Raw genomic sequence first — 255,767 nt, 5'->3', positions numbered from 1 at the left:
AGTCTAGGAATAAGACGTACCGTTGCCCCGAGTGGTTGGGTAGGTAACAGACCGTCTTATTCACACCGGGATCCCTAGATTAGAAAAGAGTCGAGTCAAGATGTGAATTGTAGAATACAGATTTGTATTCTACTACATGTTTAGATGTATATTCATGTTACTTGATTTATGTTATGCATTGTACATGATTATGACATTGCATGCATCCATGTTTTATACTGGGATATGTTCTCACCGGAGTTATCCGGCTGTTGTCGTGTCTGTATGTGTGCATGGCAACAGGTGGGGCAGGATCGGGGTCACGAGCTAGATGAGAGATGATGATAGCGTGGAGATCTCGGGCATTGCAGATTCCTAGTGTTTCCTACTTGACTTGTAGCACTTATGTTTGTAGTTGTTATTGAACACTAGTGTATGTTTGTACGCACAGACTTGTATGTACATTACGTTGTTTAATTTCTATTGAGACATGTGATGCTTTCGTTAATACATTTAAATTAATGTTAAAAGCAAAATTTTGACCCACATTTTCGAACAAAGATCCAATTAAATCCCAAAAGAATAGAGTTAGAGCCCGGGTCCCCACAACAGGTGGTATCAGAGCCGTAGGTTCTGTAGACTGAGATAGAATAGAATGAGCGGGGTAGATCGAGTCATCTTCCTTGCTTTTGAGATGCTAGTATGATCTATTGCTTTCCCTATTATATGTTGTGTTGTATTATCTGAATTGATTTACAGCATTTCAAGCCTGAATCAGAACCGATTCTTGATCAGAGTCTATGATCAGAGGAAGGCTGAGACAGATGATATTGATTATGTACTAATCAGTTTGATAATCAGATTTATGCCGCCTAGACGAGTGCCACAGCCAGAGCAGGGTAGCACATCAGGTGTACAGATGGATGTTACCGCTACACCGATGGAGACTTTATTGAAGAGATTCCAGTCTTTCCATCCGCCTACCCTGAAGGGCACAGAGAGTGCAGTAGAGTGCGAGAGCTGGCTTGATGATATCGAGATGTTATTTGAGTCTTTGGCATATACTGATGAGCGACGTGTGAAACTGATAGGGCATCAGATGCAAGAGGTTGCCAAGAGCTGGTGGTTGACTACGAAGAGAGCCTTGGAGCACCGAGGCATTGACATCACGTGGAAAGTCTTCAAAGATGAGTTCTATCAGCGCTTCTTCCCCGTCTCCTACCGGAAAGATAAGGGAGCTGAATTTGCGAATCTGAAGCAGGGACAGTGGAACATCGAGGAGTATGTTGCTAAATTTTCTGCATTGCTACGATTTGCACCGCATGTGGCCGGGAACGACGAGGCAGTGGCCGATCAGTTCATCAACGGATTGAATCCCGATGTCTTTACTTTGGTGAACACGGGCCGGCCTAGTACTTTTTCAGAGGCACTGAACCGAGCGAAGGGAGCCGAGGCTGGCTTGATCAGGCAGCGAGGAGCTTCCTACGGTGTTCAGGGGCCGAGACCGCCACAGTCCATGACCGTACAGTTTCCATCACCTCCTCCTCGTTTTGACAGCGGAGCTAGTGGTAGTGGTAAGAAGGAATTTCTAAAGGCTAAAGGCAAACAGTTTAAGAAACCTGGGAGTAGTTCATCGAGTTCGAGTGGATCTCGACAGAGAGGTCAGGGGTCAGAGTATAGTGGTGCATACTGTGGTTCATGCGGAGGGCGACATGCGACGGAGCAGTGTCAAGGAGTTCTTGGACGCTGTAACATCTGTAGGCAACAGGGACATTTCGCCAGAGTTTGTCCCCAGAGAGGTGCACAACGATTCCAGAGCACAGGATCATCAGCACCAGCGCCACAGATGGAGAGACAGGCATCCTCTGTACACTCCTTTCAGCCACCCTCCACACAGACACAACAGAGGCCAGGAGGTAGTCAGACGGTGAGTCAGCCTCCTCGACAGCAGGCACGTGTCTTTGCCTTGACAGAGGAGCAGGCGCAGGAGGCGCCAGATGACGTCATTGCAGGTAATTGTTTCCTTTGCGGTTATCCTGCATATGTGTTGATAGACACAGGGGCATCGCATACATTTATCTCTGAACATTTTGCATTGAGACATTCATTGCCTGTTGAGTCGTTGTCGACAGTAGTGTCTATAGCTTCTCCGTTGGGAAGTGGTTTGATATCTGTGACTACTGTTAGACATTGTATGCTTCAGTTTGAGGGGCATGAGATTGATCTTGATTGTGTAGTACTTGGTTTAGCTGATTTTGACTGTATAGTTGGCATAGACATGTTGACCAAGTACAGGGCCACTGTAGATTGTTTCCACAAGATTGTCAGATTCAGACCCGAAATGACAGACGTGTGGAAATTTTACGGCAAGGGTTCCAGATCTCGGATTCCCTTAGTATCTGCTCTGACTATGAGTAGATTGCTTCAGAGAGGAGCAGAGGGCTTTCTCGTATATTCAGTAGATCTACTGAAGTCGAGCCCAGCATTGGCAGATCTGCCAGTGGTTTGCGAGTTTGCAGATATTTTTCCTGATGAGATCCCAGGGTTGCCTCCGATTCGAGAGGTTGATTTCAGCATAGATCTTATGCCCGGTTCTGTTCCTATTTCGAGAGCTCCATATAGGATGGCACCGATAGAGCTGAAAGAGTTGAAAGCACAGTTGGAGGATCTTCTGTCCAAGGGATATATCAGACCCAGTGTATCACCTTGGGGTGCTCCGGTGCTTTTTGTTAGAAAGAAAGATGGTTCGATGCGACTGTGCATTGATTATAGGCAGTTGAACAAGGCGACCGTGAAGAACAAGTATCCGTTGCCTCGCATCGACGATTTGTTTGATCAGTTACAGGGATCTTCGGTATATTCGAAGATTGATTTGAGATCAGGGTATCATCAACTTAGAGTTAGAGATGTTGATATTCCGAAGACTGCATTCCGAACCAGGTATGGACACTACGAGTTTGTTGTTATGCCTTTCGGTTTGACGAATGCACCTGCGGTGTTTATGAGTCTGATGAACCGCATTTTTCAGAGATATTTAGATGATTTTGTGATTGTGTTTATTGACGACATTTTGGTGTATTCGAAGAGTTTGACTGAGCATGCAGATCATCTGAGAATTGTGCTGAAGACTTTGCGACAGGAGCAGTTGTATGCTAAACTGTCCAAGTGTGAATTCTGGTTGCGACAGGTTGTCTTCTTAGGGCACATTATATCTGGAGATGGTATTGCGGTAGATCCGAGTAAAGTTGAGGCTGTGATCAGTTGGCCGAGACCGACTTCTGTGCCAGAGATACGCAGTTTCATGGGTCTAGCCGGGTATTATCGACGTTTTATTCGAGACTTCTCCAGTATAGCGAAGCCGATTACCCAGTTGACACAGAAGAACATGCCATTTGTGTGGTCAGAAGAGTGTGAGAGCAGTTTTGTTGAGCTGAAGAAGAGGCTGACTAGTGCGCCTGTCTTGACAATTCCATCAGGTACAGGTGAGTTCGTTGTATATTGTGATGCATCTCACAGAGGGCTTGGATGTGTTCTTATGCAGCGAGGGCACGTGATAGCATACGCCTCTAGACAGCTGAAGCCGCACGAGACTCGTTATCCGATTCATGATCTTGAATTGGCGGCGATTGTGTTTGCACTTAAGATCTGGCGTCATTACCTATATGGCGAGAAATTTGAGATCTATTCCGATCATAAGAGCTTGAAGTATCTCTTTTCTCAGTCAGAGTTGAACATGAGGCAGCGACGATGGCTTGATCTGCTGAAAGATTTTGATTGCGAGATCAAGTACCATCCAGGAAAGTCGAATGCAGCGGCAGACGCCTTGAGTCGAAAGGTATGTTCTTTGTCCTTGTCGACTATAGGTGTATCGAGTTTAGTAGAAGATTGTTGCTTGTCTGGATTGACATTTAATACAGAGAGTAGACCGTTGCGACTTGCTGCGATTCAGATTGAGCCAGACTTGATTTCGAGGATCAAAGAAGCACAGAGAACTGATCCGAGTGTTCAGAGATCAATTGATATGGTCAGAGCTGGACATATCTCAGAGTATCAGGTCAGAGATTCTGTTCTGTATGTGAATAACCGCTTAGTAGTGCCAGAGATTTCAGATTTGAGACGACAGATCATGTCGGAGGCACACTGTAGTCGGTTCAGCATTCATCCTGGTGGCAGGAAGATGTATAACGACTTGAAGACACAATTCTGGTGGAAACAGATGAAGACAGACATTGCAGAATTTGTGTCTAGATGTCTGAATTGCCAACAGGTGAAGGCAGAGAGGAAGAAGCCCGGAGGTTTACTTCAGAGTTTGTCTATTCCTGAATGGAAATGGGATCACATTTCCATGGATTTCGTGACGAAGTTACCTCGATCATCCCGGGGCTGTGATTCGATTTGGGTCATCATTGACAGATTGACCAAATCTGCCAGTTTCATTCCGTACAGGATGACCTATCGACACGATCAGATGGCCGAGTTGTATGTCAGAGAGGTCGTCAGATTGCACGGTGTGCCGAAGTCGATCGTATCAGATCGTGATCCACGATTCACTTCTCACTTTTGGCACAGTTTGCAGCAGGCTTTGGGTACGACTTTACACCTGAGCACTGCTTATCATCCCCAGACAGACGGACAGTCAGAGCGGACTATCCAGACTCTAGAGGACATGCTGAGAGCTGTAGTACTAGACTTTGGTACTAGTTGGCAGGATTCATTGCCGTTGTGTGAGTTTTCATACAACAACAGCTATCAGACGAGCATAGAGATGGCACCGTTCGAAGCTTTGTATGGTAAGAAGTGCAGATCTCCGTTGTACTGGGATGATATTTCTGAGGTACCAGAGTTGGGGCCTGATATGATTCGTGCGATGACTGAGAAAGTGAAGATCATTCAGAAGAGAATGAAGATGGCACAGGATAGGCAAGCGAAGTACGCCAATATCAGACGCAGACCGTTAGTATTCGAACAGGGAGACAGAGTATTTTTGAAAATTTCACCTTTCAGAGGCGTTGTCAGATTTGGCAAGCGTGGGAAGTTGTCCCCTAGATACGTCGGTCCGTATGAGATCCTTGAGAAGATTGGCGATCGAGCTTACAGACTTGCTCTTCCTCCTTCACTGTCCGGTATACATGACGTTTTTTATGTATCGATGTTGCGCAGATATATGCCGGATGATTCTCATGTCATTCACCCTGACGAAGCCGAGTTAGATCAGACTTTGAGCTATGTTGAGCGACCGATACACATTCTTGATCGGAAAGAAAAACAGCTTAGAACCAAGACTATTCCGCTTGTGAAGGTTCAGTGGAGTCGTCATGGCATCGAGGAAGCAACTTGGGAAACAGAGTCTGAAATGAGACAGAGGCATCCCGAGTTATTTTTATGATGTGAGTCTTTCTTCCCGATTTGACTTTACAATTTTGTATATAACTGCATGAATAATTGCTTGTGAGTTCGAGGACGAACTCTTGTCTAAGAGGGGGAGAAATGTAAGGCTCGAGAATTGTCAATTGGCATTGATGTGAGACTTGAAACCATGAGAATGCATGACATATAGAGTGGAATTTTTGAAGCATGGCCGAAGCCACACCGCACCCGCGGTGTTAGAGATACAGCAACCGCGGTGCATTAAGAGGAAATTAGTGAAATTGTGCGAACAGACACCGCACCCGCGGTGCTAGCACGACCGCACCCGCGGTCTAGGTGCTGCAATGTTAGATTAATTTGCCGTGAGCACAGCGCACCCGCGCTCTTGAGTTGCCGCACCCGCGATTTGCATGCGAAAATGCCACCTTTGAATTTCGTGTTGACACATGGCTTGGGGTATATAAGCTTGCATGACACCTCATTTTCTTCATCTGATCAGCAAGTAGGAACCGAGAGAGCTTGGAGGGAGGAGCTTTCATTCTTTTGATCTTTAACTTGAGAGTTTGAGTGATTTAGCCATCCGATTTATATTCCGAGTTAAGATTTGTGATCCTTGCATCGTTGGCTACGAAAGGATGTAAGTATTGTTCATTTCCAGCATGTTTCGATATTTATGTGTTGGGGAAATTCAGATTTGACATAGATTATGTGTTCTTGATATTCTAAGCGTCGTAGAAACGTAAATAGATCGAATTTCAGACGCCGTATGCTATTGGTTCGATTTTCAGCATGTCTTATTGCAGAGTATGTCGATTTTCAGAGTTGGAAGGGATCATGTCATTGATATTGTGATATTGATGAGATTATGATATTGTATTATGTTGAGACTGAGTTGACCGGTACCGAGAATTACGCTGTTATACCGTCAATTTGTATCGAGATTTATTATTGATTGGAATATGTGTTGCTTTGAGTTAGAGATTGATATTGTGTGTCTATATATTGCCATTTCAGATTGAAGTGACAGGTGTGACATTTGATTCGAGATCTTGACAGACAGTGCGACAAGAAAGGTATAATTCATGTGGTCACGGGATTGCACAACTCGATTCAGATTTGATACGAGTTTTCCTAAATCACATACTAGATTGTTATTACATTGATTATGTAATGCCTTGTTTATTGATTTATATTCGAGTCCTGAGATAGGAGAGATTGGCAGACTTGCCAAAACTAGACGTTTCGGTGTATCGTCGCATAGTAGTAGATTTGCTCTATGTGTAGACCCTCGATACAGAGTTGACCGAAGTCTAGGAATAAGACGTACCGTTGCCCCGAGTGGTTGGGTAGGTAACAGACCGTCTTATTCACACCGGGATCCCTAGATTAGAAAAGAGTCGAGTCAAGATGTGAATTGTAGAATACAGATTTGTATTCTACTACATGTTTAGATGTATATTCATGTTACTTGATTTATGTTATGCATTGTACATGATTATGACATTGCATGCATCCATGTTTTATACTGGGATATGTTCTCACCGGAGTTATCCGGCTGTTGTCGTGTCTGTATGTGTGCATGGCAACAGGTGGGGCAGGATCGGGGTCACGAGCTAGATGAGAGATGATGATAGCGTGGAGATCTCGGGCATTGCAGATTCCTAGTGTTTCCTACTTGACTTGTAGCACTTATGTTTGTAGTTGTTATTGAACACTAGTGTATGTTTGTACGCACAGACTTGTATGTACATTACGTTGTTTAATTTCTATTGAGACATGTGATGCTTTCGTTAATACATTTAAATTAATGTTAAAAGCAAAATTTTGACCCACATTTTCGAACAAAGATCCAATTAAATCCCAAAAGAATAGAGTTAGAGCCCGGGTCCCCACACCCCGGCTACTCCTTTATATTTTTTAAAAAATATATAATATTTTTAATTATTTTAAATCATTAAAAAATATATGAAACTTTAATTCTTAAAAATATTGTTGTTAATTTATAATAAATGTTCAAAATTTTATTTTGTTGGTAGTTTGGTAATATGTTTAATTATTTATATTATTTATCTTTAAAAGTCTTGAGTCCATTTTTCGAATGTATATTTTGTTTTCTATTTTATAAATTAATAGCTAAAAATCACACGATAATAAATTTATTATCTTAAGTTGCGCTTAGATTGAGGGAGTTTGAATCAATTTGAGTGCTTATATAAATTTATCTTTAATGTGTTTCAGATTCATTCATTCTTTAACGAGTAGGTTTCATATGAGATCGTTTCATGGGTCTTAATCTGTGATATAGGTCAATCTTATCCATATTCACAATAAAAAGTAAAACTCTTAGCATAAAAAGTAATACATTTTCATGGATGACTCAAATAAGAGATCTGTCTCACAAATACGACCCGTGAGACCGTCTTACATAAATTTTTGTTTTCTTTAAGATATGTAAATGTAATTATGATAGATACGTGTCATTTCAAACTCACAATTCAAATTCCTTCTCAGGATGAATCTTCTCATCAAAACTCGACTTTAAATAATTTTAAAAACAAAAATAGTATAACTTGTTTTCGAGTAACTAGGTTAGTGTTCAATTAGCATTATTGGAACAATCTTGTTTTTTTTCTTTTTTTAGCAAAATGATTAAACATTCTTGATTTGAGTCAATCTCAAAACAAATTTTAACAAGTTCGTTGAGCGAAAATAATAAATAATTTTTTCTCAATAAAGAAATAACTATTTAGAATATGAATATGGGTTTGGTCAATCTCAAGATCTCTTTTGTTAGGAAAATTTTTCGATCTCAATCGAAATCATATACCATGGGCTCGGTTTCTGTAATGCCCGAAATTTAATCATTATAATCAGACGTTGATTATTGACATGATTGAGGTTATAAGAACTCAAATGACGAGGCCGGGCGTCGTGGCATGGTTAGCCAAGAATTTGGACAGAACCTTCGGCGCTCGAGCGGTAGAAAAGGACCGCCCGAGCGCCAATGCATCGCAAATTGATCTTTGGACAGAACGTGTGGCGCCCGAGCGGTAGAAATTGACCGCTCGAGCGCCAGGGAATTGTAAGATAAGTAACCGGACAGAAGGTTCGGCGCCCGAGCGGTAATTCTTGACCGCCCGAGCGCCACCTGGAAATCATGAAGTGCGCCACTTGCTTTCATGTATGTCATGGATGTATATATATATATATATATATATATATATATATATATATATATATATATATATATATATATATATATATATACACACACACACACACACATGCAAATCCTTCATAATATTCAGAAGGAAATCGAGAAGTTGGGGAAAGGCTTCGTTCTTGAGTTTTGGAAATTAAGTACGAGAAATCCGTTCGTCAGATTTTGAATCTGACTTCGCTACCGTGTTTCTAGCAACGACAGCTACAACTGGACGTAAGTTTTGTTACGTTTAGATAAGATTTGAAATTATGATATCGTCAGAATTGAATAGGAATCAGATATGATGTTTCTGCTACCGTAGATATTGTTTAATGGAAGTCAGATTAAAGAACAGACCGTTTCTGTAATTGTTATGATTTTTGAAAGATATTGACTGAGAGTCTGTATCAGAATTGTGTTAATATTCAGAGTATGAATTATGTTGACACAGATTATGAGTTCCAGTATTATATTTGTGATGTTCAGATTGACGGGGTTATTCAGATTGTATTAGTATGCCGTCGAAACATCAGTTGATTTAGATTAATCAGATTCCGATATGATTCAGATTGTATTGTGATAGCGATGACATGAATTGAATTGTATCTTGTTCAGATATTGATCAGATTATGTACTGAGTTGAGTATTGATCAGAACAGATTGTGTATTGAGTTATTTACTGATACGTTGTATTCGATATTGTCATTTCAGATTTGATATGGACAGAGTTGAATACAGGTCATCGTCTTCGTCAGACATGGACGACAAAGGTATAATTCATGTGATATCTGGGAAGATATAACTCAAATCAGATCTCATTTGAGTTTCTCAATAAAATCACATACTTGATTAGTGTTTATCTTCTGATATGATTATGATTTGTTTATAGACTTTATATTCAAATCTTTTGAAATGAGCATGCTTTGTTTACAGATTGTTATACATTGCATTTGAGATAGGAAAGTTTGACAGATAGTCAGACTTCTAGACGTTCGGTGTATCGTTACGTAGGAGCAGACACCCTCCTATTGTAGATTACTCGATACAGCTCAGACCGAAGTCTAGGAATAAGACGTACAGTCACCCCGATTGGGAGGGTAGGTGACAGCCATTGACGTCTTATTCACACCGGGATCCCTAGAGTTATAGTTGAGTCGAGTCTAGACATGATTTGACTAGAACTGCATGTGTTTATAGATATGGTTTCATAGACTATGAAACCCCTGTTTATTGCTTTCAGTTATGACAGCATGTTTATATGATTTGATTTAAATTGCATGTTTATCTTAATGGAGTTGCATGCTTATTTTGATTTGATTTCATAGATTATGAAATCTATTACTTTTGAGTATGATCATGATAGCATGTTTTAAGATTTAGATTGTTTCTATACATGTTTACCATGTTTTATACTGGGATTTATTCTCACCGGAGTTATCCGGATGTTGTCTTGTTTTGTATGTGTGCATGACAACAAGTGGGGCATGATCGGGGTCGAGAAGATGACGAGAGAAGACGAGTTTAGCGTGGTGATTCCGGACTTACTGTAGATTTGGTTTATTACTTGAACTTAGTAACCGAACCTTAGACTTAGATTGTACAGTATTGTACTTTTATACTGAAATGTAGTTTTTATACAGAGATGTATATTATTTAGATTTCATTACCTTCCGCAGATGCATTTTAAAAAGAAAAATTTTTAGACCATGTTTATCAGAACTGATAATTAAATCCCAACGATGATTAAGAAAATGATTAGCGTCCGGGTCCCCACAGTTTCGATTTTCGAAAATATCGTGAATAGAGATGCAAACCCAGCCTAGGATCAAACACGTCTTATTCGATTTTAATCGGATTCGTCTATGTATAACTAATAATATATTTATATTTTATATTATATTAAATACAAAGGTCCTTTAACCTTTTGTTCACAATATTTTCATCCATTGTTTTAAATTTTTAATGTTATGATTTAGATTTAATTGTGATAAATTTATTAATTTTTAGATTTTCATTGTGTATATATTTAATATAATCAAAAGTGTACGTGTTAATGTGGAACAGGTTTGCGAGTTCAATACGAGCAAAAACTTGTGTGAGGCGGTCTCACTGGTCGTATTTTGTAAGACGAATCTCTTATCAGTGTCATCCATGAAAAAATATTAATTTTTATACTAAGAGTATACTTTTTATGGTGAATATCGATAGGGTTGACCCATCTCACAGATAAAGATTCGTGAGACCGTCTCACAAGAGACATACTCTCAATACGGACCGGACCTATCGGGTTTTGATGAGGGGCATGTCCAGATCCGGATCTAATTTTTTCTTGACAAACAAGTCTTAATATTGATTAAAACCACTGGTTCTCACGAGTCACAAACCCAACCACCCAAAACTTTCATCACCTTTGCTTTATTGCTCGAAAAACGGACCACCAAACCGGTTCACATGTAGTACATTCACACTTGAATTCTCTTGTTTTCTAAAAAATTCCAATAATGGAATGATACCAAAGCACACTACAGCTATTATTTATTTGGGTTTACCATACTCTCTAGAATATGCAAGTTCAATATTCTCCATCGTCATAATTTTTTTGTTCACGACGTTTTCCATCTTAACCTCGAACAACTCGATTCACACGTGAGTTTCACGTTGAAATATCGAAATCGAGCACTCCATTGATCTCGAATAATCTCAAAACAATAGAGTTAAACATTGCTGGAGCAAGCTCAAGCTCAAGCTCAAACTCAACTCGAAACCAACTTATGAATAAAAATACTGATCATTAATATGTACGTAAGTATGCATGTGGGTGTGTAAGAAAGCAGTACAAAGAGTGAATTATACAGAGGACCCCTGAACAAATTAATGCCTCAGTGGTCCACTTTGTGTTGTGTAGTATTAACTGCAGATATACATAGGCCGGCCATATTTCTATCATAGCTTTTGAAATTATGAGAGACAATCCAGACTTATACGTATATATTAAAATATATAAAATCTATATAATATTTTATTTCTATTTTATTGGAGGATAATAACTATTGAAATTAATGATTATACCTATAGCAGCTTATATTGAATAATCTAATTTGTTCAATGACACGCAAGATAGGAAAATATATAGAATTGTATAAATTAAATATACGATTTCATATATTACCATTATTAAGATCATAATAAATATTAAACGTGATATTTTCATAATTAATGGGGAGTAATATTTGTAAGATATTTTGTAAATTGTATAAGTTTATGGTGATTGTATTTTTAAAATATTTTGATAATTGACATTAATATTTTATCTAGACATTAATTATCCGATAATTCTCTTGTTATTACCGTGGAAAAGTAGTAAAAGAAAAAAAAGGTTGGTGAAGACGTGTGAAATAATTAAAGAAAATGAAAATCAACCAAAGGTAAAATCGGAAAACCAATAATTTCCATACTCCTCCAACGACTATCCATCATTTTTCATGATTTACCCCCGTTTTATCTACATGGTGATGACGACTATTACTATTATTATGTTTTGCGACGTGACTACGTGTTATGTGGTTTTTTTTTTAAAAAAACAAAAAACAAAAACTATATTCAAGTATACAAAATTTATGAGTTAGTTAAGATACATATAATAAAATCAAGAAACTTAAATAACGGGAAAAAAATTATATTTTTGTCACAAATTAAACGAAAATCTTGTTAATGTTAGAACAATTTTTCATAATTTATTTAGTTTGTTGATAACGAACAAAGTTTATCCGCTGCGAAAATTACGATGATCGAATCAAAAAGTGAATTGTTACAAAAAGTTATTCAGAAATCACACAATCTTTCGCAAGGCGTAACTGCGTAAGACAACTCTTTAGAAACAACACCTTGTTTCGTGATTCGTTTTCATGAAAAAGTGAATTGTTTTATGAAAAGTCACGTATGTTCTGAATCAAAATTTCGTTTCTATATATGTGACATCGTTAGTTCAAGAAAGATATTCAGATTATGATTTGATTTAGTCACCCATAAATACAAAATATCTTCATTGTATTCTGAGAGAAATTGTTTTTATATCTCTGTGGCTAAAGTGATGGAGAAAACATTTCTTAAATGAAAGCGTTGTAAACGTGTCTCGGAGTTCATTTATTTAGATTCGAAATATTCTCTCATCAGTTAATTGTGCCTGATTAATATGTCAAAATCTAATGTATATTTTTAGTACAATAATTAATCTATCAACTGGGGGAAAACTTATATTATAAACTTATATTTATAAAACTTCTACTTAAGTATAAATAAAGAAAATAAAACTTATTCTACGTAAATTTTAATTAAGCCAAAATTAATTGACCTCATCAGTTTAAATTAGTTTGAATAAATCAAAAAGCGTCCCAACAAGAAGATCATGTGAAGAATCATGAGAAGAGTTGGAAAACCGTCCAGTGTTCCGACAAAAAAATAAAGGAGATAATGTCTACAAATTTAAGTCTTCAATCATATTAGTTTTCGGTTTGTTTCAACCTGCCTGCCTGCACGGGCAATGAACGGCCCAGATCACTCCACATGAGTGATCCGGGTCCACCTTCATGTAAAAAAAAAAATTGATTCGGAAAAATTCGAGCAGTTGGATCGACCCTGCGGACAGTGCCCACAGAGATAGGTCGAGTGAACCTTAGTTTTCAGTCATTCAATTCAAGTACATTTTCTAGTATTCTAAACCTTCTCATAGTAGATTTCAGCCATCTTATTTGTTATATTTTCATGTTTTATAAATTCCAGCGATTTATTATAAAGATGAATTATGTGAGGAGTTTATGTTTCAATTTTCCATATTTTTTTTTAGTTTTGGTTGTTCATAACGCTGTATTTGTTCAAGAGATTATAAGTAATTGATCAAATTTAGTATTCATTGTCGTTTGAATTCTTAAAATTAGATTTTTATCATTTTCACACAAATTATAACACCTTATTCACCTATATTCTCAAAACAATTGTTCAAACATTTATATACACACACATATACATATATATATATATATATATATATATATATATATATATGATTTATCATCTTACTGTCAAAATATTATTTTCTGTCAAAATATTAATTGTATGTATGATTATTTAGCATTTTACTGTCAAAATATTATTTTCTGGTAATAATATAGTCTTCTTTTATAGTGAGGCCAGAACTATTACCCCTGTCGTTTTCTGGCGTTAGTCTTTCTATTTCTTCCCGGTCTCATTTTCGATCTTTTTAAGCTTTATTTGGGGCTTCTAGCCTCTTGTTTTTCTGAGCTACCTGCTCCTCAAGGCCTCTACTACATTTCTGAGGTAGAAAAATTATCTGAAAAGCCCACAAAGATAATGAAGGTTTGATTGCATTATTCTCCACTTTCTGTTCGGATTCTTCGTGGGATTTCTTCGTTTTATTTTGGGTTTTCTCTTCTTTTATTTTTCTTTTTTTGTGCACGCCAGAGTTTAAAAGAATGGTTTTTTTCCCATTAAAGATTGTTACCTTTTGGTTTGATGTCATGCAGTGTACATTATCGTCGATTCCCTTGACAAATTTTTCGCGTGCTAGAAATTCTGTGAATCTATATATAGTTTCTAGTTTTTACCGGTCGTATAAAGCTATGTATTGTTATTTCTTGAGTTCTTTTTTTTTTTTTTTTGTATATGTTCTGTTATTGTGGAGTTTTGTTGTTCATTTAAAAATGAAACTTTTTTGGTATCTGGTTTATATTTTGTTGCAGAAATTCGTGTTGAGGTTGGATTTGGCAGACGCGGAAGACAAGAGAAGGGCTTTGAAGACTGTGTCCACTCTTGCAGGTATTTTAAAAGTCTTCTAGATCTTTATTTTCTCTTTTACAAATCTGTGTTTTGACTATTGACATTCACATCTCTAAGCATGTCTTTTTATTTACTTCGTGTGATCACTCATTATTTCAACAAAGGGTAGTTATCTTTATGGAAAGAGGTCGTTCTTGTCGAGTTTTTCTTTATTAAGATTTTCGTTTAGTTAGCTTGTATGCATTGGAGTGATATATAATAGGTCTGTCTGTATGAACAACCTCAAATTGACAGCCATAACTAGAATTTGTACGTGATGATGCAAGATTATGTAAAATCATTGATCTCAACTTATGCTGACGGTAAATTTGAAAAATGTGTGCATCCATTGTTCACGTGTTTTATACACCACACTTTTAAGTTAGGTGTGGTGCTGGTTGCATTTACTACTGTTGGATCTCGTCAGTTTGGTATCTGTCTCCCGTGATCTTCCGATGTTGTACCTTGAAGACACAAATAAGTTGTTGGGTCGTAGTCGTAATAATTTTTCTCACCGTACCGATTTGATTGTCTACGTGGGATAGATTTGAATACTTGTACGTAGTTTGGCGTAACGTATGGTTTTAAAATTCAAAGTATAATCACACTGCCGATAATTGTACTTTTCTGTGTCAACGACCATCGCTCGATCTTGCATATGTGATGATACTCAGTCATCACTAGAAACTTTTGGAGCATCTTTTTTGTAGGCATTGATGAAATCAGTATCGACATAAAAGGGAAGAAACTAATAATAATCGGGACAGTCGACCCCGTGACCGTGGTTAGCAAACTGCGCAAAAAGAATTGGCCGGCTGACATAATCTCTGTTGGTCCAGCCAAAGAACCGGAGAAAAAGCCGGAGGAGCCAAAGAAAGAAGAAGCTAAGAAAGAGGAGAAAAAGGACGAGGCCAAGAAAGAGGAGCCAAAGGATGAAGCAAAGAAAGACGAGCCCAAGAAGGAAGGCGAAAAGAAGGCTGAACCCGAACCCGTCCTCGGCACAATAATGCCATACAGACCGTATTATCCCCCGATCAACACATACTACTATATGCAGCAGCACCGCAGTATGGAAGAGAATCCAAATGCTTGTGCTATCTCGTAAGCGATTTTGCGTTTGGTATCGGGCTGATGCAACTACAGCTCAACCACTTAGTAATTTAAATTTCATCCTGCTTTGTACTAGAGAATTTCAATTTGGAGTGTGTATATTATAAATACTGTGCTAATCATTCTTGGTTTTTAGTATCGTAGACTCATGCTTCGCTGGAAAGTCGAAGTTGCGTACGATTCTTGGTTTCTTTTGTTTATTATTGGCGTTTTGCAAATGGATGGAATACTTTCCATTTGTTTCCTTTAAGTAGACATATAATTTTAATTTATAAGAATAAAATACTAATCGATACTCTGTGGATGAGATCCTGGTCCATCCCTAGCTCAAATGGAGGACATGCACATCAAATGCTTATCTACTATAAATATCAGGTTTGAGTGTTTAATTCATTCATTCATATTATTATTTTCAGCAGCACTCTTAGCTGCTCTCATCTTATATCCTCAGTCTCTGACTTGAGCGTCAGAGGGGCGTGAGTATCACTAATATAAAAATAATTTAGAATGATGATGTATCTTTACAACGGGATATTTTGTTTCAAACTCCATGATTACACAAGTGGTGATTTTCACGTAATAAACACTTGGACAGATTTCAAGCCTCCCATGTATCCTTTTCGTGAAACTTTGGCCTAACTCCACAAAGGGTTATGTACAAAATAGTCGGTCTTGTAGGGCATACACGGAAAAAATGGAAACTTGGTTGAGGATTTGAGGTCCCCAAAAGATTTAAGGTTATAAAAAAATTATTATCAATCTTTTTTTTTTGTCCGCATTTTGTGAAAGATAATGACCTAAGATTCCATTTCAATAATATAATAATATAATTGAAGGAGACAAGGCCATCTAAATTTCAGAGTGACACATCATATCTAGTCATTGACAAGATATACCACCAATTTGTGAAGTCAATGGAAATAGTGTGAAATTATATATATTATTTGAATTGAGGCGGAGATTTATTATGAATTGAGTCCTCAAATTTATGACCTTAATGTCAAACCATTTGTAATATGAAATATAATTTAAGATTTATTAATAAAACAATAAGAAAGTTTGTTCGGCTTATTTACTCGTACTAATTCAGGTCTAAACTTAAATCATACACCATAAACAATTTGGAACAGATTTCTTGTGAGATGATATCACGAATCTTTATCTGTGAGACGAGTCAACCCTACCGATATTCACAATAAAAAGTAATATTTTTTTCATGGATGACCCAAATAAGAGAGTCGTCTAACAAAATACGACCCGCGAGACCGTCTCACACAAATTTTTGCCTAAAATTTAACTTACCTTTCACCCTAGCTGCAAATGTAAATTACTAATCTTTGATGAAAAAGTTTTTTTTTTATTTTAAAAATAGAAAACGTGATTCGATGAATTATTTGCCCTTTTGGAATGAACATGGAGTTCAAACAATTCATTATATTTTCTAAGTTTTGGTCTGTTTTTCCATCGCCCACTGAATTTAGTCAATGCGGTAGACAATTGAGAACTTTCCTCCTTTATTACTTTTTGTTTATATAAAAAGAAAATCTCTGTTCATTTATTTATTAGCAAACCACCTTTAATTTACGTACCATTTTAATCTTTAGATACGATGGCGATGCTCTACCAATTATCTTTGTTGTTACCTATTTGGGTTAAAAATAAAATCTGAAGCCAATATGAAATTTTGACTAATGTGGATGATTCACTTTGTGGGTTAAAAGTAGTCTGGACCCAAATGAAATGAGCTTGTTTGTGATTAGTACAAGAAATTATTGGGCTGGAAATGAGCAAGAAGAGAACCCAATGGAAGCAGCCCATAGTAAAATTCAATTAGCCATTCAGTCTCAGCCCATTACCAATTGGAAATCTCCGTTTCGTCTCCAATTCACCTCGTATTATTTCAAGCACCGATCTGATCACACCGTCTAGTGCGTGTCAGTGTGTGAACCACCCGTTCGGAGTTTGTCCATTTCAAAGCTTCCACACTGTAGAAATCTCAAATTTTATCGGAACGGAAGAGTACAAAACAAATAAATGTCATCACAATTTCTTCATCAAAGGCCGAATCAGAACACTTCTACGGATCGCCACCAATTATCCCATCGATCCCTGCAAAATTACCATAAACCCATATCCTCTGCACTTCTCAGCCGTACCGCCTTGCTCCTCCTCCTCGCTCTTCTGGTTGTTATCGGTGTACTATTCCCTCATATTCAGGCGCCATTTAGCTTTTTATCCTTGAATTCGAGCTCAAACTTGAAGTGGCATGACTACACCTTGGCCGATGCGGCGGCTCGAGTGGAAAAGGATAACACTTTGATCGTTTGTGCTGTGAGTGAGGCTTATTTGCCGTTCTTGCGCAATTGGTTGATTAGCATTGCGCGGCAGAGGCAGCAGGACAAGGTTTTAGTGATTGCGGAGGATTACGCTACTCTTTACAAGGTTAATGAGCGGTGGCCGGGGCATGCGGTTTTAGTGCCTCCTGCGTTGGATGCGGCGGCTGCACATAAGTTTGGGTCGGAGGTAGTTTATATGTGTATATATATTTTTGAGTGATTTGGAGATTGATACACTTTGCTTTTGGTGGAATAGCTTGTGCATTATTTGTAGGATTAACATTGACAAGTGTCTGGTACACTATCAGCTATAGGCGCTTTTAGTTTTTGTATCCCTGATCTTAAAATTGATACAGAATGCCGGTTACAATAAATATATTTTAAGGATTCTATCGTTGTCTTCAATTGGATAGTAATATACTGATAGGTGTGATTTCTTATTGTTCAGCAGTTGCTATTTGTAGTGGCCTAGTGCAACTTGCTAAGCTTAGGCTGCTAATTACTGATCATCTTTTGAATCATATGTGAATTATTTGAATTTTCTTTATAGAATTTCGATGCTTTGAGACAGATGATATCTGATATGATGTTTCTTTTTGCACAATTTTTCTATTTTTAGCGCAAACAGTTGCTGATGTAATTCTGATATGGTTGGTTGGGAAATTAATTGTTCATTTTATATGTGTATGGTTTGGTGCTTGTCTTCAACCATTGAAGTGTTAGTCACGAGTTGGTTTCAAATAAGTTTTTGTAAGGTTTGATTTAAGCAGCCAGTATTTTTGGACAAAGTTGTTCAAACATAGTAGCTGCAATCCTTTGTAAGATGCCTTTCTGATTTTTGGAGAAAGTGAGTGCTACAGAATAATTTTAACCTGTTGTATGGCGGACTGGATGGTGTAAATAAAGCCATTTTCCACCAATGTTTGTCTGCTTCTTCTAATGAGCAACTACCAGATGTGACAGTGCTTTCTTGTCGATAATCCCGGTTGATTTCATATTTCAGGGCTTCTTTAATTTTACCGCCAGAAGGCCCCGACATCTTCTGCAAATTCTGGAGCTCGGCTATAATGTCATGTACAATGATGTTGACATGGTCTGGCTGGCAGATCCGTTTCCTTATCTGAAAGGCGAGCATGATGTGTATTTCACAGACGACATGGCTTATGTAAGTAAGCTAGAATTGGTTATAAATTAAAATCATTTAATTTATTGCCAATCGATCTGTAACTCAAAGTCTGGTTCAATTGAAATCTAAAATATGATACTAGTTGAATTTGTTCTTTTCATGAATTTGTGCTCCTGATTGAACGATAAAAGATCCACTTTTTTCCGCTCTTTGAAATGTCAGGTGAAGCCTCTGAATCACTCTCATGACTTGCCACCTCCAGGGAAAAAGGGCCGGACTTACATTTGCAGCTGCATGATCTATCTGCGCCCCACAAGTGGAGCAAAACTTGTCATGGATAAGTGGATCAAAGAACTTCAGGCTCAACCTTGGTCTAAAGCCAAGAAAGCTAACGACCAACCTGCCTTTAATTGGGCCCTGAATAAAACTGCTGAGCAGGTAGGCATATAATGGGATTTTCTGTCACAGCGCAAATATGGGTCATGTCCGCTGCTCTGGGTTCCTTATTTCACTTGTGCATTATATCTGTGATATCGCTTTAGGTGGACTTATACCTGCTTCCTCAACATGCTTTCCCTACTGGAGGTTTATATTTCAAGAACAAGACGTGGGTAGAAGAAACCAAGGGGATGCATGTTATCATACATAACAACTATATAGTTGGTTTTGAAAAGAAGACTAAACGATTCCAAGATTATGGCCTTTGGTTGGTGGATGATCATGCTTCTGAGTCTCCACTTGGCAGACTATAATGAGTTGGAGGGCTTTCCTTTCAACCTGAATCGATTATGTGAATAGTTTCACGGAACAAAACACCCTTTCTGAATTTTGGAAATGGCGACTCCAAGTCAGAGGACTCATCCAACTCTGTGGTTCGTCAGTCAATCCGGCATGAGATTTATCTGATTTTGGTATTCATTCTTTTGTGGGTTGATGAGATTATACATTTTTTATCATTGCCCTGTCGCTATTGGAGCCCATAAATTTGGAATATATGGTGGTGGTTGTCTGTGAACATGCACAATTTTTGTGGTTTATGTTAAATGTAACCGAAATGTAAGTAAGTTTGGACAAAAACTGTGCGTGCTGAATCCCCGCTGCTTGTCATATACATGTCCATCTATTTGTGTGAAACACAACTTGAAACCAATATTTTTAAGATAAAAGTATATGAAGCACAAGACTCTTTTCTGCAACATCGATTCATTTCTGCAGTTGGTCTGAATGGCATATTCATAAAAGAGTGGTTTCATGTGAGATTGTCTCACGGATCTTAATCTGTGAGACCGTCAACTCTACCCATTTTCACAATAAAAAGTAATACTCTTAGCATAAAAAGTAATATTTTTTCATTGATGACCCAAATAAGAGATCCGTCTCACAAATACGATCCGTGAGACCGTCTCGCACAAGTATTTGCCTTGATAAAAACATTTATATAGAGGGAAAAAATTATGAAATATATCAGTAAACAATAATCTAAGACAAAAACTTGTGTGAGACGGTCTCACAGGTCGAATTTGTGAGACATATATCTTATTTGGGTCATCCATAAAAATATTATTTTTTATGCTAAGAATATTACTTTTTATTGTGAATATGAGTAGGGTTGATACGTCTCACATATTAGTATCCGTGAGACGTTCTTATATGAGACCACTCATAATCTAAACGGGTTTTATAATTAATTAAATAATACAAAAATATATAAATTACCAAAATATCAAATAATTTTTTTAAAATAGTCTGTAATAAACTGGTCCCCGGCTTTTAATTGTTCAATTTATTATAAAATCTTTATTATTATGAATTATCCAAAAAAGCAAACTTATCCGCTACAAATTCTCCTCCTACCCCATTTCCAAGAATGATTCGCCCCCCTTTTCTCTCTCTTGCAGTCGGTATTTGCATCGCAGAATTACCGATTTTTAAAGCTTGAAGAGAAGAAAATGCCCATCTTTTGAAAATTATCGCACAAATTTGGATTGGATATATTTCCTTTACCTGATATCTAAAGAATGGCGCTTCTAATCCCCTATCCGGAAATATTTTCATCAGTTGGTATCAGACGAGAAAATCAGTCATCGATTGCTCAGAGTATCAAGAGTAGGAATTCTAGGATTAGGGTCTTTTCTAGTGTTAGGGATTTGGAAAAGGGTTCTGCTCAGACTTTGGATTTGAGGGGTAAATACGTGGATAGTGTCGGGTGGTTGCACGGAATTTTCTCCTCTCAGATAAAGCAGAGTGAAACCGCGCCTTTTCCTTCGAGGAAGAGTGAGGATGAGGAAGAGGAGAGGCGGAACTATTATGTCAATATGGGTTATGCTATTCGGACCCTCCGAGAGGAATTTCCGGAGCTTTTCCACAAAGAGCTCAGCTTTGATATCTACAGGTTTGACGTTAAAGAAACTTTTTCATGCCTTTTGTTTGAAAAAAATATGCATAATCGAACAGTTTGTTACTTATGATGGCCATCTGTTTGCTTGTTCTGTAGTTTACTTTACCTTTGTTTATATTTTCGCTTCATTTATTGTTGATCCATACATTTGATTGAGTTGAAAGCTGTATGTGTTTTGTATAGATCAGTATTTTATGGCCAATTTGACTGATGCGAAATTTTATTGATTAATGCATGATATCGATGTAAAATTAAGGGAATGATTGGCTTTTAATTCCTTTGATTTAGGCTACTCAATGGTTTGAAACTGATATGCAATAATTTTATATCCGTGTATCACTCCAGTCATGCAGCTTTGGGTGTTCGAGTACACTGGTATGGATAAAGATTAATAATAGAGAGATGATTGGCTATTTAAACGTCTGTCAGTCTTGATTAGTTGGTTTCCTATTGAAAGTTTTTGATTGACCTCTTATAGTATAGTTTCCCCCACAAATTAAACACCAGTATATATGGAGAAGACGTGTCATAAGTTTATTCTACTCGGAGTATATTAAAGGGCTTAGGATTGGAAATATGGATGTGTTTTTCTCAGTTATGATTTAATTCTGCTATATAATTTCATGAGGCTTGTTACTCTCACTTTGAAAGAGAAATAACAAGATTAAACTTCTCTAATTCTTCTTTCTTCTCCTTCATTGCATAGGGATGATATTGTGTTCAAAGATCCATACAACACTTTTGGTGGTATAGAAAACTACAAGTCAATCTTCTGGTCGTTGAGATTTTATGGAGGTATCCTTTTCAAAACCTTGTGGGTTGACATTGTAAGTGTCTGGCAGCCATCGGAGAACATGATAATGGTTCGTTGGATTGTTCATGGCATCCCACGAATTCCATGGGAGAGCCGTAGCCGGTTTGATGGGACCTCAGAGTACAAGCTAGACAAAAATGGGAAGATTTATGAGCACAGAGTTCATAATATTGCTCTAAATGGACCCCATAAATTTCAAGTGTTAGGAGTGGAGCAGATGATTCAGACAATAGGCTGCCCCTCGACCCCAAAGCCCACTTATTTTGAATTTTCATCCGCCTCGATGAAAAAATGTGCTATTACTGAAATTTCCAGTGAATGAATGTTGCTCTGAAAGATAATGAGACACATAGAGCTTGTTTGCCTTATAGGAGTTTTTGTCAGCATTCCAGTAGAAGAAACTGAAGTTTCCAACTTTCATCTTCTTGAGTGCTTATTCAAGCTGGGATTATACGGGACATCTTGTGCCTCTGTGGTAGATGTTGATCCGTGTGTTAATGGTGTCCTCCAGCTTATCTTGAGATGCCTTTCCAAAGCATCGTGCTCTGGGATTTCAATTTGTATCAAATTTTGTATGATGCTGACACAGTTCGAGTTTAAAAACTCGGGCATCTGTCAATAAATACTACGTAATGTAAATTTCCTGAATGGCGTATGAGCTGAGTAAACACTAAAGTCTTTCTGCCTTGGCTTATATCTTCTCAATAATGCATGTCTTGAGTAAAATAAATTATGAATTTCATGCTTTTAGGACATACATTTAACTTTCTAAAACCCTTTCTTTTATAACGTTACATCAAAAGAAAATCCTGCGAATTTTGGATGCCACTGTTTTGAGTGTGTTTTTTGTGGCTCTGTAAAGGTGTGCACTCAAGCTCTGAAACTTGACGAATGGACGCTTAGCCCATGGAAAGTTCATTAGGGAGCACAAACTTTCTTGGTGCACCTGTGCCTTAATCAAAAACCTTTCTAAGAATACTTCAAACGTGGAGATTAAATTTCAAATGAAATGCATGCTTGATATTAATAATTCACTTTCGATAATAAACTAATGAATATTTGTTTAATAAATATAAATAAACTAATGAATATTTGTTTAGTAAATATAAATAGTTTACAAGGTACATATTTGAGTCATTTGACTAATGATTTTTCCCCGTATAGTGTATTATACAATTATCCCTTAAGATATCCTATATCACCATGGTCTGTGTCGGAGCACCACCTCTAAGCTCCACGATACCAAGCGCATCGGACTTCTAATAACCACGACCACGAACCCGGATAACTCGGTATAGTACGAGCATCTGATATATGTTTAGTAACAAGAACACTTGTAGGCTTGTATTTTCAAGAGCTCCTAATTTCATTTTCAAAAAAGTAAAATCAGGTTTGTATTGGATGGGCTAGTTCCAGTCAACCATGCTCATCTAAATACCTCGCCTTCAAAATTTTTAGCCGGCCTTTATTTTAAAAAAATAAATTATTTGAGAATGATCTTGCGGTTAGATTGGCAAAATATTGAAGTCTGATAGCTGCTTTGGGTATATGTTGAATGACTCGTTATTATTTTAATCACAATCACTCGAATGAATTTAGATGTAAGAAAACAAACAGCAGCTAGAAGACACACACACACTTTTATAACACACAAAAGTTCAGCTTCTTTCTGAACTCCGTGTGCTTTAAAAATACGTGACCTTTCAGCCACGCACACTACCTGAAAGGCACAAAATTATGTGACAAAATATCAGCTAATCATACATTAGCATATTCTAAATCTCTTGCACTATAAGAAGCATGCACTGCTACAATAGTTCTGCACCAGAGAAACTCAATTAATCTACTGAGTTTGAATCTAAAGATCGATACCTTTTTATGGCTTCCAAGAAATCTAATATTGCAACTTTTCTTGCACTACTGATGCCAATGCTGGTGGCAGGTTCGGAAGCCGGACGAATCGCGATATACTGGGGTCAAAATGGGAATGAAGGTACACTCGCTGATACCTGTGCCACTGGAAACTATGAATATGTGATCTTAGCTTTTCTTGCATCATTCGGAAACGGGCAGAAACCAATGATCAATCTTGCCGGTCATTGTGATCCGTACAGCAACGAATGCACGGCTTTAAGTTCGGATATTAAATTATGTCAAGCAAAAGGAATCAAAGTTCTGCTGTCTATGGGAGGAGGAGCCGGTGGATACTCCCTTGTTTCCTCTGAGGACGCGAGGCAGCTTGCTACATACATTTGGAACAACTTTTTAGGTGGAAAATCAACGTTCCGGCCTCTTGGTGGGGCTGTTTTGGATGGAGTTGACTTCGATATCGAATCTGGAACAGGCCAACATTGGGATGAACTTGCTAGATATCTTTCAAGCTATAGCAAGAGAGGCAAGAAAGTGCACTTAACCGCAGCTCCACAGTGCCCGTTTCCTGATCAATGGGTTGGAGGAGCTTTGAAGACTGGCTTATTCGACTACGTTTGGGTTCAGTTTTACAATAATCCTCCTTGCCAATTCAATCCTCTAAATGCTACAAGTTTTCAAGAATCTTGGAAAATATGGACTTCTTCTATTCCTGCAACCAAGATCTTCTTGGGCTTACCCGCAGCACCTGATGCAGCTGGAACCGGATTCGTTCCTGTTTCTGATCTGATCTCGAAAGTGCTGCCCAAGATTAAAGGGTCTAAAAAGTATGGAGGAGTGATGCTTTGGTCCAAATACTATGATGATGAGAGTGGTTACAGCTCTTCTATCAAAAGCCATGTCTAGAATATATATAAATATGTAGATGCATATGCATGTGTGCATCGCTGTGATCTTTTTTCATATATTGAACTGATGTAAAGAGCTTATGTAATATAATTTAAAGTTTTCAGTGCATTTGTCTGTGCTTGTTGCTTGCATATCATCCATAGTTAGTTGTCTACTCCAATTATCAAAAAAATTTGAGTGATTTCGATACAAAATATTAAAATCCAATCCATCTCATCTTAGGAAATCTGTCTATGAATCTTGGGAATGGAACGTTGGCCGTTATCGACAAATAAGAAAAAAGCGATTGTTGAACGTTAATGGGCTGGAAACTTGAATAGAGCCCAATACTTAAATTTAAGCCTGACCGGGGATTACGTCTTCAGGCCCGTTTAGTTTTTTCTTTTTTCCTTTATTTATTTATTTATTTTTCACGTAGGCGTTAGGCAACCTATTCGTTTCACATGTTAATTAATAGATCTACCGTAAGATTAAACCCCCAAATCTAATTCATTTCATTTTCTAAGTTTTTTTCTCTCGATCCATCTTCACAATTCTCTTTGAGTTCGAATCCGAAACAATATCACCCAAAATATTCAGATATATATATGCAAGAGTAATATAGAAGGGCAATTTTGCCGTTGTACAATTTGATGCTATGTGGAGTTCTGTAGCCACTTTAAAGGAAAGTTTGAGTAAAATTGCGCTAGATGTTCACGAGGAGGACGATGATGAGCTCTCCTTGTATACTCCTCCCCGGGATCGATTGGAAAATAGCAATGGAGTTTCTGGGCGGCGAATTTCTCGCAATTTTAATCGTTCGGGTTCGCCGATGCATTCGCCAATCACCAATGGCTTTGACTCCCCTTATGATCATGAGGTAATCACGAGTTATTTTGGGTGGTATTTGTTTTGATTTAGCGAGGTTGTGTTTTTTCTCTGACTATTTTTAGTTGGGATCGTTTACTGTACTTTTTATTTTTCTTCTCCATCTAACAATTAATGTGATTTGAAATTTTTATTTTTCTATGGGCCCAATATTCAGAGGTTGAGCGGGATTCTTAGACTTCTTTATTGAAGGATGTTTCACAAAGCTAAACATTTTTTTGTGTCCGACTTGATATTGGGTGAGGTTTGCTTGTTTATGGCAATGTCTATCTATGCTAAAACCTACCATGATCTGGACATGAAGATAATGTCATCAAAATTTCCTGAATATGATTTTCATTCGTGGTCTTTGAAAATTACTTTTCATTGCTTAGTCCCTGGAAGAACTATGATACAAGTTGTAGTTGTGCACTCGAACATATGCATGCATATATCATGAGACTCTGATAACCTTCGCTTTATAGTGGCACAGGTATTTTTTTTAATCTGACTGGGTTTTCTTAGGACTTCTTATGCATTTACTAATTCAGCTGTGAACAAATACTTTTATAGAATCACAGGACTGTGGATTGGAATTCAGAAAGTCAGAACATATTTTAGTGTCAGTGATTGTAAAACTGGAGTCTGGCTTTAGTCTAATTTATTCAGGTCGAAGTTATCAGCTCTTGCTTGTTGAAAGGGGCCAGTTCCTGGTTTATTTTGTCCGCTAACTTCCGCATTCAAAACTGGTTTGATTAACTGGACATCTTCATGAGGATTATTGTAATTTGTAACCACAAATTTCAGTAAATCTGCCTGGTAATTGATGTGTTTAACTTGGCAATATTGCCATTTTCATGTCAGATGGCTATGAAACCAGTTGTTAATACCTTGATTAGTTTTTTTGAAACAGATGGCTTTTTGTATTTTTTACTATGGGTGGGTTGTGCGTATGCATCTAGTGAGTAATTAATCCGATCTGATATCAAACGAATAGGAAACATCAGTCTTAGTGCTGTTAGTAGTCTAACCTGCATGAAATGACTTCATTTTTTTTCTAACAGATTATACTTTTACACAATATTTTCAGCCGGATTGTGATTAAATTTCGAGAGAGGTGGGGTGGAGATAGTTTTATTACATTTGCCTTGAATTCTTTCGTTCATAAGGCTGGCTATATCGAGCAATTTTAGTTTCATCCAGCTTATGGTGTGACCAGCTGTGCTCCTTGATACATATTTTTCATCTCTTGCAGATTGAACGATACAAATCAGATATTAAAAGACTTAAGGAATCTGAGGCAGAAATCAAAGCTTTATCAGTTAATTATGCGGCTTTATTGAAGGAGAAAGAGGTTGTTTGTTTTCCCCTTACATTTATCCTCTCTTTCATTCAATTCTTTTGCTGAATAGGTTGAACTAAAGGATTTTTATAAGAAATAAAAATCAAAGGATAGCTTGCTTTCTATGGTCCTTTCTGACTTTTAACTAACTCTGGCCAAAACATTATTTTGTTGGATAAGTGCTGGTGAGAAAAAGTCTTAAATGATTTTAGTTCGACAAATTGCAGTTAGCCGGTTCCACAATGTTTTTGAATTTTTTGGCATAAATTATCTCTGTTTTATCAGCAAATTTATAAACAGGATTTGTGGCGGTCTCTTATGCTGTGATCTTAAATTACAGGATCAGATTTCAAAGCTGACTGAAGAAAATGGCTCATTGAAACATCTCCTTACTACAAACTCTGCTCTAAATGCAGCCAAAACTGTGCCTAAGGTACGCATAAAGGATTTAAGATGTGGGTTGAGACAGAAATATGTTAGTGGATTTGGATTTTGGTTTTAGATGAATGTAAAATAAGTTTTAGATTTAAATGTGTAATCTATATTGTTAATTATGAAATCTGTATTCACTGTACAGTGTACACCTTTTAATGATCATAAATTCTGTGAAGCAGTACATACTTCAGTCCTAGCACACATGTTTAGGTTCAATTGTGACTTCAATTTGGTCATGGAAAGCAGTTTCATGGAGTTTGAAACATAAGATTGATCACTTGGCAGAGGCGAGTGGAAGAGAGGCTGGCTTATGCTGATTTGGAAGTGGGGTATGGAATGTAGATGGTGAAACTGATGCAAGTCTGACTTGTGTTTTAGTGATAAATATAATGCTTTGGACATTGGCTTTGTTAGAATAAGTTGATGTTGTTAAGGCCTTCTAGTCGATAAACGGAATCGTATACATTATGTAGCAAATTTCTTGGTCTAAGCATATTTGGAAAAGGAAGATTTACCTTCTATAAGCTGATGTTTATGTAATTTTTCAGGGGAATGGCGATCTTTCTTCAAATCGCCATAATAAAGCTGCAGCAAAGATCCATTCTGCTGGAAGCTCACAAACCAATGGTGTTGTCAAAAAACAGGATGGACAAAGCAATGGAACCACTTCGACAGATGCAAAAGTAAGAGAAAAATGTTCTTTTCCAGATAGACAAGTCTCAGTCTTTCCTGGGATTGAGTGGCATCTGTTCTTCTATTCATGTAGAAGTCATTTTATTTCAGAGAAATGGCCGAAATCTTCACTTCACCCATGTTCTGCTTTTTGTCTTCATTAAATGCATATGATTTTTTCTCGTTGATGTTTTCCATGCATGTGGACTTTAAACTGGAAGATTTTGTTCCTCTTAAAAAAATTTGTCCCTTTATACAATCTATAATTTCCACAGTCCATCTTCCAACTGTGTGTGGACTTGATAATAGCTGTATTAATGCCTTCTAGGAACTCACAGATATGATGGAAGAAAATAGGGCAGTGATGAAAGCAACTCATGAAACACAAATGAAACAACTGGTGACACAACTTGAGAAAGAACGTGATGAATTGGCAAGTTTGCAGTTAATGTTACAAGGTATTTTTAAACTCTTTCAAGATCCAGCTCCGCTTCCATCTCAGCTTTCAATATTTTGGTTGATTTATTTCATCAATTCTCAGATGAGAAGAAGTTGAACGGATCTTTTCAGCAAGATCTGATCTCATTAAAAAGGCAAAATGATGAAGTGAGTTCCTTAGTTGTTTTCTTCTTAGTGGATGGCGATTGTGGTCACATGGCTCTTTCGAGTTAATTTATGTGTTATTTTAAGTCTGGTAATGTATCAACTGTTTGATACGTGTTGACATATTATATAGTAATGCTATGTTAATGTTGCTTATAACAGGATGATATCTCATCATATATCCTTTTACTAGGTTTGTGTCTGCACATCAGAAAAAAGGAAAAAGTATTTTAGTCTGTTTTTCCTATATATAGAATCTGTGTTCAACAGAATTTGTTGAAGTTATCCATGTTGGTAAATTTGGGGATTATTTTGCCGGTGATACTGATATACACTTATTTTTATGCAATCTACGTATCTGCATTAGGTCAGGCAGTTAAAACCATCAGAATTCTCCTTTTGCTCTTTTTATGCCTCATACTTTGTAGTTGGACTTGGTTAAATTGTCCTCATCTACAGATGTCAAAAGAGTTGAACGACACACATGAAGAGCTGAACAGGAAGATATCAGACATAGGACGATTGAAAACGGAGTTGCATAGAAGTGACAGAGAAGAAACCAATGACACAGTAGAGAAATTGAAAACTGTCATTTCCTCTTTAGAGAATGAAAAGATTATTATAAAGGTCGATATCTTATCATTTCTATATTTTTTTTGTGCATGTGTGTTCGATATACGTATAAGTGCCTATTTATGCTTCATGCATGTATGAATTTATATATATTCATATGCACCTTGGATTTAATAAATATTTTTCATGATAGAAAGAAAAAGATGAGTTAAAGGCTGCTTTAAAGGCAAATCATTCTTCTCTGTTCAACCAAAACATACCTGTTGATATAGACTCTTCAAACAAGCATCCCAGTAGCTCGAATGAGGTGGGTCATATTTTCCTTTTTCTGATGTTGATTATGATCTATTTTCTATTTTTCTTTTTAAGATTTGGCTTATAGCCCATAATTCATTTCATTTAGCTATCATTCTAGGGATTAGTATTTGAGCATTTACTTTCACTGCATTTCTCGTGACGTGCATTCATACTCTTTAATAATTTTGCACTTTAGTCTAAGAGGTAATACACGGCAGGCATTTTCCCACAAGGAAGAAATAGTGCGATCTATGCAGAAGCTGGAGAAAGATTTAAATGAAACACGCCGAGAAAGGGATAAAGCGGTAAAAGAATTGAGACGCCTTAAGCAGCACTTGCTGGAAAAGGTCTGACGCTGTTCCGCTTCTCTTTTTGGTGTCACGTTGTCTTAGTATCAAAATATCTATGATATAAGTGCTTATTTAAATTTGAGTGATAAAAAATATCCACAGGAATCCGAGGAGTCAGAGAAGATGGATGAGGACAATAAAATCATTGTGGAACTGCGAGAAGCCAATGAATATCAGAGAGTTCAAATATTACAATTGGAGAAAGCTCTGAAGCAGGCAGTTGGAAGTCAGGAAGAAATTAAAATGTCCAATATTAATGAACTTAAGAAGTCTAAGGAAATTATAGACGAGCTTAATAGAAAATTGACTAGCTGTAGGAGCACTATAGATGCAAAGAATGTTGAAGTTCTGAACCTGCAAACTGCCCTTGGCCAGTATTATGCTGAAATTGAAGCTAAGGTCAAACTTTGTTTTCATGGTTGAAATTAGATGAGAAAGGCAAAGAATATTATATGAATTGTGCATACTTTCTGTTTAGGAACGTCTTCGGCAGGAGTTGTCCATGGTTAAAGAAGAATCAGCTCGACTTTCTGAGATGTTGAAGGTATAATTTCTCAACTTCGTCACAGTTTTCGCCATCAGTGCACGTGTATCGAAGCTTTCAAATAATTTTTTTAGTCGTGATGTGTTTGAGTAACTTACAGTTCTATTTCATGTTTTTTGCATCTTGTAAATGAGATACACGACTGCTGAGCTTTGATATTTTAATCACGTTCTTTTGAAGTTCTCCAGCTTTCTCATACATGGCCATGAACATGATCTGGCTGCTTGGCAAGATGCATGTCCTTTTACATTGTTTCCAATTCAATTTAAGCCCTCATTTTCCCCTGTATCTGCTGTTAGGAAGCGTACCAACAAACAGAAGCATCAAAAAGGGGGAAGGAAGAGATATTAGGGAAGCTTTTGCAAGCTGAAAGAGTGGTTGAGGACCGAAATAACAGAGTTAAGAAGCTCGAGGAGGATAATGACAAACTGCGTCGAGCTCTCGAGCAAAGCATGACAAGGCTAAACCGAATGTCCGTGGACTCTGATTTTCTTGTTGACAGGTGAGCAACCTGATCTTTTCATTTATTTTTGTTCTAGATACCAAATGTGATCATTCTTTGTGATGCAGTATCTCTAGTCACGACTGTCTTTTATAGTGTCGCTCTAAAAGCTATCCATGTTAGTGTCACTGGAAGGACCATTAACCCAATTTGACTTCACTACCTGGTGGTCATCTGTATCACATTATACCTTCACGTGTAAGAAATCCAATCCCCAAGGCCTACAAAATTTCGTTAATCTTCAGTTTTCCATAGTTCTTAGGCTACGTTCACGTTCATCCTCTGCAGACATTGTCAACTGCTCACCCCCAACAAAAAAAATTCCCCAAACACATTTTTTTTCCAAAAAAGCCAGTCTCAAAAGTTGTTGGAAGCTTCTGAATACGCCTTTTTGATAAATTGTTAAACAAGGTACCCTTGGGGGGGGGGGGGGGTATCAACTAGCAAGCTGGTGGTGTCATCTTTGTGCATCCTGGCAATAACATTTCCAATCTCATCCAGAATAAATTTTAACATGTTCTCTGAACTGTACCCAAACGGTTTAGCATGTAAGCTGCCTCTGGGTTCTAGTATCATCAATGTTTAGAGGCAGGGCCAATACCATATGAACTTGTGCTCTCCATCTAGATCTACAATGCACCAAAGTGAACTTCCTTGCACTATATTGTTTTCGTTAAAGAAAATAGGAGATCGGTGGAAATATTGGAGCTCACTTTTTCTGCTTGTCTTGCCAACTGCCCTTCCCCTCCCTGATCGTTCAAATTTGAGAGCATGTTTTGACTATTCTGTGCCTCTAAAATGATCTTCAGTGTTATATATATTTATTTTTAAGACAGTCATGGATTGCCAATTTCATTATCATATGATATTTGAACTTGAATTAACACCGGTGATATAAATTCTAAAAAGTTTTGTATGAACTTTCCTTTGATTGGAAATAAGGAATATAACAAATGATCTTATTGCAGGCGCATTGTAATTAAATTACTGGTGACATATTTCCAGAGAAATCACAGCAAAGAGGTACAGTAACTGATCTGGAGGATGTAGAAAGCTCAACTAGAAACTAAAGCTACTTAAAAATCATCATCAATATTTCGAGTGATCCTGTTCTAGATCTGTTAAGAATCATTAATACCTAATCAAACATTCATCTGAAAGCTCATACCCGTCTCATTCCATATGTGGAATATCTTATTGACAGTTTATATAATGCATGAGCAAGAAGTACCGGTCTGCCATCCGCGGTAATCTGTACGTACCCATTGTTTCAGGTTCTCGATCTAATGGTTCGCATGCTGGGATTTTCTGATGAAGACAAGCAAAGGATAGGCATTGCGCAGCAAGGAGCTGGCAAAGGTGTAGTCCGGGGTGTGCTGGGTCTTCCTAGTCGACTAGTTGGGGGCATCTTGGGTGGCAGCTCTGCTGAAGCTTCTACTGCAATGTCAGACGACCAGGTCTTTCTCACCACTCCTTTCTCTAAATTCTCTTGTTTTTTGATACAGGTTTGTATGCCTTGTATAGCTTACCTTCTCAACTTCCAAATTTGGTCGATAGGGATAACGAAAACAAATTACATTCCCTACTCCATTCCATCCAAAAAACTAGACTTCATAGCTCTCTAGTGAACATGGATTACTTCATTTAACGAATGCTGGATTCTCCATTATTCTTCCACCAAATTTCTAAAATAATTTCTGGACACTTTTATTCAGTCATTTGCAGATCTATGGGTGGATTTTCTCCTTAAAGAAAATGAAGAAAAAGAAAAAAGGGAGACTAACAATGGATCAGAGCGAGATCAACACGAAGGAAGTCCCCAAGCCGCAAACAGAAATTTACATTTACCCAATTATAATAGTGGGAATTCCTCCACTATGTCAAGTACCGCAAGACCAAGCTCTTACATCAACCAAAACCAAGTGCACCCTTCGTTTCACGGGAATTTCTTGCATCGTGAACCTTCTGATTCGGAGTTTTCTACTGTTCCTCTCACCTCATCAGAAACAATTTTCAGAACTTAAAATAACGAGGTATTGATAATGAATGGAATTGTGACTGTAAATACTCAAAAAGTATAGATTTTTGATAATACCCCTTGGGTAGCCATATTTTGTTCTTTCGATTCTTTTGTCCGATCTGTTGGATTAAAGAGATTCATTCCTGTGTAAGTTAGTCACTTAGGCACTGTATATTCTGATTAGTGATTGCTGGCAACTGCTGGATAAGACATTTGAAGTGGACTCTTGTCGCTTTGAACCGTTGTAAGGAACAAAATTTTAATATGTTTAAGAATTTAACGTTGTCATACTTTGTACAAATTGGTATTTGATTTTCTCGTGCTTGAAGTAATTTCATTCATAGTATCGCCGATGCTTTTATTAACTATTCAAAATTTCATGATATCTAGTCAAAGTACAATCAAAGGCAGGTTTATAGTTTACCAGCTCAAAATTTCTTGCTGATTCGGAAGCTTGAATTTGTCATAGATTATTTAAATAAAAAATATGCATGGGGCAAGGAGAGACAGCTCTTGTTCATACACGCCGTCATCAACAAAACATCATGACCAAAACTTAAAACTTCATATATGGCAACAAGAAAAGGCCTTGCAAATATTATCGAGTTCGAAAGGGAGAAGCAGCAGCATTAATGGAGAAAGAACCAAAATATAGAATAAATTTATCATATTTAACGAAACAACTACGTACGTAGCCTTGAAAGTGGGGCTCTCGTCAGGCCTTGGAATTAACTACTTCTGCGTGCATTCTTTCTTCTGCCTAAAAATCCTATAGTCAGCTTACAAAAATTCTTCAACTCTTGATTTTCACAACCATCTATATGGAATACACTGGAAAAATATGAAGTCACGCATCGGTAATCGATTTCAAGAAGTAAATCGAACCACGGTAGTGAAAGGCAAAATGCATCAGCTGATTATCATCTTGTTAAGGTATTCGGCATGCTCCGGAAAATAATTTAGTAGTTCATCCTTTGTCACCCAAACAAAATCTTCGCATTTTCCTATATTTAACTTGTTTGTAGCAATCACTTGAGATTTAAAAAAGAATCGCTGCCAAGATTGTAGGAAATATTAAACAAGATAACCTACATAATGCTAAATGAGTCTATGTCTAGAGAAGTCTTCGTTTAAACAGGACATTACCTTAAGAGAAGGATCGTCCTGATTATTCTCTGGAGGTTGTATGATCATATGCCCCATTGGAGCATTTCCAACAAAATATGTATGGGAAAGATCTCCTAGCACAGATTTTAAGGCAGATTCTGCACACTGCAAACGTTTGGATTATGTTAACCTTTTCCACTTGGCACAAATGAGAAAACTTGACAACCAAAATAATCTCTTAGCTACTATTTTTGAATATTTTTTCACCCTATTCCTCAACTAATAAAATGATTTGTAATTTGTTCCTCAAATCAAATCATCTAACCCAAACTCAGCCAGCATATTGTTCATAGTTGAAAGCCAAATTACCCTGCGTAGTGTCTGTTCAGACTCATAAACCTTTTCAGGAAAATGCCAGACAGGATTCCCCGTAGAACCATTGGCAGTACCAAAAAGGAGAAGATAGAGTCTCTGATCAAGTGCTCTTTGCAGTGACCTACATGAAAATAGTTCATTTTCATTAATACAATGGTATCTGGGCATAAAAAGTGGATAACACAAATGAAACTTCTCAGTATGCTTTTATACCAAGAGCTATGCATTTCTTTAAAACAAAAACATGCAGACGTAATTAAAGAAAAAGAAGATAAAGGATTTGATCATCATGGTATTAAGTTGCCTTGTAACTTGATCCGAGAATCTGAATGAAAATTATTTAACGAAAACGGAATAAAATGAAAGGTTTAGTTCATGTTCCCAGAAAAATAAAAAAGAACTGATTGTCAAATAATAAACGACAAATATACCTTTTATCATTATTTTCGTCAGCCTCAGTGATCCGTGAAGCTGGTGTATAGTCAATTTGATAATCTCCTTTTCCCCTGTATATAAGCATTATTTTCACAAATAAAAAACCTCACAGAGAATACTAGAGTGAATAAATGAATTAACCACATCCGAATTTGATAAAGAAATAATGCTTCAGGCAAAACTGTGATTATTTCATTGCATTTTTTCAGCCAGATATACATGAAAATTATAGAGTAACCTAAAAAACAGTAGAAGAAAAGACTAGGGATATGAAGATGCTTATAGGATGGCATATACGAGAGGCACGAGGTAAATGACCAAAAAGGAATGAAACAACGAACTAGGCAGAGGAAGGCCAATCAAATAGTTTTTGGTGCATGATAATGGGTTACATGAGTCAAACATATGATAGGCAGAAAATATGAATCACATTACAGCATAGGTTGTCTTTCCACTTTCCATAATTCTCTGGAGAAATATAAAAACATTATCATAGATCCCCGATTTAAGAATAGCTATTGACTATGATTAATCACAATCAATAGATGTTCCACTTCACTATGAATAGAGATATGGAATTTATGCATACGACTGTGTCCCTAAATGCTCAGAATGGCAGGAAACATCTCGTATCGGATGGTTAAACTTTTAGGCAGAGGGAATGCAACAGCCGACAAGAGATACAGTGGGTTACTTCCCGTCTGTTAATACTAGTCATCAAGGCACATAGGAAGAGATGTCACAAATGTACAATGTATTTGTTAATAGACACGGACACGAACCAATCAAAAAGGAAAAAAGAAAAGTAAAAAAGGGTTACCTGGCATCAGATTTTTTCAAGAAAGCTTCAGGGTATTCCCGAAGATATTGCTGTCTCCATCGGAACCTGGACATGTATCCAACGCATCACAAACTAATGAAGAAAACAACCATTTTTAAAAAAAAATCATACATAAGCCAATAATAAATATGCTTATGTTGCTGATTAGAAAAATATTCAATATCATATTTGCTCATTTCTCCCAAAAACAAAAGAAGCAATGCATTCATTTATCTTCCCCGACTCCCCTCCAAATAAAATGAAAAGGGACAAAGTTCCAAATAAGGCATCTCCCCAAATAGTTCAACACATTTCCTACAATCACATCCTTTGCCTCAAAGTTTAAAACAGATCGCTAGGCATAAAAAAAAATGCTCACGAGAATTCTTGAAATGCATAGACAACGGGGTTGATTTTGGGAATGACAACCGGAAGCCTCTCAAACAGCACAGACGCTACGATCTTCTCATCGCCACTTTTGGAACAAAACCCTCGATTTCTTGTCAGCAGCTTCCCATACAACGTCGTTCTCTGCATCTTCCACACCGCGAGCAGAAGAAGTCGGAGCTAAATTTTAGTCTCTATCGTTGTAGAAGATGGGGCATAATCTCAAGTAACGGGCTTCTATAGCGGTGATTAGGAAAAATGACGAGGCCCATATATTCTTATTTAATGGGTCTCTTCTTGCTGTGATTGTAGGCGGAAAAGAGAAGGCCCCACAATCTCGAGTAACAGGCCTCTATTTTCATTGATTATAGGCCTCAAATGAAGGCCCGTGATCGCAAGAAATGGGTCTTGCTTTGAAGTCCAAATGATAAAAAGCCCATAATCTTTAGTAATGTACCTCTGTTTATTGATTATAAGCCCAAAGTAGAAGACACATAATCTCGAGTAATGGGTCTCTGCTAGCATTGTTATAGGCCCAATTGGTAAGGAGCATTTTATCGTTTACTGAATTGAATGTCTACTTGTATTGATTGTGGGCTCAAATAAGATCGTCCATACTATCCAATAGTTGGTCTCTACTTATAGGACCAAATTAGAAGGCCAATAATCTCGAGTAATGGGCCTCTGTCAAATAATGGGTCTCTGCTTGTATGCACAAATGATTGGCCCAAATGAGCAGGCTCATAATCAAAATAATGGGGTCCTTGCTTTTATGCCCAAATGATTAGGCCCTTAATTTTGAGAAATGTGCCTCTCTTGCATTGATCATAGGCCCACATTGGAAAGGTCATAATCTCTAGTAATGGGACTGCTTGCATTGATTGAAGGCCCAAATGATAAGGGCCCATAATCTTGATTAATGGACCTCTAGAGGCTTGCAGTAATTTATGAAAGGTTATTATCCCAGAGCCCGCCATGAGACATTCCGCGGCCGCGTTCGACGAATCTCTCTGCGGATCCCCGCCAATCGCCTCCGCCACCGGTGCCAGATGCCTCCTTTCCCATCTCGCAACTACTCCCTCTCCTTCAGACTACTGATCTCCATGACTGGTTCTCCAACCCTAACCTCCCCACTATTCTATCCTCTCTATCTCCCGTCTCACTCCTCAATCTCACCAAGCCAGTTTCCCGATTACCAAAAGCAATCAACTTCGTCAACCACCTCTCAACGATGTCTTTTCAACCAGGATCCCTTTCCTTCTCGTTCCAAGCGGTCCTGGAGTATGCAATGCGTGAGAATCCGAAGTTCCCCTCCAAGCTTAACAAGCTTTTCCAGAGAACCGAATGTTCCTCTTTCCATCAACGCGGTCTCCCTCCTCATCAAGTTCTTTGGAAAGGCTAGAATGCTTGAGTAATTGGTCATGGAATTCGATTCCATGGATCCCGGATAAAAAAACACTAACTTGTTCAATATAGTTATTGATGGGTATGTGAAATGCGGTCGGGTGGATGAAGCTTTAAAGCTGCTCAAAGAAATGCTGGAACGATATTCGAGTATTCCACCAAGTGCCAATACATTGAATATCGTTTTATCCTCCATTTTGAAGAGTGTTGTTGCAGATGAGGAAATTTATCGGCTTATTTTTCAGTTTTGGTGAGCATGGCATTTTTCCCGATAGTTTCTGCCTTAAGCAAATTATGTCATGTAAGAGTGGGAAGTATGCTAAGGCTTGGGTGGTGCTGCACAAGGTAATAAACATGGGGTGCGATGTTGGGACCGTTTCTTGCAATGTCCTTGTGACGGGGTTGGGGAAAGAGCAGGATTATGCAAAAATGAATTTGTTTATGAAGGAGATGCAAAAGAAGGGGATCAGACCCAATGTTGTGAGGATTGCTATCATTTCATCATATATATAGATTTTGGAGACTGGATGGTGCATTCGAATTGTTTGAGAAGATTAGAGGTGGAGAACTCAGCATTGAACACGATTTAGTTACCTTTAACACATTAATTGGTGTATTATGTAAATTGGGGAGGCAAGAGGAGAGTTTAAGTTGATGGGGAGGATGATGTTGGAGGGCAAGTGCCCACCGAATACCATTACCCATAATTCATTGATTGATGGATTGTATAAAGCGGGTAAACTTGAAAGGGGTCGTGAACTGTTTGAGCAAATGAATGAGGCCGGTGTTGGAGCCAAATGTCAGTACACTCAACACTTTACTGGATTTGATGTGTAAAATGGTAGCGTTAGAGGTGCAATGGAATTTTAGAGACATGGAAGAGAAGGGCCTGAAAGCGAATCCAATTACTTACACTATCTTGATATGTGGCCTTTTGCAGTGCTAATAATATTGACAAGGCAATGAAGCTCTTCGATGAAATGAAAGGAAATAGCTGATCTCCAGATGCCATTGCCTACTAAAGCTTGATATTTGGTCTTAGGCAGGCTCGAAAGAATAGTGTTTTAGTGAGGGGAAGTGTTTTGTTACATTTGAATCTCGGACCCGAGATCTTGTCTGCATCTAGCATGACTATAATCCATTGACGTAAAGAATTGTGTATTTTGGGTGATATTTAATGTAACAATGTGTATTTTCATATCTGCTTGAACTCAATTGAATATTTATTGCAATCGAGAGGTTTGTAAATTATATATTATGTATTTTGTTTGATAATTTTTTTATATATCTTAATTTTCCACATCTTCACTCCAATAAGATGCATACATTTGATAAACTATTGCTGTGAAATCTTTTATCATCGCCAGTTTTCCACATATTTTATTGCTAAGCCTAAAACTGGATGTTGGTCGTTCACAACGCAGGACACCCGTATTAGAATGGCTGCTGTAAGTGCATTGCGTTTCTTCCCTGTGGTATGCCCGGTTACTGTAGCAGGTGTGTTAACTTTCTAAAGCTGCAATTTTATAACTTCGTTGTTGAAACTTGAGATACTCAATTGATCATAGCCAAGAGAATCACTTTCGAAGACGTTTAGGCGGTTTAGCTCATCTGATTCTCTTTCTTGTTTTACTCTTATGGTTTTATTAGAGCCTGGGCATGCCAGAGCTATGAAGCTGACCATCGGGCAGATGTATTCCACCAAAATTAAAAGCTTTCCACTGTTTTACCCAATTCCTTGGATATTTAAACTTTAAAAGCTTTCCACTGTTTTTACCCAATTTCTTGAATATTTAAACTTTATCCGTTCAAATTTGAAGAATAATAATGTGCTACTTATATTGCTGTATTATAGCTTAAATCATACATTTGTACCATGGATTCCTCTAGAAACTAGGAACATTTTGATTTAGCTTGAATACTTAGTTTAGATCACATTGGATACCACCGAGAAAATTAGCAGGCTCCCAAAAGAAAATGAAAAGCTAGAGCTAAGCAGTTGATTAAAATGATGCCGGATCTTTAATATTTCATTGTATATCATTATCGTACAGCAAGAGACAGGAGAATCGACTCTTTTTTCCTCTACAAGGCTCTTCGTGATTGAGATTCTATGCCTCACTCATCAAGATAATATATTATGTTGATTCAAGATTCTTTACAAGGAATAGCTACAAATTACAATAGTTGTTTTGTGCCTACAAATAAAGAAAAGTGAGTGACAAGAAAAGCATCTATGCACTTTTTGTCAGGTCAACCACCACCGGCGGCGGTAGTAGTTGGATGGGTGGCGAGCCAAGGAAACTGAAAGCTCGCCGGGAAGTGATCCTGAGAAGCAATTGTCAGTCACGTCAGTCACGGGTCCAACGATAAAATCCTCCAAACCCACAAAGAAATCATCTTCCAATGCCATGTTTGAGACATTAAACTCACTGTCATCGTCAACACGTTCAGCCAAGTCCTCTCTATCGTCTCTTCTGCTCTCCAGATTGTCCGGCGCCGGCGAGTTGGGATTCACTGGAGACATAACTGGAGATGATGTGTTCTTGCTGGGGTCTTCAGAACTTGGGGTGGTCGGCTTCTGACGCGCGCTGCCGGCGAGTGAGTTCCGTTGAGTTGGCAGGGGATGGTTGTGCTCCGCCGTGTAGGTGACTATGAACATTCCAGGGTCGGATCTGTTTCTCTCCACTTGTTTCCGGGCCATACAATCCTTTAAGGTACTGCATTTGTAATAACCCCTGTTCCGCACAACAAATTCTATAAGAAATTTACATTCATTTGCTATCATAAAAGTGTGAACAGATTGTTATTTATCATTTTGCTCTTGTTTGACAGAAGGAACGAATCTTGGAAAAAGGTGAAGTGCCACACCTTGGATAAGGGGAGCCTTTGATGGGTTTTTGCCCATATTTTCTCCAAGACCACGTATCAGAAGATAAACTCTCAGCGGTTACATGGCAGACCCTCTTCAAATTATTCTTCCTGTTACATATCAAAAAAAAATTAGCAATTGAAACTTCTCACTCCGACAATTTGAGAAACATTTTAACTGATAAATTAATTACCTTCTTTTTGACCTTGGGGTGGGATTATTTGGTTTGAAGACATTGGGAAAGGAAAAAGACTGCTTCTTTTGCCTAACAACTTGCAAACTCTGCTGTTGCTCTGCTGATTGATCTTGCAATCCTCCAAGAGCAGGGAGAGGTGAAATTGGTGAACTATGTTGAACAAACACTGCTTGTGGAGGCTGCGGTTTAGGGAAGAAAGGCTTGTAAAGATCTTGTAACTCATGTACCAAGTTTTCTTTCCTGGGTTCAAACATATCTTGGAAGCCTGTGGAGGAAAAGTTGTGATTTTGATGAAAGGTGCTGAAAACTTGAGCACAAGAAACTTTGGCTTTGGCGGATGGGGCGGCGGCGGATGAACAGCCCCTGACAACCGCCTGTAGATCCCAATCGTCCTCCATTTCTTTGTTTTACTTACAAAGTTGTATAAAAGAAACAAAAGAAGGCGCTGACTTTTGGATATGAGAGAGAGAAGGGAAAAGATTGAAGTGCTTGGATATGAGTGGAAAATGGAAAGTATGATGGTTTTATTTTTATAGAGAGAGAGGGGAAGTGATAACGCTGGGCCGGTTTTACGACAGAGAGGGAAATTTACACGGTCCAGATTTGCTTAGCTAGAAGAAGGTGAGCCCTACCATCTTTTCGTGTTCAGACACTTGAGCGAAAACCGGTTTTGCTTAGCGGTTCGTGGTTGACTTCTCAAAATGTCAAAAAAGTAAAAAGTCCACGCAATATTTTTTCAACTTTCATATAGTATTAAATTATTTGAATTTGATGTCGTTGGTTGTTTTGGGAATATCATTTTAATGTAATGAAAAATGAAATTTTAAAATGATAATGATATTTGATAGAATTTGATTGTATTTCATTTATGGCAAAAACTTGTGTGAGACGGTTTCACGGGTCGTATTTTGTGAGACGGATCTTTATTTGAATAATCAATGAAAAAATATTACTTTTTATGCTAAGAGTATTACTTTTTATTGTAAATATGGGTATGGTTGACCCGTCTCACAGATTGTGATCTGTAAGACGATCTCACATTAGACCTACTCTTCATTTATTTAGTTTTTTTCCCATTTAATTAATTAAAATTTCACATAATTGTATTATATTTCGTGTTGTCAAAAACGTGTGTGTGGCGGTCTCATGGGTCGTATTTGTGAGACAAATCTCTTATTTAAGTTATCCATGCAAAAATATTATTTTTTATACTAAGAGTATTACTTTTTATTATGAATATTAGTAGAGTTGACTCGTCTCACAGATAAAAATTTGTGAAATCATCTTACAAGAGACCTACTCATTTGTGTCATAGATAGACATAAAATTTGTATAACTTGTTGGTTAATTTTTATTATTCTTCTTAAATTTAATAAAATATCAATATCCAATAATCTGTTATATCAATCAATGCACTTATTTTTTGAGAGAATTATTTCAAAATAAATTTAAAATATTTTACATTAAAAATATTATGTAATAATTTATTTCTATTAAAAAAAAGGTTATGCTAAAAACTATATCAAACTTTGGTAAAAAAAAATTTAATTTCAGCTAGCTAGATTAATTTTTTTTCCATTTCGTTAATAATCTATTTAATAAAAATATTTTTCATATGTTAAAAAAAATTGATAAATGACATGAATATTATTGATACATAAATTATTTTTAAAAATATGAAATACATAATTTTTTAATTAAATATAAAAATAAATTGTTAATCAAATTCCAAATAAAATTTTAAATTTTTGTCCAACACTAAAATAGAATTCCAAGATTTAAATTCAATTCCAATTCAAAATCTACTTTTTTATTGAACCAAAACATAATATAAAGCTTATTGTTTTTGACAATACGCATTGTGGTTTTCATGTTCGTTATATAAATGAATAATTTATATTATTATGTAAGATTGTGTAAAAAAAAACTTTAAAAAAATATCGATACCTAACCAGGTGAAAAGCAGCACCCAGGCTAGGCCGTGGGGGGCCTAGCCTGCCTACAGAGAGATGGCAGGTCACGCGGCTGTCACTCGAATAGGCTCGGGTGTCAACGAGTTTGACGAGATCAAAGGAGATGGACGGACGGCTGTGATTAGAGGAAAGCGATTGATGGAATTAGCGTGTGAGATAAGGTTGGCACGACAACTTGCTGATACTGTGGGCCCCACATGAGATATAAAAAAAAAAGAGTGTACGCGCGTGCTCGCCCGTGTCCTTTACCGCTAAAGCGACCACCTTTTTCTGATTATTTGGTTCGGTAAATCAATAAAATTTTGGTTTATTAACTTTATTGTTTTAGGTTACAAACAAATAATATTTTCTCTTTTGGTTGGATCTGAGAGCTCGAATTCATTGTTACATATTTGATTGCCCTTATGAGTTAGTCAGTTAATTTTTTTCTAATTTCACGTTACAGTTGTTCAATTTTAGATGTCAGAAGTTGTGTTAGTTGTTTTATATCGAGTTGATTAAGTTTTTTGAAGTTATATGTATAGATTTAGTTTATCATTTTCTTGGGCTAACTTTTGAAATGAAATTAGTTTCGATTTCATGATCTTAACAAATAACAATGGACAAAACAATGTAGTACTCATACAAAGAGACCAATAAAATTGACATGAGACATATGTATATTCTTACTAATGAATTAACAAGAGTGACTGCATGTTTATTTAAAATGCACCACTCAAAATTATTATTTAATTTAATTTTGAGTTATAATCGATTAATATTATTCTAACTTTTTTAACTCTTAAAATAGTTTAATCATTAATCACAATATTTATTCTCTAAATCAAAATTAGAATAGAAATAAAATTTATTGTGCATGACAATATAGTACCTAAAGTGGTGTTTATGTAATCTAATGACATGATATATGAATGACAATTAAAGCATATAATAGAGACTCGGCTTGTAGTCCAATGGTTTCACCTCCTGTCGGATTAGCCGGTTCCTCGAGTTCGATCCCCTCTCCCTGCGTGTGTTGTAATTAAAAAAAATAAAGCTTAATGCAACAATTAATTAAGCAAGAACAAATTAATGGCTAATCCTAGACACTCAAATAAATTGGCGTTCCCAATTGTGGCTCAAGCGGCCCAATTATTCAAATCTTCAGTGTAAATGTCCAGCCCATTCGTAACAATCCGGATCCAAGCTGTTGAACCAAAACATCAACCCAGGAACAAGAACATGGTTGGTCCGGCCCATTAGCGTTAACCCAGATTGAAGATCGGCAATCCCAGAACCCGCGACCCGCCCTGTCTATGCCCGTTAGCAGTCGCGAAAATAGACTCCACGTCGCCAGTCATCGGGAAGCCTCCGTGAAAGCTGCCACCCCGTAATCGAAGCAACACAGTCCCGTTTTTCCCGATCTGGCTCAACTCTGCCTGCGCCTTCGGTGAGTTTTCAGCGCATTAAAAGGACCGTAGGACACCGTCGTAGACCTGCCGACACCTTGTGATGGCGTGTGTGAGCTCTGCGATCCAGACCTTCGTTTTCATGGTGGTTTCAGAAATTTCCACGATAGGTCCCTGGATTTTCTGAGAAGATGCAGAATGGTCATTTGAGTCTTTGAACAAAATGTCAAATCGGTCCTCCGATTGTTTGAAACAGTCACAGAAAACTCCAGTTTGGAAAATTTGCAATACTAATTGCAAGGAAATAAGGAGAAACATGGAGTCGTAAATTCATTCATTCAAACTTTGTAAAAAAAAAAAACACTCATAATCATTTTTTATAAAATATTTATAAACACTACGCGAATATTTTGTCAAGTAATTAAAAATTTTCAATTGCGGATCTAATCAAATTTGACTAATTATTTATCTAAAATCCAAAAAGTAGCTGTAATTTACATTTAAAAAAAAAAAACTTTTCTTTATTCATGCTCGCACACTAGTGATTTTCAATTATTTTTAAAGAATTCAAGGGTTTTTTGGGGGAAAAAAGGGGCTTTTAATGTGATTCAATGTCATTTCCTGTCTGGTTTGACTTCGTGTGGTGGAGATGTTTGGATACTGTGAAATCAAAAACTTATCAAATATAATTTAGTTTAGTTTCTCAAAATATTCTACTTTGAAAGGTAACACAAATCTTTATATGTGATACAGGTCAATCCTAATGATATTGACATTAAAAAGTAATAAATAAGAGATTTGTCTCACCGATACGATCCGTGAGACCATCTCACACAAGTTTTTGTCAAATTTTGAATTTCATGTGATGATCCAAAATATATATATGATAAAATCTCATATATAATTATATCTATAATGTTTGTTTATAAATTCAAAAAAACTTTTTAAGAGTTATCATGAAACATATTTATGTGAAACCAAACTGGAGATAGTCACACTCACTGGTAGAGGACATATAATGTCGAAATTGTACTATGATAATAGATCATGGAATCAAGCGCCCGAATCTTGTCGTCCACCCGACTTTCATCACAATCCTTGCTGCTGTTACTGTGTTTTCCAATCCAGGTCACCATTTTTTTGGTGTCCTACCAAGTAATCATACTGATGAAATATATATTTACTTAAATAATAATATTTTTGAGACGACGTCGTGAATTTATATTTAGAGTAAAAAATAATGATTTTGATGTAAAAATTAATAATTTTCCAGGAAATCGGGTACTACATCACATAGTGATATGACAAAAAGTGCTAAAAATATCATGCATTGAAAGAGTTTGCATCGTTGGCATGTATTATTATTATTATTATTTTTTAAGAGTAGGTCTCTTGTGAGACGGGTCAACCTATGGATATTCACGATAAAAAGCAATATTCTTAGCATAAAAAGTAATATTTTTTCATAGATGACCCAAATAAGATATCTGTCTCACAAAATACGACCCGTGAGATCGTCTTACACAAGTTTTTGTCTTTTTGTAAATATTGTTGGGATGAAATTTGAATGGTGCTTTTTTGGAGTGGATATTGTGAATCTGAAAAAGACCCCGGAAATCTAAAAGGAAACCACCAGATTGGAAAATACAGTAACAGCAGCAAGGATTGTGATGAAGTTGGGGGTGGACGACAAGATTCGGGTAATCGATTCCATGATCTATTATCATAGTACAATTTTGGCATAGCCCATAGGGGGCTACAAGATCCACTCTTGTTTTCGAAGTGTGCAATCCACGTACAAAATTATTATCTTTTAAAAAATTGCGAATGTCATGCTTGTGATTTTATTAGTCACTATTGTAAAGAATTTCCCATTTCATAAAATGTGTGCAATAAAATGAAAATAAAGTATTTTCTTGATAAAAGGAAAAAAAATAAAGTATTTTCTTGATAAAAGGAAACAAATGTTTTTTTTCCTCTCATTATCTATGTTTACATATTTATAATTTTAATTATCTATATTGTCAAATTTTAGTTTTAGTTATCTAACATTGTTTTGTTGACAATGTCCTTGACTATGATGCTGAAACGTCGTTGATGTATCGCTGACATTTATAGTATCACATCAACACTTCAAATGAAAAATGATTAAAATTCAAAATTCCAAATATACAAAGCAAAGACTGAAATATTAAACATAGATGATCAACATAGCAAAGAAACAAATATAAATAACAAAAAAAATACAATTTACAAAAAAACAAAGTGAAAATATTATTTTGTACAATAGTAGGTTTCTTGCGAGACAGTCTCACGAATCTTTATACGTGAGAATGCTCAATCATACCGATATTCACAATAAAAAGTAATACTTTTTCATGGATGACCCGAATAAGATATCCATCTTACAAAATACGATACGTGAAATTGTCTCACGCATGTTTTTTCCATTGTAAAATATTAGTTTTTTGTCACAGGAAATTTAATTAATTTTCACTAACTTTATTTACTAAAAAATATAAAAATTAAATGTATGGTATCAACAAATAAATAAATTTTAAAACGTGTAGCTTTTATTTATAGGGGAATTTGGTGAAAAATCCCCAATGAAAACATTTCTTTGGCTTCACTCCCTATCCACAAAATTGTGGTACTATGTCATACAAAATGTGGTACACTTCATGTGGAAATGTGGTACACTTCATGTGGAAATGTGGTACTAAAAAAGTACCTAGGGACTGAACACAAAAAAAATGACGGCTGAGGACTGAACCCAAATTTCCCGTTATTTATACACACACTATCGAATCACAGAATAAACAATGTGATCCTGCTTAAAAGAATTTTTTATTCAACCATACATAATATTAAAATTTAGTTAGAAGAGTGAATTTATTGTAAGTTTTAGTTAAATATAAATAAATAAATAAAAATCCGACATGGAAGTGACTCATACGAGCATACTTTGTATTTGTATTAATTATCGTCTTATTTGACTATCACTATTACTACGGCGCCGTCAAAGTCATATGTTGCATTGGTGACAAGTTGATGCTGATTAACTCTCTCAACCAATTAAAAATGACATGTTAATTTTCTTTTAATTGAAGTGATTTTATAGGACTTTACACTAACAATAGTGATATAATGACAATTAAGTATTTAAATGACAACGTATGAAGCATAATTTTCCGGTCCTTGTGACCTGATTAAAGCAACCCGAGTCAAGGGGGGAAAGTCGAATGAGACAGAGAAGTGGTTTTATTTTTATATACAATGATGGTAGGAGTAATTATTTAAAATGATGAGTTATAACCATCTCGTTGGCGAGTTGGTCAGCTCACACCCGCCTTTCGCCCAAAAATTAAAGTATTAAGGCGCTAGGCCAATTCGCGAGCTAATATTTTCGGCTCGAATTTGATGTGAAATATTTTCAAATGCTCATAAGATCAATTCAATTGAATACAAGTTGTGCAGTATCTGAACTAATATACAAAACACTAACCAACTTGATTCGGTAACTACATATCAACCGTTTAGTAATAAGATGAGTTTTTTTTTTTTTTTTTTGTATTTTTAAAGATTTTTTTTAAAATTTGACGAGAGATTATATATTCGATCCATTAATTTCAACTTTTTAATTTTAAATGTCTTATTAACTTGCATAATTTTTATAAAAAATTAGTAATTTATAATGAGAGTGCGATCACACCAATAAAAATATTATTTTATTTTAATATTTTCGATGACAAATCAATATTTAACCATCCTTTCTACTACTTGATATTAATAGTTAATTAGGTAGATTCAGCTACATTATATTATAATTATAATATAAAATAGGGAAAAAAAAAATTCTAAAACGCCATTAAAATCCCACCAATGCCTTGAAAAGCACCACCTCAACTATCACGCATTCACTTTTGTCCGTGTCAACAAAATACAAGAGCCCTACTGCGCCACCACCCTTGGCTTTCATTCCCCTCCGCCCGTCGTCCTGGCCACATCAATAGAACGTAGAAGGGATAAATTATCCAGGAGAAATCGATATTTTTGTCGCTATAAATATAATGTTGGTTGAATCATAATATATAATACATGTGTAGGGATGCGTTTTTATCTAAATCCAAACACCCATTTTTATGCTCTTCGTTTGTTTTATGGGGATAGTTGGAATGATTGCTTCACGCCCATTTCCTAATTTTTGAGTTTCTTGAAAGGGTGGAGTTTTTTTTTTTTTTTTTTCTTTTGTCTTGGCCGTTTTAGTGGTGAATCTTGAGAGATTTGAACATTCTGGGAAGGCACATTTGTTTCGGGAAAGCGTTTTGTATCACAGGTATGATATTAATTTACATTAAAAAAACGGCCTTTTGTTTCCTTGGGAATATGATATCATGGTTGTTTACAGGATCTGCCAGTGTTGGAGCCTCCTACAATTTCTTGCTTTCATTTTGGTTGTGTAATTGGTGCTTTCTTATTTTTGCATTATGTGATTGTTGGTTTTTCGATGTTTCACTGATGGTGCTGCTTGGTGCATATATATATATATATATATATATAACTGATGGTGCTGCTTGGTGCATATATATATATATATATATATATATATTCATTTTTCACCAAACTTTGCTTGATGTTTTACCCTCTCAATAAAAATGATTTAAGATTTGGTGTCCAGAATAGTGAGAGTGGTTTGCTCTTTCTTGAAAGCGTATTAGTTAGCATGATAATAAATATTGCAGAGTGAATTTTATTGTTCCATTTGAGTTAGTCATCTCTGGACTTTTCATCCTTTTGTGAAAAGAAACTGGTGGTTGTATTTTCCTCCTCTGTTTACTGGTAATAAAATCCGATCGTTACTTCTAGGAAAACTTTTAAATTCACCAAAAGACAATGTTTACCTATGTTGTAAGCCTATACCTTATTGTTATGAATGTCATGTTATCTCTTATTCTCAAAGATATGGGATGCAGAGGTGTGAAAATGCCCAACGCCGCATCTGGTTCATCTGCTAGTTTTTTGCACCTTTTAGTAGAGTATTTTTGTTCTTGGTTTTAAATGGAGGTTTAAGTTTAATCTTGGATTTTTTGGAGATTTCTTAGGTTTTTCTCTTTCTGAAAATTTTTGTTGATCATTGTTTTCGTCCTTTATAGTTGATTCATGTAAAATGTGAGCTGCCTGATTCATCAACAGAATAAATTTGACTTTATGCCATGGATGGAAGAATGTTTCTCGGTTCTCTATTTTTAAATCAATTTAAGTTGTCTAATTTTGTGGTGAGTCACTTGGCTTGCGGTTGAGGAACGGGCGCTCCGTGGCGGGAACAACAACGGCGGCTGTGACAAAGTTCCAGGCTGAAACAAATGTGTAACTATCACACTGTTTTTAATGGCTCGGCTATTGCACGGCTGTTGCGGAAGGGAACGACAATTTCACAGCCATCACCGCCGTTGTGGAACGTTTTTCCATTAGTTTTTTCCAAATTATGAAATTATTACTATTTTAATTTTTTAAAAAAACTCATGTCAATAACCGTTACCGTTCCACGAAATGCCAATGGAATTGGAACAACAAACCATCAGCATTAGCAGAATTTAATTTCCTTATATATATATATATATATATATATATATATATATATATATATATATATATGTTGTTCGACTCTCTGGATAGGTGTCTACACATACATATGCGATAGACTTATAAATGAACTCGGTGAAATGTTCTTTCATCTGTCTGCTTACTAAATATCATTGATTTCCGAATTTTTATGCTGCCCTGCTCAGGCGGTTTAGTTTCTTCATCAGGCATTGTGGTTTCTTGATTCTTTACACAATCTTTTGATGGGATTTTTGTGCAAGAACACTGGCACTGATAAGTGATTTAACCTTAAATTTGTTGGACTATTGTTCCAGGTTTCACGGCTTTTTTTTAAATCATGGAAGAGGAAAATTCATGGGTGAGCCATAGCATTTCTAGCCCCTCCTTGGAGATCGATTCATTCTCAGAGCTTCATGAACAAACTGATAAAGAAGTTGCTGCGGTTTATATGGATTTCATTTTACCAGATGATCTGTTGGAACGAATATTGGCCTATCTCCCCATTGCTAGCATTTTCAGGGCAGGCTCGGTATGTAAAAAATGGCGTGAAATTGTCACGTCGAAGAGGTTCGTCCAGAATTATTCTCTTGCAGTGTCACCAAAACCTTGGTACTTTATGTTCACAAGCTCAGACGAACCAGTTGGTTATGCATATGATCTGGTCCTTAGAAAATGGCACAGCATCGATCTCCCCTGCATTGGTACGTCCAACTGGTCCATTGCTTCATCTTGTGGGTTGGTTTGCTTCATGGATGATGATAGGAGGAGAGAGTTGTATGTCTGTAACCCGATAACCTTTTGCTGGAGGGCAGTAGTTGAGCCTCCTGGCCCAAGATTTTCCGATTATCGTGCATTAGCCATTTCAGTGAACAGAGCATCTCATAGTTACAAGATATTAGTTGTTAAATCTAGGCAGGTACCTGGAAATTTATTCCAGTGTAATCTCTCCATTTATATGTATAAGTCCGAATCAATGACCTGGGGGACTATTTTGACTGAGAGCCTAACAGGGTGGCGAGCTGGTGATGAGAGCGTGATATGCGATGGGGTATTGTACTTCCTGATTTACTCAACTGGATGTGGTGATCCTGACAATCGCCATGGCCTGATCATGTATAACATTGGAAGCCGACCCTCCAATGCTTTGCTCATGAGGAGTTTTATTGCTGCACCTTGTTCCATTACTTGTGGTCGCTTGATGAACCTGAAAGAAAAACTAGTACTGGTTGGGGGAATCGGGAAACCAGATCGTCCTGGTGTTATCAAGGGGATCGGTATTTGGGCTCTGAAGGGTAGAGAATGGCAGGAGATAACCCGGATGCCCCACAAGTACTTTTATGGTTTTGGCGAGTTTGATGATGTATTTGCCAGCAGCGGAACTGATGATCTTGTGTACATCCAGAGCTATGGAGCGCCCGCTCTTCTTATTTTTAACTTGAGCTTAAAGCAGTGGAAGTGGTCGCAGAAATCTCCGGTAACCAAGAAGTTTCCACTTCAGCTCTTTACTGGTTTTTGCTTCGAACCCAGGCTAGAAATTTCTCCTTAATCCTGTTATTTGTATCGGTGCGCCACCAGTGAGGCTATTTATTAAGCATATATATCGAGAACATCCTTATTCTTTACATTCAAGAAATTAATTCAAGGATAGAATATGAGAAGTTACATCATCTTCCCAGTCGGTCTTTGGCTGTTCCATCTATGAAAGTATTTGTTCTTTCGAAACATACAATTTCTGCTTTATGAAATCTACATGTTCTGCTTGAGTGAATATCATTCTGAGCTAAAATCACATGTAACCAAATTTCTACGATTCTGCTGTTTCTGTGAATGGAGCAAGTATTGTGTCCAATTTTAATGACACATATATTGAAGTTAATTAATTAATTTATTTTTTTGGATAAATAAATATCCATGACCGCCAGTTTATTTCTTTTGAATTATGGATATTTTCACAACTCAAAAATAAAAAATAAAAAATTATGGAAAGTCTAGAATGATTTTTTTTTTTATATATAAAAAGTCTAGAACTAGAAAGCTTTGATTCAATATCTTTTTAAAAATAGTATTTAGTATTGTGGGATAACAGTACTAGATTAATAAATTTTACATGCAATTATTAGAGAGTAGTAAAACATGTTTCATAATATAATAATTGAAATTATTAAATATAAAGTACCATAAAACATGCTATAATTTTTATGACATGATAAATGTTAGCTTTTAGATATCAACATATAAGTCAACTCACATGAAGATCTAACGGCACTCGGGACTAGCCTTATTTTATTCTTGTTTGCTCTACTTGGGTAAATCACTCTCCAATATCGATAGATTGTTGAATTTTTTAGAGTTTCATTATCTCAGAAATGACAGTTTTGTTTGCCATGTATACCTTTTCGTTTATCAAATGCTCCTTGCTGTGAACAAGCCATTCGAGATATAAAAAAAAATTACACCAGGGCTTTCTGAATATCTGTTGCTAGATTTCAATCATGGATTTAGGGAAGGAAAAGAAAGCTGAGAAAAAACAATGTACATTGAATGTGGAATTCGACCCGTTGTCTTCAGTAACAATTAATGAAGTTGCTTAGGTGTTGGGTTCAGCTGAGTTCAAGTTCCTGGCTTGAACAGACTGGTTGATCCGTCATCCGTCAATTTTTTTTTTTTTTTTTTTAATTTTTCAATTCAGACTTCAGATGCAACATATGCTAGTAATTTCCCATTTAAATGATATATATATATATATATATATATATATATATATATATATATTGGTGTTTTATAACCACATAAATATTTCAAGTTCACAAGAATTTGGTTGATTCGATCAAAATGAAGAATTCAGACTCAATATTGCTTAGCTTATTAGATTTGTGTGTTCCCCAATAACCCATCTGCTTTCAATTGGTTTCAGTGACCATGTCGAGCAGAAGGGTTACTCGTCTCTGCTATCGTTTACAGAGACTGACCTCAACAGTACAGTGTCAAAACTCACGGACTTGGGTGCACTGCAGAACGTTCCTCTTTTCATCAACAACGCCTCCCTCCTCATCAAGATCTTTTGAATCTTGAGGAATTGGTCTTGGTATTCGATTCCATGGATCCAAGATCAAAAAAAAAAACACCCTTCAAAGGCCTGATTATGTTACCATGGAAATTCTTACCGAGTGGCTTTCTGCAGTCTGCGAGACAAAAAAAGAATACAATCTTTTATGAAGGGCTGCAAGGTTTCTACTTAAATTGCATGGAGAGCCCGTTAAAGGTGCTAGTTAAATTCCAACTTCTGATCCTCTGCTAGCATGTCCTGCTGATATAGAATATCAGTGAAGCCTTTGATGACATAATGAGGAAATGCTATCGCATTAATGACATCACTGTGAAGAAGCTTGTATCCTTGGTTCTCTCAGAGGAATTAGCGACAACGGTGGCAGAGGGCTGGCTATGATATAAGTTGATAAAATGCTTATTTATTCGTACAATGGGAATGCCTTTTATCTACCACTTGCCAGTCTTTGAAATTTGATGGCAGAAGTTGCGAAACTGTGGGATTTAATAATTTACAACAGTCGATGTATGTACTATTGGTCCAAGGAAAGATCATTGTAATTAAGGAACAATACCCCATTCCTATGCAAACTTTTAAATTGCATAAAGATAATTGTATTCTTCCTTTGTGGTTGATTAATGTGAAACTTATTAATTACCCCTGCTGATCCGTTTAGTTTGGTTAATTAAATGTTTGTATATATATTTTAAGAAAAATGTATTTAGAATTTACTAAAGCAAGAAATTTATAAACCCAATTCTTGGAATAATAAAGAATCGAGTAGGTCTCTTGTGAGATATATCAACCTACCGATATTTATAATAAAAAGTAATGCTCTTAGCATAATAAAAAGTAATACATTTTCATGGATAACTCAAATAAGATATATGTCTCATAAAATATGACATATGAATCCGTTTCACACAAGTTTTTGTCTAAAAAAATTTAAGGGCACATGATTCAAAACATTATAATTTAATTTATATTATTAAATATGTATATGGTATCATAGAACGTCCTTTCGTCGTTATTTTTAATTTTTAAAAGGAGGGTAATACATAAAACAAATTATGCTAATAAAATAAAATAAAATAATATATTCAGAATTGAGATCCTGTGGAGGTATACAGAGAGAGATGGCGGCGGCAAGATTCAGGTACATAATGCAGCTACACAAGGACGTCCCAAAAGCAGCCAGATTCTATTCAGAGGGCCTTGGATTCACCATTGATGTCTGCACTCTACGCTGGGCTGAGCTCCACTCCGGCCCTCTCAAACTCTCCCTCTTGCGTTCCCCAAGGTTTTTCATTTGATTCGCAATTGCATATCTGCAACCACGTGATTACCGAATAAAGAGAACATGAGATGCTTGTTAGTTGTGGTGGTGTTGACAGTAAATAGGAAACCCGTTTTATTAGCTGAAAATTTTGTTGTTTATCATTTGCCAAATGGCTTGATTGATTGCTTGATATGGGTAATTAGATAATCTGAAAAAGTCTCAGACTTGGAACTTGGGTAATTCCTGATGGGGTTTTGATCTTGGATAATTTGTTCGGGCTTTAGGGGGGAAATACTGTCTTTTTATTCAGTATATGAATTCATTAGTAGCTGCATTTTATTCTTGTTTGTTCCGCTTGGGTAACTCATGCTCCAATTTCAATAGATTATTGAATTTTTTAGAGTTTCAAACAATATACATTGGAGCATGGAATTCAACCCGTTCCCTTAAGAAAGAATGAGTGAAGTTGCTTATGTGTTTGATTATGCTGAATCCAAGTTCCCAGCTTGAACAGGCTGGTTGATTCATCAACTTGTTTTTTTTATCAATTCGGACTTCAGTTGCAACATATACCAGTAATTTCCAATTTAAATGTTTTATATCAATAAAGATTTAAACTTTACAGTGATTTTCATTTATTCTATCAAAATGAAGATTGTAGACTCAATATCACTTAGCTTAATTAGATCATCTGAAATTATTTGGTGTGGCTAACAACTCATTTACATCCTTTTGCCAGTTTGTGAACATTTGGATACATGATCTATGGCTACCACTAATTTTGTGTGTTCCCCATTAACTCATTTGCTCTTAATTAGTTTCAGTGACCATGTCAAGCTGAAGGGTTACTCATCTCTGCTATCATTTACAGTGACTGACCTCAACAGTACAGTGTCAAAACTCATGGACTTAGGTGCTGAACTGGATGGTCCTATCAAATATGAAATCCATGGAAAGGTGATAATGCTAATGGTTCATCTCTCGATTTAATTGATTCTTCGTGTTTTCTTTGGCGGTATATGATTTATCATTTATCTACAACTATTGACATATTTGTCACTGACCAATCGACTTCCTTAATGGTAGAGAATCAGGTTTTCCCGTGTTACGTGAAAGGACCAATTCAAGCCACATATTACCCCCTTCCCTTTCCTTTGACAAAATAATCACCGGCAGAGAGAGAATCTCCAACTTTCATGACGCACCAAGCTATAACCATATAATACGTGTTTATCCTATTATCGAAAGAATTGGTTTAGTTTCCAAAGTAAAGTTGACTTGATTTACGGTGATAATGTTAGCAGGTAGCAGCAATGAGGTGTATCGATGGCCATGTCTTGGGTCTTTATGAGCCATCTTAAAAGTTCCCAGAAGAGTTGGTATGGATCAAATATTGATCAATGCATGGGTTGCTGAAGGATGATTATTTGATCTTGACTAATCAAGAGAGCATTGAAATACTATGTTGGTATTTCAAGCTAGATTCTCCAAATGGTCGAAGAAAAGGGTTTCCATGTAAATGGGACCTACCAAAATTTCTCAGACACAACAGATCACAGTCTCTTAAACGAAGCAAGTGGCTTAATATACTTCTTAATTATTTTCTGAAGCTATTTTAATCTTTGAGATGCATTAATGGATTTGTCTTTTGCGGCTAAATGCCATAGGAAAATATATTCATACCTAGGGGTAGGTCTAGGTAATGCAGCAACCATCATCATTTTTCCTGATAGAAAATGTGTAAAATTTTAAAAGTAGCACAAGATATTCTTGGTTGAAACTTTTGTTGCTCTCCATAAGAGCCTGTTTATGCTATGGCGGGAGAAGTTTCACCTGTAGCATATACCATCAGACGTATGATTTCAACACATATTATGTGTAGTACATAAGTTTTCGTGCATCCAACAAAATGTGATACGCCACAGAGGTTTTTCCAGAGAGGACTGACCAATCCTCGGTATATTGAGTTTTTTTGGTTATTTCGCTTCCCTGACGGAAACATATTCGACTTTATGCATTTTTTGTTTTGTCCTTCCGAACTACTGCAAGTAGTTTTATTTATTTATTTTTTAAGAAATAGAAAGGTATGAGCCATCACACTGCCATTTTCATGCCCTCGAAAGTGATGTTTAATTTTTGTTATTCTACGTGGGGACTTGATATTTATATTTCATTTTTTGTTAATTGCATTTCATTTGTGAATGAATTTGACACATATTTTACATATAAAATGGAACGTAGATAGCTCAAAAAATACTTCGGAAATATCAACTTCCTTCAATTTGGGTGCCATATTTGAATGCTCTTTTATAGTCCATCAAGTGGATTGCATATAATATGAACTCCATCAGTGTCATCACAACACAATATCATGTGTACAAATCTTCTTCCATTATCACAATACCATCTCTTTCCACCATATTATGCTTTGAATAATTTACAATTCCAAAAGCAATATTTGATCCTTTGTAATTTCTATATCAATGCTAGAACTCCAATCACATTAGTTTAAACTGATACAAAACTATGTATCTCTCTGTTCTTTTTGTGGGGGGAGAGACCATCTTATTCAACTAGCAGGTGGGGGCAGGCAGTTCACCAAATCCTTTTCCCGGATTGTGCTGTATTCTTCAATTTATTCGAACTATGTTCTTTCCCGAATTTTCCTTTTTTTAAACAAAATTTTTATATTTAATACGGTAATTGATCCACTCATTAAAAAATTATTATGGAGCAAGAAGCTAGTTCGCAAATGAACTTTTCACGATGGGAAGGGGATATTGACCAATTCATATTTCATGGTCTACTTTTGTCTACACCTCAATTATTTTAATTTGAAATAATAAGTGAAAATACAATACACACCATCTTGCTTCTTTATTATATTAGGAAATAATGGACTTTTTTTGGATTTTTTACTTGACATAAATATAAAAATAATTTTACCGCTAAAAAGAGAAATTCATGTATTTATCTACTTATGAATTCATAATTTGTGACTTTCTATGAAAAGATCAGTCTTCAGACGCAGTTCCGAGTCTGGGATTCGGTCCCTTTTTCTTGTGTTCCGTTTCTCTTCAGCCTTTCAATTGATAGCATAGGAAAGGCTTCTATATTTTGGTGATGAGTAATTTGGGTATGGATCTGTTCTATCCGAGGAGTGCTGTGATGGATTCGGACCTTATTTCGTCCCCGACACGAGGACCTGACCCGGACTTTGGGTTTGCCTTCAACGACAGCAACTTCTCCGACCGCTTGCTACGGATCGAGATTGTTTCGGATTCCCGAGCTGAATCTGAGGTTTGTCAAACCTTAGTCGATTGGGCGGCGACTAGGAAAAGCAAGCGCCATCGTGGAGATATTGTCAAAAAGGACACGGGTGAGTTATCTGCAGCTGGTTTTGTAGTCAACCTGAGCATGGGTAGACTTCTGTGTTTATTTAATTATGAGGTTTCATATTTTTTTTTATCCAATCTGTTTTTGGACGTGATTGTTTCCGCCTTATTTGGGTTAATGAATCTCGGGCGAAGCTTGAGCTTGATTTTTACACTTGTTTAGATACGGGATTTTGAAAACCGTCGTTGATATCTGGCTAATATGCTTTACAGTGTCAGCTTGTTTGCGTATTGAAGTTGGGTGTTGTTAAGTTTTAACTGGGTTCAATGGTTATCAAAATTAAATTACACTTTCCTGTATGGATTTGGGTTTCATGGAGAAAATATGTTACTTCGGCAATTTTCATATTAATTCAATATTTTTTTCCGAAGATATGTTAATTCCTATTTTGAAGCCTTCATTTTCATTTGGCCAAATCATGTTTAGTTCATTTTATGAGCAAATATATCTCTTTTCTCCAATCAAAAAGTTGTAACAGAACGTTAAGGTTTTTCTTTCCCACATTTCCCCCAGTTTTTGCTGTTGGACATACAAATTTTTGCTTGTTCTTGTATTGTTTGTGTGGGAGATGTGAAAGACTGCTATCAACTGTCGTTCTTTCTGATATGCTTTCTTTTACCAAATTTTGTGCAAACATCAACTTCTCATTCTTATACTGGTATGGGTTTGCTGATGTTAATCAGACATATACCACTCGTTTGCAGCTTTGGATATCAACAATTCCCCGGAAGAGCAGATTTTAGATTGTCTGCAACCAGATGATGAAGAAGGTGTGGGGGATGAGAATCACGATGAAGAAGAAATTCGGACGATGGAAGATCCTCATTCAGGTACTGGGAAAAAAATAAAATCTGACGTCTCTTCCTTCTTCATCATTTTAATTTACTTATACTACCAAGCTCAACTGATCTACTTTCTGCCTTTTAATTTCTCGATTTGGGGAAGCAGACAATTTTTTATTAGATATTGTTATTGATTTTAATGTTTGGAAACATGGATTTCAAGATATTGAATCCATTATGATCTGCAGCATAATATGCAATGCAGTTGCTTCAAAGGCCTGTTAGAATTCAATCCTGATATAAAACCTTCGATAATAAAATGAAAGTGAGATGATGTAGAGGCTCCTATGAAGGTATCAAGAGCTACCGAAAATGGGTTATCCACAGTTAGGCTTACTCATGGGGAAACGGGAAACCTGTAGAAAATTTGAAATACCTTTTAAGTTTCTATGGCATCTTTGTGGTTGAATGTTTGTACAGGATAAGAAAATGCATGTATTTGGTTACTTCACTTTTGATCAGAATTTGTTCATTGACCTCTGTTTGTTTCATAGTTTGAGTTTTCCTCTGGAGCTGAAGTTTTATGTCTTATGTCACTTATGCAGGGGATGAAGCTGCAAATAGTGATGATTCAAATTTGTTTGATGATCGTTCCGATGTTCTGAGGGTTGAGATGTTACATATTAGCTCTCCCATCTTAGCAGCTAAGAGTCCATTTTTCTATAAGGTATTGATAAAGTTATATTGATAGTTGTTAATACGTTTCTCTTTCTAAGTCTTGGCTCCTAATGTTTTGTCTTTCTTATGCAGTTATTCTCAAATGGCATGATGGAATCAGAGCAGAGACACATAACTCTAAGAATTAGTGCCTCTGGTATGTAAAGTTGCCAAAAGTTACATGAAAGACTACTAATTTGTTTTAAGATTATGGCACGTTTACTTCAGAAAATTTCTTTGCAATTGGATATAGTGCTCTGGACTGTGTGCCTTTTATTAGGCACTCACTTCTGTTTTTTTCCTGGAACTGCATAACTCGTAACTTCACTGCATTCCTAATGGAACAGAGGAAGCTGCCATTATGGAACTTCTGAATTTCATGTATTCCAATACATTAACCGTAACTACGGCTCCTGCCATACTGGACGTTCTTATGGCTGCTGATAAATTCGAGGTTGCTTCATGTATGAGACATTGCAGTCGTTTATTAAGAAACTTGCCCATGACTCCAGAGTCTGCCTTACTGTATCTGGATCTTCCTTCCAGTGTCCTAATTGCCGATGCTGTTCAGCCATTGACTGATGCTGCAAAACAGTTTTTAGCTTCTCGCTATAAAGATATATCAAAGTGAGTTTTTCCTATACTATTTGCTCTGTTTCTTCAAAAAGGAGTCGCACCGGTGTTTCCTGGTTTATATGTTATATAGGGTGTTTGAATGGATAAAGTTGTAGAAGAAAAGTGATTTATTTTCAACTTGCTTTGCCATGACAGGTGGTGTTTTATTTTTTGTTTGATAAAAAGTACGAAGTTATAAAATGTGGTTTTTAGGGCTTCTTCAGGAGTTTCAGTAAAAAAATTCAAGAAAATGTTATTTTGTGCTATTATAGTCAAACATTGAACCGCCACCCCTTGTTAAGGAAATTAGGGGGAAAAAGAAGCTAAGCTTCAAAAATCACTTTTTTTTCTTTTTTGTCACACTAATCTACTCATCGAATCAGGCATAAATCATAATTGGTTTATACTTGGGCAGGTATCAGGATGAGGTAATTAATTTACCTCTTGCTGGAATCGAGGCAATCTTGTCCAGTGACGATCTTCAGGTGGCGTCGGAAGATGCAGTATATGACTTTGTGCTGAAGTGGACTAGAACTCGTTATCAAACTCAGGAGGAGCGCCGGGATATCCTATGCAGTCGCTTGGGTCGTTATATACGCTTTCCGTACATGACTTGCAGGAAGCTGAGGAAAGTTTTAACCTGCACTGACTTTGATCATGATTTTGCGACTAAAGCTGTGCTCGATGCCCTTTTTTTCAAGGCTGAAGCCTCTCATCGTCAGCGAACATGTGCCATAGAGGACTCAATGTACACGAGTCACAGCTTCATAGAACGTGCATACAAGTACCGCCCCGTGAAGGTGATTGAGTTTGAGGTCCCGCGTCAGCAGTGTGTGGTCTACTTAGACCTTAAACGGGAGGAATGCTCCCATTTATTCCCATCAGGTCGGGTATACTCTCAAGCTTTCCACTTAGGTGGACAAGGATTTTTCCTTTCTGCACACTGCAACATGGATCAGCAGAGCTCGTTTCACTGCTTTGGTCTTTTCTTGGGGATGCAAGAGAAGGGTTCCATATCATTCGCTGTAGACTATGAATTTGCTGCCAGATCAAAGCCAACCGAAGAGTACGTAAGCAAATATAAAGGTAACTACACGTTTACTGGTGGAAAGGCAGTCGGATATCGCAATCTTTTTAGCATTCCTTGGACTTCTTTCATGGCTGAGGATAGTCTTTATTTCATCAATGGCATACTCCATCTCAAAGCTGAGCTCACCATCAAACGCTGATGCACTTGCGTTTTGAGAACCTGAACTAACCTAACACTAATTTTATTTCTTTCTGCTTGTGAAAAGCAAAAGGCAGACCAATTCTCAAGGTACTAGCTAGCATTCATGATTGGGGCCAATATTGTAAGTCTGTTCTCTCGCTTGGACGAGGAACTGTTTGTCTGTCTCTCATGGGAACAAGTTACACTTGGATCGTATGCGAAAGCCATTCTATAAATACAACTCATGAGAATTCTGTAAATAGAGTCATTGTATTGGTTTAGGTGATGGTTTTTTGGAACCTCAAATGTGAGATTCATTCTGCTTTGGCAATCAAATCCTGGAAATGTATCATCGTTCCTATTATGTTTTCCGCTTGTTTTACTTTTATTCATACCTCTTCATTCATTTTTCCTTGCTGAGAGAATTGAAATCGTGATCTTGTTTGTGATACGATTGTATGATCGAACTCTTGTCGTTTTATAAAAAAACTATAACTGATGATAATGATAAAATTCAAATATTTTAAATTGCATATGATATTATGCGACATTCGATTGCTTTACCTATTAAAGATAATGATTATCACCAACATTTACACTAGTGTACATTGATAGTGAGTAAAAGACAAAATTGTAACAATTTAAACCAATAAGCCATTACAATAAACTAAAAACACAACCAATATCAAAGTTTTAGGCCTAAAATTTAAACATGGAGTGCCATTTGTTGAAATTCCCAACTCCAAGTATATACTCGCTAGGTCTTGTTAATATACAAAGAATGGATCCGAGCAAGAAGCAGTAAACTTTCAATTCCCAACTTTTAATTTTTTTTAGTAAAAAGAATCAAATTTAATTGTTTTGTGGAAAAATGCATTTAGTTACCTAAAAACTTAAAAAAAAAAAAAATCAAATTTCATTGTTTTGTGGAAAAAATGCATGTAGCTACCTAAAAACAATTAAGGCCTATAATGTAGTATGTACCATTGCATTGACAAACATTCATTTCTCTGTATATTTTGCACAAGGCTGACCATAGATGAAATGATTTAAAACACAATATCATAAAAATTTATGATCTTACGATTAAAAACCACAAAATTTAAATAATGATTAATTTTTATTTTATTTTTTAAAATTAAATAATACAAAATGACAATCACTTAGCTACGCCTACCCTTGGTATTAAAATGGTAATTACAAAATTGTGGGGTTGTTATCTATATTGCAACTAGGGGTGGCGTCGGGTCAGGTTTTTCGGGTACCAAAAAATCAATATCATTTTTATTACCCGAATTCGACCCAATAAAATTCACTACTATATTTCGGGCGGGGTCGGGTACTTGAAATTTTACACATAAAATATCCACCATTGCATGAAAACAAAAAGAAAAAAACTTGTGATTAATCGGATACAATGTTTTTTTAAAAATTAAATTAAAGACTTAGCATTTAATTTAATTATTAATAAGTGGGGAATTTTTTTTTAAAAAAAAGGGTTCCGGAAAGAACCCGACGCTCACCTGAAATTAAAAACCCGAACCCGATCTTTTAAAAAAACTGGTTCCAACTAATCCAGCCGATTAAACAAACATAGCCAACACCAAAGAACAACTCAAAAGGCCTCTTCTTTTTCAAGGTGCCAGGCTAAGGTGGCGGACATATACAATATACTATAACGATATGCAATTCAACTACCTCCCATAACCAAATATATATATACACATAATATGTTGGTTCCATTGTTGCATTTGTAGCCATATTAAATCTCTCTCTTTCGGCACAAATCCCTCCAAATTCTTGGGCAAATGCCAAGGAGAGATTACCAAACGTATGATCACCTCATCAGGATGCTTGATTGATTTGTGATCCTATCTGCAATCTTCTGTGATCTTGAATCCTTTTAGTCTTTTTATGTTGGCCGAAAATCTTGAAAAAGATCGTGTTTTTTTAGAGAAATCGTTCCTTGTATTGAATTTTTCGAGACGTTTGATCATCAGGTCTATATTTATGCTATGGTGTAAACGTGAAAAGTGAAGGCATGATGAGAGAATCTTGGAAATTTTGATGGGTTCTAAACGACATTGGATCCTTATTTGGGTGTTTTTTTATGAGATTTTATTGCCAAACATTCAAGGATCGGAACTCTACAGCAAGGATGCATTGAATTCTTTCCTTCATGATTATGCAGTCACGAATTCCCCAAAACATCATGCAGGTATATTGTATAATGTCTCTTTACCTGCAAATTATTCGGGCATCGAAGTTTCCATTGCTCGAATTCGAGCTCGGACTCTATGGGTGAATGGTGCTCATTTCAGTTTCTTCAAAATCCCACCAAGAGTATTGCCATGGCCTTTCGTAAGGAGGGTTGATTTAGTCTTCCAAAATCTTGGAATTTGGTCGGACAGTTACTATAATGTGCCTAACTACACTTTTATTGCTCCGGTGATTGGACTTCTAGCCTATGATTCGAACGAAAGTTCAAGAAGCTATGGAGAAATCGGGCTCAGCATCATGGGAGAAAATCCCTTCATTGTTCGGTTACCAAATGTCACATTTGAAGAAAACAGAAATGTGACAGCCAAATGTGTTAGATTCGACAGGAATGGCACCTTGGAATTCAGCAATGTGATCGCAAAAAATACTTGTCTTTCAAGAGTGCAGGGCCATTTTTCTATTGTCATTCCATCTCAAATAATAATAACGAATAAGAAAAAAGATGAGGGACTAAAGTGGTGGACGATAGGATTAGCAGGTGGAATTGTGGGATTAGTCTTGCTTCTTGTGCTCGGGGTTTTGGCCTACAAGTATTTACAAAAACAGAGGATAAGAAAAATGGAGATACAATCTGAAAGAAGTGAAGTATTGGACACAATATGGATTGGAAGAAGTAGAATGCCTTCTGCTTCAAGAATCAGAACCCAACCAGTTCTTGAAAAAAGTTATATTCCTTGAGTTAATGTCTTATAGTGGTTTTTTAAATTTTTTCGTGTTTTCTCTGTGGTAACATACTTTTATTTAGTTGGTTTTAGTTAATATCTTCTTCTCATTCATTCTTGATTCGGGATAATGTTTGAAGTCCTGGACCGATAATTCATGTGTGCTGTGTTGATGTGCCGGTCACGAATGATTTGAAGTCGGAGCTAACTTGCTGTTGGATCCACCTTAAATATATAATGTTGTTGAGTGGAAGACAACATAAAATGCAGCCCTTCAAATTCATTATTATAATCTGGTTGACTAATAACACTCGATCAGTGATGACTTGTTTGTATCATAAACAACAAGTAATCAAGATGGAACAAAAAATACTCTAATTTGTTGGTGAGGACATTGCTATCTTGAAAAAATTAGTATGAATAATTCTACCCTGGCAGATAAGTCACTTCACAGAAGTAAACAGCCACAGGATTTCTTGTGCATTGATAAAAACATTTTTCTTTTGTTGGTGAAAATGATGTATTGATTTCGTATAATTCTGAGATATTCTGATTGAGACAGAATCCAATGCCTAAGGCACTGTTCTGTGACACGTTTATTACACTTTTTAGAAGGGAAGGTGAAAAGTGATCATCCTATTGGCTGAATATCGCAGAATTTCTTCAGTGAAAATGGAGGATCAAAGTGAGAGCCGTCGAGGATGGCAGCAGCCACAATCTTGTTTGCTGCTTCTGTGGCATGGATTCCATCCCAGCTTACATAATTGTATGGGTCACTGCATGATGTGGCAGTGATGTTCTTCCCGTTGATCAATTTTGTGTTTCCACAAAAAACTTGCTGGTTGAAATTGTAGTCACCACCCCCATATCCACAGCATGCTTTGGTCCCATATTTCATATCTAGATGAACAACAGAGAATTAGATTCTTATATTACACTGTTTCATGCCTAAACAAGAATATGTTCAAGTCATGATAGCAGGGACATAAAAATCTTGAATTTAAGATTGAATACCATGAGAAGTAGGATGCCGGAATAGTTCTAGCATGACAGAATGAATGTCTGTATAAACAACATTGGCATCTGCTAAACTTTCTCTTGTTTGTCTTAATGCTTCTTTAAGCATGATGTTGTATTCTACCACAGCATTATTGTAAGATATCATGCATCCAAATGAGTCAACATCAGAAGCATTGTGAGGCAGCTCGACCAAGAAGGCAGGGTAGCAGCCTATAGGAGCGAGATTCAGCACCAGGAACGTTCGGCCCCCTAACTCATAGATCTCCTACAAATTTTAATTAAGGAATTATACTTGCAGCGAAACATTATGAAATGGCTTCTTTTTGGTAATATTTTACCTTGATGGTGCTGGAAATTTGGGAAACCACTTGAGGAAGATAATGTTTTACGCCGCTTATTCCAATATATGGCAAATTTCCTGTAAAATCATTTTGGCCGATGTAGAATGTGTAGAGTGATTTTCTAAAAACATCTGGTGCGGGTAGATTGATTTGTCCTGCATAAGACAACGATTATTTTTGTACTGATTTTTTCCTTGTATATAAAACTGAATATATGTTTTCGAATGTCATAAAACTTTTAAATATACCAGAAGTTTGAAGCTCATCAATTTTGACTTTAAACTGCTTCATTTGATTGAGCTGGATGGCTAGAGAGAAAGGGCTAACACCGGTAACAAATAATGAAGTTTTCGGTAAAAGAACAGTGGATGCCAATGTTGCAAAGTTTGCACCATGTCTGTAATCAGAGCCTATTGACTGCAGATATGGGCTCAAAAATGGCAGACCTAAAGCTTGAGCTGCATTTCAAGAAAATGAATAATACATTGTGCTAAAGATCATACATTAAGGTTCCTGTTTCGTGATTCTGAGGTTCGGGGAACATTAAGTTTATACCACTCTTCTTTTTGGGATTTTGTAGTTTGTCCCTCCTATGAATGAACTATAATATACATAATTTTGTCGAAATCACGATAAGACATAAAATGAAAAACAAATTGTAACCTGCAAAGTAGTAATAAAAAGTCGCATTTTTTGTCTATTCAGTGCTTCATCAATAGTACTTGTCACAGACTCACATTCATTCTTTAGCCCTCTCAATAATTACCTAGGAATCGAACATTTGAACTTAGGTCACAAATATTTTAAGTGATTATTTTTAGTATGATATTTGATCTTTAAGTGAGTGATATTTTAAAAATGTAAAATTTGCCTTAGGACAATCTAGGCGACCTCTAATTAAAAACTTTTAGGAGCCATAAAATTCACCTTCAAAGATCCTTGAAAAATCCTTTGCAAGGGATGTCTTTAGAAGCCATAAAATTCACCTTCAAAGATTCTTGAAAAATCCTTTGCAAGGGATGCCTCAAAAATCAAAATGCAAGAACGAGGCCTTAAATTGTGCTAGATGATTGCAGGGAATGGATATAGGACTTGCTTTATGATGAAAGCCACAAAATTCCATTATAGCCAGCTATATGTTTTTGTCTTTTTAACTGTCATTTTCTGTTAGTTTCCAAAAAACCATGAAATGGACCCAAATCAGGAACCAGACAAGAGGAGTAAAACAAGCAAAATATGGACCAAATTTACTCATTAACAGTAGTCTGTTTAACGAATCCAAATAATCACTTATCAAGGAAGAATTCAATTAGTGTGGCTTAACATTAAAAAGTGAGGTTTTCCAATATTTGATTCCTAATCAATTAATCTTCACTTCAACCAACTGTCTTCACATATCCTCGGTTTGACTGCCAAAAAAGTTAAAAAAAAGAACCCAACCACTTGGCCTTTCTGTATGTGTGCATTTGAAAAAAAAATTAGTCATAAAAGACATAATTGAAATAAATGAGATCACTTGTAGCAATATGAGATCCATAAATTTTAGTTCTGCATGAAAAATGTAAAATCTTGGAGGCAGATTATCTACAAGAACCACAAATATGGTATAATGATAATTCGAAAGGGATCATCATACGGTATGATACACACACACACACACACACACACACACAAATATTGAAGAAATCAGAAGTTACCCAAAAAATCAATGATGACTCTGCCATCGGTTGCTCGCCCGACTGGTTTTTTAAAGTAAGTCATGCCATTGGGAGGCTTTTGTGCAGGAAAAGCAGCCCAGAATCCACCTGTATCTGAGTTTGAGTCTCCAAAGTTAAATATGGCCTCAAAATCACATTTAGCATCAGTGTTTTGTATTAAAGATCCCATCAACGCTGTAAAAAGAACCAAGATTTGCAATAATAATTCAATATCTTTCATTGTTTTGACGCTCATTCTTTATTCTTGCTTCTTCTTCTTTTTTTCTCTGTATATAAAATTTACGAAGAGATATTATAATTTTCTTGAATTTGTGATAAGAGATGCTGTAGACTTATATAGCAATGAGTGGTAGACATAAACAGACTTGTGGTGCTGCAAATTTTTTCACATAGTTTAAGGGGATAAGTTGATGTCAGAAAATTATTGAGTTTCTTATCGGCTTGTGACGAATCCAGACAATTTAGTCATTCTAGGATGCTTGTTTTGGAATGTTGATGCGAGATTTGATAAGATTTATGAAAATGTGACCAGTTAATATTGTTTCTGCTGGGAATGATCTTTCTAATGCAGATTACATATATGAAAGTGGATTTAAGTGTAAGCCATCCTCTCATTATTTTTATTGGATTGTGAAAGAAATGTCCAAAAAACAACAAACTTTGATCTCATGCATGAAAAAGTCAATCGGTGACGTACAGTTCAGTACAAGTAACAATCAAAGTTAAATAGTCTTGAAATTTATTTATTTAAATAAAGGTGACTGCAGTAACAGTGCAAAATCAGTTTGTTTTCACTTCTCAGCACAAATTTCTGTCACCGCTGAGTGGCAAAAAAAGTTTTGCGCCTTAACCAATAGGCTGTATATCACAGTAATGATTAAGGGGGAAAGGAGGATCAAAATAAGTGCCACTGAGTATAGCATATGCCAACTGCTTGTTAGCAGCTTCTGTGACATGGATTCCATCCCAGCTTGCGTAATTCTCGGGATCGCCACACGCTGTGGCTGTAACACTCTTGCCATCAATCACCTTAGAATTTCCACAGAAAACTTGCTGGTTGAAATTGTAAGAACCACCTCCCCATCCACAGCAAGCAGTGGTTCCATGCTGTAATCCTGCACAGAAAACTTCAAGAAATCAGAACACGGGATTATTTTTTGTATTTTAGCGTATGAAGCATGAGAATCTAGGCTTAAAGTGCTAGCCGTGTGATGTTGGGTGCTGGAATAGCTCGAGGAGAACGGAGTGACTGTCCACATATATCACATTTGCATCATGGAGATCTTGTCTTGTTTGTTGAAGTCCATCTTTTAGCAGTGAGTTATATTCGTTTACTGCACTGTTGTAAGACATCATGCATCCATACGAGTCAATGTCAGAACTTTCATGGTTGAGTTGCACCAAGAATCCGGGGTAACAGCCTATTGGAGCGAGATTAAGCACCATAAACGAGCGGCCTCCTAGTGCATAGAGCTCCTGTGTGTTAAAAACGAGCAATGCCTATCAGATTTGACGTATACTTTGGGGGTGGAGAGTGCGAATTCTGATGATATGACAACGTTTTTTAACACCTTAATGGTGCTGGTAGTTTGTGAAACCACTTGAGGCATATACTGCTTCACTCCACCGGCACCTGCTGAGGCTGCATTACCGGTGAAATCGTTCTGGCCGATGTAAATTGTGTAAAGAGATTTTCCAAAAATGTCCGGTGGAGGAAGATTTGTTTGCCCTGTCAAGAAAAATTTAAATTTTTAATGTAAAATAAATAACAGGCCTTTATTTTTTAAACTTCTCTACCAGCTAAGGAAACTTGTTACCTGAGGACTGTTCATCGACTTTAGCCTTAAACTGCTTCATCTGATTCAGCTGGACAGCTAAATAAAAAGGGCTAACTCCATTGACAAATAAAGACGTAGTTGGCTGCAGAACGGTGGAAGCTGATGTAGCGAAGTTGACACCATGCCTGAAATCTGAACCGATCGACTGAAGATAGGGGCTAAGAAATGGCAATCCCAAACCTTGAGCTGCATTATGATTCGAAAACCCCAATCAATTTGGCAATCAACAAAGTTATATATATCAAACTCGAATTTGCCAAGAAAGGTTGAAACCTTACCTAGAAAATCAATGTAAAGCCTCCCATCTGTTGGTCTACCGGTTGGTTTCTTGAAGTAAGTCATGCCATTTGGTGAAGGCTGCGAAGGAAAAGCAGCGTAAAATCCTCCCGTATCAGAATTCGAGTCCCCAAAATTGAAGATGGCTTCAAAGGAACACTTTGCTATAGTATTTGGAACCAACATAACCATTAAAAACATCCAAGAAACCAAGATTTTTCTCACAACCGAGGGCCTTTTTGATGAAAGGTAACACATTTTTGCACCACTTCAGTATTAACAAATGCAGAGTAGTGATCAACAAAGCTTGGTGTTAGCATGTTATATAGGGGTAAAAGCAGAGCACAATGCAGCTGCATGCTAGACACTTGTGGACTAGTTCCATAGCTGATCATCATTAGTTCTTGACATGAAACCTTTGCATGAAAAAGTTAAGTGAATCAGCCAACACGTCGATGTGTGACAAACCTATAGCTATTTCGAATTTGATTCGGTGAACAAGCAATTTTTTTCTCTTTGACACGATACAAAAGAATCCAAATTGCAGTTGGTGTTTTCACCAAATGGAATTAATGAACCTTTTGATCTGGTAGAAGGTAGCCAAAGATTCCTTTGTGCAGTTGTAACCTGCAAGAGGATATTCATGAATTGTGTTCCACGAAAGTCAACAAAGAAAATCTCAAGATCACACTTTCCCAAAAAAATTCAATATTTGTATGGAATTTTCGTCAGCACCTTGGGAATTTCTCTAATCAATTCCTATGGGATCAAGAAAATAACTTTTTGAATGCATACTAGGCTGGACTAGCTTTGGAGTGTAATAGCAAAAACAGTAGCATACCGGTCGGTGAAAATTGTTAGTAGTTCGGTTTCCTTTAAAATTAGATCCCGGGTTTAGTTTTTACAAGTAGAAATAGATGTTTGGTGGTTAATTCCCCAGTAAAACTCAATCGATTCGGTTTCAAATTTAGTCTGGGCGCGATAAAATCTTGATGGCCGAAAACTAGATGAAAAAATAGTAAAATTTGTGCAAAACTATATTTTTGTGTCAACTGATTCAAGAAGATGCTTCATCTTGTGCCATCTTTGAGGATCTTATTTGCAGACTGTTTCGAAATTTGTGGGCTGTTATTTTGATTCTGCTGATTTTTGGTTCTCACCTTGGCTAATTATATATGGTGGCTAAAACTTGACCGCAGAATATATACTCCTAGTATTGTACATATTTTCATGAAGGTTAAATATGATTAATCAGGTAAGGTCATATGATTTATAAGTAAATAATTATGTGTTGTAAAGAGCTAAATTTTGGTCTATGAACTTTAATGTATTGAGGGGTTGTGAGCCATGTGTAGAAGAGAAAATATAATCTGTATTGTTTGTACGATGACTGAAACAAAAATATCAGTTGATAATTAACAATTTTATCTGTATAAGAGTTATGGTTACCAACGTATGCGTTGTTATATTTTCTATTTGTAACATCATTATTAGAAATATATAAGAAGACCAACATGTGCGTTATCACATTTTCTATCTTTTAACATCATTATCAGAAATATATAAGAAGAGAAATGAAACATTATTTAAAAGTAAGAATGCGTATGTTGGTCCCACGTGCAGAATTTGATATAGTAAAAACCCGAAAATAAAGAATAAACTGGACACCGAGATTTACATGGAAAACCCCTAAAAATTATTAGGGTAAAAACCACGGGCAAGATGAAAAGAATTTCCACTATAATATTTTACTGGTGTACAACTCACTCACTGTGTTTCCAAAGAGAACACACACTCTCTTAATACAGGAGAACAAACACCTCACAAATATTATAGAACTAAGCACTCAAATGCTTATAAGATGAGAGAAAACTCGAAGAAGGGATAATTTCAAAATGAAGGGGGGAGCTCTATTTATAGAGCCCCCTGACCGTGTGAAGACGCGTATAAAACGCGTCTTCCATCTTCTCACGCAACTTCCTAAGTCAGATAATGCCAACCACGTTTTCCTTATTTTTGTTGACTGGTCCCCCCTCCCATTATTTGCCGACATTTCTCCCACTTGGATATTTGATTGAGAATCAAACACATCTCCACACATCCTTTCAATCTTGCCATTTCCTGCTGCTTACGTTTCCTCTAGGCCACTTGAGGATCTACACCACTCAAACTTATCAGTGTTCACTGGCTTGGTCAGAAAATCAGCTATGTTATCCTTCGTATGAATCTTCTGCATATCCACGCTTCCTTCTTCTACTACTTCTCGCACAAAATGAAATTGTACTCCAATGTGTTTCGTCCTGGAATGAAAGGCTGGATTCCTTGCGATGTGCAAGGCACTCTGACTGTCACAAAACAAAGGAACATTCTTTTGTTTGTGCCCGATCTCCTCCAATAACCTTTTAATCCATATTGCCTCCTTGCAAGCTTGAGTAGCTGCCATATATTCTGTCTCTGTTGTAGATAACGCCACAACTGTCTGCAATTTTGAAACCCAGCTTACTGCTCCCCTCGCAAGTGTAAACACATAACCAGTAGTAGATTTTCTCTTATCAGGATCACCTGCATAATCTGAATCGACATAGCCCCTGAGTGTAAAATCTGATCCTCCATAACATAATGCAGCATTCGAGGTATCCTTAATGTATCGAAGGATCCTCTTAACAGTGCTCCAATGCTCTCGTCCAGGATTCGCCATATACCGACTAACTGCTCCCACTGCTTGAGCAATGTCCGGTCTTGTACAGATCATAGCGAACATCAAACTTCCCACTGCTGATGCATACGGTACTCGAGACATCTCCATCCTCTCTGCTTCACTGCTAGGACACATCTCGGAGGATAACTTGAAGTTAACAGGAAGAGGGGTCGAGATTGGCTTACTATCTTGCATGTTGAAGCGTTGCAAGATTTTCTTCAAATAATTTTTCTGGGAAAGCCAAATCTTTCTGTTACTTCTATCTCGGTGAACTTGCATCCCTATAATCTTGTTTGCTGGTCCCAAGTCCTTCATATCAAATTCCCTAGCCAACTGTGCCTTCAATCCTTGGACCTGATCTTTGTTGGGGCCTGCTACCAACATGTCGTCCACATACAACAGCAAAATAATATAATCATCACCAGACCTCTTGAAATACGTACAAGGGTCTGCACTCAGTCTGTTGTATCCAAGGCTCGTGATATAGGAATCAAATCTCTTGTACCAACACCTCGGCGCCTGTTTGAGACCGTACAGAGATTTCTTCAACCTGCAAACCAAGTTCTCTTTGCCTTTTTCCGCAAAACCTTCTGGCTGGAGCATATAGATTTCTTCTTCAAGATCTCCATGAAGAAACGTCGTTTTTACATCTAGCTGTTCTAGATGTTGGTCAAACACCGCACACAATGCCAACACTACTCTGATTGTTGTAAGCCGAACCACAGGAGAAAATATCTCATTGAAGTCAATGCCTTCTTTCTGAGCATACCCTTTTACTACCAATCTAGCACGATACCGTTCCACTTGATTATTGTCATCTCGCTTGATCTTATAGACCCATCTGTTACCGATGGCTTTCCTCCCTCGTGGTAATGTAACAAGATCCCAAGTTTTATTCCTGTCTAATGCCTCCAACTCTTCTTGCATTGCTATCATCCAAAGGGATATATCCGAGCTTTGAGTAGCCTCGTGGAAACTCGATGGCTCACCATCCTCTGATAATAGACAATATGCAATGTTGCTTTCACTGACATAATCTGAAAGCCAACCTGGTGGTCTTCTGTCTCGGGTTGACTGCCTCACATTGGAAACCTCAGACTCAACATGTTCTTGTTCTTCGTGCTCTGGTACTGCTTCACAAGAAACTTGACCTTCGTCTGTCTTATTCTCCACCTGAAATGTAGTAGTTTCTGAATTCTGTGTGCCTTTGTCTCCCTTTACTTTATCTTCCTCGAAGATAACATCCCTGCTGATGACAAGCTTGTGAACAGTAGGATCCCACAAGCGAAACCCCTTTACTCCATCAGTATAACCCAAGAAGATACATTTTCTGGATTTTGAATCCAACTTTGATCTTTCTTGCTCATTGTACAGAACGTACACCGGACTTCCAAATGTATGCAAATGAGAATAATATGTCGGCTTCTCGGTCCACATCTCCATCGGAGTCTTCAGATCAATCGCCACTGAAGGAGAACGATTGTTAATATAACAAGCGGTTTTGACTGCTTCTGCCCAAAATGACTTTTCTAGACCTGCAGTCCTCAACATAGCTCTTGTTCTGTCCAACAAGGTCCTGTTCATCCGCTCCGCCACTCCATTCTGTTGAGGTGTGTAAGCCGTCGTGAACTGTCTTTTGATGCCCTTATGTAGACAAAATGCATCAAACTCGTCACTGGTATATTCTCCTCCATTGTCAGTCCTCAGACACTTGATTTTCTTTTCAGAATCAAGTTCAACCCGCGCTTTAAAATCTTTGAAGATCTGGAAAACATCTGATTTTTTCTTGATTGGATACACCCAACATCTCCTAGAGAAATCATCAATGAACGAGACAAAGTATCTCGCTTCTCCTAGGGATACAACCGGTGCTTGCCAAACATCCGAATGAATCAGCTCCAATATGCTTTTGCTCCTGGCAGTAGAAGTGCCAAACTTTAATCTGTGTTGTTTACTGGTAACACAGTGCTCACAAAAGAGTAGTGACACTTTTGTAAGTCCCGGCAGCAGCTTCCGTTCTGAGAGAATTTTCAACCCTCGTTCTGACATATGCCCGAGCTTTCTATGCCATAACACTGTTAATTCTTCTCCTAAACCAATTGATGCAACAGCTAGTTCTGCCTCTTTGTGTGTTTCTCCCAAAAGTACATACAGATTTGCAGCAACCTTTTCCGCCTTCATAACCACAAGCGCGCCTTTCACAATTTTCATGATCCCATTCTCGATACGAGTTTTGCACCCGATGTCATCCAATTGCCCCAAGGACAAAAGATTTTTCGTCAGTCCTTTCACATGTCGTACCTCCTGTATGGTGCGAATGGTGCCATCAAACATTTTAATTTTGATAGTACCGACCCCAGCGATTTCCAAGGCATGATCATTTCCCATGAATACAGATCCTCCTGAGATTGGTTCATAATGATCAAACCATTCTCTCCGAGACGTCATGTGCCACGTCGCTCCTGAATCCATAATCCATGTGTCACAAAATTTGTGTCTGCCTTCTGCAACAGTTGCTGCTTCGCTGAATAATATTTCACCACTGCCTGAAGTACTGGCCACATTTCCTTGAGAACTTTTATCGATACTCGTACACTCTCTCTTGAAGTGCCCTTTACCGCCACATTTAAAGCAGTAAATATTTTTCTTCTTACTTCTCGACTTTGATCTACCTCGTCTTTGGCTCCCACTGGAGTCACGGTCCATGAATCTTCCTCTTATCATCGGCAAAGCCTCTGGCTGCTTCGAAGTTATCAACCTGTCTTCCTTATTCTTGCGCCGGCTTTCTTCTCCGAGAACCGCAGTTAAGACATCGTCGAATCTTAGAAAGCCCATAAGAATATTGTTGGTAATGTTGATGATAAGTTGATCGTATGAATCTGGTAGACTTTGAAGTAGAAGCTCCGCACGTTCATTTTCCCCTATTTTATGCCCCATGGAAGTGAGTTGGGCAAATAGAGTATTTAGTGTGTTGATATGGTCGGTCATCGATGAAGATTCCGCCATCCGAAGAGTATAAAGCCTTTTCTTTAGGAAAATCATATTGTGTAGGGACTTGACCTCGTACATCTTTGTCAGAGTATCCCAGATAACTTTGGCTGTTTTTATCTCAGAGATACTTGACAAAACTTCGTCAGCTATAGCCAAGTGTAAATTGGCAACAGCATTATCATTCATCTCGTTCCACTTTCCATCATCTGTAATCTCCACCGGTCTATCTCCAATAGCCGCCAAGCAATTCTCCTTTCTTAAAACTGCTTGTATCTTTATTTTCCACAGCATAAAATTGCTTCCGTTGAACTTTGCTATCTCGTACCTTCCCGCCATTATGTCTACGACAATTTTAGTAGACCGGACAAAATAATCCCGCCTTAAATAAAAAATCTCGAAAAATCTTTTCTGATGTGGAAGATCAGTCTAGGCTGCAACCACAGAGCATACTCAGAATTTTAAGAAATTTTAAACCAAGACTCTGATACCACTTGTTGGTCCCACGTGTAGAATTTGAGATAGTAAAAACCCGAAAATAAAGAATAAACTGGACACCGAGATTTACGTGGAAAACCCCTAAAAATTATTAGGGTAAAAACCACGGGCAAGATGAAAAGAATTTCCACTATAATATTTTACTGGTGTACAACTCACTCACTGTGTTTCCAAAGAGAACACACACTCTCTTAATACAGGAGAACAAACACCTCACAAATATTATAGAACTAAGCACTCAAATGCTTATAAGATGAGAGAAAACTCGAAGAAGGGATCATTTCAAAATGAAGGGGGGAGCTCTATTTATAGAGCCCCCTGACCGTGTGAAGACGCGTATAAAACGCGTCTTCCATCTTCTCACGCAACTTCTTAAGTCAGATAATGCCAACCACGTTTTCCTTATTTTTGTTGACTGGTCCCCCCTCCCATTATTTGCCGACAGCGTAGATATGATATATCAAAAACTCGTTCAAAAAATTTTAGATTATGACTTCAAGTACACTGTCATCAAAGATTATAGCTTTTATCTCTCAAAACATAGCATAATGAATTATGAGTTTTATTTATGGACTTTTCTTAACAAAATATTGTATTGTCATATTTAAAATTTTTTATAACAGTTTATTCAAAAAAAATTATGTCAATTAAAAGAAAATGTTTTGGAACATAGTGTCAATAGGGATGACAATATTCTTCATGTGATCGGTCTCGCGGAGAAAATCCGAAACGGGACGAAGATCTCCCAGGTTTTGAATTTTTTTAAAATTCTCAAAATAATTTGCGACGAGCATGTAAAAAACTCGAAGCTGAGAAGAAGGTATTGACGAGTAGGAGAATGAAGTGGAGGATGACAAACTCCCCAAATGTTAATCTTGAGAATCAATAAATATTTTATTTATTAAAAATTATGTTCTTGATTCCCTTTTGCTGCCATGCTGGTGGGACTGACAGCATGGAGCAGATTTGTAAATCTTTAACCTTAAATCAGTGGGCATTTTTAGAACATTTCTACTCGACCGTTTGTACGACTACGTGTACGTACCACCATACGCATTCTTCTTCTTTTCTAAAAGCTACTTTTGTTTCTGAACATGAATGTTTCATTGTTTGGATTTTATTTAGGCTATCCCATGTTCTTAATCCCCTTCTTCTTAGAAGTTTGCTCTGGTTATTGTTTCTTTTATCCCTTAACTGCGGTAATTAATGCTTAATTAACTCCAGGATTGTATCGCACTTCAGTTTTATGTTGTGTATTGCGTAAAAGTTCGCATTTTTATGATATCTTTTTTTTTGCATTTATTGATTATTTGCTGTTTTCTCGAAATGGGTTCTCTGGAATCGAAATGCTTAGTGAAAAAGTTCCAAACTTTATGGCATTGTTACTTCAGCGTTTGTTGTATTCTCTTGGGGTTTAAATGAAACCATAATGACCGTGGAGAATTTTATTGACTGTTGAAAGTTTTCTTGCTAATTTCTTTTGTAATTTTGTCATTCAGGTTTAATTTAGATTGGGGTTTTATTATTTTCTGTAGTTTTCAACAGTTTCTCAAGTTCTTGTACAACTATTCAGAGTAGTGCATTTTATTTGTTAATATGAGCATGAAGCCTTCGTGGGCTTGCCATAGAATTTGGGTAGAAGGTCTATAATGAGTTTTCCTTTGGACTTCAGTTCGATGTTAAGGTTTCTGGGATTTGTTCTAATGCTCTGTATTATTAGAATCCTTGGGTAGCTTTAGTGATGGGATCTATCTTATTTCATATTCAAGAGACTTTGAGTATAGGATTTTTCAAATTTATGCTAGTGTGAGGGCAGCAATGGAATTCTCGAAATGCTAGTTTTAAATTTGCCTCATAAGCATGCACGAGAAAAGCGTTGGCGTTAGTTCGCATAATTAGCTGTCATAGTGACACTTGTCCCTCATTCTTGGGCGGAAGCACTACTAGTACCGAGGAATTTATTTCTGCTTTTTCATCGACTTGGAGACTCGAGATACATAGACATTTTTGTTCATTCGTTTGCTTCAAAGAATGGGGCACTCTGCAGGGCTTTGTGACAACAGAGCACCATTTCATTTGACAAAGGACGTGAATGGATTTGAGCAGGTCGTGCTTTGGAACCCTCGAGGGGCATCGGCACGTGTAAGATTCCATTGTAGATCCAGTTTCTAAGTAGCGTTTTGTGATTATGGAAATTGATGATTTGATATAATCTTTGGTTGTGTTAATTATTTATGAGGATAATTTTTGTAGATGTTGTGTGCTGTTTGATTGGAGCTCTTGTAATTGTATATTTTTTAATCATCCAGGTAAATTTAAATGGAGGACAAGTTATCTCATGGAGGAATCATAGAGGTGAAGAACTTCTATTCAACAGTAGCAAGGTGGGGTTTATGTCCTGATAATCATTTACACATCCGAGAACATTTATCCATTCGTTATTGAGGTTTTACGTGTAGAATCTTCCATTAGTGGCCAGATATTTGCACCAAAGTAAATCTTGGCTAATGGGGTAAAATTTCCTGAATGATGTTCATTTTGTGGATTATGAATTGAATGTTCAATGAAAACAAGGTAAGCTAGTTCAATATTAATACCTAAATATATGTCATATATTCGAGAACTTAGTTGCGAGTTCAACTACATTAATGGACTTAATGAGACAAGACTTATCATCATAATAATTGGAACATTTAAGGATTGTGTGCATTGCTTGTTTTGGTGGGTGGCTCCTTCTCTAGCTATTTGAAACCAATTGTTAAGAAGAAATAATTGCCTCTACTCTTGTGTATTGCTGGCATTTTGGGCTGCTATATGGTTTGAAACATTTTGGCTGTATGCTCTTACCGATGGTTATAACTTTTGGTACAATGACAACATACAGTTCTTCTATTAACATCATAGACAAAACACTATTCTAGTCTCGTGTATTACAATCTGGTGCAAGTAACGTTAGGATACTATCTCGGAGCAAAAATTGCCAATATTATTCTATGAGGCTGTCTACGTTGATCGAAATGTGGCAATTAGGTTTGTGTATAGTTATAATGAGTTAAGAAATCTTTGTTTTTGCTTTTGTGTGAATGATAGTTTCTCCATCTTCTTAAAGATTTGGCTGGTAATAACAAATAAAATTTGTACTCTGTAGCCTTTCATGCTCTTTTTTAAACATAATTTGTTATGACATCATCATTCCTTTTAAATTGGCTCTGTAGGCCAACTTTAAGGTTCCAAAAACGGTGCGAGGAGGAATCTCTGCTTGTTTTCCCCAGGTGCACCATTGGTTAATTTTGCGTGTTTATATAATCCAAGATTTACGTGCACCCTATTAATGCATCTATCCTGCCACGCTGCAGTTTGGGAAATGTGATGCACTTGATCAACATGGATTTGCCCGGAAAAGAATGTGGAAAATTGATGAGAACCCTCCACCTATGCGCTTAAATGATTCTCGTGGTAAATCCTACGTTGACTTGATGCTCAAACCAGCTGAAGAAGATTTGAAGTATTGGCCTCATAGGTAAAATTTTTGGTTTTGCTTTAATCATAAATAACTATGGCATTTTGAATCGTTCAATGCTTTATCAGCTTCGAATTCCGTCTTCAAGTTTCTCTGGCGTTGGATGGGAACCTGTCGCTGGTATCTCGAATCAGGAACATAAATGGGAAACCTTTCAACTTCTCGTTTGCCTATCATACATATTTATCTGTTTCTGACATAAGGTATACATTTTCATTGTTTAATCATTTGACAAATATTTAAATAATTCTTTCACATCTTTTACTATTGATCAGACTTCCATTATCTTCATTTTGATTTAAAAAATTCTAAACATGAAATAATTAGCAATCGCTACTTTGTAATGAATCAAGATCGATCTTTATTTTAATCTGTAAGATTTTATGCTTCGTGTGCTTATATCTTGAATTGTCATTCACAGTGAAGTGAGGATTGAAGGTTTAGAAACACTGGACTACCTTGATAATCTTTGCAAGAGAGAACGCTTTACAGAGCAAGGAGACGCCATAACCTTTGAATCTGAGGTAATCTTGTGCACATAGAATCTAAGGTAATTGGTCTAGTTCTCATTAATTATAAGTTGGTATGATATTGATAGTAGGATAGTTGGGCAATAGCGATTGCCGAGCAAGCCTTGGATGGCTGTCTATGTGGCACACTAATTGAGAAGTTGTGCTTGGAGCTTTGGACTGTTGTACGGTTCAAAATAATGGAATTTGATTTAAATACAAACAATAGACTCAGTGTGGTCGATTTGATGTGATGGGCCAACGAAGTGCATGTATCTGTTTATATTCTTACATCTGGATGAATATCTGATTTGCTTTATCATTTTAATTTCATTTTATTAAACTTATGAATAGCATATAATGGCCATGTTCTGCACTTTATCTCATCGAATCGTCTCTTGGTCATAGGTGGATCGTGTCTATCTAAGCTCTGCACCCTGTGTTGCTGTTCTTGATCATGAGAAAAAGCGCACATATGTAGTGAGAAAAGAAGGGCTACCAGATGTTGGTAAGAAGCAACTTAGTGTTAGAAGTATGGACTTTATCAAATTTCATGCTGAAAGGATCACAACACGGCCAAAATAGCATGTTTTGGAATTTCAAGTTTCATTCAAAACCATAGCATCTGCCAAAAAAGAATCCATTTTCAGTTTTCTCTTGAATTACTGACATCTAAACTCGTGTCACTAATTATCTATCCTTGGTACAGTTTTGTGGAATCCATGGGACAAAAAATCAAAAGCAATGGCGGATTTTGGCGATTCAGATTACAAACAGATGCTCTGTCTTGACGGAGCAGCAATAGAGACGGGCGTTACCCTGAAGCCGGGAGAGGAATGGACTGGTCAGGTAGAACTTGCAGCTATACCTTCTAGCTTTTGCACAGATAACATCCATCCCCGTCTGAAACTCTTCTGATGTTCTTGGGACAAAATTAAAAGTACCCATGTTGTGTTACAGACAACTTTCTGGTACAGTCTTTAGATGCTGTGATCAAATCGTGGAACCAAATTATTTTATTTTGTTGCATGCTACCATTTTAGTGAGTTCTCGAGTACATTGCAAGAAGATGGTTCTTTAGAAAGAGCTTGTTTTTGCTGATCTACAATTGGTAGAAGATTTAGAGTGATAATTGGCTTGGTTTTTCGGTTGTTTGATACTTTGCTGAGGCTTTTTAAGGGCAAAAGAAGGTTACTCTAGCTGAAAGGCACTCCCTTCCTGAAAAAAAATATGATCTGTATACAACTTAAAAATAAGTATTTAAAGCACAATGCTAAATTTATTTAATATATATTATCGTATTAATTATTTTCATCTATTAAAAACATTCTCTTAAATATTTTGCCTTTTCGGGATGGGACTGGATGTCGCCAAATTATATAGTTTAGATTTTATTATTTTAATAATTGAATATAAACTTTAATATTTTTTATTTAGTATAAAATAGAATTTTATTTATTATTATTATTTCGATCATTTAAAAATCGTATTTAACTATTTTTATTAATCATAATATTACTAATTCCCAACATATACGTATATTTTTAGTGTTATTCTATATGCACTAATTGAGTTACACGTCATATTATAAAGTCAATTTGAAATTACAAAACTATTTAAATACACTATAGAAATTTTTTCCAAATAAAATACATGAATAATTTTGTAATGCATCTTGTAATTGAATTTTTTCATATAACATTTTCCATATTATTGGGTTTTTGTCAAAAAAATATATATATGGGGTTTTAAGCTATAAATATTCAAAAATTAGCATTTAAATCCAATTAGTGAAACATAAATTGATAACCGAGGGTACACTAGTACTACTTCACTTTATGCTTCTCTCTTCCTAAGCACTACACCATCTTTTCATATTTTTCCTCTCCTGTTTAAACATCATATTTGAAAATGACTTTTTTCAGTTACATACTTGATATAGATTTTATAAGCAAAACTAAAGGTTGTGTTTACGAGTTTTATATATAATGTTATCTGATAAATTTTATTTGATGTAGATTTTTGTAAAATGGTGAAATAAAAGTGATGATCTAAAACAATGATTAAAATAAAGAGTATAGAACAATGATTAAAACAAAGAGTATGGAAAATAAATATATTTTTCTACTAAAATTAAGAAAAAGGCATATAAGGACACTCTTGTATCCAAAGATAGCGTAAGTTGACAGTTTGAACTACGGTTTTCCAAGCTTCAACTTTGGCAAAATGGATCACTGATAATTTTGTACTTAAAAAACTCATTAAATGCAATCACAAATAGGGTAAAAGTTGGACCAAAGCACCATAATTAAGCCATCACAGACCATTTTCGAAGCATTGCTGACTAAAAGAGACTGAAACCAACTCAGAATTCACCCCCTCTTTTACAAAACTATGCATTCGAAATATGTGGTGCCTTTGTTTGATATGCTCCCTTTTGCTGGTTGTTAGCTATACACCCCGGCGAAACTCTAATCCCTTGGTGTGTTCCAACAATACCTGCAAAAAGTAATCAATAGAAAATCGCAAGATTTATCGCATGAGTGGCGACGAAGGGAACAAAACCTTAACAGCCTTACTTCTCGAATGTAATTTGCCACTGCTTTACAGCCTTCAATTGCCAGTTGCATGACATTATCAAAAGTATCGATTGGTAATTTGGAATCCATCTGCATATAAAAACATTGCAGCTCTAAGGATTTTGACAATGAGAACCAGAAACAAACCCAAGAATGGAGCATCAAAGATCATATAGTCAAATCCAGACTATTAAAAACCACGTGTAATGTAAATAGGAACCTAGTGCTTTCCATCATTCCATGTTACCAAAAGTTATAGTTAACGATATACTAAAAATAGTTCCAACCATGCACCAGCTCAAGCATAAGTTTCTATCGTGTCTCTAGTTAGTCGTGTCTCTAGTTAGGACACTTGTTGCTTCCCAAATGGTAGAAGTGTGAAAATTTAGAGTCCTACAATAATCCAGAAATGCATGACATTAATTTTCAAAACTGAAGTTGTGTACTGGAAAAATGACCTGGAGAAGGGTCACTTTATCTAACTTTGGCAGAATGCCGACAGTAACATCAGGTCCACCGGCACTATCTTCGACATAATTTAAATCTGTATAATTTAAAAACACTTAAATATCATCACGCCCCACATATAATAAGATCATAAATTATATGAACAAACATAACGTGGTACATGAGACTGAAAACTTAAGTTGAAAAGGGGCTAGTCTACTTACCAAGAAGAGGAGTGCCGTTCAGGTATCCAGAACTACAGGAGGTAACAAGATCACACATTGGGATACCAGCATCAGCAAGTGCCAAGGTTGCAGCATTTATGCACGCTGATCTTGTTCCTGGAGACTATATAAGTCAGGCTGATGCAGGTAATTGCCAATGATATCGAAAAACATCTCATCTTACCTCCATCTGCTTGGAGAACTTGAACAAAAATATCTATCTGAAAAGGTAAGGTAGAATTATATGTATTTCTAAAAGAAGAGAAAAAGAGACTAAAGAGCCCTTAAGTAACAGTCCCATTAGGTAGGAAGAGAACCTGGGAACGAGGCATTAGGTGGGTCAATATGCATGCTTCCATTGTCTGACGAATAACCAAGGATATCTCTGTTGATCGCCTGCGTGTTACATTAAATTTTATTCCAAACGAACATAGATAACTGACACTTCACTGTCGCTGAGTCACTGGTGGGCTCTCAGATTTAAAGTCCTACAAGCTATGAACCATTTACATTGACACAGTAAACCCCTCAAAACATGCAGTGGGAAAACAGGTACAATACTAGGAAGAAATTATGAAATTGTGTTTGCAGTTGAGAAAAATTAAATTGACTCAGTTCATCATGTCTTCACAAACAATTGACTCAGTTCATGTCTTCACAAACAATTCAAATCAGTTTCAACAGAAATCCATTCACGAATCTTAGCATTATAGGACAAAGGATTGCATAAATATGCCAATAGTTATAGATGGACATAACAATCAGCATTCTGCTCCCCACATATTCAACCATGGGAAAACTTGATAATCCAAAGTTCATGGTAACTATACCATCCCAAGAAATTAGTTAGAAGAGCTGCTTACCTGTCACCCTTTGGTTTTCTCATCCTATCTCCAGTACTGAAATTAGCCATGCTATACTCGCATCGTACCTGGAAAATTGCATGACATAAAAATAAGATCAATGGGCCAGAAAGAGAACTTGTAAATACAAATAGCGTATGCAAAGGTAAATTACCAATGCCTTATCATTGATCTGTTGGCTCCTATTTTGGACCTGAAAAATGATTGGCAGATAATTTCATGTTTACATAAAATCAAAAAAACATAATATTGTAAAACCCCACATTTGCAACTACATCGAAATAAAAAAGTAGCTGCATTAAACAAAATAGTCTCTTTTTCTCCTGGTTTTCCACTTTTCCTGTTGCAGGAATGGAGGGACAGAAACAAGAAAATCCATCAAGCTGGGCTCAACCGACGATGAGAGTATGTTGAGATATTTACTTTTACTACGAAAATTAACAAAGACTCTGCAAGAAATTACAGCAAAACGGGCTTGTACTTTTTTGAGTTTAACAAAAAATGCACTTAATCTCTGTGCATCATCTACAAAATAAATTTATAATCTACAAAAGAAATTTATAATCCACAATGCATATCCCTAAAAACTAATGATCCAAAAACAAGGATTAATAATCATAGCTCTCAAAAATCAAGTATGAACAAAAATTTCAAGAGCCTGCCGGTGCAAAACAGTTGTTAATCAAATCGATAAGAACATAAATATTCAATATAAAGATAAAAGAATGCACCTCTCTAGGACCATAAACCGCAGCTAGGACTCTGGTATTTCCCATCTCGAAAGAAGCGGAACTGCAAAGCAAAAGGTTCTTAATATTAAACTAAACCCACTTGAATTCAGCCCCAAATGAGTTGAATTAATCTCATCCACACGACAAATTTACTTATGCTTGAGTCAGAGTCGAAAACACAGACATGACTACGTTTACGTGTGCAAGATAACTAAAGGTCTGAAATATTACCCATCAGCTTTTGAAACAACGCCAATTTCTGCACGAAGCTGCCTCATCTGAGGTTGCGAAGAAGATAGATTCAGTCACGAACCAACGAAGTTAATCTTTCATGAATAATAAAAAATAATATTGAAAAGGTGAGAAACCTCCATGGGGCGGCGACCATCTAAGCGGAGGCCTTCCGGGTTTACGTACTCCATTTTGACTCAGAGTGATTGGGAGAGAACGGCCGAGTGCTTGCTGGTGGTGGTGATTAATTTTGCTGGGCCTCAACTGAACTGAGGTTTTGACCCAATATAAATGGACCTGGATTAGTTGACGGCCCAAATCACATTAAATGATTTAATTAATATTATTATAAAAGTTTTGATAAATGCGTGTGTATATTGAACTAAAAAATATGTGTGTGTGTGTTGTAGGAAAAAAAAAATTCCGTAATCATAGTTTAGAAAAAGTTTTGATAAATGCGATACATGTTTAATTTTTTTTAAGAATAAAATATCACACAGGAAAATATCGTAGGTCATTTCCAACGCAAAAATCTATTTTGGCGTATGCATCGAATACAGATGAGTGAAATGCTATCTATACGACCACTACTCCAGAGTACATTTAAAGATGAATGTTTATCAATACACGTAGGTATAGTTTGATATATATGATAGGATAAACATGTGATGAATAAATAAAGATATGTTAAAGATAAATAAGATATAAGATATTATATTTAATGTTTGGTATGATTTTAGTAAGAGTGATTAAATTTATATATTAGATTATAATGACAAAATTAACCTTATAATAATAAATTTTATAATTCTTGCTTGAGTTCATATTTTTTATTTGTTCATGCGCCGATAGTGCTTGCATGATTTATTTATTTTTACCTAATTTTATATATTATATAACATGATAATTGAGCTTTTGATTTTGTGAGACAAGTCAAATATCAATTTTTAATGTTAATCGGGTGATACAAATAATTTTATTGAGATTTATAAAAATTATTTATATAGTTATCTCGAATTCATTTATATAATTATCATATTATATAATAAATAAAAATAAATAAAAATATTTATTTGATTTTAATTTCTACCTACTAGAATAGATTTATAAAAATCATTTATAAATTGAGGGTAATTAAGTCATTTGAAATGTATTTTATCCTTAAATAAAAATTATCACACCTAATAGAAGTGATATTTTATCCTTCTAAAAAATTATTTATCAATGGCTCATGATATTACAATGAGCCTTTTATAAATGTACCAAACATGGGATAAGGATGATTATTTATCAATCCCTCCCTTATCTCATGTACCAAACTACGCCGTAAAAGAGTGGGTCTCATGTGAGACCGTCTCACGGATCTTAATCTGTGAGACGGGTCAACCCTATCCATATTCACAATAAAAAGTAATACTTTTTCATAGATAACCCAAATAAGATATCCGTCTCACAAATACGACCCGTGAGATCGTCTTACACAAGTTTTTGCCACCGTAAAATTATACGGATTAAAAGATGAGAAACATATAGAGAAGATGTTAAAAATAAGTATGCAAAATAAGAAATAATAACATTCAAAATAAAGTTGAGAGCGCGTCTATTATCGAAGAAGAGAGCAAAAACTAAAGAAGACTATGTTTAAATTCTAAAACAAGATTACATCCAGATGCTAATATATTAGATAGAGGTTAGAGCTTAATAAAATGGGAGGATCCGTGTAGTTAACTTCATTTAATTTAATACAACAAAGGCTTCTTGTTGCAATTTACACTTGGAAGATCTCTTAAGCCATGTCCATGTTGTATATGGTCTATATTCATGTTAGATGTGATCATGACTTGGATAGAAGATCAAAATAATGAAGAGAAAAAATTTATGGTATTTCTTAATATTTGACTTAACTGGTTGAAATTTGAAAAAGACGTAATCTTAACGTCAGATGAACTATTAAATAATGACATTGTCGGCAAAATAATGGAGGTGGCAAATAACATCTATGACATACAACATTTATGGAGGTTGATGGCAGTTGACAGACCGTCGACGAGAAAATTCAGTGGAATGATGCAATTTCAGCTCTTTAAAATCATTCCATTATCGAATATTTATTTTATCTTATAGTATTTGAGTGCTTAGTTCTATAATATTCGTGAGGTGTTTCGTTCTCTTGTATTAAAAAATGTATGTTCTCTTTGGAAATACGATGAATGGTTGTACACCATAAAATGTTATAATAGAATTTTTTTTTATCTTGTCCGTGATTTTTAATTTAATAATTTTTTGAGAGTTTTCTACGTAAATTTCGATATCCAATTTATTTCTTATTTTGCATTATTATTTCAGGTTATCGCAGTGGCACCAATAGATATGTTAAACTTTTTGTTGAGGGAAAATTGGATATTTCAACATTTTTTTTATAAAATGTATATATGAAGTTAAAAAACAAAAAAAAAAAGATGCTATACTATTCCCACTCGATGATAGTGAAGAATAAACAACTTTGTCTTCTCCCGTTCGTCGCATCACGCTCAACGTGCTCAAACCATACCACAGGCCAGTGGTGCTTCCCGTAATTTAATTGAAATGTAGCACCAATTCTCAGGCACTTTATTTTCTGTTCCCCCAATCGGCCGTCGTTCAACGAACACGTGGCTGCATATCCTCCGTCAATTCCATCTATATAGCCAGCCACCTGCTGCTTTCATACCCCTGTATCTCACTCACTAGCTACTTCTCTCAGATCTATATTTCTCCATCCTAGCTATGCATACAACATTACGTATCTAAAATTTGCTCTTGCGGCGGCCTCTAGTTCGCTTGGTGCAGGTCGGGAACGTGCTTTGCCTGCGGCTTTGAATTGAACAATTCGTACTCTTAAACCGTATACTGTGTGAATATGATGCGTATGTGTGAAATTGGCGTACAATTGCGAAGATCATGTTCCCGCCTTGCATCAACTGAATCGGAGACCGCTGTGAATTTGAAAGAATACAGTTTGTTCCACTGCGTTCTGACGGATCTTACGTGGTATCACCGCAGGTGTGAATTTGCAATTGATTTTACTCTTATTCCATGGAATATATAACTAGATCTGGTCGAATTTTTTGGTATTTGATTGTATTGTTGGATCTTGTTTTACCTCTTCAGATCAATATATGTTTAATCAGGCACAGGTGCAACTGTGCAAGTGTCAGGGGAAAGAAAATGGGTTTGAGGATGGAGAATCAAAGCGTTGTCACTTTCAATTTCCGTATTGGGGTTTTTTTTCTCTCATGGTTAGATTTTTGATTGGTTGGAAAATAGCGATTAGAAGTTTTTGCAGGTTAATTGTGAGCACTTGCAGTTTATGTTAGATCACGTACTTTTGTTTTTGATGATTTGATTGATTTCTTCGTTGGTTCTGGACTAGCTCATGCGATGTTTTTCTTGCTGTTTTTTTTTTTTTTTTGTTTAAAAAAAACTCTGTTTTTGGCTTGTTACATTCCATTAGGGGTGAGATAGGGTCGACCTGTCCTGTAACCCTATGCTCAATTCTCGTTATGATAAAAACTTGTCATGTAGCCCTCTTGCTCAATTCTGGTTCTTCAATCTCGTACACAATAATATCGCGACTCGAATATTCGAGATCCTATCGGGTAAGGATGGGATATCCCGAAAGTTCAGGGACCTCGACAATGTATTTCTGGGATATCCCGAAAGTTGAGGGACCTCGACAATGTATTTCTTTCGCGCATCTAAATTTATTCTGAATGATAGAAAATGATGATAAATTTGTTAATAATATTATAATATTTAAAAAAAATTATAAAAAAATATTAAAATAATCAAATCAGATCTTTTCTTGATCTATTTTATCGACATTAATATTCGAGACGATAAAATCTTGAAAAATTGAGTTGAAAACAATGCGGATCGAGATTTTTCGGAATAGAAATGAGGTGAGATTTAAATTGGATCAACATTTTCAATTTTTTTGCCAACCTACCTTACATGGTATAAATTATCTTCCGATGTACAACTAATAACTACACATCAACATCTCATGATAACTATCAGTCTCTTTTGATATATCATGTGCGGTCTCTAGTCTTCATTTCCGCTTACCTTTGATCAAAGCCCAACACCTTGATAAAGAACAAATCCATATGAATTTTTTCTTCAAACATTCATGCTAACAGATTTTAATCTTGTAGTATATAGTTTTTTGTATTTTTCAAAATACCATTTATCCTATTATTGTACAAAACATTAGATTTATTTGTATTTAACATACAAGACTATTTCTCTCTATATTTGTGCACTACGTTCAAAATTGGTGCAGAAATCGTATTATTTTAGTGTAAAATTTGCACCAAAATAGATTTTGTTATTGAAAATGACCTAATATGGAAGAATCGGGTGAAATTCATCTGATATAAAATTCATCGGGTATAGCATAACATTTTATCAGATGTAGCATAACATTCGCCGTGCTAAATAGCTAGCTCTAAGTATACATCAAACATAAATGTTGATTTACTTATATGTCAACCATTTTCAAATCCAAACACACTTAATTTGATAAATTATTCCACTACACTTGCATGTACACAATTTGGAATATTAAAAATCTAATTTGATAAAGCGTGAGGGCTGTTCAACCACAAAAGCACAAAGAACCGAGACATGAAATTCACATGGATTGTGTTGTTCAATTGTTGTTTGTCAAAAACTCAACAAACACAAAAACTCTAACAAACTCGTATCACATTGAACAAACACATATTCATCTGTCTTTACTTGGCAGAACTTGATGCTTCTTGCTTCTTCTGATCAGTCTTGCGCAACCAATCCTGCGTAATCATTTCATAAAACTAGAATCAGATCAATAAAAGGCCACAAATGAAGTTCCATAATCAGACAGCTTAAAGGATGGACCCCTAAAAGGATATCAATGAGTGACATTAGATTTGAAGTTACCAGGGAGATGCATGCTGGAAACATAAAATTCCTTGACATTAAAAGCTTAAGATAACCGATTCTTCATTGTTAGAAAAAAAAAACCAGTGATAACACCAAAATGTTGTGCTTGAGTTGATGGATTTTGACGTGATCGGATGGAAAAAATTGAAGTGAATTTCAAATTAAGTCCATATCGAGTTATTCAATTTCCATAGTAATTATGGAGGATGTCCATTAAACCCTTCTCAAATCGAATCTCTCTCCAAATCAAATAAATCAATCCACAAACCTATGATTAAACTGCAACATAATTTAAGGTTCTTCATCAAACCAGACATGTGCCATATAAATTTTAGATAGGACCGATAAATTTTCTATCCCTGCGAAGAAATATCAAGGGAGTGATGGGTAGGCAAACCCAAAGCTACGTACAAGTAACTGAAACACATATATAGAGAGAGGGGGATCGACGATGTTCTCTTGGTGATACATGTATCATCCAAACAAGGAAGTGATTAATTGAAACATTTCTTAGATTTTCCATGAAGCTGAAGTTAATCCTTTGATCATAATTCATACGTTGGCAAAATGACGTAATTTCTTCGTGGAAACTCAAGGAAAACATCGCAATTAAAGACAAAGGAAAATGGAGGAAAAAAACTCACTAAAATTAACAAAAAATGGATCCTAAATCTGACGTTTCCGATTAAGAGGATATCAGCGACGATAACTGTCCCGACGATTCCGTCGATAATGGAAGTCAGGCCAGTGTGCAGACTCTATTTCTGTATATCATTTTGCCCCAATTCTCACTACTCCGTCTCCACAGCGTTCGTTAGCAGTGTAGCACGTAAATGCGATTGGGGCTTTTCTGTGATTGTTATTGGGCCATTTAGTTGGGCTATTTTTATTTGGGCCATATACAGAGAGGTTCACCAGGTCGAGCTTATCGGGCTAAATATCATCTTTCCCTAACTATATTATGATCGCTAGCATACAAGTGCATAGTTCCAATTTCGTCGGCCACCAAATTTCAATTTTAATACCCACAGGCAACATGCACTAATTCTTGAAAAAAAGAGTGGCAGACGTAGTACTGACATATGCATTGACGTCGTCAAAGAAGCGAAAAAACGAAATCCAAACAAGGAACAAGAGTATATCCAAATCCACAAATAATAGTTGTTCACGTCCAATCCAACAAAACAAGAAAAACGACTATATAATAGAGTTTTCTCCACCTGTTGAAGTACTCCGTTTCCTAGGAAATTCTCGATCTTGCTGCAGAGGCTACCTCCATTGTCATCCATGGGGGACACAAAAAAGACCCACATAGCCATTCTTCCGACCCCAGGCATGGGCCACCTTATTCCTTTAGTCGAATTCTCCAAGACCCTCTTCCGCCAACACGGTATCCTCTCCACTTTCTTCGTCCCCACAGATGGACCTCTCTCTAAAGCTCAGATATCCTTTCTTTCCGATCTTCCTTCATCCATAGAACACGTTCTTCTGCCGCCTGTATGTTTCAACGATTTGGGACCGGACACCTGGATTGAAACGATTATTTCACTCACCATCACACGCTCCCTCCCGTCACTTCGCGATGCCGTTAAAGCCTCGCATGATAGAAAGAAATTCTCCGCTTTTGTGGTTGATCTTTTCGGTACAGATGGGTTTGATGTAGCGGCGGATCTCGGCATCCCGCCCTATATGTTCTTTCCCTCTACCGCCATGCTTTTGTCGCTTATATTGCACTTGCCCAAGCTCGATGAAACGGTGTCGTGTGAGTACTGGGAAGTGTCTGAGAAGTTGCAGATCCCAGGATGCGTACCCATTCATGGAAGTGAACTGGTAGCCCCACTCCAGGACAGGAAAAACGAAGCTTACAGATGGATTCTGCATCACTCGAAAAGGTATTCGATGGCGGAGGGTTTAATGGTGAACACGTTCAACGAACTGGAGCCTGTTACGATCAAAACTCTGCAAGAAAATGGAAGTGGATCAAAACCTTCCATCCACCCCATCGGACCGTTGGTTCAAATGGGTTCAAACTCAAAATCCGAGGATCCAGATTCATCAAAATGCTTGAAATGGTTGGATCAGCAGCCAAACAATTCAGTGCTGTTTATCTCGTTAGGTAGTGGGGGAACGCTTTCACACGACCAGTTAATCGAAATGGCACTAGGACTGGAGTTGAGTGAGCAAATATTTTTGTGGGTGATCAGATGCCCGAACGACACGACTGCTAATGCCGCGTATTTCAAGATTCAGGACACAAGTGACCCTTTGGCTTATTTGCCACAAGGGTTCCTGGAAAGGACCAATAATCAAGGCTTGGTGGTGCCATTATGGGCTCCACAAGCTCAAATCTTGGGACACAGTTCGATCTGCGGGTTTCTGTCGCACTGCGGATGGAATTCGACTCTGGAGAGTGTCGTAAGCGGGGTGCCCCTGATCGCGTGGCCGCTGTACGCGGAGCAGAGGATGAATGCGGTGTTGCTGAACGAGGATATCAAGGTGGCGTTGCGGCCTGAAGTTGGCGAGAATGAACTCGTGGGGCGATTCGATATAAAGAACGTGGTCAAGAATCTGGTGGAGGGAGAGGAGGGCAAAGGGATCCGAACTCGGATGAGGGATCTCAAAGATGCCGCGGCTAGAGTGCTCAGCCAAGATGGTTCTTCCACAAGGTCACTCGCTCAAGTGGTTAACAAATGGAAGACTCATGCATCCTCTTGATTATCATGTTGGATGGTGTGAGTCCCAATGTGTTTCTCGAGCAGATTTATGTGTATAAATTTGTGCGTGGAAAATTTCTTGGCATTTTAGGGATATTCTCGTGCGATAGAATAATTGGTATTTCTGTTTATTCATTTATTGATCATTGTAATTTTAAAAAAAAAAAACAATTTCTAGAGTCTGTTTACTTGGACCAACATGACAATTTACATCAAGATTAGATCTTTTGTGAGACGATCTCACCAATCTTTATCTGTTAAAAAGGTCAACTCTACCGATATTTAGAATAAAAAATAATATTTTTAGCAAAAAAATAATACTTTTTTATAGATTATCCAAATAAGAGATTTGTCTCACAAAATACGACATGTGAAAGTCTTACACAAGTTTTTGATTCAGATAAATAATATAGTGATTATTTGAAAAATTGAGTAATGTGAAATATATAATAGAAGAGTGAGTCTCATGTGAGATTGTCTCATGGATCATTATATGTGAGACGGATCAATCCTACTCATATTCACAATAAAAAATAATAATCTTGGCTTATAAAGTAATACTTTTTAATGAGTGGCCCAAATAAGAGATCTATCTCACAAATAAAACCCGTGAGACCGTCTCACATAAATTTTTACCATAATAAAATTGAATCAATAATAATATATTGTGTTTGGTTAAATTGAATCAATAATAATATATTGTGTTTGGTTGATTGATTAAATATGAAATAAAAATAGAAATATAATTTTCAATCATCTCAATTCTCAATAATATAAACAAAAGAAATATATGAAAAATAATATTGTGAATTTTTATTTAATAATTTGATTGATATGACCATTGATAATATATAACATTTCCACTAAATATTTGATGAGATTGAATTTTTTAAATCATAGGTGATGATTTTTTAAAAAGTAAAAATTAAGAAAATAAAAGGGCTGAGTATGCGTTGAGGGGAAAATTAAAGGACAGAGCTTATCCAGGAATTATCAATATTAGCCACCGATATACACACGTTGCATTACTTATGAATATATAGAACTAATATGTTAAACATTCATGACACTTATTCATCATCACGCCACTACATTTTGAAAACGTTTGGCAATTTTTGTATTATCAGCAAATGCAATGAAATCAACTTGAGTTTATGATTTTTTCCTGAACTCTAAAATGTGATCGAGATCGTGGCTATTAACATATGATTATCATGCAACTTCATTCATCATATAAGGTAAGAATGAACAATGTTGGCCACCCTCTAAATGAAGTATGACAAAAATTTGTGTGAAACAGTATCACGGGTCGAATTTGTGTGACAGATTCTTATTTGGGTTATCCATGAAAAAGTATAATTTTTTATGCTAAGTGTATTACTTTTTATTGTGAATATGGGTAGGGTTGACTCGTATCACAGATTAGTATCCGTGAGACGGTCTCACATGAGACCAACTCATGAAGTAAAAATGAGTTGAAAAAAATCACAAAAATATATTCTTCATTTTATTTCTAGAAAATTTGAATTAGTACAAGTTACATAAGATGTCAAATATTTTCCATGTCAGAATATCTTTGAGTTGATTATGAAAACCCAAATGAATTTGATAGTCATTTCAAATTCTTATGACATAAAAAATATGTAACTGTTATTTTTCGATGTACGTTAAATATTAATGATCTCTTTAATAAAGAAATTAGTGGTATTAGGCAAACTACAATTGATTGAACATAGTCGTGTGTTTCTGGAAATATTAGAAAATTCCACCTAAAAATCATGTCACAATCATGAATTTCTTGATCAGAATCCAAAATTATTATTATTATTTTTATATGTATATTATCTTATTCGTTTGATTTGATTTTCCCCAACATGTTCACATATTATATATATATTGTAATAATTAATTATTGCTAGCATTATTATCATATTATTATTTTTATTATCATGAAATCTTTGCCGTGATCTCTGGGAAATCTCAACGCAATTGATAAGTTCAAAAGCAATAATATATAGACAAAAATTTGTGTGAGACGGTCTCACGGGTCGTATTTGTGAGACGGATTTCTTATTTGGGTCACCTATGAAAAAATATTATTTTTTATGCTAAGAGTATTATTTTTTATTATGAATATTGGTAAGGTTGACTCGTCTCACGGATTATGACCCGTGAGACTGTCTCACATGAGATTCACTCATATATATCACCATACTAATTATTTTAGAGATTATCAAATTGTGTGATACCACAAATAATAGGACTGTTTAGTTTTGTAACCCTGATCAAGTATTTTTTTTTAAAAAAAATAACTCCATGTAGTGTATTTGTTCACTACATGGAGATGTTATTTTTTTTTAAAAAAAATTTGACAAAAGTCTATTTCCCCCTAATATCCCCAAATAATATTGGTCAGATTTTATAGTCACAAAACAGTATTCTTAAATATTATATTTTCATATGGATAATTTGCTTCGATCAGATTTTCTTATAAGAACATCGATGATGTGTCATTCATCTATTATATATGAAAAATAACACATCTAATATGATTTATTTTAGAGTATGAAACGGTCTCACAAATCTATATTCATGAGATGAATTAATTTAATTTATATCTAGATTGAAAATTAATATTTTTGATATCATATGAGTTTTTGTGTTTTTATTCATTACGCCCCTGATATTTGCCTTAATTTGGGATTTTATTCGATTCAAATTTTATTTAAATTAATAGCTTGGGTTGGACCATTTGAAATGGGCCGATTATAAATCATGTGCAATGTCAACATTTTGGGCCACTTTTAAGTGATGTTGGATATTGATTAACACGTGTCTCGTGGTTTTCATTTCTTTCTTTTCTCACACGTATTTAATTTCAATTTTTATATATGAAATTTGTAGGATCGATTTTATTCAATTAATTTGTTACATATATTAATATTTTTAATTTTTTTTTTAGAATATTGACTAATTCCATTGATCCATTATGTCTTTTCAAATAAATTTACGTTGAGATATTCACAAATTCTGAAGGTCCGATAAGAAAATAATCTTAATTTCTTACTGTCATTTGCTTATTGTTGAATATAGAATTCAAAAATATAGTATTTTTTTTATTTAAATATTTTATCCGTACTCCAAAGATATAATTAATCGTTGAATATAAAATTCAAAAATATTTCGCCGGCTCGGGTGCGCAATTTTTAAAAATGTTTTTAAAAGTTGTTTAAAAACAAATGTACCTTTGGACAATTATTATATAAAAATTATTTTCAACTAAATAATAATATGTTTTGATTTCCATTACCTTCATTTCTAATTTTTTTTTTTATAAAAAAAACTCACTGATAAATTGTTATTTAAAAAATATACTTAATAACACTTTTTTTAAAATATTTTTCAAAACATTTTAGAAATACCTTATCCAAATACATATTTTAAATTTTTTCCCTTCTAAAACACAAAAAAAACATTGTAGAATACTTGTCCAAACGAAAGGAAGCTCACTCAACTCATAGTAATCAACCACTATAATCACAACATATACATATATACATATGTATATATCAATGCCATTCAAGTCGGCAGTCGAAATGTGGCTCCAAATCTAACAGAAGTTATCAAAGGCATCGAGGAACTTAGTATCGAAGTCCACTCGATCAATCGACAAATCTATGTCTTCAAATGTTGATGTTGTTGCACTGGAGATTATCTCAGTAAACTCTGTTTCAGAACACAAATTGTCGTCGATCACAAAGCCATTCACCTGGTCTTGTGACAATGAGAAACATGATTCGGATGTTGCCGGGGATAGAAACGGGGTTGAATAGCTCCCGATGAAGTTGGCTTCCTTCGATATATCAAAAAACAAAGGAGTATCCTCCGAGTTTTCGGGTTCAACAGGGGTTGAGGGAAAAGAAAATGTACGAAAATTGGCCGTAGCACCATCTGTTACATCGAGTTCTCGAGTTTCAACTTTAAGACATGGCCTTGTATCACTGCTGAACACCATCTGTGGAACGTGTTTTACACCATCTTCTTCTTTGTTTCCTGCCCCGAAGTTTCCTTTGTTCTGCTTCACAGTTTCTTGAACACAGCTGTGTTTCCCTTTATACACAACTTCGAAGATTGAAGGGTCATCATCGGTTCGTTGAACATGTTTTTTCGCCAAACACCGTTGAGTGTTTAGATAGGTGCAACGATAGTATGCCCTGCAATTGAAACACCCTTCTGTTAGAAACCAACACTGATGGTTTTGGCTAAATCAAAAAATTGGTACGAAATTCTTTAGACCACAATATGCTGAGACATTTACTGTAGGTGTCTTTTTTAGTCAGAACTTACAAGGGCTGGCTGCAACCCCATTAGTATGTAGTCCTAACAGTTAAGGAACATGGCTTCCTATTCAAATACTCAAAACCCGAATCCCAAAATACTACATGTTTTTACGTACCGGATCATGTAAAACAATACAGGTAAAATCATGAAGAAATGAAAAAGAATAGAAGCGGTCAAAGTGAGTATTCTCACGTTGTGTGCAAAGGACTTGCACATGAACAACAGTCTCTCCTAAGGGGCCAATATTTATTATCTAACACCTGTATTTTCCTTGAGTGATTGGTATCAATATTGACATATATGAGCATAAAGCAAATGGCCAAGTAACAAGGGTTGGTAGTACGAAGTGTCAGCCGAAAGAATTGATGGCAACTACCTGGAGATATTGATTGAGAATTCAGATAATCTACCAAACTATTTTTAATGCATCCAATTCTAAAAACCAACCAAAAGACACAATTTTCTCTCTCCTCATAGGTTCAACATCTCAAAATAAGATCTTGATTGGAGATAAGTAATAAATCACATTCAAAAGATTGAATCCAAATACAAATGATATCAATCCAGAAGTCCCAAAAAATATCCAAAAAGTTGCTAGAGTTAACGATAATCCAAGAACCAGTGATTTATGAAACTAATTAGCACCAATCAAGTTAAGATTGAAACCATTTGGTGACCTTGGATGATCAGTGTTTAAAATCACTTTCTGCCCATATTTTCTCCAACTATATCCATCATTTAGATGACATTCAATCCCTGCCTCAGAGCACACACGTACTACATCATTCCATTTTCGGGTCATCTTCCTGTAAAAGAAAAAATTATTAACCCATAAGAAAGTAAGATAAATCCCAGTTTATTTTTTCAAAAATCCACTAACAAGAAATAGGCTTAAAGAAGGTACCTTTTCTTGGAAACAACTTTATGGGGTTGGTCCTTATAGTCCGGGTCCGACCCTTCACTTTTCGAACTGTTCTCAAGAAGATTGGGTGACTCGGACGTGTTCCCAATAGTATGAGAAGGGGTTCCATGTTCAAGAAAAGCCATGGAATTTATCAGGGCTATAGCATTATCAAAAGAAGATTCTATTTTCTCCACAAAAAATTCATATTTCTCGGTTGAGTTGGACAGTTGAAACAGAAGTTTCAGCTGATTTACAAACTCCCTGCCTTGCATCAGCCCTACCAGAGTATTTTGGCTCTTAGAACAGACTTCTTCCATCTGAAATCCAAGAAAATCAAAGGGTTTGGTGAAAATTTGCTAGCAGTGAAGAATATCTACAGCTTGGTTTGAAGGGATTCAAGTATCTTGAATCAAGATCATGTCAAATTCAGAAAATGCGGCCTTCAAACTGAAATCCTGGCACGAGAAATGGAAAGTTGCGCGCAAGAAACTTGAATATAACTTGGATAATACTATAGTAGAGATCACTAGCTTTTAAGCTCAAAAATGGCAGAAAAATATAACACGGAAGCCACTTTATATAACATGATCAAGAATGAGACAAAAGGTACAGTTTAAATGTCTAGCGACTAGGAGCGTTGGATGGGAGATGGTGTAAGCTAAGGCAATTTCTCTACTTAATATTTATTCTGAAAGAAGAAAAAAATATCATGTGATCCGAAACACCCAAATGGATTCTTAGTGACGAAGGAGTGAGGAAAGGAGAGGGGGGGACATTTAATTTAAAGAAGAAAAGTCGTGGAAAAAGACGATTTTTTTTAAAGATAAAAGGGGTTGGATTGTTCACCACATACTTCACCATTTCAGAGACCCATTACACCACCACTAAATGCTCTAGTACTTGACAAAGCACACATTTCACACACCATCTTTAAAAATATGAAACTTTAGAATACATAAACTCGTCAATAAATTTTTTTTTTTACTTCAAGGCAAGAAATTCTTCAATAGATAGAGGTGTGAAACCCTTTTCCACATGTGTGTCTTAAATGGTTGGATAAATAGAAAATTACTTCAACTAAGTTGTTATCCACCTACTTTGATTTATCTTTTAAATTTAGGAAAAAAACACCTATAAAATATGTAGATGGAAGTAGAAAACAAAAGGAGTCCTTCTAGATGCACTAGTATTTTTTTCAAACTATCCTTTCTTTGGTGTGAGCCAGTCAAAAAAACAGTGATGAAATTGAGTCAAGATCCATCCAACAAATCATCAATCATTTGCCAAGTTAGTTTCTTACAAAAAAATAAAATAATATATACATACATATATTATATATATAGGCAAAAATTTGTGTGAGACGGTCTCACGGGTCGTATTTGTGAGACGGATCTCTTATTTGGGTCATCCATGAAAAAATATTATTTTTATGCTAAGAGTATTATTTTTATTGTGAATATGGATAGGGTTGACCCGTCTCACATATTAGGATCATATATATATTATATTATATATAATAATAATAATAATAATAAAAATAAAATGGACAATTTCTTGGTAATTCATGTTGCATAAATTGAGAATGAAGGAATTGTTGGTATATCAATTATCTATTGAATATGAAGAAACTAGGAAGGTTCTATGAAAATTTGGAGAACATGCAAGAAAGCCGACATTGGAATCAATTCATCCTAGCTTCCGACGTGGATCCTTGGATGACGTCATTTCTGATGACGTATGAAATTCATTACTCACCCATTATCTTTTTTTTTTCTTGGCAAGAAAAATCCTTTTTGACTGCAATTATATAATCAAAATATTCCCTTTCTTATACGTGTAACGTTATCCAGTGTGCATGAAATACAGATTTTAAGGATATGTAAACATAAACTAAAATTATTTGTCCAAAAAAAAATTAATTCTATAAGAATATTTTCTTAAAAAACAAGTTCAAAATATATATCGCGCGTAGTAATAATAATAATAACCATACCAACAATTTTGAACGTATGAATAATAATATGGAAGTTATGAATGAAATTATTGATGACCATTTTATCTACTTTGTTTATTTATATAAAAAAACTATTTATCATACATTTTACGTTAAATGACTCTAGTTACAGACAAAAATTTGTGTGAAACAGTCACACGGATTATATTTTATGAGACAGATCTCTCATCTGGGTCATCCATGAAAAAATATTACTTTTTTATGATAAGAGTATTATTTGTTTAGTGTGAATATCAGTAGAATTAACCCGTCTTACAGATAAAGATTCGTGAGAATGTCTCACAAGATACCTACTCCTAATTGCATATCTTTGTGTGATTTTTGTAATTAATGAATTACCCTCTACGCTCTTAAGCTGAAGTTATTTTTGATTAATTTTTAAAAATTATTTCCGCCATGCAAAAGCGATTACATAATTATATATTTTAAATTCTGTCATTTAAATTTAATATGGATATGAAATAAATGAAAATCAGTTTCAGCCTTCAAAAAAAAAAAAAACTAATCAATATATATTCTCATGTAATCATGTGTTTGACGTTTATTGGAATGGAGCCCACTTCGTGGCCAGTGTTCACACGCAGGAGTTTGGACGTGCGGGGCCAGGGGCTGCTGTCGGCTTTGTCAATTTGTCCATTATAAGAGTAATAAAAAAAACATAAAATTATTATAATCGGAATTTATATTCGACTCGACTCAAGAAAAATCAAAATATTTTTCACTATGTGTAAGAATCGGATTGATTCGTTCCACGTATATAAAAAGACACATAAGATCATCTCACAGTATACATTTTCAAAAAGAGAAAATAGTAAAACTCATTGCTTCTATTTAGAGTATTTATTACTATACCGGTGCATTAAACAAATTTTTACTTGCTAAACACACATCATTTACATAATAAGACTAACAAGATATTGTTTAGATAGTAAAACTCGTCAATTGTTGAATCAATGTCCATCTTTGCACTAAACTATTTTTTAGACGATCATAGAATCTAAATCTTTTTCCGCCATATTATAGGGAAAAGTTTTGAGAAGTTTTGGAAAAATTAAAGACACAAAAATAATCCCAATAATAGTTAAAAAAAAAAATCAACAAAAATATAACTACAATTAGAAAACAGATGTGCCCAAATAAATATTCGAACTAAACAAAACCTTACCCAAGAAAACTATACTCACCTATCAAATGGACAATTCAGGTCAATACTTGCCAACCAGATTTTGGTGAAGCAATAATTAAGAAAATATATCATGGTCGTAGATATTGCTTCTTCAAACTTTTAAAGCATGTCAAACGTTTTTTAATGACTTCTTTTAATTCTTTATCTGAAAATAGATAATTATAAGAAAATTGGTATTTGAAGCAGACAAGAAACTCTATGTGATAAAGAACAAAGCAACATTCATCCACAACTGTAACTCAATAAAAGTTTAACATATATATACAAATAACAAAAAAAAAATTTAAAATATTAAGATCACAAAATAATACACCAGGTTACGCTTGAATTGATGAATTTGATTTGGAAAAAAAGAATTTGATCGTTAGAAAAATGTGATGGACTTATTTCAAATGACAGTGATGTTGTGCATATTTGAAATATATTACAATGATGAGTGAAATCGCATAATTTGATATGTATCAAAATTAAAGCCAAAATATATATATATATATATATATATATATATATATATATATATATATATATATATATATATATATATATATATATATATATACTAGGAATGATCACGTGCGATGCACGTAGATAACTAATAATGAAAAATAAAGATTTAGATAATTTTTTAAATCGTTTGAATAACATCTTGTTTATAACTATTTATTAATCTAAATATATCAAAACACAATAAATAAAAATACATGATGACGATAAATCAAATATATTCATTTATTTATATAACATTTTTCAATTCGTGTGATTATAACATAATGATAGCTCTATAAAATTAATAAAGATATTTTTCATCCAAATATTATTCACAATAGAAAACAAAAAAAAATAAAATTAATAGAATAATGAATATTAATAAAGCCAAAATCACAATATTTTTAAATGAAGTGCATATAGCGATTATCAAATAAAATTCTCTTAATTAACTAAATTATCATAATGATATTAAAATAAACCCCTAAACTTGTTATTAAGTTAAATATCAATTTTGTTTTTGCTAACTTTTAACTCCTAGCGAATTTTGTTTAACTTTATCGTTTTTTAAAATATTTATTATACATACTGGAGAGGGCGGATCTGTTTTAAGGAAACTGTATACGCTACATGCCTCGGTTTGGTTTTGCTTTCTCGGTTTGGTTTTGCTTTCTTTTACACAATAGTTATACTGTAAACATCACACTTGTTTCGGTTATTGCTTTATTTCTACAAGTTTGTTTCTACACTACTGCCGTTAGCATTTATTCTAACAAACTTAAAATCTGCTAATTTTTAACTCCTTGCCGATTTTGTTTAACTTTCTCTGTTTTTTTAGAATACATATTATATTATAGATAGTTAATTTTATATCATAATGGATCATTTGTAAATTAATATTGATGATTAATATTTCATGGTAAATACATTTTAAAATAATATCAATCAAATAAATATGTATAGTAAAACACATATATAAATAAAATAATAAGTAATACAAAGTTAAAAAATATCATATTTAAAAAATTAATTTCTAATGAATGAAAATAAATTATCACTATAATTCATATTTATTAAAAGAATTATTTTCCTTAAAAAATTATAAAGATTATCTAATAAATTTAATACAAAAGTAGAAAGTAATTTTTTCTCTTTTTAATTTATCATTGATTTATCTTTCTAGTTGAAATAAATCAAATTAATCAAATTAGATGAAAAATAAAATATAAGAAAATTGCAAAAAAAACATATAGAATCTACATGATCTCGATGTCCATTTTCATTGAAAAAGTACCGTAAAGAATTACATTTTCTGAAGTTTGATATGTGTATTAAGACATTAATTAAATATCACTATTTATGAAATTAAAAATAAAATAAAATATCATATTAATGTGTTTGTAATATTTGTCGTCCATTCCACTAAAATAATGAAATAAAGTTATTTTTATTTTCAATATCAATCTTTAGATCAAAAAATTAAACATTCAACTAAAATAATGAAATAAAGTTATTTTTATTTTCAATATCAATCTTTAGATCAAAAAATTGAAAATTTACATAAATAAATAAATAAAACATGAATGAAGTAATGGTGAGTGAAATGTTAACTAATTAAATTAACAATTCAAACTCATCTCTCACCTAAATAAATAAATAAAATATTAATGAAGTAATAATGAATGAAAGGGTAACTAAGTAAATTCACAATTCAAACTCACATATTTATAGATAGGTCGTCCATTCCACTAAAATAATGAAATAAAGTTATTTTTATTTTCAATATCAATCTTTAGATCAAAAAATTAAACATTCAACTAAAATAATGAAATAAAGTTATTTTTATTTTCAATATCAATCTTTAGATCAAAAAATTGAAAAGTTACATAAATAAATAAATAAAACATGAATGAAGTAATGGTGAGTGAAATGTTAATTAAGTAAATTAACAATTCAAACTCATCTCTCACCTAAATAAATAAATAAAATATTAATGAAGTAATAATGAATGAAAGGGTAACTAAGTAAATTCACAATTCAAACTCACATATTTATAGATAGTATATATATATATATATATATATATATATATATATACACACTTAGACGACAGTAGTTTCAAACCCTTTATTATAATTTTGAAGTAAATAGATACAATAAATGTTAGAAGTGAATTCTGATTCTGTTTAGATGAGTGATAAGTAATGAATGAAAGAAAATAAGAAATATCTCACATTGGAAAATATGCCAAAAAAAGTCTTTCTTATTAGCTCCAAATTTGAGCTAAGAGTTCGGGCACTAAAGGATACCAGAAGTTTTTGGAACGAGAAAGATGATGATAGACTGGGTCTCGGTGAAACACGCTCGTGCGGCTAGTCGGCTCGGCCCAGTTCGGTAGGATGTGATCTCTTGATCGTATTAATATTTTGGAATGAAGTTTATTTGGGAAATACTTTTATTTTTCAAAATAAAGGCCGCAACCATTAAGGAAGAAATAGTGTCCCTTAGCCCATCACGGAAACGTTCGGTTCGGACCAAACAACCCATCCGTCTATGTTTGGATCAAAAGTGCGTCCGTCCAAAACAGTGCGTCCATCAAGAAGGCTCTGTTTGATCCGGTGCTTCCATTGGCCTTTCACAGAAAGTTGCCTTTGTATCAAGAAAGTTGTGCTCCTTCTACGCAACTGGTGGACTACTGCAAATAATCCCTTCATCTACATTGCTCATACATTTGCTCGCATCTTTACTGCATTCTCCTCTCGTTCACTTTGTGCTAGAAATTTTTACAGCTTTAGTTCGCTGTTATCAAGAATTGTTGTGATGCATTCTTTTGACTCGAAGTCGTCGTATCTTAAAGATAATTGTCGTCAACGTAAAACACTGCATACGGGTAATTTCGTCTTGCGGATAAATGACGTATCTTTAAGTCAACTTATTGCTCATTCTTGATGCACATCATTATTCCAGTGTTAAAGATCCAGAATAACTACAAATTCCAAATCAAATCTACTCAAATACTTGCGTCCAAATGCAATTTAAAAGATTTCAAATAATAGTACAAAACAGTGTTCTCTTGAACTCAACAAAACTAGAAAAAAATTGTAAATTAGAGAGAGATGAAAACTATGTTACAGCGTAGCGGTGTCACCAAGGTTGTCCTTTTCCTCCTATTCGACGAGCCAGCTCAAAATCCTTCTTCACTGCACAGTAAGAAAACCAAAATTAGGATGAAGAACAAACACATTGGGTTTGTGAGAACTGTGATACACAAGAGTAACAACTTACTCAATGTCACGCGCATTGATTGTATCGCACAAAGCATCGCCTCTTCGAACATTTGGACAATATAATCCTCTGCCACCTACAAAAACAAACCAAGGGAAGAATGTGAAATTGACTACTCCACTATTATCTGTTTCAAACAATCCTACCGAGTTCATGCAATTTGGAATTAATTTTCATTGTGGGAAACGATATGGAGATACTAGCCGTTACATTTAGCTATCAACATCTTGTTACACATCATTTTTTTTAAATAATAATAGCGTGATATTAATACAATTAATAAAAATAAATTATAATTTTATCTTGTTCACAAATTCACCATTCGTCCTACAACGTACCACAATGTCCTCATAATTTTCAGCTTCCTCGAAATTTTCCTATGAATTCAAATAATGTCAATCAAGCTCCATTTTATATATATCCTCCTCAATATTTTTCAATGGACAATCAGTTTTTCATGTTGCCCATTCCTTATGGATTGCATCCCTCCAGAAGCATTCACATTCCCTTCAGATAAATCTAGAAGGGTTGGTTTATATGTTGTTAACACCGACAAGAGTTCGTAAAGTCGTCTTCTCTACCAGAATCTCTGTTTCCGTTAAATTAACGTTATTCAAACAAGAAGATTTAAAACTTCTTGTACTAAAAAAAGAAAGAAAAAGTACAAGAAGTTTTAATGGTGAAATAACTACGTGCAAGAAGGATTTGTCCTCCACTATATATCCACAGAAGTACTCTCTAAGTCACACACAATTGGATATATATTAAAGTATACACGAAACGCGAAGTTAATGAAATATCCATAATCTTACCATGTATGGGCTACTACATCTTAGACTTAGACCCGCAAGAGATTTCCAAAAAGCGTAGGACATAGTAGAGAACTACAATCAAAACTATTTCCGTCACAAAATGTCGAAAAAATATTCAAGGCCCTGCCCGATTTCCCAGATTGAGATGCCAGCCCCCCAAGATAGAGCTAGTTGAAGACGTCGTGAGATGGACATAAGTGAAGGGTAGAATACAACATGCTTGACATTCTGATTATCAGAGTACACGGAGTAGTGTTCAGCACTGTTTTCCTCCCAGTGTATTTCTGGCTTGTGCTGTTCTAACAGAGACAGGTACTCTCTTCCGACAATCGGTCCACCGCCTAGACCTGCAGCGGAAAAAACTATGAGATTTTAGGACATCTAGTGTCACACTCTGCTGGAGCAATAGGTATTAAGAACGTACCTCCAGAAATGACAAAATCATTCCCATAAAAATTGATGCCAAGGAATATCTTTTTGGCTAATTTCTTATCAACAACACTAGCATCAAGAAATAGTAGCAAGGTTGAGTGGATCCAATTTAAAGGTGCATTTGGACCTGGAGTCTGAGGGCCAGAAAAGTCATATGTCATAAGAGAGAAACCATCTACAGATTCACTTAAGTACCGAAGATCTTCTGGTCCAAAATCATACTCCTTCAGCTCATTGGAACGAGGTGGACCAATAACATAAACTAGTTGCAAGCTCCAGTTTCTGCTCTGCTCCAAGCCAACATAATGCATGGCTTGTCCAAGTTGCCTGATAAACTGAAGGGCCTGGATTTGTTAAAAGAAAACATGCCCATCAGCACTAGTAAACATACTATCTTACACGAGCTGGTTAAAACAAATTTAGAACAACTAGCAGTTTATCTTAAGCACACATCAAGCATCAAAAGCAGACATTCAAACTAGACAATGCCATAGGAAGTCCATCTCGGATCAGCCTTCACCATTAAATAACCTTGAAAATCTCACTTAAAAGTATTTCACTCATTGGATACAAACTGGATGTGATGAATAAAATCGTGATGTTAATTCAGTGACTGAAAATGATTATTCAACAGGACAATAACTTTTTCAGTTGGAAACTGAAAAGGACACAATGATATATGGGAATAGAGGGAATAGAGTGAAAACATCACCAAAGGCAACACTAACATCTCACGAAGACAAAAGGAAAATGCTCCATCTTCACCGTCTTACCATGCTCCGCATGTCTGGATCATGCAAAACACCATAGGCAGCCCATGTTGACCATGACTCCAATACTATGCCATCAAATTCCATTTCCCTAGAAAATGACAAACATGGATATAAGACAGTGAGCATTGATGCAGAGAAGGCAGAATAAAGGAGAGGATTTACTTGCATTCAGTTATGATAAGATCAACAGCTCTATCTCTCTGCTTCTTCTTTTTCAGCAGATGCATAGGGATTGCTTCCAAAACTACCCTAGGTAAAACCTATTTCATAATAAAAGTCAAGAAAATAAGAAAAACCAGTAATATATTCAAGTGAATGAAAAAGATTCTGATTTCAGAAGACATCTGGATTCCAGAAGAGCAAACCTGAGCATTTCCACTGCTCCGGATCTCCAAAATCCATTCTTTATCGACATTATGTCGTCCTTCCAAAACCAAATTTGTTCCTTGGCTGGCATCAGACAAAACTAGTTTCAAGAGAATTAACATACGACATTAAAGTTCGCCTAGACATGGATAGCCAACATGTATTTTTGTAATAATACTGCCATAGGTAACAGAGAAGTATCATTTAGATGCAAGTAAAGCTATGGATACATAAAAACATATCGACAACTAGAATCAAATCAAGAAGATGGAACTGCATGTTAGCATCTAACAACTTTGAAGGTCAAGATGAGCTGAGTACCTCTTTAGTTCATACCACACAGGAGATAAATGAGTAAATTTATTGTTGTATTTCTTGGCCATCTCATACCCCTTTGAATTCCTGCAAAAGTATTCAGTGTCAAAGATCAAGCTAAAAGCCATTGATTAGCAACCAATCGATATTTTCTTAGGAATTTCAATCGATATTCGTAAACAAGACGATACAAAGTCCATATGATGAAACAACATTGATAAAAAAGATCAAATACCATGGAGTAATGTAGGCCAGGACAGGATTTGTAAAATTCCGACGACCCGTATACTCCGAAGTCTTCACATTCTCCTGAAATATATAAATAATTTTTTTTAAAAAACCCAAATTTAAATTGAAGGAAAATTGATACCACTGCCGATTAAAGATAAAATAACAACGAAAAATGGGAAAAAATGAGCATACAGCTAGCACTTGCAGATAATTCATTTCCGTAGTTACTAATCCATTCTGGTAAGCATACGGTAGCTCGGGGATTGTACTTTCAATCGTATTCGGAGAGTATCTTATAGCATAAAACATTAAGGAAATCACAGGAAAAACCATGAAAAAGATAAACACAGCGCTACTGGTGAGCTTGCGATCGGGTTTAGCTGGCGAGTCGGCTAAGTTTTCGGCTCGGGTGCATTGCCTGTCGGCAGTGGGACTCACTCGTCGTTCTCTCTTTTTAGCCATCTCCGCCGGTCTAACTCCGCCGCACGTAACCGACGATACGGCTCACTTTAAAGTAAAGTCGTTATCTCGAGGCCTCTCCGCGCCTCTTGGGCCTGATCAAGATAGTCCAATTCTTTGGACCCGTATGGGAGATTGTTTTAGTTTGGATAAAAATATTTAATATTGTTGTGAAAAAGTAAAAATTTACGGTAAAAAGTAAAAATCTCAAACTCTCAAAATTATCAAACTACACACTTTATAATATTTTTCTCTCAACTCAATTGTTATTTCATTCACAAATGAGTGCTCTATTTATAGAGTTTCATATACAAATATTCCAAAATAAATTACCTCATTACATACATCATCACACACTAATTTTCAATATTCAACACCTAATTTTACCTAATTTTCAACATTCAACATTCAACATACATATTTTAATATTATATTTTCAACACTCCCCCTTGTGATGATGATCATAATGATTGTCTTCATTACGTGTTTTTATACTGCCTCGTTAAAAACCTTACTTGGAAAAACCCATTGGGATAAAAACCATAGTAAGGGAAAAAGAGTGCAGTCACGTAAACTCCCCCTGATGTTGACATGAACAGTTCTTCACAAATTTCGTAGATTGCGCATCCCAATATTATATATGTGCTTTCTGAATATTGACGTAGGAAGTGCCTTTGTGAAGAGATCTGATGAGTTTTCACTTGATCGAATGTGACGAACATCAATACATTTATTCTTCTCAAGCTCCTTGGTGAATGCGAAGAACTTAGGAGGAATATGTTTAGTTCTGTCGCTTTTTATGTATCCTTCTTTCATTTGAGCAACACATGCAGCATTATCTTCATATAGTATTACAGGTTTCTCGTCGAATGATAATCCGCATGAGATTTGGATATGTTGGGTCATTGATTTTAACCACACACATTCACGGCTTGCTTCATGTAGTGCAATAATCTCGGCATGATTTGATGAAGTTGTTACTAGTGTTTGTTTCTGTGAACGCCAAGAAATTGCAGTGCCTCCACGAGTAAATACATATCCAGTTTGGGAACGTGTCTTGTGTGGATCAGATAAGTATCCAGCATCAGCATAACCAATTATACTTGGATTAGCATCTTTTGAATACAAAAGTCCCAAGTCTGTCGTTCCTCGTAGATAACGGAATATATGTTTAATTCCGTTCCAGTGTCTCTTTGTTGGATATGTGCTAAATCTTGCCAACAGATTCACGGCAAAAGATATATCAGGCCTTGTACAATTTGTAAGGTACATAAGGGCACCGATGGCACTTAGATATGGTACTTCTGGACCAAGAATATATTCATCATCTTCACATGGACGGAATGGATCTTTTTCTATGTTTAATGATCTAACAACCATTGGAGTACTTAAAGGATTTGCTTTATCCATATTAAAACGTTTAAGGATCTTTTCTGTATAATTTGTCTGGTGAACAAACATTCCACATTCTTTTTGTTCAATTTGCAAACCCAGACAATACTTGGTTTTTCCAAGATCCTTCATTTCAAATTCTTCCTTCAAGTATGACACAACTTCTTGAATTTCCTTACTCGTTCCAATGATGTTTAAATCGTCAACATATACAGCAATAATTACGCATCCGGATGTTGTTTTCTTAATGAAAACACAAGGGCATATTGAATTGTTTACATATCCCTTTTTCATCAAATGATCACTTAGTCGATTATACCACATTCGACCTGATTGCTTTAACCCATATAACGATCTTTGTAATTTCACAGAATAACATTCTCTGGGTTTTGAACTTTGTGCTTCAGGCATCTTAAATCCTTCAGGGATTTTCATATATATATTACTATCAAGTGATCCATATAAGTAAGCTGTAACAACATCCATAAGACGCATTTCTAAATTTTCAGATACCGCCAAGCTAATCAAATACCGAAACGTAATTGCATCCATCACAGGAGAATACGTTTCTTCATAATCAATTCCAGGCCTTTGAGAAAAACCTTGTGCAACAAGTCGAGCTTTAAATCTTACTATTTCATTTTTCTCATTTCGCTTTCGAATAAAAACCCATTTGTATCCAACAGGTTTTACACCTTCAGGTGTAAGGACTATAGGTCCAAAAACATTACGTTTATTTAGCGAATCTAATTCAACCTGGATGGCATCTTTCCATTTTATCCAATCCTGCCGATTTTTACATTCACCAAAAGATTTTGGTTCATGATCTTCGTTATCATTTATGATGTCGATTGCCACATTATAAGAAAATATATCATCAATTTCATCTATATCTTTTCGGTTCCATATTTTTCCAGTATTAATGTAATTGATAGAGATTTCATGATTCTCGTCAGTTTGTGGTTCTGACAGAACATTTTCATCATCATGTGTTTCTTCAGGAACACCATTCTCTATTTTGTGATCATCATGTGTTTCTTCAGAAACATCATTCTTTATTTTGTGATCATCGTGTTTCTCTATGAATTTTCTTTTTCGAGGATTTTTATCCTTGGAACCGACTGGCCTTCCACGCTTCAGGCGTTTAATGACATCATGAGTATCTTCCATTTGTTTCTTTGGAATTTCAATTCGAGCAGGGGCATTTGCAGCATGTATATATGATTTAGTTACCCCTTTTGTGTCTGCAAATGCATCTGATATTTGATTTGCTATTCTTTGCAAGTGCACAATCTGCTGTACATCCTTTTCACATTGTTTTGTTCTTGGATCCATATGTAACAATGATGATACATACCACGTAATTTCCTTTTCGGTATGTTTCTGTTCTCCCCCTAACATTGGGAAGATTTCCTCATTAAAATGACAATCAGCAAAACGTGCTGTGAACACGTCTCCTGTCTGAGGTTCAAGATATCGAATGATTGATGGACTATCATAACCGATATAAATTCCAACCTTTCTTTGAGGTCCCATTTTCTTTCGTTGCGGTGGTGCAATAGGCACATACACCATACATCCAAAAATTCTCAGATGAGAAATGTCTGGTTCTTGACCAAATGCAAGCTGTAATGGGGAGTATTTATGATATGCACTTGGTCTGATGCGAATTAATGCAGCGGCATGTAAAATTGCATGTCCCCATATAGAAATAGGGAGTTTTGTTTTCATAATCATTGGTCTAGCAATCATTTGCAGACGTTTAATCAATGATTCAGCCAATCCATTCTGTGTATGTACATGAGCAACAGGATGCTCAACAATGATTCCCATAGACATACAATAATCATTGAAAGTCTGGGAAGTAAATTCACCAGCATTATCAAGTCTAATTTTCTTGATTGTATAATCGGGAAATTGATTCCTCAATTTTATTATTTGAGCAAGTAATCTTGCAAATGCAACATTTCGAGTTGACAATAAACATACATGTGACCATCTGCTGGAGGCATCAATCAATACCATAAAGTATCTGAATGGTCCACATGGTGGATGGATTGGTCCACAAATATCACCCTGAATACGTTCAAGAAACATTGGTGATTCAGTTTGGATTTTGCCTGGTGATGGTCTTATAATAAGTTTTCCGAGAGAACAAGCTTTACATTGAAACTTATTATTCTGAAAGATCTTCTGGTCTTTCAACGGATGACCATGTGTATTTTCTATAATTCTTCGCATCATTGTTGAACCAGGATGTCCCAATCGATCATGCCAATTGGTTAATATCGAAGAATTATCAACTACCATGTTTGATTCAATGGGACTTATATGTGTATAATGCAATCCAGTAGGGAGCATTGGTAATTTTTCAATCACATATTTCTTTCCTGATTTATATGTGATAAGACACATATATTTCTCATTCCCTTCATTCATTGTTTGAGTATCATACCCATGGGAATATATATCATTAAAACTCAACAAATTTCTTTTCGATTGTGGTGAATATAAAGCATCATTGATCAAAAATTTTGTACCATTAGGTAACAAAAATTGTGCTTTACCACATCCTTTAATCAAGTCTACAGGACCTGATATTGTATTCACCGTTGTTTTTGTTGGTTTTAGTTCCAAGAAATATCTTTTATCTCGGAGGATAGTGTGCGTTGTACCACTATCGGGTATGCAAACTTCAGCTTCGCTCATAGCATTTTCCATATTTGAACTTCAAAAAAATATGCAATGAAATAAATTACTGGCAATATATATTTAAATATAACACATATCATAATTATACAATAAAACATTATTTTATGAATACATAAAAAACAAATTATTGTACATTTATATTCTACCACTATATTGTTCATTTTCAGAAAAATCATTGAGAAAATCTGCAGCATCAAAATTGTTCATTTCTATCCCACCAACATGTTGATCATTTCCAGAGAAATCATTCATAAAATCACCAGCATCAAGATGAGTTGAATCACTCAAACGGTCACTGCGTTCAGTGAAGTTGGTCTCCTTTTCTTTCCCCTTTAATGATTCTTTATAAAGTTTACAAAGGTGCTCAGGGGCTCGACAAACTTTGGACCAATGTCCTGGAGTACCACATCTGTAACAAGAACTTTCATATCTTTTTGAGTGATTCTCATTAACACTTGTATTCTCATGATGCCTTTTCTGTGGATGGTTTGGGACGCTCTTTTGAGATGAGTTATAAAAATAACTATCTCTATTATTTTCAAAACCACGGCCTCGACCACGACCACGGCCAAATCCACGTCCACGTCCACGACCTCGACCTCGACCTCGACCAAAATCTTGTCTTTGAATTTGATTTTGGTTCCGAGGTTTAAATTCATTTTTATTTACAGCATTTACTTCGGGAAATGCTGTTGATCCAGTGGGTCGGGACTGATGATTTCTCACTAGAAGCTCGTTGTTCTTTTCCGCCACAAGAAGACAGGCGATGAGTTCAGAATATCTGGCAAATCCACGTACTCTATATTGTTGCTGTAGAGTAATATTTGATGCATGAAATGTGGAAAATGTTTTTTCAAGCATCTCAGATTCAGTAATCTCATGGCCACAAAATTTCAATTGCGAGATTATTCTATACATCGCCGAATTGTAATCACTGACTTTTTTAAAGTCTTGGAATCTTAATGTATTCCATTCATCCCGGGCGGTCGGAAGTATAACTTCTCTTATATGTTCAAATCTTTCTTTTAATCCCTTCCACAAAGCCATGGGATTTTTTTCAGTCAGATATTCACATTTCAATCCATCGTCGAGATGTCGACGTAAAAATATTATGGCTCTTGCCTTTTCTTGTGACGTGCATATGCCATTTTCTTTAATGGTCTCGCTTAGACCCAATGACTCGAGATGCATTTCTACATCTAGAGTCCATGGCATATAATTTTTCCCAGTAATGTCAAGAGCGATGAATTCGAGCTTTGTCAAGTTTGTCATGGTGGTACTAAAAATCACGATGCATTTTATTAGTTAATGAATATTGCAATACAAAGTAATGGATAAACAACAAGTACAAGTATTCGTAAAAATAAAGAAAACACACGAGGAGGATATTCTCCGATAAATACAAGACTCGTGAGTATGATAACTAAAATAATTAAAAATAATCTTGCGAAAGCCATCTTCTTTTTTCTCCGAAAATTTGATGAAGAATAATTTTTAGAGAAGAAGAGAAATTTGGGGTGATTGAATGAGTTTGAGAGATCATATTTATAGGGCAAAAACTAGCCGTTTTGTTACCGTTTATGACCGTTGGTGAATAAAAGAATAAATGTATGTATTTGTATAATTTTATGGTAATAATATGGTATATATAATATTAACATGTTTAAATAATTATATATATCATATCATAATATTATAACGACTGTCTTAATTTATTTTGTTTAAAAACTTTATAGGCTTTTATACTTGTCGTATCCCTTGCCGGGAGTGTGGGATGTCGTCTTAACATCCTCCCAGGATTTATAACAAGTTTATGAAAAATTTATTTTATTATTTCTAATAATAACATTATATTGTATATTAAATAAATACACAATAAATAAATAACAGTAAAATAAATATAATTACTTTTGTTACCTTTTTCCAGTAAAATAAATATAATTACTTTTGTTACCTTTTTCTTCTGTTTGAAGCTTGGAAAAGTATGTAGGACTTTTAGAGCTTCGTGCTGATAACGTGTTGTGAAAAAGTAAAAATTTACGGTAAAAAGTAAAAATCTCAAACTCTCAAAATTATCAAACTACACACTTTATAATATTTTTCTCTCAACTCAATTGTTATTTCATTCACAAATGAGTGCTCTATTTATAGAGTTTCATATACAAATATTCCAAAATAAATTACCTCATTACATACATCATCACACACTAATTTTCAATATTCAACACCTAATTTTCAACATTCAACATTCAACATACATATTTTAATATTATATTTTCAACAAATATTTTATTTAATTCTTATTTTTATGTAAGTTTTTTTTTAAAAATAGTATAATAAGTTGTAATGTTTGAAATAATGATAAACAAAGTTTTTTTTTTTTGTAAGAGAGTAGAAAAATCCAAAATTCAGGTTTTCTAGCTTTGAGATTTTGTATTTTGATTGTCTAATAATAACAGTTTTTCAATTTAAACAACTTTTTAAAAAGGGAATTTCAACAATATTCAAAGAAAGGTGCACTTTTGATAGGAGGACACTCCAAGCATTCAGTCATTTGTTAACTTAACTTATGGAGTACAATTATATGATAGTTACCGTAATATATCATTTCCTCAATTGACAAAAACGTACGTGAGACGCTCTTGCGGGTCGTATTTTGTAAGATAGATATCATATTTGAGTAATCCATGAAAAAATATTACTTTTTATGTTAAGAGTATTATTTTATTGTGAATATCGATAGGATTGACTCGTCTCACAGATAAAGATTCGTGAGAACGAACAAAAACTTCAAAGAAAGAAAACAACAGAATTATATTTGCCCTAGTCAACCATCCTTGAAGGCTATTATGTATATTAAAGTGTCACCACAAGATTGAAGGCTACAATTTAATTCATAAGCTACACACTCATCACACCAGACTTGATAGAAGCAAATACAGCCAATAAGACAGGCTTTACGTACAAGTGGTTTTACATGGCATTTTCGGAGCCAACTCATAATAATCACTGCTCGATGGATTGGGTACGGACTGCCATTCTTTCCGAAACATCGGCCAAAGATTTGAGGTTGCAGTTGATTAAAGCATTCACGAAGTAACACGTCTCGTCCCCGGTGTTTCCATGGGGAACATCCACCACGAATGACTCTATCACCAGTGTTCCCAGTCTCCCATCGATCATCTCCGGATGGACAGTAATTATCGACGAGTAATTCTGCAACATAAATATATCTATTAAATTATTTGAGTATTAATTTACAGAAAGATAACGTCATATTGTATTTACGGAAACCTTTAGCCTGTGGTCACCACCAACAAATTTAACTCCCAAAATATGTTCCTGGTCGTCGAGCAGCTCCAACCTCTCGGTGCTGGTCGTGGCCGGAAGCCCCGACTTCACGTTAACTTCTCTAACACTGCCAATCTCGAGATCACCTTCCAGTACTGTGCATCTGCTAACAAATGGCTTATACTCCTCTGGCTTGTCGAATCTTCTTACCAATGACCACACCTAAAAACCCCATTTTGTAAAAAATTATGAAAATATGAACAACTGGAACGGATTTAAGTGATGAATTTGAAATTCATCGATGCTCCGATCTGGGTACACACTAAAATAGCTCCAAATATATCATCTACAGTTTTAAGTTTGTAGCTAATTAAAACCAACTACAACTTTAAAGTCAAGTATATTATACTAAAATTTTAAAAAAACAATTACATTTTATAATATTTTATAAAATTTTCAATTTGATGCTTCTCGAGATTTTCAAATATTTTATAAGATTTATTGCTTTGAAATTAAGGAAGGAAATTCAAGAACAAGATTTATCGGGAAATTACACACACATATCCATAAAAAGCATATGCATCAAAAGAGTTTATATGCAAGGATTTTAACTACAAATTCAAGAACAAGATTTGGTTTATTGATTTTCAAGGGATTTCATATACACTGCACAGATTTATTGATTTTTCAATAGGTGATCTCAATTAATTGTTAATAAAAAAAGAGGGTGATTTCTAGATAATTGGATTTTAATTCGCGGGATTAATTTATTGAAAATATACGAGGTTGAGGTTGTGCTTTTTACTTCAATATAGTTCGTCCACTCGAGTCAAAGAATTTGATCGTCTCAGATCTAGAGAGCAACAAAGATCATCAAGAGAATGGAAACCAAATTAAGATTCTTGAAACCAATCAAATCTATACATACTCATGGTTCCATCGTCATAAAAAAAACTCGAGAAAAATTAATTATTAACTTCCAAAAAAATGATCTTAGAAACCAATAAATCGAGAAACCTGATGAAAAATAGAACAGACTTGTGTATTCAGAGAAGCAAAACAGGAGATCAATCACTTGAGAATTAAAGAGATTACAATGTTGAGGGGTGCTTTGATATGCTTGATGACAGAAGAAGAGCACTGGTTCTCACTCGGACGATGGTGCCTGTGGTGTCTACATGTGTACTGCTCCGCCATTTTGCTGCCCTTTTCCTTCAGTAAACTATCAAGATTTTGATCTATAAACTCATTTATGAAAAATCCCAAAATAAGAATCTCATACTTTTCACTTAAAAAGACAGGTCCGGATCGATCGGAGAGATTGCAGATTAAAGGGTACTGAGGTATTTTTATAAACAATGAGAAGGAATCAATCTTTCATGCAAGTTGCGAGTGAATTAACCTTTTTTTTGTGTTGGGTGTGAATATTTAATTCTTGCGGTGTCATTATCAAGACTCGCCGACCGACCCCTCCTGATAGACGACGTTATGTCAATTCTAGACTCCACTACTAATAAGCATTACATTTATCGACGAAACTCTCTATCCGTCTGTTTTCAGCTGGAGAAATTATATTTTCGAAATATTTATATGATATTACATACGTCAACGATTTTCGAGACTAATATATCAACCATTTCCAACATCACACATCAATACTCATATGAAAATTACAAAAATCGGAAAAAAAAAAAACAAATATATCGACTAATATCGTGAATCATCTGTTAAAAAAGATTGAAAAACGTGAAAATTACATTTTAACATTTGGGTGGATTGAATCTAGCTTGCATTATAAATCATCAACAAAAAGATTAAAGTACTAGTCAAAATTTTGAAACAAATAAAATGTTTCAAAATCACCATGACTTGTTGAGGCACTCATATGATATTCTTGATACAATATTAAAGAAGGTCAAACTTATAAATTTTAAAATGAAATATTCATAAATTATAATTTTTTTTTTATCAATTATGACAGTTTAAAATATGCATAGTTTTCTGGTAGCTCACTTACTGTTTGTATTCTTATTTGCTGTCTATATCATGGCTCTTGCAGAAGATGATTATTATCATAAAAATATTTTATATGTATGGGACCCCAAAATTGTTCCCTTTTCTGGTAATATGCAATATATAATATAATTGGAATCCCCTTATTCCCCATTGATTTTGGACACTTGTCGCTCTATATAACGAAGCTTTTGGCAAAATTAACACCAATTAAACCAACATGTGTGGCACCCTTGAAATTTAAGCACAAGAATGTATGGGAATAATATATGATTTATTGTCGGGAAGAACATCCTTTTGCATCAATTAATATATGAGGAAAAAAATTGTGAGACGGTTTAAAAGTCAATTGTGAGAGCTATATTTTATTTGAGTTACTCATGAAAAATATTATTTTTTTAAGTCAGATATGCACATAGTTGACCCGTATAACAATATACATATTCTTAAAATATTTATTTTTATAAATTGAAAAATATTGTAACAAAGGAAAACATTATCACAATGACAAAATTGAAAGAATTTAAAGAGGTAAAACTATTTTTTCAAAATGATATAAATTTATAATTTTTTTAAAAAAGAAAAATGTTCCAGATGGAATTAAATAGCTTTGGTTGCTAATTTGAGACTGATTTTTTATCCGTCGCTAATTCCATTTTTTTTTTCTTATATATAGTTTTAAAGAAAATCAAAGTTTTACATATATATCTGCAGCTACATGGAAAACATTTAAGTAAATTTAAGATATAAACACACATGGATGGAATAAACTCATCAAGCTTTTATTAATACTTTCTTATTAAGTATCATATTTTATTTTTTATATATATTTTATTCATCATCCAAACATGATCACGAGTAAAGCATGCAGCTCTGTATACGATCATCTTCAACCTAATGAACCCTGAAAAATTAATAGAAAACATTAATAGATCATTTTACTTTGTGGCATTCTAAAAAAAAAAGGATTTTTAACTTGATTTTGGTAATGATATTAATGCCAGAAATATATAGCACATTTACTTGGAACAGTCGAACTTATTGCTGATAGGAGGCAATACAAGGTGTACTCCACATTTTTTCGGAAGAAGGGTGAGGCGTTCGGGGTCGTATTTCAAGTCAGAAAGAGCTTTCTTTCCACAGTTACACAGAGCTACTCGATCTGCCCTCGTTTTAACCGTGGCTTTAATCTCTCTAACACCCTTGCAACAAAGTGGATTCAGGTCTTTGCCTTGCAGGAAACTCATGCATATCGAGAGCTCCCTATCGATCCCTTGACATGATGGAATAGAAACGACGGATCTTGAAATGATCAAGAGAAAGGATAGTAAAATAAAAATGTACTGCTTCATTTTATTTGCCTTGAGTTGTTGTATATGTGTGGAATGATGGACGTGTTAAGGATTAAATCTTGTATGTATATAAGGTGTGTGGGATTAAGTTTGTTGAGTTGTTTGTGACAGATCTTCAACAACTTTTGAAAGTGTCGTTTGCATGCAAATGTTTGTTCATCTAAGGTGAGTTGTTTTACGATAGTTGCTTCCATGATTTCCTGCTCAAAATGACTACAAATTATGGATGACAAAAATATTGAATTTTCGGTGTATTGAGATTATCGTACCGTAAAAAAATTGAATTTTCTGTATGGTATGGTAACGATTCCGAATTTTTCGGTACAGTAAAAGTATGAAATTTGAAAATTTCGATATATACCATAATATCGAAACAATAAATTTATAAAATTTTAAAAATATATGATTTTTTTTGGTATAAGTATATGCTGATACCGTAGAAAAATTTTAATATATCGTAGAATTTCTAGATAATAGGTATGCTAAGTATATGTATACCGAAAATTTTAGTACACTATCGGTATAAAATTTTCTTATACCATAATTTTAGGTATGATATATGAAATACAATTTTCGACATGATACGATAGATTTTATCACCCTCTACAAACTACATATAAATAAGTAAAATCCGAGAGGAAAAAATAAATTTTTAATTTTTTAGTGAATAAAAGTTACATATTTCTTTTCATTTGCTATAAAATACTGGTTCATGATTTTGTGTTTTCCCATATTCCAATAAAACGTCAACTTGAGCTATGTATTCAATTAATTTAGAGTATATATATGTTGGGGTACAATGGGTTTCGTGCATCATACGTTAAAATATACTATCTTCACAAATAGGTCGATGAATTCACAACATTGATGGGAATTTAAAGCGTTCTGCCGAAAGTAACGAGATGTTATTACTATTACTGTAGTAATAAAAACTAAGGAATCGTCACTTTACATCTTAACCATGAATTGACATTCAATCGCTGTCATTTTATATGTATATGATTACAATTATCTTCACTCCCAATGAGCCTATGATGTAGTACTCGACTGACTGTTAGTTAGTGCGTATCATCTTATCAAAATAGAGTATTTTGTGGATCAACCAGAAGAGAGAGATATGGATAAAGGTATTTGTCTCAAATACTAAAATTCCGTCTGTTTGAAAAAGTGTGGATTTTCAAAATTAAAATCTTATGATATGTCGAGAATTCTTATGATAATCATCAACCTTGAAATTATTTTAATGCCTGAAAGTTAGATATGATGACCATTATGTAAAGATACAATTTTTTTTTTATTCAAAGATTGTACTTTATGTTCTAGATTAACATTAACTAGAATAATGAAAGTTTAATTTGTTGGGGGTATTGTTGATATTTTTTAAAAAAAATAAAAGCAGAATTAGTGTGAGATATGTAGCTCCTAAAGAACTTTGACATTTATATCAATGTGCAATTTAATTAGTATCTTGAATTGGGTGCGCATGCATGTCACGAAAATCATCAATAACATTTATAATTGGGAATGCATAAATTCCTTAATTCGATCTATTGGGAAAAGTGCATCTCTGAATTTGTGTAGAAAAAATAAGATGAATGGGTGACAAAAGAAAAAATAAACTTTTTTCTAATGGTCATGAATAATGGGGGAGAATGGGTGTATCATGTATGCGAATAGTTTTAAAGCAATAAATACAATAATTCAACATGAAATTTTGAGTGAAGAAATGGGACAACTAAAGAGGCAAACCATATACATTAATAAGTCTTGAAATATAATATTTCGGTATTAATTAGGAGTGACAAATAATCTATCTAACGCATGCAAATGTGTGATAATAAATACATGGCCAATTGAACAAAAAAGTGTTCATTGTATATACACTTCTACAATATATTTATTTATCAAAAAAACTTTTGTGGAACGGTCTTATGAGTCAATTTTGTGAGACATATCTTATATTTAAGTCACTCATAAAAAAATATTATTTTTGTGCCAAAATTATTATTTATTATTATAAATACAGATAGAGCTGACATATCTCTGACAATAGATTTACTATTTATTTATTTACAACGAGAAAGAGAGGAAAGCATGAAGAAGAGAATAGAGGGGGAATGAACAAGTCTCGTTTGAATGGAGGCTAATTTCCAGTCAGATTTTTAATAATAATTAACAACTTTATTCTCTGATTAACATTTGAAATAAATACAAATTTTATTTAAATTTTTATATCTTCGCTTGGCCAGATTTTTTTAGCGTAGTATATATTATATTATAGCTGCTAAAACTATAAAACTCCATATTTATTAATCAAATCAGAGCATTACAATAGCTTAGATTCAAATCCCTTTTAAAAAAGTAGTACAAATTTGCGTTTGCCATGCATTTGCAACTTTATTCCAAACATAAGCGGATCGGAGCTTCTTATATATGCATTTGGGGTCACATTTTCCATGAAATCCTGCGATAAAAAACCACGACATTAGCTCGATAATCATAGAACCAGACGCTGTATTTGGTGCCATCGTGCATGCAAGAAACACGAAATCTTGAGATTTTCTAAAGGAACTCACTTGGAACAATCATAGTGAGCATCGATTGCTGGAAATTCGAAGCCTAATCCACATTTCTTGGGAAGGTGAGCGATACGTGTAGAGATTACTGGATGGCCTAAAACTGGTATGGCCTGTTTTATACAGTTGCAGATAGTTACTCTGTCCTGTTGATTCTTTTGTTCTCCTGCTATGATCTTCACTCCGGTACAACAAGCAGGGGGTGGAATATCCGGTGTTTGCCCCTCGATATATGGGATACAAGCAGAGAGGTGACTATCGACAGTCGGGCATGGAGGCACAACAGCTGCTATACCTGTAATCATCAGAAAGAAAACTGCCAGATTTTCAAGAAATCGTGCCATTGATTACCAAGGAATTTTGAGCAAACGGCAGGTTGGAAAAACTTCGGCTTGAGTGGTTCTTTTACATCCTGGAGAGCTACATATATGATGCGTGGTCATCAGTTTCCTTGTTTTTTTGAAATGCTTCAAGTTGTTGCAATGCAAATGTTGTGAACCTTTGCTGGTTTCGGACGAATTCACTGCTTATTAATTTTTTTTTTTTTATTTTAATTTAAGGAACTGCTTAATAATTTAAAATGAAAGGACCATATCAGTTTCGAATGTTTTCATATGTATACGTACGTTGTCTCATGTATACTTTGTATGATCCAACATTTTTATACTCGATTTATGATTAATACAAGGAAACCTATAACATAACTGAAACTTAAAATCACAATAATGACATGTTCATCACCAAGAATCCACAAAAATTAATAATAATCAAAATGATGGTCATCACTCATCACCAAAACTGGAACAAGCTTTTCACTCTGACTTATATATAACAAGCTAAGAAGAGATTAACTTCAAGAGAGCCGGAAAAATTAGCATGGACTAATATTATGAGCTTGCAAATCGACCCTGCAGATGGGACATCTTCTGTTCGATCGTTCTTAACCACTTGTCTATACATTCGACATGGAAACAATGCTCACGTTCAGGCATGAACCTTAAAGTGTCGTTCAGTACATAATCTTCAAGGCATACTGGGCAAGTTACATCATTAGACCCTGGAATACACCGGTTTTCTCTGATTGTCGTCCTTTTGAAGGTTTCGATGGAGGCCTCGAGTAGTTTGGGTAGCAGAATAGCTGGACCCATGGTTGTCACTTCGGCTCATGCATACGCAACAGGATATGAAGTGTATCAGTACTGTGACGGCAAGGGCAAGTAAGAGAAAGACAATTGTCCGATCATGTGCCACACCTGCGCCTGCACTTGCCCCTGCACCTGTACCCGAAACTGCAAATTCGATAGAGAAACTTTATTCCATGCCGACGATGCTAATGCCTTTTTTAATTTTATTTTATGGGAGATGGATTATGTAACTCAATCACTAGATGAAACCTAAGGTGTTTGGGTCCGTGTGAGCAGCAGTAACCTACCCCCTGAGTCATGTGCAATTCTCTATATGGACATTGTTTGAATATGGTACTTTGACTGAGATACAGGGAATTTTCTCTTGCTGATGAATGCAGATAAAGAAAAAAGTTTGACACTTTCCCACAATTTATATATAATTTTGGATTTAGAGATTATAAAAAAGTATTGAAAAACAAAAACAGAGAGTGTTCAGAAAAACAAGATTAATGCTGATATAAACTAAAAGTTTGAGTATTTAGAAAAAATTGTTTTGAACTTATTTTTTAGTAAAATAACAACAATATGACTTATATATGTAACATTTATCTCTTTCAATTTTATCCAAATTTAGTTACGAGCATCATCAACAATATATTCATGTAATTATTATTACATTTTGAATATTTAGTATTAAAATTAATTTATATAAGATTAATAAAAATAAAAACACAAGTTGTACAGATGAATAAAATATGTAACAAAAAACTGAAAGAAAGCACAGAAGATCCTTACCGTCAGGGGCGATCCACGTTAGGTCAATGGTGACAGGAAATTCATATTTAGACAAAAAAGGATCACGAGCTGGAACAGGAACCATAATAATCTTTAAGTAAGCAACTGATATTTTAATTTGAGGCACAAACTTTGGTTCTTGAGTATTGACAGCCGATAGGGGCAATCTTAATCGATCGTGTTACACGTTTTCTTGCGCTTTTTTGAGCAACAAGTATATTCGTGTTGCACCACTGCCTACTTGGCTTTTGTTGTTCCTCTGTATTCAAATTTAAGTTGAGAAAAAGCATGAACATGGTAAAAAATAGAAATATGAAGAAAATTCGACAACACCACGATAACAGTCAGATGATTCGTACAATATCACTGTTTTCATGCACAAGTCACAACCCAGTTGATTTTACTACGTACTAATTGATATTTTTGAAGCACAAAACAATCTCATTCGGTTAAAATATCAGACAACAATTAATGCTAATGATGACGAGATTGTTAATTCTACAAATTTCCCAAAATCCAAAAAATTTAACCTCTAGCAGATCAGACGACATTATTCCTGCAGACGGGACAAGTGGTTTTCTTCTCTAACCATGTCTCAAGGCAAGGTGCATGAAAACGGTGATCACATTTACGTAGTCGCCTCAGCCTCGCGGATGGCTGAAATTCTTCCAAACATATAGGACAAGAATCACCGTTAGGACCTGAAATACACTGCCCTCCGTCAATTATAAGGCCTTTTGTAAAGAACCCATCGGAAAATTCATGCTGCCGAGCTGTCTCCAACCATGTGGCCGATGATAGCTGGGCAAGACTAGGAGACGAAGGATCAGAAAATTCATGCTGCCGATCTGTTTCCACCCATGTGGCCGACGATAGTTGGTCAGGAGACAAGGCGATTCGGTACATTTCTGGAGCTCCTTCGTCAGACGTGTGAGATGTTTGATGGTCTGACTCGTTTATTTCTGTGATCATCCCGGCAAAGCGAAGGCAACAGCCTACGCAGTACAACACGCTGAGTGCTGAGAATGACAAGGCTACCAACAATTCAATGATGATGCTGAGAACTGTTCTCCTTGGGGTTTTAGCTGCATGGGTTAATCATTGGACACGATGGAAATTTGTTTGGCGATATATAGAAATGGTTGAAACCGTGTAACTATTTAGTAAGTGGAAATTGTGTTTTCGATTTTATATTTTAATTTATTTATTCATTTTGGTCTTCAGTAAATAAACATTGAAATTTGATAATACCAAAATCACAAATAAATAAACATACAAGAATTGCAATCTTCACTGCTTTGAAACCTTATTAAACAATTATATCAAAAGATATTAAATTAGCAGTACTTCCTTCCTGATAGATTAATATTCAAAATAAATGATAAAATGCAACACAAAGAAGTATTCCTGTCTCGACTTACCTTTACAATCTTCATCGCACAGTGGAACACTCCATCCCAAGTCAAGATCACCATTAAATCCTTCATGCTCAAATTGATCGATTTTTGAAACTGGGATTGGCGAACTAAAGATCACACTGCATCCCGTCAAGTTCGTGACAAAAGACGAAGCAGCGTATACGGAAGCTGTGGAGTTGCTTAAACAACTAATGGAAGTCAAGTTACGCGATCCCACCAGCTCTGTCGGGCAGCTAAAGAACGTATAGTTCTGATAAATCACAGCATAAAACGGAGACTTTGACAAACTGAAGTTCACAAGTCTCCCAAAAAGACAATTACCCTGATCATAAAGTCGTATCTTCTGTCCAAAATAATCGATATCTCGTACATAAAATTCTCCCGAAAAGGGGAGCCTTAAAACTGTGATTCCTTGGATGTTACACTGTAGAATGAATGGATCGGGATGGGGTTTATGGTTCTCTTGTTGCAAATGAAAAGGGTATTGTATATAGAAGCTGTTGTTTCCGCATGTCAGAATTGGAGACGCCAACTTGGGATAAACAAATGGAATGAGCAGAAACATAAAGGGAGCTCGCAAGATTTCCATGCTTCCAGGATTCAAAGCATTTGATTTTGGGGGAAGGTTTGATACCTACCCAAAGTTCGTTTTTATATTCAATCAAAATTTGGGAAAATTGCTTTTTCCATCCACCTTTACGATTTTGGTTTGGTCCGATATTTTATTAGTGAATTGAGTTATATTATTGTATTTTATTATTTTTTTGGGTTAATTTGTTTTTTAACTTTAAAACGATGACCTCACCTCATATTAGATACCTCAACACAACAAAGAAGTGTATTAAAAGACATGAGACCGTCTCATATATCATAATCTGTGAGACGAGTCAACTCTACTCATATTCACAATAAAAAGTAATACTCTTAGCATAAAAAATAATACTTTTTCATGGGTGACTCGAATAAGAGATCCGTCTCACAAATACGACCCGTGAGACCGTCTCACACAAGTTTTTGTCATATTAAAATTGAAAAAAAATAAAAATAAAAGATAAAAAATAAATTAGATAATATAAATAACTAAAATCGAGTATTCAAATCAATGTTAATTTATTATATTATTTATCTTTTACAACTATTTTTTTTGCCCAATAGTTATGTATTTACGGAAACGCCACACCCTTTGTAAAATAAGAAAATGAAAGTGCTTCCACTAGCTAGTTGAGTCGACTCAAGTGCATGAAATACTTGTAAAGTCGATCTTTTTTGTCATCTCTTAAGGAGGGAGGAGTCAATAAATTGTTAAGATTTCATTTTTTTAAGTTAATGTTTATCAATAAAGTGGATTTTATTATCCGTGTTTAAATATATATCCATCGTTTTACCAAAATTTAGTAAATTTTTTAAGACAAAAACTTGTGTGAGACGGTCTTACGGGTCGTATTTGTGAGACGGATCTCTTATTTGGGTTACCCATGAAAAAGTATTATTTTTTATGCTAAGAGTATTACTTTTTATTGTGAATATGCATAGGGTTGACCCGTCTCACAGATTAAGATCCGTGAGACGGTCTCACATGAGACCCACTCTTTTTTTAATGGGCAAGTTTGAATTAGAGATGGAGATTTTAAAGTTTATGTAGGACCGAGTAATTATCGTTTTACCAAAAACTATAACTGATGGTAATGGTGCAACTCAAATCTTTTAAACCGCACAGCTGTCCAAGAACCACACTTCGATCGCTCTACCAAACAGTGACAATTATTGCACCCAACAATCTCTCTCTCAATAATTGCACTCTTTGCAATCAACGAGAATCGAACTTGTGACATTGACTCTGATACCAATTGTAGGACCGAGTACTCACCGCTTTACTAAAAGCTATAGCGGGTGGTAATGGTGCAAGTCAAATATTTTAAACCGCACAATAGTCCAAGCAATACGGTTCGATCGTTCTACCAAGCAGATACAATTATTACACCTAATAGTTTAATTTCAAATATTTTATTTAAAATATATTTCATCGATTCATATACGAGTTTAAGATTATATTTGTGGTTAATCGGGCTTAAGATAGAATGAGGCATTTTTAAATTTGAAATTTATAAAGTAGTGATGGATTTAAATCATGAGTCTAAGTCCTTTCCATCTAAACTCGATCATACACATTTTTTTGCATTATCACAATAAAAATAATTGATCGTTTAAATTTTTTTAGCGAAATTTATACTTCATTAAAAAATGTACGTGTTTAAGAGAACATCACCGTATATATTATTAAGAATAAGTTTCATAATTTAATATACTAATAAAAGCACAATATATTATAAAAAAAAATAATAACAGATCTCATCACAAAAACAATTCATTAACGGTTTCTGCCAAAAAAGAAAAATAATGTTAACATCATACTAATTTTTTTTGTTGAGATTTAGTGTATTTCATTATATTTTTTACTATTAGTATTTTATTGAATATTTTACTACTTCTATTACTAATTATTAATTAGGATGTGCAATTTATGATTTAATTTTATAACGTAAAAAGGATTTAAAATGAAAATGAAAAATTAGAGAGGTATGAGTAATAATGAAATGTTTATAATTTAAAAAATATTATAATTCATCGGTACTATTAAACTTGATATGTTACTTTTTTAATTGGTAAAAACAAAAATAAAGAAAACAAAACTCTTATTTAATATGATAACATGTAGAACGATGATTAAAATAATAATTAAAACTATTAATTACCATGGAATAATAAACTATTAATATTATATAGTAATGATTAAGAAAACGTTTGATAATATAAACTATTAATTAATATTAATAATACCTTTTAAAATATAATAAACTAAAAAAATGTAACATATCGCATAAATTACAACTCAAAATGTCATTAGGTGCCAATCTTATTGAAATAAATTGTGTATAATAATAAAATTAAATTCTAAAAATCCATAAAAACCTCTGGGAGATCGTTTCACGAATCAATTTTGTTTGAAGAATTTTCAACCCGACCAATTCTATGAAAATATTATTTTTTATTCCAAAAGTATTACTTTAAAAAAATATATAAAACGAGTCAACCCATCTGATAAATATAGATATGTGAGACTGTCTTATAGAAGACCAACTCTTAAAAATTAAATTCATCAATATAAATATGTCAAAGATAATTATTGAACAATAAAGCTCAAGATTAATCCACATTTGTCGAAATAAACTTAAATCCAAGTATAAAACATTTACTTCTATTAAAAATGTAATGGATCTCAAAAAAATAAAACAAATAGATTATTTGAAATTTCCATCGTTAATTATTTTTTCTCTTTATTGTGAGTAAATTTAAATTTATTTTTTTAAATTAGATCTAATACGTTATTACTAGGGATGTAAATGAGCCGAGCCGAGCCGAACAGTAGCTGGCTCGGGCTCGGCTCGTTTAACTATTTTTTCGGCTCGGGCTCGTTACGAGCCTTTGGTTTGAAGCTCGGGCTCGGCTCGTTCGGAAGTTATGACGCTCGACTCGGCTCGCTAATAGCGACGGGTTTTGAGTAAAAGCGTCGCTAATAGCGACAGGTATTGAGAAAAACGTCGCCGATCTGGATCGGCGACGTTTTTCTTATACCGTCGCTAACAGCGACGGTTAAGCATAACATCGCCGATCTACACCGGCGATGTTTTGTACAACTGTCGCAAATAGCAACGGTTACAGACATCGTCGCCAAAAAGTGACGGTAGCGACGGTATGTCAAACCCGTCGCCATTAGCGATGAGTTTTATGAAACGTCGCTAATATCGCGTCGTTTGAACAAAAAACCGTCGCTAATATCGCGTCGTTTGAACAAAAAACCGTCGCTAATTGTTTTTTTTAAATGTTATAATTATTTAAATCTAAAATAAAAATATATTGTACAGTTATCGAAAAAAAATTAACAAAATTTGAGAAATGTAATCATATTAATAATCTGCAAATAATAATACAAGTGTTTCATACAAAATGAATCAGCCATGTAGCGCTCCATCTCCTCCTGTGATGTTGATTTAAAATGAATCAAATTGAATTTTCTTAATGTAACGTTGATGAGAATAACGAAATTTAATAAACTTACGTGGAGCAGGCGGGATCGCGTGTCAACGAAAGATCCATCTGCATGTCGATGTGTGTGAACGTATAGCTCCCATGACGTTGGATCTCTGCCATGTCGTGCTCGCTAAAATAAATTCAATAATTGTAAAACATTAACATTTATAATTAATGAAATATATATATTTTCCAAAGTACAATTCAATAAATGTCACGAACATCGTCGCTCGAATATTGAACCTCTTCTGTTTCACTTTCAGTTCAAATCAATTTCGTTGTCGTACATAACATTAACATCGACTAGATTTTGAGACGATAAAAGAAATTGAGTTGAGATGTCATGAGGTCCACTTTCGTTGTTTTGAAATGCATCGTTCGCATCAATTTGATTATGCTCAGTATTTGGCTCAACATCAGTGACATAAGCTCGCTTACGTAGAGTACTCACATGCATCTAATCTGATTCTACTCTCTTCGTTGTTGGATAAGTCAAATACACAACTTGCGAGGCTTGCGTAGGAAACACAAATGGTTCGTAGTATCCAAGACTCTTTTTTCTATTGACATCAACAATTTTGTACTTTTTATTAGGAAACACAAATGGTTTGTAATTTCGTCTAAATATGGTTTGTTCTGACATTTTTTTCGATTATAAGGACAACGGATATATCCATTTAATAAACACTCAGGATGACTAAGTGCAAATGTTGCAAACGACTCTAAACACGACAATTTATAGACAGTTTGCTAAAACTCTGAACCCTAAACCCTAAACCCCAAAACCGTTGTTATCAGTGACGGTTTGCTAAAACCGTCGCTTATATTAATCGGCGGCGGTTTATTCATAACAGTCGCTATAATAGCGACGGTTTGATGTAAACCGTCGCTTAATTTAATATGCGATGGTTTTAACGCAGACCGTCGCTATATAGCGACGGTTTACTAAAAACCGTCGCTGATATTTCCGTTTTTTTGTAGTGGAAGCAGCCGCGCCCGTGTACCGAGCTCGAGCTCGAGCTTACGAGCCAGCTAAACGAGCCGAGCTCAATTTTGAGCTCACGAACCTATTATCGAACATGTTCACGAGCTAACGAGCCGAACATCATTAATCTCAAGCTCGGCTCAACAAAATTGTCGAGCCCAAAATAAGGCTCGGGCTCGGCTCGATAAGCTTAACGAACGAGCCCGAACGAACTTTTTAATGAGCCGAGATCCGAAAAGCTCGCGAACAGTTCGGTTCATTTACATCCCTAGTTATTACCGACGTGAATACCTCGCACGTGCTTAATTATTTACGTCAAGAAAGAAAAGTCCTGCAAACTGGACAAGACCAACGTATCTGCAGCCATGGATCAATACAATTTGCATGAAAACGATGATGACACAAAATTATGCACTTAATTTTCTCTGTTTCTCCATAATCTTCAAGACATATTGCACAAGTCGAACCTCGAGGACACGAGGTGCCACTTTTTTCTTCAACAATGAGAGAGATCGTGTAGGAATCGATTTTCGGGTCATACGGGATTGCTGTTGTCGCTCCTCCTCCGGTGGACTGTGGTGGCAAAGCGACCGCGGAGGTGGTGGCTAGAGGTGGTGCAGCAATATCCCTGCTATCATTGTTTGCTGAAGCTCGGTTAAGATCATTAATTTTCTTGAAGCAGCAGATGAAGCACGCCGGTTAAGATTATACTTAGAACAGTAACCGAGGGGATGAAGAAGGGTGATTGAACAATCTTCTGCCAATTACTCCGCCCGGCATCGACTATGAATCGGAATTTCAGATATGAAATAAGTGATAGACATAAAATGAAAAAAGTTCTTGAGGCTGTTCGAAATCTGTACCTGTTTCTCGATATTGTTCACAATCTTCTCATCTTGGAACATATCCCAAGTCAGCTGAAGATCACTATATATTCCGATGTTGTCAAATTGGCCTAACCAAGAAACCGGTAATGTTGCAGTTGTAACAATGGTGCATCCGTACATTCGGATCATATCTGTAGGTGAAGCCGAAGAGCTAGCAACAATGGTGTAGGAATTCCAAGAAAGACAGTCGATAGGAGTAAAGCCAGCCAGCCAAAACTTTGGCATCGAACAGTTATAGAATGTATAGTTTTGGTAATACGCAGATGTGAAAATAGACGAGGAAAGACTTAAGTTCATGAGGAGTCTTGGAAGGCAGCTTTTGGGATCGTAGAGTTGTACCGTTTGTGTGTGGTAGTTAATCTCACTCACATAAAAGTCTCCAGAAGAAGGGAGATTCAAAATGGTTTTATTCCCAGAGGTGCATTCAAGAGAAGTGTAGTTACTGCAAATTTGAGGGCGTTGGCCTTGTAAGATGAAAGGGTATTGTATTGAGAAATAGCTGTTTCCACAAGAGGAAACGGGGCACTTTTTGGTTGATGGAATGAATGAATGGAACAAGGTTGATCAAAATGAAGAAGCAATACCGCAGAAAATACGTTTGTTCACCGGTGGATAGAGTTCTTGAAAAGGTTCTTGTCATGTATTTATGGCCGGATTTTATTTCTTAGGTACGTTTACTGCCAAGAAGCTATGTACAAAATGAATGTGTTCGGTTTATCCAAAGTCAAGATTAAATTAGTGCTTAGACTAAGTGTACCTAGTTCTATATGGCACTAATCATCGTAAAATCCAAAATCAAAACAAAGCCTTGGCCGGACTTTTGTTGTAAAAGAATATGATAAATGTCATGTAGGACATGATTTCAGAACATTAAAAATATGTTTCGAACTATCAATATTGTAAGTTGTAACTTTAGGGCAGGTGCTCCCTTGGTCATTGAACAACATGGTCTGAATGGAAACAAAGGTTACACAGATTTATCCGCATCACATTTTCTTTATGGAGATGTATAATTTCGAGACATATCAAGCAACTGGAAATTGGAACGACATTCATGAAGAACTACTAGTACAGTTCTGTTGATATTGTTCGAGTTAGACGTCGCGTGTTAAAGTAGTCATCATTCTGATAATTTTTGTATACAGAAGGTGGGGACTGAAGCATGTTGTTCGGATCTGGAGTTATCTGGCCAACGAATCATATTCAGTTTACTGTACAATCTGTAGTGCAAAAGAATCCAAAGGCTGTCTGCAAGCATATCAATACATGTTTTCCCTATGAAGCAATTTGAGATTTAATAAACCCGATACAAGGTGTATTCCATGGCATTGAATTGAGTGTTGAGTTTAGCCTCAGAAGAAACTCGAAGAGGTAAATCTTGTCCCCAGCACGAATAAAGTACAGACTAATCAATATTCATTTTTACGATACGTCTAACTTATATTGAATCAAATTTATTTCTTGAATCATAAAAAACTATATTACAAAGACTTAACACACAGACATGTCCTACAAACAGGACAAGTCCCATTTTTTTGCAACCATTTCTCGACGCATCCTGCATGAAAGTAATGCTCACACTTAGTTATAAGCCTAATTGTCTCTTTGTGATTATAATTTTCCAAACATATAGCACAACAATTATTGTTACCACTAAAAATACTCCCACTTTCATCAAAAACAGCTTTTTCTGTGCACACATCGATTCTTGACTCATCCATGCCGATGTTTTCGCAGGCAGGGAGTGGCTGCATTGCAGCAGCTTCATTCGACTGAGGGGGGGAAGATAAAGAGGGCAATGCCGTTTCATCGGCTTGGTGTTGTCTCTTTATCATTCTCAGTAAATGGAAGCAGAATCCCGAGCAGCAGCTTAAGGCCATCACTATAGTGGCTGGTGTACTGAAGATTATAGCAATGATCTTTGCTGAGAGCTTACTTGCAAATCTACCTAAAAAAGTATGTTCATTAATATCTTTTCGATCAAAGTCATAAAAGTACAGCAAATTAATAGTGTTTGAGAAGATTTCTTACCATTATCTTGGTTTTCTTGACAATCTTTGCAGACAGTAGCATTCCATGACAGAATCAAGGAAATATCAGAGTAAATTTCTTCGATCTTAAGCTGCTCTGATAAGAAAAGTGGTATTATCCACCGCCTGATAACCTTGCATCCAAAATTTTCCATGATTTCTTGAGGTAATTCACGAGTAGCTATCGCCGTGTTTGTCGAGTTGCTTAGGCAGCTAATTGGATTGAAGCCGGCCCCCATACCGGAAGGACAGATGTAAAACGTGTAGTTAATGTGAGGCTTGGCTATAATGTACGCAGATGAAACATTCAAGTTTAATAACCTTTTCATCAAGCAATTCCCAGGATCTTGGAGTTTGATGTATCCTGCGAAGTAGTCGATGTTTTGCACGACGAAATCTCCATAGTAAGGAAGATTTAGAAGGATCGTGTTTAGCTGAATATTGCAAGTTAGTTTGATATATGTGCAATCATTCGTTGGAGTAAGGTTTTGTAATATAAAAGGATATCTTATGGCTGTTGAGCTGTTGCCACAGAGAGAAATTGGACAAGAAATTCCCAAATGAACAACGTGAGAGAAATTGAAGAAAATAAATAAGCCAAGTTTAAAATTAAATTCCATGTCAAAAATAGTGAAACCTCAGATATTTATGCTTACCTTTATACTCCAGGAACCAAAAAAACAACAACTGTAAGATGCTCGGAGCATCCAAGGTTAACAAATAGTATAAAAAGACCATGTATGATGAAAGAAAATGATCCTCTCGATCGGCTCTCGTTTATCATAAACACTGGCTGTTTGTGGTAATGACCAATGATGAGCTTATATCTTAAGAATTTGATATGTTGATTACCTGAATGCCAATTAAATAGAAAAAAAAAGATCTGATATCTGATTTAATAACCAGATTAGTTTAGTCATCAGAATAAATGGTCTACAAAAGCAAAAATATACAAAAACATTGTGAACACTGGATAGTTGAGAATCTATAAATGGGCAAGTTTTCTGTTCTTTTTTTCCTTAAAAAAATGATTGCATGGGAATTAAAGTGATATTGCAAGATGATTCCTTAACCTTTTTCTCATCTGGAACCGAGAGATCTTTGGCAGGCTGGTCTTTCTTGTATGAGACTCAAATCGGTCAACCTCTCCCTTCATTTGATATCAGGGATGAGGATTCATAATATGTTGCGAAGGACTGGTTTATTCTGTTTATTGACTAATTATTGGATAGAAATTATACGAAAATCCATTGATGAAATAAAGTTGTAGCTGCATCCGCGGTCTGTACAAAAGAATGATGATTTCATTTGACATAATTCATTTTTTACAAGAAAAAACAAGCCTTCATTGAACTAAAAAACCAAGATATTGGGGAACCATAATTGCTCGCATCGTCCTATATAGTAGGTTCCTTGTAATGATTGCAACGTGACACTAGAGTAGTTGAGCTACTGTATAGTATGAAAGATTTAACTTTCATTGTTACCACTGGTTGTAATTTTTTATACCATGATGGTCCATCAACCTACACGAGATAACGATTTTAATTTTTCACCTATTGGCACCACGAGTAGGGGAAGGCGAATTCCGGCAAACCGGGCAAGTCCCATGTCTCCTTAGCCACTCATCAATGCATTCCGAATGGAAGCAATGCTCACACAGAGGTATGCATCTGATCGTGTCTTTTGGATGGTAATCTGATAAACATATGGGACATGTGGCGCCATTGGGCCCTGGAATGCGTCGGCTCTCACCGAGAACGACTTTTGAGTATGATTCGATGGTCGAATCATCTAGTCCTGATATAGCAGTGGCATCCGGAGCCGGTTCAACCGGGGCTACAGCATTTTCAGGACTACTGGTGTGTCTTCTTTCGACAATAAATATGACGCATGATATGCAAATCGTGCAAAAAATGGCCGGTATAACTACTGAAAGCACAACGATTTTGAAGATTATGAGACCCCGAGATTTGCCTGTGGGTTAAAACCAGTGTCATAAAAAATATAGCTTTCATATAGAGTTGACGTTATTTTAATATTTTGACTTTATAATATATGTCTGGTGGCACCTGTCATTCTAAAAATTTGACTTTACAAAATAGATTACCACAATGGTCTCTTAAAAAACAAAACTACCACAATGGACATGAATATCATGACCCAATCAAAAAGTCAGAATGTCACTTGAGCTATGTGAATCTTCTTATGATCGTGAAAAATATGAAAAGCATACCTCCTCTTGGATTACTGAAACACAAAATCTGGTCACTTGTGCTGTTCTCAAATCCACAAGCATCGCCTCTTGATTCACAACCCAAGCAGTTTGGATCAATCCACATTAACCGTAGATCCCCATTTAGATCAGAAGTGTGCCCTCCGTCGTCTGGCCATGGAACCGGGATTGTATACATACCAATATTACTGCACATATTCAAGCCTCTAGCAAGATTCATTGAAGAAGTGGCCAAAACCAATGAATCATGCGTGCTAAGGCAATCTACTGGCTTGAAGCTGTTCCTTGCAAACTCTGGAGGGCAGCTAAGGATTGTGTAGTTCTTGGAGTATCCAGCCATAAAAGGTGAAGATGAAAGATTTAAGCTAAAAAGGCGTCTTGGAAGGCATCCATTCGGGTCATATAGTTTGATTTGTTGCGTTAGGTAGTTGATATCTCGAACCCAAAAATCTCCGGAATAAGGGAGACTTAGCACGGCCTTCTCCCCTCGGCTACCACAACTCAAGTTAAAGCCAGGATAGCTGCAGTTCTGCTGTTGTTGGCCGAATAATTGAAATGGGAAACGTACTTCAAACGGATTCTTTGCACAGAAAGCAGTTGAACAATCATTTCTTGCATGAATTTCAAGAAAGAGCAAGAAAGCAAAAGATAGAATTTTGAAAAGGCCCATAAGTTGAGAAAGAACTAGCTGTGGTTTTGCTCTATATTAGGCCAAGATATAGTAAACTGAATTATATACATATTGCATAAAAAGTCAGATTTGAAATGCTAGAAAAATGCTTTGTGGACCCTACTTAACAATGTTTGATTATTCCACATAAATACAATATTACTTACTATTTGGGATTAATAAAGTGATTATTGCGTGAAAATGGATGAGCAGTAAGCAATATAGAAAGAGACACAACTTATCCTACCTCAGATTTATTTGTGGGTTATTTGTTCTAATAATTTTATGTCGATTCTACTGGTTTTAATTCAATTGCACCAGTTTGAAGTTTGAACATATAGGTACTTGAATTTCTTTTTTTAAGGTATTTTATGGAATATTATTTTTATGTATTTTTAGAAAGAACAAAGATGATTTCATTATTAGATGGAATGATTCAAGGTTGCAGTCTGAACTGCAGAATTTGAAATCAAATTCATATTTCAAATATAGTGTATCAATTTAGCAAAAATATTAGAAAAAAATATTCGAAATTCCTTGTATTACCGAAGTATCAAGTATATATATTTTGCTTAAATTTCAAATCCACTATCAATAGAAGTAATTTAAAATCCATGCAAATCTACCCACAAATCCAAATAATTACATCCAAATACAACCTAAACGAGATTTTATCTTTTTGGAAAAAAGAAAGGACAAATGGAAAACTTGGATGCTTGGGATTCCGTTAATCTGACCTTTTTTCTTTTAGGAGTGGAGTTTATTTTTATTTTTTCATTTTCTTACTTTATTTTCAACAAATGTTCACAAATTTAGTGCTTCTCTGTGCTATATATCATGCTCACAAAATCAAGACATCACAGTAGGTCATATCAAACATATGGACATATATCAACTATGTGAAGCAATAAGAGGAAATTTCTTTTGAAGAACTTTTGTCCCTTCTTCACTCCTTGCTTGAGAAGGAAGCATTCTTATTGAGGGGGACTGGGGGAGTCTCTAATGCTTTGCAGGAAGGGAGATTCTACCTTCTTTGAATCCCAGCCTGAATGCTCCAACCATATCCAAACCTACACAGTATTTCTGTCACATGATGATCTTGCAGCCTCGTTTTTCGGATATTCGCGATCAGATTTGCATATTTAAAAGACTATGGAAGTTGGAGAGCCTGCCTATATATCGCATGCAGTGATGACCCTTTTCGCTAAAGCGAATTCGTAGAAAGGGCCGGAGGGATGTCACGTTCCTGTAACCATTTAATCCTTAGCAATGTTTCAAGAACGATACATATGATCAACAGTGCACCGACCAGAAGTCCATAGCCGATTTTCCACGCTGCCCCTGCTCCAGCAAGATGTATCCCCACAACCACATTCACTGCTCCGAAGAACAGGCAAATTCTCCCAAGCCAGTTGTGGTACCAATTCCAGTACTTCCGGTACTTGCTATCTCTACTGGGCCGTGAAAAAAATGCAAGAACCTGTTTTCAAATTTCAGTACTGTATCAGCTTCTAAGGTAACCTATGAAAAGATAGCTTCCACAGAGGATGAACTACTAACAAAAAATTTTAAGTTAATAGATGGGACTGAACCTGGAGAACGGTGAGCACGAAAACAAAAACTCCAATGCCTTTGTGTGTTGGGATGGAAGCATGCAGCTTCTTGTCGAGGGCTAATCCAACAACCAATGCTGCCACACCAAATAAGAATCCTGAGAACTGAATGACTACATGAAGATAATACCATAAAGGATCTTTATGCTTGAGATATCTAGCAAAAACTGCTCCAAAAGGGAGTAATAGACCCCATCCCAGTAGACTCAATATGCCGTGTGTTCTCTTATCTTTGATAAAATTGGATGATACATCAACAATGGAATCTGCATCACCTGTAAGCAAAGGTTTCTGACATAGATGTCAACAACTTGAAAATGGATAGTGTTGGGAGCATATTTCACAAACTAATTTGTGCGATGCATATGTGGGATCAAAACGTGATGCATGGATACAGTCAGTCCACAGATAGGCAAGAAAGGAGTAAAAACAGACCTACCTGATGAGAAATCGAATGATATAGTCGTCTTGTCCTCGTGGATCGGAAGGTGGAGGTGGTGAGGATATCTCGTGCTGAAAGCCAGCAAAACAGGTTGGGTTTTGAGAGTTTTGTTGTACTTCAACTGGAATGCCAAGTATATTTTCGCACCATTAAGTGCGACGTAGGGCGGAACACTGGTCAATGGCAGTTCGCCTTCATCAGGTTTAATTTCTGAGGGGGTAAATCCACGTACATGATACTGTTTTATTCTTCCACGCCCTTCTGTTGTTATCCATCCAACCATACAGCTAGCATTGAGCATCATTCCATCCCTTGAAAAGCCCATCCCCACCCATCCGCCGGTGTAAATGCTTGATAAAACTATAGTGATCACATTGTTCTTGGATTGAGAGTACTGCAAATGGGAAAGCAAGCTTTTATATAACATGTTCATTTATTTATTTCCGAAAAAAGAACAAATTTCAATGCTCCTTGTTAAATTACTTCTATTTACTGTAAGATTAATCTATACAATGCGCATGAATGTATTACCCTTAGCACATAAGAATTCCACAGTGGTTTGCAAGCCATATTGGGCAGACTACCGTATGGCAGAGGAAGAAAGGAACTGAAATCCATGTCACACAGCACCTTAGAGGAATCGTCATCCAAAATAGCTCCTTCCACCACAAGACTCTGTAATTGAATGAAACTAACTAATAAAATCATGAATAAAGAGGCCGATTTCGTTGGCTGTGATAGCCTGAATAATACCCTTTGCTCCATTGGTAGAACAAGAAAGATTCAAGAATGCTGTTAGTATTATATAGAAGAGGGTCGAGGAGATAATAAAGAGAGAATCTGAACGAGGGTTGTTAGGAAAAAAAAAGGTTTTTTTGGTTAAAAAGTTCCTTGAAATGGAAGATTAATGCAAGGTGGATGGTGGTGGTGGGGCTGAGCATGGTGATTGGAGGTGGCGGGTGATCATCATCATTCCCGCCAAATCCTTCAACCGAAGATACATAAACATTCCAACCGTTTGTCTCTGTCATGACTCATGACCAACTTTTGATTACGATAAAATGAAGATAAATTATAAAATAAAATCATAATTTGTACAAGTTATTGCGTGAGTATTGGGTAACTATGAGGATTTTGAGATTAATCTGTCACCATGTTGACAATCATTTGATTCTCGAACGGATGGACTCATCCATCCACATTTCCTGACCTCTCCTTTAAGAAAAATAAATAGAAATAACGAATGATACAGTCACCATTTATTTTTCTGTGACATTATGACAATTTCTATAATTAATTTCTCGGTGTCGCCAGAATCCCCTTTAACGGCGAATAACACTATCGTTGCATCAGCGAGTGATACTCCTTCCTCTGTTAGATGCTCGTGAAGCTTTCGATGGATGGTCAATGCGAAAATCGATCAAGTGCCTCCATCAGCATCTTGCGGGTACATTTAAGCGAAATTCACGAGTTACGAATGCAGATCCGATACAAACTTTAAGGTACACAGTGGTGGTACGTGTTAATCTCAGTTTCACAGGTTTTAGGCTCAATATACTACGAAATTAAAATGGAGGCAATAGTGGTGCAGAATGTGAAGGGACCAACCTTCAGTAGTACTACAAAAAATAAGGTCATACACAGAATGAAAAAGCTCTCATATAAACTAAACCTCTTTTTGTTGCAAGTTATAAAGAAACCAAAACAAAGAAAACAGGGACATAATACATGACCGGGAAAATAGACATCAACTTCTATTTTGACCAGGCAACTGAATCGATCTCCGCTTGAGCGTTTCTATATAACTCGAGTCTCTTTGCAAGAGAAATACGCCTCTGCATAATTGCAGGATCCTCGTCCAACAGTGCGCCCAACTGTCTCCCCTGTAAGCAAAATTATAGTACATTTATAAAATAAATATAGAATATAAATTTTCGAAGACATATCCCCTCCAAGTGCTGGCTAAACAAGAACATAATACCTCTTTCTTGCCCAATTCAGTGAAGAAATGATCGAGTAGACTGCGCTTCGCCTCGCGGACTTGACAATAGACGATAGACTTGGGAATGGAGTTCCTCAGACTGGCACAGACCATATTTACATAAGACAACACAGTTGATCCTGTATAAGAAAATGGCATAGTATGAAATTAAATAAATTAGCAATGAAATTAAAATATATTAAGATGACAGAGACACAACTGTAGACCTACCAATTCGTCGAAGATACGAGTCATTGTATCTATCAAAAATGGAATGAGTTGGATTACCACCCTTCTCAACATCTTGAGGAAGCTTCCGGAAAAAATCAACAGTTAAGTAACTGCATTCCATCTCTACTAGCTGTAAAGTTGCCTTCTTGCTTTCTTCCTTCAATCTGTCTAATGATTCAACAGCAGCATTCCCAACCTCAACTCTGAGAGAGGGGTATTGCTTCAGCTCCTGGAAGCAGTAGACGCGTTATTCGTCAAGTTCTCAATTGCGAATGATATTTCAACTTTCAAGTATTACATTTTCGACTAGTTTTTACATAATATGTCTTCCATCAGAGTCGTCCAGTGTCCATGCATTTTAAGGGGACGGGAGAAGGTAGAAAATTGTGATTCAACAATCCTTATTGACTGTTTCTCATTCAGAAGAGCTAAGGAAAATGAATATATGATGGAAATAAAATTTTCAATTAGGAGTCTTGTCAACTTATAAGATGTAAAGCAAAGCAAATATATGAATGATGCTAAAAAATAATCTAGAAACTTACCATAGTCTCACTCATTGACTTGTGCACTAATTCTTTCAGTAGTCCATGAACCTGAGAGAGAGAGAGAGAGAGAGAGAGAGAGAGAGAGAGAGAGGGAGGATCAAAGTTATGAAACTGATACGCCTCACAATAAGCAAAATCATCAAAGCTAGTCCACAAGACTCTCTTTGCAGTAAGATGCCAAAGGCATTATTCATTTTCAAGAACATAAATATAACACAACCATAACCCACAGAGGTTTCTCAGAAAGAAAGCCTAGGGTCAGGACTTCTAAGTCAAAGCTTAGATCCAGAACTTGCGGCCTACCAATAACCAAACTAATGAAATCAAGACAAAACAATTCTCGTATAACTAAAATAGTCATTTTTTTACACCAGACATCCAGGACCCGTTTCAATTAATAGGTATTTACATAGTAATTTTTTAAAAAAATCAATTGTGCTCTTCAATCTGTTTCTTTACATCATGGGTCCTGAGTTTTACTTAGTCAAATTATTTATGAAGCAAGCCCAGAACAACACACGTCAATATCATTTTTGTTATAGTGATATTAAACAGAAATTCAAATCAATACCGCATCAACAGCTGCCTCAGCAGGACCTTTGATGGTAAGCAACGCAGTTTCTATGAGACGACGATAACCCTGTTCAGGAGCTATAAGATGAGGTTGATACCCATCAGCTTCAGTTATTAGTTTCCGTACATTTTCCATCGCTAGATGCTTGTCAAATTGCAAGCGTTTCAATGCAGCCGGTAGCTGGTTATCAAACACATTGTATATTTTATCACCACCTGGTCGACTGTAAATTCAAGTGAGAAACAGAGATGAGAACAACGACGGAATATAACTTGAAAAAAGGTTACAACTAAACAATGCATACATCCCATCTAGATGTTCCTTAAATATTCCATCAAATGCACGGCAGATTTCCATTATCATGTACAACTTTCCCTGCATTGATAATCAAGGGTTAAAATCAAAATGTATGTCATGAAGCAAGCATGAATTTCTCAAAGTATGCATTAAATCCTTAATTTGCAAAAAGCACAAATAATGGAAACACTTGAGCAAACAAGTTTTGGTCGAGGAGATGAGACAAAATTCTAAAACTAGCAGATGACTGGCCATGGACAATTTTTTAAAAGGTAAAGGGGAAAAAATTTACTTACTCCGGCATCAGTAGCAATGGGCTTTCCAAGACGACTCAACTCAGATTCAAGCTCAATAATTGTTTTGTTGATAAGGGACTGAAGGCCTGGAATTCGAGATTTGATAACAGATTCCAAATGCTAGAACATGGAGACAAATTGGAAAATTACAAAAATAATTGCAGCAAGTCAACTTCAGATGAAATCAGAATATAAGAACACAATTTACAAAAATAACTTGTACAGCTCCAGATCTAGAATTGATTAGTCAAAAACATCCAACAGTTCAATGCTACTTCAGCTCTGTTGGCCAGAAATTTGTCTCCATGTCCTTTGAAATATTCTTTCGGCGGAAGTTTTCATTTCAGTCTCATATAATTATTCTTCAAAAAAATTGGAATTTTGCATTTTCTATAAGAGGTCTATCCTTTAACAAAATATGCTTAGCAAGCTGCCGAGGAAGATAACATTTACTTACTTTGGATAGAACTTTCCCAAGATGCTCAGAACCCATCCTGGGAGCCAGATGTTTATATTCTGGGGTTTGAGCAAAATACTCCCGCTCTCTACGTCTAGCAGCAATCATGTCCACGTTTTTGTTGATGTCTTGTTGAGAGCGATTAACAACCCCTATCCAGGGGAATTGCAGCTTGTAAGCTCTTCCTTCCAAGATCTGAGAAGCCAAAAGAACCCTAAATAGGAAAATCCTTCTAAAAACCACCACATTCTTTCAAAAAGGAAAATCCTTCTAAAATTCATTCACATCAGTCAAAGATTCAAACATCAACAGGAAAAAAATAAACAGGCAATGGAAACTTAAATTCAAATACCCAGGAACATGAATTCCAAGCAGAAACTACCAGTAACATAAATCAACAGAAGGATCCTTCATGTTAACATCTAAAAGGCACCAAGACAATGATTAATGAGTACAATCAATAATCAGCGAAGAACTTACAGATGAAGATAAGTTCTGAGTGGCCCATGAGAAAGTAATAAAACAAGCACCTGAATCGTCATAATTAATGTTTGTCACTAATGTCATGCTTTGTAAGATGATCTTAATGAAACTCTGGTTTGTGAACCTCTAAAATGCACTTAAAGAGCATGTGATCTTTATTTCAAGCTCAGAGGTTTCAGCTAGGAATGAAGCTGAAGCAGCTATGAGATTGTTTTCTATCCTGACAAAAAAAACACCAAGCTGCAACACAAAATTGCACTGAATCAAGGGTTGTGCAAATTCCTAGTTGCAAGGACATCAAGATTCACAAAGGGAGATCTCTAACTCAAGAATGATTCAACACAAAACTAGGAAAAAATTTGTTTCAATTCTGTAGGAGTATCACCAAGTCATCGATCTAGAGTTGTCAAACTTACATCTACAGCATCAGTACCCTTATCCATGAGATCAATCTTTGTTAGAACTCCAAAAGTTCTTTCTCCTGAAATAAGACCATCATAAACTCAGAATACTATATATGAAAAAGGATAGCATGGTAACCAAAATGAAAACAACAAAATTGAATACGATTCTACATGGATAAACAGTTTCTAAAATATACCTTTTGGATCTACCTCGCGAGAAACTTTTATCGCATCCGATGTGGCCAGATCTTGGTTGGCAGGAGAAACAGCCAATATAATACAATTGGGCTGCAAAGTATCATTTCAATTTGAAAATTAAATTTACATACTGCTTTGGAAAAACTAAAGCATTTGGTTCTTCCAATTTAATAAACACAAAATTAAAGAGAGAAAAGAATAAAAGCAATACCTTCTCAATATAAGATCGCACCATGTTTTCAATTTCCGTTACTATGCTGTCCGATTGACCCTCTATATTAAACCAGTATATCAATCATTTTGGTTATTTTCATAAGAAAATGAGACAAAAAAAACGAAACGTTCAAATTGACAATATAAATTAAGGGAATAACTCACCGACAGCCACTTTTGTAAGCCCGGGAAGATCGATCAAGGTCAAATTCACAACTGCAATCACCAAAGTTATTATGCAATCACTACGTACTCAACAGACATAAAAAGTGTCATTTGCAATTGAGACTTGATTTATTTCAGAAAGTTCATTTGCAACAACTGTTGGCATCAGTTAAAATTGGAGTAAATCACCACGTATGAGTAAATTAATTATCAGAAATGAGAAATGAACAATGAAGCATTCTGACTCACCATTGGGGGAATAAATGCTAAGATAAATTGGAACACTAGAAATTTGTTTGGAACGCCCTGTCTCCCTATCAGTCTCATCAGCAATCTCCTTTCTTACAGCAGCTGCAAAGACCAAAAATTTTCTATTCTAATCAATGTGAAACACTCTAGTCTCTACAAAAACATATTGAAAAGAACCAAGCAGTCAAGGCAAACACTGGGGAGAATTCATGACTGACAAAAAAATAATGATAGAAACATAGGTACCATTTCAATTAACATGAAAGAAACCCCCATAAAATTTACCAAAATCAGTGAATCTCTTCCTAGGAAGATGTCCAAACTCTGCATACTCTCTACCCTCGTCCAGCCGATGAAGCTGAAGGACAAGCGGACGTCGAGTAACAATTCCTGTGATTTAAATTAATCCCATATTAAGTCATCCACGTGCCAAAGAAGAAGGGAATTTAAAACAAACAATTCCATATGGTAGTTCATCCATAGCACACAAAATCTATTTACCCGATCCACGAGGCAAGAAATCCTTTCCAACAATGCTCTCAAGTACTGAGGACTTCCCAGAACTCTATAAACCATAAAACATCAGCATCAATTGCCACAAAATGCTACCGATTAAGAGAAGAAATGCATTAAATCAAAGTGTAACTGGCTGTGAAAGCTGCAAATATTATCAAACCATAGTTATAAAATGTGGAGATCACAAAAACTTGATAATATTTGTAACTGTAAGTAGCAAGATTTAAGCCAGTTTCTAACTTTCCCCCACGATGAAAGATTTCTTACATATTTGATAATAGGTAGCATGATCAAATGACTTATTTAGGAGTACAACAAAACTTGATCATCTTTATAGGTGCATACCACTGATCAATAAAAATAAAGACAAACAAGCGATAAAGAGAAAGTACATTTGCAAAAGAAATAGTGAAAAAAAATATCGGAATCAATACAATTTTCAGGCAGATCTAAACTTCAATCCACGTAAGTGCAAAGAGCAATCATCGATAAAATGAACACTGACGATATCTGAAGACATTATAAACGAGAAGGAAGAAAAATCCAGCAGGTCAGCTCAAATAAATCGAATAACACAGAATCATAAGAGCAAAAAAATCAAAAAGTAAAGAAACTGAATCAGTTACCTGACCGCCAACGACGGCGATAGAAGGTAAGGCGTCCCAGAGCGTAGGCAACGCGCTCTCCTCCCCGTGATCTCCAAGCGCCGTGCACGCTCTCTGAAGTCTGTTGACTAATTGTATCAGATTTTCCATCTCCAAGTCAGTTCTTAGTCAAAGATCCGTGATTTATAACAGCAACCAAAACAGTTCAAATTATATATATTCGGGAAAGAGATTGTAATCGGTAGCTACTGCTTGATCTCGATCTCGTACTGAAATTTCGGGAGAGAACGGAGGAGATGAGATTTTTGAATCGGGGAAGATTTTGGGGCGTTTAAGGGTCGAACCGCCTGCACGTCGGTGGACCGGGTATTTTTTCCGAAACTAACAGAAAATATTATTAACAACCAGTTACAACAAGTACATTAGAAAATAAAGAAAGATATGGGGAAACCGGCCATCTCGAAACTAAAAGAAAATATTATGGGAAATGGTTGTCTGTGGGTTCCAGAATGATCCAAAGATGAGCGATGCACTTCTTGCCATGGTAACCGAAGATCCAAAGCTGAGTGGGTGAATCACGATTGCTGGTTTTTGCTTCGCGTTCCAAACCACGTCATTTTGATTCTGCCATAAGCTCCATAACACCATCGCAACAGTCTCCAATTCCACTTGTGAAATAGAGGGTACCAGAAAGCCCCCTCCAAGCCGCGGATGTTAAACACCAAACACTACGAGCCACTAGGCAGGACACTAGAGCGTGAAGTGCGTCCTCTGGATCGTTATAACAAAGCGGACACCACTCAGGTACCTCAACGCGACGGCGTTGCAGAGCTGACAATGTAAGTAAACAGACCGAAAGAGTAGGCCACAAGAAATTACGACACTTGACATTGTGAGGATTTTGAGATGGACCATGAAACAGTTGTAGAGCTTTGTAACCACTTTTAACAGAATATATGTCGTTCTCTTCTTCGCTCCACATCCAGGAATATTCGCAAATCCTCCGAGTCAATGGGATAGAAAAAATGAGGTGTTGGTACCTCTCATTAAACAATTATTTGATTAGAGCGACATTCCAAGGGCCACCCTCAGGTGATCGCAGATAGGAGACAGTAGCAAACTGAAGATCCGAGGCACCCACTTTCTCCACAAACAGATTAATAGGATCAGGAAGCCAAGGATCTTCCCATATCTTGGTCCGAAGCCCTATTTCAATGCGCCTCCGGAGTCCTCGACGAATAAGGTCTTGGGAGGACAAAATACTTCTCCACACAAAGATTGGGTTGGATCCATTCCGGGCATCTAAAAACGTACCACGAGGGAAGTATCGAGCTTGCAGAACTGGAGAGGCTAAAGAATGAGGAGAAGTACGACTTTTGAATTATAAAAGTTATTTATTATTATTATTTTTGTATATTTAGATAAATAAAATGTTTTTTTATACTTTTTTTTATATACATCTTGGTTAAATAAATTTTGTGTTTTAATTTTTATAATAAAATTTATTTTATTTTTTACTGTGTTTTTTTTCTTAGGCACCATGTGCTTCTATAATTTAATAGAATTCATATGTATTGAATTTGGTGTGACTAATTTTCTTGGAATTATATTTGACAGTATTTAACTGTATGGAAATCGCTTCTTTTTTCTTTTTAGGAATGGAAAATCGCTTCAGATTGTAATAAAAAATTGTAATAGAATTTTCGAAGCAAAGTATATTATGAACACATTGAGTTAATTTTTATATAATACTTTTATTAATTTGGTACAAAAAATTCATGTGTTACTACTTACTAATTACAAGAGCGATGCAGTTTGTTTGCTTCATTTAATCAATAAATAAGTCCAATCATTGCACACTGCTGCACCACAGAGTTCAAGGTAGCACATGCATTTTCAAAGAAATTCAATAACGTTAAATAAAATTACAGCAATAAAACAACGAAAAAGCGTGAAATAAGACCAACCCCAACCAAGTGTATGAACGTACAATTTGTAGCAATTAAAAGTGGATGTACAAATTTTGAAGTAAGTTTGTTGAACTGAAGAAGTTACTAACTTCTGCACCGTTTCTTACCATTCCAAGTGGTAAAAACGCACCTCAAACTTCTCAAGGTGACAAAATAGTTGAGGCACGCAGTTAAACTTTTTGATCATATACATTAGCAAATATAAAGAATAATAAAACACAGACTGAACCTTGATCTACCACTGATTTGGAAAAGCCTCCCGACGGTCGGCGTCCTCTGATTCGGTCAATTGTCTTATCGTGCTTTCTCTTGCTCGGGTGTTTAATAGCCTCTGACCTAATCTATCTTTAGCAGTATCTTTCTTCTTCAGCATTGATGCAAGTGTTTGTTTCTTGATTCTAGCTGAAGATTTAGAAACATTCCGGATTTCCGTGTCTTCTCCAACATGAGAGGATCTGGAAGTTGAAGCAATTGCTGCATCTCAAAGAACAGCTTCATTGTGTGCCCGGACTCCTGCAAGCTTTGCTCTCTTCAAAGCCTGCTTATCTGAATGCCTCTTCTTCGCTTCTTCTCTCTCTCTTTCCTTAACATTCTGCACAGCTTGCTTTAGTAGCTGCTCTGCTTTATCACTGTTTACATGCGGCCTCATTTCTACAGAATGATTCTGGCAATCTGTCCCTTCTACTATGGAGCTTTCACTAATCGGATTTCCTTCATCATCCCTAAGGATGATGAGTCCATGAAACGGACAAGCTCTCAAGTCTCTTCTTTGACAAAGTTGGCCATTTCGTAACGGTGCCCTACATGGTTGGATTTCAACAGGCTCTTCTTTATAAACAGATGCTCGCACATTAAGTTCAGCTATTTTCTCTGCTGGTATAACTGCATCATAGTCTACCTTACCCCAGTGACCTTCAAGATCCAATCCCCTGTGATTAGCCAAAACATCCCGGTTTGATCCCCAGTTATCCAGGAAAGAACCCCAGGTAATGACCGGGGCTTCAGCCAAGAGTTTGCCTCGGGCAGTGTTTGACTCGCTTTGACTGTTGTCACGACTATCTATGATGTTTTTGTTAGACACTATATTATGGCATTCTATGCCTTTTACATTATCAGCGATTGATGCACCAGGGAAATCGTTGCCTTCGGAACTATTAGAAACAGAGTACCCTTTCTCAACTGTTTTCGAAGTACCATCTTCCCACATATCTTCTTCCTCCCTATTTGCCATATTAGGAAGTGCACAACCTGATTCTTCACATTTATCCTTAGTCGATCGAATGAGATTTCTAATATCTATAAAATCCTTTAAAATAGAATCCCTGAACCTATTATCTGCCACGTCCACCCTTATAAGGACAGAAAGCCATTCTTGTATTCCAGCTAGATGCTTAGTCACCAAATCCTTATAAAATTCTCTCAGGGCATCAAAAACGATTTTATTTTCACTATTTTGCTGAATCTTTTCCCCCTCTCTCATAGAATCATGACGTATCTGCCGTAATTCTGAGTTATGGAACTCTTCGATTTCTTCACCATCTACAATAGAAAATGGAAAATCTTCATCCTCCGTTTTAAGAATATCTAAGCATTCACCAATCTCATCGACTGTTGATTGTATTTCCTCTTTAATCGAAGACATACTAGTCTTCAAGGATTCAAATTTTTTCAGCAATATCTCTTTTGTTCTCATCTCCCTTTCTTTCCTCTCTAGCTGAATCCGAGCTGCATTGGCTCGCAGATTAGGAAATTGATATCCGAGGGTGTTCTTGAGATAGTCGAACCCCAACCTGAGCTGTCTGTAATGAATGCCAAATGTGACATTCCAATTTTCTAAAAACTCGATAGCCTTTGAGCGCAGAACAGATGCAACAGAAGAAGGTGCAGGTAGCGGTAAATTCCTTCGAAATCCAATACTCAAGCTGAGTAACTGGTCTAGATTCTCGACCATAAGAGTTCTAAAAGGTTTGGACCGCATGAACAGCTCGTCTATTATGAGAAGTGCGAGATATCTTACCTATACAACATAAAAATAATCCAATTTTCATCAAAATATCTACATAAAAGGGTATCGATGATTTTCTGAGCGTCAACAAAAATTGGGTAAAATACTTTCAAATAAGAATTCCCGGGATCAGCATCTCATCTCATTGACAAGTTATATCATATGTTAACATACGATAGTTTCATTTACTTCAACACCATTCAGTACAAAATAAAAAACGAGAATAAAACGGTTAAATTACCAGTTAAATCTATGCTATTTGCTAATAATATTGAGCTTTTCGTGCTCCTGATCGTTAACGAGACTGTATTAGACGAGGTACCTGAGAATGGTCACGTTTCATGAGCGATAATAGGGTTTGGGCGGCGTATCGGAGCTCGGAATCGGATGACCGGACCGAGGATTTGATGGCCTTGAGATGTCGGGGATCAACATCTGCCGCCGTGGAGTTGGTGGCCCTCTCAATTAACGGAACCACTGCCGCCCTTTCCGTTTCTTCCTCCATGATCTCTTATCGTTTATCTGGGTTATTTTGCGGTCATCTGCTTGTATTGCAGAAATGGGCTCAGAGTCAACAAACGGATCCTTGCTCTTCACTCTATTGACACCTTACAAGAAGGCGGTTACAGGAAGTTGGGCCAATTGAGAAATTATAGGAGTTGGGCTACACCTTCAAGCCCATACTAAGGCCCAAGGAAAGTATTATAGCTACGTCATTAAATAATAATTATTGTTGAAATAATATATTTGAATATTGAAAAAGTAATAGTTGAATATTTGAATGTTGAAAATAAGAGTTGTAAAGTTAGAAATTTGTGTGTGATGATGTAGGTAATGATGTATTTTATTTTTGAATTATGTGTAATGAAACTCTATAAATAGATCTCTCATTTGTGAAGAAAATCACAATTGAGTAGAGAGAAAAATATTAAAAAGTGTGTAGTTTGGTAAATTTTGAGAGTTTGAGATTTTTACTTTTTACCATAAATTTTTACTTTTTCACAACACGTTATCAGCACGAAGCTCTAAAAGTCCTACATACTATTCCAAGCTCCAAACAGAAGAAAAACGTAACAAAAGTAATAATATTTATTTTACTGTTATTTATTTATTGTGTATTTATTTAATATACAATATAATGTTATTATTAGAAATAATAAAAATAAATTTTTCATAAACTTGTTATAAATCCTGGGAGGATGTTAAGACGACATCCCACACTCCCGGTAAGGGATACGACAAGTATAAAATCCTATAAGGTTTTTAAACAAAATAAATTATGACACTCATTATAATATTATGATATGATATACATAATTATTTAAACATGTCTAATATTATATACATCATATTATTACCATAAAATTATACAAATACATACATTTATTTTTTGTACACCAACGGTCATAAACGGTAACAAACGGCTAGTTTTTGCCCTATAAATATCATCTCACAAACACATTCAATCACTCCAACTTTCTCTTCTTCTCTAAAAATTATTCATCATCAAATTTTTCGAAGAAAAAAGAAGATGGCTTTCTCAAGGATATTTTTAATTATTTTGGTTATCATACTCACGAGTCTTGTATTTATCGGAGAATATCCTCCTCGTGCGTTTTCTTTATTTTTACAAATACTTGTACTTGTTGTTTATCCGTTACTTTGTATTGCAATATTTATTAACTAATAAAATGCATCGTAATTTTTTTTAGTACCACCATGTCAAATTTAACAAAGCTCGAATTTATTGCGCTCGACATCACGGGAAAGAATTATATGCCATGGACTCTAGATGTAGAAATGCATCTTGAGTCATTGGGTCTAAGCGAGACCATTAAAGAAAATGGCATATGCACGTCACAAGAAAAGGCAAGAGCCATGATATTTTTGCGTCGACATCTCGACGATGGATTGAAATGTGAATATCTGACTGAAAAAAATCCCATGGCTTTGTGGAAGGGATTAAAAGAAAGATTTGAACATATAAGGGAAGTTATACTTCCGACCGCCCGGGATGAATGGAACACACTGAGATTCCAAGATTTTAAAAAAGTCAGTGATTACAATTCGGCGATGTATAGAATAATCTCGCAATTAAAATTTTGTGGACATGAGGTCACAGAATCTGAGATGCTTGAAAAAACATTTTCCACATTTCATGCATCAAATATTACTCTACAGCAACAATATAGAGTTCGTGGATTTGCGAGATATTCTGAGCTCATCGCCTGTCTTCTTGTGGCGGAAAATAACAACGAGCTATTAATGAGAAATCATCAGTCCCGACCCACTGGATCAACAGCATTTCCAGAAGTAAATGCTGTAAGTAAAAATGAATTTATACCTGGAAACCAAAATCAATTTCAAAGACAAGGTTTTGGTCGAAGTCGAGGTCGAGGTCGTGGACGTGGACGTGGAATTGGTCGTGGTCGTGGACGCGGCCGTGGTTTTGAAAATAATAGAGATAGTTATAACTCATCTCAAAAGAGCGTCCCAAACCATCCACAGAAAAGACATCATGAGAATACAAGTGTTAATGAGAATCACTCAAAAAGATATGAAAGTTCTTGTTACAGATGTGGTACTCCAGGACATTGGTCCAAAGTTTGTCGAGCCCCTGAGCACCTTTGTAAACTTTATAAAGAATCATTAAAGGGGAAAGAAAAGGAGACCAACTTCACTGAACGCAGTGACCGTTTGAGTGATTCAACTCATCTTGATGCTGGTGATTTTATGAATGATTTCTCTGGAAATGATCAACATGTTGGTGGGATAGAAATGAACAATTTTGATGCTGCAGATTTTCTCAATGATTTTTCTGAAAATGAACAATATAGTGGTAGAATATAAATGTACAATAATTTGTTTTTCATGTATTCATATAATAATGTTTTATTGTACAATTATGATATGTGTTATATTTATATATGTATTGTCAGTAATTTTATTTCATTGCATATTTTTTTGAAGTTCAAATATGGAAAATGCTATGAGCAAAGCTGAAGTTTGCATACCCGATAGTAGTACAACGCACACTATCCTCCGAGATAAAAGATATTTCTTGGAACTAAAACCAACAAAAACAACGGTGAACACAATATCAGGTCCTGTAGACTTGATTAAAGGATGTGGTAAAGCACAATTTTTGTTACCTAATGGTACAAAATTTTTGATCAATGAAGCTTTATATTCACCACAATCGAAAAGAAATTTGTTGAGTTTTAATGATATATATTCCCATGGGTATGATACTCAAACAATGAATGAAAGGAATGAGAAATATATGTGCCTTATCACATATAAATCAGGAAAGAAATATGTGATTGAAAAACTACCAATGCTCCCTACTGGATTGCATTATACACATATAAGTCCCATTGAATCAAACATAGTAGTTGATAATTCTTCGATATTAACCAATTGGCATGATCGATTGGGACATCCTGGTTCAACAATGATGCGAAGAATTATAGAAAATACACATAGTCATCCACTGAAAGACCAGAAGATCTTTCAGAATAATAAGTTTCAATGTAAAGCATGTTCTCTTGGAAAACTTATTATAAGACCATCACGGCCAAAATCCAAACTGAATCACCAATGTTTCTTGAACGTATTCAGGGTGATATTTGTGGACCAATCCATCCACCATGTGGACCATTCAGATACTTTATGGTATTGATTGATGCCTCTAGCAGATGGTCACATGTATGTTTATTGTCAACTCGAAATGTTGCATTTGCAAGATTACTTGCTCAAATAATAAAATTGAGGAATCAGTTTCCCGATTATACAATCAAGAAATTAGACTTGATAATGCTGGTGAATTTACTTCCAGACTTTCAATGATTATTGTATGTCTATGGGAATCATTGTTGAGCATCCTGTTGCTCATGTACATACACAGAATGGATTGGCTGAATCATTGATTAAACGTCTGCAAATGATTGCTAGACCAATGATTATGAAAACAAAGCTCCCTATTTCTATATGGGGACATGCAATTTTACATGCTGCTTCATTAATTCGCATCAGACCAAGTGCATATCATAAATACTCCCTATTACAGCTTGCATTTGGTAAAGAACCAGACATTTCTCATCTGAGAATTTTTGGATGTATGGTGTATGTGCCTATTGCACCACCACAACGAAAGAAAATGGGACATCAAAGAAAGGCTGGAATTTATATCGGTTATGATAGTCCATCAATCATTCGATATCTTGAACCTCAGACAAGCGACGTGTTCACAGCACGTTTTGCTGATTGTTATTTTAATGATGAAATCTTCCCAATGTTAGGGGGAGAAAAGAAACATACCGAAAAAGAAATTACATGGTATGTATCATCATTGTTACATCTGGATCCAAGAACAAAACAATGTGAAAAAGATGTACAACAAATTGTACACTTGCAAAGAATAGCAAATCAAATACCAGATGCATTTGCAGACACAAAAGGGGTAACTAAATCATATATACATGCTGCAAATGCCCCTGCTCGAATTGAAATTCCAAAGAAACAAATGGAAGATACTCATGATGTCATTAAACGCCTGAAGCGTGGAAGGCCAGTCGGTTCCAAGGATAAAAATCCTCGAAAAAGAAAATTCATAGAGAAACACGATGATCACAAAATAAAGAATGATGTTTCTGAAGAAACACATGATGATCACAAAATAGAGAATGATGTTCCTGAAGAAACACATGATGATGAAAATGTTCTGTCAGAACAACAAACTGACGAGAATCATGAAATCTCTATCAATTACATTAATACTGGAAAAATATGGAACCAAAAAGATATAGATGAAATTGATGATATATTTTCTTATAATGTGGCAATCGACATCATGAATGATAACGAAGATCATGAACCAAAATCTTTTGGTGAATGTAAAAATCGGCAGGATTGGATAAAATGGAAAGATGCCATCTAGGTTGAATTAGATTCGACAAATAAACGCAATGTTTTTGGACCTATAGTCCTTACACCTGAAAGTGTAAAACCTGTTGGATACAAATGGGTTTTTATTTGAAAGCGAAATGAGAAAAATGAAATAGTAATATATAAAGCTCGACTTGTTGCACATGGTTTTTCTCAAAGGCCTGGAATTGATTATGAAGAAACGTATTCTCCTGTGATGAATGCAATTACGTTTCGGTATTTGATTAGCTTGGCGGTATCTGAAAATTTAGAAATGCGTCTTATGGATGTTGTTACAGCTTACTTATATGGATCACTTGATAGTAATATGTATATGAAAATCCCTGAAGGATTTAAGATGCCTGAAGCACAAAGTTCAAAACCCAAGGAATGTTATTCTGTGAAATTACAAAGATCATTATATGGGTTAAAACAATCAGGTCGAATGTGGTATAATCGACTAAGTGATCACTTGATGAAAAAGGGATATGTAAATAATTCAATATGCTCTTGTGTTTTCATTAAGAAAACAACATCCAGATGCGTAATTATTGTTGTATATGTTGATGATTTAAACATCATTGGAACGAATAAGGAAATTCAAGAAGTTGTGTCATACTTGAAGGAAGAATTTGAAATGAAGGATCTTGGAAAAACCAAGTATTGTCTGGGTTTACAAATTGAACAAAAAGAATGTGGAATGTTTGTTCACCAGACAAATTATACAGAAAAGATCCTTAAACGTTTTAATATGGATAAAGCTTTAAGTACTCCAATGGTTGTTAGATCATTAAACATAGAAAAGGATCCATTCCGTCCATGTGAAGATGATGAAGATATTCTTGGTCCAGAAGTACCATATCTAAGTGCCATCGGTGACCTTATGTACCTTACAAATTGTACAAGGCCTGATATATCTTTTGCCGTGAATCTGTTGGCAAGATTTAGCTCATATCCAACAAAGAGACACTGGAACGGAATTAAACATATATTCCGTTATCTACGAGGAACGACAGACTTGGGACTTTTGTATTCAAAAGATGCTAATCCAAGTATAATTGGTTATGCTGATGCTGGATACTTATCTGATCCACACAAGGCACGTTCCCAAACTGGATATGTATTTACTCGTGGAGGCACTGCAATATCTTGGCGTTCACAGAAACAAACGCTCGTAACAACTTCATCAAATCATGCCGAGATTATTGCACTACATGAAGCAAGTCGTGAATGTGTGTGGTTAAAATCAATGACCCAACATATCCAAATTTCATGCGGATTATCATTCGATGAGAAGCCTGTGATACTATATGAAGATAATGCTGCATGTGTTGCTCAAATGAAAGAAGGATACATAAAAAACGACAGAACTAAACATATTCCTCCTAAGTTCTTCGCATTCACCAAGGAGCTTGAGAAGAATAAATGTATTGATGTTCGTCACATTCAATCAAGTGAAAACTCATCAGATCTCTTCACAAAGGCACTTCCTACGTCAATATTCAGAAAGCACATATATAATATTGGGATGCGCAATCTACGAAATTTGTGAAGAATTGTTCATGTCAACATCAGGGGGAGTTTACGTGACTGCACTCTTTTTCCCTTACTATGGTTTTTATCCCAATGGGTTTTTCCAAGTAAGGTTTTTAACGAGGCAGTACAAAACACGTAATGAAGACATCATCGTATCATGATCATCATCACAAGGGGGAGTGTTGAAATAATATATTTGAATATTGAAAAAGTAATAGTTGAATATTTAAATGTTGAAAATAAGAGTTGTAAAGTTAGAAATTTGTGTGTGATGATGTAGGTAATGATGTATTTTATTTTTGAATTATGTGTAATGAAACTCTATAAATAGATCTCTCATTTGTGAAGAAAATCACAATTGAGTAGAGAGAAAAATATTAAAAAGTGTGTAGTTTGGTAAATTTTGAGAGTTTGAGATTTTTACTTTTTACCATAAATTTTTACTTTTTCACGATAATTATAAAATTTTTTATTATTGCGAGAGATAAATTTGTACATTTTTTCTTAAGTGGAAATTCATAAACGTTATTTTTTTTATGTATATTGATTGAGTTTCTGAAGTAGTACAATATAATTGTTCTGAATTAGTATCAAAATGGGCTATAGGCCCAACAAAGTGGAAGTAATATTTTGCTATAAATTTATTTGACATATTGAGCGCCTTCCCCCGCATGAGGCTTTCCTCTACCTGTAGCTAGCTAGCTCTCTTTGTTCAAATCCTGTCTGCGTCTGCGAATCGATTTCACTCTCACTTTCAGGTATTCTCTCTGCGAATAGATATACGCTCGATTCGTATCCACTTAGCTATCATTTATCTCTTCTTAGACATCGATTTCGTTCAAGAATTCGTATGTTTTTTTTTTGCTTACTCATTCAAAATCTTGTATAAACCCTAGACCACCATTTTAGCTAAGAGCCGAGAGCGTGAGGTTGAAAATGGACTGGAACCCAGAAACAATGCAATTTCTCTCACAGTGTTTCCTCAACACCCTGTCCCCGATGCCTGAACCTCGTCGCCTGGCGGAGAAGGCTTTGGCGGAGGCTGTTGATAGGCCTGGCTATGGCCTTGCCGTGCTTCGCCTCGTTGCCAGGCCATCTGTCTATGAGCAGATCCGGCAAGCTGCTGCTGTGAACTTCAAGAACCACCTTAAAGCTTGTTGGACCTCGCAAGCTGGTGATCCATCCGGGGCCCAAACCCCAGTCATACCTGACCAGGAAAGGGATCAGATTAAATCCTTGATAGTCAGTTTGATGGTTAATGCCTCCCCGAAAATTCAGGCACAGTTAAGTGAAGCCCTTACTATTATTGGGAAACACGATTTTCCTAAAGCGTGGCCGACTTTATTACCTGAGCTAGTGGCGACTTTGGATAAGTTGAGCCAGGGGAAGGACTATGCTTCGGTTAATGGGGTTTTGACCTCCATTAACTCATTGTTTAAGAAATTCAGGTACCAGTTTAAGACCAACGAATTGTTGCTTGATTTAAAGTACTGTCTTGATAATTTTGCGAAACCGTTGTTGGAAGTGTTTAAAAGGACTGCAAGTTTTATAGAAGAAGCCATTTCTTCTGGGGCTGCAAATGCAAGTTCGCTCAAGCCATACATAGAATCTCAGAGGTTGTGCTGTAGGATTTTCTTTTCGATGAATTTTATGGAGTTGCCAGAGTTTTTCGAGGATCATATGGATGAGTGGATGACTGAGTTCTTGAAGTATTTGACAACAAAATACAATGTGTTGGAAGATAGTGGTCCAGATGGGCTCGCGTTGGTTGATGACTTGCGAGCTGCTGTATGCGAGAATATTAGTTTGTATATGGGGAAAGAGGAAGACTTATTTCAGAAATATTTGAGTGGGTTTGCGGAGGCAGTATGGGGACTTTTGGTAGCCACGTCAAATTCTTCTAGTAGGGAAAGGCTGACTGTGACCGCTATTAAGTTTTTAACCACGGTTAGCACTAGTGTTCATCATACTCTATTCGGAAGGGACGATATTTTGCAACAGATTTGTCAGAGTATTGTGATTCCAAATGTGATGTTGAGGGATGAGGATGAAGAACTGTTTGAAATGAATTATGTGGAATACATAAGAAGGGATATGGAAGGGAGTGACCTTGGCACAAGGAGGAGGATTGCCTGTGAACTGCTGAAGGGAATTGCCTTGAATTACAAGGAGAAGGTCACTGAAAAGGTTTCCGAGCAGGTGCAATCTCTTTTGGCTTCATTTGCGCAAAACCCAGTTTCAAATTGGAAACACAAAGATTGTGCAATATATTTGGTCGTCTCCCTTGCCACGAAGAAAGCTGGTGGTACTTCTGTCTCCACTGATTTTGTGGATGTCCAGAGTTTTTTTGGATCTGTAATTGTACCAGAGCTGCAAAGTCAGGAAGTGGATGGGTTTCCCATGTTAAAGGCTGGTGCATTGAAATTCTTCACCATGTTTAGATTTCAGATTTCCAAACATGCAGCCCTTGCATTGCTACCTGATGTTGTTCGATTTCTTGGCTCGGAATCAAATGTGGTCCACTCATATGCTTCCAGCTGCATTGAGAAGCTTTTGCTGGTCAAAGATGAGGGAGGAAAGGCAAGATATTCAGGTGAAGATATCAGCCCATTTCTGCTTGCATTGATGACAAATCTTTTCAGTGACTTGCAGAAGCCAGAATCTGAAGAGAATCAGTATGTGATGAAGTGTATCATGAGGGTTCTTGGAGTCGCTATTGTTTCTCGTGAGGTTGCTTTACCATGCATTAATGGCTTGACAATAATACTGAACAGGGTCTGTGAGAACCCTAAAAATCCCGTCTTCAACCACTATCTGTTTGAATCAGTGGCTCTTCTTATTAGACGCGCCTGTGAGCGGGACCCATCACTCATTTCTATTTTAGAAACAAGTCTACTCCCTACCCTGCAAATGATATTATCCAGAGATGTCAGCGAGTTCTTCCCTTATGCATTCCAGCTCCTTGCTCAGCTTGTTGACTTGAATCTAGCCCCATTGCCAGGTAATTATATGGAGATTTTTGCAATCCTCCTTTTACCTGAATCGTGGAAAAAATCTGCAAATGTTCCAGCGCTGGTTCGTTTGCTCCAAGCTTTTCTTAGAAAGGCACCTAATGAACTAAACCAACAGGGAAGCTTATCTAGTGTCCTTGGGATTTTTAACACATTAGTTTCAACTCCTAGTACTGATGAACAAGGATTTTATGTGCTCAACACTGTGGTAGAGAACCTTGGATTTGATGTCATCTCACCATACATAAGCCACATATGGGTTGCTTTGTTTAAACGTTTGCAGTATAATAGAACAGTGAAGTTTGTGAAGTCTCTTGTTATATTTATGTCCCTTTTCCTAGTGAAGCATGGTTCACAGAACCTTGCCGTCTCAATGAATGCTGTTCAACCGGATGTATTTCGTACAATTTTAGAGCAGTTTTGGATACCAAATCTCAAGCTTATCACGGGTTCCTCGGAGCTTAAATTAACTTCAGTGGTTTCAGTTAGACTTCTGAGTGAATCTTTGGCAGCATCAGATTTTAAGCTTTGGGGAAAAATGCTTGACAGCATAGTTACTCTTCTTTCACGACCAGAGCAGGAGAGAGTGGAAGAGGATCCTGAAGTTCCAGACTTTGCTGATAGTGTTGGTTATAATACCACATTTGTTCAACTTCATAATTCTTGGAGGAAAGAAGATGACCCTCTTCCAGAAATCAAGGATCCGAAACAATTTTTGGTGGCCACCCTGGCAAATTTTTCAGCTCGCTCCCCTGGAACATACCCCCAAATCATTAACGAAAATCTAGAACCTGCAAATCAAGCTGCACTTTTCCAACTTTGCAGCTCCTATAGTGTGACAATAGTCTGAGACAGGAGTCTTCTTTTGGTGATTTGTAAGCATTTTACTTGCACTTATCATGTTACATTTGTCATTTATTCAAAACTGTAATACTTGGCATTGGTGAAGATTGTTTACATTTGATCAGCTCATATAAATAATAACATTGTAAGCTCTGGGATTCAGCAAACTTGGAGAAGGCATTTTTTACTTCTTTACTCTGGTAACTTTAACTATCTTTATTTCCAAGATGCTTGCCAGGCTTTTTTTTGTAGTATATGTTCCAAACATCTCTGTGTTTCATAATGTTTCCCCTGTATTTCTTTTTTATTGGACTTCCCTGCTTGATCATTCAAAGCATATTTTCTATAGATGATATGAAGCTTGTAAAGAATATTTAAACTGAGTGTATTTTTCCGTTTCTATAAATTTTGAGTGACATACTGGTTGCCATATCATGGAATCATTTGGTTAAATAGTTTGTCAAATAGATTATAAATGTTTATTATAGTGTTTTTTCTCCATCTCCTGGGTGCATTTTAAGCTAGGTATATAATATCAAAATTTTGTGCGAAAGAAAGGAATAATGTTTTTTCCTGTACCATAATTGTTGGTTTCTGAGACATATTTGTTGGTGCTAATAATTTGATACCGTTGGCAGGCTCTGCAACATTTTTACTTCATTTGTTGCAAACTACGTGTAATCTTAGAAATTGGTAAATGTCTTGGACTATTGGCTGCTGCAGTGGGTCCTACTCATAATATCTAATTAAATTTAACATTTAAGAATCAGATCTATTGATAATGATATAAGCTGGAAGTAATTTGTTGCTGCTGCTGTTATACATAGTTTTAACCTGTTTTGTTCTTGTTTTAATTGCATCTTATATTTTTATGTTTTTTATGTTGTGCTGAATATGCATTAAATGCCCCCTGAATCTGCTTGCTTTGGGGTGCTCACATGTTTGGTGGAGAAAATTGGTGCTTACATCAATTTTATCTTGTTTGAACTCTTTCTAACCACATTCCGCTTTCTCCTGATGTTAGCTACGTTTGCAGTTTTTGTGTCTGAATTAATCAGTTTTCCTTTTTCAGGAGTTGTGTTTTACTGATGGCAACACCATGGTTTCTGGCCATAGTCCACTTTTATGCACAGACTTTCACTGCGCTTGCTTGAGATGAAATGTGCAGATAAATATATACCATTTAAGCTTGCTACTTATCAGTCGTGCTTACATTTTCCCACAATGCTGTTTTATGTGGTCATATTGAGTGGACAGTATGACTGAATGTGTAGTCTGGTGGCACTTAATATGAATTTGGTCGGGAAACTGCCTGTCTGTTGAGCTTAAACATGTTTCTGCGGCTTTTTCTTTCTTTTCTTTTTTTCTGGTTTTTCTTCTTCGCACATTGTATGTTTTTCAGTCAAAGTAGAATTAATCTAGGAATTTGTTTATTGTGCTCAACCAGTTTCATATATGCTACTATGTTGAGCTAACCATCAATAAGTTTAACTAATTATTTGGTTAATTAATCATTTTGAGATTGTTATCCCAAATTTAACGACAATTAATTGCTTTGCACCAGTACAAACGAGATGCGGAGATGGGCATCACGAGTTTCACCGATAAAATCACTCTGTTACACTTGACAATTCGGCTGAGGGGCGTCAGACGTCCCTCCAACTGACAGAAGAGGACGGATTCGATCCTGCTTCAACCAAGTAATTAAAATTAATAACAAGTAAAGAGAAGCATCCTGCTTCCTACAGATGCACTCCAATTGTTTGGCGGCGGCGTTTGGAGGGGGTTTGTTACGATTTTGAACATTCGTCCTGAAATAGTTTAACAGATACTACTGCTACGAGCCACCAAATACTTTCTCAATTTTAAAGAATGTATATTGGCTATGTTTACGGACGGGGGTTTACATGCACAAATAGAGATGAATTTCGCTTGACGGGATTAAGAAAAGTATGCCAACGTATTATATTATTCACAAAGAGCTAACATCTTAACCAACAAAAGCTTTAAACGCTGAAGACTGTTATCAAAATCACTTGAATAATATAATTACAATTCTGCAAGCGTAATACATAAAAACTTAATAAACATTAAATTTCAAAATATTCAGAGTCACTACTACTAAGCAGTAAGGAGTCATCTAAATACTGTACATAATTTCTAATCTGTTGTCTTGACAAACTTTTGAAGATCTAAGGAGGCATCTAAACGCTGAGCATAATTTCTAAGCTACCGTCTTGACAAACTTTTGAAGATCTTTTCAGTTCCAGACGGAAGATGCCGAGTTTCTCCATTCAAGGCTCTACGCAAAGGATGTCGATTGACTTTGTGCAAATATTGTCAAGCGTATCATTTTTTAAGAATAATCCTTTGAAAAATCGGGGTACGATAAATAACAAGAGAAACAGTTTTGCAGCTCAAGGGTTCTCACCAATGTAAGATTATCAAAAACGGAATTTGATCTCATGTGCGGAAATTATGAAACCTGATAAATTTTACTAAACCATCTCCACCACATGAAAGAAAACCTTGTGGAACAACCTGAATATCTGTAACAGCAGCCTGTGCAATGGATTTTGGGGGGGGGGGGGGGGGGGGGGGGGGGTGTTATTGTCAAATGTACAAAGAAAATGGCTTTTTATTGAAATTAACTGCTTCAAGAAATTACCCTAACAACTCCGCCGAAACCACGGGAGCTTGGTTGCAGAAAGGTGTGCCTTTCATGCAATCTTGGCCAATGAAACACCAACTTGGCCATCTTGGCATCCCAAAGTTTTACATCCCCGTCCTTGCTTCCAGTTAAGAAAAAACTGGTATTTGGAATCGTGGTGATTTTAGTTACACTCCCTTCAAGACATATAAAAGGAACATCAGCATACAGAGCATTTTTTTGTTGTCAACTATGTGTTCAACAGTACACATTATACAGTACCGGAGTGGGCCTTTGGTATATACCAGAGCATTCCATTCCTATTCTGATCCCCGGTTTTGTTCTGCATATAGCCCGAGGATGAAGCATTTATGTTGTGTTCACCAGTGTCGAAGTGCTTGTGCCTCTTTGTCTTTCCAGTAGCTATGTAGCGGAAGTCGTGAAGGCCCACATCACCTTCTTTTCCGCCCGTCAAAATGAGAGGTGAAATAGACCCACTACCAATGTCATTGTCAAACACTGAAAGAGAGCGAGCACCACCTAAAACATGGCAGATGACTACAGATTTTTAACCAAAAATCATGAAAAAAACTTGCAGGGTTGCAGTGGAATATGACCAATACATATCCATACGTATGTATCTGAATGTATGTGAATTTGTACTGAATAGAACAATTTTTTTAAAAAAATAAAATTCTCCAAAAACATAGAATCACGTATCAGAAAAAAAATTCTATATTACTTGACATCTTCATTTGTAAATTGCCTCGAACTGAGATCATTGTTATTACCCAAGAGTCATTAGCACCATATCGATTTCCATATAAAAAATGAGGACCAATTATGCAATTTTCCAACTGGCAGTTTCGGACATTCTTCCACCTCTATTTCTAATGGTGGCGAGCATTTTTAAAATTTAACAGATCACAAAAATGATTCTCTCCAAATCTTTTTGGAAACAAACCTTCATGACACATAATGGAAGCTTGAGAAGTGGCAGGAGGAGCGAGTGTGTCCCAGACTACCACATTAACACCATTGGAGCTATATCCAGAAGCTGCAATAATTGATCCACTAGCAGTAACATAAGTAACATCCCTGCATATTCATTGACCAACATTAAACAAATCTACAGGATACAAAATTCAGCCTAGCAAGCTGTTGAAAGGCACAAGAAATATTGGCTCCCACTCTCTAGAAAGAAAAACATCGAAAAAGTACGAAATGAACTTAGGGCGAGAACTATTTCTCTATCAACCTAAAATTCACACCTCCAGCAACTAGAAAGCAAGCAATGAGTTTAACTTTGTGAATATTCAATATTGTTGATGGTGGGGCAAAGCAGAGAGGGACAGGGGAAAACTGCTCTAAGGACTTCAGAAGTTCACAGTAAAAGGTATAAAAATATAGAACAAACTAAATTCTCGATTACTGGTTCAACTCAATACTGAAAGAAGGATAAAGAATCAATAATTGACAGACTACTAACTAAACTCAAATTGGTCTGAACTCTGAAGCTTAATTCCATTAAATCGATCACATACGAGGTATGATTGCTAAAGCAGGCAGACGATTCTGTTGGCCGGATATTGCTCTGCCCTCCAACTTCAAGCTGCCATGTGCATACAGTGCCGTCTAATGCAGCAGTTGCAAATCGATGCCCACAGTTGTCAAACCGCACTGCTGACACTGAGGCGAGAGCATATGGAGGAGGGACATTTGCAGCTGGAAGAACTCCATATGTAGCGATAGCTCTTTCCTCACCAAACTGCAGTTAAGAGATTCTTGTGTCAACTTCTGTTCATGGAAGCAAACTAATAGCAACTTTAGCCAATGGAAACCAGATTGTCCAACTGAAAATTACTTTGGTAAGTGGTAAATCGACATATAACACAATGGTAAATCGACATATGACACTATGAACCCTATCAACCAGTTGAAGCTTAGATCAACTATATCTTTCCGGCACACTAGCTTTTAAAATAAAAGGATTCTTTTAATTGCTTAAGGACCAAAGGTTCATCTCGGATACAAGAGGAGAACAAATGGAGCAAAAGTCTGATAAATTTAGAAAAGGAGAGAATGGATTCTCGTAATAAACACATCGACTAAACTATAAAAAAACTTAATACCAAAGAAAACAATCAACTTAATATGTCAAGGCAGGGGTATACACATCACATTTTCCAGAATCAAACAAAGATTCTTGCTTAACTAAGACCAAAAAATATCCATGAAACAACTATAATAATAACAACACTGACCGAGGTCTACTGTACAAATTTTCATACCTCCCACAGGTATATGTGAGTATTGCTAGAGCCAACCATGAAGAAGGGCCTAGAAGGATGAGATGCCAACGCCCTGGACCTGACATTGTCAACAGTTGCAGGAGGATCCACAAACTCATCAAAACCATCTTGGACCCCCCAGCCAAGACCAGATGCTCCTACACCAGCATAACCAGGAATTCCAAACGCTCCACCACCAGTTAAATCCCAGCCTGCTCTAGGCACAGCAGCTGCACCAATGGTAGCTCCACCTAACCCTAGATGTGTGTCCTTCGTACTCCCCAGACCCACGCCAGGAGAAACACATGTGGGAACCGGGGTAGACTCAGATCCAGCCCACCCATTATGTGGCCAATCAGCTTCCTCCCAGAGAGAGTCTGATTTATCCATATGAAGCAATCCATCTTCCCAGTTGAAAAACAATATTCCCTAAAAATATGAGCATGTCATCAATAAACTATCAAAATTGCTTCATCTTAATAAGAAAAAGGGATCGGACGCATTTCGATAATACTAAACTAGATATGCTGTTTTCCCGATTCATGAACATCTCAAATTTTCTATAAAAAGAATTCCTATTAGAACATACAAATACCACCAAATAAGATAACTGACACAAACACAAACACCTCCATCCATATTCAGAAGAGATGCTTAGTTAGCGTTGAACCAACAAGTGATTATATTGTCAACGAATTAAGTGGTCAAGTTTCACAGGTCAAAAGTTAAAAACCTAACATGGAATGCAAACTGATAAACGATTCGTAGCATGCTCTCTAGTCTCTTCTGGAAAAGATAAGAACTTTTTGGTCAGATAAGACAGAATTTCTCATAATTAAATCATAGGACTTGTAAATACAAAAGTAACAAAATAGTAAAATGCTGCATGGCCCTTCTGCTTGATGCTAAAACTTCAGCTCTTAAAACCACCAATCTGGACTACCTTTTGCTCCAAGTCTCTATTAATCAACAGAATATAACAAATATATTGATTTTTAAAATATAAGAAAAGGTAAAATCAAGCGGGCCCAACTTTATATCTGTGTGCATTAACAAAGAAATCTTTCATGAGATTTTCATGACATTTTACCCCTACAGCAACACAAATAGAATGAAGGGAAGAAATCCCACCTTTCTATTGCTGGCAACTGCACCTTGGCAATTATCAACAGAGTTAATGCACAAAGCCTGGTCAGATACTGTAATGGATCAGAATACCTTAATGCTAGATTAATCAGAAATTTTATTTATGGAAGATATTAGTTTAAGTACCTCTAAAAGTTCCCCGTTTCTCTTGTATATTTCTTTAGGATTGTGGAAAGGCATAGTTTTCTTCATGTCAAACACATCATTTCCCCCAAAACTTTTGAAAGGGTGATCATCTGGGGACAGACAAGCAAGAGGTGATCCAACAGCATGAGAAGGGCTGTCAAGTCTATCTTTTTTGAAAGAAGTTTCCTCAGATTCATACTCTCTTGAGATGTTTATATAAGTTTCGCCCCATCCACCAAAAGATTTTTGTTTAACATACGGAAGCCAATTGCAATATTCTTGCTCAAAAGCTCCATGAGTTATTCTTCGATCAGCACAAATAACACATAATTTCTTCAAAGCTGATAGCTCACTACCACTGTCCAGAAATTCTGTATTTTCTAGACTTTTATTGTTGTATTTATCTCTGAGTTCTGGCAGAGGGAAACCATTTTCTAAATATGAGAGGATAAGTTTGTTTGGTAAGTCGACTTCCTGAAGAAGGTTTACCACAAATTGCCTCGAACAATAAAAAGAAACACCTGCTTTCGTGAGCTTTAGAAATTCAACTAAAGTACTTGACACTAATCCCATTTCCAGTGGTAATTTTTTGCAATCGGGTATGGACAAAGATGGGGTGGGGGAAGGGCATATACCATCGAGAATTACGGGCAATGTGTTAAGCTGATGTTCCAAAAACTTAACCATGTGTACCCACAGAGAACCACTCATAAGCTCCCAGCTCTTGGCTTCTGGAGCTGATGGCACACTTCCTACATTCTGTTCTAGCTTACGTCCATCTATCTCAACACAGGTTGGTAATTGAACATAAGTTGACTCATGAGTAAGTTTCTCCACAATCTCACTAAGAAGCGCATTGAGGTCCTCTACTGTAAGCTCATTAGACACATTCCCTCTCATTAATGGGGTTAAAATAGGTTTAACAATAACAAGAAGAGCATTGAGATTCCTTTGAAGCCAAGCTGATGAAAAAAATACATGGTACTTGACCAAAGCCAGAATATGAAAAAGCATCATCTCAAATTCTTTGGTGTAGGGTCTAAGAATCAACCTAAGCATGGCTGTTAAACACCCAAATGACCATGTAATCCCTTGGTTGGAAAAACCCCAAGCAGCAAGCCAACAAAACCTGGCTTCACAAGCAATGCTGTCGTTGTCCAAATATGAAGAGTGATGGCAGTTTACACAAGAGAAAAGAACATATTTTGCAAAAATGCAGGAAAATTCCTCAGCGGCTTTCAATAGAAGATCGGAAGGAATAGGATGTGAGAACAAGTTGTCAGCATGGCACTTGTCATCAGATTGAACTTTCAGCATATATTCATGCAATATATTGTTTCCAATAAACTCTAGGCCTTTATGGTGAAAAAACAACGCAGCCTGAGAAATACAGAACATAAGAAAATATTGGATAATTGAACACAAAAGTTAGTAACACAACAAACTACTATCATCAACAACAATTACCATGAAAATTAAATGAAGAGGAATCAAAAAGAACTTCTGCTGAAAACACGCAATAGCTGCAGTCAAATTGCTGTGAAATTCGTTCAATGACTTTTCAAATTCTTGATCCACAGGGTCGTAGTTCGTGAACATCCCAAAAGATGCAGTCTCAATATCTGCAGAACTTGGATGTTCTGTCAACAAGTTTGACAGGTACTGCATAGCCAAATTTAGCTTAGAATGAGACATAATCTGGTGTGACGTCTCTTTGGATATCCAGTTCAAGAAATGTTTATCTGCGGGTGGTTTCAGCATTTCAACAAGAACATTGTGATCCGGGCTCTGCATTGTACTCCCTTGCCCTAGACTGCCAAAGAAGCTAATAGAAGACGAATGGCATTCCAAAGCTTCAAGCTAATCAGAAAGCAAAACAAGTAATCATTAGATATTAAACATAAGCCATCCATATCATATAGGTATACAAGAACTTGGAAGAGTTGAGGATTAGGGTGTCATAATTCCTGTCGTTTGCCGAGCATTACTTAGCACCCATTAAATTATCTCAGACGGTTCCAAGTGAGTGTTAAACTACAAAAGTTTGAATGACAAAAGGGGAACTATGATAGAAGATAGCATAATCACTCTATTTTCAAATAAATAGCATTAACAAGACAATTTTCAAAAGATTGTATTCATAAATAACAAACTATTAGTAACTTTTGAAGTGAAACAAACTAATTCAATCAGTGCATCAACTATAAAATAAAGTCATTCATAAAGGGAAGATGAGCAAAAAGAAAGACTGATCAAATAGTTTCAGTATATAATACAATTTCAGTATATAATACACTGGTGTTACATGAATCTAGCTTATTTACCACCATAGAGATTCCAGTAAATGAGAAATGATTATTAAAATTCTTCGATCTTCCAAAAACAAGGAAAGTTTCAAATAAAGAAATCAATGGACTTGACACTCGCTGGAGAAGAGACCACTAGATAATACAATTTAGCATCTTACGCATGCCTCTACAAGTACATGCACAAGTCATAAGGCAAGTATTAAGCACAAATAAAATAACCTAAACTTAATATAAAAAACTACCAACAAATTTGTACCATCAAGTGAAATATAAAGTGTTTAGTCAAGTAATTATAATTCAGAAAACAACGACAAGACTCACTTACAGGTAGGCCACATCTACTCAAGGACGTCACATTCATCAGTACAGCCCACTGACTTAACACAGCAGCTCGGTACTCCCCAATAGCATTTTTCATGACAGTCTTGGTAGCCAACATCATGCAATACTGACTGATACTTGGATCCAGAAATGGTGCATGCAAAGACGAAAGAAGGGAGCTATTTGACTCCGAACTCATTTCAACACCAAGTATTCTCAAAAAGGACTGGGAATGATTCCCCAACACCCACTGTTCATGAAAAATGAATGAAATGAGTGGCATGCTAATAATAATGGAGATGAATCTACCAAGAGGGACATCAGTTTTTACAGAGTTAAGAATATCATAAATCACTACCTCCAGAAAACTTGCCATCCAATTGTTGTCTTTGCTTAGTGCAGATGGAAGGAGAAACTTTGAAATAAGTTTGTGCTCTGAAGGCCCACCATAACCCTCGATAAGGCGACAAATTACAAGAGCAAGCTGCTCATCCCCTAGGTTTTTAGCACAGACACTAACAGCTGAAGAAAGATCCCCTCCAAGCAGAAAGAAAGCTACAGCAAGCTCTAGCTGATGCTTTCCCATTAGTACATATGCATTTTTTAGAGCAGCAGCCTTATTATTATCCTCCTGAAAATTAAGAGTTCAGCAAAACAAAATTAATGAAAAAATCAAAATAGCAACAATCAAAAGAATTGTGATTATAGCAGCAGCATTAAACAAGTGACTAGAAAAGGTCAATTATAGGAAATACCAAAAAATACAGTTCTTTAGGTCAGATTCCATAAGAGAAGAAAATTCACTACATAAACATACAAGCTATTCCTTAGGTTGCTCGGGGAAGTGGGAACTAAGTGACTGCTTGGCTGATAAACCGTACGTACATTAAAATTTTTTGATTCAGTGTTACGACAAGAGACAATGTTATGTTACGTATAGGCTAACTAAAGCGAAATATGTAAATTCCCATATGCTTGAGAGATGAGCATTTAACATTATCTCTCCTACATACTCTTTTATTGACTTTTTACAACAATCATTTAACAATTGCATAGGGTTGTGTTTAGCAATTCCACTAATAGAGAATACTATTTCAATTCATGTATTCAATTCAGTCATCAAAATGGACAAATACAAATGACTTAAGAGCACCTGAAAATTTCTCAACAGAAATGTAGCCAATGGCTTGTCTTTATCGTCTTTGCTTATTCTGAACAGGCCAGCCAAAACTTGAATCCTGTTTAAAGCTATGTACAGGAGTGAACATGCCTTGGGATCTTTGTTTCTCATGTACTGCTGTCTAGCCAGTCGTTCCATCTGCAATCAGACATAAAGTTACTTAAAATAGGGATTAGATATCTTATACTCATATGCAACTATATTTTAACTTAAACACATAAAAACCAGGATATAGATATAATACATTATGATGAAAATTGAATATTGTAGGGACATCCACAGGTCTATAACCTGTATGTGTGCTATGAAGACAGCTGATTAACAGTGTACCAATCCAATTATCAAGTTGATCCTACGTAAACGGAGAACATAAAATCTACATGTAAACTCTAGCCTATTTACCACAAAACATACAAATTCTCTTCAAAGTTTTCCTTCTCCAGCAATTCAACTCCTTTTCTAAACATATTAGGTTTGGTTGCAAATTCTTGGACAGTATTCAACAAAACAAAAAATCAGCAGGGAAAATAGTTCCTTCTAAGGGGAAAAAAGGTAGAAAACTCTAACTGTGTTTGATCTGGGATTTGAAGTATGGAAGAAAAGGCTCAGCATTGATATCTCATAATACAGAAGCCAAAATATAGCTCACAAAACTCATAAAACTTATCATAGGATGGAGAAAGCAGCAAAGGATGCAAAAGCTGAAGACGGTTAGGCAAAAGTCAAAATGAAGTGGAACTAAAAAGGAAAAGGATCGGTATTGTCTAAATTTCGCCATTTTCATCTCAGAAACAACAAACAAATGAAATCAACTCGTAATATAGCAAAAAACAGAGTGATCATTCAAGAGTTCAAGAGCTTAGGAAAGAAAACACAAATTTTGTATATTTGCAAGTTTGGTCTCTTGAGTACCTTCAAACGCAATTGTGTCACATTCGAGTACCAAAACCCCACACCTATACTGCGCATTTCTTCCCAAGATGGCTCAGCCGATAAAAGAGAGTTGAACAAATTTTCATGACAATCTGAATGGAAAGCCCATCCAATCAGTTCTGAAGAAACATCTAGTTCTTCCACCAAAGGCAACCTATTGAATCTTCGCGAAAAAAATAATCGTTGAAACCTAACTGCAACCCAAAACCTTCAAAGTAGAATGTTGGAAAATTAATAAAATTCCCTGCGAAGAATTTATAGTCTATAACAAAGTAAAAGAATAAAAAGTGCAGAACAGCATCAGAGCACGAGATTGAATCATGTCCAAATTCATCTTTTCCAGATTTGGTCTGGTTCATGATAATTTTAATTTATTCACCAGATTAACAAACCCAATGCTATCATCTCATAGCTTTTATGGGCCAAATCTAACGTACTCACCCCTTAAACAAATTGATGGCCATCAAGCAAGGCAAAAACCTTTTTACGAGACATCATCCACCAAATTGGAAAGAATCCAAAAACCTAGGTGTTAGACAAAAATCAAAAGTACCTTCTACCAGGTTCATCTAGACTTCCATAAGCCGAGGTGGAGTGTGGATCACTAACTTCTTGAAGGAGATCGACTAACGAAATAGCCTGCATCATTTCAATATTTGTCATGCATCCAGCTCGGTGCAACCAATCAAGAGCTTCAATGAAGCCTACAAATTCAGATCTTTGAGAAGATGAAGTCAATCCAATATGGGGATCATTATGACCCCAACCAGAGGTAAACTGAGATAATCCTATCCGTGGTTGTGAACTACTCCACTGAAATAGATTATCATTTGAACTTGAAGTTGGGAGCCCTTCAAGATAATTTGACATTGGGAGTGGTGAAATCATATTGCGTGGCACTTTAGTGCCGTATCTTTTTTTAGACGATCCATTGGAAGCAATGTCTTTGACCAGATGACGCAAAGCTACAAATGCACGTTTGAAGTTACCTGGAGGCAAATTATAGAACTATTAAATTAGACCTTATAATCCATAACAACACAGAAGATTTTGTCCGCTTTAATAAAAATTTGGGGGTATTTCAGGTTTCATTTCTAGCCGACCTTCTCCAGTTCCAAACACTGAAAGTCTGAAACTAAGCATTAACATTTTCTTCTCCCAAAATATTTTTACCCTGCGACATAGTCATTATTTTCAATTTAACTTGTCATATTTCCTAAGCATACTCGACAATTTTATTTTATTCCCGTCCAACAAACTATAATTTTCAATTATAGCAATATTCATGTAGCATTCGACAATTTATATAGCTATGATGAGGCATTATTTTTAGTTGACATACATCTACAATAATAAAAAAAAAACTAAAATATACATCACAGTCTCCAATACTTTTTCTTGAAATATTTCCAAAAATCTTCCAGAAACATAGAAAACAAAACATAACCCTAGTGTTCTGCAAAATGCTCCTTGTTCTTATTTGATTAAGCATTCAAATCTATCGAGTTACAAAATTATTAAACCAAAGTTCATGAAAATATAGCCAATATTCCATAGTCCAAAACCCAAAACTACCTGAAGAGATATTGATCAAAAGTGTCTCAGGATGGTATAAAGGCAGGGATCCTCCCATATTTTCTGCTATTTCTGACATGCTCCAGAACCAAATCTTAGTTAAAATGTCATGCATTTGCTCACAGTTTTGAACATATGACTTTGGATCATCTCTCATATTCACCTCAGAAGAGAACTGATACTGTCCATTGATCTTCATTGATGGTTCTTTCGAATCAGTAAAGGTTGTTGAAAGCATTAGTTTACGGATGCCGCCATTGCAACAAAAAGGACCATCCTGGCAGAACTTTGGGCAACACTTGGACAGAAAATCCTCATCAGCTAACAATAAAAACTGACTAAAAATGCTAAAATACTTGTCGTGAACAACAATGATTGTCCCTCTAGGACCCCAGAGGAAGTTATGAATAGCAGGGCTAGCACTATGCACTGCGATACAATGCCAAATGTTTTTCTCCATGGGTTTCCCAGATTTCAAAAAACTCTGATGTCCGCAGCGTCTGAGCGCATATACTCGTACTTCAGATTGCAAGCATACCCCTAATAATAACTGGCCGTTTCCCATCATCAACCAACTTAATGCAACGACCTCTCCATCGAGACATAATTTATCTTCTAGAAGGAAGATACCTGCATTCTGCACATGCATGCATTCCCATATACAAAGTATACTAGAGCAATTTTGTTGATCACTTGGAGAAGATGTTGCTATCTTTCGACAACAAGGGCTAGGAGTAAGGGCTGTGATTGAACCTTGGCCTGAAGAAAGAACACCTACAAGATCCCAGCTAGCACCAGAGCTCGAGGATCGAGTTGGCAAGCTCCTCCACAGCTTTAAACTGCCATTCATGCAACCAGTTATCATGTGATAAGCATAGCAGCCGCCCCTTCCATTATCAGAACTTAGCTTCTGTTCCAAAGATACAATTAAGTCATTGGGGCAGGCCACGGAATAGCTTGTAACTTGGTCATCGTCATGAGGAGCAGGAATGACTGAGGAGCATGGTTCAACTGAGACAATGAATTTTTTACCAGCAAAATCAGATTCAAATATCTGCAAATGGTCATCACAACAGCAGCGACATGAACCATTATAGTGTATGGTTATTTCCCACGATTGAGCCTGAAATCTATCCATCCATAGTGCAACGAGCAGAAACTTACAAGAGCTAACAGTTTCATCGCAATCAGGAGGTAAAGGAATCGAGCATATTCTACTCACCCTTTGTTGGTGACCGCAAGCCCCAAATGGAATAGAACATAGCTTATGAAAAGAAAGATTATGTTCATCACCTTTTGAAGTCTGAAGGATAAAGCAGTCGATACCATCAGAATGCCCCAGTAGAAGAGCTCGGTCCTCACTCAAAATAGCTGGGGCCCAACACAAGCAAGTGTAATTAGGAGAATGAGAGCATCCAGAAAACGAAATTTTTCCGTAGAGTTTCCAAGAGGGAGTTGATGTTGGCAAACCAATGTGACTACTGAAAAAGGTTGAAAATGACCAAAAAAGAAGCATCCCATGTCTATCTAAAGAAGCGGCTAGTTCAACACCTGAAATGGACGGGTGAACTGCAATTTGCAAAATTTTTCCAGTGTGGCCGTCAGCTTTCATAACTCCTTTACTTTCAGACGGCGTAGGATTCTCAGTATTGTATCCATTGGCAGATTTACCTTCCCTAGTTGGTCTTTGAAAGTATAATTGTATCCAGGTAAAAGAATTGCAAGGTGATAACTCTACCAAAGAGCAAGTAACTGGTGGACCAGAAACCAGATTTCTCATCATAAAGACCTTGTGAACTAATACTTGACTTGTTTCCATTTCAGAACTGACTAACTCTTGTTTCTTCCATAAAGTAATCCTTGGGAATCTCACTGGAGCAAAATCATCAAGACAATGTACCGCCCATAGAGTTGTTGCTCTATCAGGACCCAAGCCAATTAACCACTCACACCGACTGGCATCGTCATACTGTGAATCATTTAAACATGAATAGCAAGCTTCTTCATAAAGGAGTTTTATGCTTTCAACTTCCGTTGCCCAAAATACAAATATATCGGAGCCCAAAGAACCATTAAGAGTTTGATAAACCTCAATCACACCAATGACACAAAAAGACAACCTCGGTGATCTATGGTCATTGCTATCCTTTCCAGATCTTCTAATCCTCCCAGCATCAATTTCACTCCATAACCTAACAGCGCCATCTAAACTGCAAGTTAGAAGCACTGACCTCGGTGCATGTACAACATGTCTACTTAATGGTTTTCCTGTTGATGGCCTCCATTGTATCATCCCAACAGGCATTGGGTGATGCAACTCAGCTTGCATATATCTGGAACGTCCATCACCTTGACAAATTAAAACCGAATTGTTTGCCGGAGAACCATAATTTCTTGCTTCATTGGTCAGAGATGATGCAACTCCATTGTTCAGTCTGTATGGTGCTGTTGCTGATAATCCTTGAAGCGACCAAGTGGTAGATATCAGCGTTTGAGGCACTTTGGGTCTAAATTTCCAAGCTATTTCCCAGGATTTCACATTCCTTCTCCAGAACATCACATCAATGCCTACTGCAATGATTCCATCCCCAGACCCCGTCCATTGGATGGCCTCCACCTTCGTTGTTTGAGAAAGAACTGCAGTCTGACTCCAACAAAAAGAACCTGAATATCAGTCAAGAGATTCATATTTGATTGAGAGAAAAAAAAGACAATTACTGAACAAGTTGAAACTTACTGCTCGAAGTGTCATCTGAATTATATGAGAACAACTGGATACATTCATCTATAGCCGCCCCAAGTTCACCAACACAAGGCTCTGCAGGCGACCACGAGACGCCCGAGACGCAAACGTCGCTACCACGGCTTCGCGACAGCTCGAGAACTTGCCGGAAAACAGGACCGATCTTCGCTTCGGCCTGAGACAAAGGATTTGGGAAGTGAGAAATAACAAGAAGAGATGAAGCCCCATAGACAATCCATGAGTATCCAGCGAAGTCCAGCAGCCAGTCGATCACATGTTCAGATCCGTGTTTGGGACGGGACGGGGCAGGAGGAACGATCTCCGATTTGATCAATTTGAGAGGAAGATACGAGGCGATGTCCGCCGCAGCGGGAGATTTGGAAGTAACCTCCGGCATTTTCCCGGCGGACGAGATTTGATTGGAGCTTGGATGGAAGGACTGGTGATGCTCCATTTCTAAAGCGATTAACTAATTTTCAGCAAAATTTGTAGCGCTTTATGCCTCTTTTTTTTTTCGGTTCTTTGTGTTATTATTGCTAAAAAAAATTAATAAATACATATGAACCGATTTTATATTTAATTAATTAATTAATATACTTGATGTGAAATTTCAATAAGTTGGGTATTCGAATTTATGCCATGGAGAGGAGGTTATTTAATTGGCAATGCAAGTCCAGCTCGCATGGACTTCAGGTGGTTCTTAGTAGGAAACTACGTTGCTATATCGAGCTCTTTAGCAACACCTGCACATGCTACTGCAATAATGGAATTGATTGAGGAACTCTGAAAGGACATGGACGGAGGATCTTAACCGGATAACCAAAGAACACAAGATGGAGTTACCACGACGGTGGATCTTGGCCAGGTACTTGTATGATATATTTGCATCAGTTGTCACTAGTTACCCTCTTACAAACCTGGTGTTTGGTTGGTATCATGGCCATGGACGATTTAATGAAATATTCAGCGTCGCAATTGCTTCACAAAGGCAAATTTCACAAGAGTTACATGTAACTCATTATCATATTCAGACAATTCTGCATTTAGACTATTTTTTCATGGCATTGTGATTAAAAGAGTGAAAAAGAAGTGGTCCATAACCGGATATCTGGTGGCAAAACTCATGATAGAGAACCCATATAATCTTCTCGTTATATCTCTCGAAGAGGACAAAAAGATAGCAAAGCCTAAGCTCACATGCTCTGCGTCATTGGACATGTTAGCGGAGAGTTCCTGATACATAGCGTTTCTATTTTACAAATAGACAAATCATCTATGAAAATGTTAGCTGGCAACATACATTCCTATTGTCTGTCTGCATATACACACATCAATGGAACTCGGAAGATGCGACAGCTAACTGCTGCTTATGCATCCCAAATATTTCTTAGTTTTGAATTTTTTGTTGTGTTTACTGCTGCTTTATAGGTGTCTTGAAAATATGTTTCTCTTGAAACACTTATAAAAACATTAAAAATGAGAGGAGTCTGTCAACAGAAAATTCTAAATATCTTTTTTAGGCCAACCCTAATTTGTTTATGTATTTATTTATTTGAAAGATTATAGAGTCAATTAATCAAGGGGAAGATCCGAGGAATTGATTATTAATAAAGATTTAATTAATGGAACAAATTAGTTTTCATTGGAAGTCGACATATTACTATTGCAACAATTGAAACACCAATGCCTCAAGGATTGACATTTTCCACACTCCAATGCGTCTCTCCACTACCATCCTGCCCTGCTGTAAATATCAACCTCTCGTTGCTCTTCAAATTTAAATAGTCGACCTGTAAAAAACTACAAATGATATGTTCAGGTTAACCAATTCAGACTGAATTGTAACGACACGTAGGAATCTTACCTGGCTGGGGTTCAGAACGAGTAGGCAAAATACACCAACAGGACTCATAGAAGAATCCAGTGTAGGCGTTTCTGTTGTTCACTCGCAAGTGGTGCGGGCGCCAAATACTGCATTATCGATTTAAGAGAGCAGGCAAACCAAGACCTCTCTCTTTGCTTCGCGTACAAATTAAAGGGAAAATATACTCATTATTGGTTATTGTTACGAGTAAAAAAAGCTGTATTTATAGACAGAGTTTCACTCGTCAAGAAATGGATGCGATTCTTACAGTTATTCTCTACTCCATAACAAGTCATAAAATTTTATGATTGAATAGGCTATACTGACTGGCAGGGCGGTTTGGTTCCGTAATATTCCCTACGGATATGGACTATAAATAATATTTTAACGAACCAAAACAAAAATGGAAACTAAGTGATTTGTGATTCCTAAAAAATTTACAAAAGATATCTTATATTCACAAGGATAGAACACAAGTCAATCTAAGATTTCCACATATCGTGTGCAAAGCATAAGAAATGAAGCACCAGATGGCAAACTTGACCTCCTACTTTTAATGTTCTCACTGGCAAACTTATCAGACATCAATCAATTTGTTCTCCCAATTAATGGTGCAAAGCTAAACAGCTTTTGTACTTGGACATGCTTACTAAAGCTCATATTTACTATATAAACTATAAACTTTCACTTCTCGCCCTGATAACAAAACATAAAGAGCTGGGGCAAATGGAGAGGTAAAAGGGGGGGCACAACAACCAAAAAAAGGCCACGGAGTCACCTGAAGTTTAACTGGATCAGAATTTGTTCCATCTAATGACATCTACTTGCCCACCAATCCGGAATTGCTCCCAAGTGTTCGTGAAATACCAACAAATCTGAACTATCAAAAAGTACGAACAAGGACAAGTGAATCCAAAGAACTATTTGAAATGCAAAAGCATTGAAGCTCTCTGGTCCATTTAACACCGACTGCAAATTTGTCGCTAAAAAATATTTTTATACCTCAGCAAATGGACAGTGCTTGAGATAATCAATCTGCAATGTCCATGTAAATTCCAGAAATTTAACAGAAAATTAGTTGCAGGTAAAAGTATAGTCAACACGAAGAAATATTAATTTGCAAGCAAACATTTCAACGTAAGAAGTTAAAACCTAGTTCTTCTGTCTTTTAACAAAACTGTTGCCAAAGATCAGGAACATAGGCTCAAAATTAAACATGCATTTGCCAGTTGGTCACTGGCTTACTGCATAACAAATTCTCAGAAAATAAGCACACCTGAGAAGACTGAGTTAATGATTTCAAACTATGGGTGTTCGTTATGCCACGGTATTTGACAAAAGCAAATTTTTTTTTGAGGAGTCGAAGAATAGTTTTATATCCTTCAAAAAAGGGCATGAAAACTGGTGGAAAACTACGTTCACATGGCAGCATTTCCATTCATTGATTTGGATTTGAAAAAGAATTCAAAGTGAAATGATTCCAAAACAATTTGAAATAGCATCCTTGGTAAGGAATTTCAAACGCTTCAAACATTAAGGCTTTTAAATATTCAATTTCGTTCTTGTTGCCACGCTCGATCAATTGAGGTAATAAATTTCAAATTCATGAACCTCAAATCCTCGCATAAACTAAGCAACCTCAAAAAGGATTAAGCAAAACAAAGATCAAACGTTGCATTGCAAACAAAACCAAATGAACAGTTAGTGCCCATAAAAGGGGGATGGAAACTAAAAAAACGAAAAAGACCTTGTGAGTGCTAGAATCGGTGTTGATTTGAATCTTATGGCCGTCATTTTGGAATCCCCTGATTCCTGAATATCATTAAAAACCCAGAACTCACAAAGACAACTAAAGAATATATGATCAAATCAAAGAAATGCACAAAAGAGCGTTCAATAATATATCATTGAGCTGCAGAAACCAACCTGAATACAACAGTGCGATTGGAGGGTCTGCCGTTAGATGCTACAGTAGCCTGCATTCGAAATGGTCCAAAAGATTAAAACTACGGAGACAATTTTAGAAGAAACGATTAGCAATAAACGTGATATTCAAACACGAGAGATAATTGTATATGTGGGTTTACAATCTGCAGGTAAGAAGAGTGGTTGAGGTGGGAATTGGATTGAATTGAGCTGAGAAGGAGCTGCTTCCATGACGCCGCCGCCGATGGACTCCCCATTTTCTGTCACACGGCTTGCAGCAGCTCACTATCTTCCCGACGAGTTCATTTTAATAAATCTAACAATAATTAATTTAGTTAATAATTTTGTTCTGATAAATCAGATATTCGTTTTTGTCTTGAAAATCTAACGTAGTTTGATTTTGTTAATTTTTAAAAACAAACTCGTATAACTTAATCATGCAAACAAGTTCATTTTTTTTTTTAAACAAAAAAAGAGAGTTCAATTTTGCTTATGAGATCTCTTATTTTGGACTATCCATGAAAAAATATTAATTTTATGTTAAGAGTATTATTTTTTGTGAATATAGATAAAATTGATCCGTCTCACAGATTAAGATCCGTAAGACGATCTCGTGCGAAACCCACTCATCAATTAGTTATACACGCATCACGCATGTAGTTTGTTAATTTATTTTCAAATACTATTTAATACGACTAGTTATATTTTTTTACCCAAAACTTTGCACGTCAATTATTCGGAAAAAAAATCAATGATCACTTTTAATATTATTTTTAAAAATTGGATCGAAAGCACATCATTAGGTTAAAATCAAGCAAGAATTAATTAAAAAAGCAAAATATTAATTCAAACCACCAAGCTCGATGATATTAGTTTATATATACCTTACAAGTATGTGAATAATAATATAACATCCTTTAAACAACCCTTTATAATACAATGTCCAACCACCTTCAGCACTGAGATTATGTGCTAAAAACTATAAAGTAAGCACAAGAATGCAAAGATATACTTTTAAACAAAATTTACTGTATAACATCAGTCATGCTATATACGAATGGTACCACCGGTACACCTCTTGATACAGAGGGATATGACCAACCATATCTGCAAATACCACATAGACTAAGGCAGATGGTTGAATTTGACGAAGAACTCAATAATCTCCATTAATTCCAAAGATTCGAACTTTGTGCATATTCGGAAACTTGGCAATAACCATAACAAGTACTGCAAGTGTGTTCAATGATAGCATAGGGTGCCGGTAGTCGGTTGTATGCGAAGCAATCAAGTAGCTGCAAGTAAAACAAAAGGGGAAGTAATCTATAAATGCATACTAGTTAACTAATTTCAGGTGATGAGTTGTATCGGTAAAGGAATAGATGGAGGGCTTACAGAACGAGAGGGACAACCGTGAGGAACTTTCTATTGCGAGTGAGCTGCTTCCCATTATCAATCTGCTCCCACCAAGTTAAACCATTGTAAATTCCCTGGTCCTCAGCAAAAGGAGTCCCCTTTTTCCAATGGAAGAAGTGGTAAGTCACCTGCAATTAAAAGCATATATGCACTGCTAAGTTAATCTGATTAGATTAATGTAAGCTTTACCCAAGTTTCACATTGACAAAACTGTTTATAACAAACTTTTAAAATATCACCCCATAAAACAACTATCTGATGAAACTATAACACAATTAACACACCAACAGTTTGTGTTAACAGTATGACTCCATGATGTGAATTATCTGGAACGAGTTTCCCTTGAATGTGATATTGAACAGGTTGAAAGATAGATTTTCCCAGATTACAGTTGTTTAAAATAATAAAATGGAAGAAGCCCGAACTTCTGAATTCAAAAGTCACGATGAAGGAGAGAATCAAATGATGAAGGATAAAAAGAAAGCATATTTCAAGGAGCCATTTAACAGCTGCAAAAACATCAAACATAATACTTTTCAATCCTAGGCAGCATCAAATTAGGAGTATAAACAAGCTGAGTTAGCAACAAACATATTTCAGAGCTCAAGCACAAATCAAACGTATATAATGTCATGTAAACCCCGATTCAAAACGAAACACACCAAATCAGAGCTTGTGGTCGAACCTTTCTTGGTTTCCGACAACAGGTTGGTCAAGTATACACTCGCAAGCTTTTGATGATTGATCTTATTTTTTAAAAATATCAAAACTCATAATCATACACAAATAGCTGGGAAGGATCTAATTATCGATCGAACCCAATATTCAACATAAGAGAACAGAAACATCAATAATCCCCCAACAGGCAAGCACACATCAAATCAGGATTAAATATACTCGCGACACCATCAGAATACTCAAAATCTAAAAGCTCCTAATACCGGATGAGCTGAATAAATTGCAATAAATACATAGACTTACAATGAAATGACCGAGATTAACAATCGTCCAGGCGATTCCGGGTGTACAATTGAAGATCGAGAAAAATAGGAACCAGAAAAAGAAGAGAATGAGAATATAAGAGGTCCAGACACCGGGGTACGTGAACCACTCGGTGTTCCGATTCATATCCGGCGGCGGCGCCCACTTCACGTAGAGATTCTTCATCTTCCCCTACCCTCTCTGGTTGAGATCGTGATTGTCTCTGTTTTTGTCGCTGCTCCGTAGATAAATAAACTCGACTCGGTTTCGCACTCAAATTAAAATAAACAAATATAAATAAGTGATTAATTTCAGTTTATTCATTTCAAACATGTTTAATTAATAACTGCAGAATAAATAATTAGATCATTTTATTTTACACATAAAATAAACTAACGGATAGTCATACACACAGTATCAATAAATATAGAAGGAAGTAGCTTTTTGTTTTTAAATTTAAAAAACAAAAAGTTATTAAAATTTAAAATTGAAATAATAGGAACAAAATACGAAAAAAAACATTACTTACCAAAATTTATTTACTACACGAGACGAATAAAATAAAAAATAATATTTTTAACATAAATTTAATATTTTTTTCATGATCAATGAGTCAATTTTACTGCCAAAGCCAAACAAGTTAACAACCACCACCAACTTAAATTACAAGATGATACAAAATCTGCATATAACACAGAAAAATACTCATTCATTTGAGTAGCAGTATGAAAGTATGATGCCTGAACTCAGAATGCTCCATCCAATTGTCAATCAGCTATATTCGATCCATATCTTTCACATAACATTTCACCTTATAGAACAAAACTTCCAACCAAGAAGGATGCGAGGGGAACAGTCAGATTGTCATCAACCTTGGTGCTCAGTGGATTGGATTCGACAAGAGCAGAAACAAGGGACACGATCAAGAACCCGAGAATCATATCCGTGCTTTGTTGAATGTATCCAAAGGAAGAGAAATAGAACATGAATCTGTTTTGAAGTTTCCATCAGCGAAAATCCCAACAAGTTTTGACTAATATTACGGGTACCAGAGGCAATGTGTGTTACCCGATGGAGGCCAAGAAACCAGCAGTTGCCATAGCGACAGTGCCAAGAATTGTTTTGTTGCTGTTGTAAGGAAGTTTCTGACATCCGAAATGCCTCCCCACAATATCTGCCATACCTAAAAGGAGAGGTGAAGGAGTTCAAGACTTTGATATGTATAGAGTTCAATTCGGGGGGTATCGTGTGCCTGCGGAAACCAGGCAACATAGAGAATCCCAAATCTGACTAAGCAGAAAAAATACATATATAAATACGGTACGAAAAACTATACCATCTCCAGCACAGAGGTTACAGATTGATGCAATTGCTATAGGAGAAGTTCTCCAGTACATAAAACATGCCCATGTAATCGTGGAAGCATAGTACAACGGTCCCTTGATGAGTTCCCTAAAATAACAAACAACCAATTTTTAGTAAAGAATCCCACGAACAGGATTCTAGTATTACAGAAAGGAAGAAAAGATATTTGGCCAGGGCAAGTGCTTCCTCTTAAACCAACAAAACATATTGGTCTTACAGCATCTTCAACTTACAATAACAATTTACTTTTCGCTTGTTCCAGTTAGGGGAAAGTTGCATTAAAAAAAAAAGTAAGGGGGAGGTTGAAGAGAACTCTATTTTCCATAATTAACTGTGCAAGCATGCCTCTCAGATACAGAAAGATCTTACTATTTATGTCTGGATGGAGAAGCTTTTTTAGAAAAGTATTTTTCTAAAAGAAATGAAAAGAGTTTTTGCTAAAAATGAAAAGAATTGCCAAAAATGAGATGCTTATGTCTCAACTTCTCTTTCAAAAACATAAAAAAACATATAATTTTCACAACGAGAACCAAACATAAAACTGCTTCTGTTTCTCTTAAAAAAAAATTGTCAGATAACATCTTTTTTAACTCAATGACTTCAGCATCCAAAGTCACCCTCAATCCACAGAACCATCATTGCTGAAATTCATGCAATGAACTTGAAAATTTTCATGATTAATTTATTTTCAGCCCAACACACACTCCATCGCAGCCGAAAAAATCTTACGAAATCAACCAGAATTATTACAATGGGAAGTATAAAATGAATCCTATCCAAGACAGACGTAAAAAGTGAGAGCAAGGTGGCAATCCCTCAAAGGAAAAAAAATAAAAAAGATCAAATTTTATGCATATTTTCCTAAAACACAAGCCTAAATTACCCCTTAGCCCTGCTCGTCCTTCATCCATTTTCGGTCCGCCTTGAATTCTATTTCCATAGTACATACCTGTGGTCCCCAAATCTGCTCATTGACTCGACAGTTTTCTCATCTTTCCATATTCCAAGTCCCAAAAGAAGCATCTTAATGATATTGACTCCAGGAACAAGAGCTGCTAAAACTGCTCCCTTAGCATCATAACTGTCAAAAATTACTACAACCTCATAAATATAACAGCACCATACCAGCAACAACAAAGAAGTTTTCTTTCTTTATAAACTCAAAATTTACCTGAACATGGGCCAGCAAAGCATGAAAACTAATCCAACAGTTACGTGTACAATCTTCCTATTTAAATTCTAAAAAAAATAAGAATCAATAATAAATCAGAGTTGAGTAAAAGGGAATAAAGTTGTAAAGAGATGCTCCACATCAGAATCAAGGTTTTGCAGTATTATCGATTCCGACTTGTTTTCTTGGCACGATATAAATCTACTGATAGTTTTTTTCCCTTTGCGGTATCCCCGGTGCTAGCTTAATGTGTTGAGTATCAAATCATTATTTGGGACCTATGAATTTTAGTTTTCAGGTAAATAAGTTTAGAAACATCTCTAAAGCAGGAGATTAACAAATATAGATACTCTTCAATGAAATCTTAGGACAAGAAACTGGAACAACGCGACACAATCTCAGACAGAAAACCCATATCCCCAGATCATTTCTCTAAAAAAAAATTTGTTTCCCTCCAATATTTATACTTAGAAAAAAATGGACCAAGGAGAGCATAAGAGTGGAGTCGACCTGGTCAAAGATCCCTCTTTTCGCTGTTTCTTCCCATAGTCTAAGTAAAGACAAAGCTACCCCGCCAGCCAACAGGGTGGCGATGACGTCATTGCAGAGCGTATTATCGGAAAACATGGCGGAATGCGAAGAAATCGGACGCAAGGGGCTATATATCAGAGAAGAGGGAGGAAGATAATGCTAGGAATTCACGCAAAAAAGTCAGCAAATGGCCACGAAATTATTGTGAATGAAATTATACAATCAAATTATAAATTATGATATGTGATTGAGTAGTAGTCGTTTTAAATCATAAAATTATGACTATAAATTTAATCTAATTTTAATAATATCAATATTTATTATACTTGATATTCAAAATCTAAAAAGTTGATATTGAATACAATTATTAATATTTTGTTTTCAATATTTTTCATACGAAAAATCTTGTAATCCTATTTACGAGATTCCAACACTGTCCGATGAAGCTTACTACAATAAAAAAAAATATTACAATATTGACGCTAATAAAAACTATAAAAAGGTATGTAACAAATAAATATATTTTTGTTATTTAAAAAAACAAAATCACAAATTTTAAATTCATCATCTAAACATATCTATGTAGTAATTTAAAGATGATTCATTCGAAATTTATTATACTTAGCATTAATAATGTATAAATAAATAATATGTACATTTTAAGATTTGATTTATTGTCTCTTAATATACAAAAAAAACTAAAAATTAAATTGATATAAACTTATAAGACTGTATTACAAATAAATATATAAAAGTTTATTGTAATTCAATGTATATGTATGCAACATTGTTGTTGTCTGACTATCGCGCTATCTAAAATATGTTTAGCTTATGTCTAATATACATTATATATGTTATTAAGTCAGAGATATAGTTTGTTTTAATAATTATATATATTAATAAAATATTAAAACTTTAATGTAAGTAATATCTGTTTTTTTATCAAGTCATAGATCAAATTCTTGGATCATTTTTTTTTTAAATTTTGTTTGTCACGAAATTTGCGGGCGTGCCAGGCACGTGTTCGTGCCAAAATTGTGAAATAATCCGATAATCAAACGTTACGAATCTCGATTCGATCGTTTGTTCTATTTCCCTCGAAATGGCTCCAAAAATAAGAACGAGAAACGAGGAATATAATGAAATTAAAAGAGGAATTCATAAACAACATCAATATTTATTATGCCGTTATAAATTCGAACAAAGCTTTCACATGAGACTTGGATGGACATTGCTAAAATCTATAGAAACGCTTGCCGGAAATGACAATAAACAACATAGCAAATAAGAGAAATTTTGCAGAAAAGTTGCTGTGGATTTTTTGTGTTCATTTTTCGGTCATCTCTGATTCTCTTCCTTCTCTTTTTGTCACATTATGCACAGCAGTTTTCTCTTCCCTCATCACTCCACGTTCTTCCACGTCGGGCAATGGCAGCAACCGATCCTACGTTCTTTTAATGGGGCGAACGCAACTTTCTTTGGACTTCATCTATTGGGCTATGGTTTGGACTTTGGCTAATTAAATTACTACCAGCCAAGTTGGGTCTTTTTTTAATTGATTTGGGAACAAATTTATATATCAAAATTACAATATAATCTTTCACTATTTATTATAATTACATTTAAATTCTCATTTAAATATAAATCAAATAAATTATAAAAAATATTATACAAACACATAATATGTATGTCGATATACTAGTAATATATAATATTTGCCTTTTCGAAATAATACGATAATTGAGTCTTTATTCTTCAATCTTATCCACGAAAATTAACTGGAAGAAATTTGTGGAGTAGATCTTTATAATTCAAATGGTTTTTAGAGAAAAAAAGACTAGGATCCACTTAGCTTCCCCCCTGAAATAAACAATCAAGAACCCATAATTACAAAATAAATAAAATCCGATCCATTGATGCTGATAGAACGAACAATATCACAGAAACATCAAAACAACCCAAATGATTTTAAAACTTATTTTTTGTGGTCTATCTATGTACTTCATTCTCTGTATCCAAGACAAGAACAACTATGTAATGGTTACACCGGCTATTCTACGCTGAATACATAAAGACCAGACCTTTAACAAAGTCATTAGCCTGAAACTCTCAACCGTGGGGGGGATTGTAGATCCCCATTGAAGAACTCCGAATCAGAAATCTTCATCGAGTTTGAAGACGTGGGTCTCTCCGTTGCCATTCAAACTCGACATTACCGAAGCTTTCTGGTACTCCCCGACCCTCTTCTCAAAGAAATTTGTCTTGCCCTGCAGACTGATCAGTTCCATCCAATCGAACGGGTTTGGCACTCCGTAAAGCTTGTTGTATCCCAGAGCGATGAGCAATCTATCGGCCACAAACTCGATGTATTGACTCATCAGCATCTCGTTCATCCCCACCAACGCGCAAGGAAGAGCGTCACAGACGAATTCCCTCTCTATGTCAACCGCATCCCTCACAAGGCCCTTCACTTTCTCCTCACTAGGCTTCATTCTCAGCAAACCGTACAGTATGCACGCGAAGTCGCAGTGCAGACCCTCGTCTCTCGAGATTAACTCGTTTGAAAAAGTTAATCCCGGCATAAGACCGCGTTTTTTCAACCAAAATATAGCACAGAAGCTTCCGGAGAAGAATATTCCTTCAACACAAGCAAAGGCGATTAAACGCTCCGCAAAAGTTTCGGAGCCATCGATCCAGCGTAGAGCCCACTTGGCCTTCTTCTCCACACAAGGGACAGTGTCAATAGCTCGGAAGAGGCGATTCTTCTCAGCCGAATCCTTTATATAAGTCTCGAGCAGAAGACTATACATTTCTGAGTGGATGTTCTCAATGGCAATCTGGAATCCATAAAACGCACGCGCTTCGGAAACCTGGACTTCTTTCATGAACCTTCCTGCTAAATTCTCCAAAACAATGCCATCGGATGCAGCAAAGAATGCCAAAACATGTTTGATAAAATGCTTCTCATCGGCAGTAAGGGCGTTCCAATGGGCGAGGTCCTGCGACAAATCAACCTCCTCGGCTGTCCAAAAGGAAGCTTCGGCCTTCTTGTACATTTCCCAGATCTGAGGGTACTCGATGGGGAACATGCAGAAGCGGTCTGGGTTCGGCGCGAGGAGCGGTTCTTCCGGGATCGATGGCATTTTCGGGCTGCTGTTTGTATTCAGATCAGGGAAGAGGGAAGAGGGAAGAGGGAAATGGTTGCTTGTGAGGAAGAAGGAAATCGTGGTGGACATTAAATAAGGATGGGATTTTTGAAAACAGAGCGCCGGAATTTGAAAATTTAAGCTAAAATTTTGGCGCCTGCGGGGGACGACTGTTATTGTGTAAGGGCCTTAAATTTGGGTGGCGCCTTTGTTAAACGGTTCGACCTAACAATTTAATTGCCATGCCAAATAATTGAATCATAATAATGACAAGGGAAGGAAAGAAACCCAAGAGAGGGAGGAGAAGGGTGAAATATGGAAAAAGCTAATCTTTGGAGCGTACAGAGGAAGATTCAAGGTTATTTGAACTACTTTCAACTTTCAAGCCGGCGCCATTAATAAAATTCAAATTGGCTTGAACAAAGGAACCCAAAAATGGTCCCCAACCAACTTGCCTAATTGTCTCATTGTCAAAACAAGAAACAACAGCGAGTCTGATAGGCCAGAAGCCGCAGAGCCCAATACAGACCTGCTCGAGTATAAATTCTTAACTACATTCACCATGATGTAAAAATTATCTGCCATCCACGTTTGGATTAGCCACTTTTTTATGTTTACTAAATAAACTTTAAACATCAAGAGGAGTAAAAAAAATTATTAAAGTTTTCATAAATAAATAAGTATTTTTAGAAGAAACTCTTTCAAAATTTTATTAGGTTATTGGATTCAACCCGTTGCCCCGAATAAGAAACAAATCCACTCCACAATAGATAGGGGGTACATTGACAAAAGAACCCATCTTGTTAGCCAACAAATTGCAAAGAAATGGCTACAGACACTGGGAACACAAAACCTTTTTTTTGTCTAATAATTTGTTAAGCTAAGCATTAGGCCATCAGCGATCAGACTAAATTCAGTGTAAAACAACACAACACATTACAAAGCAAGCCAATCAACTACACATAGCATAACATTAACACCCATCGTTCATGTAATGTCGAACCTAAATATATATTTAACAATGAAAAACAGTAACATGTATGCCGTAGTTTCAAGGGCAAACTCATCCATACATCTCAGCAGATAACAGCTTGAGGTCAAGGCATCGCCATTTGTAAAACTAATCTTGAGTGTATGTATCTCATTCCAGATTATGTCTACACCACCCATGTCATGTTTTCAGCAGCATTAAAACTACCGTGGATTACAAGTACTACACTATAGATGCAAGTAACTTTCTAGTCCACAGAGCCTTTTCGTCAAAAGATCACTCGTAATAAGACCTGACAAGCCAATTAGCTACCAGATGCATACTAGTTTCTAGCCATCCTTGGAATTAATTCATCCCAGTTCAAGTGTTTGCGGGGATGTCTGCTGGTGGCTTTCGGTTCAAGTACCGAATAACAGCATCTTCAACCCTGTCAAAGTTGCAAAAGATTCCATTTCTCATCCAATCTCATAAATTACAAGAATAAATAAATACTTTGGCCTCGAAAATGATAAAGAGATCTTATTTTCTTTTGTAATGAGTAGTAATTCTTGTAGAACACGCTTACAAATAGTCACAGCAGTGGAAACTACATAAGTTTCTTAGGTCATTTGTCAGATGCAAGAAACACAAAGCAATGAATTATAGGCTCACAGCAGTAAACAATAACACAAATATAATATTCACGTACCAAGGTTGGCTGTAGAAATCTGATCCACGCTCTTTTTCTGCATTGCGACTTGCTTCACCAGTAACAAGCTTAAGATCCCTGTTTTGAGAATCAATAAGTGTATTAATAAACTCAATTGGAGACTGGCTAAATCCAAGAAAAAATGCTCGTCTTCGCCGGTGCTCATGGATCTTTCTTATAGCAGCACAAATTGCTTCATCACAGGCATCAATCTCTTTCGTTTTTTCGGTATTGGCTAATAAAGCATGCAATTCTCTCTGAATTGGGAAGGGTACATCAACTAGCACATCGTAACATGCAGTCCCAACAGGAGTATTTCCTGACAGTTTTATCCTGTGCTCTAAATGTATGGGCTGTGGAGGAAAAAGGTGCTGAGTAATTCTTTGTGCAACTGTAGTGAACTTGACCCTAGTTTCGCCAAATACTTTCTGAAGGGGCGGATCACAATTGAAAGAAGATGGGTCACCTGGGCACTGCAATTTTCTAGCCTTAACGTAGTGCCAGATAGCAGCCATTATTCTTGCACGGGTATCAACCTCAATACCTAAGACATCAACAAGTGCTGGTGCTAGCTTATACTTCTCAGGCACGTAATTTATCTCTAGCCGTATGCTCACAGTAAATTCTTGGTCCCCTTTCCTTTTGACCTCGAAGCCTTCGTGAGGAGCAGGTGATCTGGCACTGTCCCATATGATTAAATGATTGTCAGGATATAGTTTCTGGTCTAATGTAATGGTAACTCTTTTGAAAAATGAAGAGAACTTTGGATTCAAAGGGCTTGGTTGCATGATGGCAGCTTGTTCGGGATCCATTCCCTCCTCCACAATCCTCCCTACTATTTTAAGGGTCCACGTAGGTGGCTCCGCATTTGGCTTCTTAGGAATTGTGCGAATCTGATTGGCATAAGTATTAAATACATAAATACGGAGCATTTTCTGAATGCAGGGAGGCGTCTTGAGAGCCTCTTGGATATCAATTTTCTTCCTTGTCAAAGCAGCATCCACACGAGACTCAAACTCCAAGAGTTGCGTGTAAAGGGCCGACTCAGGTAAAATGGCCGCAACTCTTTCTTGTAACTGTTTCTCAGGGAGCTTCTGCTTTTTCTTGCGAGCAGCGGCTGCTACATCCATCGGCCTCATGGGAGAGGCCGAGTAAGTAGGTGGGGAGAAGGTTGGCCGCACAGGTGGTTTTTGGGAAAACCATTTGGCACCGGCACTTCCAGCTCCAGAAATAGAAGGTGATGGTGAGCCCATGTTTGAAACCCCTCCAGCATGAGCCTGGTTAAATGCAAGGCCCTGAGCAGCTTGCAACTGGGCTTGGAATTGCGCGTGAGCTGCTTGAGCCTGAGCCTTCGACTGAGCCTGAGCAATGGCTTGGATCTGAGTTGCAGAAAGCTGGGACAACTGAAACTGACCCGGAAAGCCTGGACCTACTTGCTGCTGACCAGATGGATTCACCGGAAACGAATTCATAAAGGGAGGTGAAGCTCCAACAGTCTTTGGTGGGTTACCGCTATTTGCTGACATAGCTAGCTGTATCTGAAAAATCAAACCAAGGAAACCACTTCTTTTAAATGACATCACCGGAAGTTTAAAACTAAAGATTTAAGAGAAAAACAAAGAAAGAAAAAGAAACTAACTTCATCCATATGAAAACATTATGGGTGATAAATGAAAGGATAAATTTGCAGGACATGATCAAGCTGAAGCTCAATCGCCTACAATTATGGAATTTTTTCACCAGAGACAAATAAAAAATCTCTATGAGTAATTGAAATTGTTAAGATTATTTTTAAAATTCGCATATAAACAAAACCCTAAACCCAAATTTGGAACAGAGTAAATTGCACGTAAAATAACGAGGAATCAAATGTGGAAAAGAGAGCGACAGAAAAACTACAGAAGCCAAGAATGCTTACGACCTAAAAATAGTCTACATTCCAATTAAAACAGCTACCTTCATCACGACAATTATGCAGAAACTACAGATAAAAAAAAATCCAGAAATGAAACAGATTTGGAGCTGAAGCAGAAATTATACGATTATAACAGCTTGGATCCAGATTTGAGAACAATCTTACAAAGTTAAATTGAGATGGGATGAGTTTTCTCCACCGTAGCACCCCGTTGCCGCTGGCTGCCTCCGCAACTCAGAATGCTCGAGTTCGCACTCACAGTGGGGTCAAATTGGAAAAGCACACCCGATATAAAGGTTTTTTAATTAACTAATAATATTTAAAAAAATCTACCAAAATATCAAAAAATAAAAAAAAATATTTAATTAGCCTTTTAAAACAACTAATTTAATTATATTTTTAATGAATATTGCAAGAATTTTTTTTTATGTAATTAGGACTTGGGATAGATAACGAGAAGAGAATGTGGGAATATTTTAGTGATCGATTTATTTTTTTGCTCCATAATTATTAAATATTTCGGAAGAATGTTAAAGATAAATTTGGACATCTATTAAAATTACCAAATATAGTTTCTCTAAGATGTTTATCGATTATAATATAGTAAAGGAGTAGGTCTCTTGTGAGATGATCTCACCAATTTTTATCTGTGAGATGAGTTAACTTTACCGATATTCACAATAAAAAGTAATATTTTTCATGAATAACCCAAATAAAAGATCTGTCTCACAAAATACGACATGTGAAAACGTCTCACATACAAATTTTTGTCATAGTAAAGATTGTATATATGAGGATATAACTGTATTTTTATTTAGGCTTCACCAAATTAATTGAAAAATAGTTAGTATAGAGTGTAGATTTTAAATCAGATATTAAGATGTAGTATTATAATTGATCGTTTTCTTTTCTTTTGGGGAATTTCACAGCCATGAGGAAAATATAATACAGATCAAACTGCACAAAAATGTCCCCCCTATCTTCAAAAGACATAGTGCACAAGGGTGGTATACCACGTCATACAAAAAAATATATACCGTATATCATATATAAAATTACAACATTAAAATTTTTTATATTGATACAGTACCGAATATCGATATATATAATTAGCATACTGGTTATACCGAAACATTGTGATATACTGAGACTTTGGTACAGAATCGATATATACCGTTTTATATGTAAAAAAATATTGCATTTTTTAAATTTGAAACTTCATTATTACAAATATTGTATATGTTTTAATTTAAAAATATTATTTCTATTTCGATATATACCGAAAATTTTCAAATTTCATATCGTTACCGTACCGAAAATTTCGATATCGATACCATAGCACACCAAAATTTTTGGTATTCTTTAGTATAGTAACCTCAATATATGAAAATTCACTAATTTTTTCCCACCCTTGCTCTATTGCCCTCGTGCCAGACAGACGTATTTGAAACTATTTATCGTTTTCTTGACATTTTCAGTCAATGATTTGACATAAAAAGTCTCCCACATCAAGTTAAAAGTTTCAATTGTAACAAAATTTTCTCATTAAAAAAATTCATATCTTTCGAATTTGGGATGAAACATAGAGTTCGAGCGATTACAAAAAAACTTGATATAAAGTATCGATTGTAAAATACAGATAACAACACATCATATTTTAAAAAAAAATAGATTATTGATTTCTAAAAAACGACATGACCCGATTAAAAATTAAATCTTTGGCCGTAACACCCAATACAAAATCGACGTGAGCATAATTCTTGACGTATTGAACCTGCAGCGACTTGTCCAATTTCAAAGCATCGAGCAAATCTTCCACATCCTGAACATCCGATAACGCATCTCGTCCTCCATAGCTCAGCAAGAGAGGTATATCCCCTGAAATCTTCGACAAGTCGTAGACGGGCGGGTCGGGTGCGCCGTAATGTTCTATATTCATCTGAGCACTTCCGTAGTCATATTTGGACAGTTTTGCATCTCGCACAGCTGGATCAGTAAGTGGATTGTCCTTTGATCAATCACTCAAAACTAAACATGGGATAAGGCAATATATACGCCTGCACGACTTACTTTGGGACAAGTGGATCAGGTTCTTTGTTGAAGTAGATTGGGGTTCATTCTTGAGGGCTATATCTATGGTTGATTTATTCAGGCAGCAATTATTTCCTTTACATATAATTAGAAAATGACAAAAAGTAATCACTAAGATCAAATTTCCTTCGTTAAAAATAAAAATAAATTTCGTTTGTGCATATACCCGTGAGTGCTGTCAACAGGTCATAGCAATTTACTCCCGGATTGTCACATAGAGCTTTCATAAACAGTTCCTCTTGTACCCTGCGGTTTAATTGGGAAGAAAAAGAAAACCAAGCACATTCACAAGAATTTTCTTATTTTTGAATTTTTATATGGGATGCTGATATAAATTGAGACGAACCCTTTGGGATTGAACTCCGACAAGCCCAAGATTGATACCGCCTGCCGGCAGAAAATCACAAGGCACGATGTATCTATCACTTACATATATAAATCAAAAAATGATGTTTTGTGCGAAATGTTCGGATCGCTTACTTCGCCAACGAAGGCTTTGGCTGCTACAACACCGAGGGCTGTGGTCATGTGACTTAAGTATGCAATCGGGCTTAACAGTGCTGCTGATTTTATCCTATCACTCAGCTTTCCCTCTGAAAACGCCGCCAGTACCACCAAAGTCCCCTGTCAATCAATTATTTAGTCACATATTGTCATAGCTTAGACAAAACCAACAGTTGGTAGATTACCAATGAATGGCCAACGTAGTGAATTTTCTGAGCAGTTTGGTTGAACACCAAGTCCGCAACTGTCGATAAATCGTGAATCACCAACTCGTCCCATGTCCAATTCCAATATTCCTGTCTCAGTTTCAAAAAGATGATTTTGCAATCCTTGAATATTTCGAAGGATAAGTGGCAATGAAACACAATTTGAATACCTGCTTGGCGGGATCAAGGGTGAGATGCCGACGACTATATCTGGTTCCTCTTGTATTTGAAATCCAGACATCGAATCCGTTATCAGCCAAAATCAGCGGCAGTGCCTCGTCGGGTGAATTCAGCAGCCATGACATCCCATCCTGTAAATATTGTTTTCTACCACTTGAATTGTCTATTTAGTCTCTGATCATAATCAACATCTTGTGAAATATATGTGAAATTTTAAATTATTCTTGATATTTCATGGCAATAATTGCATATTGCATTATTGGAATATTTAAATATGGCAAATTTTTGTTATCTTAGAGGTGTCAAACTGCATTAGGTTCGTGGGATTGGTCTGTTCTGCCATATAAAATAGGTGGATTGAGTTGACAATTTCTCAGCGCATGTCGAACAATCTAATGGTAGTTTGCGGCAAGTCCAATGGCCAAATTACACAGACCATGGGTTGGTATGCCCCACCCCATCCCGCGTAATCGTGAGTAGGTTGTGGGCCGTCCCATCCCGATTACCGTTTTCACACCTTTAGTTAGACTACGTACTTTCTATTATTTAAGTTGTGAACGTTGAAAGATTATGAATAACGAAGAGTTCAAAAGAAATAGTTAATTTGATGAAAAAGTAAGTCTTGAAACATTATTACTCGGAGGAAGGCTGTGACAAATAAAATGGATCCATACCACGATTACCCCATGTTGAAGAAGAACCGGTGGCCGGTCTGAACCGCCGCCTCTTCCACCAGCCCGGCCCTCGGGAATCCTTTGAACGCTTAGTATGTATCCATCATCAGTTATCGCCTGAAAAAGGTTAAACCCAAAAATGTCGTTTTTCGAATTCATTTCAAAATAAAAATATATATGCAAATCAATGGATCCCAGTCATCATCACCTCAAATTCTTGACACTTGTAACCAAGTGAGTTTATTGCGGCGGCGCACAGAGCTTCCGGTGGCTGCCCAAAACCCAGTGGAAGACTTCGGCCGGAGAATGCCTGACGAGGGAGGTGTACTAATATCAGCAAGAAGAAACCGGAGCCAGCCAAATCGAGGAGGAAATTATGGCCGTTCGAAACCATTTGATTGCTTAATGATTTTTCTTCCGAGGAGCAATGTATGTCAGCTTGCTTCTGGGACTTACTCAAGGATTCATGAGATTTATACGTGTGGGTGTGGCCGTGTGTGCAATGTGATGCTGGGATACATGACCCGAGAATTGCGATTTGTGTTCTTTTCAAGGCAAAATGAATCGAGATTCTAGTACTTGGTATATTAATAGTATTGTTAATGAAGATGGCAAAATTATCTTATCCACATGATTATAAATTTATCCCAAATTAATCTGCCTGGTAAACACCTGTAATCTGAGGAACCAGTAAAAGTGTACCAAAATATCGTAGATCAATAATATGAATCTATTGTAACTCTGTTTTGTATACACATGGACCGTATGCAGAGCTTTAGTCTAATACTTAATAATCGGGATGATAATATTTTGATCTCAAATATCAACCATCTAAATGATTTAGCCATCATGAACTTTCGCATTCTCATCTATTATAAACTAAAGATTTGAGTTCAAAATTGTTTGCAAATTAACGAGAGGACCGCATGCTTTCACCTCTCATTAGATACGAAAGTTAAACTAATGAATTAAATCCCAATTTACAGGACTTGTGGTCACGAGTGCAGTAAAGGGAAAGCACGCGAAAGCCAAGCCCCTTTCAGTTGCTTCTCCACTCAATTTTTTCACAGTCAAATTCCCAAATTTTTACTCTTTTCGCCAAACAATGAAAGCCTTTGCTCTTTCTAGGTCCTCGGGACACCCGTTTCTCTCAAGAACAACCTTTCTCCGCTCAAGGTGCAGTCTTTGCTTCCCTCTTAACACATTTATGGGTTATGGTTTTTGGGTTGTGAATATTTGGTAATTTAAAAGAACAGAGCAGGGTTTTGTTTTGTTTTTTTTTTGCTCAGTGTAGATTCTTGATACAACGTAACTTCAAGTTCCCATTTTTTTTGGCTTTTCTGGGTTAGTAATCCTGTGGATGGGTTGATGCAAAGTTGTGGAAATGGTCTGATTTTGCACCCCTTTTCCCCTTTCTTTTGTGGTTGTTTATGTTTTGCACTATAGTGGCTGTAGATAGTATAACTTGTTGCACACCTTCTGTTTGATATGAATACCAGCAAGATGAAGATGAGAAACAAAGAACTTAACTTTTTGTGAAATGTTACTCTCTGGGCAACTTGGGTGACCACGACCTTAATTAGAATTATATCTCCGTGGATTTAAAAAAATCAGCTATAATTAAGTGGAGTGGTCTCACCGATTTTCGCGTAGGCTTTGCAACACTGTTATAAAGTCAAATAGTTCAATTGTACAATTTGAGCATCCTATAGCTTCCTATCTTAGATTGGTGACATCCATTTAACCATCTTTATCACCTGCAGGACTCAAGTCCTGGTTCCTCAAAAGCTTTTCTTTTCTCGAGCAAAATACTGTAAGATCTTATTATCATTATTGGCATCCTCCATAAAGTTGCATGCAGATATTCACCTTTTCTTTGTAATATAACATTGTGGAATCTCTTTTGGTTGGAAGCTGAATCTGGGTTAGATGGATCATTTAGCGTAAGGGTTGTGCCTCAAACCTTGTTAGCAGCCGAAAAGGAAGAAGCAAAGGCTGTATTGAGCTTATTCTTGAAGAAACTAGGTTTAAGCAGTGTGCTGGCAGCAAGAACCATAAACAAGTCGGATGGTTTTATTGATCACCTGCTGTCGCAGCTTCACTCTGTTCACAAGTCTCGCTACTTAGTGGGTTCGGTTTCTTATTTCTGGTTCTCTCTAAACACTCTTGAAACTTATTATTTTCTTTTTGTTAAGGCTTTTTATATTCCTGCTTCAGGTCGGGAACTCACAACTCTTGAGATCAGGGACGCTCTTAACCCATACCTTGAGACACTCCTTGAGGAGTATGGATCAATTTTGGTAGAGTTTGTTGAAAACTTTCCCAACCATCCATCTCCTGTAAAGAAAAATACTAAAGAAATTGTTCAGAAACAACCATTGATAGAAACTTCTGCCAAATCAGTTTCTACATCTATTTCTGCTCTCAACTCTAAGAAGTTAAAAGCCCTGGCTCGAGTTAGTGACATTAGCCCAACAGGGAAGCTTCCTCCGCACATTGTCTACCTTTTAGAGCTTGGTATGGAAATTGAAGCAATTAGAGAAGTTACACGCAAATTCCCAGCATTCGCTTACTATAGTTTGGACGGGAAAATCAAGCCTGTCGTTGAATTTCTTCTCGATCTAGGCGTGCCAAAAGTAGACATCCCAGGCATCCTGAGTAAAAGACCTCAACTGTGTGGAATTAGCCTCACAGAAAATTTGATTCCCACCATGGAATATCTCGAGGAGCTTGGTGTCGATAAGAAGCAATGGGCAAAAGTAATACACCGCTTCCCTCCGCTTCTCACCTACAGCAGATCAAAACTTAAATCAACTGTGGATTTTCTTTATGAGAAAGGCCTCTCGGCTGAGAATGTAGGTAAGCTTATTACTCGCTGCCCGAATATTATAAGTTATAGTGTGGAGGAAAAGTTACGCCCCACGGCCGAGTATTTCGAGTCTTTGGAGGTTAATGTCGCACTTCTTCTCCAACGATCTCCTCAAACATTTGGTCTCAGCATTGAGGCTAATTTGAAGCCCGTGACTCGATTTTTCTTGGACAGAGGATATAGTTTGGGGGATGTCACGACAATGATATCGCGATATGGGACGTTGTATACTTTTAGCTTGTCGGATAACATGACACCAAAGTGGGACTTTTTTGTGACCACGGTGTATCCAAAGTCCGAACTAATCAAATTTCCGCAGTATTTCGGCTACAGTTTAGAAGATAGGATCAAACCTAGGTATGAGATTATGAGGAAACACAGCATCAAGCTGCTTCTGAATCAAATGTTGTCTCTATCGGAACAGGACTACCATACACTCTTGAAGAAAAAAATGCAGAAAATGGTTGGTGAGTAAGTTTTTTCTGCATGTGAGTTAGTTCTCTGATGGATACTACATATGAAAAACTTTGTTCATAGTATACATGAGATGTGAGTTTTTGTGTTATAATATGCTTGGTTGAAAATTTTATGGTTTATTAAGCTTCAATACTTTGTGAACTGAGTTCTATTATGCAACTGTTCGAGCTATGTTAGAAATTCATTGAAATATGTTTGAACTCGCGGTTCGATAATTTAGAATACGAATCAAATATTATTTCGATTGGACGAAAAAATTTGTGTGCAGCCTCTATTCATTTGCAACGCATGTCAGATCACAATCTTTTCAGTAAAACTTCGTAAAGTAACTTACCTTGGTGGACGATCATTCAGTATCTGGTACGTAATCATCGGTAATTAACTGGCAATTATTCGAATTCATGTTTACCATATATCTGCAATAAAGAAAGATATGTTTTAAAGTCTATACCAAATTAGCAGTGAGTGCTAAAGGTGAGTGATATAATCAATCTAGATCAAGTCTTTGAAGTCGTTGATTTCGTAAATTATCATATCGTTAAATTTACATATTTAGTTTAAGCGTTTTTATAATTCTCATAACACCTTTGACCATCCAACTTTAGGCAAAAACTTGTGTGAAACGGTCTCACACAAGTCGTATTTTGTAAGACAGATATCTTATTTGGTCATCCATGAAAAATATTGCTTTTTATGCTAAGAGTATTACTTTTTAACGTGAATATCGGTAGAGTTAATCCGTCTCACTGATAAAGATTCGTGAGACCGTCTCACAAGAGACATACTCCAAACTTTATATATCATATTTTCATATATTTTGTTTTTTCTCTTATAATTTCAAATTAAAAAAAAAATTAATAACTTTCATTTTAAATTCTTTTGGAAAAAAAAAATTCATTTTTTTTATTTTTTCTATGAAACATATGTATCCGATCCATTAATATATAAATTTTGTAGTATATTTACTGAAATTAGTTTTCTTCACTAAAATTCTAGTGAGCTAATATCTCGAGTCAATTTTATGAAACGAATATTTTATTTGAGCCATCGATAAAAAAATATTACTTTTTATTATAAAAATTAACAAAATTTATCCTTTTTATGAATAAAGATCCGTGAAAACGTCTCACCGTATACCTATTTTTTTAGCAAAAAAAATTGACATTAGTTGGACATTAGTCTTAGAATATTATCCTAGTGTTAGGATAAAATATACCAATGATATGTTGAACTCAGCCCGATCACGGTTTGGACTCCCCTCCTCCAAGGTTGTAATAGCAAATAAGCCACAAATTAGAACCACGATTAAAAGCCAAAAACAATCTCAAACTCAAATAGCTAAATAGATCCTGTTCAACAAATGTTAACACGGGAAAAAAGAAACACAAAAGGACAAGTCCTTCGTAAACTCAATTATTCCGAAACATAACTCCTCTGTATCTGATCCAAATTAAGTTATGTCGATGTGGAAAACCCTCCTCCAAACAGGCTCAAGCAGACTTTGCCATGTGCCGAACCAAGTCAATCACACGGTTGCTGTGACAGTGTAGCACATGAGTATTGCATCCAACATATAGTCGAAAGTTAGAATAAACCGGGAAAAAAATATCTTTTCTTCATGATATGGGATACCCGTAACCCCATTCGTCGTCATACCAAGAGACAACTTTCACGAAGTTTCCGTTAAGGGCGATTCCGGCCTTGGCGCCAAATATGCTCGACCTATTCGGAATCCAATTCACAACATATGTGGCAGCGTCATATAACAATAGAGGGGGTGAAAAGATTAAAGATTTCAGAAAAAAATATGCACCTAATTGGGGAAATAACCAAGGGAAAGGGTGAGTAAATAAAATAGTCCATATTACGAGAGAAGAAACAAGACAACGACCGAGTTTCTAGGAAATTAAGACCTTGTAGGCTTAACTTCAAACAACGTTGCTAAAAGCTAAAAAGAAACTAATAAATCATTAGCAAAACAAGCAACTAGAAGGAAGTAAATCCCAAGTTCTTACCTACAGTCACCAACAAAGTCAGTGGACACCACATCATCTTCTGCGTATCCCAAGATACCCTTCAATTTGCCCTCAGACTCCTCCCTATAAAACAGTTAAATCACCCGTGTATATCTAAATGGAATGAAGCCTCCTTCACAAATGAGTGAGGAATTTGGTATCGCAAGATTGAAGAATCATTACTTGATAGCGGCTTTAATTTCATCATAGGAGGCTGCTTTTTCGAGCCTTGCAGTTAGGTCAACCATTGAAACATCAACAGTTGGAACACGGAATAATGTTGAATGAAGCAGCTCTACCACCTCTCCAGTCCTTCATCGACGGACCATCAACGGTCTTCTGTGTTGCTGAAGACAATAGGACAGAGTGACAGACATCGTCAATAGCCATTTCAATCCATGTAAAAAGGCCAAGTTCATGCCATAAGGAAGCAATAACTCCTCATGTAGCATACAGTATTATATTTCCTGATGGATCCAAAATATGTTTCCTTTTACCTAAAGACGTATGCTGTACACGGGATGTGTTTTGTTCCAATGTGGCACAGTTTCAGCCATGTTATAAGTGAGAAAACTCCAGGAATAGATATGCTTACCCGTAATTGAGTGGACAGTTGTCATCAGCCCCTCAACAATGCCAAACTTATCATTAAGAACCTGTGGCATAAGAATACAATACATTTGATATATACAAGGAAGTTATTACTGCATAATTTTAGCTGGATAATTAAGTTAAGAATAGACCTTAGCTAGTGGGCAAGACAGTTATTAGCGCAGCTAGCTAGCATTAGAAACAATGTCAATATCTTGTTTGCATTCTTTCTCATTGACACCCACAACGAACATGGGAGCATCCTTACTTGGGGCAGAAATTACCACTTTCTTGGCACCTCCCTGATAGTCAGATAAGAGAACCAAAAACAATTCAAATAATAATCTACATTATAAGTACTCTATGACCCAAATGAAGACGAAACACGGCATGTTTGTTGAATAAATCAAAATGTGGGAAATTAGGCTGACTTGGACTATGGTAACTCCAAAATAATGATTATGTTACGAGGCAAACCTTTAAATGAGCAGCAGCCTTGTCCTTATCGGTGAAAACACCTGTGGACTCCACAACATATTCGGCTCCAGCTACACCCCATGGGATTTCCTCTGGGTTTCTATTCATAAAAAAAAGTACGTAGTCTAAAGGATGCTAAAAATTATACCGACTGCTAACGAGTGAGATAAGTACCTTGCACCAAAGACAGCCACAGGCTTGTCACCAAAGAGAGAAGGTTCTTTGAATCCTGGACGGTGAGTTCATGATTTTTCCATTGACCATGAACACTCTCGTATTTGAACATATATGTCTATTTGCAAAAAATGCCAATGGTGGTCAAATAGCACATACAAACCACATTTGACGAAACAAAACTTCAATCGTACTTTTCCCTCAACAAGAACAAATCTATTGGCAACAAAGGAACCGATAGTAAAAATGACCAACATTTACATGCATTTCCTAACTTCGGATAGACAAACACAGCATGCATTTTTACATGCACGTTGGGTAGCAAGTAGAGTAAGGCATCAATCACGATTATAATTAAAGCCACAAAAGAGAGAGAATGAATATTTCCCCCCCCAAAAAGGACAATACCATGTAATCTGTGGTAATAAATGGATCATTAACAGCTAAGCTCAACGTCATCACTCTGCAGCGCAACTCTAGCCACCAATCGTCTAATCCTTCCAAATCCTACAAAAAAACACCAGATCACATCACATGCTGTTAAAAAAATCTTACAGGAAAAATGGAGTAAGCTATATTTCCTTCTACAAATTTAACAAAAACAGAATTTTAACAGTACCATTGATTCCAATCTTTATTTTGGCCATGATGAATGCGAGATCTAGAGGACAAAAACGGAAAAAAAAAAAGGAGTTCGTAGGAGTAGAGAGTATAATAGTAAAACGGCTTTTGAGATCGAAAATGTAGAATGGAGGGCAAACGAGATTGTTATCTAGAAGCGTGAGGCGTTACACTCGATGATGAAATTTGGTGGGTCCATTCAACATGCTGAAACGACAACCTCGGAGTGCATGGGGGGAACTGTCGCCACGTGGGCATTGGCGGTTTTATGGGAAAAATATTCAAAATGTTCTAATAAGGTTTGTGCATTTTGTGTTGTGAATCTATAATTATTCAATTTTAGATTTGGTTTTGTAAGTTGAGTTATATTTTGGGTTTGGGGCTTTTTTTTAAAATAAAAAAATGATTTTAAAAAAAAACAACTTACATGACAAAAAAACTCAAAATTGAATACTTATAAAACTAAAATACAAGATAGAAAATTTTTCATGACTATTATACATGTTTTCTTCATTTATTCACTTTTCTTTTCTTTTTAAAATCAAATTCACTTTCTTTTTGAATTATTTGGGACTTATATCATCTTAATTTCTTTAAACAAATCTTCCACCACCATTATATATACAGAAAAATACTATTCCTAGCAATCCATGAGATTATTCACATACATATAATTTTAATCTAATAAATTATTTTTCAAAAATCTTAAAGTTATTATTTGGAAAGAGCTTTATGTACATATCAAATTCATGACATGGACAAACCAATTATATTTAGAGAGTATTTAGAGGAACTTCTATCGAACACTTCAAATTTCATAATTCAATATCTGTTTGTTGCAAATGATAAGACATTAGTTGATTACACATCTTTGTTTTATCTAAGATTTCACTCAAGTTTTATAGTTGATTCACCGTTTCTATAAACGTCTATCATCTCATTATATCAATTAAACAATGTCTAAAAATCGATAATAATTGTATAATATTCAGTTAATTATGTCTGGAGAATTAAACATCCTACAAGTAATTGAAGAAGTATGACTGAATTAAATAAAATGAATCCATTCAACCAAACGGCACCCAAATCTCTCGTTTTTACTTTACCCAACCCCGTTACTTTTGCTTGCTCTCCCTTTCTTTGCAGCCCATTTGCGGGGGTCAATGTTCAGATTTCAATCACTGACCCAACTCACAAAAACTCATTCTTTTTTTTCCAGCCTCCCTTCGCTTTTCTCTTGCTTTATTTTTCTATCAACCATAATCCATAGTTTTTGCAGTCCTGTTTTTCATAGTTGTACGTGTGAAGTTTGAAACGGAGGTGCGTGGGTGGTTATGCTGTTTCGGTGTGTGTGTGTTACTGCTTTGATAGGTACTTTTTGATTGGCGAGTTCTGATGAAGAATGTCAACTGGGTTTTCAAGATCACGCCCAGATCTTGACGCTTTCTGATATGGTTGGATAGTTGGGACTTGGGAAATTTTGGGAGAAAGGGGAAATTTGAGGTGAGCTCTAATCTCGTGACCTTTTCTTTGATTTATTTTTGAGGCGTTTGTAAGTCAAAGTTGCAGGATTTCCCTACATATTATCTTTAGGGTAAATTTTTTAGCTATGTCTTCAATATGAATCTATTTTCCGCATCTGGGCTGTAAACTGGTTGATATAAAATTTACATGAAATTATGTTCAAGTATCAGCGTACCTGCTTTTCAGATGGATGGATTTTGTGCAATACGTATCTCCTTTAAAGGGTTTGGTGATTTTTTTGCTCGTGCTTCAAAATTTGATATAGAACCTGGCTTGTGTTGCGTGGGCTTAGCTTGTATCAATTCGGTTTATGCTTTCTTTTATGTCCCTTCTATTCTCACAGATGAGATGCCCTTAGCTGGTAACAGCAGAAGCACAAAGATCCTGCGTGTTTACTTTTGGTGGTGGGGAAGATAGCCTCATAGGTGCATGCATCCTTGATAAAAAAGATATAGTAAATGAAATTGGTTTAATTATCCGTTTCCTGAATGTAATATATGTTTTTCTTATTCGGTATATTAGCATTTTAGTTGGATTGTAACAAATTGGACTTACTTGAAGAGGATTGTATTTACTTTAAGGTATGATTAAAAATATTCTCAATAGACTTCCACGAAAACAAGGCAAGTTAGCTGAGAATCGGGATGGAGGATCCTCTACTTCATCTTCAAATGCTTCTGCTTCTTCCAGAAGCAATCATGCTGCAGGTTCCCGGTCAGGTAATTCAAATGCTGCATTTTTTCAAGGGACCAATTCAACTTCAAATTCTGGTCTAGTTTCTGGAAGTAAACTATGCGACTCACTGCATACAAAGGTAAATGGAACCGGCTGGGCTGTGCCATATGAAGCACTTCCTAGTTTTAGGGATGTACAAAATGCAGAGAAGCAAAACTTGTTTATTAAAAAGTTGAATTTGTGTTGTGTTCTATTTGACTTTACTGAACCTGCTAAAAATTTGAAAGAAAAAGACATCAAGCGTCAGACATTGACAGAGATTGTTGATTATGTGACTTCGCCCAATGGGAAGTTTAGTGAAACAGTTATGCAAGAGATCATGAAAATGGTATCCATAAATTTGTTTCGGACACTCTCTACTCAGTATCATGAAAACAAAGTTTTAGAGACGTTTGATGTGGAAGACGAGGAGCCCTTAATGGATCCTGCATGGCCCCATTTGCAGCTCGTCTATGAATTTCTTCTCAGGTTTGTGGCTTCACCAGAGACAGATGCAAAGCTGGCTAAGCGCTACATTGATCACTCATTTGTTTTAAGGTTACTGGATCTATTTGATTCAGAAGATCCCAGAGAAAGGGAATACCTAAAAACCGTCATGCACCGGGTATATGGGAAGTTCATGGTGCATCGTCCATTCATAAGGAAATCAATTAATAATATATTCTACTGTTTTATTTTTGAAACGGAGAAGTACAATGGCATCGCACAAATGTTAGAAATTTTGGGCAGCATTATAAATGGATTTGCATTGCCTTTGAAAGAAGAGCACAAACTTTTCCTTGTTCGGGCGTTAATTCCTCTTCACAAGCCAAAGTCCATACCAATGTATCATCAGCAGCTATCTTACTGCATCACACAGTTTGTGGAAAAGGACTGCAAACTTGCTGATACTGTCATACGAGGCCTACTGAAATATTGGCCGATCACAAACAGTTCAAAGGAGGTTATGTTCTTGGGTGAACTAGAGGAAGTATTGGAAGCTACTCAACCTCCAGAGTTCCAGCGATGTATGGTTCCATTGTTTCGGCAGATTGGTCAATGCTTGAGCAGCTTACATTTTCAGGTTAGCCAGAAAATCTCTTAACCTTTTATTTCCATTCACTGCTTACTACTTACTATGACATGTTGGTTTTAAGACCATGATAATCTGCTACCTTAAGGGTCTCAATTCATTTTTGGCATATTAATTATGCTCAAGTCCCATTTTGTCAATAGAAGCACGAGGGTGTGTTCGCTATTGTAATACTTATTTTATGCTGATATTCCGTGAAGCATTAATTGGATGTTCTTGGTTTAAATGGAGTAGTAGATACACTGTTTTCAATCTATTGGTTTTATTCCCATTCATGGACTACAACGTACCACATGTCGGTTTGCGGCCATTATTCTCCATTATATCAAGTCTGACGTCTAAAGGATCCATAGTGTTTTTATGTAACAGCTCTAGTTCCATCACTGAGCCCATCTTGTTAAATGAGTTTTAACTAATGTAAATATATGCTGTGAGGCATTGTTTGGATGAATTTTGACCATGTAGGATGGTTTAATGCTTGGTTTTTTATATTTTCCTTTTATTAAGTATTAAGCTTCCCTGGTCTGTCTTGTAATTTTTTTGAACTGTCTATTATCCAAGACATAAACCAATGAGGACTAGTTCTGTTTGATTAATCTGAGGTTCTGAATTTCGAGGCTTTGAGTCCGAGCATTGGCTTTTTTCTGTAGCAATAGCACTTCTTCTACCTATGTGAGGCCTTTCTCTTGTTAATTCATGTGTCATTCCTTATCTTAAGTTCTACCGATTGCCTTTTTTCAAATTCATGTTTAATTGATTTAGGAATTCCTATCACAATGGGAACATTCACTAAAGTCTTTGTTTGAGGTCAAGTTGTTTATTCATATGACTATGGGTGTAGTGATATATAATAAACTTTTTTATTCTGTCAAGACTGTGATCATCTTCTTCGGCATGGAATGCTTTAAACGGGCACACAGAGAATAAAACTTTGCTGGTAGTTTGAGACTTGTACTTGGGATCGAGAAGTTTTATTGTACTACATGGTGGAACTACAATGAAGTAGGTGTTTTAAGGGACGCAAAATCTAATAGTTTAGTATTCTGAAAATGAACATGAGAACAGACATGTAGTCATTCGTGGTTGTCCAGGATGCTTACTAGCAAGTGGCCAAACTGGTCTTCATTGGAGAAGCGTCAGTAGGAGGGAATCTCTAACATTTGTTTCAATGTAAAACAAGAAAACGACTCACAAAAAGCTGCTGCAAAATAACATAAGACAGTTAAAAAAACTACGACTTTGTCACTCTGCATCATTTGTTAGAGTATCCGCCTATCCGGTAAGAGAAATCTTAGAACAGCAGCCTAATGTTTCAATCATTTACAGAGATCTGAGTGGCAAGGGAAAAAATTCTCGAAAATTTGTGGTTAATTCAGGTCTGTTCCACTGGAGAACCTCAATGAGGTTGGATTGTATCAAGTGTTTTATTCCTTTTCATCCTCTTGTGCGTATTTCTGAATTATTTAGGACAGGGTCCCTGTCTCTTTTGGGATTTTGATACGTTTTCAACAGTGCCTCTCTTGTTTCACGATCTTCATCCGTCAAATTATAATGTCACTGAATTTGGCTTTTTGTTTTTTAAGTTATAAAAAAAATGCAGTTCGGCTCACAGTTAGTTTTGTTTTGGCTGTACATCTGTATGAAACATGCCACAAGTACTCGATCAATGTAGAGAAGATATCTATACTTCTATACTTCTATACTATTATATTAAGTGTGAGAGCCTTAGAATAACTACCTTTGAGGACACCAAAATATTTAATTCCATAATTACCCTTCTTACCATACTTAAAACTTTTTCAAGTCACTCTATATTTTAAATAGAAAAAAATCAAAATAAAACTTCCTTCTTAAATCGAACAACTTTTCTAAATCGAAAATAATTTCGTGTTAATTATTTAGTATTATTTGATCAAATTAAAAATAATAATAGCACATGCAATGCATGTGCATCTTTTACTAGTATTACTAAATATTAGCAGAAGATTTAAAAGCTACTCCTCCATTGGGAATCAAGCTGATTGGATTATTTATATTGCAGGTGGCGGAAAGGGCTCTATTTTTATGGAACAATGATCATATTGAGAACCTGATCAAACAAAATCGTCAAGTAATACTTCCGATAATCTTCCCTTCCTTGGAGAAGAATTCAAGAAGCCACTGGAACCAGGCAGTGCAGAGCTTGACACTAAATGTCCGCAAACTCTTCTCCGATGTGGATCCGGAACTCTTCGACGAGTGTTTACTGAGATTCCAAGAAGATGAAGCAAGGGAAGAAGAGACTAAGTTAAAACGTGTAGCAGTATGGAAACGCATGGAAGAAATATCTGCTGCAAAAGCTTCATCTAATGAAGCCGTGCTTGTTCCTAGCAGGACAAACGCTAAAACACCATCTGGATAGAGACCGTACAAGTTCTTGCTGTGGCTCAACTTTCCTGTGCGTATTTCTGACCAAGAATGGCTATCATGGGATCAAAGCTGAATGGACGACCCTGGAATTGAGTATTTTCTTTATTGTTTATTGGCTTATGCATCCCTTTGAAGGACATGGGGTATGATCATTCGCGGGCTAATGCAGTTACAGGATCATGCATATGGAACTTTGGGGGATAAACAAGATTAGGTGGTAGCCTGCAGGGTCGTCACTGCATGTTACATGCAAAAAAATTTTTTTAGTGAACTGGCATTTTCTTTGCTAGTTTGCAAGAATTCTGTTTTTACTGGTTTATGTAGTTGTTTTTGAACTGGGCTTTTGATTTGTGTCCTCTAATCTGCAATTATAAATATAAGGATATAATGTATCTCATCATACACGGAAAGGAACGATCTTTCTCTATTTTTTGGTTTTTTTAATATGTTTATAAGTTTAGGTTTTTGTTTAAAAATTTAAAATACTATCCTCTGAAGTAGAACGTTTCGGCTCCAAAATCATTCATTACCCCTTGAATAGAGATGGCAATGGGCCGGGGTCGGGACGGGTTTGCCATCCACATCCTCGAATTCCATCCCCACCTCCATATCCACCCCAATCCTTGTGTTTTTCGGGTTCGGGGATTTTTTTCGGGTTCGAGGAATCTCTAAACCCGAAACTTCGGGGATCAACTTCTTATCTCTGTTTCAAATATATTAATATGGCAAGACAATAACGAATTCGGAGATTTTCTCAAATCAAAACTTATTATTATCTATTATTATTAGATATAATATTAATAGTAATATCAATATTAATAATAATAAGATTATTAGTATTTTAAAAAATAATCTTATTATTATATTAATAATACTATTATTTTATTATTGATGTTATTTTCGGGATGGGTTCGGAGATTTCGAGGATGTGAATAGTAATTCCATATCTTTCTTGAATTACATCGGAGATTTAAAAAATCTCCGAACCCGAATCTAAATTCAAAAAAATCGAGGATCACCATCCCAATTTCGAGTTTACTCCGTTGATCTCAAACTCGTGAAGAAAATTGTCATCCCATCCCCTGGAGATACTGTCTGTGGTGGCGCGTTGCTATATTTATTAATATTCTTCTTGCTGGACTTGTAAATGATTCGGGTTATTGTGAGATACTTTCTGTGGTGGCGCGTTGCTATATTTATTAATATATTCTTCTTGCTGGACTTGTAAAAGATCCGGGTTATTGTGAGAATCTCACTTGTAAATGGGCTCAAGTCCAATAAAAATTCCCTAAGTTGGGTCAAAGTCCAATAACTGATGCACGTTCCGTTCTATTCTACTAAATAATTTATCCAAAGCTTATGGAAAGTCTGTACTTCACACGAGGACCAGCAATCGAAATTTTCCATTTTCTAATCACCGTCATGGCAATCGCTTCGATTTCTTTCCGCCAAAAACTGCCGCCTGTCCTTTCCGCCGCCATCGTCCGCTCACACCGCTACATTTTTACCAGCTCTGTAGTCGCGCGCCAGCAGCAGAACCCTAGCAATGTCAGAAGGCCTCAACAGCAGCAACAGCCTCAAAGGATCCTCCTTAAGGCTCGAGAAACCTTGAAGAAGCAATTCTCTTCTCTCGCTCCGGTTCTTTCGCCCAACGACACGCCTCCGCTCTCTGAGAATCAAGCGATAGGCACTGTCGCTTCCTCGCAAGCCAATTTCATGCGAGTAGTTGTCGACTCGCTGCATTTGGAATCTTCGAGAAATGAAAATTCTGCGAGCTCCGGTGTGGAACTTCTGTGTTACGTGAAATCGCTGTTGAAGAAGATAAAGAGGAGAGTGCTGGTAGGCGATCAGGTTTTGGTCGGGTCGATTGATTGGGTGGATAGGAGAGGAATGATTGAGAACGTTTTTGAGCGGAAGAGCGAGATTTTCGATCCTCCTGTGGCGAATATTGATCATTTTCTGGTGCTATTTTCTTTGGATGAACCGAAGCTCGAGCCGTTCATGCTTACTAGGTTTCTTGTGGAGGCCGAGTCTACTGGTCTTCCACTCACTATTGCATTAAATAAGATAGAGCTTGTGGACGAAGAGGTACGACATTCGTTTGCTTGAGCAGTTATTTACGCCATTTACTTTCTATAAGATTAATAAAAATGCACTACTGCTCGCGTAACTCAATTACCGCCGCAACACCGAAATTCCGGCTCAGATATAGGAAGACAAGTAAATAGACATGACACAGATTGTAAAAGAATACCTGAGCTCTTGGCAGTTGGCACACTCGGGAAACACTATGTTAAAACTTATGAGATTAATTTCCATTAAACTGGTACTAAAACCATTAACATTCTCAAACTTCTGTAAACATTGTTTTCGAGATTACGCTGGTGAAAAAAAAAAAACAGACAAGTCTATCAACAAAGCAAAGGAAATGCCTCTCTGTTGCTGATGGGAAGAGTTTTTATGTCAACTAGTTTTCTGCAGAGTACAAACTTGACTATATCCCATTATAATTGCAAGCTCTGTCAGAAACTCTTCCCATCAGCAACAAATTCCTTTTTCTTTTAAATTATCTGTTGATGCATCAGCTATTCTTGCAGATTATGCTTGTAGTGATGCTTCATGTTAAATTTGATCTACTTAGACTCTTGTTTTATGTCCACACTGTTCAGATGAATACGTTAGATGGTGTTTGGCTGCCCTTTCAACTCGACTAAACTCAATAGTTTTGAGAAATAATTTTGAGATTTGTTTGGATCTTTTTATGAAACAATCCTTGAGCTCTTGAACTCCAGAGCCCAAGCAACTTAAGTTTTTCCTTTCAGACCTTCACATCTTCATCTGTTGTATATAGCTAGCCTGATACTATTACATGCAATGTTATAAGTAAATATTTTTGTTCTGATTTTTCCTTGTAATAACTAAATTAACTTTTTTGATGTATTATTTTTGAAGATGTTATCTGAGTGGAAAACCCGGCTTCGTAGTTGGGGCTATGAACCAGTTCTTTGTAGCGTTGATAAAAAGCAAGGTCTCGATACTCTGCAATTCATCCTGAGAGACCAAATGTCTGTTATTGTTGGTCCCAGCGGAGTTGGTAAATCTAGTTTGATCAATGCCTTAAGAGGCAATCAGACTTGTTTTCGGTCTGCTGAAGATGATAATTGGTTAGAACCTGTAGGTTCGCAATTTCTCACATATATATGTAGTCTGTTTGTTTTTTGTCAGCAAACTGATAAATAACTCTTCCCCTCCTAAATCAACAATTCAGATTTTAGGCAGCAAGTGGCTTGAAGAGCAGCGCGTTGGGGAGGTGTCAACGAGAAGTGGAAGAGGAAAGCATACTACTCGGAACGTCTCTTTACTTCCGTTATCTGGAGGAGGATATCTCACTGACACTCCTGGATTTAACCAGCCAAGTTTGATGAAAGTAACAGCACAGTCCCTCGCACTTCATTTCCCAGAGGTTTCTACTGCTGACTATGCTTCTGTTATCTAATTGTTTTTTGTTATCTATTTTTAGCTCGATCAGGCGTGCAGTATTATATATGTGATATTTAAACTCAAGTGTTCAAATGACATTTCTTCAGATCCAGAAAATTCTAGTAGACAATGGTCCTGGCAAGTGTTCATTCAGCAATTGCCTACATATAGGTGAACCTGGATGTTTGGTGAAAGGGGACTGGGAAAGATATCCATACTATCTTCAATTGCTCGATGAAATTAAAATCAGAGAAGAGTTTCAACTTAGGACCATCGGAACTAAAAGAGAAGGCGATGTTAGGTATGCTTGGCTTTAAGATGTGCGATGATTACTTTCATATATTATTGACCTTTATTGCAATCCTACAAATAACTTGGCCGTTAAGAGGGGTACTTACTGATACCGATTATTTTAATTGGATGCATGTTTGTGTGAAACATTCGAACCTTATTTTCTGGTTAAAAGCTTTTAACTGCTATGCGACTGTAGATTATCGGATTTGAGTATATTCTTGATCCTTTGCTTTGTTGACAAACTAGTCTGTTGTTTTTATTTCATGAGTGTAATTTCGAAGCAATTGTTACTGAAGTTCGAGAATGTGAACAGTTTTAGTACCATTTTAATGGAAATTAATCTCATAGTTTTTAACATAGTGTTTCCCGAGCGTGCCAAGAGCTCAGGTTATTCTTTTATTTTCCGTGTCATGTCTATTTACTTCTCTTCCTATATCTGAGCTGGAACTTGGTTCAGGTTCAAGGTGGGAGGCTTAGGTATTAAGCAAGCGGAACCCAGATTGGAACCTAAGAAGCACCGGAGACAATCTCGCAAGAAGCTGAATCAGTCATTACTAGATGAGTTTGATGAGCTTGATGATGACGACGATGACGATGATGAAACTCCTATGCTCGGGATGTGAGGGGAAAAATCGATAAATATTGTATAAATGATACATAAGCACGGTAAATAGTCACTTCTTCTCCGTTTCCCTTTGGGCAACACTTCACTACTTTTCACAACGGGGGCTTTAAACAATGTCCAAACTGTGTATTTTTTAGTGGAAGCTAACACAAAGTAGAATCATGAATGTTGTCAAATATTGGAGTGTAGTGTACTTTGAAAGTAAAGTCAATAATTTTCTCAATTAAAGGCTTTAAGAATTTAAAACTGTTTTTTCGTTTGTTTTTGCTGATCGGTCTGCTGACCGCTCTGTCAATCTGTTTTTCACCTAAACTTGAATCCATGTTCCTTCTCTTTTTTTTTTCTATGTTCCTTCGATTATATATTGAGGTTGGGAAGAGTTTTTATGCAGTTGGAGAATGGTTTTTATATAGATTATGAAAGCATAGTTATTTATCAGTTGAATTTGAATACAGTTGATTTTTTTTTTTGGTAATTAAATTAATTTTTGATCAATTATTTTGTGCCTTGATTTGATTAATTTATTATAATAGTTTTTCATATCAAATATTTGACTGAATTATGGAGATAATTATTTGTCTATATAAATAAACACGTATCATTATTGATAATATTTACGGAATGTTATTTCTAGACCAAAAGATGTTATTAAAATTCAGTTGCAAATTTTTATTCTATAAAGTGAGTAATGTCTTCGCATATTCTCTCATTTTTAAATTATTTACTTTCTTAACGTAAAAGACCTCTTTATTGTAATGACATTATGATCACTATCTTTTTTGAATATGCTGGGACTGAGCCAAAGCTTTTCTCAGCAGTAGAATATGTGTTTTTCAAGTCTCGAATCCAAGACCTTCGGGACAAGTATTTGAATTAAAGAGACTTGGTATTAATTTTCGATAAGTAAGGGCTCATGGACTATCATAAGGGAAGCTTTGGTCTAGTCTAAATACGCCCAAAAGATATAGTGATCATGGGGTCCTTACAGTTTCTGCAACCAACCATTCATCGGTAAATGATTTTGGTAGTGAAAAAGTTATTAAAACGTAAGTGCAAATCACGATGCAAATATATGTTTGTAGATGAAATTAATAATATTACAGAGAAATCGGTTGCCAAACCATCAGAGTCAAGAAAACGAGGTGTTCGAGAGGATGGGAAGTTGAATGGGTCTTGGCGAGGATTCCAGAACTTGTCATGAACTAAAAAGTTGTAGTTGCAGCAATGTTAGTTGACAAACCAAGCTACTTAGAGCTATTCTTGAGTCTTCCGGATGAGGCTAGACTTTCTTTGGTGTGTTAGCTTCTCAACACTTGTTAATTGTTCATTATAACTTTTTGGTAACTAATTCTCCATGCCATGATATTCCTAAGAAATATTTTGGAATATATTATAATATGATTGATAATATATAAGTTATCGAGTATCTTGAAATCCTTACATTGTTGCTGGAAGATGAAACTTGGTGTTTTGTAGATTGGGTTCGAATTTTGTAAACATTGGTGGAAGATAAAGTATGTACTATGCATGTATTGTGGTTATATTTCAAGTTGTGACAAACTTTTTTTTATTTCATACTCATACAAACCAAACATATATTATAAAATATCAGACTAGTTATTTATCTCTATTTATTTTTAGACATCCTTAGATACCTATCCAACCCTCCCTTTGGGTTAAAAAAAATTAGTGACAATTCTATTCTTCCGCGTGCCGTAAAGATATCTAAACCAATACGATAAAATAATGGCCTTTCCTGTCCAAGTATAGCCCATATCATTTGAAGCCCAAATTTAATTGTTAAGCGGCCCAAACATCAATCTTGGCCTTGTACTTCGATTCAAAAGAAGATGCGATTGTTTGAAGGACTGGAGGGAGACAAATCAGAGAATAATGAAGAGGATCATAGAGGGTGGAATTCGAAGCCTAAACACTGTCACGGAATCTCTCCCGCGCCTCACCAAATTCTCTCTTCACGCCCCGAAAACTGTAAGTTCCATGGCGCTGATTGCATCTGTTATTACGATGCTTTTTCTTTTCTTTTTTTCTTTTTTACTTTTCGAGGATTTGATTAGATCATGTTACTTATTATTGCATATGAATGATAAATTGGATAGATGGAGGAGAACGGAGGTGATGGTGCTGTTATTTTCTCACTTATTTGTGAAGGGAATTTGAAGAAATGGTAAAAATCGACAAAATATTGTAAAACTGAGAAATTGGATGGAGAAACTGTAATTTGATGGGGGAAGTCAAAGGAATGGAAACAGTGAAATGTAATAATTGGAGCACTAGGACCTTGATTGATTATCATGACGTTGATACAGTTGTTGTTTTTCAATTATAGAAATAGATTGATGATTCTGGACAAGATATAGGAATTATAGACCATTTCGACATATTTATTTTATTTTTTTTTAGAAAAAAATTACTTTTTTGGTATCTCTTATATATGGCCATTACATAAGTCAATTTAAGTTAGTTGTGGACCTTGTATCAGGTAAAGGTGGAATATAACAATGGCAGTGCATATATTTTGTCAGCCGAGTATTTGAGAATATATAGCCCGGCTGTTGACAGTAAGATCAGAACAATTGGGGTTGAAAAGGTACTGAACTCAGATGAATATTATTCTGCATAATCGGATTAGTATACTACAAGATATCCAGCTCATGAACTAAGAATTCTAAAAGATTAGATTAATGAGATGGAAGTACTAACTTTCTCATCATTCAATAATCTATACTTGTCGTGGAGATATTTCCTTTTCAAGGAATGATGTTGTTTGAATTAGAACTTCTCACTTTTTGTTGCTTTATTGTTTCAAAGTTATGACAAAAACTTGGCTTGAATCAGGTTATATCTGGAAGGAGTCATGTGGGAATCATGTCAGCAGAACCTGTTGGAAACTATGGGGTGAGGTATAATACTGCCAGAAATCATGGGATCAAGTTCTGGAAACATTCTCTGTTGATTTAATCACAACTTTACCCTTTTTGCAATTGATGCAGATTAGTCTTTGATGACCTGCATAAAACGGGAATTTTTACATGGGATTACTTTTATCATCTCGGTAGCTGTAAGTTCGCTCTCATGAGAAATTATATCAGAACTCTAAAAAGGCATGGACTTAGCAGGGATCCACCACAGAAGAAGTGATTTTATCGTCTTCAAGTAGAGTTGTATGCTGGTATGAAGATGAATCTGCACTTGCTTTGTCATATATAGAGTTAGATTTTCTCCTTTTCGATTTATAGCTACAAGTAAATGGTAATACGATAGCATTCGAACCAAAACCAATTACTTGTATTTGAGCACCGATCATCTAAGAAATAGATCTTTAGTGATGTTTATAATATATTATAAGCCTCATATGATAGATGGTAAATGCATTACATTTTGCCAATCTTTAAACCTTATTTTTGGTCGGAAATCTCAATTTAACCTCGAAAAATTTGCTGCGTGATCTGTCAATAATGGTTGTGCTCTAAAATCTTTATTGAAACACTTATTTTTGCCGAAAGAATCAAAATACTGGCGGGTTATGGTAATGCCAGATTAGTTATGGTCCGTTTATTACATCACATAGTCCAAGAAACCATATGCATGGTCCCTGAGTGTTCATCAAGCTATAGTCTAATAGTCATCATACAATCTGATCTTTTTAGTTTTCTTGACCATTTTGGATTTGTAAGATAGACAAAACATGGGGCCGCCTGTCTTGTTGTTGAACTTGGAATGGTCTTTGAATTTGTAGGGATGTCGGTAAATATTCCTGCAGTTGGGGTTGGTTTGAGCATTTCATGTACGTCGATTGGTCGCGGTGGCAGTACTCAGCCGATGTGTCCAAACCATACCGTGCAGGAGTGTTGCTTCAAACGACCTTAATATTCTTCTCCTATTCGACTATGGAGTAATAATTTATTTATCATTAAAATTATTACTTATATTAATAATTTGTAAAATGTCAATGAAAAAATTATGATTTGGTACATCATTAAAATAAAATATTAGAATCCAACATCAATGCATCAAAAATATTTATGAATTTAATAATTATGATAAACTCATATCTTTTTAGACTATTAAAAAGCAGTGGTAAACTGAAAATTATGTAGTATACATTTATTTCAATAATTATTTGGGGAATAATATGGGTCAAATTTTTTTTCGGAAAAAATAATTCACTGAGTTGTAGTGGTAGAAAAAAAATTTACTTTAGGATCCTTATTAAAGATAAATTATGCAAGATTATTGTGAAATATTTAACAAACGAGGTTATTTTTAATATTAATAAATTCCTTTTTTTATCTTTGAATTATCTGCAAGGCACCGTGGGTTAGAAACCTCGGCCCTTTTATTTACGGGCCTGGACCTGTAAAGTTGGATCTAAGAAATTTGGACTCGGGTCGGACTCTTCACTCCCAAAGTTATCCAGGTTATTCTTCAGACAAACATAGCTCCCAATTCCCATTCAACTCTTCCTCGATACAAATGGCGTCAGCGGTGATCAGGAAAACCCTAAACCCCACCGTCCTCAAGGTTCCGATATCTACCCTCCGCCGAATCAGCGGCGTCTCCGTTGCGGCTGGAGATCCCGAACTGTCCCCATCATTCACCTTTTCTTCTGAAGACCCGAAATCCGCCGCAGCTACAGATAACAATGACCATTTGTTCCTCAAAAGCTCCGCCAGAGCGACGTCGTCTAAATCATCCTCATCCGTGATGATGCCCATGTCATTCATGACCGGTTCGATAGTGGGCAAACGATTCTACAAAGAAGTGACCACCAGAGAAGCTGACGATGGCAACGGATGGACCGTAATGCTAGACTACAGGACTCTCAAATCCCCTTCAAAGAAACCTCTGAAATGCCCTACTTTAGCTCTTGCTAAAGCCATTGCTGTTGAATGGGACTATCAGGTTCCCCCTTGACTCTGTTTTTTAGTCGATACCGTGTAATGTATTTATATGGTATAACCTTCCTCATTGATGGGTTATGATAAATCCGTTATTATGAAAATTTTCTGTTCTTCTATGGACGACTCGCATTCCGGGGTGGTTTAAAAAATTAATGCATAAAAATAAAAAATTTAAGATTTGGAGGCGTTAGCTCCATTTTCTCCCTCTATTCGGTTATTTGCATTTTTAGGAAATCATTCAATTCTGTTGATATGGTTTTCCTGCGATTTGTGTTATTTATTTTTCTATCTGCTCATGTGTCGATTTCAATATGAATTGATGCGAACAAATTTTTTTGGTAGTGCTTTTTGTGTGACTAGCTATCCTGTTCCTGTATCTCAATTGTTTTGTCCCTTGCAGTTTATAGCTACGTTTAAATAAATTGAATTCGTGTTTTAAGAGACGAGTGGACCAAATGATGAAAATTTTCCAATTTGTAGCTGGCAGATGGAATTAGACCCTTTACAATGCCTCTGATGAAACTTGCATGTACTGCATTAGAAAGAGTTCCTATCACTCGGCCGAAGATTATTGAAAATTTGATGAAGAAATTCAATCAAGATCTGGTTTTTTGTCGGGCTTCTGAAGATGATCCTTTAACGAGTGATCTCCTGGGTATTCACAGTTATATTTCAAGCGGTGCCACTTCTCTTTAAATGTCTCGTGTCATTCCATGTTAAATAGCTTGGAGAATTTTTTCTGCTAACACACTCTGTCAGTACTAACATGTAAAACCTTTCGTTGCTCAAGTAAATTCATGTGTGTGAAGAAAGCATTTTTCTGTATTTTGAGGTTTCATCTAGTATGTTTTGATTACCAATTTATATTTATTAATTGCAGAACGCCAAGTGGAAAAACTAGATCCTTTACTTAGATGGCTGGAGTTGGAATTTGGCTTTAAGCCCGTTACATACACCAGTTTTTTTGGTGGCAAGCAAGAGGAGGGTCTTGTTAATGCCATTGAGAACCTTCTTCGAAAGACCGATAACTCTGAGCTGGCTGCAATTGATGCACTTGCTGCATCTGCTCATTCATTGATCATTGCAATCGGAATTTTTCGTGGCAAGTTGAACATTGAGCAGGCTATTGAGTTGATTCGGCTGGAGGAAGATTTACAGGTTGATAAATGGGGTATGGTTGAAGGCGGACACGATGTTGATGTTTCTGATCTTAGAGTTCAAGTTTCATCGGCTACTGTGTTTCTCGGGCTTTCAAGGAAACATTAGTTTCCTGTCTCTTTTCAACTTTGATAAGGTAAATTACATGACAATAAGCCAGCTCATTTCATCCTATATCTTTTCTTCCAGGGTGATATAATTGATAAACATGGCAGTTTATATTCGTGCAAACTGTAATATAACATTGCTCTTCTGAAGAAAAATAAGCAGAAGCTGAACTTCATAGGTGGACCCAAGACGTATTGTTTTACATGTATGTCCCATTTTTCGCTGCTTCTGGTAGTTTTACTCATCCCCTATTTCATTTGTTGTAGAAGTTAGAAACATGGGTGTAGGAGAATACCAACATAACTTTTGTAATGTTTGGTTTTGCTTTTGTGGTGTTTGTTGAGAATGCTTCTCGGTAACATGTTTCCATAGAACGAATAGAGTAATGTCATCAGGTGCCGACCCGATTGGGGGCGCTAGTTTCACCTCAGCAGTTCCATAGAGTTGTGCTCTCTCTCCATATCACGCCTTGTTGCCTGAAATTTGCTTCTAAATACATGTTCAACACCACCACTATCCTAACGTATTTTTGCAAAACTAAATATGTATCGAAGCACCATAAACTAGTTATGATGAAAGTGAGTTTTCACGTACTAGAACATACTATTTTGGTTGATTAATATTGAGAAAGATGGTTTAATTAGATGTAGTGTAAGTTTCTTCAAAGTTTTAATCAACCCATTTGCTCCCTCTTTGCTGTTTTCCGACTGTCTCGATTTAATGTTTGATGTTAGTAAGATCAGCTCAAAAGCTATTGCGACGACACAGAAAATTTTACTAAATGTAATTTGTATTTAATTTACTTCCTGGGTGATATAATTGATAAACATGGCAGTTTATGTTCGTGCAAACTGTAATATAATATAACATAGCTCGTCTGAAGAAAAATAAGCAGAAGCCGAACTTCATAGGTGGAAAAATTCGGAATTTAATTAAACATATAAAACCGTCAGATTGCAGCATTGTTTTTTTTCAAAAACGAATTGGGGGTAAAAGGGGTTTAAAATCTCAAGTCTCGTAAGGTGTTTAACTGAACCAAGAATCACAAATTATGTACCAACCAACTGTAAAATATTTGAATCAGAAGGAGCGCCTGGGCCTTTCTTCAGCAATATTCACTCTAATTGCCCTGCCTCCCAAACTCTGCATCGCAGAAGTACATTCGACCGAGTTAGAATCTTAAAATTTCACAAGACATGATCTTGTCGATTACAATTTGATTCTTTCCAGGCGACCTAATCTGAGTTATGCAAAACAGGATTGAACCCTGAAATTTAATCTAGCACGATATAATGGGACTGTTAATCTTAGCCAAAAATATTTTTCAAACTTCAATTTGAAAGCAAATTTAAAGTCATAAATGTGAAAATATAACAATTACCTGTCCATCTAGAGCAGCTATGGCGTCGTTGAGTTCTGTCTCAGTTGACATCGTCACAAAACCAAATCCACGTGATCGACCGGTCTCTCGATCAAATACTACACGAGCATCAACCACTTTTCCATGTTCACTAAACACCTCCTCCAACTTAGCATTATCCACTTGCCATGGCAAGTTACCGACGTACATTCTGAATGAAGCACGCTCCGCAAGTCTAGGACTCCTTTCGGGCTGTGAACCTCTAGGAGCGGCCTTATTTACGGTTAGAAGTCTTCCATCTATATCCTAAAGCATAACAGGATCCAATATATCACTTTAAATGAAGCATTTCTAGAAATTGACACCAAACTGACTACATAAAAACTCATATACAATGGGAAGGGTATAGAAGTAGAACTTATCAAAGAATCAAATATATGAAGTTCAAAGTGTGATTGGATGAAAAAAACTTTTTAAAAAAATTCTTTTATATTAAAAGAAGCACTTATAAGTAGTTTTTTATTGATATCTGGGAGAGTTTCTAAGGATTTTTTGAAGTGCTTAAAAGAAACAGAAATTACAAATTTTATAGAGAATCAAAAAATAGAGATACTTTTGTATCTACTTCAATCTCTTTAAAAAAATAATCTTTTTCTAACTACCATACCGCATTGAAAAATCGAAGTGATCCAAATGTGCCTGTATTTCCAAACCCACTTTAAAATTTATCTCAACAGGGAATTAAACCAAAAAGAGTATTCCAGTTTTCAGGGAGCCACTAGGTGAATGTTGAATAGATCAAAAAATCATACAGAATCAAGTACTGGAGAAATACTTGAATTCTTGGGGCTAATGTTCAATGACAGAAAAGACTTGAAATTTTTCCATGAAAATGTAACCCATTACCAGGAGTCTAAACTAAAGCAGGATGCTACAAAAGTGAGCAAGTTGTCAAGTTCATATGCACCATCGGTCCACCATGCAAATCTTTGTGGAAATTAGGAAAACATAATGAATCGATAGCAATAAAAAACTTACATAACCATTGAACAATTCGACAGCCTTTTCAGCTTCTTCCACTGAACTCATAGTCACAAATCCAAATCCTCTACTTTGATCTGTCTGCCTATTATAAATAACCTACAATGACATAAACTTATAAGGGCACATTTGATTTTTTCATAATACTCAAAAGGTTCACCTCCATAACCATAGAACAGTGTGATAAAGATAACATCTTTAAGCACGCTAATTCTTTTAATAAATTTTACAACCTTTATCCTGTTTTCTAGTGTGGTTTTAGCATCCTGGAGATGATTGAAGGGTGGTTTATTGGTTCAGAACATCATTAACGAGAACAATGCAACAGGAATGGAACTACATAGTAAGACAATGCCTGGTGAAAACTAAGAAAATCCACAGCAATTCCAAAGAAACAACCAGGCCACGAAATGCAGAATATTTATACCTCAGAGATCTCCACAACCCCAGCTCGATTAAACATCTCAGCCAATTTTTCACTGTCAACGTCATAAGGCAGATTCCCGACGAAGAGCTTAGCCTCCTCAGAAGGCTCGGTGTAAGAATCCTCCTCCAAACCTCCACCATCACTTTCCACGCTCTCCTCCTCCTCCTCTTGTTGAGCCCAGTCTGAAGTCTGCGCAACTAATGGGACAATCTTTGAAAGCGAAATCCTGGATTTGAGTGAAGCCCATGTCGTGGAATTGTGGATTTGCCTGAGCGAGAGTGGTTGGGTGGATGTGGTGAGTTGAATTCTAGGGGCAGTGGTGGCACCGCAGCATTCTAGCAATTTCAGATGAGGGGCATTTGCTGACGTCATCGTTGGGCGGAGTTAGAAAGGGCAAACTGGCAGATAAGAAATTTCGAACCGCAATAATCGCCAGGAAAATGGGAGCTCTCTCTCGGAGTCGGGTCGAGTCGGGTCGGGTCTGAAAATCCTACCGTCCCTGGAGTGCCTTGCCCCGACGGCGTCGATTGTAGGTGGAAATTTGGGCTACATTTAAAAAACCTCACGAGCAGATCCAATCACAAGAATAGCCCAAATTGACTATCTCAACAACCCAAATATTTATGTTTTGACATATTTTATGAAAAGAAATGAAAAATTTTAATAGTCGTCACGTTTTGTCAAATCAATAGAAAAATATAAATATAAAACATATACTTTGAAAAATAAAATAAATTTCCATAAAATAATAATATTTTTTAAGGTTTTAGAATATATAAAGAAAACCTTGAATAAAAAGAAATAAAGAAAGATAGAAAACCCAAGGGTATCAATGTTTCTTGGAGTTGTACGGTTATTTTGTAAGAATTTAACATAAATAAATAAAGCAAAGTTGAGTATCTTGTGATATCCATTTTTTTTTATTTTTTTTTATAAATCATAAATAATGTTTGCAAACTGAAACATTTATTTCCACTACATTATAAATTTAACGATGTACCAAGTTTGTATAACTTATAAAACTAACTAGGTAAGTTATCAAACTAAGTCGTTTGCGTCTTATGCATTTAGTTGACCTATGGGTCACAAATCACATATGGACCCATTTAACTTAACGGTCTCTTATCTAAAACGAGTAGGTCTTTCGTGAGATAGTCTTACGAATCTTTATCTGTGACACGGGTCAACCGTATCGATATTTAAAATAAAAAGTAATATTCTTAGCATAAAAAGTAATATTTTTTCATGGATGACTCAAATAAAAGATATGTCTCACAAAATACAACCCGTGAGACTGTCTCACATAAGTTTTTGTCATCTAAAACAAGGTTTCAAAACTTTTTTTTTTTGTCGTATAAAATCCAAGCAATTTGCAGACATAAGTTTTATCTTCTGCATCCCCCAAAAAAAGTTTAATAAGAAAGCGCTTCAAATTTAGTTAGATAAACTCACCCTTAAACGATAACCATCAAAGTTATAGTCATCTCATCTCGAATTATAAAACAAATAAGATAAAATTTGTTAGAAAACAAATTATATCGTTAAGTACTTAAGTGACAGAAAACTAAATAAAAACTGGACAACATGATGGTATATGTTACGTTTGAATCATGCATTGTTGATATGAATCTGATCGGGTATTGCGAGTTAACTTTTGGAAGTAGTTACCAAAAAAACGTTGTTATTTCAATCATAATTCATACGGTCTTAAAGGTGGTTGAAGATGCAAAATCAATAGTGTTCGAACGATTAACGAGATTTAGAGTAGCGTTTCATGGATTTATGGTAATCAATCAAGTAAGTGTCTAAGAAGAGTTTTTCACAAGAATGGTCAAAGACAGGATTTTTGAAGATTTGCTTGAGATCAATTATTTATTTGTGTTATTTGTTACTACACCATGTGATTTAGTGGCAAATAAACGTAGCTTGTTCCAAAGATTAAAGATCGGTTAAAGAATCTTTTGTGTTCATTGAATCGAGATCTAGTTTGTGTTGCTTATTATGCATAACCGAATTTACATCATTTGGTATCAGAACTTTGACTTGTTCTGATTAATCATTTGATAATCAAGAACAAGATTTTGAAACAATTAAATTATCCTATTTTATGTATCAAATTTTCTTCGTCTATTGTTTGTGTTATTCGTTTTTTGGGTTGATATGTGTCACATATTTAGATTTATGTGAATACATCACATGAGACATAATTTTAATTTATTGCATAATTGTGTTTATCTATATTACATGTGACATAATTTTAATTTTTTGCATAATTGTATTTATCAAATATATATATATATATATATATATATATATATCTATATATATATATATATATATACTATTATATTAAGTGTAAGACACTTAGATTAACTAACTTTGATGTCTTGGTCTGTTTTACTAATTATATATATTAATAAAATGTTCAAATTTTAATATAAGTTATATGTAGTTCAGCGGATATAGTCATTATTTTTGAAGTTTAGGTTATAGGTTCAATTCTCACTGAAGTCATTTCGATACACTAGTATATATATTGGTCATTTCGATACACTAGTATATATATTGGCGTGCGTAGCTTTCCGTCAGTTCCATCCAACGCGGAGTTACAGAACTCTTCTTCATCGGCAACATTCCACCGCACTAATTGACGACGTCGTATCAAAAGAATGTCGTACGACTATCTCTTCAAGTACATAATCATCGGAGACACTGGCAAGCCAACTGATTTTTTTTATTCTAACTTTCTCAAGCACCTGTCGGATAGTGGAAACTTTTGTGTGGAAACCCTAGAAACTTGTTGTTTTAACCTTAAGAGCTAATTGATGTATACGAATTTGTTTTGAATCGACGAATAATGTTGTAGGAGTGGGGAAATCGTGTTTGCTCTTGCAATTTACGGACAAGAGGTTTCAACCCGTGCATGATCTCACAATCGGAGTTGAATTTGGGGCTCGTATGGTGACAATTGATGGAAGGCCGATCAAGCTTCAGATTTGGGATACTGTAATTCTTTGTGAATTTCTTTTTATATACTTGTTTTTGTTGATTTTGGTGTTTAACGTGTTGATACTGATTATAGAATCGATTGCTTTTTTGTGATGTTCCTGAGGTTTCTTAACGGTGGTTAAATCTGATTAAGAAGTGCCAAGTCTTTGCACTTTTTTGTTGTTTCCTTGCACGAAGTTGTTACCAGTTCGTTTGTTGGGAATTCTGGTGCGTGATATTTTCTTTTTTTAAAAAAGATTAAATTAAGTGAATTTTAAAATGATCCTAGTTAATTAGGTTCATCCAATATTTGTTTCATGTAAGTCTATAATCAGTAGGATGAAGCATCATGTGCAACCGAAATATTCGAGCCACTTGCATCCCCAATCTAGTAATCTGGTCCTTTTGTTCTTTTGCTGAAACATTCGAGCCACTTGCATCCCCGATCTAGTAAACTAAGTGATTTTTTTTAAAAATGATCCTTTTGAATTATTTTATGCTAATTCAAGTTTTTGCTCATAATCAGATTCTCCTATAGCTGAAATCTAACATAAATTCACCTATTTCGTCCATTTGTTGTGTTTAGTATCCTTTTGACAATGAATTACAGCTTCTTCCAAATGAAATTTATTGTTTTATGACATGTGATTGAAGATCTTTTCCTTCTCCCAGGCTGGCCAAGAATCCTTTAGATCCATCACTAGATCTTATTACAGAGGAGCAGCTGGTGCACTTCTGGTTTATGACATCACCAGGTATCATAGTTTTTCCACAGACTGATCTTTTGCTTGCTTCAAGCTCAAGATAATGTATGTTATGCTTACAAATGTGCAGGGATTTGACTTTGCTTTGTGTACGCTCTTGGGTTCAAATTTTTTACTTTATTAGTGAGTCTTTTTGTCTGATGCTGAGAATCTGTTCCGATGTCTAGGAAAGAGACATTTAATCATCTTGCAAGCTGGCTGGAAGATGCTCGGCAGCATGCGAACCCAAATATGACAATCATGCTTGTAGGAAATAAAAGTGATCTTGCGAACCGAAGAGCTATTAGCAAAGAGGAGGGAGAACAGTTTGCGAAAGAAAATGGACTTTTGTTCTTGGAAGCATCTGCAAGAACAGCACGAAACGTGGAGGAGGTGCTATTTTGAGCAATGTCCAATCTAATTATCTGTGTTTGTTAATTGGACACCTACTTTGTATATGAAATTTTCTCTCACATTTTTACCTATGTCATGTTTGTGCTGCATCACAGGCATTTACAAAGACTGCATCAAAGATACTTCAGAAGATCCAGGAAGGTGTCTTTGATGTATCTAATGAGGTAAGGGCACAAACATATATGCTGCCTTAAATGATGTAATCACACAAGCCGGCACAGCCGTATTGACAGTACTTGATGGTACCCCTTGTTTCAAGCTGCTAAAAGATTTTGGGTTGCTATCGTCTGTTTAACATTTTTACGCGACTATGAACTAATGCATGGGCAGAATTTTCAATTTATTGATGGAATTGTAGTAGTCTTATGGTTTCTGTTGTAACAGGATACCCATGTTGACGAACTACCTTTCTAAGTACGTAATTGTACCATTATGAACTCGATATCATCATATCGTGAAATGCATTTTGTGTGACTTAGATAGATGGCCTTTATACTTGTTTTTTGGGGGAATCTATCTGAGATTAAACATTTGTGGTGAAATTGCAGTCATCTGGCATCAAGATTGGGTATGGGCGGCCTCAAGGTCCAGCAGGAGGGAGAGATGGAACAGTTGTTCAAAGGGGTGGATGTTGCAATTGATCATTGTACATAAACTAATATAGAATTGTGGATTCGTGTATTGTGCATTTGTAATCAGCTATGTTGAACTTCTGTTGTATTCATACTCACAGTGCTAGAAATTTGTATGAATTGCAACATATAATGGATTTACTTCCGTGCTATATATGATATAGATAAATGTTACCCATTTTCACATCATGCTAGCAATGGTTTTCTTGATGTTAGGCTTGTAGAGTAGGGATGTGTGCTTTGATTATATATATATATCATGCTAGCAATGGTTTCCTTGATCTTAGGCTTGTAGAGTAGGGATGTGTGCTTTGGTTTTATATATATATCATGCTAGCAATGGTTTTCTTGATCTTAGGCTTCTAGAGTAGGGATGTGTGCTAAATTTATGGAAAAGACACTTGAAAAATTTATGATCTCAAAGAAATGCCAAGGTTTTTCATGGATCGAAATTTGATGTAAAATTTTATTCATTATCCTCATATTCTCATGTTATATGGAGCTATACACAATACTCGTATTAGTTTATTTATAAAGTGAGGCGCGATATCAAGAAATTCTTAGGCAGAAAGGTGAGCTAATTAACAGCTAGACAAGCCGACTTGCCAGAGTGGGACTATTAGCTTCATCGTTAATCCAAGGTCCTTCATATTTAGGGAGTGTTTGAAAAAGTTTTTAAAAAACACTTCTTGGCTTTTAGTTGGTTGAAAGTACTTTAGGTTGTTTGCGGTTATCAGCTTCTGCTTCAACTCATATTATTATTAATAAAAAACTGGAAGTAAGTTTGAGATGTTTTTTTTGTTTCTGTTTTTTTGTTAATAGCTTAAAATTACAATTTAATATTTATATATTTAAAAAATTTATCATATTAAAAAATTGTTCTCAATTTTTATAACTATTTTTGAGATTTTTTAATTATTAAATTGTATTTATATAAGAGTTTTTAAGAGTTTCGAATGGAATTCATAAAATTCTAATAATATTTTATTATAACTATTCATTTTTAAAAAAAAATATATAATGCGTTTTAAATAATTTCATTTCGATAAAATTTTATTTTACATATTTCGTGCATTTATACAAATTTTTCATTTGTTTTTTTTTTTAAATTTTATTAATCTTGTATGAAGTTTCACGCATTCATATTATAAAAAAAATCAATTTTGATACAAAATATTCAAAATATAATAATTATTTTCTCCAAATACTTAATTTTTAGCTTGTATTAATTTAGAGATTTATTTCTAAACACATCATACTTTTGTTTCTCACTAACTTCAAAACAATTTTTTTTAAAAAAAATCACTTTAAAATAGACAAAAAAATTTCTGTTAAACACCATCTGCATCGAATTAAAGAGAGTATATGGGCTCACGTTTCGCTTTGGCCCGGATGGTTATTAATGGGCTTTGTCCAATACAGCCCATGAACCAAAACACGTGTTCATAAATCCGATCTTCCCGCGAATCCTTCCATCCGTGATCATAAAATCCCGCAACGAAGAACAATTCTTCAACATGGTACATTGATCACATTCAATCATTCGATTCACTTTACTGTTAGCGTATTCGTTTCTCGTTCTTAAATGTCATGCCAATGATTATTTCGATTAATTTGTAGAAGATGGAGTCTGAATGTATTTCCCCGCTGGAGAATAGCTCGGGGAATCACCTTTCCGTTCAAGTTCCGCTCAAATTCCCATTTATAATTGGTAATTGTTTACATGTTCAGCTGTTTCGATGCATTAAATATTTGCTCGAGCTCTAGAAAGCTTTGTTTAGGTTGATTGACTGTTTGGAATTAATCGTTTTTTGCATATGATGCTGTAAAATAAGTTGAAGTTTGGTTTGATATATATGAAGGTGTTGCGGGAGGGACTGCATCAGGCAAAACTACTGTTTGCGATAAGATTATATCGCAACTCCATGATCAAAGGGTTGTTCTTGTCAATCAAGTAACTCCTTATCCTGGTTCCATATTGATTAATTCTGGATTATTATGCTAAAGATGCTTGAAATTTATATTGTGTTGATTGCATGTTTGAATTTATTTAGAAAGGAAAATCCTCGAAAAGATTAATGTTTTCCAATTTGCAAACCTTCGCATTCTCATTTTCAGTTTCCTTTAGCTTGTCAATTATGGATTGGACTACAAATTGCTGCGTGATGTGTGTTTCAGGATGCATTTTATCGCTCATTGAGTAATGAGCAGTTAGAGAAGGTTCATGAGTACAACTTTGACCATCCTGGTAAGCATAAACGAACTTTTGAAATGTATAAAAGACAAATGCTAAAAATATAGGAGATCAATGCTTAATTATATATTTCTAATACATAATAACCGTAGGAAGTTGCTTTTTAGATGCCTTCGACACAGAACTTTTGCTTTCATGCATGAAAACTCTAAGACATGGAAGAGCAGTCAGCATCCCCAATTATGATTTCAAGAGTCACAAAAGCACTGAGCCATCTCGCTTGGTACACTTCCAAGTTTTTTTTACAAAAAATACATGTTGTTTATATTACAAAATTAGTCTTTAAATGAGAAGCACAGAAGCTTTTGGATATGCTCATTCAACCTTAAAGGCAAGTAATTGCAACTCTACCCTCTTCACATTACTGTATATATTCAATTGGCTTGTGCTGTATAACATCCATAATCCATCAAGAACCTAGAAGCAGAACATTACTCTACTTTTCAGAACATATTATATGTCATGATATGGAGTTAAAATTAGTAATAGCAACAAGTTTTATTTCACTGATATCTCTCTGGAAGGCCCAGTACTTGTTCCAGTGTTTCTACATCGGCGCCCCCACATTAGTTCCCACAACCCTAATTTTAGGGCTTGAGCGATGATCTGGACATCTTAGAATAAGATCTGGTGCGACACTATTTGTTTCTAGTAATTAGTTTTACTGAATTTTTGTAGGTCAACCCCTCTGATGTCATAATTTTGGAAGGAATCCTAGTTCTTCAAGATTTTCATGTACGTGATCTTATGAACATGAAGATCTTTGTTGACACAGGTTTCTTGCTTTGAGCTTTGTTCCTCTTATCAATTGTAATTTTTGGGTTATTTATTTCTCTGTGTTACGTCCATAAGAAGTGAATTTGAAATTAATTAAAATAGTGTCTGAATGATGTAAGGATTTGACCTTGATGATTCACAGTTCTATGATAGTTACTAAAATTTCAGCGCTGCAGACTCTGATTTGCGGCTTGCAAGGAGGATACAACGTGACACTGTTAAGAGGGGCAGAAATATTGAGAATGTTCTTGACCAAGTTAGTATGGCAATGTTGTCATCACATCATTTTGGCACCTTTCATCTGTTGCTCAGGAATTGTATTCTAAGCTCACTCTATCTGTAGTAAATATAACTGCACTTAGAATAACAAATTGCAGTGACAGATTAGTCTAACCACTTGACATATGGAAGTGTAGAACATGAAGCAAACCGACTAAAGATAGAAAGAAAGTAATATATGGACTTGCATGGCTGTCCTAACTTATCTCTATCATTAAATGAGGGGAGGACTAGAGGTGATCTAAATTCATTTAACTGCAGTATCCATAATTTTTAAAGGCTAACTAATTATCCAGATGACCAGAACAGACATCATTATTGCTCAATCATTCTCTTATGCATGTAAAGGATGTGAACATCATATGTCATCATTCATTGCTTGGCATTTATGCTTGATCTTCTGTTATCAGTATTGTGTGATTTGCAGTATGCTAAATTCGTGAAGCCTAGTTTTGAGGAATTCATACTTCCATCCAAGAAACACGCCGATGTAATAATTCCCCGTGGAGCAGATAATGATGTCGCCATTGACCTGATAGTACAGCATATTCGTACAAAGCTTGGTCAACATGATCTCTGCAAAATATATCCAAACATATTTGTTATACATTCAACATTTCAGGTAACTTATATCTTGTTTAGGATCTTGTGATGAGCTTCTGTAACAGTGTATACATTCAATCTCGAGTTCTTGAAATAGTAACAGGAGTAAACTTATTTGAATCCATTTTTTTTTCTTTTCTTTTCTTTCTTTTTGTCTTCTTTGTAGATACGAGGGATGCACACACTAGTACGTGACACAAAAACCACTAAGCATGACTTTGTTTTTTATGCTGATCGACTCATTCGCTTGGTATGTCTGTTTACTGAAACTTTTGTAACATGTTTTTCTATGGTCATGTTAAAGAATATGTGTGTGTTTTATTTATATTGTAGGTTGTGGAGCATGGTCTCGGTCACCTTCCCTTCACTGAAAAACAGATAATCACCCCTACAGGTGATAAATCCCATTGCTTCATTTGCTTTCGTTAATAAAATGAAGAAAGCAAGAAATGGTTGCTTGTGAGTGAGGGTCTCTACAATTAACTTGGTGTGAAGGGTTTCATCTATGAACTCCAATCTTCCATTGAGACACTAGTAAATATTTTCCATTGGATGGGGATCTTTAAAGAAAACATTCTTCCTCTTCCAACCACTTGCAGGATCTGTCTATACAGGAGTTGTTTTCTGCAAAAGATTATGTGGCGTTTCGGTCATTAGAAGGTAATTATCCCCTTGGTTTGAAATCAAGAAATGACCATTTAATCTACTCTATTTCTATACTTCACTTTAAGGTAGAATAAGGTCGTAAATAAAAAACTCCGAAGTTTTACAAGACAGCTTCAACATCATTACCAAATAATGGTCATTCATGTCAAATTGATATTCGGAGGTTAACGTTAGATTTAGAATATCCCCTTTCTTCTTCTGTATGTACATTTGTGTTTCTGGCGCTCATGCCTTCGATTTCTCGATCAGTGGGGAGAGTATGGAAAACGCACTAAGAGCGTGCTGCAAGGGAATCAAAATTGGAAAAATCTTGATCCATGGAGAGGGTAAAAAAGGGCGACAGGTTTGTCAATGCAACCAACTGAATGTAGTTCGTTTCACACAGATCTTCACCTATTTAAACTTAGTTTTTTTCCAATCACTGCAGTTGATTTATGAGAAGTTACCATCAGATATAGCAAGTCGTCATGTGTTACTGCTCGATCCAGTTCTTGCCTCAGGTTCGACATGCAGATGCCCAGTAAATAAATGCTTGAGTTTGCTTACATTGGATAACATTAATTGCTCATGAATCCTCTTAATAATGTAAAGTACAAATGATGAGTTGAAATATTACACCACGTATCTATAATCTATAAATATCCCAAAAGCCTTGTTTATTCCTCTTGTTCTGTGGTCAGGAAATTCCGCAGTAAAAGCAATTTCTGTGTTACTTGGCAAGGGGGTTGCAGAATCCAATATTATTTTCTTGAATCTTATTGCGGTGAGTTAACTTAGCAATTTGTGATATTATTGAGTTCCGGAGTTCACATTTTTATTTGATTTATGATTTAACAATTCAAAAATTCAGGCCCCCGAAGGAATTCATGCTGTTTGTCAGAAATTTCCAAGACTGAAAATAGTGACATCCGAGATAGATGCCTCACTTAACAAAGACATGCGTGTGATTCCCGGCATGGGCGAATTCGGGGATCGTTACTTTGGAACTGGTTGAAATTCGGCAATAAATCTCGATGTCACGCGGAAAAGAATTAGTGGATACACAAAAAGCATCTTCCAAATTTAAAATTGTAACGCACAACATAGCAAGGAAAAGAAGAGTAGGAGTAAATTTTGATATTTTAATTTAACGCACAACAAAATGTTCTAATTTCACCTGATCTCATCTGCGAATTACCCACTATCGGGAAAAAAATAAAATAACAATAGAATTTTTAGCTACCATTTTTGGTATTTTGGTTTAATGAATATCCATTCAGTGAATGATCATTGCACCAAAAAAAAAAAAAAACACCAATTTGGGGAAATCAATAGCTTTAACAATAAATCCAAAGCAAACCCATAAAACAAAAAAAAAGTGCGCTGACAATGCTGAATTTCCTTCTGGTTTACTACTTTTTCCACTATCAAAACTTGCAATGTGGATTTCTGGAAAGGTATACTTTCAATTGTAAGGGTCGACATTTCTTCACCGGGATTTGGAGCTCATTGCCTACATTATTTATGACTGAGCGAGTTTCTTTTTCTTCTTCCTTGAGGCAAAGCTACTAGGTCCGATTTCTAGGGACATTCGTTTGGTCCTGCAGAGATAAAACCAAGGTTTAATAAGGCACAACAAAAGTTATCTCCAATTCCGACATAAATTTGAAACAAAACTGTAGTTAAATATCGAACATACCGTTTGGATAGCTCCCCGGCTTCGTAATTAGCCTTTTCGGATACAGCATCTGTTCCATACAATAATTTCATCATATTCCAGAGATGTAATGAATTCATGTACAGAAATGTTATCAGAACCACATATCCAAATGTCACACAAAGATTTACTGTTACTGCGTTCTATGAGAGCGAGAAAAACGGCCATGAAACTATCTGGAACCTAATATTGTCTGTAGCAGAATATGACCCTCAAGCTTTAGCTATCGACAGTTATTAAAGCATATTGTATCACCAAAAATTCAAACCAATAGGCACTAGCACTTTTTTATAAGTAATTTCAAAAGACAAACTAGGCAAAGGGATCAACTTGCAACAGAGACCCAAAAACCAAAGCAAGAAGCTGTCGACATGATTAAGATTAATTTGGAACACATACCTTCGTCTCCAGCACCATCTTCACTTTCCAAACCAGAACCCCATCGATCTCCCCCATCATCATTATCACATCTGTTCCCCACAGGAGGTATCCAAAAGTCGACATCTTCTACTGAATCACTCTCTTTTCCTATAGAATCTCTTATTTCAGAGATCTTTTCATCAGCAATTTCCTCCGATTCCTTAGTTTTCTTCTTCTTCTTCAACTTACCGTCTTCATTCTTTTTTTTCTTCTTCTCCTGTTTTTCCTCATCAAGCTTCCCCTTCGTCCCATGTTGCATTTCTTTTTCAACCTCCTCCTTCTCTGCTTACACGGTAATGCACAAATCAAGCATAAAAATCAAAGCTTTAAACATATTCTCTGCTTAAAAAGAATGTTTGTAACTCGGTTAAGCCTTTAAGCAAAACGGCAAATCAGACAAACCTAACATGCTGAGGAAACGCTTTCCACTTATATGCTTCCATATATGCTCCTCCGATTTGTTGATGGTAACTCCAGTTAGTTTGCAGATTAGCTTCGATCTGCAACATCATAAAACCAAATGCAACACTTTATGGTGTGTTTGGAGAAATTACACGCTTTGACACAATATATCAAAATAACTATATTCAAATCCCCGTGGAAGTGGGTTTGGATTCCTAATTCCATAACCAAGCTCATAGAACAAAATCCCCAGAAGAGCTATAAGCGTGATTCTATTATCAGTTCTATGAATTCAAGTCCCTGCTAATAGTACCATTCAATTAGAACGTAAAATATTTTCCTTGAAATTTAAACCAAACACAAATTCTATGCAATCACAATCCACAAACACTCACAATTTTAAATCAAGCAGCCTAAGAAGACAACGAGTAAGAATTACCGAGCAGCTGGGTCCTGGCGGAACATGTTGACAGGGGGCTTCTTACGGGAGACGGCGGAGTCGATAAGTCCCAGACGGCAGTGCTTGGACAGGGCGTAAGAGTCCCTGGAATGAGCTGGCAGCTCGTGACCAGTCTCAACGCATTTAAGCCGGCCATTTTCGAGCGTCTGGAAGGTTGGCGAGCCGAGTAAATTGAATCCTTCCTTCTGCTCGGAGGTGGTGGTAGGGTTTGCTGCTGCTTTCTTCTTCCCCATACCCACAAAATAAATTTAATTTAACCTCAAAAAACAAAAATCCAGCAGTAATATGGGTGGGTTTTCAATTTTTTAATTGAATTAAATAATAAGATAAATTTACAATGGATTATGGGCCGGAGTTTCAGCCCGTCCCCTGGTTTAATTGTTCAAGGAATTGGGTTTTCAAACCCAGGCCCATTACATTTATTATAATATCTTCTTTTGAAAATAAAAGGCAAATAATATTGATAAATAATAATTATTATAATAATAAATAATTTGAAATAAATTAACTATAAAATAATAGGAATGTAAAGTTAAAAAAAAATTAGTTGGCAAACATTATTTTTCAAAACAGAAGTAATCTGTTGTCGCACTCGTAATTATGTAATAAAGATCACAAAAATACACAATATATTTTAAATGAAAATGTATCCAAAAAATTGAAAGCAAATTATCCAAGTTTGGAATGAGATATCGAACTTGAGACTTAATTGTAACAAATTATTCACTCTTCTTTCGTTGAGCTTCTATTGAATCGAGAAATAAAATAAGTTACATTATCAATATAACTAAAATTCAAACATATTTTTGAAATAAAAGAAGTACAATTGGATCATTTTAGTACAAGACAAGTTATTACTTGGTCTCGATTCTACCATCAACTCGAATCTGGTTTGAATTCACTCAGCCAACTTTTAACTTAACCGCTTGCGTGCATCACATTCTAAGCAGAGTACATTTTTCTTAATAATGTTTTTTTATCCTTTTTCTCCTTTCATTTGTTGAATGTAGCTTCGGCACTGATCATTAAGAACACAAAATTGGCAATCTCATGGCCATCCATGCAAGTGCACAAACTCATGTTTGTCTATAGTTATCTCAGCCAATCAAACAGACCGTCTTGTGAGGCAAAGAGTAAATCCTGCAGAATGCAAAAACATGCCAAGATTATAGAATTTCCACGAAACATACCTAAGGAAACATGTAAGCAACTCGAGTTGGAAGGATATGTTAAGAGTTTACCGAGAGATGGAAGTCTAGTGGAGCATCGAGTTCTAAGTTGTAAAGATCAGTAAATCCGTTGGAAGCATTGACATGTTGCTGGCGTACATCAGTAATGTTGCTGCAATTTTGAGTTAACCAGGCGTCATTGTTTGTTCTTGTATCACCGGGAATTGCATTAGAATCCATCATATTAATCCATAAATGGGAGTCCACTACACCCAAGTCAAAAGCTTGTGATTCTCCAGCCAAGCAAGTGGCATACTCCGAGTGATCATCATCCAACTGAAATGGTTCTTCAAGATTCTCTGCTGAAGTTTTCTGTGGCTGAGGAGGATCGGGAGCACATACCTCGGAGTCCTCAGAACAACCTGAACGGTCCCCAAGTCAGATTCTTCAATTACCAAGTATGTTTTTTCAATGTTGCCAGTCTCCTTTTGTTGCTGATAGAAAATTTTAGAAACCACATATTCGCCGTCTCTCTCATCTTCTTCATCCCCTATATGGTATTGATGCATGATCCAGTTACATTTTTCAGGCTTGGATCCCTTTTCCGATGTTCCATAAAGAACCATGATTTTCTTGAAACCTTTCAGAACTACATTTTTCAGCACAAGCTTGGTCTTACCAGTCTTGTGCCACCGAACACGGCCTTTTGCCGTGCTTTCTTTTGCAAGAATTATTCTCCTGCGCTTCCGCTTACCACTAGCATATGCATTGATGATTCTATGAAAGAAATATACACTGCTTCCATCTGCTTTGGCACCTGTAACAATTCAATATTATCATTTGCAAATTGTGTTGTGAAAAAAAAAAAGTTTCCCCAGAAATGTCTTTAAATTTACATGCCATATTTATGTTTGTTGATCTTAATTATGACAATCTCTATTATTGATGAACCCAGGGAGCATTGCAGAGAAAAGAGACAATACTACATGTTTATCTACAAGTTAATTATGAGCCAACTCACCAGGTAGATTTTCAGGGTGAGTGTAGCATACACCTTCATCTCCTTCCAGGGTCGGAATAAATTCGTCAATAAACTCATGCGGTTCCGAAACTCCAACCCCACATTTTGCAGCCAAATGTTCCAACAGCTCGACATCAGATGGACCGAACTTCACACCAGCAGGAAGCCCAGGCCAATCTTCGGAAACCTGAACTAGGTTATATAAATGCTTGTCTCACAAGAATCTTACTTGAATACATGCAATTTGAATAGTTGCAATGATAACTTTTAACTACATATATCAAACTGGAAAGGAGTTTATTCGATGGTTGATTACTCAAAAAACAAGAAAATCGAGCTTACTGCAGTATTATCGATTTGGCACTGGCAATTTGGGTACTCCCACTTTACGCCACAATCATTGATCTGATTTCCTGCAGGCAGACCAGCATTTTTCACCTTTTTAGCAAGCCCTCTACCGTCGATAAGCCAAACCCTGTATCATTGAGGTATGCATTAGGCCAAACTAAACTGAAGAACAACTTCTCAACCAAAGAAGCGAAGCATTTACAATCCCTCAAACTTCAACATAAAAGTGAGGCATATGACTCTTCAAAATTGACACCGACGGAGAACAAACGAAACAAGACATTGAACTTGATACTGAATGAGAGCAAGATAAAGTTCCAAGTATATATGATTGGTTTAAAGTCTGAAACTTGAAGTACAAAATTTTCGTCTTAATTTATGAAGTGAGCCTGCGTGCTATGCCATATGCACGTCCATTTAATATTTATAATAATACATTCACCAAGAATTCAGTGGAACTTCACTTAAAACTAAAACCCTTGTGCCAGATATCAAACTGCACCGGATAATTCTTGGTTTGAATGATTCACCTCACACTACAAGCTTTGGAAATCAACCCAAATAAAAAAAATAGTAAAATTTATATTAAACATCGAAAAGGGTCTTCTTAAATTATACTAACTGGACGTGCATGTAAATAAATTCATACATCGCTGCAGATTAATTCAATCAATCGGAATCTTGCCCACCACTAATGACAGACAGTCAAGTTGAAAATCCATTCGTCTTCCAAGATTATGTTTTTTCCTATTTATCATCCATCAAATTAAATTAATGGAAAAATGAATCTCATCGATCAACAAAGATCTATTTTTTATCGTATACCTGGCCATGATTCAGAACAGATAAGCACCAGAAAAAACTGAAAATGCATTCCAAGTAGCGATGAGAGTGTCTAATACGTTCCCTAGCTTTACTTTTCTCCACTCAGTTAAGTAATGAGCGGGAAGTTCCAGCCGCGATAGGCTCGAAATTTCGGAGATGAGGCTCGGTGGAGCATGTTTTATAGACCATAACGCGTTTTAAACAGGGCCCACGGTTGACCGAAGCTGACTCCGAGCCTCTCTGTCTGCAACCGAAGCTTTCTTCTTGTAAGAAGCTAGATTATGTGGGAGCCGGAGAAAACCTGCCCTCCAAGTTATTAGTGGAAACTGCAGGCAGACCCTCGTAGTTCCATGGGTGTTAATTCGTGGGGTCAGATGGGTTCGGGTCGTGCTGACTGCTGAGACATGAAAGTATTAAAAAACTGTTCAAAGGAACTCGGTCTGAACTTGAACCAACTTGAAAACTTTGAATCCGACCTCGAACTCGAACTCGACTCAACTCGATCAACTCAACTCAATCCGATTTTTTTTTTACTTTTTAAAAAATTAAATAAAAATAATATTTTAATTTAAACACATAATAACAAAATATCTTTTACATGATTTAAATTTAATTATAAAAAATTAAAAATATAATTACTAAATCGAATAAATAATTGTTTTTTAAATGTATAAAATAAATATTAAATGATAATAATTTATGATATAAATATACAATATTTTTTTTCAAACATAAAATAAATAAAAATGTAGACAATATTTATTAACTATATATTTTTTAAAAAATTAAAATTTTCGAGTCAACTCAGACCTTTTTCGGGTCGAATTGACACTTCAGATCCTATTTTGACAAGAATTATATTTCTCAATAGTTTTTGAGTTGTTTCAAGAATTATATTTCAATTTTATTTGAATCAAATTTTATCTTATTTCAATTTTATTTGAATCAAATTTTATCTTTTTTCAATTTTAGTGATACTAAATGAGGGCGATGCTAACAAAAATAATTAATTAAATTCATTAAGAAGAACCAACAAAATTACGTTAACTATTAGATATGTAAGTTTGGTTAAAAGAAAAATATATATCAAATGGTAGAAGTCTTTTAAATTATAAAAGGCATGACAATGAAAGAAATATTTGTTACTTGGATATCAAGCATAACAAAAAACGATGAGACAACAAAGTTTACTTCTTGTGTTAATTACATCTAACTAATGATTTCTTTACCACTTCGGTATAGTCTATTCGAGAAGGGGAGGAAAACCACGAATTTTACGAGGTAATTATAGTGTACTAAATATTTTATAAAATATCTAGAATAATGTGAAATTTCGATTATTGTTTACTGAGAAAACAAACACAAAATTGGAGAACATGTCTAAAATTTAAGTTACGCTTATGGGAATGAACAAACAAAACAGAGAAAATCATTATTGATATTGGAATTTGCACCCTGAGATTTCAGCTGATATATTTAGTCGCTAAAGCATTCACCAACATCAAACGAGATTTTGGGAGATATAACATCAAAATTCAAAAAACGTTTTTGAAAAAAACACGAGTTCCTACTGCAATTACTAATAATTATTGTTATTAATATTCGTTATAACAAAACAAAAGCCGGAGGCGACTCCTTGAACAACATGAAAAAAAACATTCCCAATCATACCCTATTTTGCAATGTGCAAAGCCATAAATTATCGTTTGCACAAGGAAAGGTGAAATGACATTCTAGCTGACGCAGAGTACTGAGATACGAAGAACCTCAAACTGCGTTATACCTTCAGCTGGAGCCAAGAACTCTACGTGGATCCAGCTGACCGCTGCAATAACTTGACAAGACAGTAGACAGCTCTTGTCGACCCTTCCATTCTTCAAAAGGTTTCAAAACAATAGGAGCTTCTATGGCCGCGGAATTCACACATAACATTGTGTTGTAATCCTCATCACCAAAATCGGGGAGAGCCTTCGCTTTTTTGTCCCAAGGGTTCCATACAACTGTGCATAATGAACATCTTTTACAATGGTGTGTTGGAACTGACTCAAAATCTTCAGAGCGTGACAAATGAAGTACAAATAAAATTAGTCACAAATGACGAAACCTGCATCTGGCATGCCATCTTTGCGAAGGACAAGGGTTCTTTTCTTCTCGTGATCTATTACGGCTATCTTAGTTGGTGTGCTCAAATACACCCGGTCAATCTATAAAATAACACAAAAGATGCAAACTGAGTGGAAACGTTTCCTTTTTGTAAGTTTGAAATTCAAGTTCAGACAGAGTGGGTGTTAAAAAAAGTAATAAACTAATAATTAGATGCAAATGGTGATATGAAACAAGTTACCTCGCCATCAAAGGTAATTGCATCTGCCTGCTCAGTGAATCTCTCCTTTTGTAGTAAGTTATCAAAGTAGTCAAGTGTCTCCAATCCCTCAACGCGCACTTCACTGCAAATCAAACAGCATCATGCAACCTATCTAGAAGGGTAATAAAGATTCTAGCAAATTAAGATTTAAAAAGGAAATGGAAAAATCAAATTTCTCACCAACATGATATAAAATGTGCCACTGAGACATGGACCCACTAGACCAAAAATCAATAAAAGATAAAGAAAATAGCAAAAAGATAGCTAGCGAAGGTAAAGAGGCAAACCTGATATCAGATACTGACAGGTAATTGCATAACACAAATGTAAAGGAGAAAGGCTTGTTGTCAGTATTTCGCACGCGAGGTATCATGGTGAGCTTGCCAGCAGTTAGAGAGATGCGCAAACGCAACTCAAATCTGTAAAAAGAATCAGAACTAGATTGAAATCTTTTAATATTGTAGTATAATATAGATTCAATTCTAAACCATTTCGTAATTTAAATTGACTTTATAAACTACTCAAGATTCAAAAACTCCACTTTTAAACTACATAAACTGAACAAATATATAATGGAATTAGTCGTAATATTTTTTATCTTATGTGCATTAGGTGTCATTATTTACAAATAGAGGTGTCGCGTCATTAGAATCTTTACCTGTGCAGCCAGATCTTCAGATCATCTTCTGTGGATTCCAGCATAAGATCCACAGTTGAATGATTGCTGGCAGGGGGCAAAGGTGAAGGAGAACTGTCCAGTGACCACAATCGAGTGCTTGCAAATCCATGTTGCTCCAGTGAAGTAGAGTTGGTAAACTAAAAAGTGCACACACAACATAAGAATACAAAACAACTCAAAATGGTCCTGTCGATTTTACAAAGTTGTTGGAGTTCACCTGTGGAAAGTTTATGTGTATACCACCCCTGATGGCTTTAGAAGACCTCCGCGCAGCCTGCTAAACAGAATAAAATCAAATGTGCAATATTACAGCTTTTAATTTAATTCATGATCACGAAAGAATATACCTTGCTTGTTCAGATCAGATAACAAATAATAGGTTTACCTTGCTGCTTATGAAGATCATCTCCTCCCTTCGTTCATTCTTCCAAGAAACAACCTGGCCCCCATGCAAAAGCACCTGCAGCAATATGTTATTTAAATTTATTCCTAATCCTCGTCTAGAATTCTGTACATCGATCAAAATCAAAAGTAAGGTGAGCAGTGTGACCAAGACAATTCCTCGGTGAAATGATCCACAACAGCGATCGAACTGCAGGGAAACCATAAAATAGCCACAAAATTGAAAGATTGCGAACCTCGGCACTCGAACCAGAGGGCTCCGACAAAATAATCCTCGGCGATCCGTCGCCGTCCTGAACAATATTCACCGGCATCTTACTTTTTCTCGATCTCTCTATCAAATTGCTCACAATTGGGCGTCCTTTTCCTTTCCTCCACTCCAGCTACACAGAAAAAAAAAACCGACAATCAAACCAGAATGAGTAAAATTACGGAAATTAATTCGCGGACAGGGTACACAAATCACAAAAAAATACATACCGTAAACGCAATGTAAGCAAATAATAGATGCAATTTGTACAACAAAGACTACATCGTTCATTAAAGGGGGAAAAAACAAATGACAAATGAAGTCGATCATACTATTGGGGTTAAAAAATGACGATTAAACGATCAATCTAATAAAATATCAGCTTCGATTGTGATTTGTTAATCACAATCGATCGTCGAGATCATGTCGGGTTGCAATTTATACAGTATCGCATCATACGTTCCAACGATTAAAAAATTCTTACAACAATGGAATCGGAGTCGATTTCATCCAAAGCAGAGAGAATCGAAACGCTTTCCTTTTGAAGTCATTGGATTCTAAGGGGAGAATGGCGTCGTTTTCTGTTTGAGATTGGGCCTCCGGTGTCGCAACTCTTGCATTTTTTTTTGGGTTTGGGCCTCTACTTGTCGTCCTTCGATGGGGGGATTTGATTGGTTTGATTTGATTTGATGGAGGTATGTATTTTTTCTAGGGCATGGGATCAACTTTTATTTAGTAAATAAATTTTATATTGAATCGTGATTGTTTAAAAAAATCTTCCTTAGCTGTAAAGTCAGAGCCAGGATATTGATTCAATTTGGATTATAATTAATAAATAAAAAATATAAATTTTATCATGCTCATCCAACATAATATTCATTTTATTATGTTCAAATCAATTTAAGTTAATCTACTTCCTCACGGTGTGTTTGGTTGGATGGATTAAATAAGGATAGATTAATACTCCAATATTTATCGTTCAAATTTTAAGATGTTTTAATAATCATTTTGACCCGGTTTAAGATCCAATTTTATTAATCAAATAGTTATCCATAAAATTGGATCTTAAATCGGGTCAAAATGATTATTAAAACAACTTAAAATTTTAACGATAAATATTGGACTATTAATCTATCCTTATTTAATCCACCCAACCAAACACACCCTCACAGTACTGATTTGCTGGAGAGACTATCAATAAGAAGAGAGTTTCTAACACAACCGAAACAATCCAAACAAAAGTATTCCCCGTCTTTAAATTTCTAATCTCGACCCCATCATTCCATAAAAATTTAGTGATATTCAATGTAAACTTTTGTAATATTCAACTTTTATTTTAAAAACTTTATAAAAATTTAAAAATATTCAAAATCTCAACATACTTTTATCGACTTCATAAAATTCTATTAATTACAAAAATTAAAGCATAAAGTAAAATTATAAAATTTCGAAAATTATTTTTGATTCAATCTAATTATTTGGATGAATATTTAATTCCAATCACATGCTCACTTTCAAGTTTATTAAAAATAATATCATTCATATTTATATAATAGTAGTTAATTAAATCTCTTTATCATCCATATATTACTCTTTTTTTATAGACTTTTAAAATATATATATTTTTCTATGCTGTCAATAGTTTAGAATCAAAATCATTAATATTATTCATTTTATTTTTAAATTATGATGACAAAATCTCGTGAAATTTAAAATTATATATATTTAAATCTAAATAAAAAAATTATTATATTACACATAAAATTATAATATTTTATTAATTTATAAGTTGAAAATAAAAATGATAATTTTTATTAAATAAAATTTAATTTTTTTATTATTTTATATAACATTTGATGTTAAAATTTCTTTTTTTTTTTCTTTTTTTTTTATAAATGGAGATGTATTTGATTCCACAAAATATAGTTTGAAATCTATTTATTAAAACCAAATCAATCCAGACGCAACTAAACATAATTATATTTATTTTTATTTTCAATGGAAACTAAAACCCAGGCAGAGTGGCAGCTTCATCGAAACCCTCCTCGCTGATCTGCACAAATCTCCGGTCTGTTTTATCCAATTTCTGTAATTGCTATTCCAGTTTGGTTTTTGTTTTTGTATTGAAGAGATTGCTCTGTTTTGATTAGTGCCTGATTTCTTCGTAATTCAACAACAACCCGCGCCATATCCAATGGACGAGCTGAGATTTGTTCAAGGGTGTATATAACAGTCGCGATCACCGTCTTACAGCTCACGGGGAGCTCGTCCAGAATCTCGAGAGCTGAAATGGCTGAAAATGAGCGTCCCGTCGAACAAAATTCCCGACCCATTATCCGCATTGGCCTCTTTCTCATCTCGCACAGTGTTTTGGTTAGGTAATTCAGCTGTTTGTTCACAAATTGTTGGAATCACGAACCCTTTACAGTCTTTCTGATTGACCGAAATGCAAATTAATGACGTTGATTGCAGTGTGTTGTGCTGCACTGCTGGAATCGTAACTCTCCTTCTCTTGCCACTTCTCGCCATAAACACCCATGTATCGGAAAATGCCCTGATGCCTGGTTCGATTCATCTCCCCTTTCTTATTTTTTTGCTGCCCCGGTATGGTACTCTGAGTTAGCAGGTTGATCAGAGTGGTAGATATTATTTTTTGGTGAATTTGCCGACCTTTCATTATTTATTATGTGTTATCTTGCTATTTGATTACTAGACCACAAGGGATATCTCTTAGTTAGTGTGATTAGTTTCTTGCTTGGTGGTTACAAGTCTGTGAACCTCGTTTTACAGTGTGTTTTGAAATTTTCCATGGTAGTATCAGATTTTCTTCTTATAGTGACATGATCTTCTATGTCTAGCATGCAGAACTCTTGATTTGTCACATTGCATCATTTGGTATCATGTTCTAATTATTTTACATTGACAAAAGCAGAGTGTCCACAGTAGTCTACTTGGTCTAGGTGTCAGTATACTTTAGGGATCTAAACGACTGAAACATTGTGTGAAATCACACAATAAGTGCGATTTTTTTTTTTCAATTGAGGAAGACCCCTCCCATTTTCCCGTTGGGTCTGTTGCGTGCAATGTATCTAGAAGGTCCATGCGTCAAAAAGAAGGTCTATATATTGAAAATCAATTGGCCTTTTTGATTTGATACTTTCTAGTTCCTGCTTAATGATAGAAAATTGGGTTTGGTTAGGGTGGGATAGCGTGAAGTTATTGAAGGCTAAGATCTTATAGTAAAGGTTAATATCTTATTGTTGGTCATAGCCTCCTTCAAGGGGTTGAATGACTAACCATGTTTTGAACTTCACTTTGCAGGTTCTGGCAGTCCTATGCTCTCGAATGGTGACGCTTCAGAAGGGCAGAGATTTTTGAACAAGCTTTTAAGTTTTAATTCAAAGACTGTGAGCACAGGAATGTAGGTATCTTCGTTGTATTTAATCTCCTTAACAGGCTTAAGCTATTGCTCCATTTAAATAATCACTTAATCAGAGTGCACTTCCACAGTCCTACTTAACATTTTATGTTCTATTCGAGTTTCTTTACCATCTAAAACTACTGACTAGGAATAATTACCGACTTCAGAGATTATTTTTCATCATTCCCCTTCTGCAGCTTAAACCTCGACTATTTAGACCTTTTCTACTGATACCTCCTGAATCATCGTTCTCTATGCAGTGACTAAAGGTGGATTTCTTTTAGCATATCAAGCATCAGGGCATTTACTCATAATTTAACCAACTATAATGATTGCTTTTAAAATTGCATGTACAAGTTTGAGCAAACATGTATGATATTAGAACACAGCTTGAAGGACTCTCGTGGCTTCTTTAGTTTCTGTTTCATTAGCATTTACCTAGTTGCTTTATCTCTAGTCTTGATGGAAAACGCTTGATCTTACCTGTACAGAACAAAATGCATCTGGTCCTTCTCCCCTCTCATCATTTAACATTTCTGCCATCTTATTTTCACCCAAACTAAGTGTCTTCTGTTTCTTTATACTTGGATGCAGTGAAATTCCAGAGGTGATAGCAGAGCATATCTTGGAATTGGGTGGTGAAGCTAACTATCACAAGTTTCATCCCCTACTTAACAAATTTCATCCACTACAGTTCTTCTTGGGTCCCGATGCAGACATTGTAGAAGGGAACCACAGTTGTTCATCTTATGGGGTCAATACAATTGGAATAATAAGGGCCCCGCGTGGTGATGGGAAGGAAGCTATTGTATTAGTCACACCTTATAATTCTGTCAAGATCACTACCGGCGAAGCCTTATCGCTTGGAGTTGCGTACTCCGTATTTTCTCTGCTTTCTCGTGTTACTTGGCTTGCTAAGGATATTATATGGCTTGCCGCAGATTCAAAACACGGTGAGTATTCTGCTGTTGCTGCGTGGCTGAGAGACTATAACACACTTTCGATTGGTGACTTGAAGCTGTATTCAGAAATGTGTGGTGGCTGTATTCTGGCTTCTGAGAAAAAGACTCAAACTGCAGGAGAAGTAACATCTAAGGGCTTTCGACGTGCTGGCACAATGGCAGCTGCACTTGTGATTAAGGTTGCTGATAGCAGCAAAGAATTTGAGAAGGATCTTCTCAAATTATATGCTGAAGCGTCCAATGGGCAGATGCCAAATCTAGACCTCATTAATATCGTCAACTACTTGGCTGTTCATGGGCAAGGTTTACATGTAAGGGTGGAGAAGATTTGGTCATTGCTTGATTCTTGGTGGCTAAACAGTATCGGAGAACTATTTGAGTTGCTAGGAAAAGTGGCTAAAAACTTAAATCCCCAGTGGAAATTTGGGATCCCTGCTGCAGATTATGTTGAAGGTGCTGCAACTTTAGCGAGTTCCCTCTATAACCAGGTAATCATGTCAATGTTCCTGGACAAATTATTCTGTGGAAACCCCAGCCATTCATTATAACACTAAAAAAAAGGATCGACAACACCTTTTCTTATTTGTTCCATAATCCGTGAAGTGAAGGGTTGGGTTGTTTGTTTGCACATTAGAACTATTTTCTTTACAATCTGAAAAGCTTATATCAGTTATTTGCGGCATTATTTCAATATTTTCATGCTTTGACATTTGTTATGATCTTTTTTTATTTTTATTTATCAGGCATTAGGTGTTCCCACTGGCCCTCACGGGGCTTTTCGTGATTTTCAAGTTGATGCGATTACTATGGAGATCTCACCTAAGTTTTCTTCGAGTCACAGAGTTATGTTCCTTTTGCGTGTAGGCAGGTCGGTGAAAACTGTTGGAAAATGTTATTTCTTCGAATTTTCTTATACTGAACAAGGCACAAGTTTCTTAGTCAAGAGTTTTCTGTATAGCAGTATAGGAACGCGATAAGTGTCAATTTAATAACCCACCCATGCTGTTGCTTCTAAATGGTCAATTCTTATCGCTCTATCATAACATAATTATAGTTTTCATTTTGCAGGTTGGTCGAGGGGGTTATACGATCTGTAAATAATCTCCTTGAGAAGTTCCACCATTCCTGTTTTCTATATCTCTTAACGTCTCCAAGTAGGTTCGTCTCAGTGGGTGTCTACATGATTGCCTTTGCACTGCTTATTGCTCCCTTTCCATTGGTTGCTGCATCTCTTTTCTCTGATGTCAGCAAACCGAAGCTTGGAAAATATGATGCTCCTGCTGATGAACATGCCTCGACCTTCACATCATGGAAATGGCTTTATGCTGCTAAAACAGTTCTCATCGTCCACTTGTGGAGTACCATCGTAACATTATTCCCTTATTTTATTTATCAAATTCCTAATTCCTCATCATCAATCAACCTTCTAATATTGATCATTCTCTCCATACTCAGCCTCTTCTTCATATATGCCATATCCGAATCTTTTACATTTCTGAGTGCAAGTCGCCCCCAAAGAGCAGAATGGGCTCTCCTTAAATCAGTTACCATTGCAGCTGCTTTCATTGGACTTTGTCTTATGTCAGTTGTAAATTTTGCAACAGCAGAAATAGGAGCGCTGCTATTGGCTCCCTTGTGTTTGACCATTGCACCCTTGAAGCTTGATTTAAAGGCAAATACCATAAAGGCTTTAGCTCGGGGATCTTGTAACATACTGTTGTTGTTTGTTGGGTTTCCTCCAACAATGTTTCTATTGTCTAAAGGCGCTTTAGCGGGTTTTGATCATGTAAAATTTGGCGATTTCTGGGATTGGGCAGAGTCCCTTTGGGCATGGAATAGTGCTACATATATCTATATATGCATGGTTCATCTTCCCTGCTGGGTTCTGTGTATTCACACTTTAACGCATCACTGTTAGTGATCTTCAAATTTTTAGAAAGTTTGTTATGTTGGTTCACATGATATTGGGAACAGTCGGCATTTATGCTGCTTCAGGCTCTGCCTTCAATTTGGCTTGTAAACTTATTCTACTCCGGTTCTTAGATACATTTGTTCCACTTTTCTAGCTTTTCTAACTTTGCTAATGGGGATTACAGAAGTATTGAAACAGTTGATCTTTTAGTCATTGTCATATGAATGTCTTCTTAATGCTTGGGTTGAAACTAACTCCTCCTCCATTTATGGATATCAGGGAGAAAAACATTACTTCAGTGGTTAGATTTTTAGATTATTTTTGTCGCATTAAGATTGCTTTGTACAACATAGTTTATGGTAGTTCATGATTTAGAGGCAGTTGTCATTTAGTCATTCTTTACTCTTTCACACAATTTCTGCATTTTTTCAGTGTTGAATCTTTTGGTCTTCATTGTTGTTTTTTTGCACAAAGTACTCTTTTATGGCTTTCAGACTGTCATCTATTTGAGGAAGTTATACTCACCATGTTCTCTGTCTAATTTGACTTTCAAGATAGTGCAAAGGGACATATTAGGTGCCTTTTCATGTTTAGTATTTCTCATTTTCTTTCCCTCGTTCAGCAATCAGAGGTAGTCAGATTTTGCATGTTCTTCGTCGGTGGTATGTTATGAATTGCAGAAGGAAATCGTTCCCGTGGTGGAGTAGTTATGCCTTCATTATTTTGTAAACGCGAGGTAAAACTAATAATTCCGTAAACCAACTTGTAATATAGTTAATTCGAAGAGGAAAATCTGAGGACATCTTTTATTTTATTTTTTAGATTAGATAATTACAGTTATTTAACCTTCAAATCATAATCATAAATATGTTTAGATATATTCAACGACTTAAAAATTAATACACGTGCAAGGACATATGCGTGAACTAGAGTATATAAATTTAATGATTTAATCCTCAAAAATATATTATTTATTATTAATTCTACATCTGTGTATCTACCTCGATATTCACAACTGGTGAGCAACGCATGTCCAAACCCGACCTTCAATTTTTAAACCAACTTGTAAATAATAATGTTGCTAAATAAAAGTTGATAGCAACTTAACTCCTAATAGGTAACTCTTTCTAATTACAACCACTCCTCATTTGGCAAGAGACCGTCAACAATCAACTTAGCGACCATCTACATTATTTCAAGTGAAAATCCTCAAGTTATATGTGAAAAAAAAAGTGTTTGAAATATACTTCAAATGATATATATAGCTTGTATCCTGACTACCCGATCGAGCTAAGGTGTGAAGCGCCCTTGGCAATAGCTCCGGATCTAGGTCGACACGTGATATGACCGAGCGAAAATCGGTGCAAGATGCGTTGGCAATTTCACCGGGTCAAGTTATGCAAATTATTAGAGATGAGAGCACATCGAGATGTGTTCAAACCAGATATTTTTCTCTCGAGAAAAGCTGGTGCTGACTAGCAAACACGAAGATAACCACGTGAACGAGCGCAATCTGATGCTAAAGTTAGCCGGTGAATAAGGAAAACCAATGTAGTAAAGAGAAATGATGTGTTAATGGTGTATCACCATTGAGAGGGACTGGTGATACCCCAGGGGAGGCCCGGGTAATGGGTATTAGGTGATCTCGGGTCATGGATCAGGTTATGATAAGTCTTGAGCCAATCCAACAAATAGCTCGACAAATGAATGTTCGAGACATCATCTCCCGGGCTGCCAGAAGCCGGGCTTCTAGACGAATTCTCGGGTGATGGTTTTCTACCCAAGTTATCTTGATAATAGCACCTCACTCGAGTGCACAAGTATGATATACATTATCTTGGTAAACATTAATATTAGAATCACATGGATTTAACAAGGCGAAATAGACAGTTTTGTGTGTTAAAAAAGTAGGGTATAAAAAACCATCTTACTAGAATCACATGGATTTAACAAGATGAAATAGACAGTTTTGTGTGTTAGAAAAGTAAGGTATAAGAAATTATCTTACCATAATTAGTAAGTGAGCACTGAAAATAAGGTCATCATTGACTTTCTTTCTATAAAAACCATGTTTGTTTAATAATTAAGGCGTTCATTCACTTATATATCTCCCACATCATTTACTCTCAAAATTTTTATATACCATTGGCACAACATTTCTCTTCGCTACAGTGGTTTTTCTCATTCACCGGCTGACTTTAGCATCGTAGTGGTCACGTCAGACATTTTACGACCCTCATTCACGTGGTTATCTTCGTGTTTGCAGGTCATGATCATGACCAGCTTTTCTCAGGAGAAAAATATTTGGTTTGGACACATCTCGCTGTACTCTAATCCCTTATCATTTACATAATTCAATCTGGTGAAATTGCTCACACATCTTGTACTCATTTTTACCCAATCACATCAACGCGCGATGTCGCCTGAGGACATCAACTATGAGAAGCCTGTTAATTAAGAGTCGGACAGTAGGTGAATAGGTGAATGCAAGCAGGCAAAAACTTGTGTGAGACGGTCTCACGGGTTGTATTTGTGAGACGGATCTTTTATTTGGGTCACCCATGAAAAAGTATTACTTTTTATGCAAAGAGTATTACTTTTTATTGTGAATATGGGTAGGGTTGACCCGTCTCACGGATTATGACCCGTGAGTCGGTCTCACATGAGACTCACTCATGCAAGCAAATATGTACCAACCGAATCAGGTGTTGTGTTAGGGCATTTGAGATGACAGATCCATCCACGCCAATTAATATAACCCAATAGGGTTTTATAAATGTCGAATGATGACGTACGTGCATGCTAGATTTGATATCTAATTTTCTTTTTATTTTAATATTTCACACACTCGACTTAGAACATATAGTATATCTAACACCTAATAAAGTGTTTTTTCAAGTTTATAAAGTGCATTTTCAATCCAAATAACATGAAGATTTTTTGTAAAAAATGAAAGAATGCACGAAAAACATTGCAACCGGTCTTCTGCTTTTCTTGCTGGCAATTATTATATATATACTAGTTCTCTCCCTCATTCAACGCCACAAACCCTAAAGTAATAATAATTCATCATTGTAAGTCATGTTCTTCACCTCTGTACCGCCACCACCTCCTCCACCAGAACCACCACCTAAACCTCTTCGAAACACCCATCATTGTACCCATACCCACGCTGCATCTGTCTCAAATATAATTACACCATCCAAGAATAAAAGGAGCAAAAAAGAGTCAGAACATGGGCATGCGCCACCAATAATTAATCATCATTGATGTCAAGAACAGAAGAAAGAAAGGTGAAGAAAAGTGAAAAAAGAACACGGGTCTCAACTTTCTTGAAAAATATAAGAGGGTTTCACCTCTCTTTGCTTTTTATTCAAGAGTTCGATCGATCCCAAAAATATGAGTGACTTCTCTTCTTATTTCGCTGTTTCTTCAACGGGGAATCAAGCATAATGGTCCGATCGATTAACTACCAGATCAAGCTAGCAACTTTTTCTTCTTGCTTGCTGGAGGCTGTCTTGTTTTCTTTACTCTACTGAAAGGTTATTAACTACACCGATCCGGGGAAAAAAGCAACTCAAATGGTAAATAACTATGAATGATTTTTTTGGGAGTGGAGATAGTAGAGGGTGTGAATTATGTCTGTTGTGATGATCATATTAGGGTTTTAAAAAAAAAATAAGACAGAAGCTGTGATCTTTTACTAATATTGTACTGCCGCTGCTGCAGATGTGTGTTATTCTAGTATGAATGAGCAGAAACCTTTGTTTTTCCTAACTTGTTTTGATGCTCTTAATGGCCACAGATCTATATTTTTCCTTTAACATTGAACAACTTGTGTTCGAGTAAATCAAACAGGGTTTGAAATTTCGAATATTGGAGAACATTTACTTACTTAATCAGGGTCTAATTCTTCTAGCTAGAGTTACTTGTATTATTTGGTCCATCTGAGGGTAAATCATGAGAACTACTCGGAGATATTCCATACACCAGCTACTGACATGTTGTATAATATTGCTTTCTATATGGGATTTATGTATATTTTAATAAATTTTGTTGATGCATGTTGCACCAAAATTTGAATAGATCTCAAACTCCATCTCTAGGATGTGTTAAGTTTCTTGATTAAGAAATCTTGAGGATTTTATTTGAGATGCATGTGATCTTTTTATCATTCAAATTTTTGGTGTACTTATATATTTGACAGCAATAATATAATCAGTATACATGTACAGTTTATTTTTACTTCAGTTCAATTAATTTCTTTAAATTCAAATAATTCAATATCCTTAGAATTGATGTGATGAAACATCGATTTGTGTCCTTTGTCAATAACATTGATTTGGTAAATTGTACATGTAATGATTAAATGGCTCCGTGTGTCTACTTTTTGGCTAACTTTGCGTAATCCAAAATATATTTTTCAAAAGCTGAAATTTTTCATGATTATGAAATTCAGGCAAACCACTCATTCATTTCATGCATGCACCTCCGCACTTTTTGCTCGTCTTTTTCCTTAAAATCAGTTTGCTCCGGATCCTTGTTTTTTTGTGATCAAAATTACATCACATAAAATATTTTTATAGATTCTGATATATATCTTGATCATTATAGAATGTGATTTCTGGAAATATTGTAAATTCTATAGATTTTTGCATATAATTTTTGTTGGGTTTTAGGTGATTATTCCCTCTTTTGGGTGGAATCCGAATCTTGATCCAAGTTTTTGTGGTTGTTTGGTGTATTTTCTGTACAAGTTTTTAGAACTCTTACCATAAAATATCTTCTTCTTTTGAAGGAAAACAATCAATCTTTCGTGTTACGATAGACATCTAATATGATGTTAAGAGCAAATCATTATAAGGTGTTATAATTATATGTGTAGCAAATTAAGTCATCCATGGGTATTTTTAAATTGTCAAAAACTTGTTTGAGACGGTATCACGGGTCGTATTTGTGAGACATATATATTATTTGGGTCATCCATGAAAATGTATTATTTTTTATGCTAAGGGTATTACTTTTTATTGTGAATATCGATAGGGTTGACACGTCTCACGGATCGAGACGGTCTCACATGATACTCTCTTTAAATTAAGCTAATTATAACATTTAGTGAGACCCTTTAAACATTATAATATTACACCTAATTATAATTATTAGTAAGTAGGTCTTTTTTGAAACTGTTTCACAAATATATATTAGGAAGACGGATAGATTTTTATCTATATTTACTATGAAAAGTAATTTTCATAATTCAAGTCGGGTAGGAACCGTCTAGACGCTGTTCGGTCATCCACCTCTAGGCACCAATGATTTGGGCTGGACATGTTCGTCTATGAACTCGAGCATTGGGCTTAAATTAGGCTGAAACTCTGATTTTCAGTCCAAATCTTTCTTCCTGAATTTATTGCAGAGATTGGGCTGGGCTTTTAAAACAATGAGAACTGGTGCTGGAGCTTATTTTAATTTTTTCCAACCTCCTGGTCCATGAAATTTTTGGATTTTATACGTAAACGCTGAAAATAAGCTTTTACAAATACTACTTTAATATATTATAAATCTTAGTGCTTGAAAGCAAGAAAACACATATTGTTGGACTTTTGGGTGTCGAGTGTGTAATCATTAGATTTAGTTTTTATTCCAACTTCTCTGGCAGGTGATATAATCCATTTCTCATATAGCTCCTTTTCAATTAAATAGTAAAAAGCTAACTTAAATCGTAGTAGATATCTTGTGAGACGATCTAATGAATTTTTATCTGTGAGACGGATCGACTATATCGATATTCACAATAAAAAATAATATTTTTTCATGGATGACCCAAATAAGATATTCGTCTCACAAACTACAACTCCTGAGACTGTCTTACACAAGTTTTTGTCCTTAATCAAAGAACTATTTGGTCGATGGATTGGTTCTAAGCTTTGATAAGCAATTGCTCCTCACTTGAAACTCATAAGTCAGCCACGAAGATTCTTCATCATCATACACGAGTTTGTATGGAATATTTCACCCTACCTCATGAGGCACTGTCCCCATGAGAAGATCAAAGACTCAAGTTTAACCACACATATGCGGGGTCCACCAATTCATATGCAGGGTCCACCAAATTCTTTAAAATCAACGATCAGATCCTGTGGGACACTGCCCCCACAAGTAGCATCGAGTTATCCAGTTTGTACCTCGAAATTTGTCTGAATTTTGACTTTGGTGACTTAATACGTCAAAGTTGCATATTTTTCTGCGTTTGACTTAATCGGACTTAAATTATAATCTTAATTATTATTTAATATTATCAGTATACATATATCTATGTACTGGCGTAACGAGTAAATTATTAGAACCTAAAAAGTTGTCGTTCCATGCGTGCCAATGCAAAATGAGTTGGCATTTGCGTGAATTATCGACAATGACAGTCGATGCTGAGGCAAATGCCAAAACACAGACCAAATCCCGACCCCTTTGGTTTCTTTTTCCATTGGGGCAAAATATCATAATATGGAAAACGGCCAAGCGTCGACGGTGTGCAATGCAAATGAGTGCTATCTTTTCAAAGAATGGCAATTTCAAGATCCCAGGTCGGATTTATTCGACAACTTTTTTTGTTTGCTATCGTTTTCAGGTCATAACGGTTCCAAGGGACGAGTCCGAAATTAAGGAGCGACTCAATATATTAGGAATTGATGTCAAAACAAACAGTCAAGAAATTGAATCCAACAACGACCTGAAATATCGTCACTTGTCTGTCTCCACATGCAAAATCCAACACTAAAGGTAAGAATGTTATTAAACAATTGAAGTTATCTAAGCATCAAATCATAAAAAAACTAGCACTTAATTAATGAAGCCAGACAAGAGAAACAAAATCAGACAGATCTACATCAGAAGACGAGATAGGAAAACAAAGTAACTTCTGTAGACTTGGATTCTTGGGTAATCTTGTATACAAACATTAATATAAATCTATGAACTGTATAACAATAATAATAGCAACAATTTCTTCTTTTAACTGGGGAAAAAATAGACTTGAAACAGTTGATTCAACACGATAAAAGAAGGGGAAAAAATTTCAATTCTTGAAGTGTAATTATTAATTGTTAAAAGCATCACACCTGCGCCTAATCCTCGCCGTTTCTTCCAGTCTTGACTCCGTACACACTCATCTTCTGTATTGCACTGACAAATGCCTCAAAGAATGCGTTTTGATCTCTGGAATACAGCTCAACGTAGCCTCTAGTCCTCGGATCTGAGCTCAGGGAGTGGTCCGATGACATTAGTCCCAAACCCTTTTGCACGTTGCTGTAGTACACGTTGTCGAATTTATTGGGAGTCATTATATCGTTGAACACCGATAATGTGGGGTTTTTCTCGTAATCTGCGCAGGCATTTCTCAGTAACTTGGCGAAATTGTAGTTGTAAGAAGGGTCCGATTCCATCGTTCTGCTGTAGTTGTACAGAATGGAGCTGAACTCTTTGCAGTGAGAAAATCCGATGGTGTGGGCTCCGGATAATGCCACCATTTCTTGGATCGAAAATCTCTTGGACTGGAAAAGCTGGATTATTTGATCCATGGACATTGTGGGTCTTGGCAGATTTCCCTCCACATAGTCGGATTTAGAAGTTAGCGAATCCTTCCGGCCTAACTTGACAGTGTAAAAGGGTCCACCCATCATGACGACCAGATTCCGAGCGGATACGGCGAGAATATCAGCGCAGGAGACGACGCCTGGGCAGGAGAGCTCGAGGGCAGACTTGGCCCGCACAACAACGTCGAATCCGTCGCCAGGGAGGGAGAGGTTGATATCAGCTTCACGCTCGGCTTTGTTGAATGGGGTGGATGAGATGAGGACGGAGGCGTCGCATCCGGTGACGAAGCAGTCGTGGAAGAATACCCGGAGAGTGGCGGCGGCGGTGGTGGGGGAGGTGATCTGCTTGTTTGTGGTGGTTTCTTCCATGATTTGGTCGAACTTGGGGCATGTTTGGGAGTAGTAGGTGGTGGAGAGGAGAGGTATGGAGTGTGAAGGGATGAGGCAAAGTGTTGTGAGCGAGAGCAGCAGCACAAGCATAAGGGAAGCCATTAATGCTTCTCTGCGTTTGCTTAGTCTGATAATCAGAGAATTTGGAGCTGAGGGCAAGGAGGGCTTTTCACTTTTGGATTGGGTGAGACGGATTCACACGCGCCACCAATCACGGGTTGTGGAAAATATAAGATATGATTATATATTTAATTATAATATATTCGTTCCGACACAAATTAAACACCAACGAAATCGAAGCAACAACAAACTTAATTTAAAGGGTTTTGGAAAATATAATATATGATTATACATTTAATTTCTTCGAGGGCATTTGACGATTTTGCCACGGATTACAACTCCATCCCAGTTGTTGCAGGAGTGCTTTGATCCATTATCAGGCACACACTCGAACTTTGCGCAGCAGGCAGTGCATGTTGGAATTATTGTTGGAAACTCATAATTAATTAGATCATTTTATTGGGTCTTTTATTAGATAGCTTGTCTATATATAATTAATTAAATTATGTGAGCCCACAAAATAATTCCAACAATCTCCCACTTGGGCCACATAAGTTATCTGGATATTGTACATGCAAAAACTTGATTGAGCTCTTGCTATCTAAACCAAAATATTCCTTAACAATCTGATCTATCAATTACACCAATATTGAACCAAAGCAGTCATCGCTACATTTAAAATCACTAGACCCATCAATGATCACAATATTAGCATAATCAATAACATAGATCAAGTATGGATGTGTAGCATGGAAATACATAAATGTGATCTCAGAATAAAACATGTATTTCCAACTGGTCCTCCTAATGACTCAAAGAGTCCAATAACAGACTTTCAACCAAATGCTAAACCGCAATAAAAGACATCACTTTATTTCAGAGTAATTCAAATAAACCTTAGTCTGTACAGAAACTTAAATCATGTCAAATGAGTCAATGCTCTAACCGAATACAAACTTCCACTGTACAAGCATATCAACTATATGGACAACACCAATGTGTGTCACATGCCCAAAAATCTCGGGTGGCCAACCCATGACAAACGCATCCGCAATTATAGAGTTTGTAATAACATGCTCAATTGACACATAACCACTCTGAATTATTTCCTTCCAACTGAAAACTTCATATCAATATATTTTGACTTTGACAAGTTTCAGTTGTTCTTTTAAGTATAATATAGCGGCTTTATTATCACAATTGATCCTCAATGGTTTCTTAGACCAATGATCATTACCGATGATAAAATTCCGCATCTTCATTCGGATTCCAAATATCCAACTATTTCCAAATGTCATATTTCCGATGTGTGAGCATAAAATCTTTAGTTCACTTTATGTACCTCATAACCCGATTAATAATCCAATGTCGGGTTTCTTAAATATCTGCCCAACATTCTAACGATGTTCACAATATCTAAACAATGTTCTCTATAAATCCGAATGAGATTACCACATGATAAAATTTATACCACCATATATGTGGACATAAATATCAATATATTATTCTCAATGTTGACTTTGCAATTTAGTCACTCCCACTAAAGTCAACATACAAAATTAATTTGCATTTAACTTCAAAATTTCATGCATGCATTTAAAATATTGATGTTCAATTTATCAAGCTTTTATCAATCAAGGAACACATACCAAACATATTTGAATTTCGAAAAATTGAAAATACCATATGGATAAAGGAAAAACTTGATTTGTTCAAACATGAAACTAAAATCAAATTTCTTTTTTTTTTTTCCAGTTCAAATATCAGAAAATAAAAAAAAACTCAGTTCTTAAATAAAGTTTTAAAAAAAACACTAACAGTTTTATTTTCATTTTCCATAAGATGTATCTTTCACCATCAGTTGACAACCGGCTCTTTAGGCAACCCTTTCTTTGCACGCCAATTGGCGTATTTGGGACAATCCTTCTTCACATGCCCATCTGTCCTTTTGCAAAAGAAACAAGTGATCACTTTATCTTGTTTCTGTTGCTCCATATGATGTGAAGTCCCAGAGTTTCCTTCCTTATTGCTCCATTTCCTTTTCTTATTGATGCAATTATCTTGATAGTTAGATGTCAAGTGAGCACTTTCAATCACATCTTGTTTCAATCTCTCCTCCTCCTGAACGCACTGCGCAATAAGCTCATTCAAAGTCCACTTTTCC

At 35.9% G+C, this 255,767-nt stretch overlaps 45 protein-coding genes, 1 long non-coding RNA gene and 4 pseudogenes across 70 annotated transcripts; 22 read left to right on the top strand and 28 right to left on the bottom strand.

Moving 5' to 3' along the window:
- Positions 1-13,760: 13,760 nt before the first annotated feature.
- LOC140822091 (heavy metal-associated isoprenylated plant protein 39-like) lies at positions 13,761-15,628 on the top strand. Its single transcript, XM_073182816.1, has 3 exons — positions 13,761-13,921; positions 14,305-14,380; positions 15,091-15,628. Exons 1-3 carry the CDS (start codon positions 13,916-13,918, stop codon positions 15,483-15,485), a joined length of 477 nt encoding a protein of 158 aa, XP_073038917.1. The 5' UTR covers positions 13,761-13,915; the 3' UTR covers positions 15,486-15,628.
- A 1,732-nt stretch (positions 15,629-17,360) lies between these two features.
- Positions 17,361-20,123, top strand: LOC140822095 (UDP-D-xylose:L-fucose alpha-1,3-D-xylosyltransferase MGP4-like). Its single transcript, XM_073182820.1, has 4 exons — positions 17,361-18,013; positions 18,830-18,991; positions 19,175-19,390; positions 19,495-20,123. Exons 1-4 carry the CDS (start codon positions 17,525-17,527, stop codon positions 19,702-19,704), a joined length of 1,077 nt encoding a protein of 358 aa, XP_073038921.1. The 5' UTR covers positions 17,361-17,524; the 3' UTR covers positions 19,705-20,123.
- A 649-nt stretch (positions 20,124-20,772) lies between these two features.
- On the top strand, positions 20,773-22,858 carry LOC140821917 (uncharacterized). The gene is made up of 2 exons (XM_073182599.1): positions 20,773-21,344; positions 22,057-22,858. The coding sequence occupies exons 1-2, from the start codon at positions 20,971-20,973 to the stop codon at positions 22,484-22,486; spliced, it is 804 nt and encodes a 267-aa protein (XP_073038700.1). The 5' UTR covers positions 20,773-20,970; the 3' UTR covers positions 22,487-22,858.
- Positions 22,859-23,338: 480 nt separating this feature from the next.
- LOC140821875 (hevamine-A-like) lies at positions 23,339-25,021 on the top strand. The gene has a single exon (XM_073182540.1). The coding sequence runs from the start codon at positions 24,043-24,045 to the stop codon at positions 24,937-24,939; it is 897 nt and encodes a 298-aa protein (XP_073038641.1). The 5' UTR covers positions 23,339-24,042; the 3' UTR covers positions 24,940-25,021.
- Positions 25,022-25,388: 367 nt separating this feature from the next.
- LOC140822041 (golgin candidate 4-like) lies at positions 25,389-33,420 on the top strand. The gene is made up of 15 exons (XM_073182764.1): positions 25,389-25,801; positions 27,044-27,142; positions 27,471-27,563; positions 28,114-28,248; positions 28,566-28,695; positions 28,779-28,843; positions 29,300-29,467; positions 29,607-29,720; positions 29,929-30,057; positions 30,163-30,459; positions 30,539-30,604; positions 30,904-31,106; positions 32,075-32,129; positions 32,381-32,563; positions 32,822-33,420. The coding sequence occupies exons 1-15, from the start codon at positions 25,580-25,582 to the stop codon at positions 33,128-33,130; spliced, it is 2,268 nt and encodes a 755-aa protein (XP_073038865.1). The 5' UTR covers positions 25,389-25,579; the 3' UTR covers positions 33,131-33,420.
- A 102-nt stretch (positions 33,421-33,522) lies between these two features.
- LOC140822130 (uncharacterized) lies at positions 33,523-36,469 on the bottom strand. 2 transcript variants are annotated; one of them, XM_073182879.1, is made up of 6 exons: positions 36,243-36,469; positions 35,864-35,929; positions 35,040-35,114; positions 34,603-34,729; positions 34,273-34,398; positions 33,523-34,179 (listed from the first exon to the last, which is right to left on the bottom strand). In XM_073182879.1, exons 1-6 carry the CDS (start codon positions 36,398-36,400, stop codon positions 34,036-34,038), a joined length of 696 nt encoding a protein of 231 aa, XP_073038980.1. In that variant the 5' UTR covers positions 36,401-36,469; the 3' UTR covers positions 33,523-34,035. The 2 variants fall into 2 exon arrangements, with proteins under 2 accessions (XP_073038980.1, XP_073038981.1); XM_073182880.1 differs by having other exon boundaries at positions 33,523-34,130.
- A 741-nt stretch (positions 36,470-37,210) lies between these two features.
- On the top strand, positions 37,211-39,761 carry LOC140822215 (small ribosomal subunit protein mL103 (rPPR7)-like; annotated as a pseudogene).
- On the bottom strand, positions 39,654-41,442 carry LOC140822042 (WRKY transcription factor 22-like). The gene is made up of 3 exons (XM_073182765.1): positions 40,720-41,442; positions 40,526-40,636; positions 39,654-40,392 (listed from the first exon to the last, which is right to left on the bottom strand). The coding sequence occupies exons 1-3, from the start codon at positions 41,118-41,120 to the stop codon at positions 39,903-39,905; spliced, it is 1,002 nt and encodes a 333-aa protein (XP_073038866.1). The 5' UTR covers positions 41,121-41,442; the 3' UTR covers positions 39,654-39,902.
- Positions 41,443-47,977: 6,535 nt separating this feature from the next.
- On the top strand, positions 47,978-53,303 carry LOC140822068 (F-box/kelch-repeat protein At3g61590-like). Of its 2 annotated transcripts, XM_073182794.1 has the most exons (3): positions 47,978-48,419; positions 50,002-51,161; positions 52,602-53,303. In XM_073182794.1, the coding sequence occupies exons 2-3, from the start codon at positions 50,025-50,027 to the stop codon at positions 52,602-52,604; spliced, it is 1,140 nt and encodes a 379-aa protein (XP_073038895.1). In that variant the 5' UTR covers positions 47,978-48,419; positions 50,002-50,024; the 3' UTR covers positions 52,605-53,303. The 2 variants fall into 2 exon arrangements, with proteins under 2 accessions (XP_073038895.1, XP_073038894.1); XM_073182793.1 differs by lacking the exon at positions 52,602-53,303 and having other exon boundaries at positions 50,002-51,450.
- A 552-nt stretch (positions 53,304-53,855) lies between these two features.
- LOC140821853 (uncharacterized) lies at positions 53,856-55,553 on the top strand. The gene is made up of 3 exons (XM_073182495.1): positions 53,856-54,033; positions 54,837-54,969; positions 55,317-55,553. Exons 1-3 carry the CDS (start codon positions 53,870-53,872, stop codon positions 55,371-55,373), a joined length of 354 nt encoding a protein of 117 aa, XP_073038596.1. The 5' UTR covers positions 53,856-53,869; the 3' UTR covers positions 55,374-55,553.
- Positions 55,554-57,135: 1,582 nt separating this feature from the next.
- On the top strand, positions 57,136-61,120 carry LOC140821850 (BTB/POZ domain-containing protein POB1-like). Of its 2 annotated transcripts, none has more exons than XM_073182491.1 (6): positions 57,136-57,391; positions 58,113-58,238; positions 58,796-58,917; positions 59,001-59,064; positions 59,255-59,534; positions 59,938-61,120. In XM_073182491.1, the coding sequence occupies exons 1-6, from the start codon at positions 57,136-57,138 to the stop codon at positions 60,749-60,751; spliced, it is 1,662 nt and encodes a 553-aa protein (XP_073038592.1). In that variant the 3' UTR covers positions 60,752-61,120. The 2 variants fall into 2 exon arrangements, with proteins under 2 accessions (XP_073038592.1, XP_073038591.1); XM_073182490.1 differs by having other exon boundaries at positions 58,092-58,238.
- Positions 61,121-62,799: 1,679 nt separating this feature from the next.
- LOC140822214 (uncharacterized) lies at positions 62,800-63,690 on the top strand. Its single transcript, XM_073182958.1, has one exon. It carries the CDS (start codon positions 62,800-62,802, stop codon positions 63,688-63,690), a length of 891 nt encoding a protein of 296 aa, XP_073039059.1.
- A 507-nt stretch (positions 63,691-64,197) lies between these two features.
- On the bottom strand, positions 64,198-67,109 carry LOC140821851 (GDSL esterase/lipase At4g01130-like). Its single transcript, XM_073182493.1, has 5 exons — positions 66,733-67,109; positions 65,284-65,493; positions 65,033-65,190; positions 64,689-64,959; positions 64,198-64,574 (listed from the first exon to the last, which is right to left on the bottom strand). Exons 1-5 carry the CDS (start codon positions 66,986-66,988, stop codon positions 64,306-64,308), a joined length of 1,164 nt encoding a protein of 387 aa, XP_073038594.1. The 5' UTR covers positions 66,989-67,109; the 3' UTR covers positions 64,198-64,305.
- A 366-nt stretch (positions 67,110-67,475) lies between these two features.
- Positions 67,476-69,171, bottom strand: LOC140821852 (GDSL esterase/lipase At4g01130-like). Its single transcript, XM_073182494.1, has 5 exons — positions 68,870-69,171; positions 68,571-68,777; positions 68,325-68,482; positions 67,959-68,229; positions 67,476-67,868 (listed from the first exon to the last, which is right to left on the bottom strand). Exons 1-5 carry the CDS (start codon positions 69,123-69,125, stop codon positions 67,600-67,602), a joined length of 1,161 nt encoding a protein of 386 aa, XP_073038595.1. The 5' UTR covers positions 69,126-69,171; the 3' UTR covers positions 67,476-67,599.
- A 6,637-nt stretch (positions 69,172-75,808) lies between these two features.
- On the top strand, positions 75,809-80,148 carry LOC140822119 (putative glucose-6-phosphate 1-epimerase). Its single transcript, XM_073182858.1, has 9 exons — positions 75,809-76,088; positions 77,099-77,193; positions 77,361-77,435; positions 78,267-78,323; positions 78,408-78,571; positions 78,640-78,774; positions 78,993-79,095; positions 79,489-79,588; positions 79,790-80,148. Exons 1-9 carry the CDS (start codon positions 75,962-75,964, stop codon positions 79,996-79,998), a joined length of 1,065 nt encoding a protein of 354 aa, XP_073038959.1. The 5' UTR covers positions 75,809-75,961; the 3' UTR covers positions 79,999-80,148.
- Positions 80,149-81,169: 1,021 nt separating this feature from the next.
- Positions 81,170-84,420, bottom strand: LOC140822096 (exosome complex component RRP41 homolog). The gene is made up of 11 exons (XM_073182821.1): positions 84,293-84,420; positions 84,156-84,202; positions 83,925-83,985; positions 83,348-83,386; positions 83,194-83,261; positions 82,648-82,726; positions 82,515-82,551; positions 82,331-82,447; positions 82,118-82,203; positions 81,660-81,749; positions 81,170-81,579 (listed from the first exon to the last, which is right to left on the bottom strand). Exons 1-11 carry the CDS (start codon positions 84,344-84,346, stop codon positions 81,532-81,534), a joined length of 726 nt encoding a protein of 241 aa, XP_073038922.1. The 5' UTR covers positions 84,347-84,420; the 3' UTR covers positions 81,170-81,531.
- A 5,751-nt stretch (positions 84,421-90,171) lies between these two features.
- Positions 90,172-91,973, top strand: LOC140822027 (hydroquinone glucosyltransferase-like). The gene has a single exon (XM_073182751.1). It carries the CDS (start codon positions 90,408-90,410, stop codon positions 91,833-91,835), a length of 1,428 nt encoding a protein of 475 aa, XP_073038852.1. The 5' UTR covers positions 90,172-90,407; the 3' UTR covers positions 91,836-91,973.
- Positions 91,974-95,320: 3,347 nt separating this feature from the next.
- On the bottom strand, positions 95,321-97,835 carry LOC140821920 (probable WRKY transcription factor 53). 2 transcript variants are annotated; one of them, XM_073182602.1, is made up of 4 exons: positions 97,080-97,835; positions 96,853-96,981; positions 95,897-96,048; positions 95,321-95,848 (listed from the first exon to the last, which is right to left on the bottom strand). In XM_073182602.1, the coding sequence occupies exons 1-4, from the start codon at positions 97,394-97,396 to the stop codon at positions 95,445-95,447; spliced, it is 1,002 nt and encodes a 333-aa protein (XP_073038703.1). In that variant the 5' UTR covers positions 97,397-97,835; the 3' UTR covers positions 95,321-95,444. The 2 variants fall into 2 exon arrangements, with proteins under 2 accessions (XP_073038703.1, XP_073038702.1); XM_073182601.1 differs by having other exon boundaries at positions 95,321-96,048; positions 97,080-97,833.
- Positions 95,973-96,554, top strand: LOC140821921 (uncharacterized). The gene is made up of 2 exons (XR_012115861.1): positions 95,973-96,089; positions 96,222-96,554. It is a non-coding gene; the product is annotated as an uncharacterized lncRNA (long non-coding RNA).
- Positions 97,836-104,782: 6,947 nt separating the features above from the next.
- Positions 104,783-107,569, bottom strand: LOC140822029 (uncharacterized). The gene is made up of 8 exons (XM_073182753.1): positions 107,172-107,569; positions 106,984-107,057; positions 106,755-106,835; positions 106,433-106,517; positions 106,230-106,327; positions 106,068-106,155; positions 105,287-105,638; positions 104,783-105,209 (listed from the first exon to the last, which is right to left on the bottom strand). The coding sequence occupies exons 1-8, from the start codon at positions 107,439-107,441 to the stop codon at positions 104,956-104,958; spliced, it is 1,302 nt and encodes a 433-aa protein (XP_073038854.1). The 5' UTR covers positions 107,442-107,569; the 3' UTR covers positions 104,783-104,955.
- Positions 107,570-114,331: 6,762 nt separating this feature from the next.
- Positions 114,332-116,202, bottom strand: LOC140822146 (abscisic acid receptor PYL9-like). Its single transcript, XM_073182895.1, has 3 exons — positions 115,929-116,202; positions 114,837-115,055; positions 114,332-114,758 (listed from the first exon to the last, which is right to left on the bottom strand). The coding sequence occupies exons 1-3, from the start codon at positions 116,028-116,030 to the stop codon at positions 114,549-114,551; spliced, it is 531 nt and encodes a 176-aa protein (XP_073038996.1). The 5' UTR covers positions 116,031-116,202; the 3' UTR covers positions 114,332-114,548.
- A 4,568-nt stretch (positions 116,203-120,770) lies between these two features.
- On the bottom strand, positions 120,771-121,922 carry LOC140822213 (non-specific lipid-transfer protein-like). The gene is made up of 2 exons (XM_073182957.1): positions 121,733-121,922; positions 120,771-121,069 (listed from the first exon to the last, which is right to left on the bottom strand). Exons 1-2 carry the CDS (start codon positions 121,920-121,922, stop codon positions 120,771-120,773), a joined length of 489 nt encoding a protein of 162 aa, XP_073039058.1.
- Positions 121,923-123,052: 1,130 nt separating this feature from the next.
- LOC140821956 (putative RING-H2 finger protein ATL21A) lies at positions 123,053-124,803 on the bottom strand. 2 transcript variants are annotated; one of them, XM_073182640.1, is made up of 2 exons: positions 124,118-124,803; positions 123,053-123,781 (listed from the first exon to the last, which is right to left on the bottom strand). In XM_073182640.1, the coding sequence occupies exons 1-2, from the start codon at positions 124,701-124,703 to the stop codon at positions 123,237-123,239; spliced, it is 1,131 nt and encodes a 376-aa protein (XP_073038741.1). In that variant the 5' UTR covers positions 124,704-124,803; the 3' UTR covers positions 123,053-123,236. The 2 variants fall into 2 exon arrangements, with proteins under 2 accessions (XP_073038741.1, XP_073038742.1); XM_073182641.1 differs by having other exon boundaries at positions 123,053-123,691.
- A 6,753-nt stretch (positions 124,804-131,556) lies between these two features.
- Positions 131,557-132,788, bottom strand: LOC140822212 (putative RING-H2 finger protein ATL21A). Its single transcript, XM_073182956.1, has 2 exons — positions 132,107-132,788; positions 131,557-132,023 (listed from the first exon to the last, which is right to left on the bottom strand). The coding sequence occupies exons 1-2, from the start codon at positions 132,723-132,725 to the stop codon at positions 131,557-131,559; spliced, it is 1,086 nt and encodes a 361-aa protein (XP_073039057.1). The 5' UTR covers positions 132,726-132,788.
- An 847-nt stretch (positions 132,789-133,635) lies between these two features.
- Positions 133,636-135,402, bottom strand: LOC140821954 (putative RING-H2 finger protein ATL21A). The gene is made up of 2 exons (XM_073182639.1): positions 134,342-135,402; positions 133,636-134,082 (listed from the first exon to the last, which is right to left on the bottom strand). The coding sequence occupies exons 1-2, from the start codon at positions 135,009-135,011 to the stop codon at positions 133,658-133,660; spliced, it is 1,095 nt and encodes a 364-aa protein (XP_073038740.1). The 5' UTR covers positions 135,012-135,402; the 3' UTR covers positions 133,636-133,657.
- A 174-nt stretch (positions 135,403-135,576) lies between these two features.
- LOC140821884 (cytochrome b561 and DOMON domain-containing protein At3g61750) lies at positions 135,577-137,927 on the bottom strand. Its single transcript, XM_073182556.1, has 4 exons — positions 137,598-137,927; positions 137,064-137,460; positions 136,604-136,899; positions 135,577-136,491 (listed from the first exon to the last, which is right to left on the bottom strand). The coding sequence occupies exons 1-4, from the start codon at positions 137,829-137,831 to the stop codon at positions 136,216-136,218; spliced, it is 1,203 nt and encodes a 400-aa protein (XP_073038657.1). The 5' UTR covers positions 137,832-137,927; the 3' UTR covers positions 135,577-136,215.
- A 722-nt stretch (positions 137,928-138,649) lies between these two features.
- Positions 138,650-144,665, bottom strand: LOC140821714 (dynamin-related protein 5A). The gene is made up of 16 exons (XM_073182275.1): positions 144,305-144,665; positions 143,664-143,727; positions 143,448-143,552; positions 143,163-143,264; positions 142,914-142,964; positions 142,747-142,808; positions 142,535-142,625; positions 142,350-142,414; positions 141,451-141,645; positions 140,994-141,113; positions 140,705-140,775; positions 140,398-140,623; positions 139,824-139,874; positions 139,279-139,507; positions 139,048-139,187; positions 138,650-138,949 (listed from the first exon to the last, which is right to left on the bottom strand). The coding sequence occupies exons 1-16, from the start codon at positions 144,431-144,433 to the stop codon at positions 138,821-138,823; spliced, it is 1,830 nt and encodes a 609-aa protein (XP_073038376.1). The 5' UTR covers positions 144,434-144,665; the 3' UTR covers positions 138,650-138,820.
- Positions 144,666-146,240: 1,575 nt separating this feature from the next.
- Positions 146,241-148,857, bottom strand: LOC140822062 (UV-stimulated scaffold protein A homolog). The gene is made up of 2 exons (XM_073182789.1): positions 148,581-148,857; positions 146,241-148,270 (listed from the first exon to the last, which is right to left on the bottom strand). Exons 1-2 carry the CDS (start codon positions 148,761-148,763, stop codon positions 146,735-146,737), a joined length of 1,719 nt encoding a protein of 572 aa, XP_073038890.1. The 5' UTR covers positions 148,764-148,857; the 3' UTR covers positions 146,241-146,734.
- Positions 148,858-155,392: 6,535 nt separating this feature from the next.
- LOC140822124 (exportin-2-like) lies at positions 155,393-160,065 on the top strand. Of its 5 annotated transcripts, none has more exons than XM_073182869.1 (2): positions 155,393-158,606; positions 159,647-160,065. In XM_073182869.1, the coding sequence occupies exon 1, from the start codon at positions 155,657-155,659 to the stop codon at positions 158,579-158,581; it is 2,925 nt and encodes a 974-aa protein (XP_073038970.1). In that variant the 5' UTR covers positions 155,393-155,656; the 3' UTR covers positions 158,582-158,606; positions 159,647-160,065. The 5 variants fall into 5 exon arrangements, with proteins under 5 accessions (XP_073038970.1, XP_073038968.1, XP_073038971.1 ...); XM_073182867.1 differs by having other exon boundaries at positions 155,393-158,599; positions 159,647-160,064; XM_073182870.1 differs by lacking the exon at positions 159,647-160,065 and adding an exon at positions 158,700-158,767 and having other exon boundaries at positions 155,393-158,599.
- Positions 160,066-160,595: 530 nt separating this feature from the next.
- Positions 160,596-174,347, bottom strand: LOC140822123 (uncharacterized). 5 transcript variants are annotated; one of them, XR_012115903.1, is made up of 17 exons: positions 173,843-174,339; positions 171,106-173,769; positions 170,084-170,519; positions 169,510-169,738; positions 168,571-168,735; positions 167,776-168,048; positions 167,422-167,667; positions 166,255-166,647; positions 164,788-166,167; positions 164,647-164,703; positions 163,516-163,944; positions 162,769-162,992; positions 162,189-162,322; positions 161,507-161,764; positions 161,243-161,421; positions 160,757-161,136; positions 160,596-160,692 (listed from the first exon to the last, which is right to left on the bottom strand). XR_012115903.1 is itself a non-coding variant. In XM_073182864.1 (16 exons), exons 1-16 carry the CDS (start codon positions 174,300-174,302, stop codon positions 161,038-161,040), a joined length of 7,626 nt encoding a protein of 2,541 aa, XP_073038965.1. In that variant the 5' UTR covers positions 174,303-174,339; the 3' UTR covers positions 160,596-161,037. The 5 variants fall into 5 exon arrangements, 3 of the variants coding, with proteins under 3 accessions (XP_073038965.1, XP_073038966.1, XP_073038967.1); XR_012115904.1 differs by having other exon boundaries at positions 160,596-161,136; positions 161,530-161,764; positions 173,843-174,341; XM_073182864.1 differs by having other exon boundaries at positions 160,596-161,136.
- Positions 174,348-175,397: 1,050 nt separating this feature from the next.
- On the bottom strand, positions 175,398-177,944 carry LOC140821868 (pyridoxine/pyridoxamine 5'-phosphate oxidase 2-like; annotated as a pseudogene).
- Positions 177,945-178,534: 590 nt separating this feature from the next.
- On the bottom strand, positions 178,535-180,309 carry LOC140822251 (uncharacterized). Its single transcript, XM_073182994.1, has 3 exons — positions 180,036-180,309; positions 179,034-179,182; positions 178,535-178,933 (listed from the first exon to the last, which is right to left on the bottom strand). The coding sequence occupies exons 1-3, from the start codon at positions 180,219-180,221 to the stop codon at positions 178,795-178,797; spliced, it is 474 nt and encodes a 157-aa protein (XP_073039095.1). The 5' UTR covers positions 180,222-180,309; the 3' UTR covers positions 178,535-178,794.
- A 312-nt stretch (positions 180,310-180,621) lies between these two features.
- LOC140822250 (probable phytol kinase 3, chloroplastic) lies at positions 180,622-183,304 on the bottom strand. The gene is made up of 6 exons (XM_073182993.1): positions 183,082-183,304; positions 182,572-182,639; positions 182,350-182,481; positions 181,372-181,487; positions 181,104-181,218; positions 180,622-181,025 (listed from the first exon to the last, which is right to left on the bottom strand). The coding sequence occupies exons 1-6, from the start codon at positions 183,196-183,198 to the stop codon at positions 180,848-180,850; spliced, it is 726 nt and encodes a 241-aa protein (XP_073039094.1). The 5' UTR covers positions 183,199-183,304; the 3' UTR covers positions 180,622-180,847.
- A 1,685-nt stretch (positions 183,305-184,989) lies between these two features.
- LOC140822248 (ribonucleoside-diphosphate reductase small chain-like) lies at positions 184,990-186,800 on the bottom strand. The gene has a single exon (XM_073182992.1). The coding sequence runs from the start codon at positions 186,336-186,338 to the stop codon at positions 185,256-185,258; it is 1,083 nt and encodes a 360-aa protein (XP_073039093.1). The 5' UTR covers positions 186,339-186,800; the 3' UTR covers positions 184,990-185,255.
- Positions 186,801-187,184: 384 nt separating this feature from the next.
- On the bottom strand, positions 187,185-190,133 carry LOC140822244 (SWI/SNF complex component SNF12 homolog). Of its 4 annotated transcripts, none has more exons than XM_073182987.1 (4): positions 190,008-190,119; positions 189,846-189,908; positions 187,928-189,465; positions 187,185-187,666 (listed from the first exon to the last, which is right to left on the bottom strand). In XM_073182987.1, exons 3-4 carry the CDS (start codon positions 189,451-189,453, stop codon positions 187,600-187,602), a joined length of 1,593 nt encoding a protein of 530 aa, XP_073039088.1. In that variant the 5' UTR covers positions 189,454-189,465; positions 189,846-189,908; positions 190,008-190,119; the 3' UTR covers positions 187,185-187,599. The 4 variants fall into 4 exon arrangements, with proteins under 4 accessions (XP_073039088.1, XP_073039086.1, XP_073039085.1 ...); XM_073182985.1 differs by having other exon boundaries at positions 189,884-189,908; positions 190,008-190,116; XM_073182984.1 differs by lacking the exon at positions 189,846-189,908 and adding an exon at positions 189,567-189,644 and having other exon boundaries at positions 190,008-190,116.
- A 1,297-nt stretch (positions 190,134-191,430) lies between these two features.
- Positions 191,431-194,067, bottom strand: LOC140822247 (triacylglycerol lipase 2). Of its 2 annotated transcripts, none has more exons than XM_073182991.1 (9): positions 193,706-194,067; positions 193,498-193,614; positions 192,814-192,954; positions 192,623-192,733; positions 192,414-192,557; positions 192,280-192,320; positions 192,100-192,179; positions 191,913-191,975; positions 191,431-191,828 (listed from the first exon to the last, which is right to left on the bottom strand). In XM_073182991.1, exons 1-9 carry the CDS (start codon positions 193,889-193,891, stop codon positions 191,515-191,517), a joined length of 1,197 nt encoding a protein of 398 aa, XP_073039092.1. In that variant the 5' UTR covers positions 193,892-194,067; the 3' UTR covers positions 191,431-191,514. The 2 variants fall into 2 exon arrangements, with proteins under 2 accessions (XP_073039092.1, XP_073039091.1); XM_073182990.1 differs by having other exon boundaries at positions 191,913-192,008; positions 193,706-194,062.
- A 331-nt stretch (positions 194,068-194,398) lies between these two features.
- Positions 194,399-197,027, top strand: LOC140822246 (transcription termination factor MTERF5, chloroplastic-like). The gene is made up of 4 exons (XM_073182988.1): positions 194,399-194,673; positions 195,261-195,310; positions 195,412-195,627; positions 195,715-197,027. The coding sequence occupies exons 1-4, from the start codon at positions 194,603-194,605 to the stop codon at positions 196,839-196,841; spliced, it is 1,464 nt and encodes a 487-aa protein (XP_073039089.1). The 5' UTR covers positions 194,399-194,602; the 3' UTR covers positions 196,842-197,027.
- A 1,147-nt stretch (positions 197,028-198,174) lies between these two features.
- On the bottom strand, positions 198,175-200,925 carry LOC140822249 (glyceraldehyde-3-phosphate dehydrogenase, cytosolic-like; annotated as a pseudogene).
- Positions 200,926-201,859: 934 nt separating this feature from the next.
- LOC140821912 (serine/threonine protein phosphatase 2A 57 kDa regulatory subunit B' theta isoform-like) lies at positions 201,860-206,888 on the top strand. Of its 2 annotated transcripts, none has more exons than XM_073182592.1 (3): positions 201,860-202,224; positions 202,589-204,043; positions 206,094-206,888. In XM_073182592.1, exons 2-3 carry the CDS (start codon positions 202,829-202,831, stop codon positions 206,451-206,453), a joined length of 1,575 nt encoding a protein of 524 aa, XP_073038693.1. In that variant the 5' UTR covers positions 201,860-202,224; positions 202,589-202,828; the 3' UTR covers positions 206,454-206,888. The 2 variants fall into 2 exon arrangements, with proteins under 2 accessions (XP_073038693.1, XP_073038694.1); XM_073182593.1 differs by having other exon boundaries at positions 201,860-202,469; positions 202,538-204,043.
- A 945-nt stretch (positions 206,889-207,833) lies between these two features.
- Positions 207,834-211,108, top strand: LOC140821913 (small ribosomal subunit biogenesis GTPase RsgA 1, mitochondrial). Its single transcript, XM_073182594.1, has 5 exons — positions 207,834-208,549; positions 209,414-209,635; positions 209,730-209,924; positions 210,049-210,242; positions 210,693-211,108. The coding sequence occupies exons 1-5, from the start codon at positions 207,884-207,886 to the stop codon at positions 210,856-210,858; spliced, it is 1,443 nt and encodes a 480-aa protein (XP_073038695.1). The 5' UTR covers positions 207,834-207,883; the 3' UTR covers positions 210,859-211,108.
- Positions 211,109-212,717: 1,609 nt separating this feature from the next.
- Positions 212,718-214,881, top strand: LOC140821818 (uncharacterized). 2 transcript variants are annotated; one of them, XM_073182439.1, is made up of 5 exons: positions 212,718-212,849; positions 213,361-213,468; positions 213,717-213,781; positions 213,872-214,050; positions 214,618-214,881. In XM_073182439.1, exons 1-4 carry the CDS (start codon positions 212,754-212,756, stop codon positions 214,017-214,019), a joined length of 417 nt encoding a protein of 138 aa, XP_073038540.1. In that variant the 5' UTR covers positions 212,718-212,753; the 3' UTR covers positions 214,020-214,050; positions 214,618-214,881. The 2 variants fall into 2 exon arrangements, with proteins under 2 accessions (XP_073038540.1, XP_073038541.1); XM_073182440.1 differs by lacking the exon at positions 214,618-214,881 and having other exon boundaries at positions 213,717-213,776; positions 213,872-214,264.
- LOC140821817 (uncharacterized) lies at positions 213,911-217,422 on the top strand. 2 transcript variants are annotated; one of them, XM_073182437.1, is made up of 4 exons: positions 213,911-214,050; positions 215,190-215,783; positions 216,263-216,437; positions 216,663-217,422. In XM_073182437.1, exons 1-4 carry the CDS (start codon positions 214,045-214,047, stop codon positions 217,046-217,048), a joined length of 1,161 nt encoding a protein of 386 aa, XP_073038538.1. In that variant the 5' UTR covers positions 213,911-214,044; the 3' UTR covers positions 217,049-217,422. The 2 variants fall into 2 exon arrangements, with proteins under 2 accessions (XP_073038538.1, XP_073038539.1); XM_073182438.1 differs by lacking the exon at positions 213,911-214,050 and having other exon boundaries at positions 215,318-215,783; positions 216,263-216,461.
- Positions 217,423-217,936: 514 nt separating this feature from the next.
- On the bottom strand, positions 217,937-220,331 carry LOC140821764 (28 kDa ribonucleoprotein, chloroplastic-like). The gene is made up of 4 exons (XM_073182357.1): positions 219,877-220,331; positions 219,447-219,548; positions 218,430-218,714; positions 217,937-218,191 (listed from the first exon to the last, which is right to left on the bottom strand). The coding sequence occupies exons 1-4, from the start codon at positions 220,246-220,248 to the stop codon at positions 218,129-218,131; spliced, it is 822 nt and encodes a 273-aa protein (XP_073038458.1). The 5' UTR covers positions 220,249-220,331; the 3' UTR covers positions 217,937-218,128.
- A 2,109-nt stretch (positions 220,332-222,440) lies between these two features.
- Positions 222,441-224,837, top strand: LOC140821765 (ras-related protein RABB1b). 2 transcript variants are annotated; one of them, XM_073182359.1, is made up of 6 exons: positions 222,441-222,568; positions 222,743-222,882; positions 223,537-223,619; positions 223,796-224,000; positions 224,117-224,185; positions 224,570-224,837. In XM_073182359.1, exons 2-6 carry the CDS (start codon positions 222,835-222,837, stop codon positions 224,660-224,662), a joined length of 498 nt encoding a protein of 165 aa, XP_073038460.1. In that variant the 5' UTR covers positions 222,441-222,568; positions 222,743-222,834; the 3' UTR covers positions 224,663-224,837. The 2 variants fall into 2 exon arrangements, with proteins under 2 accessions (XP_073038460.1, XP_073038459.1); XM_073182358.1 differs by having other exon boundaries at positions 222,441-222,591.
- A 1,339-nt stretch (positions 224,838-226,176) lies between these two features.
- LOC140821974 (uridine kinase-like protein 5) lies at positions 226,177-230,589 on the top strand. 3 transcript variants are annotated; one of them, XM_073182678.1, is made up of 14 exons: positions 226,177-226,364; positions 226,516-226,607; positions 226,832-226,901; positions 227,015-227,130; positions 227,586-227,682; positions 227,861-227,940; positions 228,391-228,585; positions 228,733-228,816; positions 228,900-228,960; positions 229,166-229,226; positions 229,482-229,575; positions 229,660-229,732; positions 229,913-229,995; positions 230,083-230,589. In XM_073182678.1, the coding sequence occupies exons 1-14, from the start codon at positions 226,277-226,279 to the stop codon at positions 230,224-230,226; spliced, it is 1,338 nt and encodes a 445-aa protein (XP_073038779.1). In that variant the 5' UTR covers positions 226,177-226,276; the 3' UTR covers positions 230,227-230,589. The 3 variants fall into 3 exon arrangements, with proteins under 3 accessions (XP_073038779.1, XP_073038778.1, XP_073038777.1); XM_073182677.1 differs by having other exon boundaries at positions 227,000-227,130; XM_073182676.1 differs by having other exon boundaries at positions 229,482-229,732.
- Positions 230,556-232,479, bottom strand: LOC140821976 (uncharacterized). The gene is made up of 5 exons (XM_073182679.1): positions 232,190-232,479; positions 231,751-231,848; positions 231,328-231,630; positions 230,911-230,959; positions 230,556-230,812 (listed from the first exon to the last, which is right to left on the bottom strand). The coding sequence occupies exons 1-5, from the start codon at positions 232,441-232,443 to the stop codon at positions 230,734-230,736; spliced, it is 783 nt and encodes a 260-aa protein (XP_073038780.1). The 5' UTR covers positions 232,444-232,479; the 3' UTR covers positions 230,556-230,733.
- A 455-nt stretch (positions 232,480-232,934) lies between these two features.
- LOC140821882 (NAC domain-containing protein 10-like) lies at positions 232,935-235,985 on the bottom strand (annotated as a pseudogene).
- A 1,156-nt stretch (positions 235,986-237,141) lies between these two features.
- Positions 237,142-239,939, bottom strand: LOC140822007 (putative glucose-6-phosphate 1-epimerase). Of its 2 annotated transcripts, none has more exons than XM_073182714.1 (9): positions 239,754-239,939; positions 239,256-239,402; positions 239,003-239,077; positions 238,835-238,894; positions 238,597-238,754; positions 238,226-238,357; positions 237,918-238,020; positions 237,678-237,777; positions 237,142-237,573 (listed from the first exon to the last, which is right to left on the bottom strand). In XM_073182714.1, exons 2-9 carry the CDS (start codon positions 239,331-239,333, stop codon positions 237,359-237,361), a joined length of 921 nt encoding a protein of 306 aa, XP_073038815.1. In that variant the 5' UTR covers positions 239,334-239,402; positions 239,754-239,939; the 3' UTR covers positions 237,142-237,358. The 2 variants fall into 2 exon arrangements, with proteins under 2 accessions (XP_073038815.1, XP_073038816.1); XM_073182715.1 differs by having other exon boundaries at positions 238,835-238,891; positions 239,754-239,935.
- Positions 239,940-241,229: 1,290 nt separating this feature from the next.
- On the top strand, positions 241,230-245,764 carry LOC140821781 (GPI transamidase component gaa1). Its single transcript, XM_073182381.1, has 7 exons — positions 241,230-241,337; positions 241,420-241,647; positions 241,742-241,833; positions 242,591-242,690; positions 243,285-244,140; positions 244,396-244,520; positions 244,721-245,764. Exons 2-7 carry the CDS (start codon positions 241,559-241,561, stop codon positions 245,568-245,570), a joined length of 2,112 nt encoding a protein of 703 aa, XP_073038482.1. The 5' UTR covers positions 241,230-241,337; positions 241,420-241,558; the 3' UTR covers positions 245,571-245,764.
- Positions 245,765-252,463: 6,699 nt separating this feature from the next.
- Positions 252,464-253,758, bottom strand: LOC140822151 (peroxidase 31-like). Its single transcript, XM_073182901.1, has one exon. It carries the CDS (start codon positions 253,643-253,645, stop codon positions 252,686-252,688), a length of 960 nt encoding a protein of 319 aa, XP_073039002.1. The 5' UTR covers positions 253,646-253,758; the 3' UTR covers positions 252,464-252,685.
- Positions 253,759-255,767: the final 2,009 nt, after the last annotated feature.

Source organism: Primulina eburnea, unplaced genomic scaffold (assembly GCF_022965805.1).
Source record: "Primulina eburnea isolate SZY01 unplaced genomic scaffold, ASM2296580v1 ctg739_ERROPOS11973397, whole genome shotgun sequence".
Classification (NCBI taxonomy): Eukaryota; Viridiplantae; Streptophyta; class Magnoliopsida; order Lamiales; family Gesneriaceae; genus Primulina; species Primulina eburnea.
This window is presented reverse-complemented; position numbering and strand designations above follow the sequence as displayed.

What these genes read in the sequence shown, in the direction of transcription:
- LOC140822091 (XM_073182816.1), top strand. An exon ending in GACTGTGTCCACTCTTGCAG is followed by an intron (nt 14,381 to 15,090) that starts GTATTTTAAAAG and finishes TCTTTTTTGTAG; the next exon opens with GCATTGATGAAATCAGTATC.
- LOC140822095 (XM_073182820.1), top strand. Translation starts at nt 17,525, where the DNA reads ATGTCATCACAATTTCTTCATCAAAGGCCGAATCAGAACACTTCTACG. An exon ending in CACATAAGTTTGGGTCGGAG is followed by an intron (nt 18,014 to 18,829) that starts GTAGTTTATATG and finishes TTCATATTTCAG; the next exon opens with GGCTTCTTTAATTTTACCGC. An exon ending in TCACAGACGACATGGCTTAT is followed by an intron (nt 18,992 to 19,174) that starts GTAAGTAAGCTA and finishes TTGAAATGTCAG; the next exon opens with GTGAAGCCTCTGAATCACTC.
- LOC140821917 (XM_073182599.1), top strand. Translation starts at nt 20,971, where the DNA reads ATGGCGCTTCTAATCCCCTATCCGGAAATATTTTCATCAGTTGGTATC. An exon ending in CTCAGCTTTGATATCTACAG is followed by an intron (nt 21,345 to 22,056) that starts GTTTGACGTTAA and finishes TTCATTGCATAG; the next exon opens with GGATGATATTGTGTTCAAAG.
- LOC140821875 (XM_073182540.1), top strand. Translation starts at nt 24,043, where the DNA reads ATGGCTTCCAAGAAATCTAATATTGCAACTTTTCTTGCACTACTGATG.
- LOC140822041 (XM_073182764.1), top strand. Translation starts at nt 25,580, where the DNA reads ATGTGGAGTTCTGTAGCCACTTTAAAGGAAAGTTTGAGTAAAATTGCG. An exon ending in CAGCCAAAACTGTGCCTAAG is followed by an intron (nt 27,564 to 28,113) that starts GTACGCATAAAG and finishes GTAATTTTTCAG; the next exon opens with GGGAATGGCGATCTTTCTTC. An exon ending in AGCAGCACTTGCTGGAAAAG is followed by an intron (nt 30,058 to 30,162) that starts GTCTGACGCTGT and finishes AAATATCCACAG; the next exon opens with GAATCCGAGGAGTCAGAGAA.
- LOC140822130 (XM_073182879.1), bottom strand. Translation starts at nt 36,400, where the DNA reads ATGCAGAGAACGACGTTGTATGGGAAGCTGCTGACAAGAAATCGAGGG. An exon ending in TATGCATTTCAAGAATTCTC is followed by an intron (nt 35,930 to 36,242) that starts GTGAGCATTTTT and finishes ATACATGTCCAG; the next exon opens with GTTCCGATGGAGACAGCAAT. An exon ending in TTGAAAAAATCTGATGCCAG is followed by an intron (nt 35,115 to 35,863) that starts GTAACCCTTTTT and finishes GCTTATATACAG; the next exon opens with GGGAAAAGGAGATTATCAAA.
- LOC140822042 (XM_073182765.1), bottom strand. Translation starts at nt 41,120, where the DNA reads ATGGAGGACGATTGGGATCTACAGGCGGTTGTCAGGGGCTGTTCATCC. An exon ending in ACCCCAAGGTCAAAAAGAAG is followed by an intron (nt 40,637 to 40,719) that starts GTAATTAATTTA and finishes GATATGTAACAG; the next exon opens with GAAGAATAATTTGAAGAGGG. An exon ending in AAAGGCTCCCCTTATCCAAG is followed by an intron (nt 40,393 to 40,525) that starts GTGTGGCACTTC and finishes TGTGCGGAACAG; the next exon opens with GGGTTATTACAAATGCAGTA.
- LOC140822068 (XM_073182793.1), top strand. Translation starts at nt 50,025, where the DNA reads ATGGAAGAGGAAAATTCATGGGTGAGCCATAGCATTTCTAGCCCCTCC.
- LOC140821853 (XM_073182495.1), top strand. Translation starts at nt 53,870, where the DNA reads ATGGCGGCGGCAAGATTCAGGTACATAATGCAGCTACACAAGGACGTC. An exon ending in TCCCTCTTGCGTTCCCCAAG is followed by an intron (nt 54,034 to 54,836) that starts GTTTTTCATTTG and finishes AATTAGTTTCAG; the next exon opens with TGACCATGTCAAGCTGAAGG. An exon ending in AATATGAAATCCATGGAAAG is followed by an intron (nt 54,970 to 55,316) that starts GTGATAATGCTA and finishes TAATGTTAGCAG; the next exon opens with GTAGCAGCAATGAGGTGTAT.
- LOC140821850 (XM_073182490.1), top strand. Translation starts at nt 57,136, where the DNA reads ATGAGTAATTTGGGTATGGATCTGTTCTATCCGAGGAGTGCTGTGATG. An exon ending in TATTGTCAAAAAGGACACGG is followed by an intron (nt 57,392 to 58,091) that starts GTGAGTTATCTG and finishes GATGTTAATCAG; the next exon opens with ACATATACCACTCGTTTGCA. An exon ending in GATGGAAGATCCTCATTCAG is followed by an intron (nt 58,239 to 58,795) that starts GTACTGGGAAAA and finishes TCACTTATGCAG; the next exon opens with GGGATGAAGCTGCAAATAGT.
- LOC140822214 (XM_073182958.1), top strand. Translation starts at nt 62,800, where the DNA reads ATGGGTTCTAAACGACATTGGATCCTTATTTGGGTGTTTTTTTATGAG.
- LOC140821851 (XM_073182493.1), bottom strand. Translation starts at nt 66,988, where the DNA reads ATGAGCGTCAAAACAATGAAAGATATTGAATTATTATTGCAAATCTTG. An exon ending in AGTCATCATTGATTTTTTGG is followed by an intron (nt 65,494 to 66,732) that starts GTAACTTCTGAT and finishes CTTGAAATGCAG; the next exon opens with CTCAAGCTTTAGGTCTGCCA. An exon ending in TGATGAGCTTCAAACTTCTG is followed by an intron (nt 65,191 to 65,283) that starts GTATATTTAAAA and finishes TGTCTTATGCAG; the next exon opens with GACAAATCAATCTACCCGCA.
- LOC140821852 (XM_073182494.1), bottom strand. Translation starts at nt 69,125, where the DNA reads ATGTGTTACCTTTCATCAAAAAGGCCCTCGGTTGTGAGAAAAATCTTG. An exon ending in AGTCGATGAACAGTCCTCAG is followed by an intron (nt 68,483 to 68,570) that starts GTAACAAGTTTC and finishes TTTTCTTGACAG; the next exon opens with GGCAAACAAATCTTCCTCCA. An exon ending in AAACTACCAGCACCATTAAG is followed by an intron (nt 68,230 to 68,324) that starts GTGTTAAAAAAC and finishes TTTAACACACAG; the next exon opens with GAGCTCTATGCACTAGGAGG.
- LOC140822119 (XM_073182858.1), top strand. Translation starts at nt 75,962, where the DNA reads ATGTTCTTGATTCCCTTTTGCTGCCATGCTGGTGGGACTGACAGCATG. An exon ending in GACCGTTTGTACGACTACGT is followed by an intron (nt 76,089 to 77,098) that starts GTACGTACCACC and finishes GGCACTCTGCAG; the next exon opens with GGCTTTGTGACAACAGAGCA. An exon ending in CTCGAGGGGCATCGGCACGT is followed by an intron (nt 77,194 to 77,360) that starts GTAAGATTCCAT and finishes TTAATCATCCAG; the next exon opens with GTAAATTTAAATGGAGGACA.
- LOC140822096 (XM_073182821.1), bottom strand. Translation starts at nt 84,346, where the DNA reads ATGGAGTACGTAAACCCGGAAGGCCTCCGCTTAGATGGTCGCCGCCCC. An exon ending in CGGTTTATGGTCCTAGAGAG is followed by an intron (nt 83,387 to 83,924) that starts GTGCATTCTTTT and finishes ATCATTTTTCAG; the next exon opens with GTCCAAAATAGGAGCCAACA. An exon ending in GAACGGCACTCCTCTTCTTG is followed by an intron (nt 82,204 to 82,330) that starts GTAAGTAGACTA and finishes TAAATTATACAG; the next exon opens with ATTTAAATTATGTCGAAGAT.
- LOC140822027 (XM_073182751.1), top strand. Translation starts at nt 90,408, where the DNA reads ATGGGGGACACAAAAAAGACCCACATAGCCATTCTTCCGACCCCAGGC.
- LOC140821920 (XM_073182601.1), bottom strand. Translation starts at nt 97,396, where the DNA reads ATGGAAGAAGTCTGTTCTAAGAGCCAAAATACTCTGGTAGGGCTGATG. An exon ending in AAAGTTGTTTCCAAGAAAAG is followed by an intron (nt 96,982 to 97,079) that starts GTACCTTCTTTA and finishes TTTCTTTTACAG; the next exon opens with GAAGATGACCCGAAAATGGA. An exon ending in TTAAACACTGATCATCCAAG is followed by an intron (nt 96,049 to 96,852) that starts GTCACCAAATGG and finishes TTTCAATTGCAG; the next exon opens with GGCATACTATCGTTGCACCT.
- LOC140822029 (XM_073182753.1), bottom strand. Translation starts at nt 107,441, where the DNA reads ATGGCTAAAAAGAGAGAACGACGAGTGAGTCCCACTGCCGACAGGCAA. An exon ending in ATCCAGACATGCGGAGCATG is followed by an intron (nt 105,639 to 106,067) that starts GTAAGACGGTGA and finishes TAACAAATCCAG; the next exon opens with GCCCTTCAGTTTATCAGGCA. An exon ending in TGATTTTGTCATTTCTGGAG is followed by an intron (nt 105,210 to 105,286) that starts GTACGTTCTTAA and finishes TTTCCGCTGCAG; the next exon opens with GTCTAGGCGGTGGACCGATT.
- LOC140822146 (XM_073182895.1), bottom strand. Translation starts at nt 116,030, where the DNA reads ATGGCGGAGCAGTACACATGTAGACACCACAGGCACCATCGTCCGAGT. An exon ending in TCAAAGCACCCCTCAACATT is followed by an intron (nt 115,056 to 115,928) that starts GTAATCTCTTTA and finishes TGGGGTTTTTAG; the next exon opens with GTGTGGTCATTGGTAAGAAG. An exon ending in GTGGTGACCACAGGCTAAAG is followed by an intron (nt 114,759 to 114,836) that starts GTTTCCGTAAAT and finishes TTTATGTTGCAG; the next exon opens with AATTACTCGTCGATAATTAC.
- LOC140822213 (XM_073182957.1), bottom strand. Translation starts at nt 121,922, where the DNA reads ATGGGTCCAGCTATTCTGCTACCCAAACTACTCGAGGCCTCCATCGAA. An exon ending in GCATTGTTTCCATGTCGAAT is followed by an intron (nt 121,070 to 121,732) that starts GTATAGACAAGT and finishes TGATGATTACAG; the next exon opens with GTATAGCAGCTGTTGTGCCT.
- LOC140821956 (XM_073182640.1), bottom strand. Translation starts at nt 124,703, where the DNA reads ATGGAAATCTTGCGAGCTCCCTTTATGTTTCTGCTCATTCCATTTGTT. An exon ending in GTGCGATGAAGATTGTAAAG is followed by an intron (nt 123,782 to 124,117) that starts GTAAGTCGAGAC and finishes TAACCCATGCAG; the next exon opens with CTAAAACCCCAAGGAGAACA.
- LOC140822212 (XM_073182956.1), bottom strand. Translation starts at nt 132,725, where the DNA reads ATGGAATTTAATTTTAAACTTGGCTTATTTATTTTCTTCAATTTCTCT. An exon ending in TCAAGAAAACCAAGATAATG is followed by an intron (nt 132,024 to 132,106) that starts GTAAGAAATCTT and finishes ATACTTTTTTAG; the next exon opens with GTAGATTTGCAAGTAAGCTC.
- LOC140821954 (XM_073182639.1), bottom strand. Translation starts at nt 135,011, where the DNA reads ATGGGCCTTTTCAAAATTCTATCTTTTGCTTTCTTGCTCTTTCTTGAA. An exon ending in TTTCAGTAATCCAAGAGGAG is followed by an intron (nt 134,083 to 134,341) that starts GTATGCTTTTCA and finishes TTTAACCCACAG; the next exon opens with GCAAATCTCGGGGTCTCATA.
- LOC140821884 (XM_073182556.1), bottom strand. Translation starts at nt 137,831, where the DNA reads ATGGAGCAAAGGGTATTATTCAGGCTATCACAGCCAACGAAATCGGCC. An exon ending in GGAATTCTTATGTGCTAAGG is followed by an intron (nt 137,461 to 137,597) that starts GTAATACATTCA and finishes TCCCATTTGCAG; the next exon opens with TACTCTCAATCCAAGAACAA. An exon ending in TCGTGCTCACCGTTCTCCAG is followed by an intron (nt 136,492 to 136,603) that starts GTTCAGTCCCAT and finishes ATTTGAAAACAG; the next exon opens with GTTCTTGCATTTTTTTCACG.
- LOC140821714 (XM_073182275.1), bottom strand. Translation starts at nt 144,433, where the DNA reads ATGGAAAATCTGATACAATTAGTCAACAGACTTCAGAGAGCGTGCACG. An exon ending in TTTCTTGCCTCGTGGATCGG is followed by an intron (nt 143,553 to 143,663) that starts GTAAATAGATTT and finishes TTTAAATCACAG; the next exon opens with GAATTGTTACTCGACGTCCG. An exon ending in CTGAATTGGGCAAGAAAGAG is followed by an intron (nt 138,950 to 139,047) that starts GTATTATGTTCT and finishes TTTTGCTTACAG; the next exon opens with GGGAGACAGTTGGGCGCACT.
- LOC140822062 (XM_073182789.1), bottom strand. Translation starts at nt 148,763, where the DNA reads ATGGAGGAAGAAACGGAAAGGGCGGCAGTGGTTCCGTTAATTGAGAGG. An exon ending in TGAAACGTGACCATTCTCAG is followed by an intron (nt 148,271 to 148,580) that starts GTACCTCGTCTA and finishes TATGTTGTATAG; the next exon opens with GTAAGATATCTCGCACTTCT.
- LOC140822124 (XM_073182869.1), top strand. Translation starts at nt 155,657, where the DNA reads ATGGACTGGAACCCAGAAACAATGCAATTTCTCTCACAGTGTTTCCTC.
- LOC140822123 (XM_073182864.1), bottom strand. Translation starts at nt 174,302, where the DNA reads ATGGAGCATCACCAGTCCTTCCATCCAAGCTCCAATCAAATCTCGTCC. An exon ending in TGAGTAGATGTGGCCTACCT is followed by an intron (nt 166,648 to 167,421) that starts GTAAGTGAGTCT and finishes CTTTCTGATTAG; the next exon opens with CTTGAAGCTTTGGAATGCCA. An exon ending in CAGTTGCCAGCAATAGAAAG is followed by an intron (nt 163,945 to 164,646) that starts GTGGGATTTCTT and finishes TCATATTTTTAG; the next exon opens with GGAATATTGTTTTTCAACTG.
- LOC140822251 (XM_073182994.1), bottom strand. Translation starts at nt 180,221, where the DNA reads ATGAAGAATCTCTACGTGAAGTGGGCGCCGCCGCCGGATATGAATCGG. An exon ending in TTAATCTCGGTCATTTCATT is followed by an intron (nt 179,183 to 180,035) that starts GTAAGTCTATGT and finishes TTTTAATTGCAG; the next exon opens with GTGACTTACCACTTCTTCCA. An exon ending in ACGGTTGTCCCTCTCGTTCT is followed by an intron (nt 178,934 to 179,033) that starts GTAAGCCCTCCA and finishes TTTTACTTGCAG; the next exon opens with CTACTTGATTGCTTCGCATA.
- LOC140822250 (XM_073182993.1), bottom strand. Translation starts at nt 183,198, where the DNA reads ATGTTTTCCGATAATACGCTCTGCAATGACGTCATCGCCACCCTGTTG. An exon ending in AAAGAGGGATCTTTGACCAG is followed by an intron (nt 182,640 to 183,081) that starts GTCGACTCCACT and finishes TATTTTTTTTAG; the next exon opens with AATTTAAATAGGAAGATTGT. An exon ending in CTTTGCTGGCCCATGTTCAG is followed by an intron (nt 182,482 to 182,571) that starts GTAAATTTTGAG and finishes AATTTTTGACAG; the next exon opens with TTATGATGCTAAGGGAGCAG.
- LOC140822248 (XM_073182992.1), bottom strand. Translation starts at nt 186,338, where the DNA reads ATGTCCACCACGATTTCCTTCTTCCTCACAAGCAACCATTTCCCTCTT.
- LOC140822244 (XM_073182984.1), bottom strand. An exon ending in GATTTCTACAGCCAACCTTG is followed by an intron (nt 187,667 to 187,927) that starts GTACGTGAATAT and finishes CAACTTTGACAG; the next exon opens with GGTTGAAGATGCTGTTATTC.
- LOC140822247 (XM_073182990.1), bottom strand. Translation starts at nt 193,891, where the DNA reads ATGGTTTCGAACGGCCATAATTTCCTCCTCGATTTGGCTGGCTCCGGT. An exon ending in ACAAGTGTCAAGAATTTGAG is followed by an intron (nt 193,615 to 193,705) that starts GTGATGATGACT and finishes AACCTTTTTCAG; the next exon opens with GCGATAACTGATGATGGATA. An exon ending in ACTACGTTGGCCATTCATTG is followed by an intron (nt 192,558 to 192,622) that starts GTAATCTACCAA and finishes ATTGATTGACAG; the next exon opens with GGGACTTTGGTGGTACTGGC.
- LOC140822246 (XM_073182988.1), top strand. Translation starts at nt 194,603, where the DNA reads ATGAAAGCCTTTGCTCTTTCTAGGTCCTCGGGACACCCGTTTCTCTCA. An exon ending in CTTTTCTCGAGCAAAATACT is followed by an intron (nt 195,311 to 195,411) that starts GTAAGATCTTAT and finishes TTTGGTTGGAAG; the next exon opens with CTGAATCTGGGTTAGATGGA. An exon ending in CAAGTCTCGCTACTTAGTGG is followed by an intron (nt 195,628 to 195,714) that starts GTTCGGTTTCTT and finishes TTCCTGCTTCAG; the next exon opens with GTCGGGAACTCACAACTCTT.
- LOC140821912 (XM_073182592.1), top strand. Translation starts at nt 202,829, where the DNA reads ATGATTAAAAATATTCTCAATAGACTTCCACGAAAACAAGGCAAGTTA. An exon ending in TGAGCAGCTTACATTTTCAG is followed by an intron (nt 204,044 to 206,093) that starts GTTAGCCAGAAA and finishes TTTATATTGCAG; the next exon opens with GTGGCGGAAAGGGCTCTATT.
- LOC140821913 (XM_073182594.1), top strand. Translation starts at nt 207,884, where the DNA reads ATGGCAATCGCTTCGATTTCTTTCCGCCAAAAACTGCCGCCTGTCCTT. An exon ending in ATGATAATTGGTTAGAACCT is followed by an intron (nt 209,636 to 209,729) that starts GTAGGTTCGCAA and finishes TCAACAATTCAG; the next exon opens with ATTTTAGGCAGCAAGTGGCT. An exon ending in TCGCACTTCATTTCCCAGAG is followed by an intron (nt 209,925 to 210,048) that starts GTTTCTACTGCT and finishes ACATTTCTTCAG; the next exon opens with ATCCAGAAAATTCTAGTAGA.
- LOC140821818 (XM_073182439.1), top strand. Translation starts at nt 212,754, where the DNA reads ATGAAGAGGATCATAGAGGGTGGAATTCGAAGCCTAAACACTGTCACG. An exon ending in GAACAATTGGGGTTGAAAAG is followed by an intron (nt 213,469 to 213,716) that starts GTACTGAACTCA and finishes GGCTTGAATCAG; the next exon opens with GTTATATCTGGAAGGAGTCA. An exon ending in GTTGGAAACTATGGGGTGAG is followed by an intron (nt 213,782 to 213,871) that starts GTATAATACTGC and finishes CAATTGATGCAG; the next exon opens with ATTAGTCTTTGATGACCTGC.
- LOC140821817 (XM_073182437.1), top strand. An exon ending in CTGTTGAATGGGACTATCAG is followed by an intron (nt 215,784 to 216,262) that starts GTTCCCCCTTGA and finishes TCCAATTTGTAG; the next exon opens with CTGGCAGATGGAATTAGACC. An exon ending in TTTAACGAGTGATCTCCTGG is followed by an intron (nt 216,438 to 216,662) that starts GTATTCACAGTT and finishes TATTAATTGCAG; the next exon opens with AACGCCAAGTGGAAAAACTA.
- LOC140821764 (XM_073182357.1), bottom strand. Translation starts at nt 220,248, where the DNA reads ATGACGTCAGCAAATGCCCCTCATCTGAAATTGCTAGAATGCTGCGGT. An exon ending in GGGTTGTGGAGATCTCTGAG is followed by an intron (nt 219,549 to 219,876) that starts GTATAAATATTC and finishes ATGTCATTGTAG; the next exon opens with GTTATTTATAATAGGCAGAC. An exon ending in TAGCTGCTCTAGATGGACAG is followed by an intron (nt 218,192 to 218,429) that starts GTAATTGTTATA and finishes TCTGCGATGCAG; the next exon opens with AGTTTGGGAGGCAGGGCAAT.
- LOC140821765 (XM_073182358.1), top strand. Translation starts at nt 222,546, where the DNA reads ATGTCGTACGACTATCTCTTCAAGTACATAATCATCGGAGACACTG. An exon ending in CAGCACGAAACGTGGAGGAG is followed by an intron (nt 224,001 to 224,116) that starts GTGCTATTTTGA and finishes GCTGCATCACAG; the next exon opens with GCATTTACAAAGACTGCATC. An exon ending in TCTTTGATGTATCTAATGAG is followed by an intron (nt 224,186 to 224,569) that starts GTAAGGGCACAA and finishes GTGAAATTGCAG; the next exon opens with TCATCTGGCATCAAGATTGG.
- LOC140821974 (XM_073182676.1), top strand. Translation starts at nt 226,277, where the DNA reads ATGGAGTCTGAATGTATTTCCCCGCTGGAGAATAGCTCGGGGAATCAC. An exon ending in GTACAACTTTGACCATCCTG is followed by an intron (nt 226,902 to 227,014) that starts GTAAGCATAAAC and finishes GTTGCTTTTTAG; the next exon opens with ATGCCTTCGACACAGAACTT. An exon ending in GCACTGAGCCATCTCGCTTG is followed by an intron (nt 227,131 to 227,585) that starts GTACACTTCCAA and finishes GAATTTTTGTAG; the next exon opens with GTCAACCCCTCTGATGTCAT.
- LOC140821976 (XM_073182679.1), bottom strand. Translation starts at nt 232,443, where the DNA reads ATGGGGAAGAAGAAAGCAGCAGCAAACCCTACCACCACCTCCGAGCAG. An exon ending in GCGTTTCCTCAGCATGTTAG is followed by an intron (nt 231,631 to 231,750) that starts GTTTGTCTGATT and finishes CCGTGTAAGCAG; the next exon opens with AGAAGGAGGAGGTTGAAAAA. An exon ending in AGATGGTGCTGGAGACGAAG is followed by an intron (nt 230,960 to 231,327) that starts GTATGTGTTCCA and finishes TGTATGGAACAG; the next exon opens with ATGCTGTATCCGAAAAGGCT.
- LOC140822007 (XM_073182714.1), bottom strand. Translation starts at nt 239,333, where the DNA reads ATGCCGGTGAATATTGTTCAGGACGGCGACGGATCGCCGAGGATTATT. An exon ending in CTGAAGATCTGGCTGCACAG is followed by an intron (nt 238,358 to 238,596) that starts GTAAAGATTCTA and finishes TTCTTTTTACAG; the next exon opens with ATTTGAGTTGCGTTTGCGCA. An exon ending in CAATTACCTTTGATGGCGAG is followed by an intron (nt 237,778 to 237,917) that starts GTAACTTGTTTC and finishes GTTATTTTATAG; the next exon opens with ATTGACCGGGTGTATTTGAG.
- LOC140821781 (XM_073182381.1), top strand. Translation starts at nt 241,559, where the DNA reads ATGGCTGAAAATGAGCGTCCCGTCGAACAAAATTCCCGACCCATTATC. An exon ending in AAGACTGTGAGCACAGGAAT is followed by an intron (nt 242,691 to 243,284) that starts GTAGGTATCTTC and finishes ACTTGGATGCAG; the next exon opens with TGAAATTCCAGAGGTGATAG. An exon ending in CGAGTTCCCTCTATAACCAG is followed by an intron (nt 244,141 to 244,395) that starts GTAATCATGTCA and finishes TTTATTTATCAG; the next exon opens with GCATTAGGTGTTCCCACTGG.
- LOC140822151 (XM_073182901.1), bottom strand. Translation starts at nt 253,645, where the DNA reads ATGGCTTCCCTTATGCTTGTGCTGCTGCTCTCGCTCACAACACTTTGC.